The 283517-nt window shown below is 46.6% G+C and overlaps 6 protein-coding genes across 11 annotated transcripts; all 6 read left to right on the forward strand.

Annotated features, from left to right (window-relative positions):
* Positions 1 to 40528: 40528 nt before the first annotated feature.
* Positions 40529 to 42093, forward strand: Id3 (inhibitor of DNA binding 3). Its single transcript, XM_090335579.1, has 3 exons — positions 40529 to 40897; positions 41000 to 41081; positions 41594 to 42093. Exons 1-2 carry the CDS (start codon positions 40598 to 40600, stop codon positions 41057 to 41059), a joined length of 360 nt encoding a protein of 119 aa, XP_090191705.1. The 5' UTR covers positions 40529 to 40597; the 3' UTR covers positions 41060 to 41081; positions 41594 to 42093.
* A 19734-nt stretch (positions 42094 to 61827) lies between these two features.
* On the forward strand, positions 61828 to 85066 carry E2f2 (E2F transcription factor 2). Its single transcript, XM_090335580.1, has 7 exons — positions 61828 to 62079; positions 68352 to 68457; positions 71776 to 71995; positions 72565 to 72714; positions 72988 to 73102; positions 75199 to 75394; positions 82210 to 85066. Exons 1-7 carry the CDS (start codon positions 61828 to 61830, stop codon positions 82476 to 82478), a joined length of 1308 nt encoding a protein of 435 aa, XP_090191706.1. The 3' UTR covers positions 82479 to 85066.
* A 10834-nt stretch (positions 85067 to 95900) lies between these two features.
* On the forward strand, positions 95901 to 141038 carry Asap3 (ArfGAP with SH3 domain, ankyrin repeat and PH domain 3). The gene is made up of 25 exons (XM_090335581.1): positions 95901 to 96105; positions 117688 to 117760; positions 117838 to 117983; positions 120188 to 120262; positions 121757 to 121806; positions 127617 to 127728; positions 127957 to 128042; positions 128414 to 128489; positions 128641 to 128727; positions 128856 to 128962; positions 131023 to 131092; positions 131559 to 131646; positions 133560 to 133608; positions 133697 to 133887; positions 133969 to 134102; positions 134346 to 134440; positions 134626 to 134803; positions 136006 to 136088; positions 136200 to 136315; positions 136846 to 136913; positions 137001 to 137108; positions 137218 to 137413; positions 138071 to 138293; positions 138789 to 138924; positions 139826 to 141038. The coding sequence occupies exons 1-25, from the start codon at positions 95977 to 95979 to the stop codon at positions 139898 to 139900; spliced, it is 2751 nt and encodes a 916-aa protein (XP_090191707.1). The 5' UTR covers positions 95901 to 95976; the 3' UTR covers positions 139901 to 141038.
* Positions 141039 to 144870: 3832 nt separating this feature from the next.
* Tcea3 (transcription elongation factor A3) lies at positions 144871 to 174058 on the forward strand. Of its 2 annotated transcripts, XM_090335585.1 has the most exons (11): positions 144871 to 145063; positions 150524 to 150586; positions 151278 to 151383; positions 151852 to 151990; positions 154395 to 154457; positions 161554 to 161717; positions 161819 to 161874; positions 165847 to 166002; positions 168547 to 168693; positions 170354 to 170425; positions 173012 to 174058. In XM_090335585.1, exons 1-11 carry the CDS (start codon positions 144995 to 144997, stop codon positions 173018 to 173020), a joined length of 1044 nt encoding a protein of 347 aa, XP_090191711.1. In that variant the 5' UTR covers positions 144871 to 144994; the 3' UTR covers positions 173021 to 174058. The 2 variants fall into 2 exon arrangements, with proteins under 2 accessions (XP_090191711.1, XP_090191712.1); XM_090335586.1 differs by lacking the exon at positions 154395 to 154457.
* Positions 174059 to 181359: 7301 nt separating this feature from the next.
* Positions 181360 to 195664, forward strand: Znf436 (zinc finger protein 436). Of its 2 annotated transcripts, none has more exons than XM_090335583.1 (4): positions 181360 to 181563; positions 182768 to 182863; positions 183563 to 183689; positions 192601 to 195664. In XM_090335583.1, the coding sequence occupies exons 2-4, from the start codon at positions 182831 to 182833 to the stop codon at positions 193854 to 193856; spliced, it is 1416 nt and encodes a 471-aa protein (XP_090191709.1). In that variant the 5' UTR covers positions 181360 to 181563; positions 182768 to 182830; the 3' UTR covers positions 193857 to 195664. The 2 variants fall into 2 exon arrangements, with proteins under 2 accessions (XP_090191709.1, XP_090191710.1); XM_090335584.1 differs by lacking the exon at positions 181360 to 181563 and adding an exon at positions 181998 to 182219.
* Positions 195665 to 206491: 10827 nt separating this feature from the next.
* Hnrnpr (heterogeneous nuclear ribonucleoprotein R) lies at positions 206492 to 238264 on the forward strand. 4 transcript variants are annotated; one of them, XM_090335587.1, is made up of 11 exons: positions 206492 to 206597; positions 209823 to 209988; positions 212102 to 212220; positions 213090 to 213197; positions 215637 to 215750; positions 219272 to 219448; positions 224456 to 224591; positions 230847 to 231052; positions 234118 to 234267; positions 236731 to 236852; positions 236994 to 238264. In XM_090335587.1, exons 2-11 carry the CDS (start codon positions 209832 to 209834, stop codon positions 237604 to 237606), a joined length of 1902 nt encoding a protein of 633 aa, XP_090191713.1. In that variant the 5' UTR covers positions 206492 to 206597; positions 209823 to 209831; the 3' UTR covers positions 237607 to 238264. The 4 variants fall into 4 exon arrangements, with proteins under 4 accessions (XP_090191713.1, XP_090191714.1, XP_090191716.1 ...); XM_090335588.1 differs by having other exon boundaries at positions 206493 to 206597; positions 209820 to 209988; XM_090335590.1 differs by lacking the exon at positions 209823 to 209988 and having other exon boundaries at positions 206507 to 206597.
* The last annotated feature ends 45253 nt before the right edge of the window (positions 238265 to 283517 follow it).

A 283517-nucleotide genomic window follows, 5' to 3' on the forward strand; every position in this document is an offset into this window, starting at 1 on the left:
CAAAGTGGTACAGCACCAGCCTTGAGCAAAAGACCCAAGCCCTAAGTCCAAGCTCCACTGATAAGAATAATAATAATTTAAAAAATAGGGGCCAGGAGTTTGGCCTAGTGGTTAAAGTGCTTGCCTAGCATGCACAAAGACCCAGGTTCAATTCCTTGGTATCACATACATAGAAAAAGCCGGAAATGGTGCCGAGGCTCAAGTGGTAGAGCTCTAGCCTTGAGAAAGTCCAAGGACAGTGCTCAGGCCCTGAGCTCAAGCTCCAGCACTGGCAAAAAAAAAAAAAAAAAAGATTCTCCATGGCTCATGCCTGTAATCCTAGCTATTCAGGAGGCTGAGATCTGAGGATTGGGGTTCAAAGCCAGCCTGGGCACTAAAGTCCATGAGAGTCTTATCTCCAGCTAACCACTAGAAAACTGAAAGTGGCACTGTGGCTCAAGGGGTAGAGCAGTAGCCTTGAGCTGAAGAGCTCAGGGACAATGCCCAGGCCCAGAGTCCAAGTCCCATGACCAACAACAACAACAACAACAAAAAAAGCAAAGTGTGGAGGAAAGGGAGAATCGAGGGAAGACATGATTGTTTCAGGGAATTGAAAGTGACCTCAGCCAAGGGAATACCGTAGAGAGTCAGAAAGCCAATCTATTCCAGTAGCTTCATATAAAGTCCCAGAAAAAATTCTGATTGGGTCAGCTTGGACCACATGCTCAGGCCCAAACCAATCATATTATATTATATTAAGGAAAAAATGGGGCATTGTGATTGGTGCCTTTCTCAGTAGGTGGAGCTCTGCAATGGACATCTCACCAGCCCATATGGACAAAAAGTGAAAGGGGCTGGGGGAACTGTTAGGCAGAGGAACGAAAACCAGTCCTTGCCTCAGTGCTCAGCCAGATTTGATGTGTAAGGATTGGGCCAAACTTGGTGTCTGCACCATCACCATCGCTTGGGGAGGAGACTGAGCTGAGTGACAGTCTGAACCCTCAAGGGAAGACAGATGTTCTGCAAGAAGGGAACTGTCAAAGGCCAATTCTGGGAAGTCATTTGATCTCTCTCATAAGATAGGCTTGGTACCTGGGGATCAGTGACTTGGGAGGAATCTTGTCCCCCACCCCATAGCTGCCTTTGGGGAGAGAGGTGAGCTGGGGAATGGTAAGAGCAGAAGGCAATGAGCTTGCCATGAGGCAGTGACAGTGGCTGAACACATCCCCTAAGGAAGGGCGGCCAGGTTCAAATTCTGTTCTGCTACTTCTTAGTTCTGCATTCTCAGGCAAGAGCCTCAGTTCTCTCACCTGTAAAATAAATAACTGGCTTACCTCACTAGGTGGCTGGGAGGGTGAGAAGAGTATGTGGCAATATACAACTTTTCAACTTAGCACTAGTGAGGCATCATTCATTCATTTACTGAACTACTTACTCATTCACTTATTCATTCACTGTCCCTCATTCACTCATTTATGCATTCATTCAGGCATTTGCTGTTTATTCACATAACCTATTCACTTCATAAGTGCAATGAATATGTTGATGAAGGTGCTGCCTCTTGTTTTCCTGTAGCATTTAGCAGTGACAGGCTTCTGTGCCATTGGCACTACCATAAATACTTAGGGGTTTTAGAGTAGCTCCCTGGCCTCTGTTACTGCCAGCAAGGTAGTAGCCTAGAGCTTCCAGGGGGATGAAGCCCTAGGTTTGTCACTAATATGTCCTGGTGCCTGGTTTGTATTTGCAATCATGAGCAGTGGTACCCTGCTCTACTGCTGTGGTACAAGGCCTGGCATGCCTGTGTGAGCCACACATCCGGCCTCTCCTGTGCCCCAGGTCCCATTTGTTAGAGGGAAGAGTGCTCTTGCGTGTGCAGATGTGCTCATGGCAACCTTTGTCTTACTCAATACATTTCCAACTAGGAAATCTGCATAAGTGCTGGGAACTGTGTGTATTTTTGTTTCTTGTTGTCGTTAAGTTGTGGAGCTCGAACTCAGGGCCTAGGTACTGCCTGGATCAAAGCTAGTGCTCCACCACTTTAAGCCACTTCCCATTTTCTAGAGGTTGTTAACTGAAGATAAGAATCTCATGGAAACTTTCCTGCTTGAGCTGGCTTCAAACCTAGATCTTCATATCAATTTCCTGAGTAGCTAAGATTACAGACCTGAGCCACCAGAAGCTGGCTTTGTATATATTATTTAATTACATGTATTATCACAATTCCTCCGTTTACAGGGGAGAGGACAAAGGCTTCTAAGGGGTGAGTGACTTGCCCAGGGTAACAGATCTATGAAGCTAGATATGTTCCTCTCTAGCTGCTGCTTCAACCTCCCTGGTTTATTAGGAGCCCGAGTGGCTAACCCTGCAGGTCTCAGGTCATACCTCAGGCCAGTACAGTACAGTCCCCGTGGCTCCATCACTGGAGGTGGCCCACCCATGGGGCCTATGGCCTGGAAGAAGCCTCAGGTCCATCTGCACTGTGGCTCTGTCACAAGTACACCTCATTCCTCTGGTCCCCTGAGCTTCCTCTTGAGCCCCTATCTATCACCAGAGGCCCTGGCCCAGGTGGAGTGGGGCCAACGGGTAACAATGACAGATTTAGAAAGTAAAGTTGCTTCTCAAACAAATAAGAAAGAAGAGGAAAGAAAGGCCAGGCCTGCCCGCTTCCTGCCCCACTCTCTCTCCATGCACCTGGGGTGCAGCTGCAGGTCTTCTGGGCTTGTTTGTGCATCCTGCCAGCGGCCAGGCCCGGGGAACCTCTTCACTCAGCCCCACCCCTCCCTGGGCTTCTGAGCCAGTGGAGATGGACTCCCTGTGTGACAGTTATATTGTCATCATCTTGTGTATTGTTTGGGACAACAATACCAATAATTAACTACTCCCCATTTCCTGCAGTGAGGAGGGGATTGAAGCTCCGTGGGGAGCTGCCTTCCAGACTGTGCAGCTGCTTCCCAGACTCCAGAAGAGCAAGCCAGTCACTGCTTCTCTCAGGGCCTCAGTTTCCTTGTCTGTAAAATGGAGATGGGTAACAATGACAGGTGGGTGAGACAAGCCTAATACAGACAGGAAGTACAGGCCAGGAGTTTGGCCTACTGGTAGAGTGCTTGCCTAGGGTGCATGAAGTCCCGGGCTTCGATTCCTTGGTACCACATACATAGAAAAAGCTGGAAATGGGGCTAGGATGTCAAGTGGTAGAGTTGTAGCCTTGAAAAAGCCCAAAGACAGCACTCAGGCCCTGAAGTCACACCCCAGGACTGGCAAAAAAAAAAAAAAAGGAAGTACAAAGCCAGGCACTGGGGGCTCACACTACAATCCTAGCTATTCAAGAGGCTGACATCTGAGCATCTTGGATCAAAGCCAGTCCAGGTAGCCAAACCAGTGAGATTCTTACCTTCAATGAACCGGAGGACAAAAAGCCGGAAGTGGAAGTGTGGCTCAAGAGGTAAAGTGCCAGGGCCAGTTCCCAAACATCCCTTCAAGTCCCAGTACTGGCACAGACACACACACACATACATGCATACACAGGTACAGTGCCAGGCTCCAGTGACAATTACGCAGTCAAGGCTGGGCAGGATGGGTCATGCATGCCTGTAATCCCAGCTGTGTGGGAGGCAGAGGTAGGAAGATCAAAGTGTGAGGCTGGTTTGGGCCCAGAGATAAAGATAGAGATAGAGAGAGGTGGAGAGAGAGAGGGAGGGGGACGAAAGAGGGGGGGAGGGGGAGAGAGAGAGGATTCTACCTAAAAATAATTGAAAGCAAAAAGAAATGTGGCTAAGTACAGCACCTGCCTAGCATGAAGCCTTGCATTCAAACCCCAGTATAGAGAAAGGAAAAAAAAAAAGCCAAGTTTCTATGAGATTTTGTCTCAATCACAGCCTTTCCTGTTTCTGCTCCTTTCTAAAGCATTTGTGTGTGGTAACTCATTCCATTACGGCACCCCAGGGAAGTAAAGGCCACTGTCACTAGATTCTACAGATGAGGCCATGAGACACGGGGAAGTGACTTATCCACGGTCACCTCAGTGGGTCAATCACCAAATCAGTGCTGTGAGCTGCAACGATTTGCTCTTTGACCATGCATATAGGTTATTTTCCTTCTGGGTCCTGGTTTTTCATCTGGGCTGAGCCCCTCATAAGAACAGCTGCCTTCAGGTACCGGGCTAGCGCAACTGGGCTGCTAGGTGCTCAGATTGGTGACAGATTGGTAAGGAAGGCGGCCACCCAAGCCAGTGTTCAGGAAGCCAGGGTTGAGGTTGCTGTAATTATCATCAGTTTTTAAATCACAGGCCAGAACCAGCTGAGAGGATGCTGAGAGCTCTGCCCAGCTCTGAGCATCGAAATCCTGTGGTTGCAGCTGGGGACTTATTCCGGGAGGCCACTGGTGGGACCTGGCTCCACCCATTGGGTTTAAAAAAAAAACAAACCCCTGCAGTTGCCACTGTGCAGTGTGCCAGTAACGTGCTCCAATGACTGTCACTCCCCAACCTGTTTCTTGGCCTTGGCCTGACTTTGTGGAATGGTTTAGAATGGAGAGAGACCTTAACAGCACAGTTGCTAAGAGACGGAGACCCTGGCTACAAAGTGAGTTCCAGGTTATCCTGAATTTCATAGCAAGATTCTTGTCTTTAAAAACAAAACAGAAACAACAACAAAAAAGTGCAAGGCACTGGTAGCTCATGCCTAGAAGCTTAGCTATTTAGGAGGCTGAGATCTGAGGATTGTAGTTCAAAGTCAGCCAAATCCATGACTCTTTTTTTTTTTTGCCAGCCTTGTGGCTTGAACTCAGGGCCTGGGCACTGTCCCTGAGCTGCTTTTTACTCAAGGCTAGCAGTCTACCACTTGAGCCGCAGTGCCACATTTGTCTGTTTATATGAACCCTGGGCTTCATACATGCTAGGCAAGCAATGTACCATTAAGCCACATCCCCAGTCCCCTGTGAGACTCTTACCTCCACTAAACTACTTGGGGAAAAAGTCAGAAGTGGTGCTGTGACTCAAGTGGTAGAACGCTAGCCTTCACCAAAAAGAAGCTCAGGCACAGTACCCAGCCCCTGAGTTCAAACCCCAGGACTGGATTTTCCTGCCTGGGCTGGCTTTGAACCCCAGCTCTCAGCGCAGATCTCATGAGTAGCTAGGATTGCAGGCATGAGCCACCGGCATGGCCAGCTTAGCATATTCTTAGATTTTTTTTTTTCTTGAGACAGGATCTCAAGAAATAACACAAGAAACTTCATCTCTCTTATCTCTACATCTCTAGCTCCCAGGCTAACACTCTTCCCTTAGAGTGTACCCATCAACCCTTACCACTGGACACCCACACCCCCAGCTCCTGACACAAGGCTGGGTCCAGAGCACTTTCCCTGCTTCCCTGAGCTCAAGGCTGCCCCCACAGGGCAGATGGGTAGGGCTCATTCACCCTCCTTCCTCATCTGTCCACCAATGGCCCTGCCAGGGGCTGGGCACTGCCAAGCCCAAATGCTTCCCAGACACCAGGCCCTGCTTGTGCACCGGCTTCTTCATCCAGGTGTCTGGAACACTTCCCACAGCATCTGGGGTTCTGCTCCTCCACTGACCCTTTGCTGTTAAGGTGGAGGGCAGTGGACAGGTGTGGGGTCAGCGGAGACAGATGCCAAGCTGGGGAGGGGATGCAGAAATGAGGACTAGGGTAGGGCACCTCAGAAAGTGTTTTCACCTGCCACCTGTTCCGTCCCACCCAGCAATGGAAAATATGTGTCAGAGGAAGCTGCCTGGGGACAGGCAAGGTGTGCGTGGGTGCCCACGGCATGTGGGGGCATGGTGGGAACGAGGGCAGGATATGCTGTCGATGGCGGCAGGCGGGGTGCTTGAGGGGGCTTCAGCTTCTCACCCACCACCTGCCATCGCCTTCATTCTGCCCTCTCAAAACCCAGGGAAGACTTTCACTGGGAGACTTTCCAGAAAGTGGGGGGGTAGGCACACTGTCCCCAGCCCTCCATGGCCACTCCAGTTCATGCAGTGAGCATTAATTAGGTACTTGCTGTGTGCCCAGACACGGCATTCAGATGTCCCCCTTCTTATACTCAGAGATGCCAGCACTGGAGGGGACAGATGGATGGGAGGGATGAGGGAGAGGAGGGGAATGAAAGCTGCATAAGGGTAAACTGAGGATGGCTTCCCAAGGGGAAGTTGGCCCCTTGGTGCCTCTCCACCCCCAGCATCCTGTGAGTTTATGTCATCACAGGCAAGGAAGGCCATTATCTAGAGACACATGTTTCTAGCCCTGGGAATGAGTCCCTGGGAACACTGTCCTGGGTCAGAGCTCCCTTGTGTTTGTTCTAGAAAGATGTTCTCTTTAGAAGTGGTGCCTGTGCTGCTAGCCTGGTACCAGTGGCTCACATCTGTAATCATAGTTATTTAGAAAGCTGAGATCTCAGGACCATAGTTCAAAGCCAGTTCAGGCAGAAAAGTCCCTGAGATTCTAGACATCAATTAACCACTAAAAAGCTCGAAGCGGAGCTATGGCTCAAGTGGTAGAATGCTAGCCTTGAGCAGAAAAATCTCAGGGACAGGGTTGAAGCCCTGAGTTCAAGCCCCAAGAAGACTGGCACAAGGAAAAAGAGGGAGAGGGAAAGGGGAGGAGGGAAGAAGAGAAGAAAGAAGAGAAGAAGGAAAAGGAGAGGAGAAGAGGTGCTATGTGATTTAATTTGGACACAAGCTTCATGGAGTTTATTTTAGACAGTCATGGGGCTTGAACTCAGGGCATGGGCACTGTCCCTGAGCTTCTTTTGCTAAAGGCTAGCACTCAACCACTTAAGCCACAGCACACACCACTTGCAGCTTGTGTATGTGGTACTGAAGAATCAAACCCAGGGCTTCATGCATGCTAGGCGAGCACTCTACCACTAGGCCATGCTCCCAGCCCAGGTTGTACACGTTTGCCTATGGTGGACTAGACTGTGGTCCTCCTCTTTATGTTTCCCATGTAGGTGGAATGACAGCACCATCACCACACCTGGCTTTCTGTTGCAATGGAGTCTCTTGAATTTGTTACCAGGCTGGCCTTAACCCTCAATCCTCTGGTCTCTGCCTCCAACATCTTTTTTTTTGGGGGGGAGGGGAACAAAACTTAATCCATAATAGATATCATTAGAGTTTTTGTATAAATAAACCCTGAACCCTGTTTGAGGTTAAGTTTCAGAAAAAAAAATATGACTTTGGAAAAGATGTGGAGAGGCCATTTCAATGCCTAGGATGAGACCAAGATAGAGAGGGAGAGAGGGCATGGCCGTGATATCTGTCTCCAACACTAACTCTCTGCCCTACTGGATACTAAATAAATGTTTGAGAATCTCTTCACTTTCTGTCTCCAAGGGCTTCTGGGCTTCCTTTAACAAGGGAGAACGGAGAAAAAGTCCCCAGGGAACAAAGTCCAGCTGTCCTCTGCTCTGCTGTCCATAGCAGATCCTGCATGGGCATCAGCCTGGGGACAAGGGGTGACGACCAAGCCAGTCTTGTAGTGGATAGAAAGGAGAGGCCTGGATTCCCTTTTTCACCAGAAGGGGCACAAACCATAGCTCCCTGTTGTCTGCCTGGCTTTGAACCCACAGCTCCCTGTTGTCTGCTTGGTTTCCCATCTACATACGCTCAGACTGTTTCATTCAAAAAACAAATGCCAGGCTCTGTCTTTGCCAATGAACCCTGGACCTTCACATTTCCCCAAAGACTCTCCTTGTCAAACTGGTTTCCTTGTCACCAGCAGGTTAACCTATATCCTTAGCTTAATGCCATAAAACCCTGTATGAGTAGTAGTCTTGGATGAGGTCCAGAGACCTGTGCTCACTGAGTCAGGTTGTATACAGAGGCCCCAATCCAGGCTTGCTTTCCATGATTTCTTTACAAGAGCTCTACCCAGCAGGCTGCAGGAATTCCAGCATTTATCAGAGCAAGAGGTGGGGAAGGGACAGCTCACCTTGAGTTGACCTTTCTAAGAAGCCTGAGCAAGGCTGTGTCTGTCCTCCCCCTCCTCCTGTGCACTGACTGCCCCCCCAACACGTGGGACATTCTCTCCACCAGTCTATTTTCCATCTATCCCCCTGAAAAGGATGCCTCACCCAGGTCACATAACTAGAAGGGCCAAAAACAGAGCATTTGGCTTGTACTGTCTTCTGACCACCAGAGGATGTGAAGTTCCTTTCCAGGGAGAGCAGGAAGAACAGGTGTGAGGAAAGGACCATCATGGAGGCTGGCCTGCTAATTGTACCTTGTCAGTGTCTTACTATGTGACCTTGGGCAAGGCAGTTGCCCTCTCTGATCCAGTTTCCTCTCTGTAAAAAAAAAAAAGTATGAAAGCAGGAGCTGAGTTTCTCAGTCTATCCCAGGTCTGGCCAGATCTTAGGTGGACAAGAGCTTCTGGGGATTGTGATGCGCATGTATTTTCATATGTATACACTTAAACAGCTTCAATTACATTTCATTCATAAAAAGAAGGCAGATTGGCACTGGTGGCTCACGCCTGTAATCCTAATTACCCAGGAGGCTGAGATCTAAAGATCCTTGGTTAAAAGCCAGCCCAGGCAGCAAAGTCTGTGAGACTCTTATCTCCACTTTACTACAGAAAATCCGAAGTGGAGCTGTGGTTCAAAGTGGTAGAGTGCTAGCCTTAAGCAGAAAGCTTAAGGACAGCTCCCAGGCTTTGAGTTCAAGCCCCATGACTGACCAAAGGGAGGAGGGCAAACTGAGATTAGCATCTAATTGGTGCCCACCAGCTTCTTACTCGTCAGAAGCTTCTAGTCACCAGCCTGCCAATTTTCCCCTTTTACAGACAGCTCACTGAAAGCAATGGCAAGTGAATAGTCTAAGGTTGCACAGTGTATATAGCACGTGGGCGAAAGAAGACACAACCTAGAGTGTGTCCGTGGTTTGTACCAGGAACCATGCAGCTCCTCTCTCCACGCAGGGTGGAAGAGATACTTTTCTCCTGACTCCCTTCTCAGCACCCCAGAATAACTGAGCTGGCTAGTCTGGCATCCTCTACAACCACTACAGGAAGCCAAACGGTAGTAGAAAGGCAGCTGGGATGGAAATTCTCTCTGGAAGCTTCAAGCTCACCTGTTCTAAAAGTAGCCTGGTTCATCAGAGATTGCTGGAGGACAACATAAGCCTCAGGTCTGCCCACCACAGCTGGGGAGGAGAGAGAGTACAGTGCATTGCTTACCAACAAAAGGGGAGTTAGTGCCACGCACTGGTGGCTCATGCCTATAGTCCCAGCTACTCAGGAGAATCCCAGTTTGAAGGCATCCTGGTTAGAATACACCTTGGTATGCTAGCTGCAAAATAACCAGCAGCCAGGGTGCTGGTGACTCATGCCAGTGGTCCTGGCTCCTCAGAAAGCTGAGATTAGAGGCCTGGCCAGGGCAGCAAAGTCCATCAGACTTTATTTCTATTAACCACCAAAAAAGCCAGAAGTGGAGGTATGTATGGTTCAAGTGGTAGAGTGCCAGACTTGAATGAAAAAGCCTGGCCCAGAGTTTAAGTCCCAGTACCAGCATACACACAGGCAGAGTTCCTGTGGCTCCGCCCCTCCACACCTGGCCTTGCAGCTGGCCCGGAGTCGGTGTCCCCTACAGGAGCCTGTTTATAACCTTACTTTGGAGTGAAGAGCCCAAGGGGAAAGGCCTTTTCATTTTATGGCGTTTGGCAGCCATCTGTCCACAATCACAGTCCTGCTGGGTTGGGGGTTGGGGAGGGACAGGACATTAGTCCCAGCTGTCAAGTGAGGAAACTGAGGCCAGCAGAGAAATTTGCCTCAGTTGCCCAGGTATTAGCTAGTGGTGAATCAGCCCAGGTAATTCCTGACTCCTAGGCCAAGGCTCCTTAGAGCAGTCCCAGCCCCAAGGGCCCTGAGTCCCTGGGTGTAGGGGGGTGGGGGGGATGGGGAGCCTTTGGGACAAAGCCCAGCTTCTAGTCCTCCTGGCCCTCAGGGTCTAGCACCCCTCCAGAGCAGGAAACTCTTCTGGCCTGCCGCCCCTCCCCCAGGCCCGCCTCTCCCCGGCCCCCTGCGCCTCCCCCTTGCCCTGGCCCTCACCGGAGGGTCCTGGTGAAAGCATCCGCTTTGTCAGGCAGTCTGTGGTGGACCAGCAGCTGGAGATGGATGGGCAGGAAGCAGTAACAATGGATGAAAGACCCTCTGTGCCCAGGTGGGTGGGGGAGGGAGAGGCAGGAAGCAGAGAAGCCCAGTCTTTGGAGGTCCAGCAGCCTCCGCTGGACACTGGACTGAGGCCTGGGACAGCCAGAGCCTGCGGATCCCAGTGGGGGAACCCTCTGCAAACATCAGGCTAGCTCTCCTCTGTGGGGTGCCAGACCCCAGAACTGTGTGACAGGGAGGTCACTTTCATTCATCCTTGTTTGTCTCCAATGCCTAGCAGCTAGGCCAGTTACACATTAGGGGCAGAAATTAATTTAGCACTACTAATAACTAAAGAATTACAGTTTCAAACAAGGTTCAGGTGGCTCTGCCCGATAATCCTAACTACTCAGAAGGCTGAAGGGATCCAGGTTTGAAGCCAGTCTGTGAGACTCTTATCTCCAATTAACCAGCAAAAGGCCAGAAGTGGCTCAAGTTGTAGGGTTCCAGACTTGAGTAGAAAAAGTTAAAGGACAGTACCTAGGCCCTGTGTTCAAGCCCTAGTACTAGTGCCATTAGGAGGCCGGGATCTGAGGATCGAGTTTCAAAGGCAACCCAGGCACAAAAGCCTGTGAGACTCTTATCTCCAATTAATCACTAGCACTGTGGCTCAAGTGGTAGAGCACTAGTCTTGAGCTGAAAAATATAGGGACAGTGCCCAGGCCCAGAGTTCAAGCCTCAGGACTTAAAAAAAGAAAGGGAAGGAAGGAAATAGTCCCAGAGTAGTAGAGAGATAAAGAGATGAGCAGACAAATCCTGGGTAATGTCATTTGCACCATCTACGACGAAACAGTCTACTTCCTGAAAGAGGACAAGAGGGAGTCTTGCTTTTGCTGGGAGATTGTAACGCCTCCAACTCCTGGCCACAGTCATAGCTACTTCCTACCCAGGTCAATAAGAGTGACAGTCATACTTTTGGGCTTTACTCAATACTTCTGTGCAGCTCGGTTGGTCACAGGTCAGGCAGCCAGCCGTAAGTGAGTCTCTCCCTCTTGACTTCTCCAAGGGCAATTTTGGAATAACTGTTCCCTCTGCTGGACCTCAAGCCTGTACCCTCTTGCTTCTCCCTGCCTCCTCCCCCTCATGCCTCCCAGCCATCTCAACCTGCCCAATCTGGTTCTGGATATTTATACATAGGCCATGATTCCACAGAACTTTCCGGAGGACCAGCATAAACTGGACCTCTGTAAACTTCTGCACTTGACATTCAATCACCCTTCAGCCCCTGGCTCCTCTGGGTTCTTCTACTATACACACAGACGGCCAGCCAATACTTGGAACTCCAAGCTGGGAAGAAGGAAGAATTGAGGTTTATTCCAAGTCCAGTATGATGGCATGTGCTGGGGAGACCTATTGTGCCCAACAAAACAATCTTAGGGGGCTCAGGCATGTGAGAGTTTCTACAGGGAATAGCCAGCAGCAGGCAGGCAGATGCATGCTGGGTGATGGCTTTGTCTTCCAATCTCTATTTTCTTTCTTTTTTTTTTTTTTTAGGCCAGAATATTGGAACGTCAAGAGATGTGGACCTTCTGGAGCTGGTTCCTGAGTCCTTCAGTCACATACATTACTTTCCTGTCAGGTTCAAGGTCACAGCACTTGGCAAGCTTTGTATTAGCTCAGGCTCAGAGCTCAGTAAGTCAGGAGTTTTTCTGATAATATATGAGCGTCAGCAGATATGCTGTTCTCAGACCATCTCTTTTGTTGGTATCAGTACTAGGATTTGTATTCAGGGCCTGAGCACTGTCCCTGAGCTTTTTTGTGTGTTGGGGGTTCAGGAGGCTTGAACTCTGTGCCTGGCCTCTGTCCTTGAACTCTTCAGCTCAAGGCTGCCACCCTACCACTGACCCACAGCCCCACTTCCCATTTTCTAGTGATTAATTGGTGATAAGTCTCATGTTCTTTAGTGCTCAGGCTAACTTTGAACCTTGATTCTCAGATCTCAGCCTCCTGAGTAACTAGGATTACAGGCATGAGCCACCTTGCCCCGCTGTCTCTGAGCTTTTATGTTCAAGGCTAGCACTCTGCCATTTAAGCCACAGCTCCATTTCTAGCTTTTTTTTTTTTTGGTCGCTAATTGGAGATAAGAGTCTCAAGGACCTTCCTATCCAGGCTTCACACTGTGATCCTCAGATCCCAGCCTCCCGAGTAGCTAGGAGCCTCAGAAAACCAGCAGCTATATGACCTTCTCTTTAGAACTTATACTGCTGGCCAAAGAAAGGGGAAGTAGCCGAGCCCCAGGGCTCATGCCTGTAATCCTGGCTACTCAGGAAGATGAGATCTGAGGATTAAGGTTCAACACCAGCCCAGGCAAAAAGGACCTGAGACTCTTATCTCCAATTCACCTCTAGAAAACAACAAGTGGGGCTTGGCTCAAGGGTAGGGCAGTAGCCTTGAGCTGCAGAGCTTAGGGATAACACCCAGGCCCAGGGGTAAGGCCCAAGGGGTAGCCTTGAACTGAAGAGGTCAGGGACAGCATCCAGGCCCAGAGTTCAAGCACCATGACCCACAAGAAGAGAGAGAGAGAGGAAGTGACCTTGCAAAGCAGAAAGGGAGGGAAGTAGCTTGGAAAGGACAGAAGTGGCCACCGTGGAAGTGGGGGGCGCCTTCCTCTCTCAAGGCTGTTTTTTGTTTGTTTGTTGTTTTGTGCCAGTCCTGAGGCTTGAACTCAGGGCCTGAGCACTGTCCTTGGGCTCTCTCAAAGCTAGAGCTCTACCACTTGAGCCACAGCACCACTTCTGCCTGGGTCTTCGTGCATGCTAGGCAAGCACTTTACCACTAGGCCAAACTCCCAGCCTCTCAGGGCTGTTTTTGTAGAAGCAAAACTAAAAGAATGTAAATAATGGCTTCTCCATAGTGTGTGTGTGACAGGTCAAAATGACAGGTGCACAAGAACCACGTGAGGTCCCCGTGGGGGAGAGCAGTAGACTGAGCACTGATGTAGGAGTTGGCCAGGCAGAGGCTCAGCTGCCAGCCCCTGTCTACTCATCAGCCATGTGACATGAGCAGTTTCACCAGCCTTGGGGCTCTGGCATCAGAGCCAGGACACACTTGGTCACCTCCACTCACACTGAGTGCAGCTGGACACCCCAGGATCACCTGTACCTTACTTAAAACCCAGCTCTCTGGGGTCTGGCTATACACCTGCTTCAGCCAGGACTCCGAGGAAACTGAGCCAGAAGGACCCTGGGGTTGCTGGGGCCAAATTCTTCATTATACAAATGGGAAGGACACAGTCTATGAATATCATAATGTAATGTGACCGACCCTGTGCTTCCACTCTCTCTCTCTCTCTCTCTCTCTCTCTCTCTCTCTCTCTCTCTCTCTCTCTCTCTCTCTCTCTCTCTCTCCCCCTATGCGGGTGGGTACCAGCAGTCCTAGGGCTTGAACCCCTGGCCTGGGCTCTGTTTCTTAGCTTCTTTTTTTCTTTTTCTTTCTTTTCTTTTTCCAGTCCTGGACTTGAGCTCAGGGCCTGAGCACTGTCCTTGGACTTTCTCAAGGCTAGAGCTCTACCTCTTGAGCCTCAGCACCACTTCCGGTTTTTTCTATGTATGTGGTACTGAGGAATTGAACCCGGTCTTGCGTGCATGCTAGGCAAGCACTCTACCACTAGGCCAAACTTCAGTCCCCCCTTAGCTTGTTTTGCTCAAGGCTAGCACTCCATCATTTGAGCCACAACACCAATTCCAGTTTTCTGGTGGTTAATTGGAGATTAACCATGGATTAACCATGTATTTTCCTGCCCTGGCTGGCTTCCTACCATGATTCTCAGATCTTAGCCTCCTGAGTTGCTAGGATTACAGGTATGAGCCACCAGTATTGGGCAGCGTTCTCTTTATACCTATCAGTCTCCGCAACCAAAGAAAGGTACCTCCTTTTTTCAATTGCAAAATTGAGGTTCAGGGGCCAGGAGTATGGCCTAGTGGTAGAGTGCTTGCCTAGCATGCATGAAGCCCTGGATTCAATTCCTCAGTACCACATACACTGAAAAAGCTGGAAGTGGTGCTGTGTCTCAAGTGGTAGAGCTCTAGCCTTGAGAAAGCCCAAGGATTGTGCTCACGCCCTGAGTTCAAGCCCGAAGAATGGCAAAACAACAATAACAACTGAGATTCAGAGAGGCACATTCCCCCATACTAGGGTTACATAAACTCTGCTTATCTGCCTGTCTGCCTATCTGTCTATAAGCCCAAGTTCTATCTACAAGATCAAGTCTTTCTTTTCTTCTCCATTCCTTCTCTCTCTTTCTCTCTCTCTCTCTCTCCCTTCTTTCCTTTCTTTCTTTCTTGCCAGTCCTTGGTACCACATACACTGAAAAAGCTGGAAGTGGTGGTGTGGCTCAAGTGATAGAGCACCAGCCTTGAGAAAGCTCAAGAATAGTACCCAGGCCCTTAGTTCAAGCCCCATGACTTGCAAATAATAATAATAATAATAATAATAATAATAATAATAATAATAAATAAAATTTAAAAATTTAAGTTAGATTTGGGCTATGTGAGGACACCAATGGGGGCCCATGGCACTAATCCAGCCTCCCCCAGCAAGCCAGCACTTGGAAAAGGAAGAGAGAGGGAGGCTGTGAGAGCTTCAGGTCCCTGGGGCCACCTTGTCCTCTTAGCCCGGCTCTGACTCATCGCCTACACCTGGCAGTGGCCTCAGGCAGCCATGCTGGAAATAGACGGGGAGGGTCAGAGATGACACCTGCACTCTTGACTGCTGTTTTCACTCTCCCCACCAGAAAGCAGAGAAAAAGGCACTGACTGGAACCTAGCTTGGGAGTGCTCCAGGGGTGGAAGCCAGCATACCGGAAGGCCTCCCAGGAACACCAGAGTCACAAGGGTGACTCACTTCCCACAATGCACCTGAGTGTCTGCTATGGGCCTGGCCTGGGCCTAAGTACGTGCTTTGCATGTCTTGCTTTTCACACTGAGTTCTCATGGTTCCCCAGGAAGTTGAGCTGTGATAAAGTCCATTTCACAGAGGAAGACTTACCTAAGACCACCTAGCTCCTTCCTTGAATTAAGCAATGCAGGCCTACTCCAAGTCATCTCCCAATCCCAGCTCCAACGTACATCCCAAGCCCACGTGCCAGCTGTGTCCCCATTGTCCCTATGCATTCACTGTTCCCTGGTTCAAGGCAATGTCTCTCTTTCCTTCTCACCACTCTGGGAAGCAGAAAGCAGAACTCTGTCCTTCACCAGTCCTCCAAGTCCCCCCAGCCTTCAACTGAGATCTGATCCTTTTCTCTCCCTAGATTTATCTAGGGAGGTTTTAACCTGCAGTGGCTCTCCAGTGCCTTCAAGATAAAAGTAGTTTTTGTTTTTGTTTTGCCAGTCCTGGGCTTGGGCTGAGGGCCTGAGCACTGTCCTTGGACTTTCTCAAGGCTAGAACACTATCACTTGAGCCTCAGCACCACTTCTGGCTTTTTTCTATGTATGTGGTACCTAGGAATTGAATCTGGGTCTTCATGCATATTAGGCAAGCACTTTACCACTAGGCCAAAGTCCTGGCCCCAAGATAAAAGTGTTTTGAAGGCACTTTATAACCTGGGTTCAGCTTACTCATCTTACAGCATCACTAAGAAATCTGCTGAACAAGTCATGGGCCGGGAGTTTGGCCTAGTGGTAAGAGTGCTTGCCTAGCATGCACAAAGACCCGGGTTCAATTCCTCAGTTACCACATACACAGAAAGAAAGCCAAAGGACAGTGTTCAAGCCCTGAGTTCAAGCCCCATGACAGGCAAAAAGAAAGAAAGATATAAATCAATCAATCAATCAATCAATCAATCTGTTGAAGAAGTCAGGACACTTCCTCTCATGGGGACACCTCTGTGTGACAGGGATGAAAGAGACTAATAACATGCCTGAAGAAGCCAGCAGGGCATCCTTTTCCAGCTCTGAGCCAGAGGCAAAAGCAGATTCTGGTAGTCTCTCTGTCAGCCAGGCTGGAAAATCCATCCTTCCTGGAGGGCCAGCATGGGAGCTCTTGGCACTGAAACAGTTAATTATGCATTATAACTCATGTGTTTAATCTCAGTTCTTGGGAGGCTGAGGTAGCATTGTACATTTGAGGCCAATCTGGATTACATACTGAGATCTTATCAAAGAAGCAAAACAGAGAGAGGAGAAGAAGGGAGATAGAGAGTGAGACAGACAGAGGAAATTGTGAAAAGCTCCGGGGCAGCAGTAGCAGGAACTCCAGCTGGGGGAAGTGGAGAACAACGAAACCAACTTTCACAATATGGTCATTTCTTTAACCACAGCTAGAAGGCAGCTCACTCTCTAGAGTCACTATACAGAAAGGAAACATGAGGGAGGAAGCCCACCAATCACCTGGGGACAGGATCTAGCCCTGGAACCAGCTGACAGGCCTCACCCCTCCCACCCCCTCTAGTGGCCCAGGTGGGAGGACAAAGGGAACTTGCTTAGGAGAGAAGGGGCTGGTATATTCCAGGGCAGGGAAAGAAGAGAGGTGAAGCCCTTGAACAGAGCCCAATGTCAGGATAGTTCTAGAATGTGAGGCAGATGGAAGTGAGATTGTTGACTGTGAGTAGTGGGTAAAGTCCATGAGAGTGGAAAAGCCAGGCCTGGATCTCTGAGCTTTTCCTCTATTTCCAGAAGCGACCCCTGTGCCCTGCCTGGATCTCCCACAATGCAGAGGGACCGTGAATTGCTGGAGGAAGGCTGAAGGATGAAGAAAGGAGACCTGGTCAGTCCCCCAATCCTCAACCTCCTAACCCCAACCACTCACACCATACCTCCAACTTGGCCTTGTCTCTTGCTGTGTAGGTGGGAATGATTCAGGCTGGGAGCCAGCGCTGGTGGCCCTGTCCTGTAGGCCACAAATAAGCTCTGGGCCTTGCAGTTGTGACATCAGAGGGTCCTTCCTTCCTCCAGAAGTGGCTTGAAAAGGTCATCTATTTTAAACTCTCTCACCCTACCCCACCCTTACCCTTAAAAGAGGGTGAGTTTTTCTAGCCAGTTCAATATTCAAACAGCTGCTTCTCCTGTCACCCAACATGACCAGAAGTCTCAGCACCATCACAACTCCCCAAGCTACAGGATCCCAGCTCAGCCACCTCTTAACCCAAGAAATATCGCGGAGCTGTTGCAACATGGCCAGTACAGACCTGGGGTACCCTGGCTCCAATTCTGCCTTGTTGGAGCTTCATGCTGAGCAAATAATTGCCCAACCACTACTGAGCCTGGCAGTAAAAGAACTTCTAATACTAAGAAAATAAAACAGAAGCCAGATACTAATGGCTCATGCCTGTAATCCTAGCAAGAGAGGCTAGGATGATCTGAGGATCGTGGTTCAAAGCCAGGTAGAGCAGAAAAGTCCATGAGACTTTTATCTCCAATTAACCAGAAAAAAAGGCTGAAGTAGAGGCTTGGGTCAAGTGGTAGTGTCAGTCTTGAGTGAAAAAGCTAAGGGAGAACACAAGGCCACACACTCTCACACACATACAACACACACACACACACACACACACACACACACACACACACACACACACACACGGCTAGATTTCTTTCTTTTTCTGGGGGGGGAGGGATTGTTTTGTGCCTGTCCTGGGGCTTAAACTCAGGGGTGGGGTGATATCCCTGAGTTTTTTTGCTCAAGGGCTAAGCTCTACTATTTTGAGTCAGCTCCATTTCCAGCTTCTTTGGAGGTTAATTGGAGTTCGGAGTCTCATGGACTTTCTGGCCCAGGCTGGCTTTGAACCCCACTTCTCAGAGTGTAGCCTCCTGAGCAGCTGGCTTATCCTTATTTTATGATGGAGCCTAATCCTGGAGACTGCCTCTTCCAAGGCTAGCTAATTCTTAAAGATCGGGAACAATTCACTTGTGAGCAATCTTCCATATGTACTAACTCACTGACTCCAGTCACCCCATTCATCTAACTCTTACACACCAAGCCAATATTTCCCTTGCCCTAAATCACCCAGGCCAGGTTCCTGACAACCAGAGCCCACCTGTGCAGCCCAGAGCCCTCTCACATCCAGTCCTGGACTTGCTGGAACTTGCTATACCTACCCTGCCCATCGCTTTTCACAGAATCCACTGTCTGGGCTCTGGGCCACATGTTCCTCTCCCTCCTCCGGCTTGGAGCTTCCCCACACAGCTCCACCTAGGAACTGGGAGCAGTAACACTTCCCCATCAGCAGGCTTCACTGGGTCATTGCTCTATAAATTAAATCACAAGTGAAAGCACTGAATGCTGGGATTGGGTGGTGGCTCAGAGGCAGAACACTTGCCCAACATGTGCAAGATCCTGGGCTGCATTCCCAGTACCACAAAACAAGACTGAACGATAGAGATTTTGAGGCTTGCTTTCTTTTTTTCTTTTTCTTTCCTATGTCAGTGCCAGGGTTTGAACTCAGGGCCTCATACTCTTGTTTGTTTATTTGTTTGTTTGTTTAATTTAATGTAATTTTTTCATTCAGGGCTGGCATTCTACCACTTCTGGCTTTTTTGTTGGTTCATTGAAGATAAGAGTCTCCTAGATTTTTCTACCCAGGGCTGGCTTTGATACTTAGATTATTTTCTTTTCTTTTCTTTTTTCTGTTGCCAGTCCTGGGGCTTGAACTCAAGACCTGGGCACTGTCCCTGGGCTTTCTCAAGGCTAGCACCCTAGCACTTGAGCAACAGCACCACTTCTGGCATTTTTTCTGTGTCTGTGGTACAGAGGAATCGAACCCAGGGCTTCATGCATACTAGGCAAACAATCTATCACTAGGCTATGTTCCTGGCTCTGAAGCTTAGATCTTAATCCTCAGATGTCAGCTTCCCATATAGTTAGGATTCCAGACATAAGCCACACACGTTTGACTTGATTTTGAGGTTTTCGAGTTTTCATTTCTCTAGACGAACTGCAGCAGTCATCTTTGTATACAGACACAGACATTTCTCTAGGGAGCAGCAATCAGGTAGTAATTACTGAATTATGTATTACTGTCCATGGAGGCAATGCCCCTTGTGCCAAGCTCAGTGTCTGCCATCCTTGCCTTGAGGGTTTCAGTGCTCCTAAGACACAGGGTGAACTGGAGTTATCCACAGGGACCATCAGCCATCAGCTCTGCTTCCTGGATTTGTTTCCATCTGAGCTTTGGTCAAGAGCCATTCCCTCCTCCTCCTCCTCGTCCTCCCCCACCCCCAGTGCTGCCCAGGACAGTAGAAAAGATCAATCAGAAAGTCACTAAGTTACACGACCCACAGGAAGATGGCTGGAGGGGGTTAGACCTGGCTGTGTGACCTGGGACAGATGAAGTCACCGCTCTATGCCTTGCTTTCCTAAACTCTTCAAACAACTACAAGAATATGTAAAGGCTTGGCTCCGGTGGCTCACCCATGTAATCCAACAACTCAGGAGTCTGAGACCGGAGGATCATAGTTCAAAGCCCAGGCAGAAAGTCCATGAGACTCTTTTTTTTTTTTTCTTTTTGCCAGTCCTGGCATTTGAACTCAGGGCTTGGGGACTGTCCTTGAGCTTCATTTGCTCAAGGCTAGCACTCTACTTCCTGAGCCACAGCACTACTTTTGGCTTTTTCTGTGTATGTGGTACTGAGGAATCGAACCCAGGGTTTCATGTAATGTAGGCAAGTGCTCTACCACTGAACCCCATTCCCAGCCCATCCACAAGACTCTAATTTCCAACTATCTACTAGAAAACTGGAAGTGGCACCATGGCTCAAAGTGGTAGAGGCTAGCCTAGACCAAAATAGCTCAGGGATATCACCCAGATCCTGAGTTCAAACCCCATGACTGACAAAAAAAAAAAAAGGACATGTGTAATAAGGTAAGTATCTGGGTAAGAAAGATATATTACACATAGAGATTCTCAAAATAAAAACTGAAGCAAGGCATTCTGGGTGCTTGCATTTACCCCAACCTCCTTCTCTACCTGCAAAGTACCTGGTCTTTTCTTGCTCCTGACCTCCACTTGGCCTGGTATCCACTTGGGTCTGGCCAATGGACTAAGATGTAAGATCAAAGACTAAGATGAGACAGGAAGGGTGTGTTGTCCCGGCTCTTCCTTACTACCTGGCTCATAACTGTACTGTCTCGCTCCCCACAGCCCTCACCTCCCTTCCCTCACTTTGTTCATGTCCTGGCCAGGGCTTGCTGCAGCCTGTCCCTCCTTTGGGTCCTCCATCCCTATACCTGCCAATTTCACTGTATTTTCAGCCCTTTCTGTTTCTTGCCTAGACCTTGGCAGGTGCAGTGTCTGTTTCCCTATTTCTATCAAAGTTCTTTGTCTGTTCTACTCATGTCTGCAAGGGGAAAGATTTCTGTGTCCCCTAGTCCTGGGATATTCAGAGAGCTGTGGAGTAAAAACCCAGTAAAGAGGAGAAGACTCAGAAGGACCTCCCAGAGCAAGGGCCCCAGCAAAGCCATAGTTAGCATTTTCTGAAGCCTAGATGCCCCATCTTGCTCTTGAAGTTAGCAAAGGAAAGTCTGATATGCCCAGTCCAGTTCCCCTAGTCCAGGTGTCCAGGTATCCAGATGTTGAGACAGACTTGCAGGGGAAAAGCCATCCAAGTCCAAGCAGTCCAGAAGGCAGAAACCAAGAGTAAAAGAGGCAGGGAGGGAGGGAGGGAGGGAAAGAGGAAGGAAAGGAAGGAAGCTGAGTAGCCAGAGGCTTGTGATTAGGAGATTCCCTTTCAGGAATAAGTTGTAAAAACAATTAAAATGAACGGGGCATGATGGTGTGGTGGCTCATGCCTGTAAGCCTAACTAGTCAGGAGACTGAGATCTGAGGATCATGGTTCAAAGCCATCCTGAGCACTAAAGACCATGAGACTCATATCTCCAATTAACTACCAGAAAACCAGAAGTGGGGCAGTGGCTCAAGGGATAGGGCAGTAGCCTTGAGCTGAAGAGCTCAGGGACAGTGCTCAGGCCCAGAGTTCAATCCCCATGACTGACAAAAAAAAATTATAGTGACCAGACTCTGAAGATCTTCTATGTGTTCTGTACCAGAACTTGCATCCATTTGTTCCCCAGCACTTATTAAGGGCTGCGACGTGCTGGTAATATAGCAATAAATACACCAGAGGTGGAAGTTGCCTTCTTCTTAGGGCTGAGGTCCCATCTATAGACTCCCAGGAGATTTATAGCCCTAGTATTTTTTTCATATATTTTTATTGTAATTAATAGAAGAGTTACATTATATTCGCCAAGTAGAAGGTGCATTACTTCACATACATTGATACCCTTTCTCATGTCTTGGTCCCCATTTCCCTCAGTATTTTTTTTTTTTTTTTTTTGCCAGTCCTGGCTTGAGCTCAGGGCCTAAGTCCTATCCTTGGACTTTCTCAAGGCTAGAGCTCTACCACTTGAGCCTCAGCACCATTTCCGGCTTTTTTTTTCTATGTATGTGGTAGAGAGGAATCGAACCCCGGTCCTTGTGCATGCTAGGCAAGCACTCTACCACTAGGCCAAACTCCTGGCCCCCAGTATTTTTTTTTTTATATGTAGCCCAGGCTGGTCTTAAACTCCATACCTTCTTGCTTCCACCTCCTGAATGCTGCAATTACAAGCACGCACCATCCCATCAACCTCTAATTACTCCTTGAGTAAGAATGCTGATGTCCAGAAATTTGCCAAGGGAAGCAGCTGGCTGGTTAACACTTGAGTCAGGACTTGAACCCCTATCAGTAAGGCTTTTCAGCCTCACTCAGAACATCACTTTGGGAGAATGCAGGTCAGAGCCAAACCCAGTCCTGAAGGAATGAGGAGGGTTAAGGAGAAAGAGGAAGGCGAGAACAGGGGAGGAGGAGCCCTGGAGCTGGAGTTTCCCATGTGCATGCCAGATGCCTGCAATGACTAGAGGAAAGGATCGGGGACCCTGGAGTGACACGGACAGGGATGGATACTCCGTGACTCAATGCTCCTAGTTATCCTCATTTTGTAATTCCCTTCTTGACGTAAAATTCATGAGTCAGGCTCAGAACTTGTCTAGATTTCATAATCCACATGGATGATTGCAGATGCTTTGGTATCTCTTGCCAAGACATCCTCAATTGCCATGTCTCCTCCACACATACTATGTGCAGATGGACAGCAGGCTAGGCCAATCTGGTAGTGGTTACTCCACAGCTTTGGGACCAACCGAATTCAATTTCTAGCTCTGCTGCTTCCTGTCTGTGTTACCTCAGGGAAATCAGTCCATTCTCAGATCTCCTGAAATTATTCTCTGCAGGGCACTGGTGGCTCATACCTGTAACCCTAGCTTCTTAGGAGACAGATCCAAGGATTTTGGCTCAAAACCAGCTTGGACAGGAAAAAGCCATGAGATTCTTATCTCTGGCTAACCAGCTAACGGCTGGCAGTGGAGCTGTGGCTCAAGTGCTTGAGCACCAGCCTTAAGATAAAAAAAAAAAAAAAACTATGGGACAGTGCCCAGGCCCTGAGTTCAAGCCCCAGTATACTCACTCCCAAGGTACTGGAGTCCCAGGGAGCAGCGAGGGGACCCCGCACTCTCAACTTGCAGATGAGTGTGCTCTTTAAGTCACTGGCCAGCTGTCTCCTGAGGTCATGAGAAAGAAGGCGAGGGCAGACTCAGGGCGCAGGAAATACAACCGGCCAGCTGGGAGGCAGCAGCAGGCGCTGGTACAGTGGTCTCCTGGATGGGCTGGTGACATCACAGCCCCAGGAAACAGCTGCCCAAGAGGTCTTCACTGTCGCTCATTCCTCCTCTGGGAAAATTAGCCGCCAGCTGTTGAGGACCTTGTCCTACTAACTGGCTTCCTGGATCATCCCTTGGTGAACCATCACCTTAGGCAACAGCAGTCACTTCCTCTCTTTGGTGACCTACTATGTGCTGGAATTGTGCTTTCCTTTGCTGCACAGCGCATAATTGTGAGTGTTGTCTTCTAGCATTCAACTGATTCAATCAAAGCATCACATCAACATAAAGAGGGGCTCTGCAGTACCAGCTCCACTTTCCAGATGCCGAGGGCTTCTGAGACTAAAGGCAGATCACATGAGTTCATGCAGCCCTTAGCCACCTGACTCTTTCTCTGGAATTATCATGTGATTTGATTCAATGCAGAACCAGCCAGGTGGAGATTTCTTCCTATCTTTCAAGGTGGGAGTGAAAATTGCATACTCAGTTCCTAACTCTCTCCCTTTCTTCCTTCCTTCCTTTCTCTCTTTCTTTCTTTATTTCTGCTGGTTCTAGAGCTTGAACTCAGGGCCTGGGTGCTATTCTTAACCTTCTTTTGCTTAAGGCCAGCACTCTACTATTTCCCCCATAGGTCCACTTCCTGCTTTTTAGTGGTTAATTGGAGCTGAGTCTCATAGACTCTCTTGCTTGGGCTGGCTTCAAACTGTGACCTCAGATTTTAGCCTCCTGAGTAACTAGGATTACAGGCTTTATTTTATTTCACTTTATTTTTGCAGCTATGGGCTTGAATTCAGGATCTGGGTGCTGTCCCTGAGCTGTTTTACTCAAGGCTAGCACTCTACCACTTTGTGCAATAGTTCCACTTCTGGTTTTCTGGTGGTTAATTGGAGATGAGAGGCTAGCTTCGAACTACAATCCTCAGATATCAGCTTCTAGAGTAGCTAGGATTACAGGTATGGGCTTTATTTTTATTCATTTATTCTTTTGTTTTGTTTTGCCAGTCTTGGGCTTAAATTCAGGGATTGAGGCACTGTCTTGGGCTTTCTCAAGACTAGAGCTCTACCACTTGAGCCACAGACCACTTTGGCTTTCTCTATGTATGTAGTACCAAGGAACTGAACCTGGGTCTTGGTGCATGCTAGGAAAGCACTCTACAACTGCTGGCTGCTGGTTCAGGCTGTCTCAGGACACAGTGAAGGACTTAGCACAATGTCTGGAACTTTTACAATTGTCCCTATTCACAACAAAAGCTCTGTGGAGCAGTCAATTAGTCAAAACCTTGGACAGGCAGGTGCCAGTGCCAGCTCCCTCAAACCCCAGATTTGGAGCTTCTTCCTGGCAGCCTTGAATTTCTCAGCCAGTATTCTCAAGGTTCACACATGTATTAGTCTGCAGTAACAAAGCAGTCCAAACATGGTAACTTAACATTTGACATAGCCTACTTCTCACAGGTCAGAAAGCCACAAGTCTAAGACCAAGGTTCTGTATTTACCTCAAAGGTAAATCCAGATGAAAATACTTTACTGTATCACAGTCATTCACATTCCTCTCAGTTTTTCTGGGAGCATGGCTCCGTCTGGAAGCACTGAAGAACAGGATGTTCCATGCTCTCTCTCCTAGCTCTGGTGGCTGCCCATATGCCCTGGTCTCTATCATAAAGGACTCCATAATTCCAGTGTCACCTGTTTCTTACCTGTGCATCTTTTCTTTGTGTCTGTATCTTCATTCTTACTTTATTTTCTCTTGTGAGGAAAGCAATCCTTGGATTTACGGCCCACCTATAACACGGAAAGACTTTGTTTCAAGAACCCAAATTGCAGCTGGTAGTTGATGGCTTACACCTGTCATTCTAGTTACTCGGGAGGCTGAAATCTGAGCATGGAGATTCAGAACCAGCCCAGGCAGACAGATCTGGAAGACTCTAATTGTCAATTAACTTGAGATGCAGCTCAAGTGATAGCCTTGAGCATAAAGGTTAAGCATTAGGGCTGGGAGTGTGGTCTAGTAGTAGAGTGCTTGCCGAGCATGCACGAAGCCCTGGGTTCGATTCCCCAGTACCACATACACAGAAAAAGCCAGAAGTGGTGCTGTGGCTAAAGTGGTAGGGCACTAGGTTTTAGAAAGCCCAAGGACAGTGCCCACACCCTGAGTTCAAAAAAAAAAAAAAAAAACTAAGTATGAGACTCAAGTCCCAGTATTGTCACAAAGCAAAAATGGAAAAATAACAACAACAAAGTCCTCATATATTTGGGCCAGATGGTGTCTCTTTCTGAAAAATGGAGGACTGCTGAAGGGCAAAGGAAGCATCAGTGAAAGTTAAAGGTTTATCTAAATCTAAAAAGGAAAGGAAAAAAAATAAAAACCTCAAGGGTAAGTACAGATGAAAATGTACTTTACCATGTCACAAACATTTGCATTTCTCTCAATTTTGTCCCAACTTTGGTACCACCTCTTTCATGCAAGAAATTTCCTGCCCGGAATAGCTGCATATATGAATTCTACTATGAGTGATCCTTCTTATCTTAACCATTGGGGAAACGCAAGGGAAAGAGATGGATTTTTTCCTAGCCCCATGTGCGGTACATGGTAAACATTTGACTAAACGAATACACTGAAGAAAAATATATTACATAACATTACATGCATGCATGCGTGTGTGTGTGTGTGTATGTGTGTGTGTGTGTGTGTGTGTGTGTGTGAGATCTCATGAACTTAGGAAATCACAGGCTGGCTGTTGCCTTCAACTTGCGTCAGTCAACCAAAGATGGATGTCGAAGACATGAGAAATGCGAATGATTGTGATACAGGTGACTAAAAGTCTCAGCTCTATCTTCTGTCTGGAGCTCTTTGGGGCCTGAGTGTGTTGGGGAAGCAAAGTCTTCCTTTGAGATAAGAACCAGCAATTTCTTGAAGGTTTATTTTGTTTCTGGAGCCACCAGATCCAGTGGGCGGATTGTATCTTGAAATAGAAGCATCTCAAAAGGCCTGTGAATCATTTCTCGGAGCCAGTCTGAAGTTTCATATCCTTTTCTCAGCATTACCTTGAGCAATGTGTGTGTGTGTGTGTGTGTGTGTGTGTGTGTGTGTGTGTGTGTGTATTGTTTTCAGGCCTGTTTGCTTAGGGTTAGGTTTTGAAACTTTTACTTTCTTTTAATGGCTTTTTTTTTTTAAACTGGAAGAATTTTTCCAATGTTTTATTTGCGAGAAAGTTCAAACCCTGGAATGACTAAAGCTCTGCAAGAATTTGGACGTTGTGAGGGGAATTTCTATCTGGGATGAATCACCCCACTTGCTGAGTTCTTTAGTGGGAAGTCCTTTTAAAAATCTTGTAGGTACCAGGTGCCAGTGATTCATGGCCTGTAATACTAGCTACTGAAGAGGCTGAAATTTGAGGACCACAGTTCGAAGCCAGTCCAGGAAGGAGCATCTCTGAGAGTCTTACATCCAATTAAGCACCAAAAAGCCAGAAATGGAGCTGTGGCTCAAGTGATAGAGCACCATCTTTGAGTAAAGATCTAAGGGGCCATGCCCATGTCCTAAGTTTAAGCCTTAGTACACACACATACACACACACACACACACACACACACACACACACACACACAACCAAGACCGCCCAGAATACACAGATAGTAAGTGGAAAAGTTGCATTAAAATCTTAGCTGGACTTTTACTAATTACAATAAAAAAAAAAAAGAAAAAAAATCTTAGCTGGAGGGGCTAGGAATGTGGCTTAGTGGTAGAGTGCTTGCTTAGCATGCATGAAGCCTTGGGTTCGATTTCTTAGTGCCACATAAGCAGAAAAGGCACTGTGGCTCAAGTGGTAGAGAGCTAGCCTTGAGCAAAAGACAGACAGTGCCCAGGCCATGAGTCAAGCTGGGCACCCATGGCTCACGCCTGTAATTCTGCTCAGGAGGCTGAGATCTGAGTATCCTGGCTCAAAGCAGGCCAGGCAATCAAATCCTTAAGATTCTTATCTCCAATTAACTACCAAAAAACAAAGTGGTGCTGTGGCTCAGAGTGACAGAGCTCTAGCCTTGGGTTAAAAAACTCAGGGTCAAGCTGGGGGAGGTGGCTTATGCTTGTACTCCTAGCTACTGAGGAGGCTAAGATCTGAGGATCAAGGTTCAAAGCTAACCTGGGCACTAAAGAACCTGAAACTCTTATCTCCAATTAAACACTAGAAAACCTGGTAGTAGGGCTGTGGCTCCAGGGGTAGGATGGTTGCATTGAGGTGAAGAGCTCAGGGACAGTGACTAGGCCCAGAGTTCAAACCCCATGACCCCCTCCCCCACCACATACATACATTTAAAAAAAAAACTCAGGGACAGTGCCCAGACCTTGAGTTCAAGCCCCACTTCAGGGAGGCAGGGGAATCCTAGCTGGAAAAATAAGTCTGAGGGCATCTTAAGGATTCAATGGAAGACAGGAGGCTTTCTAGAGGTTTAGGACCTAGACTGTCAGCAGAAAAGACAGGATAGGGCTATATAGTGTCCTGCCTTTGGTGTGTTCAATCTGCTACCTTAAATACAACTCCTGTGTGTGTGTGTGTACATGCATATGCATACAATAGTAATAGGGCTTGAATTCAGGACCTCAAACTCTCACTTGGCTTTTTTTGCTCAAGGCTAGTTCTCTACCATTTAAGCAACACCTCTAGTTCTGATTCTTTGTGGTCAACTGGAAATAAGAAGCTCCCATATTAGCCTCCCCAGGCTAGCTCGAACCTTGATCCTCAGATCTCAGCTTCCTGGGTAGCTAGGATTATAAATGAGCTACAGGCATCCAGCTACAACTTAATATTTTTACTTTATGCATGAGCCTCCTTGCAAGTCTAAGGCCTCCCTTTCTCATTAATAACATCTCAGGGTAGATTTGTTTTTCCAGCTCCCTCCAGCGAAGAGGCCAACTGTGGGTTACGAAGGGAGTGGAGGCTGGCAACATAGCTGGGGTAAGAGGCAGGTCTGGAGCAGCACAGACTGGTACGTAGTAACCCTCAATAATCTCAGGCTATCAGTCATGCCTGTGCCAGCCAGCACTGCCTAAAACAAGCCTCTAGTCTGGACCAAACCCTGCCCTGCCCCTTTTGCATCTGCTGAGGACCTGCACCTGACCTTCAGCTCCAATGGCTTTTCCCTCAGCCTGGACTGGTTTCCACTGCTTTCCACTTTGACCCCCTAATCCCATCCTTGGGCCAGAGGTCAGATTCCTTCACTGGCTCCTGAGAGGGACCAGCTTTCTGAGGGATCAGCCTGTGTAGCCCTGAGGCCTAGCATCTCAGTAAAGCTCCCTGGGCAAGCAAACACCAGGCCTTGAGAAGGAAACATAGCTAGCTGTTGTGAGAAAAGGATGGTGGGAGTGGGTGGCAGGAAACTAAGTAACAGCCACCCAGTGCTCTGCTCTGCCTGGGACCCACCTCACAAGCCTTCATTAAAACATTAAGGTGTCCTGGCTGGGCTCAGGCCTGTAATCTGACCTACCCAGGAAAATGAGACATGGGGTTCAAGGTTCAAAGCCAGCCTGGGCAAGAAAGTCTGTAAGACTCTTAGCTATTATTAACCAACCCAAAGCCAGAGTGGAGCTGTGTCTTAATATAGAATGCTAGTTTTGTTGTTGTTCTTGTTGTTGTTTTCACACACACACACATATACACACACACACAGGAGAGAGGGAGGGAGTGTGTGTGTGTGTGTGTGTGTGTGTGTGTGTGAGAGAGAGAGAGAGAGAGAGAGAGAGAGAGAGAGAGAGAGAGAGAGAGAGAGAGAGAGAGAGAGAAAGAGAGAGAGAGAGAGAAAGGCCAACTCAGGCTACATTTAGCTTGAAGCCACTCAGGTGTGTTCTCTGGGGCCAACTGTGCCCCATCAACCGAGGTGAGATGTTGAGAAAAACTATCTTGTGATGTGTACAGGCTCTGGTGAGCCAGAAACCAAGTGGGCCTCAAAGTTGGAGGCAAGGTTGTCTGTAGTATATGGGTACGGCAGGATAAAGTTGGGAGAGAGAAGGGACCAACCATCTCCCAGTGGGGCCAGCCATCACAGCAAGCAGTACAGGAAATCAGGCTGAGGCCAACTTGAATAGATCAACCAGAGTAAGGTGGTCTCCACAGCTTGTGACTTGAGAACAAATCCAGCACCAGGACCCATGCTTCCCCTCCCTTAACCTACCACAATGGATGCAGAACCTCAAGCTGGAGGATGGCAGAAGGGATGAGAAGGAAGTTTCTCACTTACTCCTTTTCAGGGTTTTTTGTTGTTGTTTTGCTTTTCATTCAGAACCAGATAAAAGTATTACCTATTCAAAACTCCAAGTTGAAAGTCTCTTATTGAGTTAAAAATATTTTAAAAATACACCCCAGGCCAGGCGCCAGAGGCTCATGACGGTCATCCTAGCTACTCAGGAGGAGGCTGAGATCTGAGGATCAAGGTTCAAAGCCAGCCCAGGCACAAAAGGACCTGAGACTCTTTTTTTTCCCCCATATATGTTTTATTGTAATTAATAGAAGGGTTACATGATATTTGCCAGATAGAAGGTACATTAATTCACATACATTGATACCCTTTCACACGTCTTGGTCCCCATTTCCCTCCCCCGAACCTGAGACTCTTATATTCAATTAACTTCTAGACAATGAGGAGTGGGGCTTCCCAAGGGTAGGGTGGCAGCCTTGAGCTAAAGAGCTCAGGGACAGCGCCCAGGCTGAGTTCAAGCCCCATGACCCACAAAAAAAAAAAAAAAAAAGCTGGGCTGGAGACATAGCTCAAGTGGTAGAATTCCAGTTGTGAACAAGCAAGCTGAGTATGAAAACTTGATTTATGCTAGTCCCAGAACTAGCATAAATAAATGTATGTATGTATGTATATATGCATGTATGTATGTGTGTGTATGTATGTATGTTTTCAAACCCAGTGGCTGGCATTTGAGTTAAAAATACAAATGCAGGCATCATGGTAAATACCACTTCTCCATGCAGGTAGTGTATCGGATTTTGTTGCAGAATGATCTAGAAATGGTGAAATGTACATAAATGTGTCCAGTTCTTTGGCCATCCATACTGAAGAGTGCTTTCCTTGTTTTCTTAACTCCCATTGTCACGTTCTGAGTGGCACAAAGCTGAGTCTCTGGAGAGGCAGTCAAATTGATCCACCACATTGTGACATTGAACAAAACAACCTCTCTGAGTCTCAAGTTCCTTATCTTCAAAGCAAGAGGTGTAATAAAGTCCATTCCACAGGGCTGCTATGCAGATGAGTGAGTTTATAACATAAAACACTAGAAACAACCCTAACCCTGGGAATGCCCTCTTATCAGGACTGTGCACTCTGTTAGCCCAGCTTGATTTTGTGTGGGGAAGCTATGAAAACCTGAATAACTAGCCTGGTGCTGGTGGCTTCTACCTGCAATCCTAGCTAATCCTAGCTGAGATCTGAGGACTGAAGTTCAAACACAATTTGGGCAGGAAAGGCCCTGATACTTTCATCTCTAATTAGCCACCAAAAAAGCCAGAAGTGGTACAGCACTATCCTTGAGCCAAAAGAAATAAATAAATAGCATGCACGAAGACCCGGGCTCGACTCCTGGGTACCACATATGTAGCAAAAAGCCAGAAGTAGTGCTGTGGGTCAAGTGGTAGAGCCCTAGCCTTGAGAAAATCCAGGGACACTGCTCAGGCCCTGAGCCCAAGCCCAGGACTGGCAAAAAAAAAAAAAAAAAAAAAAAAAAAAACATAAATAAATACATAAATAAGGGCCGGGAGTTTGGCCTTGTGGTAGCGTGCTTGCCTAGCATGCACGAAGACCCGGGTTCGATTCCTCAGTACCACATACATAGAAAAAAGCCGGAAATGATGCTGAGGCTCAAGTGGTAGAGCTCTAGCCTTGAGAAAGTCCAAGGACAGTGCTCAGGCCCTGAGCTCAAGCCCAGGACTGGCAAAAATAAATAAATACATACATACATAAATAAAATAAAAATAAAAGCTCAGGTACAGTGTCTAGTCAGTTGATGTCACTTGAAAAGTTGTGAATTAAGGCTCCAGAGAGACTGCCTGAGAAGTTCTGAGGAAGCTGTCATGCTGGAAGTCAAGGGCACAGATTTATAGTTTGGGGCAAGGGAATTCACCATTCTGAGATGTCAAGCACTGTAAAAATGAATGTCTCAAGCGAGGCGTGGTGGCTCACACCTGTAATCCTAGCTACTCAGGAGGCTGAGATCTGAGGATCTTGGTTCAAAGCCAGCCCAGGGATAGTGCCCAGGCCCAGAGTTCAAGTCCCACGACCGACAATAAATAAATAAATAATAAAAGAGTTTCAGTGAGCTATAATTTACATGCAATAAATCGTCCCACTTTAACTATACAATTCAATTACTTTCGGAATATTTAGAGTTGCACGACCATCACTACATCAATCTAAGAATATTTTCATCATGCTTCAAAGTTACCAGCTCTGTTCCCATTAGCATTCTCTTTCCTTTCCTGGTCCTGGGTACTCACCAAATCTCTCTGCATTTGCCCTTTATGGAAATTCCCTATAAATAGAAACCATATATTGTGTGGCCCTGTGTGTCTTAAGCCTTTCATTAGCATAATGCTCTGGAGTGTCCTTCACACTCAGAAAAAGTCGGAAGTGGTGATGTGGCTCAAGTGGTAGAGCTCTAGTCTTAAGAAAGCCCAAGGACAGTGCTCAGGCCCTGAGACCAAACCCCAGGACTGGCAGAAAAAACAAACAAACAAACAAAAAAAACGAATGCATTGGGAGTTGAACACCATGACTCATTCCAGTAATCCTAGGTACTCAGGAGGCTGAGATCTGAGGATGGAGGTTCCAAACTGAGCAGGCAACGAAGTCGGTGAGACTCTTATCTCCAATTAACCAGCAAAAGGCCAGAAGTAGAGCTGTGGCTCAAGTGGTAGAGTGCCAGTCTTGAGTGACAAAGCTGAGGTAAGTGTCCAAGACCCAGTATCAGCTTGATGTCGTGATAAGGGGATGGAATACAAAGCTGAGAATCTCCAGGGGATCACATGTAGCAGTTATGGAGGTGGATGGCCAGGGAGAAGGGATTTGCATCCCAAGGGCCAAGTACTGACGCTGAGTCCTGGGTCTCAGGTGTGGCTGAACCTCCTCTTTATGTTGAGAAGTCTATCCTCAACCACCTGGAAGCGCTGTCAACTGGATCCCTCCCGCCCCTAAGCCTATCCTCAAGACTAGAGGAAGGGGCTCCCTCTTCCCATCAGGATCCCGAAGCCACCATCCAGTCATGGGTCCGAAGTATCTTTCAGAGGCTTAAACTGAATCTAAAATAATTCAGAGGCCGGGGAGGCCTCCGAAAGCCCCACTTCATTATCCCTGTGTCTGGCCGGCCAGGCCCTGCGGGTGGGGATGGTCATCCTCGCTCCCCTGGCCTCCACCAGGCTTCCACCCCTACTCACGCGTGCTGTACTGGGGCCAGGGGCCTTGGGCAAACCACCCACCGCCCAGCCTCCTTCTCCTCCCCGAATCCCCCGAAGAAAAGACATCAAGGCGCAGGTGGAAGCCGCACACCGCAGAGCAAGTCGCAGACAAAGTGGCAGACGAGGGAAAACAGAACTTGAGAAAGACAGGGAGGTTAGAACCCCTGTCAGGGGCCGGTGCGCGGGGGTAGTGCCGATCCGCGGGGAGGGGGCGCGCTGGGTTCCCGGGAGGGCGCCGGGTCCCCGGGGAGGGGGCGCGCTGGGTTCCCGGGAGGGCGCCGGGTCCCCGGGGAGAGGTCAGCCCCCAGCCTGGTGGCGTCCCCCGCCTAGTGGCTCCCGGCTCGGCCGCGGCTAACCGCGCGCCCGCATTCCTTCGGGTTTCCCACACACTGGCCATCAAAGCGCCCCCGAGCCCCGGCTTCCCCGCGCCCCTCCCCCGCCAGTGGCTGGAGAAGCTATTTTTCACCCCCTCCTGGTCTTTAATCTGTTGTGGGAAAAGAAAGCGGCTTTTGTTGCGCGGGGGGCTGCGCGGGGGGCGGGGCGGGGGCGCCGGCGATTGTGTGTCCCGCAGCTGCGCGCCCCGGACCGTCGGGGCGGGGGGCGGCGGGCGGCGCCGGGGGGAGGAGGCCGCGCTGCGCAGAGGCGGGGCGGGGGTCGCCCTGGGCCGGGGTGGGACGGGGCGAGGGGTCGCGCGGGGTAGGGGTGTGGACGGCCGGGGCGGGGTGCGGCGGGCGGCGCCGAGGGGGGAGGGGCGGCGCTGGGCGGGCGTGGGGCGGGGCACAGGGGCGCACCGGGCAGGGGTGGGGCTGTCAGAGCTGCAGCCCGGCCGCCGTGGGGGCGGCCAGCGCGGGGGTTGCAGGCGGGCGCGAGGGCGTGGAGGGAGAGGCCGCCGGGCGAGCGAGCCCTTTGTCCTCCGGGGCCCTCGGCTGCACCTGGCCGGGAGCTGGCCGGAAGCGAGCGAGCACCCGGACCCGAGAGCAGCAGCTCAGGGTGACGGGGCGCACGCCTTCCTTGGCGTGGGACCCAGGCGCGCCTCTCACACTCAGAGCCTCACGCACGCACCATGAAGTTTTGTGGAACGTGAATTTCAAACGATTTCCTTGGCCTTCCCATCCCCAATTTCTTGGTAAACAGCCCATTTCTCTCCTGGTTCAAAGCATAAGCTCGGGTGTCTGCCAGCCCTGTTCTACCACCCACCAGCTGTGTGACCTTCGGCAAATTACTTCACCTCTCTGAGTCTCAGTGGATATAAGAGGATTGCGGGAGATGATATGTGTCAGATGCCTGGCTCGTGGCTGGTACTCAGCAAAAAGTTATCGCAAGCCTTCTGACACTTGGGCCCTTGCGGTGATCATAGCTCAGAGACCGCTCTGGCCGCCAGGAGGCTCCCTGGAAGCTGCAGTCCCAGTCTCTGCCTCTTGGCACTCTTGAATTTCTCACTCACTTGAGCTCTGGCGGGAGGCGGAGGGGGGGGGAAGGGGGGTAATGGGGGGGGTGTTGGATGAAAGAGCCATTTCCTCTTGGGCAGTGTCAGCTGGGTCCTCAAGCCTATCCTTCCCCTCCTAGCCTCTCTTCTTCTCTGGCAGCGTTTACATTGCTCCTGGAACCTAGGCATAACAAGACAGTGGCTCTGTAGGGAAAACACAGCCTTCAAGGTCTATTTTTGCTTTCATTTTTCCTTTTCTTCTTTTTTGTTTTCTTTTGGGGGGGGAGGTTTGGTCATGGCGCTTGAACGCTGGGCCTAGGCACTGTCCCTGAGCTCTTCAGCTCAAGGCTACCACCCTACCCCCTGAGCCACAGGGCCACTTGGAGTTTTCTAGTGGTTAATTGGAGATAAGAGTCTCAAGGACTTCAGTGCCAGGACTGGCTTTGAACCTCGATCCTCAGATTTCAGCCTCCTGAGTAGTTAGGATTACAGGTGTGAGCCACCATGCCCAGCTCTTCATCTTTTCTTTAAAAAAATATTTATTTATTTACTTATTTATTTTGCCAGTCTTGGGGCTTGAACGCAGGGCCCGAGCACTGTCCTTGGGCTTTTTCCTCAAGGCTAGCACTCTGCCATTTGAGCCACAGTACCACTTCTGGTTTTTCTATGTATGTGGTACAGAGAATTCGAACCCAGGTCTTCATACATGCTAGGCAAGCACTCTACCACTAGGCCAAAGTCCCAGACCCAAGATTATTATTATAAAGGTAATGTACAGAGGGGTTAAAATTACATAAGTGAGATAAAGAGCACTATTCTTCCTCCATTCCCCCCTCCAAGTTGTATATCTCATTTTTATAGTGCCTAGTGAGTTCCACTGCTACATTTGTTCATCCTTTATCCCTCCAGCCTTCATCTTTTCTTGCCTTAGACTCCATCCTCTTTCAAAGTCCCTTCCTGACCCACCTTTGGTGGGAACCGAATCCAATTATCGTCATCTATTTGCCACAGGGGACATTATGCCTGGGAGTCAGAGTCAGAGAGCTATCCAACAAAGCTGAGTTTGAGTTTTTAAATCTTTGATTGTGGGGCTGGGGAATCAAACCCAGGGCTTTGGATGTGCTAAGCAAGTGCTCTACCTCTGAGTTACATCCTCAGCCTTTCAATAAAAACTTAAATCCCAAGTGTAATTGATGGTTTCCCTAAAGTAACTGCACAATTTATTATACCTATACTAAATGCCCAGGCTCTATCAGCCACTGAAAAGGACAGAGTCCAGGGGGACAAATGAGACTTGACTTCAAAGTGTCATCAAGAAGAAGAGGAGGAGGAGGAGGAGGAGGAGACCAAAAAAAAAAAAAAAAAAAAGCATAGCTACATAGCTGAGAAGGAAGAAAATGAAAAGAAGTGTCCCATTGAAGCACTAGAGAAAAACATAGGGACTGCATTACCTAGCCACTTATAACCCCACCACTCACTGTCTTCCTACCCAGTCAGTGGGTTTGCCTTGTATTTTTTCAATCAGGTGAAATACCACCTTCTCAGGTCCAAGCTGCCTTCCCAGTAGATCCTTTGGAAGGACAGAAGGATAGACACTTTCGAGTCAGACCTGGGTGAACATCTGTGCCAGCCACTTACTAGTCAGTTGTATGATCTCAGGAAAGCACATATGATCTCTCTCTCCCTCTCTCTCTCTCTCTCTCTCTCTCTCTCTCTCTCTCTCTCTCTCTCTCTCTCTCTCTCTCTCTCTTTTAGTGTGTCATGGGGCTTGAACTCGCCTGGGCACTGTCCCTGAGCTCTTCAGCTCAATGCTATCGACCCTGGAGCCAAGCCCCACTTCCCCTTTTTTTCTAGGGGTTAATTGGAGATTAGAATCTCAGGTCCTTCTGTGCCCAGGCTGGCTTTGAACCTTGATTCTCAGATCTCAGCCTCCAGAGTAGCTAGGATTACAGGCGTGAGCCACCTCATCCTGCCACCTCTTTATAAATGTTACTATGTGGTCCAGGCTGACCTAAACTCATGATTCTTCTGCTTCAGACTTTGAGATACTGGGGATGCCAGGATGCCTTGAACATTCACCTTTGTGAGCTTTTCTCCCTTGTCCATGAAATGGGTCAATGTGAAAGCATGGAGCTGGGGGGTAGAGCTCAGTGGTGGAGCCCTGGTCTAGCATGTACACAATCCTCTGTTCCATTCCTGGTACTGCAGAAGCAAAACAAAACCAACACAGTATTCGACGATGAGAATGGTGATGGTGATGGTGATGGTGATCTGAAGTGTTTCTGAGCTGTCAAAGCCCATCATGATGACAAGGATCCCATGTGATTCAAGTGGTAGAGCACTAGCCTTAAGCAACAACAACAAAAACTTGAGGAACAGTGTCTAGATCCTGAGTTCAAACACACATAACTGAACTGGAGGAGAGGCATTAGTCTGGATAAGGATTTCAGCCTAGTTTGTTTGTTTCAATCAAAAGTCTTGAACACAGGACATGAGCAGAATCCTTGAGCTCTTTTTGCTCACTTTGTGCCACAGCTCTACTTCAGGTTTTCTGGTGATTAATTGTAGATAAGAGTCTCAGGCTTTCCTTCATGGGCTGGCTTTGAACTTAGGTGTCGATCTCAGCCTCCTGAGTATCTAGGATTCTAGGAAAGAGTCCTCAGTGTTCCCCCATCCCACTTCAGCCTAATTTGTAATCTTTTTGTAGTTGTTTTTTTGTTCCACCCGAGTTTCAAGCTATACTTTGGAGTACACACTCATTGAAAAGAGAAAGGATAGATATATTTTCTGAGTATGGCTGGGGAGTCTGCATCACACCTATTCAGGTATCTTTCTAGAAAATGGTACCTATCAGAAAACACAGTCCCTGCAGACCACCCCAGAGTTAGCAGAGTGGACAACAGTGGAAGGAGCTCCAGTTCCTTACTACAGGTCAGTCACTGACACCTCATGTCCTCTAGGACAAGTTGCTAAGGTCCTCTTAGCTGCCATGTACAATGAAAGGTAAATGGCTAGATCAATAGAAGCCACACTTGTGCAAAAAGACATCTGCAATTCTCATCATCATTATTTTGACTTCAAAATTAGCAGCTTGCTGTTTTAAAGTTTAAAAGACAAAACAGAGGAACTTAACGGTTCTGTCAATTCATCAAAAAAAAAATCAGAGAGCACAACACTGAATTATTTTTCTTTTCTTTTTTCAGTTTTGGCAGAGGAAGATTGAGTTCCTGGAAGTGCTTACAAAATCATTCCTGACACTGGGAGGAGATAGTTAAAAGAAAAAAAGAGAGAAAATTATACGCATTCGTAGACAAAAGAAGGTGGAAAGAAAAGAATACACAAAAGAAAGAAAAGAGAGAACTAAAAGAAAAAGAAGGATAAAAAGAGAGAGAGAGAGAGAGAGAGAGAGAGAGAGAGAGAGAGAGAGAGAGAGAGAGAGAGAGAGAGAGAGAGAGAGAGAGAGAGAGAGAGACTTTAAAGGGCCCCAATTCAGGGAACGTTATCAAGTTCTCAGCATCTGCAATTCACAAGCGGCTGAGGCCAGGGAGGCGCAAGCCACGCCCCTTTCTCGGGTGTCGGGCGCTGATTGGCCGCGGAGGCAGTCGCCGGCCGGTGACTGCCCGAGGAAAGGTTGCCTGGGACACGCATCCCTGTGTGAACGCATGACGTCCCACCCTGGCGCCAGGCTGTCTGGGGCTGAGTCTTAGATCAACACAGCTGTGGGACCGGGACCCACAGCTGGGCAAAGGAGCGGATTCCTCAACAAAAAATAGGATTGTGAGAAAAGTTCTGAAACAAAAACAGCGCAGACAAAAGCCTTAATGACATCCTTTCATAAAAATAAAAAATGCAAGAGGGGGGAAAAAGCTGGTAAAAGGAGCAGAACTGGGAACAGAAAGTTCAGAGGCATTTGGAAGAAGAGGCTGAGGCCCCCTCCACTGCTAAACAAGTTGCAGAAGGCCTGAGCTAGCAGGTCCAGTCCGTTGGGGGAAGGGGGGAGTCTTTTGGGTTTCAACTCTATTCAGTGTTCCCAGCCCAACCGTAACCTGCTCCTTTCAGAATTAGAATCTTAGATGGGAGAAGACCCTTAAAGGTCACTTACTTCCTCCCTTCCCACCCCTCTGGGAAAATAAGGCCCAGGAAGAAGAATAGGAATTTGTGCAAGGGCAAGTTGTGGGCACAAACAGACTGAATTCTACTTACTAATCCCCTGCATCCTCCTGTCTGTCTTATGTTGCAGCTGGAAGCATGGTGGTCAATAATAAATATGGAGGTGCTTTGCAAACCCATAAAACACTATCCGTGCCTGAAGCATCTGTGGTATTAACTAGAGGGGAAAAGGAGGTATGAGAAATCTGGGTGGGCTGAGCACTCACCACATACCTGGCCCCAGGCTGGGCCCCTAGGTTCTAAGGAGACTTGCGGGGAAGATGAGGAGACTGCGTTGAGGGTCCTTGCAGGGAAAAGGCACTTAGGAATTGTTTCCGTTTATTTTGTTTGTTTGTTTGTTTTGTTTTGTTGGTGCTGAAGTCAGGGCTTGGGTGTTGTCCCTTAGCTTTTTTTTTTTTTTTTTTTTTTTTTTTTTTGCCCAAGGCTGGAGCTTTGTCACTTGAGCCACAGCTCCACTTGTAGCTTTTGATGGTTAATTGGAGATAAGAAGACTTCTGCTGGGGCTGGCTTCTAACAGGGATCTTCATTCAGATCTTAGGCTTCCAGTAGCTAAAATTGCAAATGTTAAACCACTGCCATGTGGCTAAAGAATTGTTTGTTGAATAAATGAGGTAGGTTTGATTAGCTCCATTTGGTAGGCAGGAACACTGAGGCACAGAAAGTACTCACAGTTACTGATAGGAATTAATGGAGAATTGAACATAGAGCAGTCATGATTTTTCTAGAACCTCCTGGCTTGTCTGTTTTGCACAAATCCTGGAGGTCTGTATGACAGTGAAAGAAAGGGTCTTCTGTCTGGTCATTTGGGAGTTCTCATAGTCACTGTTGTCCCTTCCCATGACCAAGTATTTGGCACTTGAACTCCTGCAGCATAGAGGCTGACTTGTCTACTCACAGGTTTGCTTTTCCCTCTTTCTTATACTGAAAATACTGCCCTTGCAAAACGTTAATGTTCCAAGAAGAAAACATTCGAAGCCCTACTGTGGAAAAGAACAAGGCTTCAAGAATGGCTCTTCTATTACTTGTGGTATGAGACTGGCATGTTTTAACTCTCCTCTCTGGGCCCTTTGCCATCCTACACCTGCCTGTCCAAATTCCATAAAACCTTAGATTTCTAGAGTGGAGAAGGATTTAAAATAATCACTTAACATCATCTTATTTTCCTACTAAGCAATGCAAGCCAGGATACCTGGGTTTGCTCAAGATTACATGACCAATGTTTGGCACATCACCACAGATTGTGAGTCCAATGTCCTTTCTCCAAGACTGTCTTGAGATTGTCCTAACTTAGTTTGAATTGTCTTGTTAATCAGTATTGAACTTTTGTTTCCTGTGTTAATCAGGTCTCCCCAAATTGTGAGGGTGTGAGAGCAGAAGCCACTGCTTTAATGTGAAGCAACTCCATAAATATTTACTAACAGATTAAGAAAACAATCATTGGGGAAATCCCACTTGATCATTTCCAAGTTGGAAATCAGTATTTTGGAACTGCAGAATTCTGAAAAGTCCTCAGAGGTGACCAGAAGAGAAGCAAAGGAGAATAGTGTAGTGTAATGCCCTGTTGCAATACAAGATTAAGCTTGCCTCCCTAATGGTTCCTCTCCTGGTTGTCAGTCAGATACAGCTGGTGGTACTGCAGTAGGAAACAAAAAAAAAGCAAATCCAGGTGGCCGCCCTTCCATAGCAGAAAGGGACAGACAATAAAGCAATGGAATGGCCATTGTTTTCTGTACAGAAGTGTGTGGAAAGTGTGTGAGTGTGTTGGAGAGGGTATGTGTAAGTAGAGTTAAAAGAATTTGCTGATCCAATGAAGAGGAGGATCCTAAAGAGAAATTGTTCCTTCTGGTGCCTTATATTTGAAATTCTGTCCAAATTTCTAATCAAGTTCATTTCCAAAGTGCCACTGAGCATGTATTTGGTTTCTTATGGAGTTTATGGGACCAAAAGTCCAAGCTCAGCTTTCTTCATGCAGAAAACATGGAATGAGGCTACTTTCTTCTTTTCTCCTTTTTCCTTGTTGCTCAAATAAAGTAGTGCTCTTTGCTCAAACTCCCTTTCTCTCGTCAAGCAGTCTCAGCGGCTAGCCAAAATCTGTTTTCTTCATTGTAACCTCAGCTTCACCGCAATTAATTTTTTTCCCCCTCTGGTCACAAGATAATTCCTGACGCCAGTGAGTCTGGAGGTCAGACGAACAGCAAATTGGGGAACAAGGCGGCACTAATTCCTTACAAGTTTCTCTTGAAAAATCTTTTGCTTAAAAAAAGGGAGGGGGCAGAGAGAGAGAGAGAGAGAATATGAATGCTGTTTAGCCGTTCAGGGATTTGTAGCCACGCAGGCAGGAGTCTGGGCTCGAACCAGTGCTGGGCTCAGGGGTGGACTGGCAAGGCGGACAGGGGAGCTCAAAGCTCTGGGACGCTGCCAGGAAAAGGCAAATTCTTAAAGTTAATGGTTTTAAGTGACTTTTTTTTTTAATCCTTGCTGCGGGAGAGGCCCGCCTCTCCCTGTATCAGCTCTTCCTCATTCTTCGAATCAGTGACTCCGCGGTCCCGGCGTCAGACCAGCCGGAGGAAGCCTGTTAGCAATTTAAGCGGGCTGTGAACGCCCAGGGATGGGGCGGGGCTTACTTCGGGGGTGCGGTCTCCACGGATGATTTGCATAAATAGGGGCGTGTCGGCCCGGCGGGCTGTATAAAAGGCAGCGCAGGCGGGCGAGCGCGCATTTCACGCTGCTGATCCAGTACGAGTTTCTCGTTTTTTCTACTTCGGGCATCTCCAGCCTCGCTTCCTCCTCGAGATGAAGGCGTTGAGCCCGGTACGCGGCTGCTACGAGGCGGTGTGCTGCTTGTCAGAAAGGAGTCTGGCCATCGCGCGGGGCCGCGGCAAGAGTCCTGCGGCCGAAGAGCCTCTGAGTCTTCTGGATGACATGAATCACTGCTACTCGCGCCTCAGGGAACTGGTGCCCGGAGTCCCGCGAGGCACTCAGCTTAGCCAGGTGGAAATCCTGCAACGCGTCATCGACTACATCCTCGATCTCCAGGTGGTCCTCGCCGAGCCGGCCCCGGGACCCCCAGATGGGCCACATCTCCCCATCCAGGTGCGCGTGGGAGCCGGGGCGGTGAGATGAGGGGCTGAAATGCTGCGATCCCCTATAACTCTCCCAGGACCTTGTGTAATCCCTCTTATTCCCCTTTCTCAGACAGCTGAGCTTACTCCAGAACTTGTAATTTCCAACGACAAGAGGAGCTTCTGCCACTGACCCGCTGTCCTGGCACCAGCAGGTGAGTTGTCTGTCTTGCCTCGCAGAGGGACAGATCCGATAGTTGGCAAATCAAATCCTTCGCTGGGTTCCATCTTCACCAGTTAGGAAAACCGGGGCCAGAGAAAGGGAGGGGGCAAGCGACTCGTTCCCTGGGCGTTGCAAATGCAAGGCAGAATCCATTTTTATGTAGGGTGCATTAAGTGCGCTTGGCCCCGTGTCCCCCAAGTGGTCACTGATCTGTCTGGGCGCGGATCGGACTAAATAAAAGTCTTTTGTCTGGATCTGTAGTCCCCCCCCCCCAACTAGTGTCACTTCCAACGGAGAGGGTAGTGGAAGCTCCGCCTAGGGTCCTTTGGCGCCAACTGGGTGGAGGCTGTGTGGGGCGCGGAGTTATCAGCTGGAGGTACAGACCGAGTTTCCTCCTCGGCGCCGGCCAGTCTGCGGACGGCCCCCGCCCGCCCAGCCCTCCCCGGCGCGCCCCGGCCCACTGGCGGAAACTGATAGCTCTCGCTCTTCTTTCTTCTCCCCCAGAACGCAGGTGCTGGCGCCCGTTCCGTCACCTGGGACCCAGGGACCCTCTCCGGCCGGAAGCCCGAGGGCATGGATGAACCCCAACCTTCTCGCCTGCCCACATTACTTCCCCAAACCCTTGCCTCGAGGCTGGACCTGGCGCCAGGAACGAAGGACTGTGAACTTGGGTGGCCTGAAGAGCCAGAGCTAGCGCTGGTCACCAGCTGGGCAACGTCACCCTGAACCCACCCCAAGTTTAAAGACTGTCCTTGCAGAGAGTTGAGGGGCTTTCGGGGAGAGGGGGAGTGGCTGCGCTCCCGAACCTCTGCCAAGGCGAGGGTAGAGCTGGTCTTCTGGTCTGGAGAAAGGCTCTGCTACCCTGATTATGAACTCTATAATAGAGTATATAGCTTTTGTACCTTTTTTGCAGGAAGGTGACTTTCTGTAATCGTGATGTATATTGAACTTTTTATAAAAGTTAACATTTCGCATAATAAAACGATTTTTTAAACACTTTGTTATATGGTCTCATCAGGCAGTTTTCCTTAACTGGCAGCGGTCTCACATGGTTGACTCCTGGGGAAGAGCAAACTTGCTTATTTCCTTAAAAGGGAGATGAGAAAATTCCTAAGATGCAAGGCGGCGGGGGTAGGGTGGGATGGCAAGTCTTCTGATGGAAGCTACCCTATCGATTGGGGGTTGGGTGCATAGGAGATGGTGTGGTGCTGCTGGGACAAAACCCCCTGCACAAGCTCATCTCCCAAGTTGGGGTCTCTGGAGATGATCGGTGGCTACCTTCCTAAATATTATTGATGCCTTTCTAGCAGGCGATATGTGAGGGGTGTTTGGGGTGGTGGTTGATGAGACCCATTTCAGAGATGCATAAAGCCGAGCATGTACTAGGCGAGGTCTCATTTCCCTTGTACGTTCATCTGGCTTCCTGAACTTGCCAAGTTTGGGAGAGAGAAGTAGATTCTATGCTCAGTCCAGTAGACTGAATCTGAGGAAAAGTCCTCAGTGTTAGGTTATTCCTGCTGATTTGGGCTTGGCACTGCCCTTTCACTGGCCAGGCCTGAGTGAAGGAGGAGGCGGAGGCAAGGCTGCATGTAGCCCCTTCTACCCCCCCACCTGGTAGCTCCCCAGGTGGGCTACACCAGGCCCCTCACTTCACTAGATTCCTGTTTACAATATGATCTCATCTGTGTGTTGGCCTGTGGCATGTGTTACTTTAGTATTTCATAACAAACAGTTCACGGTTCATACCTAAACACTTGTGAGCTTTCTGAGGTAACAGGGGCATGTGAAGGAGGTTCAGCCTCTGTCTTTGCTAACCATCCTCCCAGCTTAGCCAAGGGTTCTCAGCTCTTCTAGGATCCTGGTCTTTTAATCAATACACAACTACAGAGTGAGAGATCTCTGATATTCTGGAAGCCCTCAGCTCCTATGTGAGAGATCTTTACCCCAAAGCAAATGCAAGATTCCCACAGAGGATACCTTGGTGAAAGTCTCTGGCCTGTCATACTGCTGGTTAGAGATTGCCTCTCCTGAGCCTCAGTTTACACATCTGCAAAAGGAAGCTAATCCTGAGGAAGGAGTTCTGAGTAAACTAGGACCACATTACAGCTTTAACTGCAACAGGGCAAGGCAACTGAACTGAAGTCTAGACGCTTTCCCACACACCATACCCCTTTCTGCTGCCTCAGAGTTGCTGCAGAGGTAGAGAAGAAATGACAGCTGCAGCTCATCTGCCATGTGATTTGGCCCAAGCCACTTGACCTCCCAGAGCCTCTCACTGCCTTTGCCCTGCTGACTGCCAGAACAGCAGATAATGGTGGGAAACTTCTTTGGAATACATCACACACCTACGAAGTATTATTAAGTTAATTCCAAGAAAATTGCTTGTCAAGGCTCTCAGGGCTGAACAGTTCAGGTGGCCAGGACAAAAGCTTAGACTAGCAGCATGCCATTCTATTAGTCACTTGAGAGTGAAAGTAGTCTGGCCATAAGTGGGAAAACTCTTAGGGCAGTGTCTTCAGTCTTAGGCCTTTTTGGAGGGCCTAAGGCTTCATTTTATCTTCCTGGTCCCCCATCTCCATTATAACCTAACATATACATACATATATATATATATATATATACATACATATGTATATATGACCTAACGTGCCAGGTCAGATCTGTGCCTTTGTTAAAGTGGAAAATGATAGCACCTCCCTTCCCTGGTTTGTGCTTCTGATAACAGACAATGCTCTAAAACTACAAGATTCACTGTCAGCTGAGTGTCCTGTGCTCACTTGCCTTCCTATCAGCTCTGAAGCATAGATATTCGAAAAAGAAAAGAAACAAGTAAGTCCAGCACAAGGAGCACAAGGACTCAAATCCAAGTTTGTGACACCAGAAGTGGTGGAATGTGCAGGCCAATTAAAAGCTCTGTTAGCTGTGGGTGTGCAGGATACCCTTTAATTATCCCTCTGGGAGGCTTCACCACCCCTCCTAGCCACCACTCTTCCCCAGGCTGCACCCTAAAACTTCTGCCGCGCTCTTTCCCGCAGAGATGCTTCCAGAGCTACCCACTCGCAGGCCTCGTGGGAGAGCCCGGCTGCCAGCTCCGCGTCTCCTTGGCGCCGGTGTGGGGCGGAGCCTCGACCCACGTGGCCTGGAGCCAGACTGGGCGGGGCCTTCCGTCCCGGCCCCGCCCCCGGCCCTGCGCCCGCTCCCCCGCCCTTCCCCTCCCGCGGGCCCTGGGGGCCGCTCGCAGGTGTTCGCTGGCGCCCGGATGTCTGAGCTCTGGCTCCGCTCTGGCTCCGGCTCCCTCCGCAGCCTGCGGGCGGGGCTCGCAGCCCATCCGGAGCCTCGCGGCGCCCCCGCCGCTCTGCCAGCAGCGCGGCCTCCCGTTCCCAGCTTCCCGGCCTGGGGGGGCGCCCCCCACCCGGCAGAGCCGCTGACCCCGCGGCTCTCCCGCGGCCCCCAGCTGCGCTCGGCCCGGCTGCTGCAGCCTGGACGCGCCCCCACCCCGCTTCCTGCCTCGGCCGGGCGGGCCGCCTGGATCGCACCCCGTTCCTTCCTTCCTTCATTCTTTCAGGCCCCTCGCATTCCTCGAGCGCCTGCGACCTGCCCCGTGCCGGGCCCCGGCGACCTTGTGACAGTGGCCTCGGGCCACCGGGCGGCTCCGGGAAGCCTCTGCCCTCCGCCCCTGCCTGCGGTTCCCCTCCGCGTCCCCCCCCCCTCCTCCTCGGTGTCCTGCGGCATTCAGACTTTAATAGATCTCTTTATCTCCCCTGTTAGGGGTCAGTCAGCGGCAAGGTGACGGGGTCGCTGGCAAGCCCAAGAGGGTCAAAGTGTGACCAGAACTGGGGTTCTGAGAGCCTGTAGTCCGGGTTTGAGAATAGTTAGATGCAGAAATTGGGGGTAGGCTGGGGCCTGGCTTAAAATGGACAAGGTGTGGACATCAGCCTTTGGGGGCAACGGGACAATGAGCCTCAGGGGAGTAGGTCACTTGGAAAATAGCATTTTAGCCTTTTAGCGTGTGCCCTGGCTCACTCGTGTAATCCTAGCTACTCTAGAGACTGAGATCTGAGGATCAAGGTTTGAAGCCACCGGGGCAGAAAAAAAAAATCTGTGAGACTCATCCCTAATCATCAAAAAGCCAGAAGTGGAGGTGTGGTTCAAGGCTTGAGTGAACAAGCCAATTAAAAGTGCAGGTTCAAGCCCCAGTAACAGCATGTGTGCAAACAACTGCCCTTCCCCCCCCCCCCCCCAGCAATTGGGGATGGTGTTTGACAAACTCAATGTGGTTCACAGAGCTCACATGCACATCCCTACCTCTCCACCCAAGTTGGGTGCCTCCAGCTGGGTCCATCCTTTCTCCTCATCACCCACCCCACCACTACTTTGAGCCAGCTGTTTGCAGGCAGAAGTCTTTATTGGGCCTGCTTTCAAAGGGAGTCCAGGCTGGCAGCAGGACTCAGAGAGGTACTCATGTCTAACAGGCAAGCTGATGCCCTTCCCCGTGCCTTTCAGGGATGGAAAGGTCCTTAGAAATCACACATGTTGTCCAGAGAGGGCAGGACCCTACCCAGGGACCCAAAGCAAGACAAGATTAAGCTATGCATGGTTATCCATGCCTGTAATTCAGGCACTTGGAAGCTGAGTAGCAGGAGGATCAAGAGTTCAAGCCACTGTTCATGCCTGTGATCCTACCTACTAAAGAGGGTAAGATCTGAGAATCTTGGTACAGGAAAGTCCTTGAGATTCTTATCTCCAATTAACCACTGAAAAAGAAGAAGAAAAAAGAAGCTAGGGGGCTGGGAAGGTGGCTTAGTGGTAGAGTGCTTGCCTAGCATGCACAAAGCCCTGGGTTCGATTCCTCAGTACCATATAAACAGAAAAAGCCAGAAGTGGCTCAGTGGTTCAAGTGGTAGTGCCTTGAGCAAAAGAAACTCAGGGACAGTGCTTAGGCTCTCAGGTCAAGTCCCAGGACAAGCAAAAAAAAAAAAAAAAAAAAAAGTTTAAGACTGGAACCTAAACCTTCTAGTTTCAGGATCTAGCCCTAATCTGAGTAGGGGCTATGTTTCCTTTCCATTTTAGAGAGGAACAGCAAAGGCCCTGGGAGACTGGAGGCCTCACACACAGGTCTCACAGAGGGACCGGAGTCCCAGGAGCCACTAGATAGCACAACCTCCCACCCTGAGGCTGGAAAAGGACAGTCAGAGATGATACCTCCCCAGAGTCTTGTCTCCTGGGATGGCCTGTCTGTTCCTCATCCTCAGCATTCACCAAATGGAACAAGGGTGGCTGGCTACGTGTGAGTTGGAAACTGGGGTGGGAGAGAAGCTGTAAGAACTGCTGGGGAAAAGCTTAGTCGGATTCTTAACAGAAGCATATGGAGCTCATTACCCTAAGTCAAGGTGGTTGCTGGCCAGCTGGCAGTGGGTGGGTTTGGGGCTAAAAGTGTGTGTTGTATAGCAGTGGGGGTACTGGAGGCCCAGCAATATCCCCAGAATAACCCACCCACTCAGTGATCTTTGTTCTCCAAGTTTTGTTTCCAGCCTCTGCTGGATGTTTCTAGCCTCCAAAAAAGGGATTCAGCACATGCCTGGCTACTGAGCCACCATTGTTTTGCAGGGAAGGAAGGAGAACTTGTGGACCATCAGGCCCAATACCTGGCCTCCCTCTCACATTAGGCCCTGAGGCCTGGCAGTCTGAAAGTGGTCCAGATGGGTGATGTGTTGAATCAGCATTTGAGGTTATGGCTTCCCCTTACAACTCATCCAGGTGGGTCTGGGGGGTTTCTCTCTGTGATGGTTGCACATCCTGTCAGTCCCCTTTCCTGCTACATGATTCACCTCCATATCCTACAAGGAGAGCAACAAGACAGTGCCTAGAAGAGGCCCTTTGCCAAGTGGCAGCATTGGGCAGTCTACATATTAGCAGTGTGGAGAGGGGAGCTGCTTCCATTTCACACCCTCTTCTCCCTTCCCCTATGAGGCCCACCGGTGTCACAGGACCTGTCAAAGATTACCTGGAGAAAGTGTCCGAACAAAGGTCTCCACCTTTAGTACTTTTGCTGTCTGCGGCAAAAACCTGTACAAGTTGGAGGATGTAGAGTCCCTGACTTCCTTGGTCAGCACTAGCAAGGAGAAAGAAAAGATAAATCTACTTAAGACTTTGTAAAAGCAATGCATCTTACAGACTTGACCTCTGCCAGTCACAGCAGCTCTCCGGGAACTTTCCCTCTGAGAGCCTGGAATCCCCAGGGATATATTAGTGATTAATTGCACATTAGAGACTCATGAGCAGAGCACCAGTGGTTTACACCTGTAATCCTACTCAGGAAGCTGAGATCTGAGGATCGCAGTGTGAAGCCAGCCTGGGTAGGAAAATCCACGAGACACTTATCTCCTGCTAATCACAGAAAAAGCTGGAAGTGGCACAGTGGCTCAAGTGGTAGAGTGCTAGACTGGAGCAAAAAAGGCGCAGCCAGAGCTGGGAATGTGGCTTAGTGGTAGAATGCTTGCCCAGCATGCATGAAGCCGTATCATATAAACAGGAAAAGCTGGAAGTGGTGCTGTGCTCATGTGTACAGTTCTAACCTTGAGCAAAAGAGGCTCAAGGACAGTGCCCAGGCCCTGAGTTCAAGCCCCAGGATAGGCAGAAGAAAAAAAAAGAGAGAGAGAGAAAGAGCCAAAAACAAACTGGCTGACTTTGAACAACTATCCTCAACCTCCTCACTAGCTAGGATTAGAGGTCTGAGCCAGCAGTGCCTGGTGAACTCCAGCTTTGACTTTCATCAGCTGTACCATCACAGGTAAGTGTTCATCCTCTCTGATCCTCACTTGATTGATGTGATAATGAAATTACATACCGTCTGTAAACTGCCTGGCACTTGGTAAGCCCTGGATGACCCCTAGCAGGAAGTTTGCCAGGCTTGGCGTCAGGTTCCTAAGGAAATTCCTTTTGGTATTTCTAGGCTGACAGTGCCATTGGCAAATCGCAATTACAGCATCCCAGGACTCCTGCCCAGCGTTCATGAGTCTCACAACCCTTTCCCTACACCCAGGACTAGACAGAGAGCTGCAGCTCAGTGCTTCACGTGGAGCTCAGGCACCCGGCTAGATGCCTTCACTTACTGCGCCTGCAGCTCTTCTCTGTCAATGCTGTGGAAACTTGGAACCTGTCCGCGGAGGCTTGGTAAGGATTTGGTGAGGGGCTGGATAGAAGGCCCCTAATAGCTTGGCAGGACACATAAGAGGCATTACTATGCCCATTTCACAGCTAGAGAAACAGCATCCCAAGTGGATAAGTGACCACTTGGCTGACAAGGACAGGAGTTAGTGCAGGGGGAGTGTGGACCAGTGGGCAAGGAAACTAGAGGCCAGAGGGGATGATTCTGTGTGCGAGTGGCAGCTTACTGATGGAACAAACTCCCCTTCAAATCTTGTGCCTGTTTCTTCTTGGTTGGGTAACCAGCTCCTCTCTTGAGTCTCTGTCTTCCATGTCCATAGTCTCTGTCTCCTAAGGCTGTAGTAGGAATTAAATAAGATGACAGGGATAGAGTGTCTGGTATACAGAAGCTGCTCCCAATTGGCAGCCTATGCCATCTTATCAGGAGCAAGTCCTGGGTGTAGGGGAACCTGCTTCTTTGCCGTCACCCTGGAGTGTAAGTCTGTAGACTCCAGATTGAACAAATCAGGGATAATACAGATGTTCTAATATTTGGGTATTGAAATGCCTGTGTCTACACTCTTCTGCTTGCTAGACTTGTAGAGTAGACATATAAACGTGGACACAGGAAAATAAAGTAGGAAAAATAGTCTCTCCCAGATAGTTGTGGGACTAGTTAACCCTTAGTCTAGTACTTGGCACAGGAGAATGCTCCAAAACGAATTGCCATTCATCATCTCACATGACAGGAGAAGTTTATTTTCTCATACATTCTATGGCCATCTGTGTCTTCATGCAAAATCATGAGGTCTCCTTTTTATTTTTATTTTGGGCAAAATTGACACTTTCGGAAGATGTACAGATTTTTATCACATGGCTTTATGAGGCTCGGCAGCAGGCCAGCTTCACACAGCCACACATGTGCGTGCAGGGACACACAGGCCCATAGACACACACACACACACCACACACACACACAGCCTCCTAAATGGACTGGAATGGAAAGAGCACCTGCCCGCTCTCCACCCCACCCCTCATGCTCCATGGAGCGAGGAAGGAGGATGGCAGCCTCCACTAAGCACCAGCTGCTACTGTGCTTTGGTAGAACTGGCCTAGAAGATGATCTTGGCCCCAGCTCTTGACAGTCAGAGGCCCAGCTCTGATTTCATCCCTCATAGCGGGACAGCCTTGGGCACATGGCTCCTGTTGACACTCCACTTTTTCATTTAGGAAATGGGGAATGCCATTTCCACCTTTGGTGTTCTTGGGAAGTCTAGAGACACATAGAAATACCTGGCACAGCGTTGTTTCTCTATTCGTGAGAGCTCATAGAATCTCGCTTTCTCACTCAGTAAGAATCACCTCAGTGCTGGTGCTCAGGAGGCTGAGATACAGAGGACTGTAGCTCAAAGCCCATTTAGGCGGTGGGGAAAGAAAGTCCATACTCCTTTTACAAATAACCAAGAAAAAACCAGAATGAAGGCATGACTTAAGTTGTTTGTTGCCAACCATGAGCAAGCCAGCTGAGGAAATGGGAAGTCTAGTACCAGCAAAAATTAGTAAATCCAGTATGTAGTAAAAAGCAAAGAAAAAATAAAATTAGTAAATCCAGCCAGGAGTTTGGCCTAGTGGTAGAGTGTTTGCCTAGCATGCATAGAGACCCAGGTTCAATTCCTCGGTACCACATACATAGAAAAAAGCCAATGGTAGCATTCTAGCCTTGAGAAAGTCCACAGACAGTGCTCAAGCCTTGAGTTCAAGCCCGGGACTGGCAAAAAAGAAAAAAAAATAGTCAATGCCTCTCTCTCTTTCTCTCTCTCTCTCCCTCTCTCTGTTACACACACACACACACACACACACACACACACACACACACATACACACACACACAGAAGGGTTAAACCTATGTGTTTTACCTAATTAATACACCTTTTTACTTTTTTGGGGGGGTGTTATGGGGCTTGAACTCAGGGCCTGCAGTCCTGAGCTCTTTTGCTCAAGACTAGCACTTTACAACTTTGAGCCACATCTCTGCTTCTGGTTTTCAGGTGGTTAATTGGAGATAACAGTTTTATGGACTTTCTTGCCCAGGCTAGCTTTGAACTGTGATCCTCAGATCTCAGCCTCCTGAGCCACTGATGACTGTTTTTTTTTTTTTGTTTTTTGTTTTTTGTTTTGTGGCTTGAATTCAGTCTGGGCGCTGTCCCTGAGCATTCCAGCTCAAGGCTACCACCCTACCCTTGAGCCAAGCCCCACTTCCTGTTTTCTAGAGATTAATTGGAGAGAAGAGTCTCAGGTCCTTTTGTGCCTGGGCTGGCTTTGAACCTTGATCCTCAGATCTCTGTCTCCTGAGTAGCTAGGATTATAGGCGTGAGCCTCTGTGCCCGGCTTTTTTTTTTTTTTAGGTTAAGCTAAATTGACCATGTGACCTAGAGATCTTCCTTCCAGATATCTACCTTAATATTTGTTAAGCCAATAAAGTGTTTCCCCCTAAGCTCACTTTCTTTTTTTTTTTTTTTCCTTCTTCATATTTTACAATGTCTGAACAAGTCATTTTAGGTCATAGAACCTCTGTTTTCTCTCAAATGGAAAGGAAAGCCAGGCCTTGATGGCTCATGTCTGTAATCATAGCTACTCGGGATATTCAGCACAGGTAGAAAAATCAGAGAGACTAATTAATCAGCCCAAATCTGAAAGTGGAGGTGTTGCTCAAGTGGTAGAGCACCAGACTTGAGCACAAAACCCAAGAGAGAGAGAAAGGGGCTTGAAGAAGGCAGTGACCAGATAAGATTTTAACATGGATGACAGAGATCTGAGTCTTTTCACTGTTGTAGATTTGTTTTTACTGGGCACAGCAGGGTAGATCTTTCTAGAACAATGGCCTGATTCTGGGCCCCTCTAGGGCCCACTAAAGTTCTGCTTCCTTCACAAACCTTCCTTTAATTTCCATAGCCCCCAAAATTGGACCTACACAAATACCACATGCTTCAAAGATTACCCATTATTCCAACTCAGTGTAAGCCCTTGCAGACAGGGCTTCAGCTCAGTGGCTTTTCTATTACTGCATTTTATCCTTTATAAACCTTTTTAAGACCCCAAGTCACAGGTAGGGTAACTAAGGCCCAGGCAACAGAAGGAACAGGGTGGCAAAGCCAGCCCTACATTGTCAGACAGTACATAAGTCCTTTTCAGCTCACGTGCTCTCTGAGCACCTTCTTCCACTAGGCTTTAGGACTGAGCCTCCCCACAGCGACTTTATGAATGTTTTCCCCACTTTGTTAGATGAGGAAACTCGAGACTGAGATAGTTACAATAACTTGCTCATCACAGGGCAGTGAGGGACAGAATCATGAGTGAGTCAAGGCTGGCCCACCCCCAGTGCATGCTTCTTATTTAAGGAGGGAGGCCTCTGCAGTTTTGCTGTTTGAGAGCCTCAGGCTTGCTAGAGCGGTGCCAGGGACTCCCTGTAGTGGCAGTGTGGTACCAATGGGGCAAGGAGGAATGGTTCCCAAGGCTGACCCTCGTGCCCAATTCTGTCAGCCCCAGCAGCTAGGGTCAGAGGGTTCACAAGCAGGACACACAAGGCTCCTATTGCAGTAGTGATCTCCACAGAACCCCCTTTCCCAACCCCGTCCCCCAAAGCCCATTGTCTCCCCAGGAGACAATACAGATAAAGGACCCAGCCTAGTGGGCTGCCTGCATCAATCTGTAACCATGGAAACTGCTCAGGAGACAATTCCAAAGCCCTCCCTGCCTCCCCCCTCCCCATCCTGCAGCTGTGGCAGCAGGAGAGGAATTGCTGATAATTGCCACCCCCCCTACTAATGCCACCAAATGGGACACAGCTGGGTCCCCTCAACGTGTACCCCGCACCCTCCCTATTGTGGAACTGCTGTTGGTAAAGGGGCTTGGATGGGTTTAAGGGTTAAGCACTGTGAGTAGGCTCCTTAAAGTTCCACACTGGTGAGAAATGTCCTTGATCCCAGGGCTGGGCACAGGGGCAAACAAAGGGCTCAGCAGAGTTCTTGGAAGGGCAGCCAGGCAGGCTCTTAGGTTGGGCTTGGGCTCAGCATGCGACTCCCCTCTGGTGGCCAGTTGTTGCAATTGTCACTTGTGGTTTTAGAGGGGGGGGAAAGAAATCTTTTTTTCCACCCACTTGTTTTATTATCATATATTAATTGCTCTATGTAAAGGGTTTCTTCTTTTTTTCCCCAGTCCTGGGACTTGACCTCAGGGCCTGGACCCGGGCACTGTCCCTGAGCTTGTTTTGCTCAAGGCTAGCACTCTACCAACTTGAGCCACAGTGCCATTTCTAGCTTGTTCTGTTTATGTGGAATGGAATCCAGAGCTTTGTGCATGCTAGATAAGTACTCTCCCACAAAGCCACATTCGCATGCCCCATGCCAAGGGTTTCATTGTGATATTTCCATGGATGCATATATTTGGTCATAGTCACCCCTTCTATTACTCTTTATTATCTCCCTCCTCCTCCCACTTGTTTTTTTTTTTTTTTTTTTTACCAGTCCTGGGCTTGACCTCAGGGCCTGAGCACTGTCCTTGGACTTTCTCAAGGCTAGAGCTCTACCACTTGAGCCTCAGCACCACTTCCGGCTTTTTCCTATGTATGTGGTACCAAGGAATCAAACCCAGGTCTTCGTGCATGCGAGGCAAGCACTTTAACCACTAGGCCAAACTCCCAGCCCTCCCACTTGTTTTTAGTCTTGCATTTTTTTCTCAAATGGGCTTATGACCTTTTCATACCTACAACATACTCCAGTCATAGCCCCCCTCTCTTTTCTTGAAAGCTCCCCTCCACAAACCACCCTTCATTAATTTTCTGTATATCCAGCTTCCATATATGAGAGAAAACATGTCTCTCTGAGACTGGTTTATTTCACTTATCCTGATGATTTCCATTTCTATCCATTTTCTTGTAAATTACATCATTTTGTTCTTTGTTATGGCTGAATAATACTCTATAAGATATATACAAACCACATTTCCTTTATCCATTCATGAGTGGATGAGCACCTAGGCTGATTCTGTCATGTGGCTGTTTTGAATAGTGCAGATTGTGAGTGAGTGTGTGACTATTGTATATTGAGTTTGATTCCTTCAGGCATTATGTTCAGGAGTGGGGTACAGGATTGTATGGAAAGTAGGAATATCTATCTTTAATTGTTTGAGGAGCTTCCACACTGATTTCCATAGTGACTGAAAAGAAACACAAACTTCCTGAGTGTCTATCTTTTGTGCTTTGGAGTACACTCAGAGAGCAGGGTGGCTGAGAGTTTGAACCCACCAGCCCTGATTCAAAACCTGACTGTTCCTTACTTTCCAGTCCTTCGGCTGTTTACCTTTAGGTGTGTCATTGAGCTACTCTTGGGCCTCAGTTTCTTTATCTATAAAATGGGGCATCTTCACAGGGCTGTTGGGGATAACTAACATGGATCTAGGGAGTATATGCACTTGCTCTTGCTAAAGGTAGAGTATCCAAAAAAACCAGATAGATACCATCTGGGTTTTTTTTTTTTTTTGTAAGATGTCAGTTTATTTCTCTGAGGAATCTCTTTCCTAATCCCAAAGTAAAACCCTAGAAATTTTTGACTGAGTGGTTGAGCATTTTATACTTCTTTTCAAGAGTAATTTTAGATAGACTCTACTGTTTAACCCAGGGTACGCTTGACTTCTGTGTTCCTCCTACTTCAGCCTCTGGAGTGTTAAGATGTAAGAGATGCGACACTACCTTGGGCTTCTGCACTTTCTTATTTTGTTTTAAAATCAACGTCATTAACAGCTGTAAATTCCCTTCTGCACCACATAATCACCATCTGTGTTTTTTAACACTGGGCTCCTTGCTCCTTCACCTCTCCTTCCCTTCCTTCTCTTCCTATTTCTCCTCCTTTTCCCTGCTACACTCCCTTTTTTTTTGACATAGAATATCACTAGATATGCCAGATTGGCCTCATACTCACTGTAGCCCAGGTTGGCCTCAAACTCCAGCAACTTCTGCCTCAGTTTCCCTAGCAGATATGGGCATATTTGAGTATGCATCATGAGCTAACTTGGTGATGGGAAACAAAACTCATTCAACTCATTCATGTTCCATACATGCCTTATACATATCATCCAATAGGTCTTGGGGAAGGAAGTACATGATAATTCCCACCTCTGTAATGTCGTCTTTGCACTTCCAGGACCACTACTCAATATTTTTTCCCCATGCAGAATCACAGACACTGCGACAGTGAGCAGAGATGTTCCTGGGAAGGAATTGTGTGACATGCCAGGTATAGTGCCTCATACTTGTAATCCTAGCTACTCAGGAAGCTGAGATCTGAGGATCACTGTTCAAAGCCAGCCCAGGCACTAAAGTCCCTGAGACTCTATCTCCAATTAATCACTAGAAAACTGGAAGTGGCACTGTGGCTCAAGGGGCAGGACAGTAGCCTTGAGCTGAAGAGCTCAGGGACAACACCCAGGCCCAGAGCTCTAGACCCATTACCAAAAAAAAAAAAAAAAAGAATGGACACAGGTGTGAGCTTTAAAGACATGCAAGGGGACAGGAAGAAAAATAAACTAATCCACTGATTGCTGGATTGCCTCTATTGAGACTTAGACCCCATAGTCCTTTCATGTGGGGCCACCTCCACAGGACCAAATGCCTATGAAAATGATATCTAGGGTCTGGAAACAACCGGAAGGAATCTGTCTAAACTGCTACCCTGGCTTTTGCATCCTTCACAGCCTGGGGGCCTCTCTGAACCCACAGGTGATGGAAGTTAGTCTGACACAGGGGCTGTGGCAGCTGCCATGGTTCACCTCTAGATGGCAGACTTTACCTTCCAGGGGTGGGAACAAAGTCTATGAGAGGCATGCAGGCATGCATGTTAGTCCTGTCCCTAGGGGGCCCAGTGACTTGAAGACCAGATTGTCCCCATTCCTGTTGGTGTGCAAGGAAAGGGGGTTAGGGAGCATACATACAAAGGGTTTATCATGGACCAGGCTTGCCCCGTAAGCATTAACTCAGCTGACAGTCTCCTTACCAGGTGGTGACCACTACCTCCCTTTTTTCTTTCTTTCTTTCTTTCTTTTTTTTTTTTTTTCTGCCAGTCCTGGGCTTGAGTTCAGGGCCTGAGCACTGTTCTTGGACTTTCTCAAGGCTAGAGCTCTACCACTTGAGCCTCAGCACCACTTCCAGCTTTTTTCCATGTATGTGGTACTGAGGAATGGAACCTGGGTCTTCATGCATGCTAGACAAGCACTCTACCACTAGGCCAAACTTCCAGCCCATTACCTCCCTTTTATACTTGCGGAAACCAAGTCAGACTGGTGAAGTCACTAGACTGGTGTAACACAGACAGGAAGGCACAGGGGGCAGTTGTTTTCTTTGAAACTCACTTTCCTAATCTGTAAAATGTCACTGATCAAGTCCTGGCAAGCACTAGTCCACATCTGTCCCTGTAGGCTTCCTTAGACAAAAAGACATATATATGTGGCACTCTTTTTTGGGGGGGGTATCCGTGGGACTTGAACTCAGAGCCTGGGTGCTGTCCCTGAGGTTTTTCACACAAGCCCAGCACTCTACCACTTTGCAACACAGCACCATGTCCAGTTTTCTCATGGTTAACTGGAGATGAGGCTTCCTGATTGGCTGGGAGCCTGTAATCCTAGCTATTCAGGAGACTGAGATCTCAGGCCAGGCAGGCAATCTGTCAGACGTTAGACTCTTTTTTTTTTTTTTTTGCCAGTCCTGGGCCTGAGCTCAAGGCTTGAGCACTGTCCTTGGACTTTCTCAAGGTAGGCTAGAGCTCTACCACTTGAGCCACAGCACCACTTCTGGCTTTTTTTTTTATGTATGTGGTATGGAGAAATGGAACCTGGGTCTTCGCGCATGCTAGGCAAGCACTCTACCACTAGGCCAAACTCCTGGCTCCTGTCAGACTCTTATTTCCAATTAATCACAAAAAAAGCCAGGAGTGGCACTGTGGTTCGAGGCATAGAGCACTACCCTTGAACAAAGAGGACCTCAGAGACAGTGCCCAAACCCAGAGTTCAAGCCCTAGGAACAGGAAAAAAAAAAAAAAAAGGGTCTCATGGTTATCTGGCTGGCTTTGAATTGTGATCCTCAGATTTTAGACTCCTGAGTAGCTAGGATTACAAGCATGAGCCACCAACCCACAGCCAGATATGTGGTTATCATTTATTTATTTGTTAGCCACGAGGCTTGAGCTTTGGGTCTGAGTGCTGACCCTGAGCTCTTCAGCTCAAAGCTAGTGCTCTACCACTTGAGCCACAGTGCTACTTCTGGTTTTCTGGTAGTTAATTGTAGATAAGAGTCTCATGGGCTTTTGTGCCTGGGTTGGCTTTGAACTATGATCCTCAGCTCTCAGCTTCCTGAGTAGCTAGGATTGTAGGTATGAGCCACTGCATCCAGCTAAGAATCATGATTTCAAGCAAGCATGGACAGAAGAGTCCATGAAACTCTTGTCTCCAATAAACTACACAAAGCCAGAAGTGGCGTTGTGGCTCAAGAGGCAGAGTGTTAGTATTGAGCATAAAAGCTAAGTCAGGGGCCAGGAGTTTGGCCTAGCATGCACGAAGACCCAGGTTCAATTCCTCGGTACCACATACATAGAAAAAAGCTGGAAGTGGTGCTGAGGCTCAAATGGTAGAGCACTAGCTTTGAGAAAGTCCAAGGACAGTGCTCAGGCCCTGAGCTCAAACCCAGGACTGACAAAAAAAAAAAAAAAAGAAAAGAAAAGCTCAGGCATAGAGCCTAGGTTCAGAGTTCAAACCCCCAGGACAGGCACGTGTGCACACGCGCGCGCAACCCCCCCCCCCCCCACACACACAAAGGTAGGGTGGTAGCCTTGAGCTGAAGAGATCAGGGACAATAGACAATGCCCAGGCCCAGAGTTGTTCAAGTCCCACCACCGACAAAAAAAAAAAAAAGGTTATTTTCATTATTAGTAGTTCCCTGAAATAGCCATGTTTTCTTTCCTTCCTTCCTTTTAGGAAGCTGGGTTCAAATGCAGGCTCTTGCATATAGTAACCAAATTCTATACCACTAGGTTATTAGCCAGAAATAAGCTTTTTTTTTTTTTTTTTTTTTAATTTTGCTTGTCCTGGGGCTTGAACTCAGGGCCTGAGCACTGTCCTTGGGCTTTTTCAAGGCTAGAGTTCTACCACTTGAGCCTCAACACCAACCACTTCTGGCTTTTTTTCTATGTATGTGGTACCAAGGAATCAAACCCAGGTCTTCATGCATGCTAGGCAAGCACTCTACCACTAGGCCAAACTCCCAGCCCCCACAGATGAGCTCCTTAGCCCTTTGACCCAGGCTGTAATTGAGGCTTCATGATCAGGTCTGTGAACTCTGATGTGTTAACTTCCCAAGCTACTGTTTCTTCATCTGGAAAAGCTTTCAGTGTCCCTAACCTGTTCAGTTCTGTGTGCCTCTTTCTGCCTCCAGCTCTGGAGCCCTGAAGCCCCTGGTTTACTGGCACAGCATTCCTTCCTCCACAAGCCTTCTTTGTCCAAACTATTTCAATGCCTTTAGCATCAGCGATCTTTGTCCAGCTCAATTTCATCTTTAACTAGCCTTCAGTCCAGTTCCTTTACATATCTGAACCTCCAATTCCTCATCCATTCAAATTGTACTTGTAGTTGAGAGGTTTCAATAGATTAATGCATGTAGTGGTGCAGAGCTAGAGGGCTTATCTAGCACGTGCAAAGTCTTGGGACTCATCCCTTGCACCAAAATAATAAACATCAGGCATATAAACAGCTGAGTGTTTCATGAAACAGCTACTCTGTGCCTGGCCTCCTTCCTGAATCCCCACAAGTGACTCATTTCTGCCATCTTCATTTAAAGGTGAGGAAATTGAGGCTCAGAGAGGTCCAGCACCTGACTGAGATCAGGAGAGGAATGGATGGGATAAGAAACAGGCCCAGGGAGACAGGCTTCAGATCTGGGCCCACACCTCTTATAGGAATTCACAGGTTCCCAGGCAGTGAAACTCCAAAGTCAGCCCCAGCTGCCCGAAACTGAACCACAGAGAGCTGGCTCTCAGCCCCCTTCCGCTGGCTCCCTTCTTTTCTCCCAGCTCCACCCTGCCACCCCCATTTCCCTCCCTGGCCCTGGGGCCCTGCTTCTTCTCCAAACCTGCTCTGCTACAATTCCTTCCAGATTCCCTCATCTGTAAAATGGGGATAATGACAGTGTGTTGTGGGGGTCAACAAGATGCTCACAGTCTGGCTTATGATAGGTTTTTAACAAAGACTAGCAAATACCATCGCTGTCACCATGGTAATAATATCTCCAAATAGGCTGAGAGATAGCTTTATCTGTATTAGATGTCTGGAGAAAGTAAGGTTAAAAAAGGTGTACAAAGCTAGGCACTGGTGGCTCTTGCCTGTAATGATAGCTACTCAGGAAGCTGAGATCTGAGGATCACAGTTCAACACCAACACACACAGGAAAGTCTGGACTCTTTTTTTTTTTGCCAGTCCTGGGCTTGAGCTCAGGACCTGAGCACTGTCCTTGGACTTTCTCAAGGCTAGAACTCTACCACTTGAGCCTCAGCACCACTTCCGGCTTTTTCTATATATGTGGTACCAAGGAATCGAACCCGGGTCTTCATGCATGCTAGGCAAGCACTTTTACTAGGCCAAATTCCCGGCCAGTCTGGACTCTTATATCCAATTAATCATCAAAAAGCCCAAAGTAGAGCTATGGCTCAAAGTGGTAGAGCATTAGCTTTGAGCAAAAAAATCTCAGAAATAGCATCCAGGCCCTGAGTTCAAGCCCTAGGAGTGGCACCAAGAAAAAGAAGGAAGGAAAGAAAGAAAGAAAAAAATAAAGAAAGAAAGAAAGGCAGGCTGAGCACAGTGGCTCATGCCTGTAATCCTCCCTACTCAGGAGGCTGAGATCTGAGGATCGCAGTTCAAAGCCAGCCCAGACACTAATGTCCATGAAACTCTTATTTCCAATTAACCACTAAAAAAACCAGAAGTGGTGCAGTGGCTCCAGGCCTTGAGCTGAAGAGCTCAGGGAAAATGCCCAGGCCCAGAGGTAGGGCAGTAAGTAGCCTTAAGCTGAAAAGCTCAGGGACAGTGCCCAGGCCTCCCCCCCCCCAAAAAAAAGAAGAAGAAAGAAAGAAAGGAAAAAGAAAAAGAAGGAAGGAAGGAAAGGAAGGGAGGAAAGAAAAGTGGATAAGCTAGGTGCCAGTGGCTTACACATGTTATCCTAATTGACTCAGAAGGCTGAGATTTAGAGGATGGAGTTTCAAAGCCAGCTTGGACAGAAAAGTCCTGAGAAACTTCATTCTCAGCTAACCAGCAAAAAGTCAGACTGGAGGCATTGCTCCACTGGTAAAGTCCAGCCACGGTAAAAGTACAAAGTTCCAAGTTCAAGACCGGGATACTGGCAAAAAAAATAAAGATAAAAAGGGCAGAGCACCATATGTTCAAATTCACTAAACTTAGAAATAGCCTTCAAGTAAGCCTGCCTGACTTCTGGATTTCAGATCTCATTAGCTAGTCTGCTGGGCAGATAAAGGATCAATATTTATTACTGATTATGCCTTACCAGACTTTAGACACCGAGGGGCAGACGAGATCTTGGACCTTAGAAGGCAAGGTCAAAGAAGTAAGAGGCATTCTAACCAAGAGAGGAGAAGCAGGCAGGCAGGCAGGCAGGGAAGGTTTCTAGGAGGAGGTGAGTTTAAGCCAGGTCTCAAAGGACCAATGAGATATGCAGACTTGGAGAGAAGGGTCTGTGTCCTGGAGATAAGGTTGACATGTAGTAACAGCTGCCAATTCTGAGGATCCTGATGAACCAGGTTTGGGACAGAAAGGTTTATGCTCATTATCTTTGAGATTTCCCCACCACCTCAAAAGGTAAGTGTTATTAGGGATGAGAAAACGAAGGCTCAGAGAATTAAAAACAAACAAAAAATCAACTTGCCTGGGGTCACACAGCCAGTAAAGGGATAGGGTCTGGGTTTAAGTCCAAATATGTTGGTGAACTCATACTCAGTGATCTGAAGAGGCCTCAAATTCAGGACCAACTGAAGGGCTTTGAATGTCAACCCTCAAACTTCCAATAGAAGAGAAAAAAGAAAAAAAAAAAATCACACAGCATGAGTAGGAATTGACAGACCTGGAAGAGAGCAGTCATTGCTGGCAGTTCTGCTACTGCTCTCTGAGCCTGTCTAAACTGGACAGACCAGGAATGTAAATGGACCTTCTCTCAGCAAGGAAGGTTTTTGTTCAGGGAGGGAGACTCTGGTGTTCAAAGGGTTGTCTCAGAGAAACCTGGAGATGTTTACAGATTGAACGGAGCTGTGGGACTGGCAGAAACTCAGCCCTGTGGACCCCAACCCAGACTGGGCCTGCAAAAGGCTCTGGAGAGTCCAGTGCCTAAGAACCCTTTACTGGAACAAATAGGGATTCCAGAGCTGGACGGTGCTGGATTTGACTGCCAAGCTTTCAAACCAGCAGATCTCTCCCTATGACCTTGGGCAAATTATTCCGCCTGTGAGGCCCCAATTTTACCAGGGAATCGTCTTCCCACCTTCCATAACGTTAGAGTGAATTACACAAAACAACACAGGCAATAATCTGTCCTGGTACTTGGCACCCTGATAAATGTTTTTTTTACCCTGAGTTATGCTAAACAAAGGGACAGGTTCCTGGATTTCATCTTAATGGGGAAGGGGAGGGGGGAGGAGATTTAAATGCACATATAATCCAGCTAAGCTTGTGGCCTGGGAAAGCCCTGAAGGAGCTAGTCTCCCCGCCCCCAGTTGCTCTCCTCCGGTCTCCCTTTCAGGCCCCGTCCTCAGCGTGCTGTGCGCAGCTCTGGGCGTCTGGGCACTGTGTCCCGGCACGGGCTGCGATCCACCGCCAGCGCACGGTCTGTCGGGACAGCAGGTGTGACGGCCCCTTTAAGCCTAGACGCCGGGGTAGCAAGTGCAGCCTCGGAGAGGCGTCTTCTCCGGAGGTGGGGGCGGAGCCTCGCGTGTGGCGTCAGCCAATCACAGCGCGGCATTTTCCGCGGGAGATCCGAATTTCGCGGCACGCAGTTTGGCGCTAAAAAAAAAAAAAAAAAAAGAGAGAGAGAGAGAGAGACAGACAGAGGGAGAGAGCGAGAGAGAGAGACAGACAGAGGGAGACAGACAGAGGGAGAGAGCGAGAGAGACAGACAGAGGGAGAGAGCGAGAGACCGAGGGCGGCCACAGGCCGGAGAGCGAGCTGAGAGCGGGTCAGGCCGCAGGGCCCCCTTCCCGGTCCCAGCGCGCCGCGTCCCCGCACAGGCGACCGGGACCCCTCCCCACGCAGGCGGGGACCCGGCGCCCAGGCCCCCGCGGCGGCGTCCGGCCGTCTCCGAGCGCCGCTCCGCCCGGCTGCGGGCCGGGAGGGGAGGGTCGTGGCCGAGCCCCGCCGGTGTCTATCGGCGGCTTCCCCCCGCCCTCCAGCCGGGCCTCGGCGCCATGCCGCGGGCAGTGTGAGCCGCCGCCGGCTCCGGAGCCCGCGGGGGTCCGCGGGGCGCCAGGCCCGGCCGTGTAGGGGGCGCCGCAGTCAGCATGCTGCGCGGACCCCGACCTCTGGCTCCCGCCGCCGTGCAGCCCGCCGAGGGGATGACCGCCCTGAGCCCCCCGCAGCTGTGGTCGCCCGGCCTCAGCAGCCCCCAGCTCTGCACCGCCACCACCACCTACTACATGTCGCTGTACCCGCAGACGGCGCCTCCGGTCGTGGCGTCCGGCACCTGCCTCGACGCCACCCCTCACCGACCCGAGGGTCCAGTGGTGCGCTGCGCGTCTGCGGGCCGGCTGCCGGTAATGCTGGGGACCCCCTGCCGCTCTGCTTTTCGCCTCGTCCCGGGGGGGCCGGGGGGCCGGCAGGAAGGGCTCCCCCAGGCTCTGGGAAGCCCTTGCTGGGGAGCAGGAGGATGACCTTGCAGTTTCCAGAGCAATTCATTGCCCCGAATATCTGAGTAAAAAAAAAACAACCTGTTTATTTTAAAAGCTAGAGTGCAATAAAAATCACTCTCGGTAGTGGCGTAGAGTGAGCACTGGACAGGGAGTCTAGAGATCTGACCCATTGTCTCTCAGTGATTAACACGGCCACCCTTCATTCGTTCATTGTTTGGTCAGCACTTGCTGTGGGCCTGGCACAAGACTTAGCTTGGGGATATTTTGGGGACTTGAAGACAGGGGAATACATCCTGGGTTTCTCTTGAGTCTTATCTGGCTTGGACAGACTCCAAATTGGCTATGTAGCCATTTCTTCCCAGGTGTCTGTCCCAAGTCTTCCACCAAACCCAATCTTTCCTCCATATGGCCTATAGCAGACTTAACTGCATCTCTTGGGGTTTCCATTCCTGTAAGCTGTTCACTTCAGCCCCAGGCCTGTAGTCAGGGAGGGCCCCAGTATGGTGGCCCATGTGAATAGAAACTACCGGTTGGGGTGGAGTGAGAAAAGCCCTGGAGGACTTGAGATAGACGTTGCGGAGCTTGATTTTCTGTTTCAGACTGCCTTAAACGCACTGTGTATGTTTGGACACGTCAGGATCTCAGTTTCCCCTTTTTGAAAATGCACCCATATCTGTGATAGCTGTGTTTGGGCTAGTTCATCTGTTATTCCCAACTCCAGGTGGTGGGTTTTGGAAGGATGGGGGTTGAGGATGTTGAAAGAGTGCTTAGTTCTGGGGGTGATAAGTAAGTTGGGATCCAGGGTTATTTAACCACCCCTCCCTCCTAGTCTGCTCAGACCTGTGCCAGTCAGTGGGCAGCAATCCTAGTCATTTGGCTGCAGGGGCAGCCCCAGTTCTGGCATCAGCCTTTGTTTGATTTTCCAGAGCTCCCTCCTTCCTTTTTTATGCTGGTACTAGGGCTTGAACTTAGGGCCTGGAGGATGGCCCTTAGCTTTTCCTGTTTTAGGTTGGTGATCTACCACTTGAGCTCCACTTGCAGCTGTTTGGTTGTTAATTAGAGATAACAGACTCCCTGACTTTCCTGCCAGGGCTATCTTCAAACTGTGATCCTCAGATTTGAGCCTTCTGAGTAGCTAGGATTATACGTGTGGGCCATAGCACCTTTTCTATGCATTTCCCAACTTGAGGGCAGGAAGCCAGTGATTGCTATGCCCATTTTATAGTTCAGGCAACTGAAGATAACTTTCATTGTTTTGGTTTTTCGGTGTGTGTGTGTGTGTGTGTGTGTGTGTGTGTGTGTGTGTGTGTGTGTTTTAGGCCTTGAACTCAGGGCCTGGGTGCTGACTGTGAGCTCTTGCTCAATTTTAGCACTCTACTGCTTTTGAGCCACAGCTTTACTATCTGTTTTTGAGTAATTCATTGGAGAGAAGAGTTTCATGGGGACTTTTCTGCCTGGGCTGGCTTTGCACCGCAAGCCTCAAATCTCAGCCGCCTATCATCTGAGGCACTGGCACCAGGCTCAACTTTCATCTTGTGTTCAGTATTTTATTTTTATTACTATTTTATATGTGTGTGCTGGTACTGGAGCATGAACTCAAGGGTCTGGATGCTGTCTCTGACCTCTTTTGCTTAAGGACTGCACTTTGCCACTTGAGCCACAACTTCTTTTTTTGGGTTGTTTACTGACTCATGGACTTTCCAATCTGGGTTGGCTTTGAATCATAATCCTTAGACCTCAGTCTCCTGAGTAGTTAGGATTGCAGGTGTGAAACACCCTCCCCCCCCAGCACCCAGCACGTTCAGTATTTTATAACCTGTACCTTTTGTAGCCTGCAAGTAGATGTAATTGGTAATTCCATATTAACACAGGGTAACAGTAAGATTGAGGATATGATCTGTTCAAGGTCATTTAGGGAGATGGGATGTCGTGACTGGACCTACAAGGCAGCTCTCTGCAGCTTTGACCCTCCCCGGTATTGCCCAGCCCAGGAGGCCAGAGCCCTCCCTCAGGAAAGGGCTGGGTGAAGGGCTTAGTCTCTCCTCTGGCCAGCTGCTTTCAGTCTCGAAGTTTCAGTAACAGCTGTGGCTTTGAAGTGTTTTGAACCCTCCCAGAGGAAGCTGAGTGCATCTGTCTATACTCCCTTCCCGGGGGAGGGGAGGGGGGACTCAGTGATCTTAGCAAGAATGGCTGTCCTTTTCCATGTGCTTCTCATAGGCCAAGCGCTGCCTGGCATCCTTCACACTTGCTATCTTATGTCAAAATGCCTGGTATGAGGCACCTGGCAGATGAAGTGAAGAAACTTCATCAAATTGAGAAGACAAGTGAAGTCATTTGCTTTAGTCACAGCCAAGAAATGAGAGAGTCTTCTTGGACCAGACCCCTTAAAAGCTTGCCAGGTCTAGAACTTTCCCTACCTCCTGTTGGTCTTTAGCTGCTGAGGCTCAGCCTTATGGGCAGGGCTGCCCCCTGCTTACTCAATTTGCCAGGGTGTGACCTGGAGCAGCTCCAAACCCAACCCTGGGTGTGGTCAGGCTGCAAAGTGCAAGGCGAGCAGGATTTAGTGGGGTGCTGTCCTTTAAAGGGAAGGCAACCAAGTAGAGATTAGATCCCCACCTGTTTGTCTAGTGTTTTTGCTACCCCCACATTCTCCCTCAGGGACTGACTCTTTGGAGATTCCTTCCTCCAGCCAGGCATGTAGTCCTGCAGGACAGTGGGGACACTGGATTGTGGGGGGGGGGGGCTTGAACTCAGGACCTTGTACACTTCTTGGCTTTTTTTTTTTCACTTGAAGGTAGTGCTTTAGTTCTTGAGCCATTTTCAGGAATTTACTTGTTAGTTGGAGTTGAGAGTCAAGAGTTTCATGGGCCCAGCCTGTAATCTTAGCTACTCAGGAAGCTGAGATCTGAGGATTCTCGTTTGAAGCCATCCCAGGCAGGAGCATCCGAAACACTTACCTCCAATTAATCATCAGAAAACTGGAAGTGGTGCTGTGGCTCAAAGTGGTAGAGCACTAGTCTTCAGTGAAAGAGCTCAGGGACAGTGCCCAGGCCCATAGTTCAAGCCCCATGACTGACTGCACCCTCCCCTCTCCAGATCTCAGATCTCAGTCTTCTAAGTTTGGCTTTGTTGCCTAGGCTGGCCTTGAACTCTGAGGTAAAGTGAATCACTTTTAGCCTTATGGGTGCCTGGGACTACGGGTATGATTGCGCTCAGGCTGAAAATAAACATTTTTGCAACTCTATCAGGCAGGCTAGAGAGGAAATGCAGAGGGCTGCAGGCTGGGACTATGCATCTGTGGCAGTATTTAGCTGGAAACTGAGGGCCAGGGGAGGGGCCTTACATGAGCTTCACTTACTGTTGTTGGACTTAGGCTTGTGGAGAGACCTGGCTGCATTCTTTGAGTGACCTTAGGCCAAGCCATTTCCCCTTTTCAGGCCAGTTTCCTCAACTTATACCCTTAAGGGGGTGGTACCCAGGAAAGGAGAGTATACTCCCAAGGGGTTAAGGGCTTCAGTCCTAACCAGGTGAAAGGGGCTTCCGAAGAGGGTCCAGGTTAGAGCCCTCTGGGCTTAGTTCACCTTTGCTGGCATCCTTGGTCTGAGCACTGGCCTGGGTAGAACCCTCTGTTGCTTAGTTCTCAACAGAGATGGAGCAGAGATGTTCATTAGCTCAACTTTACAGGTACTGTAAAGGTACAGGTCTGAGTGTCCAGCTCATCTAGCTAAGGAGAATGCTGGACACCAGTGGCTCACATCTGCAGTCCTGATGACTAAGGAGGCGGAGATCTGAGGATCCTGGTTCAAAGCCAGCCTGGATAGGAAAGTCCATTATACTCTTAGCTCTAAGCAGCAAAGATCTGCAAGTGCTGGAGCACCATCTTTGAGTAAAAGAGCTAAGGGACAGTGCCCAGGCCCTGAGTTCATGCTCCAGTACCTGGGAAAGGTGGTGGGAAGGAGGAGGCAGCATAGATTTGAACTAGGCTGGTCTGACTCCAAGGCTTGGTCATAACCTCTTCTGGGGGCTTTGTCCTCTGTCTCCTCCATTTGGCCAGCTCAGCCAAGTCACATGCTGACTTTTCTGGGTAGAGCCTAGCAGGGTGTCACCTTGGTGGGTGACACTTTCTGCTTGGGGACCCTGTTAGTACAGGATAGGGGAGGGAGAAGAAGAGAACATGTGAAGTGAGGAGGGTAGATGAGGTACAAAGCCAGGCCTTGGTCCACATTCTAGTAAATTCTGGGGGATGGAGCCTTGGAGGTGAGACCAGGGTTTAGATGCTGGCTCTCCCTTTGTCTTTTGTGATGATGAACACACCCCCTCTTGGGTGAGTTCTCTTGGCTGCCAAGAGAGATTGCTCTTCCTGGTGTTGCAAGAAGTGGGGGTGTAGGATAGGCCCCGGATGGGTTTCTGGTCAAGGTCCTTTTCTTCTACCTGCCTCTCAAAAGTAGTGAGTTGGGAGCTGGGGGAGGGGACCCCAGCCTGATTGGAGAATATGGGAAGGGAAGGATCCTGGAATGGACAGCTGTGGTCAAGACTGACAGGCCTTGGTGCTCACTTGGCCTCCATTATTTCAGCCTGCACTGCTGGTGAGGACTGGTGAAAGAATGGCTTGGCTCTGAGTATGTGGATGCTTTCTTTAGTGACCGGGTGGGGTCAGACCCTTGGAATCTAGTGTCTCACCTACTTGGAGAGATATAGATAAGGATGTTCTAGAGAGTCTTTAGGAGGTTTTAGGGATGGAGCAGAGCAAAGGTCCTCCACTCAGTCCAGGAAGACTTCCCAGTGGAGGAAGGAGTGGGGGAGGAGTCTTATACCAATAGGGGCTGTTAGCCTCCTCCACCTGTCAGCCAGCTGTGCTCAGCAGCAGTTAAGTCTCAGCCCTGTAGAGCATAACCTCACAGCCAATGTTAAAATAGGCTTTTCACTCAGGGCGGTAGTGGTGGTGTCGGGTCCCTGGACAGTGGAGGAAGGAAACAGTGTGTGTGTCCAGGAAGATGTTGAGATCCGATTTGGGGAAGGGACTGTGCATTTCTGACTCCCTACTATGGGGGCCAAGAACTTTCCAGAATGTGCCTTTTTTCTGGGGGGGGGGGGCTAGTCCTGGGGCTTGAACTCAGGGCCTGAGCACTGTCCTTGGGCTTTCTCAAGGCTAGAGCACTACCACTTGAGCCACAGCACCACTTCCAGCTTTTTTCTATGTATGTGCTACCAAGGAATCGAACCTGGGTCTTCATGCATGCTAGGCAAGCATTCTACCACTAGGCCAAACTCCTGGCCCAGAATGTACTCTTGAGTTCTCACCAGAGCCTGGGTGTCAGGGTTTTCTGGTCCATTTTACAGAGCGGGCTTCTAAATATGGAGCTGTCCCCAGGTCACACAGTGAGCTCACAAAAGTGCTGGAGAGTTCAACTGGCCTGGTGCCCAGTGCTCTAGTTCTTCCCTGCCCCTCCCCAGCCCTAAAGGAGGCCTTTTCTGGGCAGGGCAATTCTGGCCGCATTGGGGCCACTACTTTGGTGGTGGTGGCAGTGGCAGAAGTGGTGGCAGCGGTGGTGACAGGGTGGAGAGGAGCAGATGGGTCTGCGGTTTGATTTCTTCAGCAGGTGTTTCCCAAGCTTGGCGGGAATGAGGAGGGGCCACAGGGCCTTAGCTACTTGTACTGTAGACTTTGAGGAAGGAAGAACGCATTGTCTGCCCCTCAGCAGGCAAGAAAGTTGGCCCTGGCTGGAACACATACCTGAGGGTGGGGATGTTTGTGCTGCTTCTCAACTGTGGGTACCTCCCTGGGGTGTGGCACCAAGCCAGGAAGTCCTGTGGGCCTGGGCGGATGCTGGGCCCCACCCTGATAAGAGCCAGCTGTAGGGCAGTGATGGCTGGGCCAGCAGCTCCTAGGGAGGGGTCAGTCCCCTGCCTGGTGTGGTTTAGGCCACGCCCCCCTCTTCTGGGAGGTGAGCATGAGGAATCCTGAGTCCTTGGCCACCTGCATGTGTAGGGGTCCGAGGCTGGAGCCTCTGGTGGCTGATGTTTCCTTCCCAAATGCTGTGGTGCTTCACCTGGACAAGTGACAAACAGGCACTGGAGGTGACTACAGATGACCTCAGTGCCTTTGCCCCAGGTCAGAAAAAGGCTATTGGAGGACTGATTCTCAGACTCTGCCTCTCCCCTCTGCTCTCTCCAAGGCCAAAAGGAAGCTGGACCTGGAGGGCATCGAGAGGCCTGCAGTCACTGAATTCCGGACTCCCCTGGGGAAGTGCATCCCTGTGGATGGCCTGCCCAGCCCCAAAAGTAAGAGCTTGGCACAGGACATCTGGGGTGGGGCGGGCAGAGGCAGAGGGCAGCAGCCCCTGCCCAAATCATAACAGACATGTACAGTAGACCCTTGGTATCCTCAGAGACTCGGGTCCAAGGAAAAACTACGTATGCTCTGGATGTGATGTGTCACGTGTACTGAGAATGTGGATCCATTTTTCTGTGTCACTATTCAACTTTCAACAAATCTGAAATATTCATTTTATCATTTCAATTATGCATATTCACTTTTTTTTTTGGTCAGGTGTGGGGCTTGAACTCTGGGCCAAGGCACTGTTCCTGAGCTCTTCAGCTCAAGGCTATTGCTTCACCACTTCTGGTTTTCTTGTGATTAATTGAAGATAAGAGTCTCACAGACTTTAGAGTGAGCTACTAGTTCCTGACTCTTCTTTTTTTAATTTTTTTCTTTTCTTTTCTTTTTTTTTTGGTGCTGGTACTGTGTGAGCCTAGCACAATTCACTTTTTGCTTGCTTTGGGGATACCATTTACTTTTCACAAAACCAAGGACAAGGAAACAGCAGACTACCATTTATTTATTTATTTATTTATTTACTTACTTACTTACTTACTTGCGAGTCCTAGGGCTTAAACTCTGGACCTGGCCTTTGTCCCTGTTCTCCTTTTGCTCAAGGCTTAGCACCATTTGAGCTCCAGCACCACATCTGGCTTTTTTCTGTGATTAACTGGCTTTGAACCTCGACCCTCAGATTTCAGCCTCCTGAGTAGCTAGAATTATAGGTGTGAGCCACTAGTGCCCTGTTATAAAATGATGTGAACACACAGCAGGTAACAGGACTGGCGGCGAGCTCCTCCACATCCACTAAACTGATAATACATACTCAGGGACTAGGCACTATCCCTGAGCTTTGTGTTAAAGGCTAGTGTTAGTGTTCTACCACTTGAGCCACAGTGCCACTTCTGTTTTTTGAGTGGTTAATTGGAGATAAGAGTCTCAGGGGGATTTTTCTGCCCTGGGATGGATTGGAACTGTGATTTTCAGATCTCAGCCTCTTGAGTAGCTAGGATTGCAGGCATGAGGCACCCCCACTGGCTTTTAAGTTGTGTGTGTACATGTGCTGGTCCTGGGACTTGAACTTAGGGCCAGGGTATTGCCCTGAGCTTAGTAGTGCCTGGGCTGGCTTTGAACCTCGATCTTCAGATCTCAGCCCCCTGAACAGCTAAGATTACAGGCATGAATCACTACTCCCTGCTCAGCTTTTGATTTTTTTTTTTGCCAGTCCTGGGCTTAAGCTCAGGGCCTGAGCACTGTCCTTGGATTTTTCTCAAGGCTAGAGCTCTACCACTTGAACCTCAGCACCACTTCTGGCTTTTTCTAAGTATATGGTACCAAGGAATCGAACCCAGGTCTTCGTGCATGCTAGGCAAGCACTCTACCACTAGGCCAAACTCCCGGCCAGCTTTTGATTTTTTTTAAATAAATTCTTTTTTTTTTTTTTGCCAGTCCTGGGCTTGGGCTCAGGGCCTGAGCACTGTCCTTGGACTTTCTCAAGGCTAGAGCTCTACCACTTGAGCCTCAGCACCACTTCCAGCTTTTTTCTATATATGTGGTACCAAGGAATTGAACCCGGGTCTTCATGCAAGCTAGGCAAGCACTTTAACCACTAGGCTGAACTCCCGGCCTAAAATAAATTCTTATATGGTGGTATTATGTGTGTGTTTCTTTTATGGGTTTTTTTTTTTTCTGCTTCTAAGGAGCAGGGCACAGAAAGGGAGGGAAGAAAGACGAGCAAATGCAATCATGGTATTCTGCATATCCTATGTAGAAAATGAAATATGCAATTTGTAGGCAGGGATGAGAGGGGCAAACTGGGGGAATGCAAAGCAAGGGTTGACATGGTCCAAAAGAGAAATGGACTCATTACTTGAATTATGAAATGAAAACCCCTCCGTACGACACCTTACTAATAACAATAAAACTGTTACAAGCTGGGTGCCCTTTAGTAATGCCTGCCACGAGCATAGAACTTGGCAGCAAAGTCTGTGAGCCAAACGCTTGTCATTTACTATGTTAAGGGATTCTGCTGTCCCCTTCCTGAAGAATCTTAGTTCCAGAACTAGTTTGACCACTAACTATGTGACTTACAAGTCACTTGGTTGCAAAAGCCCCCTTGGGGTCTTCAGATATGGTCTTGTGACACCAGCCTCCAGGAGAAAGTAACCTCTTTCTTTCTTTCTTTCTTTCTTTCTTTCTTTCTTTCCTTCTTTCTTTCTTTCTTTCTTTCTTTCTTTTTTTTTTTTTGCCAGTCCCGGGCTTGAGCTCAGGGCCTGAGCTCTGTTGTTTGTTTTTTCTCAAGGCTAGAGCTCTACCGCTAGAGCTACAGCACTACTTCTGGCTTTTTCTATGTATGTGGTATTGAGGAATCGAACCCAGGTATTCGTGCATGCTAGGCAAGCACTCTACCACTAGGCCAGACTCCCAGCCCCGAAAGTAACCTTTTTCTTGAATTGCCCCATTTGATGTTATATGACTGCTTGCTCTCAGGGTAATTACTGGACTCCATAGGGAAAGAAAAGCAAATGTATATCTGTAAAAACATTCTCAGGGGCCAGGAGCATGGCCTAGTGGTAGAGTGCTTGCCTAGCATGCATGAAGACCCGGGTTTGATTCCTTGGTACCACAGACATAGAAAAAGTTAGAAGTGGCGCTGTGGCTCAAGTGGTAGAGCTCTAGCCTTGAGAAAGGCCAAGGACAGTGCCCAGGCCCTGAGTTCAAGCCCTAGTTCTGGCAAAAACAAAAAAACTCTCAGCTGGGCACTAGTGGCCTTGCCTGTGATCCTAGCTACTCAGGGGGCTGAGATCTGAGGATCAAGGTTCAGCCTGGGCAGGAAAGTACCCATGAGACTCTATCTCCAACTAACCACTTAAAAAAAAAAAATCCTGAAAGGAGCACTGTAGCTCAAGTGGTTGAGCACTAGCCTTGAGCACAGAGAGGCTTAGGGACACTGCCCAGGCCAAGTTCAAGCCCTACAAGCAACAACAAAAAGTTCTCAAATCTAAGCTTGTTGGATTCTCCATAATGATTCACCTGGTATAACTGACAGGGTAATGGTTAAGAAGGAAGACTGGGGCAGATGGTCTGACTTTTGTCTCTAGTGTCTCTTCCAAACTTGGCTTTACCCAGACCACTTTACCCTTAGGTTATCAGGTTCCCTGATTGGAGTATGGTGGTGAAAAATGGGAGGTGCAGAAAGGTGGTACTTACTGAGTGCACAGGTTCATGGAGTCCCAAGACTAGCCCTCCCTGAGTTGTCAGTGTGTCTCTTTCCTCCTTAGCTCCCAAGTCCCCTGGGGAGAAGACTCGATATGACACGTCACTGGGACTGCTCACCAAGAAGTTCATTTACCTCCTGAGTGAGTCACAGGATGGGGTCCTGGACCTGAACTGGGCTGCAGAGGTGCTGGATGTGCAGAAGCGGCGCATCTACGACATTACCAATGTGCTGGAGGGCATCCAGCTTATCCGCAAGAAAGCCAAGAACAACATACAGTGGGTGTGAGTTCCGGAGAGAGGGCACATGCCGAGGGTGGAGCCAGAGCCAATAAGCCAATGAGTGTTGAAGTTAGAATAACAGCCAATGGGCACAGGTGCTGGGTTAGGCCAAGAGTAACCAAGAGGTCGAGAGGCTGGGGCTGAGATTGAGTTGATGACTGAGCAGATGTATGTGCTGGAGTAAAGGAGTGTGAAGGGAAGGACCTGAGTAGAGATGGAGTTGTAAGGACCTAAGAGGATTCCAGATCCTTCCTCTGGTGTCCCAGATCCCAAGATCCTCTCTGCTTCTCAAAACCCTCTAGGAGCTGAGTAGGAGCTGGAAGGTTTTTCAACCCTTGTCATTGACCCCTAAGAAAACCTAGGCAGGGAAGCTGGTACTGAGGTAACTCCACTACCCTGCTGTATGTAGGGAGTGAGGCACCACCCTTGATTTGCAGATCACCTGATTAAACCTCATTTAGGAGTCTCCCCCTGCTCTGTGGAGGTCGCTCTGCACAGGACCCTGGGTGGTGGGGGAAGGTTAGTCCCTGCATATAGACTGTCACTGACACTGGGGGCTGTTCTGTTCTCAGAGGCAGGGGAATATTGGAAGACCCTACCCGGCCTGCGAAGCTGGGACAGGAGCTGAAGGAGCTGATGAGCACCGAGCAGGCCTTGGATCAGCTCATCCAAAGCTGTTCTCTGAACTTCAAGAACCTGACTGAGGATAATGCCAACAAGAGATATCCTCAATGTGGGGAAAGGCCTGAGTGCAAGGGCCTGGAACGTCGATGCCTATCCTGTGTTGGTCTCCCCTTAGGGGTTGGGTGTACCTGCATTTTCTTCATTGGGTGGCATTTCTTCTTAAGTCTATTAAAGTTACTTTTCTTGGTTGGGGCTATGGGAGAGGTGAGGTGGGGGAAGGACTGAGATTTGAACTCAGGGCTTCATGCCTGGCAGGCTGGAGGTTTGCATTTTGACCAGGCAGATGCTTTTCTTAACTCCCTGGCCTGCACGCTGGCCTATGTGACTTACCAGGACATTCGTGCTGTGGGCACCTTTAAGGAGCAGACGGTGATTGCTGTCAAGGCCCCTCCGCAGACCAGGCTGGAAGTGCCTGACAGGGCCGAGGTGAGAGGGGGGCATCTGATGGAGACTGGGGTTAGGAGATCCTGGGGACTTTGCTGACTTTATCCCTGCCACTGTCTACCCTGAGCTGTTCTGGTGTGTTTTGGGGCCTGTGGCGAGATTGATGATCTCCAAGCAAGGATACAAATGGCAGAGGCTAGGAAGATGGCAACTGAGTACTGGTTAAGGAAATCTCTGTTCCTGAAAAAAATGTTCTGTTCATTTTGCATCCAGCCCCAGCTTCCTGAACACATATTACCTGTGCTCACAAATCCTTTTCTACTGACCATACTCTCCTAGTTTCAAAAAAGTCATATTTGGGGCCTAGAGTTTTGCCTAGTGATAGAGTGCTTGCCTAGCATGCACAAAGACCTGGGTTTGATTCCTTGGTACCACATACCTAGAGAAAGCCCTAATTGGTGTTGTGGCTCAAGTGGTAGAGCTCTAGCCTTGAGAAAGCCCAAGAAGAGTAATCAGGCCCTGAGTTCAAGGCTCAGGACTGGCAAAAAATTTTTTTTTGAATTTTATTTATTTATTATCAACCGTGGGGCTTGAATTCAATCTGGGCGCTGTCTCTGAGTTCTTTTGCTCAAAGGTAGTGCCCTACCATGTTGAGCTACAAAACCACTTCTAGTTTTCTGGTGGTTAATTAGCTATCCTGTCTGGGAACACTTTAAATTGCAATCCTCAAATTTCAGTCTCCTGCGTAGTAGGATACAGGCATGAGCCTTGATACCTGGCCTATGTTTGTTTGTTTTGCCAGTCTTGGGGCTTGAACTCAGGGCCTGGGCACTGTCCATAAACACTTTTTGCTCAAAGTTAGTGCTCTGCCACTTGAGCCACAGCACCACTTCCGGCTTTTTCTGTGTATGTGGTACCGGGGAATCAAACCCAGGGGTTCGTGCATGCTAGGCAAGCACTTTACCACTAGGGTATGCTCCTGGCCCTGGTTTTTGAGACAGGGACTCACTATGTATCCTAGGCTGGCCTCGAACTCTGTCTTCCTGCCTCTGATTCTCAAGTATTGGGATTATACTTGTGCTCTACTATGTCCAATGCAAGACACAAATTCTTTTTTTAATTTTAATTTTGTACTAGTAGTAGGGCTTGAATGTGGCCCTCCTGGTCTTCCTTAGCTTTTTCTGCTCAAGGCTGACACTCTACCACTTGAGTTACCCCTCTGCATCAGGCTTTTCTCTAATTAATTGAAGATAAGATCCTTGGTATTTGTCTAGCTGGTTTCGAGTTGGAATTCTCATTTTAGCCTCCTAAACAGCTAGGATTATAGGCATAGGCCACCAGTGCCTAGCAAATGAAAATTATTTTTTTCCCCTAGTCCTAGGACTTGAACTCAGGGCCAGGGCTCTGTCCCTGAGCCTCTCTGTCTCTCTGTGCTCAGGGCTAGCACTCTACCATTTGAGCCACAGCACTACTTCTAGATTTTTCTTTTTATGTAGTACTGAGGAATGGAACCCAGGGCTTCATGCATGCTAGGCAAGCACTCTACCACTAAGCCACATTCTCAACCCAAGACAGACATTCTTAACATTCTCTATGAAGCCCTCCTTGCCCTCCGTGCCCTGATTCCAATTGGCCATTCCCATCTTCCCTCCCATGCCGCTGCCCTAGGTCTTTGTGTTGCTGCACCAGCCTTTCTGTATTCGCCTCCCCTGCCTCTGTGCTGGCTGTCCCCATACAGGCTTCCCTCTAGGGGACATGGCTTGTGTGATACCAGCTCAACTACTTTGGAGGGGAAAAAGCTTCTGTTTCTTATTGAGCTGGCCAGAGTTCTGGGCCCAGTGTCTTCTGGCTTGATCTAGGCCTGTGCATCCCTGAGCCAGTCGTATCACTGGCTTTCCTGGCTGCTGCAATTACGGGTATGCACCACCTGTATCTGCATGACCCAGGAGTGGAAGAGAGTTTCCTAAAGACAATCAAGTTGTCCCCCTGAAAGAAGGAGTCTAGGTACTAGACACCCTTGCCAGGTGGGCAGGCCTCAGTGCCCAGCTCCAGGTCTGAGCTTGCTCATGTGGATGGTGGGCAGCTGTATGGTCAGCCGTGGGGCCTTGAGCTGACTTCTCTTCTCTATCTACCTCTAGGAGAGCCTGCAGATATATCTCAAGAGCACCCAGGGGCCCATAGAAGTCTACCTGTGCCCAGAAGAGGTACAGGAGCCTGACAGTCCTGCCAAGGAGCCCCTCCCGTGCACCTCCACCCTTAGCCCCAGCTCTGACTCTGCCCAACCCAGCACTACCAGCACTAGCTCTGAGATCACAGAACCAGCAGTATCATCAGGTAGGCCCTCTGTCTAGATGGATGGGAGAAGGGTGAGTAGCTGGCCTTAGGTTCCTCTAAAACACTGACATTTTGTTTGCTTGTTAGTTTTTGGTTTTGGTTTTGGTTTGGTTTTGCCACTGTCCCTGAGCTGCTTTTGCTCAAGGCTAGCACTTTACCACTTGAGCCACAGCACTATTTCTGACCTTTTCTGTTTATGTGGTACTAAGGAATTGAACCCAAGGCTTCATGCCTGCTAGGCAATTACTCTACCAACCACTAAGCTACATTCCCAGCCTTGTTTGTTAGTTTTTGTGTCAGTACTCAGGCTTGTTTGCTTTTTTTTCTTTTTTGCCAGTCCTGGGGCTTGAACTCAGGGCCTGAGCACTGTCCTTGGGCGTTCTCAAGACTAGAGCTCTACCACTTGAGCTACAGAACAATTTCTGGCTTTTTTCATATGTATATGGTACCAAAGAATCGAACCCTGGTCTTTGTGCATGCTAGGTAAGCACTAGGCCAGACTCCCGGCTGTGTTTTTTGTGGGTCATGGGGGCGATGTCCCTGAGGTTTTCAGCTCAAAGCTACCATCCTACCCTTGATCCAGGCCCCACTTCCTGTTTTCTAGAGTTTAATTGGAGATAGGAGTCTCAGGTCCTTTTGTGCCCAAGCTGGCTTTGAACCTTGATCCTCAGATCTCAGCTTCCTGAGTAGCTAGGATTACAGGCGTGAGCCACCATGCCTGGTCTTGTTTTCTTAAGGTACAGTAAGTTTATTTAAAAGTGAAAGGAGGGCCAGGAGTTTGGCCTAGTGGTAGAGTGCTTGCCTAGCATGCACGAAGACCCAGGTTCGATTCCTTGGTACCACATACATAGAAGTGGTGCTGAGGCTCAAGTGGTAGAGCTCTAGCCTTGAGAAAGCCCAAGGACAGGGCTCAGGCCCTGAGCTCAAGCCCAGGACTGGCAAAAAAAAAAAAAAAAAAGTGAAAGGAAAGCCATCTAGATTGATGGTGAAGGACCTCGGAGAGAAGTCCTGGTACTCAAGCTTGAACCCAGGGCCTCAGGTTCATATCTGGCCTTTTCCACTCAAGGTTGATACTCTACCACTCGAGCCACAGCTCTATTTCTAGCTTTTATTTATTTGTTTGTTTGTTTATTATTTTTTTTGCTAGAAGTCTTGGTACTCAAGCTTGAACTCAGGGCCTCAGGGGCCTCAGGTTCATATCTGGCTTTTTCCACTCAAGGTTGACATTGTACCACTTGAGCCACAGTTCCATTTCTGGCTTTTATTTATTTGTTTATATTTTTTTCAGTCCTGGGGCTTGAACTCAAAGCCTGGGCTTTGTTCCTGAGCCTCTTTGTGTTCAAGGCTAAGCTTTTAGTACTTGAGCCACAGCCACACTTCCGGCTTTTTGTGTTTATATGGTACTGAGGAATTGAACTCAGGTTTTCATTAATGTTAGGCAAGCACTAACCCACATTCCCAGCCCTGGCTCGTATTTATTTTGGTGGTTAATTGGAGATAAGAGTCTCATGAACTTTCTTGCCCAACCTGGCTTGAACTGAGATCTTCAGATCTCAATCTCCTGAGCAGTTAGGATTACAGATGTGAGAGCCATTAGTGTCCAATTTGGTGTCGTTGTGTGTATGTGTGTGTGTGTGTGTGTGTGTGTGTGCATATGTGTGCATGTGTGCCACTCTTGGGCCTTGAACTCAGGGCCTGAGTACTGTCCTTGAGCTTTTTTGTTCAAGGCTACTGCTTTACTACTTGAAATTTTTTTAGTGGCTAGTAGGAAATAAGAGTCTTAGGGACTTGGCTGCCAAGATGTTTTTTGTGTGATATGTATATGTATGTATGTATACACATATATATACATATATATGTATATGTGTGTATATATATATATATATATATATATATTTGTCAGTCCTGAGACTTGAACTCAGGGCCTGGATACTGTCCCTGAGCTTCTTTTGCTCAAGGCAAGCACTCTATCACTCAGCCACATTTCTAGCCTTCTTGCCAAGTTGTTGAGCTTTAATCCTCAGATCTTAGCCCCTTTAGGAGCTGGGATTACAGGTATGAGCCACAGATACCTGGCAGTTTTCACCTTTTTTTTTTAAGAGTTAGAGAAAGACTGTTTACAGAGATCACTAGTGTCCCACAAAGTTTAAATTTCTGTCCAGCACTTTTTGGTCACAGGTTTGCTGATCCTGATCTAATTTAGTGCTTTATTGTACACACAAGTGAAGAATTGCTCAGAGAGGGCAAGTTGATGGCAGAGCTGGGCTGAGAGCTCAGCCTCTTCTCTAGAGCTCCCTGTGTGTTTGTTGTCTTCCTCGGGGAACCAGGGCTTCTCTGGATGCCAGCCATCTGTCTCGTTGGACACCTCTGCAGTGCCTATCTCCTTCCCCAGACCTGTGCCCCACCCTATAGTCCCTCCTGTTCTTGCTGTTTTCTCTCTCAGTTGTCATCTTGTGCACAACTCTTCCAAGTTAGAGCCAGCATCACTATAGTGGTCCTCTGAGACCTTGGGTGGAAGTGTGACAAAAACAGAGGAGCAGTTTTACCTTGGTGTGACCCATAGGGGGGCTGCCAGTGGTGGAATAACTGCCTGAAACATGCCAGGCCCTGGGTTCCATCCCCAGCACTACAAAAAAAAATGTGTTTAAACACCCAACCAAGTTGGGCACCAGTGGAACATTCCTGCTATCCTAACTATTCAGAGGCTGAGATCGGAGGATCACAGTTTGAAGCCAACCCAAGAGTCAACCACCAAAAGGCCAAAAGTGGAATTGTGGCTCACGTGGTAGAGTACTGACCTTGAGCGAAAGATCTCAGGGCTGCTAGGCACCACTGGCTCATGCCTGTAATCCTAGGCAGAAAGCTGAGATCTGAGGATTGTCTTTTGAAGCCAGCCCAGGCAGGCAGGTCCATGAGACTCTTTTATCTCCAGTTAATCCCTGAGAAAGGCAGAAGTGGTTCTGTACATTAAGTGGTAGAGCGCTAGCCTTGAGCAAAAGGAGTTTAGGGACAGTACCTGGGCCCAGAGTTCAAGGCTCAGGACTAGAAAAAAAAAAAGAAAAGAAAAGAAAAACCTCAGGAAGATCACTAGGTCTGGAGTTTAAGTCCTAAGACACACACACACACACACACTCACACTCCAAAACCCCCAAAACTGGAGGGGTGGTCTAGTAATAGAATATTAGCAAGTTCAAATCCCTGTACCTTGAAAAAGAGGAGTCACCTCTAACTCCCCTCCATGCCCCTACAGTCTGAGGAAAATTTCCATGTAGTTTAATGGAAGTCTTGGGTTTGAACCTGATCATGTCTTATAGAATTGGTGACTGAAAATGAGTCACTTTAATTACTGTGAGCCTCACATCTCTAAAATGGAGATGCTTAAGGTTCCCTTGTGCTGGATGTGGTGACATAACCTTAACCTCCACCTAGAAAGGAGGCAGGAGGATCACTTGATCGAGGGAGTTCAGAGATAGTCTGGGCAGTACATTGAGAACTGACTGAAGAAAAAAATCCCTTATGAATATTGAATAGGTCACAGGAGATGATTCAGTGAGGGTGTGACTGAGCACTGGTCTGCAGAGCTTTGTGTGGTGTGGGTGACAGAAAGAGCAGCCTGAGGAACCAGGAGTTTGGCCTAGTAGAGTGCTTGCCTAGCATGCACGGAAGACCTGGGTTTGATTCCTTGATACCACATACACAGAAAAAAGCTGGAAGTGGTGCTGAGGCTCATGTGGTAGCGCTCTAGCCTTGAGAAAGCCCAAGGACAGTGCTCAGGCCCTGAGTTCAAGGCCCAGGACTGGCAAAAAAGAAAGGAAGGAAGGAAGAAAGAAAGAAAGAAAGAAAGAAAGAAAGAAAGAAAGAAAGAAAGAAAGAGCAGCCTGGGCTGTAGCTCAGTGTAAAAGTACCTACCTAGCAAGTATGAAGCCCTGGGTTTGATCCATCCACAGTACTGAAAGAGAAGAAAGGGAAGGAAGGAGACCAGGAGCTTGGCCTAGTGGTAGAGTTCTTGCCTAGCATGCACAAAACCCTGGGTTTGATTCCTCGGTACCACATACACAGAAAAAGCCAGAAGTGGTGCTGTGGCTTAAGTGGTAGAGCACTAGCTTTTAGAAAGGCCAAGGACAGTGCCCATTCCCTGACTTCAAGCCCCAGGACTGGCAAACAAAAAAGGGGGAGAGGGGAGAGGAAGGCAACTAGGAGGCAATTCTGTTTCTAATAATTCAGCCTCCCTAGTGCTAGAATTCAGATCTTCACTTCCCTACCAGATGATGTTAGATTTTTTAATTCATTTTTTATTTTGTCAGTGATGAGGTTGAACTCTGGGTCTAGGCACTGTCTCTAAGCTGTTTAGCTCAATGCTAGCACTCTGCTACTCTAGCCCACAGTGCTACTTCCAGTTTTCTGGTGTTTAATTGGTGATAAAGAGTCTCACGGTCTGCCCGGGTTGGCTTTGAATTGTGAGCCTCAGATCTCAGCCTCCTGAGTAGCTAGGATTACAGGTGTGAGCCTCCACCAGCACCCTGCTTTTGATGTTTAAAAATTCAGATTGATGATGTAAAAATCAATGTTAATAAATGCTTTTAAAAACATTTAGATTGAGTTGGGAGTTTGGCCTAGTGGTAGAGTGTTTGCCTAGCATGCAGGAAACCCAGGTTCGATTCCTACGTACCACATATATAGAAAAAGCTAGAAGTGGTGCTATGGCACAAGTGGTAGATAGAGCTTTAGCCTTGAGAAAGCCCAAGGACAGTGTTCAGGCCCTGAGTTTAAGCCCCAATATTGGCCCCCCAAAAATAGATTGAACTATCTTTGGGCTTTAATTTCCTCGTCTGTAGCTACAGTGACAGCATTGCTTCCCTCGGGGCTACTTGAGTGCATGAGAGAGATGTGCCCCATCTCTAGAGCAGAGTCCAGCCCTGGGAGAAGGGCAGCAGCAGACCCCAGCTGGGCTTCTGTTAGACACTTGTTTACGTGCAGGATCATTTCCGCCTCCGCAGCCCTTTGAGGTAGACAGACAGTCATTATGGTCCCTTTTAGGAGTGAGGAACATGCAGTCACTTGCTAGTGGTTACCCAGGCAGGCAGAGGCGATCAGGCAGCCTGCCTACTGGTGCTGCATTTTCAAAGCATAGCTTGGTTGTGGTTTAAAAAAAAGAAAAAGTCAACTGGTGGAATTCTGATCTTTCAGATGTAACCAATAATAGGTAGGTGTCCTGTTCCCATCCCTATGTAGGGAAGGACTTTGCTCCCTCTGTGTGGACGTGGCCACTGTGCCTGAGACTGGGTGGGGATAAGGAGCCTTCGCGGCCCAAAGCAGGAGGGAGCAGAAGGGCTCTCTAGTTGGAACTTGGATTTTATTCTAAGCCAGCGGGAAGTCATTAAGGTTACAGGGAGTGAGAGTTGTGGCCAGGGAGGAGATTCCTGCAGTGACCCAGGAGAAGGGACAGGCTAGGACCTGGATAGCCCAGTGGCAGGAAGAGAATGGACAGCTTGGAGGGAGAGAGCATTGAGTATAGAGATGACCAGTGTTGCTCCTATAGAGGATGCAGGGTTGGATGCAGTTTTCTGGATGATTCTTGGGCCTTTTGGCTTGAGCATTGGAGGAGGGGGTGGCACATTCACTGGTGGAGGAAGACTAGGGGGAAACAGGTTTAGGGGAAACTATTTGATTTCATCTTACCTGCCCCTTCTATTGCTGGTATTGGGGCTTGAACCCAGAGCCTGGGCACTTGTTCCTGAGTTCTTTTGCTCAAGGCTAGTGTTCTACCACTTGAACCATACAGCTCTACTTCTGGTTTTTTTGTGGTTAATTGGAGTTGAGTCTCTTGGATTTTCCGCCTAGGTTGGCTTTGAGCTGTGATCCTCAGATCTCAGTTTCCTGAGTAGTTAGGACTATAGCTGTGAGCCACCAGCACCCAGCCTATGTGGGTATCTGGATAGAAAGGTTGCAGAACAGTTATGTTAGAACCTAGGGCAGAGAGCAAAGACCAGCAGGTTTAGGGGAAGGTTTAAGACATTGGGCAAGCTGAGGGGAGGAGTAGATAGAGCCTCCAGCCTTGAAGGTTAAAGGGGAAGCAGAGGAGGATCTAGCCCTGGAGAGCAAGGGGAAGTAGCGTAAGAGGAAGGCAGGTGTTTTTTATTTGTTTGTTTTTTTGCCAGTCCTTTGCTTGAGCTCAGGCCTGAGCACTATCCTTGGACTTTCTTAAGGCTAGAGCTCTACCACTTGAGCCTCAGCACCACTTCTGGCTTTTTTCTATGTATGTGGTACTAAGAAATCGAACCTGGGTCTTCGTGTATGCTAGGCAAGCACTCTGCCACTAGGCCAAACTCCTAGCCCAAGGCAGGGGTTTTTATTGTTGTTTTGTTTTGTTTTTGCCATTTCTGGGGATTGAACTCAGGGCCTGGACATTGTCCTTGGATACTTTTTGCCCAAGGCTAGCACTCTGCCACTTGAGCCACCGCACCACTTCTGGTTTTACTGAGGAATTGAACCCAGGGATCTGTACATGCTAGGCCAGCACTCTATCACTAAGCCATGCTTCCAGCCCAGAAAGCAGGTTTTATGAAGACCCAAGTGGAGTGAGGTATTTTCGGGAGAAAAGGTGTTGTGCTATGGGAGTGATCTTTCTGGTGAAGGAAGGCAAGTGGTACAGGCAAGGAGGGCAAATGCCATCAGGAGAGAGAGCATACCTTCACCTTAAAGGTCTAGAAGCTGGGTAGATTTTGAGAGGAGCAAGTCTGTATGTGTGTGGGGGGTGTTGTACAGTTATCCAGAGGACTGAGAATTAGGTGTGACCCTTGTCTGTTTTTCTCCAGCTCTAGCACTGACTCCCCAGCAATACCTGACACCTCCAGCGCCATCCCTTGTCCCCTTGGAGGCCACTGACAGCATGCTGGAGCTGCCGCAACCCCTTCTGCAGCAGACCGAGGACCAGTTGCTTTCCCCGACCCTGGCCTGCAGCTCCCCTTTGATTAACTTCTCCCCGCCCTTGGACCAGGAGGACTACCTCTGGGGCCTGGATGGGGGTGAGGGCATCAGTGACCTCTTCGACTCCTACGACCTTGGGGACCTGTTGATCAATTGAGTGGCCTGCCCTCCCTCCCTCCCGCCTCTACCTCCTCACAAACAGACTGACAGGGGACCTTGGACACAAGGTACTGCCCTCAGGGTATGAGGTCTCCTCTCCTTTCCAACCTCCCTGCCCTGGCGGAAGCCAGCTGGGCCATGTGGATATGAGCGAGGTGCATGTCAGGGGTTGGGTCCTGTCTTTCCTCTTCTGACCTCTGACCTCTCACATGAAGGACCACACGTACAGGTGAGCATGTTCAGGGAAAGGCCCTGCCACCTCCTTTTAAGGGGGCAATTAGGGCCCTTGATTTTCCAAGAAGCACTTAATACCTTTGTATTTATTTCAGGTTGAATTTCTTTGTGTCCTCCCTGAGTTTTAGCAGGGAGATTGTTCTAGTGTCTAGCAAGCCTTCTTCTCAGACAGGCCCATCCCTGCCCAACTGTTCAACTCCCACAGCAGTAACAGTAGGGTCTGTGATGGGGCCTGCCCAGTTTGCTAGAATGTTAATTGCACTTGTAGTTCTAGTATGTGCCAGGCCCTTTGTCTTCTCCAGAGCTCAGTCTGGTATCTCTGGCTAAGCATTAGCCTGGGATCCCTGGTCTCCATCCCAGAGAAGGTTCTAGTAGTTACCTTGGGGAAGGCATTGCGTAGGCTCCTGTGGAAACAGGAACATGTAGTTGAGGCGACTCCTATGATGGAATTCCTTACTTTTCCCTCGCCTTAGAATGTAAGAGTCCTCTGGGAACTTGCAGAGAGAACTCCTCATAGAACTGGATGTGCAAGGGCAGCCATCTTGGCTACCTAGGGCACCTTGCCCTGATCACAAGGTTGAAGCGAGAACAGCAAGTGCTTCCCGGAGCTGCTTCTGCTTCTTCCTTGGGAGAACTTTTTTTCTTAATTTCTTTTTTGGCCACGGTTGATTAAGGATTGCCAGCCTACCTCCAGGCTCTTACATAGACCTCTGAGGACAGAGGTGACTGGACCTTGGAGTACAGAGAGAGTTAAGAGGAGTCTTTACTGCAGTTAATGACAGACCCGTGTTTTAGGTTTGGGGGTGTGTGAAGATTCTTTTAGTGTCACCCCTTTTCCCCAGAGAATGACCATTTGCAGTATTCCTATTAGCCTGGCTGGAGCAGGGAACTGGCTCTGCTTGCCCTTTGGAGAGGCATCCAGGCGTAGAGGTCCAAGTGGCCTTTCACCTACCCTCTGGGAGCTAGGCTTCTGCTAGGCTCAGTTGGGCAGCACTTTTTGTTTGTAGCATTAAGTTGATTTAAAATATGAAGTTGGCTTTTTGGGTAGATCCTGTGCTTGGTGACTGGCATTTCAAGTTTGAAATGTGAACTTGTGTTAGGGGCGTGGCCATTTGTGAGCTGATGCCCAACTGAGAACAGTCATGTAGCCCCCTCCTGGGAGCAGCCAGCACCTCACAGACACTCCCACTTAATTTCATATGCTTCATAGGAATGACACACACTCAGGGGTCTCATTTGAAGTCTACCTTGAAACCCAGAATGCCTTTGGTCTTTGGGTGAGGATGGGGCTGTTGGAAAGGATCTGGTTTAGACCAAATAGGGTGCTACTGTTCTGGGGACTCTGTGGGGTTTCTATTTAGCTGTGTACTAATGCAGAGCAGCGATGCTTTGACTCTGGAGATTTCTCTGAACTTCACTGGAGGAAAGGGAGGAGAGGCCTGCAGAACCCATCTGGAATGAGTTTTAATGCTAAGTCTGGCTAGAATTCAAACTCTTTCCCCAAAGACCCAACAGTAGGGCTATACAGGGCCTTCATGAACAGCTGTCTTCTCTAAACCCTCCCTGGCCAAGGCGCCAGACCTCCCAGATTTAGCCTTAGCCTCAGGCCTTTTTCTTGCCAGTGACACAAGACCTCCCAAATATACCATTGCGAGTGGTGTTTCTTCTAGGGGTCATGTGAACTTGAGCACGGTAGAGAATCAGTTTCTTCTTTCTAGGGTTTCTACTGTGAAACTTCGCAGCCCCCAAGTAACATGTCCCCAGGGACATCAAGTAGCATTACATTGTTAACAGAGTTCCAAGATTTCTTAACATCACTGAAGGTACCAGAACGTGCCTCCTCCTTGGTGGCTCCTTCCCCTCCTCTTCCTCCTTCCCAGTGTTTCCATCAGCTAGTGTGGCTACAGGCAAGAGGGAGATGGGAAAGCTTGCAAGCTGGCTTTAAGGTGGTTTGAGTTTGTTTCCCCTCCCCATGTGATCTCCACCTCCCTTTCACATAATGTTCAATGTTGTAGTGAGTTTTGGGTGTTGTGTGGCTTAATGCCTTTGGGATTGGTTGGAAACAGCTTTCTGGTTCTTGTTGTATCCAGAGGCTCCACTGTATTGTGAGAGCCTGTTCTTCTACAAGGCCCCATCATTGGCCATGGTGGCCTAGCCCAGCCAGCCAGCTGGCTCCTGAACAGGCAAGGTGAAGAAGCCTGGTCTTGAGGGTGAGCTGGCCCAGGGGCATCTGGTCTCTGTCCAGGGACCCCCAGATTGGCCACACACCTATGGCCTGGTTTCACTCCAAGTCCTGCTTCACCAGCTAGGCTTCCTTGTGTTATGCTAGTTGGGCATTAAAATAATGGCAGCTCCTGGTTTCTTGGCTCTGTTTTTGTTGCCCTCTTCCCTCCCCATGCACATACTGTGTGGTATGGATAGAACTGAAGACCTCATACATCTCTCTCTCCTCTCATACACACACACACAGCTTACCACTGAGTCATGCTCCAGCCCTGTGGTACATTCTGAATGACATCATTAACTGTGGGTCTGGTCTCTCCCTGAGAAGCCACTTCCTTTACCCACATTGGCTTATTGTCATGCTTGGAAATTAGCAGCACCTAGAGTGGTTGTAGCCTGCCTGCCACTTCTCACAGGATCATGGAACTTGTTCCCTAAGAGGCTTCCATCTTATTCACGAGTAGACTCCTGAGATCAGCAGTGTCAGCATCATTTAGGAACAGAAAAATGATTCTGTGTATATAATGGAGTACTATTCAGCCTTAAGAAGAAATGAAGTATTTTGAGGACCATGAAGTGAAAAGAACTAGTCACAAAAGATCATATTGGGCCGGGAGTTTGGCCTAGTGGTAGAGTGCTTGCCTAGCTTGCATGAAGGCCTGGGTTCAATTCCTCGGTACCACATACATAGAAAAAAGCCGGAAGTGATGCTGAGGTTCAAGTGGTAGAGCTCTAGCCTTGAGAAAGTCCAAGCTCAGGCCCTGAGGTCAAGCTCAGGACTGGCAAAAAAACAACAAACAAAAAAACAAAAATATATTGTATGGTTCCATTGATATGAAATGTCCACAGTAGGACATGGGATGGGGGGAGGGGCAGAAGAGTCCTAGGGCTTGAACTCAGGGCCTGGATACTGTCTCTGAGCTCTTCAGCTGAAGGCTAGCACTTTACCATTTTGAGCCACAGTGCCACTTCTGGTTTTCTGGTGGTTAATTGGAGATGAGTCTTGCAGAATTTCATGCCTTGCTAACTTCGGACTGTAATCGTTAGAGCCACCAACGCCCAGCTAGAATAGGGATTTGTGTGTGTGGGGGGGAGGTTATGGGGCTTGAACTCTGAGCCTGGGCGCTGTCTCTGAGCTCTTCAGCTCAAGGCTACTGCCCTACTCCTTGTGCCACAGAGCCACTTCTGGTTTTCTAGTGGTTAATCAGAGATAAGAGTCTCATGAATTTTGGTGCCTGGGCTGGCTTTGAACTGCGATCCTCAGATCAGCCTCTTGAGTAGCTAGGATTACAGGCATGAGCTACTGCACCTGGCTTAGAATAGGGAATTTATATTAAAAAAATGTAAGGTTGGTTTAACATCTCCAAATCAACTGATGTAATATACCATATCAGAACATGTAATATACCATATCAGATCAAGAGACAAAGGTCACATCACAATTGATGCCTCCCCCAAAGAAAGAGATAACACTCAACACCTTTCATGATATGAAAGACCAGTTTCTTACAGTTTTCCAGATTGCCCTCAAATTGCTGGGCAAAAGCAGTTCTGCCTCATCCTTCAGGAATCATGGGTACATGCCACCAAGGCCAGTTTCCTCATGATGTTAACAAGAAAAAACCTTAGTAAAATAGGAATTGAGGGGCTAGGAGCATGGCCTAGTGGTAGAGTGCTTGTCTAGCATGCATGAACCCCTGGGGTTTGATTCCTTGGTACCACATACACGGAAAAAGTTGGAAGTGGTGCTGTGGCTCAAGTGGTTGAGCACTAGCCTTGAGAATGCCCAATGACAGTACCCAGGCCCTGAGTTCAAGCCCTAGACTGGCAAAAAAAAAAAATAGGAATAGAAAGCAACTTTTCAATCCTAATAGAGCCTAAATGAGAAATTCATAATTAATGTCATGGTTGATGAAATATTCTTCCCATAAGACCAGAAGCATAACAGAGAAGTAAGTCCACTCCATTCCCATTCAACACTGTACCACAAGTTCTATTCCAGATGATTAAGACATGCAAATAGGGGTGGGAGAGATCCAGATAGGAAGAATCAAAACTACATTCAGGTAACACAATCTTGTACCTAGAGAAATCTAAGAAATCAATAAAAGTGAGCAGGGAATGTGGTCTAGTGATAGAGTGCTCACCTAGCATGCACAAAGCTCTGGATTCGATTTCTAGGTACCACACAAGAGAAAAAGTTGAAAGTGGTTCTGTGGCTCAAGTGGTAGAGCACTAGCCTTGAGAAAGCTCAGGTGCCCTAGCCCTGAGTTCAAGCCCCAGGACTGACAAAAAAGAAAAGTAGCAAAACTAATGAATGGGTTGAGTACGATTATAAATACAGGTTTCAAGATAAATATACAATCAGGGGGCCGGGAATTTGGCTTAGTGGTAGAGTGCTTGCCTATAGCATGCATGAAGACCCAGGTTCGATTCCTTGGTACCATATTCACAGAAAAAAAAGCCGAAAGTGGTGCTGAGGCTCAAGTGGTAGAGCTCTAGCCTTGAGAAAGTCCAAGGACAATGCTCAGGGCCTGAACTCTAAGCCCAGGACCAGCAAAAAATAAATAAATAAATATACACACACACACACACACACACACACACACAGTTGTATTTCTATACATTGACACATTGACAATGACCTAAAAATAATAAAAATTCCAGCTGCAATGCACCACAAATATATATATATATACATATACATACACACACATATACATATATGTATGTACACACACACACACACACACATATATATATATATATATATTTTGCTATTTCTGAGCTTCAGCTCAGGGCCTGAGCACTGTCCTTGGACTTTCTCATGGCTAGAGCTCTACCACTTGAGCCTCAGCACCACTTCCAGCTTTTTTTCTATGTATATGGTACCGAGGAATTAAACCCCGGTCTTCATGCATGCTAGGTAAGCACTCTACCACTAGGTTAAATTCCTGGCTCACCACAAATATTTTAAGAACTCTTAGGACTGAAGAGCTCAGGGACAACACCTAAGCCCAGCCTTCAAGCCCCATGGCTGACCAAAACAAAACAAAAACTCCTAGAATTAACTTTAACAGATGTAAAAAACAATTTCCTCCTCCTGACCCCCCATCCCCAATTAAAAAAAAAAAAAGACAAGTAGGTTATGCACTGGTAATCCTAACTACTACTCAGGAGACTGAGATCTGAAGATTTATCCCCAATTAGCCACCAAAAAGCTGGAAATGAAGGTGTGGCTCAAGTAATATAGTGCAATCTAGAGGAAAAAAGCTAAGGGACCGTGCTTAGGCCCTGAGTACAAGCCTCAATACTGGCAATAAAATGAAAGAGAAAGAAGGCAATATCTGCCTACTCAAAGATGATTAAAAAAAAAAAAACTTCCTTGAACAAAGATCAGCTATTTATCAGACATTGATTGGACCTTATAGTGAGATAGGGGTCATAAGTACCACTCCTTCCTTGTTAGAAATGTTGTGAACCTGAGCTGCTAATGTGGCCTAGTGGTAGAATGTTTGCCTAGCATGCACAAAGTCCTGGGTTCCATTCCTTAGTACCACATAAACAAAAGCTGGAAGTGGCCCTGTGGGTCAATTGGTAGAGTGCTAGCCTTAAGCAAAAGAAGCTCAGTGACAGTGCTCAGGCCCTGAGTTCAAGCCCCAGGATTGGCAAAAAAAAAAAAAAAAAAAAAAAAAGTAAAAAAAGTGTGGGCTGGGAGTTTGGCCTAGTGGTTAAAGTGCTTGTCTAGCATGCATGAAGACTCCGGTTCGATTCCTCGATACCACATATATAGAAAAAGCCAGAAGTGGTGCTGAGGCTCAAGTGGTAGAGCTCTAGCCTTGAGAAAGTCCAAGGACAGTGCTCAGGCCCTGAGCTCAAGCCCAGGACTGGCAAAAAAAAAAAGTGTGAACTTGTTTCAAGTTTTCTTTCTTCTAGGGTTGGTCAAGGATTGGCAGGTGTATGCCTGCAGCAGACCTCTAATGATATTCAACTCTGCTATAATGAGAGAAGACCAGGCCAATCTGGAGCCCTAGGCATTCTGACAGCCCAGCAGTAGAACTGGGCTTTTCTGTGTATGCATTTACATAGTTATTAAGCATCTTGAGCCTTCCATTAATCCTGGGAGAGAGAATAGACAAACTGAAAGTTGGAAGATTGAGTCATACAAGATCTTCAGTTAATTTCCATAACATTTTTGAGCATCTACATGGACCTGCCCCTGCAAAGGAGGAAGGGTTAGGGGAAATCCGATGGGGCTTATAGCAAATTATAATTCAAAACAGTTTACAGACCTGCATATTTGTTGAGACAATCACCCTTGAGCCTCTGAGCTAGGCTCAAACTTCAGCGTTCACTAGCAGCACCTAGAAGGCTTGTTGGAACAGATTCCTAGGCTCTATTGCCAAATGATAGTGATGGTGCTGGTGATTTGCAAGGCTAGGGATGGAACTCAGGGGTTCTAGACATTTGTCAGGCTCTAACCATGAGTCATACCATTGATTGGTCTCATCTCTTGAGCTGATTCTGTAGGTCAGGGTTGGGACTTAAAAATACATGTTGAAAGGCTTCTTAAGTAATGGTGAGGATCCCACTTGGAGAGCCGCTGCTGAAGACAACACGTGACCCCTGAGATTCAGACATTACAGTGCAGTGCAGAAGGAAATAATGCCTGCTGTGGACATGTTTACAGCAATGGGTCATGGTAGGTATTCATTCTTCCATCTATTTATTTCTTTGAGCTGGAGCCATTATTTAATTTCCAGGAAAACTTTACCAGCTGTTTTTGTTTTTTACTTACTGCTTGTTGGTCCTGTATTTACCAGAAGGAAACAGACTCAGGAAAGTTAGGAATGTACACCAGGTAACCCAGTAAGTGAGGGAGCCCACCGCTGGGTCCCTGAGACTTTCCTATTCTTAATCTGTCAAACCTCCTGTAGGAGCTGGGTGTGGTGGTTCATGCCTATAATCCTAAACTTGAAAGGCTGAGGCATGAGCATCTGGCAAGATCCTATCTCAAAAAAAAAAAGCTCCTCATGGAGTTTCACAGTAAGTTCCAGTCACTGATGGTTAGGCTTTGCCAGTCCTTGAATGGGCACAGCACATAGTAATCTGTATATCTGGCTTATCTGTGTACTGGAGGCCAACAATGGAGCTTGAATTCAGGGCCTGGGCTCTGTCTCAGAGCTCTTTTGCTCAAGGCTAGTTCTGTACCACTTTGAACCACAGTGCCACTTCCAGTTTTTGAGTGATAAGAGCCTCTTAGGGACTTTTGTGCCTGGGCTGGCTTTGATCCTCATATCTCAGCCTCCTCAGTAAGTAGAATTACAGGCATGTGCCACCAGCACACTAGGCTCTTGGTTAACTTTTGCTGGGCCTCTAGAGAAGCTGGTTATTCTCCCAGTGTGTCCAGTGTCCTCTGGTGGCCACTTTTCCACATACAGAAACTAGAAGCTACCCTTTATAGTAACTTCATTAGGACTGGGTTTTATCATAATTCATTAGTGTGTGTGTGTGTGTGTGTGTGTGTGTGTGTGTGTGTGTGTGTGTGTTGGTTCTGGAGCTTGAACTTAGGGTGTTCCACTCTCTCTTAGCTTTTTCATTGAAGGCTGGCACACCTCTACATTTGGGCTTTTTGTTGGTTAACTAGAGATAAGAGTCTCATGGACTTTACTGTCTGAGCTAGCTTTGACTTGTGATCCTCAAGATTTCAGCCTCCTGAGTAGTTAGGATTTATAAGCATAAGCCACCAGAGCTCATGCTTTTTTTTTTTTCTTTTTGTGGCCAGTCCTAGGGCTTGAACTCTTGAGCACTGTCCTTGGGCTTTCTCAAGGCAAGCACTCTACCACTAGGCCACACTCCTGGCCCCAAATCTGCAAATATCTATTGAGTACCCACAAGAAAGGTAGAATTCTCTAGATAATTTCATTCCTTTTATTGAACACCTTCCAGGTACACGTTTCTTATTTATTCACTGTAGGGAAAGAGTAAGGTCTCCATTCCCTAAAGATATCTTTATCTTATCCCCCAGAACCTGTGCGCATAAAATGTTACCTGACAAAGAAAATTAAGACTACAATTGGGCTGGGTGCCAGTGGCAAGAGCCTATAATCCTCATTATTCAAGAAGCTGAGATTTGAAGATCTTGGTTTGAAGCCAGCTCAAGTAGGAAAGTCCACAAGACTCTTAAGTCCAATTAACTACTAAAAAACCAGAAGTAGAGCTGTGGCTCAAGTGGTAGAGTGCAAAACTTGAGCAACAACAACAAAAAAGTTCAGAGACAGCACCCAAGTTCAAGTCCCAGTATTGGCGCGCACACCTACCCACCCACATATACACACACACACAGAGGACAGAAGTTCAAAATAAATTTGCTAGGCAACTGTACTCATGAGAAGTTTACACTGGATTATCTGGTGTAACCAAGTTAATCACAGTCCTTTATGTGAAAGAGATAAGAATCAGTATCAGAAAGAGAGACTTGAGCTAGGCATGGTGGTATAGGCCTCTAATCCCAGCATTCAGGAGGCAGAGACAGGAAGATCATGAAGAGATCCTGGAACCTGCATCCTGCTAGAGAAACAGAAAATATGCAGGCAGCTTTTAGATGGTAAAAAAAGAAAGAAATGGCTTTTCCCCAAGGGCTTCTAGAATAATCATTGCTCCACCTACACCCTGCTTTTCTCCTGGTGAGAGCCATTTCAGACTTGCAGAACTACAAGAAATCTCCAGAAATCAGCGCACATCTGTAATCCAAGCTACTTAGGAGTCTGAGGTAAGAAGATCTCTTGAGTTGCCTAGAAGTTTGAAGCTAGCCTGGGCAACATAGTCATTTAACATAGCTATTTCCATGTATTCACCAAATATCTCCTTAGAAACTTACAACCTTGGGCCAGGAGTTTGGCTTATGGAAGAGTACTTGCCTAGTATGCATGAAGACCTGGGTTCGATTCCTTGGTACCACATACATAGAAAAATCCAAAAGTGGTGCTGAGGCTCAAGTGGTAGAGCTCTATCCTTGAGAAAGTCCAAGGAAAGCACTCAGGCCTTGAGTTCAAGCCCAAGGACTGGAAAAAAAAAAGGTTCCAATTTTTTACGAGTTCACAGGCCCTTTGGGAATCTGATGACAATTACATAGCTGTATTTGTGTTCTGCAGATGGGGTGCCCCCCCTATCTTCTCTGAAGCCTACTCCTCCTAGTGGACAATGAGAGATACTGCATCCAGCATTGGGCTGTATAGGCACCACCCACCGCTAGGGGGCTTCATGGTGTGGACAACCATTCACAGTCCTGTGGTATCCAGTTCCAGCCAGGAGCTATCCAGCTTGCAAGCTCTCTCTCTGTCTCTGTCTCTCCATATCCCTCTCCTCACATCCCCCCTCACTCTCCCCCTACTCTCTCTCTCTTTAGGGAATTTTAAGGGTTGAGAGGCTAAGGTGAGTGTCTGCTGGTGGATTGAACTGAGGAAATGTGCCCTGGAGTGCAGCTGTGTTGGGTCCTTGGGTACTATTCAGTTCTTGGTGGGATCCTTCAGTAGGAAACATCTTGCAAAATATGAGGCCAGAGGCTCATGAAGTCAGCAGAGATGGGAAGTGGGGCTTTACACACAGACACAGGGAACGAAAGAAGTTAATTCTGAGGTGATTATGCATGATTGGGTTTAAGTGTATCAGAATGGAGCCGGGAGTTTGGCCTAGTGGTAGAGTGCTTGCCTAGCATGCACGAAGACCAGGATTCAATTCCTTGTTACCACATACATAGAAAAAAGCCAGAAATGGTGCTGAGGCTCAAGTGGTGAGCTCTAGCCTTGAGAAAGCCCCAAAACAGAGCTCAGGCCCTGAGTTCAAGCCCCAGGAGTGGCAAGAAAAAAAAAAAAAAGCTGGGCACAGTGGCTCATGCCTATAATACTAACCACTCAGGAGGCTGAGATCTGAGGATCAAGGTTCAAAGTCAGCCTGGGCACAAAAGGACCTGAGACTTTTCTCCAATTAACTTCTAGAAAATAAGAAGTGGGGCTTGGCTCAAGGGTAGGACGGTAGCCTTGAGAGCTGAAGAGCTCAGGGACAGCGCCCAGGTCGAATTCAAGCCCCACAACCCTGGGGTGAAAAAAAAAAAGTACCTGCATGAAGTAAATGTTGGGTTAGGCACTGTTGGCTTATGCTTGTAATCCTAGGTACACAGGAGGCTGAGATATGGAGGATGGTGACTTGAAGTCAGTCAGCTCAGAAAAGTTCAAGAGACCCAAACTTGAAAATAACCAGCAAAAGCAGGGCTAAAAGTGAGGCTCAAGTGGTAGATAATCAGCCAAACAAGTAAGGAGCTCTGAATTCAAACTCCAGTACCAGGGAAAGTCTTTGATAAATGTTTTCATTGTTATATTCCACCTCGGAAGCTCCCAGTCCATCCCATTCCTCTTTATAGGACTTGTGGTGCTAAATTCACCTAGTTTCTATTTAGGCCTTTTTTGTTGTTGTTATTGGCAGTGGTACTGGGTCTTTAGCTCAAGGCTTCTGCTTGCTAGGCAGGTGTTGTACCACTGTGCCCCCCTTTTTACTTTAGATTCTCCTTCCCCTCACCCCCCTCCCCAGTCATGAGGCTGGAACTCAGGGCCTGGGCACTATCCTAGAGCTTTCTCATTCTAGACTTGCATTGTATCACTTTGAGCCACAACAACACCACTTCCAGTTTTTTGGTAGTTAATTGGAGATTAAGAGTCTCACATGCTGCCCAGGCTGGCTTCGAACTGCGATCGTCAGATCTCAGCCTCCTCCTGAGTAGCTAGGATTACAGGCGTGAGCCACCTGTACCCAGCACTTTAGGTAATTTTTTAGGTTATATCTTGAAAGTTTTTACCTGGAGCAAACTTCATAATGCCTTCTATGACCTGTGGTGTGCTACCACACCCAGCTTTATTGGTTGAGATGAGGGGGGAATCCCACTAACTTTTCGCCCTGGCTGGCCTCAAATCAGGACTTTCTTGATCTGTGTCTCCTATGTAGCTGATATTGCAGTTATGAGCCATCCACTCCAGCCTCCCTTGGTGTTTGATCTTTGGGGTTCATGAGGACTATGGGAGGGGGACTAGACCACCCTGGGATGGAGAGGAGTCTTTCTAGGGTCACTAGCTGAAAAGGAAATGGCCAAGCATAGAAATTGGAAGAGCAGGGCCAGGAGTTTGGCCTAGTGGTAGAGTGCTTGCCTAGCATGCATGAAAACCCGGGTTCGATTCCTCAGTACCCCACATACATAGCAAAAAGCCAGAAGTGGTGCTGAGGCTCAAGTGGTAGAGTGCTAGCCTTGAGAAAGTCCAAGGACAGTGCTCAGGCCCTGAGTTCAAGCCCAGGACTGGCAAAAAAAAAAACCCAAAAAACAAAAAAAACAAAAAACTGGAAGAGCAGTGCAGGCGGAGGAGACAGCCTATGCAAGAGCAGACAGATAGGAGTCTTGTGTCCTTAATAAGTGCATGGAGGTTGATTTTTCTCCCAGGAGAATGCAGAGGCAGAGAGTGGTTAGATCAGGAAGAGACTGTGGCAGTGCAAAGGAGCCTAGACTTGATCCTGAGCGTGAGGAACCCTGTTTGCATCCTTTTACTCTTGGGAGTCTATTTTCCCACTCTAGGGGAGAGCCTAGACTTACTTCCAATGATTTTAACATCAGATAAGCCTGGATTCAAAATTTGCACTTGCCATTCATTGGTCTCATGCTGTGGGTGTCAATAAATGTTTCTTGCAGGTACTGGGAATCTAGTTTAGAGGTAGCATACCTGCTCAGCACACACAAGGCCCCCAAGTGCAAACTCCAGCACTACAAAAGGAACTAAGTTTATTGCACCCCTGTTACAGTTACTGAGCTCCCTTTGGAGCACATGCACGTTTCTGCTTCTTCAATTGAAGCTTCACAATCATCAAGGTGCCTGTTAGAAATAATTTCTCACTGAGAGTGGTGATGCATGCCTGTAATCCTTCTCTGGGTCAGCTGAGACCGGAAGATCATGAGTTCCAGGCCAGTTCCGTGTCTCTTAAACAGAGATCCTGTTTTGTTTTGTTTTGTTTTAAGTAATTTTAGTAAATATCGCACAGATGCCTGGGAGGAGCCCAGATTGACTGATGGGCCCCGGGTCTGTGCCGACATGCGGGCTGGGGGAGCCTGGGAGGGCTTGGGACCAGGGGAAGTGAGGTTCAGGACGAGGAGAACAAGGAGCAGGGGCAGGACACGGGGGCGAGGTCGAGGGGGTGGGCACGAATCAGAGAACAGAGAGAGAGGGGCCCGAGTACGAGGTGGGGTTCGGGTGGGTCACCAGCGTGGGACAGCGAGCCCTGGGAGGCTGGAGAGCCGCACCAACGCAGAGGAAGCTCGGACGGGGGCGGAGCCTATCGGGCCGAGCGAAGGCTGGAGGGAGGGGCTGCAGGCTGCCATCGGGGATTTAGGGTGGGAGCAGTGCTGGGAGCCCTCGGAGGCTGGAACAGCCTGGAGGCGGAGCCGAGAGGGGAAATGAGGCGCTGAATTAGGCTAGGGGAGCCTGGCGAGCTCTGACGACCACAGAGCGCTTGAGGGCGGGGCCGAGGGGTACCGGGGCGGGGTCTAGGTGAGCCGGGGGCGGGGCGGAGGGGGAGCCGCGAGGCAAAGGGAAGAGACGCTGGAAACATACGGAACGAGGCCGAACGTGGAGGGCCCAGGGGCACGGATGCAGACAGGCCTGGAGAGCCCGGGGGCGGGGCTGCGGAGGCCTGGGCGGAGCACGCAGGAGAGGGGCGTGGCTTTATGGGTGCAGCCTGGAGGACTGGGGGCGGGGCGGCGGAGGAAGAGGGGGCGTGGCCTGAGGGTGAGGCGTGGATGGCTCGGGGGCGGGGCTACGGAGGAGGGGGCGGGGCGCGGAGGGGTAAGAGGCGTGGCTTGGGCGAGGCGTGTAGGGGCGGAGGCGGGGCGTGCGGAGGCCTGGACTCGGACCTGCGGCGGGCGGTGAGGCCAGTCCAGCGCCGTGCAGCGCAGCGCCCCCCGCGCCCCTCTGCGGCAGCCGCGACGACTTAGTCCCACTCCCGCCATGCCTGAACAACTCTGCGTCGCCGAGTTCCTGGCCGTCACCGCGGAGGACCTCAGCTCCCCGGCCGGGGCCGCCGCCTTCGCTGCCAAGATGCCTCGATACCGGGGGGCGGCGCTGGCGCGGGAGGAGGTGAGGGGGCCAAGGCGGGAGGGAACCCTGGTTTGCGTGGGGCCTGACTTTGACCTCAGGAGTGACCCTGGCCGCGATGACCCTTCGTTGCGCCCTCGAAGCGCGCCCCTACCTAGATCTGTGGAAACCCAGAGCATCTCAGACGTCTGCGTAGTTTTATAGTCGAAGCCTGGGAAGGCCCCGAGGGACTGTTTGTGGGGGGCCCCGAGGTCACCTCGGTGGCAAACTCCACACGTTAGGGCATATCCCCCCAGTACTTCGGGCCATCTGCCCTGTCACATGTGTTTGCTTGTGACTTAACAGCTCTGTTTGTATGTTCACCTGGTGGGGGGTGTCCCACAGTGCGCCCCCCGTGTCACTCCCCTTCTGAAAAGCAGGCCAAGTTCTGAACTTACTTCTCCTGGGTGGCAGGGAGGCCCCCTGTCCCCTTGCCGCTGGTTCTGAGACTTGGCTCGCTTTGCGGAATGAATGTGAAGTGGGAAGGCGCCAGGAGCCGGGTTCACCTTGGCTGGGCTGTTGGCAAGTTTATAGGCTCCTCTCCCCTCCCCTCTCTCTTTGTCTTTCCCGGCAAAGCGTCCCAGGCTTTTCTTTCTTGCCCTTGCAGGCAGCCCCACCCCATTCCCAGGCTCTCTCGTTGCAGTTCTTTCTTTTTCTCTGAACTTGCTGCAGCTTTCCCCAGCTCCCCTACAGAGAATGTTCTGGGGTAGACACTTTGTGGCTTTGGGCCAGCAGAGAATCAGGTAATTGTGTATCTTCCTTCCAGAAAATGCCCTGGATTGGGGTGAGGTTTTTACACTTTAGCAGCCCTACCCTCCTAGCCTTCACCATAAATGAGTTGAATACCTACTGAGTGGCAGATTCAATAGTTGTCATTTGGTGGCTCCTGGCTACTTAGAAGGCTGAGATGTGAAAATCTGGGTTCAAAGCCACCCAAGGCAGAAAATTCTGAGACTCCAACTAACTAGCAAAAAGTCAGAAGTGGTATGGCTCAAGTGGTAGAATGCCAGCCTTCAGCAAAATAAGAGTGCAAGCCCAATACTGACACATACACACATGTTAAATTATCATCCTCAGAGACAGTAACCTAGGAAGTATGTCCTCCTCTCCCCTGCCAGTCTGACCTCCATTGCCGTTTCCCTTTGGATTTTACATAGAGCTAGAGTTCTAGGAAGGCACACATATCAGTGTCCAGAGCCTGTCTCTGTGATTTGCTAACTGGATGAGTTTGGCCACCTGACCTGGTTTGTCTATGGAATGGGGACAATAATGTTTACCTGCCTCACAGAGTTATGGCATCACATGAATCAGTGGGTGCCAAGCATGCATCTGGATAAATGGAATGAGTATCAGGTTAATTGACAGACCTCTTCAGTATTTATTCTTGCAGTCCTGAGGTTTGAACTCAAGGTCTCGGGCTTGCAAGGCGGGTGCTCTGCCACTTGCCTTTTTCAGGTAGACTCTCTCTCATGGTTTTTGTTTGTTTGTTTTTAACTGAGCAGGCATTGGGCTGAGATTCTCAGACGGATGACCTCCAGCTGATGCCACAGCTGTGTACCCTAGGGCCTAGTTGATTGATTTGAGATCGGGGTCTTCATAACTTTTTTCCCAGGTTGGTCTCCAACCATAATTTTCCCATTCTCTGCCTCCCTGGTAACTAGGATTATGGGTGAGAGCCACTACATTCAGCAGAAAAAAATCTTTAGATAGTGACTGGGACTCTTGGGGCTTCATTTCTCTGTGCACAGTAGTACATGTTTTAATGGAAATAAGCAGCCAGTAAGCAGGGGAGTCCTTCCTGGAGCAGAACCAGTAGTTTGGAGGTGAATGTGGGTATTTCCCCAGCCTGCAGATCTTTTACATAACCTTGAATTTCTTTCTATTGTTTTTAGATTTTATTTTATTGTCAGGGTGATGTATAGAGGGGTTACAGTTACATCTATAAGGTAGTGAGTACATTACTTCTTGAGCAGTGTTACCTCTTCCCGTGTTATTCTCCCACTTCCCTCCCCCCCCCCCCCCCCCCCCCCCCCCCCGCTCCTTATAACCTTGAATTTCGTGACTCCGAATGGCTTGGTACTATGAGGCATCCCTACGGCCTTTGCTGCTCAGCATCTTTTCTAGGTTGCTCATTAGGTCGCTGAATCAGAGTAGAGGGGTTGCACTGAAACCTTCTCTGTAGAGAGAAAGGTCTGTTTGTGTCTGTGCCCAGGTCCTGCCTGGCTTTGTGTGTGTAAGCACTTTGTGTTGGGGGTAAAGGCCCTTAGTAGGCTCAAGCCAGGGTTCAGGTTTACCCAGTTCATGTCAGACAAAACTGAGCCTCCTTTGCTTTCAGATCTGTGGTTGGTGCACAGGCAAGAGTTCATTCTTGTTACAAAAAAAGGCTTGGGGTGGGGGTGGGGTGACACAGCTTTCCCTTTCAACATTTTTGTGCCCTAGAAGTAAAGAGTTTGACCTTTGGATTAGATTTTTCTCAGATTTCTTGTTTGTTTCTGCATTTGGGTTTGTATGTTGTTATTATATTTTGTGTATGTGTAGTTTAATGATGCAATTTTTTTCCTTCCCAATTCTTTCTGGGCATGACTAACCCACCCCCAGGCTTGAAGTTCCATGTAGTTGGACCAAAATGCAACTGATTCTTGAATCAGTTCTTCAGTTTCAGGCTGGTTTTTTGAAAGTAACTAGGGAACCTTGTTTTAGTATTTGTAGCCTTTTTACTTTTTACTTTCTTTCTTTTTTTAATTTTTAATTTTTTTTGGCAACACTAGAGTTCAAACTCAGGACTTTTTACTTGCTAAGCAAGTGTTTTTATTGAGTGAACTATATGTCCAGCCTTTTGCTCGGGTTATTTTTCAGATTGGGTCTGTCTTTTTGCCCAGCCTGGATCATGCCATTCTATTTTATATTTCCTGTTGCAGCTGGGATGACAAATACCACCTTATATAGCTTTATTTTTTGGGTCATGGGGCTTGAACTACGGGCCTGGGCACTGTCTCTGAGTTCTTTTTGCTCAAGGCTACTACTTCAAGCCAAACTGGAAGTGGTAACTTCCAGTTTTCTGGTGTTTAACTGAAGATGAGAGTCTCATGGACTTTCTTGCTTGAGCTGGCTGAAACCATGGTTCACAGATCTCAGCCTCCTGAGTAGCTAGGATTACAGCACCACTTCCTGCTTTTTTTGTGTTTATGGTACTAAGGAATTGAACCCATGGTTTTGTTCATGCTAGGCAGGCACTCTACTGCTAGGCCACATTCCTGGCTCCCTCCCAAAGATTTTGTTGGTGTTGTTGGTCACAGGGCTTGAATTCTGGACCTAGGTGCTGCTGTCCCTGAGCTCTTCAGCTTAAGGCTAGTGCTCTATCACTTGAGCCACTTCTGGTTTTCTGGTAGTTAATTGAAGATAAGAGCCGGGCGCATTGACTCACTCCTGTAATCCTAGCTACTCAGGAGACTGAGATCTGAGGATCAAGGTTCAAAGCCAGCCTGGGCACAAAAGGACCTGAGACTCATCTCTAGAAAACGGGAAGTGGGGCTCAGCTCAAGGATAGAGTGGTAGCCTTGAGCTGAAGAGCTCAAGGACTGTGTCCAGGCCAAGTTCAAGCCCCGTGACCCCTCCCCCCCAGAAAAAAAAAAGAGTCATATGGACTTTCATGTCCAGGCTAGCTTTGAATCATGATCCTCAGATCTCAGCCTCCTGAGTAGCTAGGATGGCAGGTGTGAGCTACCCAGCTCCTTGCATATTTTTTAAAATGTTGTGATGGGGTCTTACAAATTTTTTTCTCTAGATTGGCCTGAATTTGGATCTCAGACTTCTGAGTAGCTGAGGTTGACCAGGCATGCTACCATGCCTGGTAATTTGATTGGATGAAGTTTTGACCTTTTTACTGGGCTGGCCTTGGGCCCCAGCCTTTCTGATCTTTACCTCTCATGTAGCTGAGATTACAGGTATAAGCCACTAGTGCCTAATAGCACTGTAAACTTTTTAGAAGCCCTACTGGGAAGGGCCCTGATTAGGTCTCAAGAAGGTAGAATGTCCAGATAAGGGACATATTAAAAGAGAAATCTGGGGCTGGGAGTTTGGCCTGGTGGTAAGAGTGCTTGCCTAGCAGGCACAAAGACATGGGTTCGATTCCTCAGTACCCCACATACATAGAAAAAGCCAGAAGTGGTGCTGTGGCTCAAGTGGTAGAGTGCTAGCCTTGAGAAAGCCCAAGGACAATGCTCAGGCCCTGAGCTCAAGCCACAGGACTGGCAAAAGAGAGAGAGAGAGAGAGAGAGAGAGAGAGAGAGAGAGAGAGAGAGGGAGAGAGAGAGAGAGAGAGAGAGAGAGAAATCTGCCAGGAATTTCTGGTTTAAAATGGGGAAACTAATGTCAAGAGAAGACAACAGACTTTCCAACTGGGGAGTGGTACTTTCTTAGTGCTCCAGGGTCCTGTTATCTTTCAAAGCTCATCTGTCTGTCTTCTCTGTGTGATTTCTCCAATGTTCAATGGAGAAAATGGGCCCCATAATTTTTCTTCACTTACCACCACAGTGGGTTGTTTGAAAAGCCACTGAAGTAAGTGGAGTATTAATTTGGAATCACTGAACAAAATATGGTGGTATTAAGATAATCATCACATCATCTTCCTTCCTCCTGTCCTGGGCCCCTTTACAGCTGTCACCCCATGGTATTCACAATGACATAGATGAAAACTGGCCCAGAGAGCTTAAGGCACTTGTCCCATGTTATCACACAACAGAATCTCTCTGATTCCTGTCTTATGGCCAGTTTTCCATGCCATGTCTGTACTAGGCACCAAGATGTTGCTTTGGAGGGTTGGTTGGTTAGGCTGTGCTGACCACTTTCCAGCAGGAAGTAGGAGTGCAGAGATCTGTCCTGACACCTGGTGTGAAGGAACCATCAGTGTGATAAGCAAGAAACAGAACAGACAAGGGGGAGATCCAGTGAGGATTAGTGCAACTAGGGAGGTCTTCCTGGAGGAAGCAACACTTCCTGAGAAAGACAGATGAACCTCAGATAGTGGAGAACCCAAGCGGATGAATTAGAGGTGCTTGGTCCAGGCCCAGAGGTCCAGGCTGGGGAGGTGTTAGGAGACAGTCAGCTGCCTCACCTTCTCCCTCTCATGCGTCTCTGCACATCTCATGAAGATGGGATTCCATCGTTACACAGGGCCCAGAGTACAGCTTTGGTTCCCCTCCACCCTGCCCCATCACATGACCTCACAGGTCTGGTGTCCAAAGGTAACCCCAGCCAGAATCGTGTCCCACTTCCAAGTTCCTGGCTGAGCTTTCCAGCCCAGCCCAGCTTCTGAATTAGTTCCAGAAGACGGGTCTCCACCCCTACTCTCATCAGCAGAGGCCACAGAGGCATAGACTCAGGCAGGAAAAAGATGGCCACAGAACCCTGCCATGTAAGAGGAGGGGCTTCTCAGAGAAGAGGGCCTGGGCCCCAGACTCCCCCGATATCCCTGCAACTCCTCTCCATTCCAGGGAATGGCATGGACCACACTGCCTTTCCCCCACTCCTGGTAGCTCCTCAGTGTAGAAAGGCCAGGCAGGGCCAGTAACAAGATGGATTGGAATGATGGGAGGAGAGGGGGTGGTTGGCAGGACTTAGAGTACCTTGAACATTAATGCGGTGTTTGGACTTTTGACTGGGCAGTGTGAAACCCTGTCACGTTGCCCAGGGAATGGATGAGGTTGAGGCCTGGCATGGGGGCCCCATTCGATAGAGAGCCCACGGCTCAGTGAGAGAGGCAGCCCCCTTCCAGGGAACTCTTCTGGAATGGTCAGACAGGAAGCCCAGCAACAAAGATGGCAGGAATTGCATGTCAGGCTGAAAGGCAGGGGGGGTCACTAAGGTCTATGAGACCAGGCCCTGGCTCCTCATCTCTTCCCCTGCTAGCCTCATTGTCCAGGCAACTGGAAATGCCCCATGGCTTCCCTCCCCTCCTTCCTTGTGACTCACAGCCCAGACTTCCATTGCAGCTGTTCACTGACCATCCTGATATCCCACTCCAGGCTGGCCTCCAGGTGCCCACCCCACAGCATTGTGTCACACAGACAGAAGCCTCGCATTGCCACATGCTCCGCTGAGTACAGCTGCAGTCTGCCCACTGCACTGCATCTCCCCTAGCCATGCCCCTTCCCCGCCCAGCTCTGCCCTCTGTGCCTTCACTCCCGCTCTCTTCCCCTGTGGTGTCTGCTCTCCCCTTTGCAGCATAAATCATAGCTTCTACATTTCTCTACATAACTATTATTTAGATCTAACTTCTTGAAACACTTTCACTTCTTTGATGTTAGAATATAATCTCATTGTTGTATCTCATGTGTGTGCATTTTTTTTTTTGCTGTGCCAATACTGGGGCTTGAACTCAGGGCCTTGTACCCTGACAGGGCTTTTTTGCTCAAGACTGGCACTCTATCACTCTACTTCTGGCTTTTTTTTGCAGCTTATTGGAGATAAGAGTCTTGAGGATTTGTTTGTTCAGGTTGGTTTCACACCATGAACCTCAGATTTCAATCTCCTCAGTAACTGGAATTAGTCAGGCATGAGTCACCAGCACCCTACTATATTTTTTGGAGTAGGTGAGAATTGAACCTAAAGACTTGTACATGCTAAGCACACAGTGTACCATGAGCTATAGCCCTTGCCCCTCATAAGTGTCATAACACCAAGGTGAGTACTTACTGGTTGAATAACTAATAAGAGGAAAACAAAAAAAGATGCATCTGTAGAGAATGGTGCCAAGATACTCTAATAGAGGAAACAGCTTAAGCAAAGGCCCTGAGGACTGAGAACATACAATGCCGAAAGGAGGCCAAAGGGGCAGAAGTAAAGTGATGAGCAAAGGAAGAGCAGGGCCAGGGAAGTCTGGGGCAGTGGGCAGGGGTTCCTGGGCCCTGCTAGTGAGTTTGATTCTGTTTGTTATGCAGACAAACAACATAATCCAATTTATATTTCAGAAAGATCTGTATCTCAGGAGATTAGACTGGAGACAGTCGCAGTTGTCCAGGAAAGGTGATGGCAGTATGGAGTTGTGACTGGTGGAGGGAGAAAGAAGTGGTAGATGGAAGAAGGATTTTATAAGTAGTAACATCAGTATTTGTTGGTAGAGTACACCTGGGGATAGTCAACAATGGTTGTTTGCCTTTCTTGCTTTCTTGCTTTCTTTCTGCCAATCCTGGGGCTTAACTCAGGGCCTGGTTACTGTCCTCTCTAGCACTTAAGTCATAGCACCACTTTCGGCTTTTTCTCTTTTTTCTTTCTTTCCTTCCTGCCTTTCTTTCTTTCTTTCTTTCTTTCTTTCTTTCTTTCTTTCTTTCTTTCTTTCTTTCTTTCTTTCTTTCTTTCTCTTTTTCTCTTTTTTGCCAGTCCTGGGGCTTGAGCTCAGGGCTTGAGCACTGTCCTTGGGCTTTCTCAAGGCTAGTGCACCACCACTTCCAGTCTTTTTTTCATGTATATGTTGCCAAGGAATCGAACCCAGGTCTACGTGCATGCTAGGAAAGCACTCTACCTCTACGCCAAACTCCCAGCTTCACTTCTGGGTTTTTCTAGGTATATGGTACCAAGGAATCAAACCCAGAGCTTCGTGCATGCTATGTGAGCACTCTATCACTAGGTCACACTCACAGCCCTGGTCATCATATTTCTTTCTCTTTCTGTAGTTTTGATTATGAGACCCAGGACCCCATGCAAGCTAGACACATGTTCTAGCATTGGGCTCTGCTCTGGTTGGGTCCCAAATTGCAGGTAGAAGGATGCCAAGAAAGGGAAATCAGAGAAACCAGCATGCATGGGAAAAGATAAAAAATTTCATTTGTACATCTTGTGAGTCCTCAGACAATCAAGCAGGAATGGCATTTGGGACCTGGCTTGGGTTCTGACATAGAATCCTAGCTAGTCAGGAGACTGAGACCTACTGAGGACTGAGGACCACAATTTGAAGCCAGACTGTGCAGAAAAGTCTGTGAGACTCCCATCTCCAAATTATCCAGCAAAAAGCTAGACTGGAAGCATGGCCCCACTAGTAAAGTTGCCAGCCTTGAGTAAGCAAGCTCTAAGCTCAGCCCCCAGTAGTAGAAGGGAGAAAAGGCAGTTAGACGCATGAGTTTGGCACTCAGTGGAATGGGCTGGAGTACAGCTGTGAGTTCCCTGTGCTCAGATAGGGGGTTTTCGGTAGATGGACACATTGGGGCCCTCCAATGCTGGGAAGCTCCAGCATCCACCTGGACTGCTGTAAATGGAAGAGGGATTCATTGAGTGGGAAATTCCTGACCATCCAGGAACTGGAGAACTGGGACTGAGCAGCAGGCAGGATCGTGGCTGGGATCCTGCTGCAGCTGAGGCAGTTTGTCAGGCAGTTTGCCATATGCTAAGTGCCATTGTCCTGTGGGCTTGCCATGGTCACTCTGGTTGCAATAGCCACCAGCACCAACGTGAGTTTTCCATCACCGTCTCTGCTGTGGCTCAGCGTCAGCTCTAGAGCCTCTTAAGGAGTTGAACTGAGGTACAGACAGGGCTGGGAAGCAAGAATTTGGTCTTTTTTCAGGTGTGGTTGGTAAAGACCTGATTAATGAGTAAATACCTCAGTTCTGGGAAGGAGATTCAGATGCCAGACTAGAAAAGAAGAAAGAAAAGGGGGGTGTGGGGGAGGGTTCTAGACAGCAGGTTTGGCAGGTCTTTGGGGTTTCTGGAATCCGCATTTCACTCAGCACTGGCAGAGGCGCCTGGGTGAAGGGTCTGTGAGTCACACTTGTGTCCATCCCAGTGTGGGAATGGATGGTCACCTCAGGAGAGGGCCAGAGAGGGCCCAGGCCCAAGCTCTGAGGATCCCCCAACTGGAGTGCAGGGGAGCAGAGCCATGCTTGGGGGCCCCAGTGGCTGGTCCCTGCGGTCACCCACTCATTACCATCCTCAGTGCTCACTTCCTTGCCTCAGGATCAGCTGCTTCTGGCCACGGAGGCAATGCAGGTGGGACCTGGAGCGGAAGGAACGTGCAATCCCTGAAGGCAACTGGACGATGTCATTCTTAGATGTCGCAAAAAGGTGCCTTCACTGGGGCTAGTGCGGGGGCCAGTGAGCACAGGGCAGTGAGAGGCTCCACAGACTGAGGCGGCCTGGAAATGTATGGTGCACTGGGAGCAGCTGCTGAAAGCACACCTGATGCCATTGGTTTTAGACTTGGACAAAGCTTTGAGGAAGTCCCTCCAGGCTGGCTCTGCAGAATCTGATTGTCAAGGAGCGAGGCGCTCAGAGATGCCCAGGTGACTGGCAGGCCTGGAACAACATGATAAGCAGTGACAGGAACGCCCAGGGCTGGTGATCCATTCCACTATGTCTGCAGAGCACCTGTTGGATACAGGGGCCTCTCTGAACTCTTAGACATGATTGGGCAAGATCCCCATCCAGTAGTGGAAGAACCCTGCAGGTGAGAGGATGACCAATAGCCTTCAGGGTCATGGCTGAGTTGAGTGGCCAGGGGACAGTGACTAAGGTGTCACACACACATGTGGGTTTGAATTACTATGGGTCTTGTAACCTCAGGCAAATAACGTGATCTTTCTGAATCTGGTTTCCCCACCTGGAAGTAAGAGATGACAACTCCTGTTGGTTTGTGTAAGGGAATTACATTTAAAACATCTATATCTGGCATATAACAGTACTTGTTAATTAAAAAAAAACAACCCTAACTTTTAGCAAATATATGAATAAATCTGCCTGCACACAAGGTAAAGGGGTCAGAAGCTAGGCTGAGTGTGATGACACATGCCTATAATCCCAGCTACTCAGGAGGTAAAGGTAGAAAGTCTTAAGTCTGGCTCAGGCAAAAGGCTCTAGTAGTAGAGCCTCACAAGCATGAGGCCATGAGTTCAAACTCCAGTGCTAGACCAAAAAAGAGGAGTAGGAACTCCATAGAGAAAAAGGAAAGATTGTTATAGCAGAAGTGAGGCAGTTTTTATGAGTGTGTGATAGTTGTCTGCATGGCCCTGGCACTAAGCTGGACCCTTCCCTCAGCTGTGCCCTTTGCTCTTACCCTTCTATGATTTCCTCATCAAACATTTGCAGAGAGCTTGCCCAGCTCTTGGACCTGGCTGAATACTATGCCCCCCCCGCCCCCCCCCCCGCCGTGCTGCTCTGGGAAAGATTTGTTTAAAAAATTGAGGCAGGGGCTGGGAGTTTGGCCTGGTGGTAGAGTGCTTGCCTAGCATGCATGAAGACCTAGGTTTGAATTCCTTGGTCCCACATACATAGAAAAAAGTTGGTACTAAGGCTCAAGTGGTAGAGCTCTAGCCTTGAGAAAGTCCAAGGACAGTGCTCAGGCCCTGAGCTCAAGCCCAGGATTGGCAAAAAAAAAAAAAAAATTGAGGCAAGTCTGAGCATAGTGGATCACCCCTATAATCACAAGATTTTCATTTGAGGCTAACACAGGGCAAAACTCACAAAAGTGTACTTGACCATGCCTCTTATCCTAGTTTTGTCAGTAGCATAAATAGTTCAGACTGCTCTGAGCAAAAATATGAGGCCCCAAGAGTACCTGCCTATCTGCCTTAAAAGAACAGTTGGGGTAGTGCCTCCCCTGCTCCCCCCCAAAAAAGAAATAAAATTAATCATTTTAGCCAATTTAACACATAGTATTTTTGCTGGGTACTAGTGGCTCACACCTATTATCCTAGCTACTCAGGAGACTGAGATTTGAGAATCATGGTTTAAAGCCAACCCAGGCAGGAAAGTCTGTGAGACTTTTATCTCCAATTAAAAAGAAAACCAGATGTGGTGCTGTGGCATAAAGTAGAGTGCTAGCCTTGAGCCAAAAGAGCCCAGGGGCTGGGAGTTTGGCCTAGTGATAGAGTGCTTGTCTGGTGTCTATGAAGACCCGGGTTCGATTCCTTGGTCCCACATACATAGAAAAAAGCCAGAAGTGGCTCTGTGGCTCAAGTGGTAGAGCTCTAGCCTTGAGAAAACTCTCCAAGGACAGTGCTCAAGCCCTGAGCCCCCCCAAAAAAGAGCCCAGGGACAGCACCAGCACCCAGGCCCTGAGTTCAAGACACAGGACCAACAATAAACAAAACAACAAATAAAAGAAACCATACAGTGCTGGGAATGTGACTTAGTAGTAAAGTAGCATGTATGAAGCCCTGAGTTCAAGTCCTCAGTACGCCATAAACAGAAAAAGCTGGAAGTGGTGCTGTGGCTCAGGTGGTAGTATGCTAGCCTTGAGTAAAAGAAGCTCAGGGACAGTACCCAGGCCTTGTGTTCAAGTCCCAGGACTGGCACAATAAAAACAAAAACATACAATTTAGTAATCATTGGTATATTTAGTGTTGTGCAACCATCACTATATAACATACTCACCTCCTAAAAGGGAGAGCACGTACATGTACAGACACACTCACCGCAGCTTTCTGCCTATGTAGATTTGATGATCCAGACAGCTCATATACCTGCACTCCTATCAAGTGTGGCCTTCTGTGTCCAGCTTCCTTCAGGTACCAGTCTTAATGTTTTCAGAGTTCATCTGTGCTATCTGGGATGTTTTCAAAGCAATTAAGGGCTGGGAGTTTGGCCTAGGGATAGAGTGCTTGCCTAGCATGCACAAAGGCCCAGATTCGATTCCTCAATACCCGGCCTAGTGATAGAGTGCTTGTCTGGTATCTATGAAGACCCGGGTTCGATTCCTTGGTCCCACATACATAGAAAAAAGCCAGAAGTGGCTCTGTGGCTCAAGTGGTAGAGCTCTGGCCTTGAGAAAACTTTCCAAGGACAGTGCTCAGGCCCTGAGTTCAAGCCCCAGGACTGGCAAAAAAAAAAAAAAAAAGCCATTAAGATGAGAGTAGCAATCAGGCCAGGTGGTGCTGAGAGCATTTCCATGTTTATCATGTTGTCCCGACATAAGGAATTCTGAGGCATCAGCAGGTGAGCTAAGCTGGTGAGCAGGCTTGTCATGTGACCTGGGGGATGTTCCGGGGACCCTGAACCTAAGAAGCTGTCTTTGATTGTCTGAAATCCGTCAAGGGCACATTCTTCATTTATTGTTGTCAACTTGCAGTGAGTGACAGAGCCAGGGTTTGGGTTTCAGCTGTGTGAGCGATATTATGCTTCATGATCTTTCCTCCCATTCCCAGGGCCTCAGTGGAGTCTGTCCTGTGTGCCCTGGGAGGGAGAGGATGAGCTCTATGAAATAGTTACTGATTATCCCATGTGACAGTGAGTGGGCAGCGGCCCAGAGAAGCTAAGCCACTTGCCTTAGTCTTATAGTAGAGAGTATAAGAGCCTTAGTCTAGACCTCAGGGCAGTGTGACGTGAACGCTGGAGTTCCTAACCCTACTGCTTTCCCTATATACTAATATTCTTTCATTTGTTCTTATCATTATTATTATTATTTTGGTACAGGTTCTGGGGCTTGAACTCAGTGTGTGGTGCTGTCCTTTAGCTTTTCAAGGCTGTTGCTCTACCAGTTGAGCTACAGCTCTATTTCCAGCTTCTTGCTGATTAATTGGAGATAAGAGTTTTATGGACTTTCCTGCTTGGACTGGCTTTGAACTGCAATCCTCAGATCTCAGCTAGGGTTAAGGCATGCACCACTGGCACATGGCTTCATAGTTCATTTAATCACGCTTTCATTCCACATGTGTTTAAGGATTTCCCTCATGCCAGAGCCCAGCGCTGGCACTACAGAACCAGGATACATGAGGAAGTCCCTGCCCTTCTAGAATTTTCAGTCCCATCAAGGTCAGATGTAAGTAGGACAGAGGGCTAGGGACACTGATAAGTCTTGTTGCAGGCATGAAGTGACATAAAGGTGGTGAGGCTCTGGCTGTGTGGTGGGTAGGGAGGACGTGTCAGCTGACGAGAGATGAAGTGTTCTGAGACAGAGGGGGAAGGGCCCTAGGCAGAGGAAGCAGCTGGAGCCTGAGGTCTGGCTGCTGGACACAACTTTAGCACAGGCAGGAAATTGCCAAGACTCCACTGATGGTGAGCAAAGGGTTAAGGAGGGGCAGTAAGCCCAGGAGGACACAGGGGTCTGTCCTGGCCACCAAAAGAGCCCAGAGGGCCAGGGTGGGAGGCACCAGACCCCATGCTGCTCTGTCCAGCTGCAGGTTGGGCTGCTTCCCGGGGCCGGTGGCCAGGGGTCAGGCGGGAATCTTTGGGAATCTTCATCCATCAGCCAGGCAAAGTTGTTGATCTCTTAGCTCATTGCCGCCAAGCAGTCTCTTGAGGAAAACTCCAGCCAGGAAACTTGGAGTTTGCAGAGGCCTCCACATAGTTGAGGTCAGGACTCCCTGTAACCCCTCTCCTCTTTGCCTCTCACCACCCGTGGAGATGCAGCACTGAGGCTGAGCTGGCAAGGCTGGACAGATGCCCAGGCTGGGAGCTGGCCTGGAGGCCTGCTGGAAACACGCAGCAGGCAAGGGTTCCAGCAGTGCAGGAAGGAAAACAGCCTGAGGTAGAGAGATCCTGAAATAATAAATATCAGAGTTGCAGGAGCCTTCCCTGACACCTCCTTGGCCTCTTCATTCCAGAGTAGGAGTCCAGAAAACAAGGCCCTGGGAGGGAGGAGACTGGGAGAAGTCACCTCTCAGGGCTGGAGCGAATGGGGCTGGCCCAGATGGTGGCTCCCAGGCCTGGCAATGTGGCCACATGGTGTGGCAGAGGCAGCAGGGCCATCTCTGAATGGAGAGGCAGAGACCAGCTGGAAGAGCTCTCCTTGTCCCAGTCTGGCTGCTTTGTACTAGGTGTGGGGGCTTTACAGATACGACCCCTGCCTCCAAGTCTTCCATGCCTGCTGCTATTGGCCCACATCAGGGCGGCCTCAGGCCAGAAATCCCAACTCTGAGTCCCAGAGTTCCCCCTAGAGTGGACCGTAGAGCTGTGTCCTTCTGCTGAAATTGTGGAGATAGGGAAACAGAGGCACAGAGGGGAAGGAGTGGGTCATGGCAAAGATGGGGAAAATACAGCTCCCCATCCCTTGGTGTTTCCAGTCTGGGACTCTGGGTCTTACAGCTGTGTGGCAAGTCCATTGGAGGGCCACTCGAGTGCTTGCATCCCCTCAGAGGTGTCACCAGAGGGAAATATGTCACTTATTTTTTTCCTTCCCTGCCAGTCCTCGGGCTTGAACTCCGGGCCTGGGCTCTGATCTTGACTGCCTCTTTGGTCAAGGCTAGTGGTCAATCTATCTACTTGAACTCTACTTCTGGCTTTTTAAATTTTTTTTCACTTTAGTTTAGTGGAGAGGAGAGTCTCACAGACTTTCTTGCCCAGGCTGGCTTCAAACCATAGGCCTCAGATATCAGCCTTCTGAGTAGTTACGATTACAGGCGTGAGCCACTGACGGGGACTCCAAAGTATTGTGTGTACCCCAGGGTGTGCTGGGGTATGGTAGTCAGAAAGGCTTTCTTCAGGACTTTATTTTATTTTTGGGTGGTGCTGCTGTCTCAACTCAGAGCCTCATGGTAGTTTACCTGGCACTCTACCATTTGAGCCAGGCCTTCAGTTCATCTTTTAGTCTCATCCAGGTATTTTGGAGGTAGAGTCCTACAGATTTTTCTGCAGATGGCTTTGATCATGGATCAAATGCCTGGCTTCCTCTAAGACTGAGCAAATTGGGCCAACTTGTCACAGTCTGGACTTCCTCCCTCCTCGCCTTGAAGTACAGACTGATTATCATCAATACCTCACCAGGCAGTTAGGAGGAAGAACAGGCACAAACTGCTCATCCCCAATGAGCCCTCCTAAGTAGGGTGCTGGTCACACAGTTGGTAATAGGCGAATTCTGAGAGTCCTTCCTGGTAGGCAGGGCTGGCTCTGTTCCAAGCTACCCTGTGGTACCCTGTGCCCAGGCTGCACTCCCTGTGCCTACCTGGACATGGGGCTGCAGCTAAGTCCTAGAGTGGAAAGATCTTTTTTTCTTCCCTCCTCCCTCCTTCCTTTCCTGATCTTTTTTTTTTTTAATCAAATCTCTTCCTTCCTCCCTCCCTTCCTCCTTCCTTTCTTCCTTAAGGTTTTAAACTCAGGACCTTGTGCTCCACCACTTGAGTCATGCCCTCAACACTTTTTGCTTTATGTATTTTTCAGGTTCAGTTCTAAACACACTTAGGCCAGCCTCTGCTCTTGATCCTCTGTGTAACTGAAGAATCTGTGCCCTGCATGGGTGTGGGGGGAGGGGTGGGTCTTTGGGCTTGAACTCGGTTCTGGGCGCTGTTCCTGAGCTTTTCTTTTGTGCTCAAGGCTAGCAGCACTCAACCCCTTGAGCCACACCTCCACTTACCACCACGCCCCCCGCCCCCAGTCCCCTTTTTGTAGTCAACTGAAGAGCCTCATGGACTTTCCTGCTGTGTCTTTTTTGGGGGGTAGGGGCAGTTCTGGGGCTTGAGCTCAGGGCCAGCTTTTTCTGAGTTAGTTTATTAGAGATAAGAGTCTCATAGACTTACTGGTACCGTGGCTCACACCTGTAATCCTAGCTACTCAAGAGCCTGAGATCTGAGGATCAAGGTTCAAGGCCAGCCTGGGCACAAAAGGACCTGAGACTCTTATCTCCAATTAACCTCTAGAAAATGAGAAGTGGGGCTTGGATCAAGGGTAAGGTGGTAGCCTTGAGCTGAAGAGCTCAGAGACAGCTCCCAACCCCCCACTCCCCCCCCCAAAAAAAGACTTTCTTGCCTGGGTTGGCTTTGAATTGCCATCTTCAGATCTCAGCCTCCTGATTAGCTAAGATTTCTGCAGCATGAACCACTGGTGCCCGGCTTTCAGAAACATTTTATTTATTTATTTATCTATTTATTTATTTATTTGCTAGTACTGGAGATTAAACTCAGGGCCTGGGCTCTGTCCCTGAGCCTCTCTATGCTCAAGTCTAGCACTCTTCCCATTCAGCCATAGCGCCATTTCCAGCTGTTTCTGTTTATGTGGTACTGAGGAATCAAACCCAGGGCTTCATGTATGCTAGGCAAGCACTCTACCACTAAGCCACATTCCAAGCCCTCTTTTTATTTTAATGTAGTCGCACTTGTGGAATCTCTCTCCTATTTGTTGTACCCCTGGACACTATTCAAGAAAGTCCTGCCTATACCTATAATTCTAATGTTTCTCTCTTGAAGCAGTGTCAGGGTTTCAGGTCTGATGTTGAGGTCTTTGATGCACTTTGAGTTGATATTCGTGCCTGGTGACAGACAGAGATCCACTTCTAGTTTTCTTCATATGATTTCCCAGTCTTTCCAACCCCAGTTATTGAGGCTGTTTTTTCCACTGTATGTCTTTGGCTCCTTTGTCAAATATCCGATGACTCTTAAGTATGCGATTTTATTTCTGGGTCTTCTAATTTGTTCCATTGATCTCTGGGTCTATTTTTGTGCGCATACCAAGCTGTTTTTGTTATTATGGCTCTGCAGTAGAGTTTGAAATGTTATTGTGATACACACCTACATTGCTTTTTTGGCCTAGAATTGCTTTGGCTCTTCTAGGTCTTTTGTTGTTCCATGTGAATTTTTTAATTTTTATTCTCTATCTCGGTAAAGAACAACATTGGGATTTGATGGTCCCCCACCATCGCTCCCCTTCCCTCCCTGTGAGAGGATATGGAGTAGGTGGTAGAGAAGGGATTGGGATTCAGAGTTGTACCTGGGTCTGGGATGAAGGAAGCCACTCTTCCAAGGGACAGGCATCTAAATGTGAAAGAACACTGGCCCCCATTCCCAAGTGTAGGTTAGGACTGTATCATTGTTTATTGCTGGGTGATGTGGACATCGCCCTCCTGTCAGCTTCATCTATAAAATGAGCACAGTGCTGGGTGAGGTGGCTCATGTCCCTAATACTCTGCATAGTTACTTGGGAGGGCGGACAGAGGCCAGCTCAGGCAAAAAGGTTTTGAGACTATATCTTAACCAATAAGCTGGGTGTAGTGTTGGGCACCTGTCATCGGGACACATAAATAGGAGGATTCCAGTCCAGGTCAGCCTGGGTAAAAACACCTGACAATCTGAAAACATTGAAAGGAAATAATTGCATGCTGATGTTTTCTCCAAGCGTTAGGAGTGTGATAAGTGTTGGAGTGTTCCAAGCCTGGAACGGAGCATGCGCTCAGTGCCTGTGATGCCCACATCCAGGGTGGGGAGGATGTCTAATGAGTTCAAGAGAAGTGCAGCAATTCCTAGTCCATATTCTAGTTTTGAAATCGATATCATTTAAATGTCTAAATAATACCCACGATCCAAAGTATTTCGTCTCTGTGAACTCAATCTGCTGACCAGCTTTATGGGCTGGGAGTTGTCATCACTGCCATTCCGTGGAGACCACAGCAGATACCTGAGGAAGTGGAACTGCAGCAAACCATGAGGCGCCTGCTGCATGTCTCCAGTGGTAAGGGCTTCTGAGGAGTAGAATCACAGCAGGGATACCAGATCTTCAGTGTGGATTAGAGTCACCCCAAAGCATCTGAGACCACAGTGCTTTGTCCACCCCAGATTTTCTGATTGAGCGGAAGCTGTGTATCTGACAGGTTCCACATTGATTCTAAGGTTGCTTCAGGGAATGCATTTAGCCACTGGAATGGACTAAAAAAACCTCCTGGACCCAGAGGGCAATTGCGTTTGCCAGTCTCAGGACTGGGACTAAAGGCTGCTCTGGAGTAGGGTAAGAAGGTAGATCTCACTCCTGGTCCCCAGATGCCTTGTGTTGCAGCCAACTGCTGTGTTTGCACCCTCAGAAATACCTCTAGGCATTCTGGGAGTAAAGTACAACATAGGCTCCCTCCCCTCTCTGTATTATTTTATTTTTTAGATCAGTCAAGCTATCTATCCATCTATCCATCCATCCATCTATCTATCCACCTATCCATCTATCCATCTATCTAGCTATTTTACCCTCCATATTATTTTACTTTTTAGTCCTGTCTGTCTGTCTGTCTGTTAGCTGTTCCAGTACTATGGCTTGAACTCAGGCCCTCAAGTTCTCACTTGACTGTTTCCATTCAAGGCTGGCATTCTACTACTTGAGCCACAGCCCCACTTCTGCCTTTTTGCTGGAGATAAGAGTCTCACAGATTTTTCTGTCCAGACTAACTTCAGACCTTGTTCCTCAGATCTCAGCCTCCTGAGTAGCTTGGGTTCCAGGCGTGAACCGCCAGGGCCTGGCAGACCCTTGAGTTCTTTATGTTGGAGAACCCCTGGAAGGGAAGGACCTCACGTCTATGGCTCTATGTCCCCTGTGTGTGACACCACACCTGGTTGAATAGGCAACAGGAAGACATGTGTTGGCAGGAAGGAGTAATATGTGAACTGTGGTCCTTTCTCTCCCCTGACCACCCCTGTTGACACCAGCGTCCTCTCACCATGCCTCCCCTGCTGCCCCTTACTCTCTCCCACCTGTCCAGAGCCCTTAGCCAAGTGTAGGGGATACCTGTGGTTCCCAGGCACTGCTCTGCTTCCCCTGTCCCCGAGGGGCCTCCCACCTTCCACCACCACCCTCATCACGTTGCACCTAGAGTGTCAGATTACTTATGACTCTTTCTCCCCTCAGACAAAGATACCCTGACAGCTGGGGTGTCTTTTTACTCCAGACCCCAGGTGTAGACACATGGCAAGCACCCAGGACTGGTTGAATAAATGCAGAATTAATGGATAGCGGTGAGCCATGGGGACAGGAAGACTTTTCTCAACGTGCCTGACCAGAGCAGGAAGGAACAGTTCATGGGTAATTAGGGTGACTTGATTTCCTGTACTAGTTAGAGTGAGATTTGGTCATAAATAATAGAATACCTAACAGGTATAGCAGTGGTTCAGATAAGATGGACATCTATTTTTTGTCCATAGAAAAGAAGTCCAGAGAAACGGGCACTGGTGGCTCACACCTGTAATCCTAGCTATTCAGGAGGCTGAGATCTGAGGACCTCAGTTCAAAACTAGCCCAGGCACAAAAGCCCATGAGACATTTATGTCCAGTTAACCACTAGAAAACTGGAAGTGGCACTGTGGCTCAAATGGTAGAGTGCTAGCCTTGAGCCAAAGAGCTTGGGGACAGTGCTCAGGCCCAGAGTTCAAGCCCCACCACCAGTGAAAGAAAGGAAGGAAGGAAATCAGTCTAGAGATAAGGAGTCCAAGGCTGATAAGGGGGTGGAGATTCCCCAGTCATAGGTAACAATACTTGCATTTTGTTGTACCACTCGTCATTATAAATGGATTCTACATCGTAGTTCAGACAGTTGTCAAATTACAAATGCATTCTAGCCCAGGAGATATGTTACAGATTACTTCTCCTTTCCTTTGTTTTTCTTTCTTTCTTTCTTTCTTTTTCTTTTTTGCCAGTCCTGGGCTTGAGCTCAGGGCCTGGGCACTGTCCTTGGACTTTCTCAAGGCTAGAGCTCTACCATTTGAGCCTCAACACCACTTCTGGCTTTTTCTATGTATGTGGTACCGAGGAATCAAACCTGGGTCTTTGTGCATGCTAGGCAAGCACTCTACCACTAGGCTAAACTCCCAGCCCCTCTTTTTTTCATTTTCTTAAGAAGAGTATCTGTGTGTGTATCTGTGTATGTGTGTGTGTGTGTGTGTATGTGTGTGTGTGTGTGTGTGTGTCTGTATCTGACTGTCTGTATATGTGTATGTGCTAGTACTAGGATTTGAACTCGTGATCTTGCATTTGGTCAGCTTGCTTATTTGGCTGATACTCTACCACTTGAGCCACACCGCTACTCCATCTTGTTTGCTGGTTATTTTTTGGGATAGAATTTTTCTGGCTGTTTCTTGAACCTCAGTCCTCTGAATTTCAGCCTTCTGAGTAGCTAGGATTACAGATGTGAGCCTGGCTAAGACTTTATTTTTTTTTTTTAGCGTAGTTGTGAGCTTGCAGTAAATCTGAGTAGAAAAATACAGAGTTCCCATGTAAACACAAGCTTCCTTTACTTCACACACCATCTTCCACTTAGGTAAACATATTCTGTAGGTTAGGCACATGGATTAACCCTCTAGGGATTTTTCTACATCTCTTTGGAAACTATTCACATTTAATCTGCACTGTCATTTTGGAGCAAAGCCATAGTGCTATAACTGAATCACTGTCCAGGCTTTTCAGGTTTTAAGGTAAGGATGAAGGGATTTAATGAACACAAGATCTGTGACTCAGTGTGCCTCTTCCAGAGCTGACATTCTCCACTTGACAAGCCTTCTTGAGGCCCATCAAATGAGGGCAAGGTGGAGCCAAGCAAGCTTTTCATCTGGGCTGTGTCCAGTTTGGGACACGTGTCTGGCTCCTCCTTCCAATTTCTGAACAAATATCCTCTGTAGTGACAGAGGTTACAGAGATGTTCACTCTCCTGGCCTTTACTAAACACTCTATTTTGCAAACAAGGTGCTTAGGACTCAGAGGAGTTAACAGACTTATCTAGGTTGAGCCAAATTTGAACTCAGACCTGGTGTCTCCCACTGGGATGGGTAACTACTACTTCTACTTCGTCGTCGTCCTCCTCCTCTTCCTCCTTCTCCTCCTCCTCCTTCTTCTTTTCTTCTTCTTGTGCCAGTCCTGGATCTGGGTGCTGTTCCTGAGCAATTTTGCTCAAGGCTAGCTAGATCCACCGCTCTACTGGCTTTTTGGTGCTTAAGTGGAGATGAGTCTCATGGACTTTCCTGCCTCAGTTCTCGGCCTCCAGAGCCAGAGTAGCTAGCCACTAGCGCGTAGCCTGAACACTATTTTTTTTTTTTTTTTTTCATTTTTAGAGCTTGAACTCAAGGCCTGGAACTTTGAGCCGCAGCTCCACTTTTTTTTTTTTTTTTTCTGGTGGCTAATTGAAAATAAGAGTCTCATGGACTTTCTAGCCCAGCTGCTTTGAACCACGGTCCTTAGTTCTTAGCCCCCTGAGTAGGTAGGATTACAGGTGTATGTCATCAGTACCTGCCTTTGTACACCTTTTTTTGGATCAGTTGTGGAGCTTGAACTCTGGGCCTGGGCGTTGTCCCTGAACTCTTCGGCTCAAGGCTAGCGCTCTATCACTTGAGCCATAGTGCCACTTCCAGTTTTCTGGTGGTTAATTGGAGATAAGAGTCTCATGGACTTCTGGGGCCTAGCTGGCTTTGAATCACAATCCTCAGATCTTAACTAGGATTACAGGCGTGAGCCACCAGTGCCTGGCCTGTATACCTTTTTTTCTTTCTTTCCTTCCTTTTTTTTTTTTTTTTTTGCCAGTCCTATGGCTTGAACTCAGGGCCTAAGCACTGTCTTTGGGCTTTCTCAAGGCTAGCACTCTACCACTAGAGCCACCGTACCACTTCCAGCTTTTTCAGTGTATGTGGTACTGAAGAATTGAACCCAGGTCTTTGTGAATGCTAGGCAAGCACTCCACCACTGGGTCAAACTCCTGGCCCATGTACACCTTTTAATGATGTTTCCATGGTCAGCATTGGGTCGGGGTGGGGGGAAGCCATGGCTTCCCAGTGGCATAGGGGAAGAGGGTGGTCTGCTTGTGTTGGGTAGGAGACATGGGGCAGGGCTGGGAAGAGCTGTGAGGATGTGACGACTGTGTGCTTGGAAGGGGACTGTGGAGTTGTGGCCCCTCCCAGCTCAGTGTGCTGAACCTCTGTCCTCCCTGACTTCCAGATCCTGGAAGGAGACCAAGCCATCCTTCAGCGGATCAAGAAGGCGGTTCGGGTGATCCACAGCTCCGGCCTTGGTGAGTGAGCCTGCTCAGTGCCCTGGAGGCCCGGCCCGGCCTTGAGCATGCTCTGAGCTCCTTTCCCTGCCTGACAGGCCATGTGGAGAATGAAGAACAGTATCAAGAGGCTGTGGAGTCCTTGGGCAACAGCCACCTTTCCCAGAGCAGCCATGAGCTGTCCACAGGCTTCCTGAACTTGGCTGTGTTTACCCGTGAGGTGGCTGCGCTCTTCAAGAACTTGGTGAGGCTCCTCCTTTCCTTTCCTTTCCTCCCCCAGGCTCTGGGTAAACAGAACCTGACAGGAACAGGGTTAGTTTTGTCCCTTCTCCTGGTTTGCCTTTGACCCCTGACCTGAGGCCCCTGTCCAGCCCTAAACCACTTCCTCCCTCTCATGTACAGGGGTGCAGGGACAGGCTCAATGGAAGGAGCTCAGGTGGAAGTGAGAGCCAGGCTCTAGGGTTCCTGCCCTGGCATTACTGCTGCCAGTACTGCCAAGACTGTCACCACTTCTTGTCCCTTTTATCCTCTGCTTTTCCAGTCGCACCTGCTTGTCTTCAGGTTAAGCTTGGTCTCTGCACTATTCCCTCCTGGGATTCTACTGCCCAGTCCCTGCCTTGAGACCAGTTCTTTGTATGGGCATGCACAGTTCTCTGTGGGGTTGGTGACTGCTGGTCCCAGGTGACAGGTGCCCTGCCCCAGGACCTTCAGCTAAGTGTGAAGCCAGGTGGTCTGGTTGCAGTCTGGATCACTGTCTCTCTGTGCCACCTCTCAGGCAAGCCTCCCACCCTTTATACCCCATGGCCTGGTCACTGTTCCTGTCCCACCCATTGTCCTCTCTGGCTCTCAAGGGCCCAATCATCTCTGAGAGCCATTGCCCAATGGCAAGCACCTGACCTTTGGCCTGACCTCTGCCTCGGACACAAGAGCCAGTCTGCCTGAGCCCAGACCTTGCAGCTAACTACAATACTGGACATGTAGAAGGAGCAAGTCCCAGCACTTCCCATGAATGGCTGACAGCTGAATCTCATAAGTTGTTGTCCCCCACATAGAGGTCTTTAATGGTGTTGTGTTGAACTGAGCTCTGTCCCCCCTTGCCTTCAGCCTATGGTGCCTTGAGGGGCTACCCTCTGTGGTGAGAGTCCCCAGGGGGAGACAAGCCCTGAGGCAGGAACCACATGAAGCAGTACCAGAAGCAAGGCACAGACTCGGGGACCACAGGGATGGGAGGTCAGGCCAGAAGTGGGGAGATCATCCCAGGCTGGAGCAGGCAGTGCAGGCTTCCTGGAGGAGGGGAAATTGCTGAGCTGTACGTAGGGAAGAAGGCTGGCTGCAGTAGTACAGAGGCCAGCTGGGCACTGGAGGCTCATGCCTGTAACCCTAACTACTCAGGAGGCTGAGATCTTGAGGATCACAGTTCAGAGCCGGTCCAGGTAGGAAAGTCTGTAAAACTCTTATCTCCAGTTAACCACCAGAAAATGAGAAGTAGTGCTGTGGTTCAAAGTGGTAGAAGCTAGCCTTGAGCAGAAGAGTTCAGGGACAGTGCATAGGCTCTGAGTTCAAGCCCCACAACCAACAAAGAAAAGAAAGATACTGCAGAAGCCTCTTTGGGTTAGCAGGTGACAGACACTCAGCTCAAAGTAGGATTTTTTTTTTAATATAAGGAATGTATTGGGCCTGCAATGGGAAGTGCCAAGAGCGCGGCAGACGTGGGCTCCTTCCCTTTCTCTTAGTTTCTCTGCTTCTATCAGCAGCCCAGGTGAACATCTTATCAGCATTTGCTTTGATCTGGAAAGAAAACTCCCAGGGGAAGATCCCGACTGGTGACTCAGATTGTATGTCCTCTTCTGATCCAATCACTCTAGCCTAGAAACAGATGCTTAAGTCAGACCAGATCCTGGGTTTAGCCCATCTGACCCCAGGAGAAGGGATTGTCTTACTATCAGAAGGGAAGATACTAGTCTGGCATAGTGGCACAGACCTGTAACCCCAGCATTCAGGAGGCGGAGGCAGGACGATCACAAATTTGAAGCCAGATTGGGTTACATATCAAACAAATCCGAGGGCTGGGGCTGGTGGGGCTCAATGGTAGAGCACTTGCCCAGCTTATGTGAGCCCTAGATTTCATCTCTAGTACCACAAACAAAAAGGATGAGACACAGAGCTAGCTGAGCTGGACAGCAGGTATGTACTACAGGTCTATGAGAGGGTGGGGAGGATGAGCTCGGCAGAGGTGACTCAGACTGGACAGCGGTGAGGAGGCTGGAGCAGTCAGGGAAGGGCATTGTCTTCTATGCCCCTCACCCTTGTCCAGCTCTTTCTCTGCTTCTTGTGCCCTGTGGCTGTCCTTTGCCTCAGGTACATTGTACTCTGAGTCCCTCGCCCCCTCCCAACACTGGACAAGTGGTCACTCAAGGTGAGGCTTGTGGGTCTCTCTGCTTGTTCCAGGTTCAGAACCTGCACAACATTGTCTCTTTCCCCCTGGACAGTCTGGTGAAGGCCCAGCTGAGGGATGGGCGGCAGGTGAGTTTCTGTGTGGGGGTGGGGAGAGGGGCTTCTCCTGGTAGAGGCCACAGGGGAGGTTGAGCTGGGCTGAGGACCAGCCAAGTGAGGAGTGGTTCTGGGATACGCAGGGGCCCGGTGCCCCTGTCTTCTGTGTGTCTAGGGCCGATGTGGAGTTCCTCTGTCATATCCACCAGCTGGGGGTTCTTGGGTGCTTCCCCAGCTTGTAAGTGCATGGGAAGAGGAAGAGATGAGCTGTTGTCATTGTTGTTTATACAGCTAGAATGTGGCAGGGACCCTCAGTTCCTGGCTCCCCTGCTAGGACTTGTCTAGCAGCACCAGCTGAGGCAGAGTAGGGCTGGAGGGAGGCGGGAACCTCCCTGGCAATCTGCCCCAGAAAGCCCAGGGGAGGACTGCCCTCCCACTGAGGGTTCCCTCCCCACCCTGGCTGAGCACCATCCTGAGAACCACCCAAACCTGATGGGCAGCTTTTGCTTGGTGGAAACGTAGTTGTTCAGAGGGTGTGAGCAGTCTGCCAGCCCAGACCAGCCAGACTACAGATCGCCTAAGTCTTAGTGACTTGCTGTGTGACCTTGGGAAGATTTCTCAACCCTTCTGTGGAGGTGCCCTTCCTGATAAGAGTCCATGTCATAGCCCAGCACTGGAGGCTTACTCCTGTAATCCTAGCTACTAAGGAGGCTGAGATCTGAAGAGCTCAGTTCAAAGCCAGTCCAGGCAGAAAAGTTCCCTTAAAAGACACTCTCATCTCCAACTCAAAAACCGAAAGTGGAACTATGGCTCAAAGTAGTAGAGTGCTATCCTTGAACAAAAGAGTTCCCCACAACTAACACACACACACACACACACACACACACACAATTGATGTCATGTAAGCAGGAGATAAAATGATGGGATACAGTTAGGGGTCTAGCTTGACCTTTACTATCTTTACTATCTTCAAGGCCCATTTCTAGCTTCTGCCCAATAAGACCCAGGGCAGAGGCTGGAGACCCTCAGGCCTACCTACTACGCTGGGCTGATGCTTGACAGTTCTGGGGAGAAGATGGGGTGGAGAGGGGCTGAGCCTTGGGAAGTGGGGTATGTGGCTGTGTTTAGAGAGGCGAGTTGGCAGTCAGGGGTGGGGCCAGGGCTGGTTGAAAAACAGCTGGAGTGGCAGAGGAATGTAGGTGGCAATGTCCTGTTTCTACAGAGTACAAGCTTCCTGGTTGGCAAATTGCTCTTTTCTGGTGGGGTAGACCAGCCATGGGGCTTGCACTCAGGGTCGGGGAGCTGTCCATTCACTTTTTCAGTCAAGGCTGATGCGCTCCACTGAGTCACAGCTCTACTTCCACCATTTTGGTGGTAAATTGGAGATGAGAGTCTCACAGACTTTCCTGTCTGGTCTGGCTTTGAATAATGATTCTCAGCTCTCAGCCTCCTGAGTACCTAGGATTAGAGGCTAGAACCACTGGTGCCTGGCTCAAATTGCTCTTCTTTTTTAAAAAAAAATTACAGGATTCCAAAAAGCAACTGGAGAAGGCATGGAAAGACTACGAGGCTAAAGTGTAAGTGCCTGGGCTGGGTGGTTTGGCCAGGAGAACAGCGCCTGCTTGGCAGCTGAGGGCCAGATAGCAGGTCTGGCTACACTCCCACCTGTATCCCCCAGAGGCACAGGGCATCTGGCTCCCTGGAGTGCTTACCAAGATGATTTAAATCCAAGCCTGGCCAAGTTCCGTGAGCAGAGTCATGATAGCCACCCAAGGAGAGACAACCACCCTCAGAAGGGATTTTGAGGTGCTACCCTCAGTAGCCCACCAGCTTGGGGGTGCCCATGTGTGCAGGTGGAGGAGAGTTTCCATTTACAGAACCCCTCCATAAACCACCATTGGATTTCATGATCACTCAGCCCTGTGACCATGAACTGGTGACGTAGGAAGCATTGGATGTTCAGAGAGGTTCAGTCATTTGCCAGGGCCACATGGCTAGGTGGCCAGAGAGCAGGCCACAAGCTCCTAGTTATCTTCCACTCACCATCTGTATCTATATAAACTTTTAGTTTATAGATAGGTAAGAAAGGAAAGGAAGGTGTATCCCACTGCAGGAGCACCCCAAAAATGGATCCAGGCCTGGAGAACCTTGCCATCTGTTCATCCTGTACTGTTATCTTCTGATTGATTGAGATTGGGTTCCTTACTGGGGCACCAACTGCCAGAGCACCAGAAGAAATGAATGACTTGGCCTTAGTCTTCCTTTTGCACTCCCCCATGTTCAGTATTCTAAGCACATTGCATGTATGCATGAGGACATTACTGTTTGAACTTTTCCAAGCCTGTTTGTCCAGAAAGGCCTTTGTTCCACCTTGGTTACTGATTAATATCTCTCCCATATCCTACCAGCTTCCCTGACCCAAAATGTTCCAAGAAGAGAGGCTGGGAGTTTGGCCTTGTGGTAGAGTGCTTTCCTAGTATGCATGAAGACCTGGATTTTATTCCTCTGTACCATATACATAGAAAAAGCTGGAAGTGGTACTATGGCTCAAGTGGTAGAGCTCTAGCCTTGAGAAAGTCCAAGGACAGTGATCAGGCCCTGAGCTCAAGCCCAGGACTGGCCAAAAAAAAAAAAAAGTATTCCAAGAAGAGACTTCTTGACCTCTGTTTGGGGGCCTTACTAAGCCCCTATTTCAGTTTTTTAAATTAATTAATTAATTAATTAATCCTTCTTTGTAATGGCTAGGATGTAGCTCATGTGGTAGAGTACCTGCCTAACAAGTGTGAGGCCCTGAGTTCAAACCTGAGTACTTCCCCACCCACCAATTTTTTTTTTTTTTTTTGCCAATCCTGCGGCTTGGACTCAGAACCTGGGTGCCATCCCTGAGTCTAGCACTTGAGCCACAGCACCACTTCTGGCTTTGTCTAAGTAGTTTATTGGAGATGAGTCTTAACGGACTTTTCTGCTTGGGCTGTCTTCAAACCATGATCCTCAGATCTCAGCCTCCTGAGCAGCTAGAATTACAGGCATGCAGCTACACGAATTATTATTCTTTGTAAATGTTTTTTTCTTGGCCAAAGCAGTATATGTATATGTTTGTTGTACGTAATTTAGAAGACGCGGAATAATAAAAGAAAAAATTCACCGGGCATGGTAGTATACATCTATAGCTACTCATAGACTGAAGAAGAAGGATTTTTGTGTGTAGGGGGGTCATGAGGCTTGACCCAGCCAGGGCGCTGTCCCTGATCTCTTCAGCTCAAGGCTACCACCCTATCGTTGAGCCAAACCTCACTTTCCGTTTTTCTAGAGGTTAATTGGAGATAAGACTTTCAGGTCCTTTTGTGCCCAGGCAGTGTGAGAACAGAAGAAGGATTTCTTTTCTTTTCTTTTCTTTTTTTGGTGGGGGACAGTCATGGGGCTTGAACTCTGGGCCTGGGAGCTGTCCTTGAGCCTTTTAGCTCAAGCCTGAGCATTGTCCCTGAGGTCTGCAGCTCAAAGCTGCTGCCCTACCCCTGGAGCCAAGCCCTACTTCCCATTTTCTAGTGATTAATTGGAGGTACGAGTTTCAAGGTCTTAGGTGGGGAGTTTGGTCTAGTGGTAGAGTACTTACCTAGCGTGCATGAAGACCCGGGTTCAACTCCTCGGTACCATATACATAGAAAAAAAAGCCAGAAGTGGTGCTGAAGCTCAAGTGGTAGAGCTCTAGCCTTGAGAAAGTCCAAGGACAGTGCTCAAGCCCTGAACCCAAGCCCAGGACTGGCAAAAAAAAAAAAAGTCTCAAGGTATTTAGTGCTCAGACTGGCTTGATCCTCAGATCTCAGTCTCCTGAGTAGCTAGGAATTACAGGGGTGAGCCACTGCCTGGCCTGTAAAGAGGATTTCTTGAACCTAGAAGTTTGACACCAGCCAGGCAACAGAGTAGACCTTGTCCCTCTCTTCCTCCCTCTCTCCAATAAAAGATGTTTAATCATTCTTAGAGGAAGATTAGGATCATGTGGAATGCATCTATTATGTTTTCACTTGAAAAAAATTTTAATGAGGTATTTAGGAAACAAGGCAAAGTGAGGAGAAACTAGAAAAAGGGAGCACTGGGCACGGTAGCTCACGCCTGTAATCCTAGCTACTCAGGAGGCCAAGATGTGAGGATCAAGGTTCAAAGCCAGCCCAGGCACTAAAGTCTATGAGACTCTTATCTCCAATTAACCACTAGGAAACTGGGAGTGGCGCTGTGACTCAAGAGGTAGAGCCTTGAGCCAAAGAGCTCAGGAACAATGCCCAGGCCCAGAGTCCAAGCCCCACCACCAACAAAAGAAAAAAAAGGGAGGGGGGGGGCAAAATCCTTAATTTCTAAACCTAAGAAGGGATACATATTTCCATTTAAGTATCTACATTCAATACACTGTACTCATAAAACTGAGACCAAAATAATCATACTGTTTTGTCATCTGCTGTTTTCTTTCTTTTTTTAAAAAAATGCATTATGAAGCCAGGCATGGGAGTGCTTGCCTGTGCTCTTAGCATTGGGAAGCTGAGGCCAGAGAATGGAAAGTCCAAGTCCTCTCTCCCGGAGTCTCCAGCTGTGGGTCTGGTGATGGAGGGCATGGGTGCTGAGCAGCACCCCAGGAGGATGAGTTATCCTGCCTGTGATGGGTTATGGCTGTCTGCTTGCTCAGGAGGCATAGGCCCAGGTGGTAGAGAGGCAGTCCTCATCTTTATAATTTGCTATGGGACTTCGTGACCTCTTTCTTTCTGCGTTACCTTGACCAAGCCCTTGGCCTTTAAGTACCTTGTCACCAAATAGAAATTTTAATCTCTACCTGTAGACCTTCCCCAAGTAGGACTGCTTTTATTAGCTTGCTTTATTACTAGCTTGTCAGCCCTGGACTGTGATCATCCTATCTCACCTTCAAAGAAGTAGTAGGTGGTATTATAGGCATGTTCTGTCATGCCCAACTGCTTTTACTAGCTTTCTGTATCCAGTTATCCTGTAAGATTTCATTTAGAGAAAAGATTCTACTTAGTTAGCTACAGTATCGGGGAGGGGGACAGTACTGCTAAGAAAGACATCCTGACTCTGTGAAAAGGCCATGTTTAATTGCAAGGATTCATGGTCAGATGTTTCCCCATCTGGAAAGAAAAGCCAGGAATACCCAGCAGGGTCAGTGTAGAAAGAAGGAAGCATAGACAAATAAGACTCTATCCCCAGACTTCAGCATAGATACATCTGGGTTCATTCCTGACCTTTCTACTTAACAGCTGTGTGACTTGGACAAGAACTTACTGCCACTGCCTCAGGCCCCCTCATAGCAACTGGGGCAATGAGTCTTGTTTGCGGGGTTACCAGCTCTGTGGGTGAAGGGTCTAACCACACCTGATACAAAATTAGTCTTTAAAAACAGCATTTAGGAGTTGGATGAGGCGGCTCACGCCTGTAATCCTAGCTACTCAGGATCGTGGTTCAAAGCCATCCTGGGCACTAAAAGACCGTGAGACTCTTATCTCCAATTAACCACTACAGAAGTGGCACTGTGGCTCAAAGTGTAGGGTGGTAGCCTTGAGTTGAAATGCCTAGGATTAAGCTTTTTTCTAAGCTTTAGGTAGAATGCTCTGCAGGCTCAGAGCGTTTTTCTCAGTTCTGGGGCCTGAACTCAGGATCTGGGCACTGTCCCTGAGCTTCTCTGTGTTCAAAGCTAGCGCTCTACCTCTTGAGTCATAGTGCCACTTCTGGCTTTTTCTGTGTATGTGGTACTGAGGAATGGCACTTAGGGCTTTATGCATGCTAGGCAAGCACTCTACCGCTAAGCCACACTCCCAGCCCTAATTGCTTTTTTTGTTGTTGGTGGTGGTCGGCCTGGGTGCTGTCCCTGAGCATTTCAGCTCAAGGCTTCCACCCTACACTTTGAGCAGTTCTTGAGCAGCTAGGTGTGAGACATATATAATAGCTTCATAAACTGCTTTTGTTAAAAAGCACTGACTCCTTCCTTGAATCATCTAAGAGCCAGAGAAAGACTTGACCTCCCTACCCAGGCTAAGGGGCCATCTCTACCACAGGGCCTTTTGTGACCACCCTTCCCTCCTCCCAAACAAGACCTTTTACTTTCCCTGACACCTCTATGTGGACACAATTATTCTAGCACTGTCTCACTGCCATTATTATTGCGTATTTCTCTTCTTGCCTTTCTATCCATCTATCCAATTAGAGGCCTCAAGCGCTACCTCCCTACTTACAGACTGAGGTCTCAAGAGTACCAAGTCAGAAAACAGATGGGAAGAGCTTAGCTTGGTGCCTGGCACAAAGCAAGTATTAGCTGCTATTATTTCTATTTTTTTTTCTATTTTTTGCCAGTCCTGGGGCTTGAACTCAGGGCCTGGGCTCTGTCCCTGACAGAGCTAGCTCAAGGCTAGCTCTCTACCACTTGAGCCACAGCGCCACTTCTGGCTTGTTCTGTGTATGTGGTACCGAGGAATGGAAGCCAGGGCTTTAAGTATGCTAGGCGAGCACTCTACCACTAAGCCACATTCCCAGCCCAGAGTGAAAGTGCTTTGTGGTCATCTAACCCACATAGTCCTAAGCCCACAACCAGCTAAGCAGCACTGGCTATCCCATGTCCCCACAGCCCATCCACCTCCTGACATAAATACCTCCAGACCTTTCTCTATTGCTCTTGGGCTCTTGGGTGAGAGATCATAAATCTGTTTTTTGGGTTGTTTGTTTTTGTTTTTTTTTGACTTGAATTGTAGGCCTGGGCGTTGTCAGCTCAAGGCTACCACCCTACCCCTGAGCCACAGCCCCACTTCCGGTTTTCTAGTGGTCAATTGAAGATGTGTCTCAGACTTTGGTGCCCAGGCTGCCTTTGAACTGCAATCCTTAGATCTCAGCCTTCTGAGTAGCTAGGATTACAGGTGTGAGCCACCACACCTGGCTAGAGATCATCAATTTTAACATGGCCTGAGCGGGCCCTGTGGGGTAGGGTTCCTCACTGCCCTCACCCCGTCCACCACCCCTGTCTTTTCGTGGATCTCTGCACCCTCCTGCCTCTGGACATTACAAGGTCCAGTCCTCCTGGCCCCTGGCCAGCCATCAACCATTTCCTCCAAGCTAATGACTTTCTCAGGTTTCCTATCCAACATAGATACCACTTTCTACCATAAACCCGCATTCCCACTCCACTCCACTGTCTGTGCTATGGATTAACTCATGTCTCCCCTCCTTCCTCACTACCCTCGGGCCTCCCCAAGTCTGCTTTGTCCTGTCTTATTGCCTGCCCAGCACAGTGGCTGGCACAGGAAGGGCTCCGTCCCCCATCCTCACATGCCCATGGCAGGAATGGTGGTCAAAGAAGGGCTGGCCAGGGTTTTTCAGGCCTCTGTTTCTTATGGCCTAGGGCCAGGCTGGAGAAGGAACGGGATCGGGCCCGGGTGCCGGGAGGAGTCCCTGGGGAGGTGGCCCAGGACACACAGCGAGAGCGACGTGTCTTCCAGTTGCACATGTGTGAGGTACAGGGTGCCCAGGCAAGGGTGGGATGGCAGGTGTTGCTACTTACCTCCGTACACCCCTGGAGGACCCAGGCCTGCCCCCCTCCCCCCACACCTTCATGGCCTGTAGTAGGTTACCGAGGTCAGTCACTGTCAAGATTAGCTTGGGGTGGAGCCCCCGGCCCATGTCCCTAGCATCTCACTTGGGCTCACAGCCCACCCCTCCCCCTTCTCCCCTCCCCCCTTCAGTACCTGCTCAAAGCTGGGGAGAGTCAAATGAAGCAAGGTCCTGACTTTCTTCAGAGCCTCATCAAGTTCTTCCACGCCCAGCACAAGTAGGTATTTCCCCTTCCCCACCCCTAACCCCAACCTGTAAGGTCTCCAGAGGCCTGCAAGTCACCAGCCACCCTCACAGCTCCTCGGTGTCATGGCCACCATGGTTCAGGCACTGCTGACCTTAAACCTAACCGCACTCTGTCCCCCAGCACTCCCGTGATCAGGTGCCGTCATGCCCATTTTACAGATGAGAAAAATGGAGGCCAGTGTACCAGGTCACATAGCTAGTAGGTGGGCTCTGAACCCAGAGAGCCTGGTCTGTGCCTGCCTGCTTTTGATCATCAGGCTCCACACTCGTGGGTGGGTCTCCCATACCTCTGGCTTCATCTGCATTTTATCCATCTTTGAACCTTTGTTTGGCTTCTGGTAGCTTTTTCCAAGATGGCTGGAAGGCAGCTCAGAGCCTCTACCCCTTCATTGAGAAGCTGGCGGCCTCAGTCCATACAGTAAGTTGGGCCTTACTTTGGGGCGTGTGCCCAGGCCACTGTTCTCTGTGAGTGGGGAGGGGCTGGCTCTCACAGCGGTGGAAGGCGCTGCCCTCCTGCACGGGGTCAGGACTCCACCCCTGGCCATGGGGTCCCATCCTGTGTCCCGTAGCTGCGACAGACCCAGGAGGAAGAGCTACACAAACTGACCCAACTCCGGGACTCCCTCCGAAGGACACTGCAGCTGGAGAGCAGAGAGGTCAGGCCCTGGGTCATCCCAGATGGAGGGAATGCCCTCCCGAGGGTCACCACGGAAGGAGGGGAGGAAGGAACCCGGGCAGCACTGGCTCTTCCCTCCTGAGGTCTCCTTTGCTTGTCTGAGGTCAGGAGCATCCGAGCAGGAAGAACTCCGGGGGCTACAGTATCCACCAACACCAAGGCAACAAGCAGTTTGGGACAGAGAAGGTGGGATTCCTGTACAAGAAAAGTGATGGGTAAGTGCCTCAGAGAACTCAGGCAACTGCTCAAAACACACTGTTAAGTCAAGTGCCAGTAGCTTACACCTGTAATCCTAGCTACACAGGAGGCTGAGACCTGAGAATCATAGTTCAAAGCCAACCCAGGCAGGAAACCTGTGAGACTCTTATCTTTAATTAACCACCAGAACACTAGAAGTGATGTTGTGACTCAAAGTGCTAGTCTTGAGCAAGAGAGCTCAGAGACAGTGCCCAGGCCCCGAGTTCACGCCCCACAACTGACCAAAAAACAAAAACAAAACCAACAAAAAACCACAGCCAGGAGCTGATGGAGCTGGGAAAGCGCTTGGCAGATGTATTGCTGTGTGATAATCTGACCTTAAGGCTCCAGGCCCCTCCACTCTGAAGGCAAAATTGTCAAAAGACTATCTTATTAACTTGAAGAACATGAGCTAAGACTTTCTAAGTCCTCACTCTTAACCTTTACAATACACTGAATATGCCTGGAAATAATATATTGACTCTTGCTGCTCCCTGGTATTAAGAAAGACAAATAGAGCCTGTAATCCTAGCTGAGATCTGAGGGTCACAATTCAAAGCCAGCCCAGGAAGGAAAGACTGTGAAACCATTTTCTTTTCCCCCAGTCCTGGGGCTTGGACTCAGGGCCTGAGCTCAGTCCTTGGACTTTCTCAAGGCTAGAGCTCTACCACTTGAGGCACAGCATCACTTCTGGCTTTTTCTATATATGTAGTACTGAGGAATCAAACTCAAGTCTTTGTGCATGCTAGGCAAGCACTCTACCATTAGGCCAAACTCCTGGCCCCTGTGAGACTCTTATCTCCATTAAAACTGCCAAAAAAGGCAAAAGTAGAGCTGTGGCTCAAGTAGGAGATAGCATTGTGTAAAAAGCTTAGGGACAGCTCCAAGGCCCTGAGTTCAAACCCCAGGACTGGCATTAAAAAAAAAATAAAGAAGAAGAGGATGAGAGCCAAATGCTAGCGGCTCACACCTGTAATTCTAGCTACTCAGGAGACTGAGATCTGAGGATCATGGTTCAAAGCCAGCTCAGGCAGAAAAGTTTGTGAGACTCTTAGCTCCAGTTAATCATTAAGGAGCCAGAAGTGAGATTATGGCCCAAGGGGTAGAGTGCCAGCCTTGAGTGAAAAAGCTTAAGGGAGAGTACCTAGGCCTTGGTTCAAGGAACACATGCGCACACACACACACACACACACACACACACACACACACACACACTCACACTCACACACTCACACTCACACTCTCACACGCATGCTTGTGAGAAATACCAAGGCTCTTGTGGACTAGATTCATAGTTATGTATGCTTTGTAATCAGGTTTTTATCAGAGAAAAGCAGTTGAAGAAAAAACAATTTAGCTCTCCTAGGAGAAGTACTAAATAGCTTCCTAGTGCTTATAAGCACTAAATCATGAGTTTGTTGACTTTTCCTTTCAGGATCTTGATATTTATATTACTTAGCCATAATTCTCTTGTGGTTAACAGCCTGCTTCTCCTCTCTGAGTAGGAGCTCCCTCAGGTAGTGAACAGTGTCTCCTCCCTCAGGCTAGGATCTCTCTGGAGAGGACCCAAAGTCATACTGTCCCTTTACAGAAAGGATTTCCAGGGACTGGGAGTTTGGCCTAGTGGTAGAGTGCTCACCTAGCATGCACGAAGACCTGGGTTCAATTCCTCGGTACCACATACATAGAAAAAAGCTGGAAGTGGTGCTGAGGCTCAAGTGGTAGAGCTCTAGCCTTGAGAAAGTCCAAGGACAGGGTTCATGCCCTGAGCTCAAGCCCAGGACTGGCGAAAAAAAAAAGAAAGAAAGAAAAAGAAAGGATTTCCAGAGTGTGGGTTGTTTCTGCAGCTCACTGAAAGATTCTTGAACACAGCACTGTGTGTTCCATTAGAAGGGAACCTCAGAGAATGATGGATATAGGGTCCTGGGAAGGGAAGAGATATAACAATGTAGTTAGAAGCCACAGAGGTGGGTCTAGAACTCTACTCGATATATGGAAACCAAGTGTGAGCCACCATCTTTCTTGTTTTGGGCCTTAGGATTCGAAGAGTCTGGCAGAAAAGGAAGTGCGGAGTCAAGTATGGATGCCTGACCATGTCACATAGCACGGTGAGGCTTCACCTGGAGTTCAAGCAGACAAGTGCCATGTCCTCCCTCCAAGATGGGTCCTAGACCTGACCCAGATGCTGGGGAAGCTTGTGGGAAGGAAGAAGGGATCTGAGGGCCCAACAACCTGGTCAATGCACCACATCCTTGGGGTGATGGGGAGGGAGACATAAACTGGAATGAGATTTAACAGATTGGGAAAGATGCCTCAAGAGTGCAGGGATTGGGGCCTGGAATTTGGCCTAGTGGTAAAGTACTTGCCTAGCATACCAGCAGCCCTGGGTTCCATTCCTCGGTACCACATACACAGAAAAGCTGGAACTGATGCTGTGGCTTATGTGGTAGGAGTGCTAGCCTTGAGAATGTTCAAGGACAGTGCCCAGGCCCTGAGTTCAGGCCCTAGGACTGGCAAAAAAAATTCAAGGACTGGAAGGTAACATACTCATCTTTCACCCCCAACTTCTCACAGATCAACCGGCCCCCAGTGAAGCTAACTCTGTTGACATGCCAAGTGAGGCCAAACCCTGATGAGAAAAAGTGCTTCGACCTGGTGACCCGTGAGTGGCCCTGCTCTGTCCCCACTCTTCCCAGGGCCTCTATAAGATCCCTGTCCACTCCTGTCAGGCTTCAGCTGGGCCTCTGTGTCCAGTTCCACATAGTAGGTCTAGGACTCTGGACTCTTTCTCTGGCTTTGCATTATAATGCACCATTGTCCTTGAGTGACAGTCATAGAAAGCCTATCTAAATGGCTTTGAGTATTCTGCTTTTGAAATTTTTGTTGTTGTTGGGAGGGAGGAGAAAGTCTGAGGCCTGAATTCCAGGCCTTACACTCTTTTTTTTTTTTTTTTTTTTGCCAGTCCTGGGGCTTGAATTCAGGGCCTGGGCATTGTCCTTGAGCTTTCTCAAGGCTATGACTCTACCATGTGAGCCACAACACCACATCCTGCTTTTTCTGTACATGGGGTACCTGGGAATCGGATGTAGGGCTTTGTGCGTGCCAGGCAAGCATCCTACCATGAAGGGCACACTACTGACCCAGCCTTGCACTCTTGCATGACTTTTTTGCTTATGCTTCATGCTCTAACCTTTGAGCCATGCCTCCAAACCACCTTTTTCCTTAATTAATTGGAGATAGGAGTCTCATTGTCTGCTTAAGCTAGCTTTGAATCTGATCCTCAGATCTCAACCTCCTGCATAGCTAGAATTATAGGTGTGATCCACTGGCAATCCTACTTCTTTGGAACTTTTCAACTGAAACTTTTTTTTGTTCTTGAGCCCGTCATAGCACTTGAACTCAGTGCCTGGATACTGTTCCTTAGCTTTTTTGCACAAGACTGGTGTTATACCACTTGAACTACAGCTCTACTTCCAGCTTGTTTGCTGGTGAACTGCTGATAAAAGTCTCACAGTTCCTGCTTCAGCTGATTTTTAATCTCAATCTTCAGATCTCAGTCTCCTGAGTAGTTAGGGTCACAAACTTGAGCCACTGGCATCTGGTTCAACTGAAATTTTTATTTTTTTATTTTTATTTTTTGTGGGTCATGGGGCTTAAACTATGGGCCTGGTCACTGTCCCTGAGCCCTTCAGCTCAAGGCTACCACACTATCCCTGAACCACAGCCCCATTTTCCATTTTCTAGAGATTAATTGGAGATGAGTCTTGCGTTCTTTAGTGACTGGGCTGGCTTTGAACCATGATCCTCAGATCTCAGCATTCTGAGTAGCTAGGTGGTGTAAGCCACCACACCCAGCTGAAATGTTTTTTTAGTGTACATTAATTCTATAAATGCCTTTCATTGTGAGATTTACATGCATGCATATCATATACTCTTATCCAATTTATCTAAAGGCTTGTGGAGCCTTTGTGCCAGGCTTTTGGGGAGGTGGGTGCAGATTAAGAAGGACTCATAATGGTCTTGTCCCCAGGGAGGGGTATGCAGGATGACTCAGGGGTGGGAGATGAGGATGTGTCCAGCTAAGAGAGAGAGATCCATAGATAGACTCCTGTGGAGGCCTACTGTTAGGGGGAAACAGGAATGGCTGCTTGGAAAGCATTTGAGTTAAGCCTTAAAGTATCTGGAGAATGCAATTTTTGGTGCCTTCCACAAAAGGCATGGAAGCAGGTACATCTGGCCAGTGTGACTAGAATGGAGGGTTCATGTAGAAGAAGAAGCTGGGCCTGGGAATATTTCTTCCAAGTTTGAACCTTATTGCAAGCCAGGACCTTGGGGCAGGGTAGCACTGTGATTCGAGCTGTAGGCACAGTGGTTTTGAGGCTGGCACAGGCTGGGTGAAGGAGAGATGTAAGAAGCAGCCACTGCTGCTTCTGGATGCTGTCACCACTCTGGCTTGAGAGGGCCTAGCCTTTAGGAGAGGAAAGCTCTACCTGGACCCAGCTGTTTGGGTAGGGGATCCCTGCGCCAGACACACCTACAGGACCTGAAGACCTGATGCCCTCTTTTCACTGACAGACAACCGGACATACCACTTCCAGGCAGAGGATGAGCACGAGTGTGAGGCGTGAGTGTCCCCGTGGTACTGTGCATGGGCAGGGAGCCTGGGCCACGTCCAGCCTCCAGTCGCCACGGTGGTGCTCTGTCTGTTGCAGGTGGGTATCTGTGCTGCAGAACAGCAAGGATGAGGCTTTGAGTAATGCCTTCCTGGAGGAGCCCAGCGTTGGCCCGGGGTCCTATGGGGGCTCTGGGCTGGATGGGGAGCCCCCGGACCTGACGAAGCTGCTCATTGCGGAGGTGAAGAGCAAGCCTGGGAATGGCCAGTGTTGCGACTGTCAGGCTCCAGGTCTGCAGTGGGCGGGTCCAGGAGGAAGGGGCGTGGGAAAGGGGACCAGCAAGCCCAGGCTCCAGCTGTGCTTCTCCCCAGACCCCACCTGGCTCAGTACCAACCTGGGCGTGCTCACTTGTATCCACTGCTCTGGAGTCCACCGCGAGCTGGGCGTGCGCTTCTCCCGCATACAGTCTCTCTCCTTGGACTTGCTGTGCCCCACCGAGTTGCTGGTGAGGGCGGGGCGAGGTAGAGTGGGGCGGGGCGTTGGTGGCTGGCCTTGACTGATCTGGGCGCGGCTGGGGAAAGGGGGTTCGTGCTGAGCTGGATACCAGGATACCTGGCATGGTCAGAAGCTGGGAGGTTGGGCCCAGATAGGCTGGGCAGCTGAAGGACCTGGCTTGGGGAGGCTGGGTCTTTCCAGGAACATTGTCCTAACACCGTTATATTCACAAATAAACACTCCCCGACCCCAGCTGGCTTTGAACATAGGAAACATGCACTTCAATGAGGTCATGGAGGCCCAGCTGCCTTCCCACGGTGGACCTAAGCCCTCGGCTGAGAGTGACATGTAAGCAAATTTGGTCTCCCTGCCTGGTTGTCACAGAAAACCCTGAAATTAGAAGTCTGGGGAGAAGGGATCCTCGGGGTCTCCAGGACTTGGTTCTGGGGAACAGGATGCCTGTGCCTCCCGGAAAATCAAGGGTCTCTAGGGGAAGCAGCCCTTCTTCTGAGGAGCTGTGGTTGTCTTGGTAGGAGTGCCCGCCGAGACTACATTGTGGCCAAGTATGTGGAACACAGGTTTGCCCGCCGGTCCACCCCTGAGCCCCAGAGACTCTGGACAGCTATCTGCAACAGGGACCTCCTGTCAGTGTTGGATGCCTTTGCCAATAGGCAGGACTTCGGACAGCCAGTGCCAGGGCCTGATGGCCAGGTAAGAATCCTCTGCTGGGACCACTTATAATTCATACTCCCCAGGCCTACTCCAGGGCTGCCGCCACTCCTCTGTCCCCCACTTCTGTGCCATGGGGCCAAGTTTCACCCACCAGAGAGAAAGACAGGAAAGAGAACAACTCTGGCCAAACAGACTGGGCCAGTGCCCTGGCTGTGTCTTTTCCTGTCTGTGATCCAGTGTAGTTACAGAACTTCTCTGAGACCCATTTTCTCACCTGTAGAATGGGTTAATAATACCGTCAGAAATAGGGAAGGGTAGGTCCAGTCAGAGCAGAGAAGGCCACTGCATTGGCTGTCCCAGTGTCTCCATGCGAACAGGGAGAAAGGATGTCAGAGACTTGGAAAGATCAAGTCAACAGGAGTTGCCAATTGATTGGGATTAAAAATTACAGGTCACAGGCTAGAAATAACTCTGTGGTAGAACATGGTATGCTTAGCACGAGTGAGACCCCGGTTTAATCCCTAGTACCAAAAAAGAAACAGCAAGCTGGCTTTGAGCTCTGTGTGGAATCCGATGGGCTGGGGACTGTCTAGTGAGCCTAAGAGGCCTCCCTGGGAGGCAGAGCCAGAACTAGTTTGAGGACACCTTTCCCCAGGGCAGAGGAGGAACCATTAAAGGAAACTTTCAGAACACAAGGCTCTGGGGGCTAGGAGTTCGGCCTAGTGGTAGAATGCTTGGCTAGCACGCACCTGGGTTCAATTCCTCGGTACCACATACATAGAAAAAGTTGGAAGCAGTGCTGTGACTCAAGTGGTAGGGTTCTAGCCTTGAGAAAATCCAAGGACAAACTGACAAAACAAAAACAAAAACAAAAAACACAAGGGTCTGGCCTTTGGATCCAGAGGTGTTGGGTAAGAAAGTTCAAGAAGACAGCACTGAGGCTGGGCATGGTGGCTCACCCCTGTAATCCTAGCTACTCAGGAGGCTGAGATCTAAGGATCGAGGTTCAAAGCCAGCCTGGGCACTAAAGTCCGTGAGACTCTTATCTCCAATTAATCAGTAGAAAACCAGAAGTGGTGCTGTGGCTCAGGGGTAGGGCAGCAGCCTTGAGCTGAAGAGCTCAGGGACAACACCAGAACCAAAGTTCCAGCCCCATGACCGACTGAACAACAACAAAAAAAGACAACATTGAATTGGGGACGGATGGAGAAGGGAAACTCAGGTGCGGATGTTATATTCAGGCGCCTGAACTTGCCCTGCACTTGGCTGTCAGAGTCGCCAACCAGACATCCCTGCCCATCGTGGACTTCATCATCCAGAATGGGTAAGGGTCTGGCTGCCACCTATCCCCTGGGCCTCCTCCCCTCCTCCCTCCCCTCCCCCTCCCTACCTATCTGTTCTTCCTCTATTTCTTGAACCCACCCACTCACTCCAGCGGCCACCCAGATGCCAAGGCCACAGATGGGAACACTGCCCTGCACTGCGCTGCCCTCCATGGCCAGCCCGACTGCCTCAAGCTACTGCTGAAGGGGAGAGTTCCAGTTGGGACAGGTGCGGCCCCATTCTGACTGCCCTATGGTTCAGAGAACACCAGAAGCAAGTATGTTCTTCCCAGGCAGATTTGGGTTCTAATCCAGGTCAGCTCTGGACCTCTGGGAACCGAAGGAATTTTTTGTGATTGATTTGTGATTGATGAAACCTCAGTTTCATCATCGGTAAAACTGGCCTTAGTAAGCTACCACAAGGGTAAATAAAATAACTTCTTTGAAGGTGCCAAGCACACATTAGTGCAGTCTGATAACAGTGATTAGCATAGTGTTGTTTAACAGATGTCAAGTGATCTCATTTGTCACTGAATTCATCTCCCAGACAGCCTGGCCAGGTAGTTCCCAAGTAACATGCTCATTTTATAGATGAGACAGTGGAGCCCCGAAAAGGTACAAAACTTGCCCAAAGTCACACAGACAAGAGGTAAGAGATAGGATTCAAACCCAGACCTTCTGATTCAGAATTCATCTTCGCCCCTAAGCTCCACTGTCTCCTTGACCCTGACTATGACCCCTGAACTTGCTCCCTCACAGTGAATGAAGCAGGAGAGACAGCTCTGGACATAGCCAGGAAGAAACAGCACAAGGAGTGTGAGGAGCTGGTGAGTGAATGGAAGCTGCCTCCTGCCCCTTCTCTCTCCCTACTGGGCCCCTGACCCTGTCAACTGCCAAGTGTTTGTTTTGGGCAGCTGGAGCAGGCACAGGAGGGGACCCTGGCCTTCCCTCTGCACGTGGACTACCCGTGGGGACTTGCCACAGAGCCTGGCTCTGACAGCGAGGAGGATGAGGAGGAAAAGGTGTGCCCAGCCCCCTGCCCCTACAGATGACAGAAGGAAAGAGCCTGGTTGGGCATGTGGTGGGGAGGGGCAGGCTCAGCTGGGAAACCAGGCTCTCCTCCTCCCACAGCGCTGTCCTCTGAGGCCCCCAGCCCACACCTGCAGGGCTACTGGGAAGATGGACATCAGCAACAAGATCTATGAGACCATCAGCAGCCTAGAACCAGCTGCCCCTCAGAGCCAGAACGAGGACAGCCCCCCACCCTTGCCCGTCAAAATCTCTTCCAGGACCATGGTCCCAGGACATGTGGGACATGGAGGTGGAGGTAGAGGTGGCTGTCCAGAAAAGATACTCAAGCAAGATGTTCACTGAGGGGCTTCTGTGCAGAAAGCTAAGATGAGGGGTATACAGGGAGTCCAGACCATCCTCACAGTTTTCCCTCAGGGAAAGTGGGCATTCTCTCCTGAGGGTAAAGGCACAGAGCTGCTAAGTAACATGCCTAAGCTGCCACAACTAACAAGCACCAGCCATGGGATTCGAACCCCATATTCTTCAGTGCTTCACTTATACAAGAGAGCCAGAGTTCATGAAGTACCCAGAGTCCGGGGTCCTATGGCACAGTCTCATGAGGAGACAAATACAGGGATGCAGTTAATGGTCAACAAAGCTGCCTGGGCTATAGACCCACAATCCCTGAAGAACGGGATCAGACTGGCTGCGGCTCTGACTCTACAGGGCACAGAGCTTGGCGGTCCTTAATAATGATTTTGTTGGATGGACAGTACAGGCATGGTCTGGGAGGCCTGGGACAGGAGATGCAGGTCTTGTTGGGAGTGGGGTGGTTGTTTTAGGAGGGCTTCTAGGGGAAGTGGTACCTGAAGGAATGGGCAGGAAGTAGCTAGGATTACAGGTGTGAGCCATCAGGGAGCTGCTCCCAGTCATGTAGGAAATGAAGAAAACAGATTGTATCTTCTGGTTCCAGATCGGTGTGACATCCCCAGCCTGGGTTCAGAGCCCTCTGAGGCCTCTGAGAGTCAGGACAGTCCAGCATCCTCCTCTTCCAGCCTCACAAGCCCTGTGGAACCTGGAGGACCCAACCAAGCTCTGCCTGGCCCAGAGGGCCTCCAGGAATCACCGGGCACCTCCCAGGCTGCCCTGGCCTCTGGGGCCACCCCTGCTGAGGTGCATCTCTCCATCAGGTTCAGGTTTGTGAGGGCCCTGCTGGGCAACCTGCCCTCTCTGCACATTCATTTTGTGAGCTCAGTGAGGTCTTCAGTCTGTCCCAAATTCCAACCCAGGATCCAGCTCCCCAGCCCTCTTTATTTACAAACCCTGTCTGCCTTTGGGGAGAACGGGACTTAGAGCTATTCTAGAGCCCTCTGAGGGTTGGTTGCAGGTCTCTGGGGCCTGTGGTAGACCCAGATTAAGGGGTTTGTGGAACCCACAAAGCTCCATCCTTGCTTTTTTTTTTTTTTTGCCAGTCCTGGGCTTGAGCTCAGGGCCTGAGCACTGTTCTTGGACTTTCTCAAGGCTAGAGCTCTACCACTTGAGCCTCAGCACCACTCCTGGCTTTTGTCTATGTGTGTGGTACAGAGGAATCACACCCAGGCCTTCGTGCATGCTAGGCAAGCACTACCACTAGGCCAAACTCCGGGCCCCCATCCTTGCATTTTACTTGAGTCTTTTCTTCCTACTCTTAGGGGCTCCGGGCACCAGGATGACATCAGCCTTTTCCTGCCTGCCAGCTCAGAAAGCACCCGTTCCTATCGGCGGGGTGGCCGGAGCCTGGAAGACTGTCCCTCTGCCCAGCAACCTCTTCTCAGAAAGAATATTTCGGTAGGAGCTCTAGGACTGTGATTAGAGGGGCAGTGACAGGTGTCTGAGAGGCAGCATTGGTTGAGAACAAGTATAGAGTGAGTGGGGAGGAGACCCCTCCCCAAGATTGGGGGACATGTAGCCACCATTGGGCAGTTCCTGCCTGGTTGCCCCTGCTCCTTCCTGCTTTGAAGCAGTGTGAAGCAGTAAGAGCCAGGCCCTGAGTGATAAGAAAGTGACAAGGCCCAGGCTGTCTGTGCCCCAGAGGAAGATGGGCGAAGCTGTGTCTGCCCAGCCAGCCACTGAGAGAAGGAACCATCTGCTGCCATAGACCTGTACAGGAGACTCCTGTGCAGATCCTAGGCACAGAGGGATGTGTCAGGGCTGGGCAAGCACTGTCATGCCCTGTCTAGCTTCTCCATGCTGAGAGATTACATATGCCATAACACTGTCTCCACTAATGACACATAGCTAGTTATACCTGTGAGTGGATTAGGAGGGAGCTGTGAAGAAGCAGCAGCCTCTATTCCTGGTCCCTGGAATTCCTCAGGAGTACCGTTGGTTGTCTGTATTGGGAAGGGATGGCAGGAGCAAGAACTGAGTTTCTGGGGAGACAGAGGGCTGGGGATATGGCTCCATGGTAGAGCGCTTGCCTAAAATGAGCAAGGTCCTACGTTTTAGTCCTATCATGGCAAATCCAGGGACACAAATTTATGTCCACACCCTCGTTTCCTTGTTGTCCTGGAGACCAAGATCCATGCCTGGGGCAGTCAGGGAACCTTGTGCAAGTGACTTTGCTCCCATAAGCCTCACTTTCCTTATTTGCAAAATGGGAATAATTTAATCCACTCATCACGGCACTGTCATGGAAGTGAGCCCCACACCTGCTTAGAAAATGGAAGCTTCATTCTTCTCCCTCTAGGCTGGCTTCACTGAAGGAGGCAGCTCCAAGACTGGGGTTCTCACGCCAAGTTCCCTACAACTTTTTCAAGATTGACTCTTTGCTGACCCCCTGCATGATCTCTGCTGGACCCCAACATTCAGAGCTGGGGCTTGAGCCCACATGACTAACATGGGAGTTGAGACATCCATCCCCTTGGGTCTCACTCCCTCTGTCCCTTGTGTCTTTGTGGTTTTCCTGGCGTGTACCATGCCCTGCCAAAGACACAGGCCCTTCCATGTTGGGGACAATGGTAGTTCTTTTCCTCTATCTCATTATGCCCAGGGCCAGGCAGCCCTAGGGCTGGATCTTAGCATGTCTGCAGCTAGACCCAGCTGCAGAGCCCCCAGCCCCTCATAGACCTAGACTGTGTTTCTCATACAGCAATAGGGCTGACCGTCCACCAGCTACTTGCTGATCACAGGCTGTACCAGTCCAGGGGCTGTTTTCTGGGCTATTTGTCTGGTGTTCCTTTACTGAATTCCAGCTTTCTGTGTAGCCCTGGACTAGGATCCTGGGACCAAGCTGCTCTCAGAACACTGACTTGAGAATGGGCAGGGCCAGGATCTGAGGGTGGCTCTGAGCTGTGGAATCTGTAATCTGTGGGGCAGGACCTCCAGTCAGCTGGCTTCCTGACTGATCCCTGCACTTGTGTGCAGCCCATTTTTATTCTAGTGGACCAGTGCTTGTGTCCTGGACAGCAAGTGATGCTCTGAAGGCATACAGCCTTCTTGGGCTCTGTACCAGGAAGTAGAACACAGCTCACCCAAGTTGACCTCACTCCTTGATTTAGCAGTATGGGAAGAAACGGTCTGGGTTGATGGATCTTATTTCTTTCTCTTGGTCAGCTGAGGAGCTGGGGGCAATGAGGGACTGACAAAAGAGGGTTATAGGGCTGAGACTTGAAGGTGCTGCTTCAAGGGGCTGGCAGTTCAATCACGGCCCAGCCCCAATCATAGATGATCCTGAGTCATCACCAACTACCACCATCTCGACTTTGTCGCCACTTGGTGCTGAGTTCCACAGAAATGGGCCTGGCAAAGCACGAGAGACTCGAGGGGGCTGGAAGCCAGCACCTCAGTCTGGCAAGAAGCTGGGCTATTTACTCAGGGTGCTGGACTCTGTGGTCCCACACCACAGTCTGAGCCCCAGAGTCTACCTTCATCTCAGACCTGTTCCTTCCCTTAACTCTAATAAAAAGATTTGTGGGATTTCCTTTTATGTGATCTGAACAGTAATAGGAAAGGATGTTTGGGGCTTGGAATTCTTTCCCTGGACATGGCAAGGCACACAGCCCAATGTGGAGAAGTGGCTTCAGGACAGCTTGCTCAGGGGACTGTTGACACACCAGAATTTTCATTGTTCCCAACTGGAGGGTGCTCCTGCTAAGCACTGTGTGTGGCTGGGGGTGGGGTGAGGTTGTGGGGATATGTGCGCAGGTGCCCTGGGCCCCACGCTCTCACTTGGCTTTCTCAATCACTGCTAGTGTTCTACCACTTGAGCCATGCTCCATTTTTTGGCTTTTTATTGGTTAATTGGAGTCTTGAGGATTTGTCTGCCCAGGCTGGCTTCGAAGCTCCTGAGTATCTTAGATTTTAGTTGTGGGCCCCAGCAGCGCAGCACCTGGCTTGATCAGTTTTGTATTACTGTAACAGACTACTAGAGGTACTTTCTAAGTAAAGAAGTTGGGGTGGCTCAGAATTCTGCTGGCTACAGAGTGTCCAAACAGATATGGTGCTGGCTGGCATCCCTGTCTGTCATAACATGGCCCCCAAAAGGAAAGGTGACCAAGCTTATGGGATGGCTTCACTTATAGCAGTACCCTTGCAGTAGAGCTGCCACGGGACCTCCGCGATTGAATTTCTACCCAGCATTGTCACACTGGGAACCAAGCTCACCGCCCACGAACTTTGGTAGACATACTCATTATCCATCAATCCACAGGTCATCCCTTGATAGTGATTGATCCAATCCAGAATGTTAACCGTGCTGAGCCGGAGAAACTCTAGTTTGGAGAGAATTGTTGGACAGGGGTTAGAGATAGATTAAGGGTCCATTACAGCCTCTGCCACAGTCCATGTTGATCATCCCTGAGACAGAGTTTAAGGGGCCAGTAGGTTATCTGTGAGGCAATCCCAGGAAGCCTAGCAAAGGGCTAGAGAAAGGGAACAAGGGGCCCGGAGTGTAGCCTAATGGTAGAGTGCTCCCCTACCATGCACAAAGCCCTAGGTTGAATTCCTCAGTATCACATACTCAACAACAGAAGTGATGCTGTGGCTCAAGTGGCAAAACACTAGCCTTGAGCAAAAAGTGCCAAAGGACAGTGCTCAGGCCCTGAGTTCAAGCCCCAGGACTGGCAAAAAAAAAGGGGGGGGAGGGACAAAAGGCCAAAAAGCAACCAAGATGCTGAGTATATGCCTGTATTCCTAGCACTCAGGAGGATCTGGGGTTTGAGATCAACCTAGACTTTATCTTGAAAAACCAAACCAAATAAAAACAATAGAGTATGTGTTAGTAAGAGGTGACCACTGTGGGTGGACAGAGAACAGTTTTGTTTAAGTTGAACATGACTAAGTTGTCCCATTGAGAATAAAGAAATGAGGTACTTGCCACCAACTCTGGTCTATTTGGGGGCAGAAACTCTGTCTTCCCTAAAGCTCAGAGTGGTGTGGAAGCTGTCAGCTGTGTGTCACGAGTTGCCAGGTGTCCACCAAGGCAGTCAGATAAGCAGATGGAATATGGTGTTGAATACAATCCAGAATTCAAGGGGGTGGGTATTACACTCATTCTGGGCTTCAGTCTTCTACTTGTACAATGAAAAAGTTGGACTTGATTTTATTTGTGAGGCAATCCTGAAATCCTAGCTCTGGTTATGAAGTAGGAACCTGATAGAAGTCTAAGGAAAATTCATCTCTCTCTCCCTCCCCCCACCCCCCACTGCACTGGGGATCTAAACCCAGGGCTTTGGGCATAGGAAGCCAGCTCTGTAGCACTGGAAGCACACCCCCAGCCTTTTGCTTTTAGATGTTCAGATAAGGTCTCACACCTTTGCCTGAGCCACCCTTAGACCACAGTCCTCCCAAGTAGCTGGGACCACCGTTGCGGCTCACCACACCAAGTTTTGTTTTATTCTATTTAGGCACTTTGAATTCTGGATCCTGAAGTTGCTAGCCAAGCACCCCACCATTTGAGCCACACTCCAGCCTGTCAAGATTATTTTTGCTCAGACTAGCCTCTTTACCACATTCTCCTCCAGTCTTTGCCTCCCAAGCAGCCGAGATTTCAGGGGCGTACCACCAGTCGGGGCTTTTGTTTTAAGACAAGCAACCCAAAGTAACTATAGATAGCTGTCCCTTCAAACCTAGGTGGCCAAGATACCCGCCCACAATCCCAGACCAAGAAAGTCCTGACTAAGCAAGTATGTGGAGATGCCCAGCCTCCCTCTGGCTACCTCTGTCCTGTGACCACACCCATTTCCCCCTTCCTCCAATGCCGAGAGGGCAAACGCCTTCCTTCCCTAAGCTTTACACTCAGCTCCTGAAGGGATGCTGGCATTGTTTCTTTCTGGATGCTGGGGGTTAGAACTGCCTGGCACACAGGAGGTGCTCAATAAATATGAGTGCATGAACGGATGCTCTTCTTCCACTTGGATGCTTCCTTTCCTTTCCCACCTCCTCTTGCCCACTCTGCCTATCAGCTGAGCAAACTTCCTCTCTCACATGTGTTTTTAAAGTGCCCTCACTGGTGGTGCACACCTGTAATCCTAGCTATTCAGGAGGCTGAGATCTGAGGATCCTGGTTCAAAGCCAGCCTGGGCAGAAAAGTACAATACTCTTTATTTCAAAAACGAAACCCAAGTGGTGATAGGGCTGTGAGTGGTACAGAGGTAGCCTTGAGCAATAAAACTCAGGGACTGCCCAGGCCCTGAGTTTAAGCTCCATAACTGACAAAATGGGGTCCTCTTCTTTCCCTCTCCCAATTGTGATAAATACAATTCTGGATCATATCTCTATTTAAGGTTTCCCTCTCCACCTTACTGGGATGGGGTTTCTCTCACTAATTGTTTAGATATATATTGAGATACACGTTATGATGGATGAATGAAAACATTTACCATTCTCCCTGACACACACACACCAGCAGCAGCAGCAGCAATGGAAGACCTGGAGGCTGACTGACTCAAACTGTTTTCCAGAAAGTCTGCAGATGTCACTGATTACCCCAGGCCACAACTCTCCACCCTGTAGGCCATTTCCCCCTCCTCGTGGTGGGGGTTCCTCAGCTCCCTCTCCAAACAAAGCCATTTTCTGCCCACTCAAAGGGAAGGGAGTTGGGCCTGCGGGAGACACTTGAAGGAAAGCACACAGCTGGGGGAGGTAGACACAGCTGTTCCCTTCCCTCCACCCAGCATTACCCACCCAAACCTAAGCTAGGGGCCGAGGCTGCCCCCCCACCCCCCGACCCTGAGTGAATACAGATGCCCAGGTGCGTCCGGTGAGTAGCCTTCCACGTTCCTCGTGGCCCTGCACTTAAAAGCTTCCTCGAAGCGTTAACACTTCGCAAGGAAGAGAACCTGAGCAAATGGAGCCCCGTCCTGGTATCCCGCGCGGGGCGGCGAGGCGCACGCGCGCACGTGTGAGTCGACGTGGGCGCCGCAGGGACGGAGCGCACCGAGCCGGATCCTCCCGCTGCGAGCGCGGCGGCGCTGAAACTTCGGAGCCCAGAAGTTTCCGCAGCATCGGGGGCTCCTGGGGCGTCCTCCACCACCTCTTCGTGGCTCCTTTACCTCCGCGCTGGCCTAAGAGCACGATCCCCTCCCGTCGGCCCCGCACTCCTGGGAGGCGGCCCGGTGCTCCTCCGGGGACGCGTCGGGCCGGCGCGGGTAAACTTTGTCCGGCGAGTCCTTGAGGTCTATATTTAGTGAGCGCCGCCCCTCCCCCGCCCCGGGCTGCAGGACCGTGGGGGGAGGGGACGGGACGGGAGGGCGCCCCGCCTCCTCCGGGCGAGTGCGCGCGGGTGTGTGTGTGTGTGTGTGTGTGTGTGTGTGTGTCCGTGGGTACTGCGGTTGGGGCTCGTGCTGGTTGCGCGCTTGCTGCCCTGAGGCCCCGTGGTCGCCTGTGCCCCTCGCCCCGCCGGGCGTCGCAGGCCAACATGGGCCAGGAAGACGAACTTCTGAAGATCGCCAAAAAGCTGGAGAAGATGGTGGCGAGGAAGAACACGGTGAGGCTGCGGGGTCCGGGCTGCAGCCCCCCGCCCTTGCTCCGGAAGGCACCGTGCAGCCTCCCCCCCGAGGCGGGGGGCACGACGCCCCCCCCCCTCGCCGGGGACACTGGCTAGGCACCTGGACGGGCGTGTGCGTGGCCGCGGGCGCCGCGGGCTTGCGCGGCCCCCGGAGGCGCCGAGTGTGAACTCTGCCTTCTGGGGGTTCAAGCTTCGCTTCTGGGCAGCCTGGACGGGGGCCCGATGGGGAGACTTGATCTCGGGGAAGGACTTAAAAGTCCCGAGACTCGTCGCGTGCGCATAACCCGGGGATGGCAGAGGACTAGAAAGGCAAATTGTGGGTGTCCCGAGGAGCAAGAATTTGGGGCTGAGAATCCACGCGGGGCCCTTGCCACCCGCCCAGGAGTGGACCTGCAGGAGCCAAGCGAAGGGGCGCGGGACCCCGCGGCTCCGCTGGGGTGCCAGGAGCAATTCTGTTTTGCAACTTTCTCCTTGGCGGTGGGGTGGGGCCGGGCGGGCGGAGGCGAACAGGTGCGCGGCGGGGAAATGGTGGGAGAGGTCAGGCTGCGGGGGAGGTGCGCCCTGGGGAGTTGAGGGCAGACGGGGCGCCCAGCCTGGGGGTCCCGCGGCTGGCAGGCCCAGATGGAAAGTTAATGTTTGATTCTCCTGTGATCTTTGCCTCAGGCTGGAGGCAGCCTGGTGACCTGGCCAGAGCAAAGCTGGGCTTCGCGTCCTTTGAGCTCTCTCTGAGCAAAAAGAGGACCCCTGTGGGGAGAGTGTCACCTCCGACCACTTCTGCCCTGGCCCAGAGCAGGTGCATCGCTAGATGCTGCTTCAGGACCGGGACCAGCATTGCTGGTGCATTCCACAGCCCTAAGAACTTTGAGAGGCTGAGACACTAAGAAAGTGACCAAGACCTGGGGTGGGGTGGCTGGAACCCTGCAGTGCAGAATCCAGTAAGGAGATGGCTTTTGTTCTTCTTCCAGGAGGAGATTCCCCACCTGGGGGGGAAGGGGTCTCTGCTGGCCTTGGGGAGTAAGGTCCTAGGAGTCGTTTGTAAAGCTCTTAGCAGGACCTGGGCAGGTGCCTGGTAAAACCTGGTGAATGCTACTTGGGGAGGTGTCAGGAAAGCCTTCAGTGTGCTACAGCTTCTTCCCTTGATCTCTCGGCCTCCTCTGCTGTGTTCCAGGCTTTTCTTGCAGTAAAACGGAGCATCAAGTCAGAAGAGGGAAGGGAGGCCCTTTCCTCACTTGCTGAGGGCAAAGCCCAGCCAGATGTCCTCAGTTTAATTCTGTTTTAACCCAGCCCCTCACTGGGTGGAACCAGGAGTGAAATTCTGGGCCTCCAAATGGAAGGAATTGGAAATGGAAAGCTCAGAAGGCTGGGGAAAGACCATGGGGGTTGGGGAAGGAGGAAGGGACCAGCCTTGGCCTCTCCTCACTACTTTTGTCTTTGGCCTCCTTTCCCTCTTCTGTGAAATGGGAAGAAGCAGCAGGGGCTCTTGGGGACGGGACTCTTGGAAGCGCCCACAGCCATCTTCAGGAAAGCTGCAAGTCTGGCCAAAAGGGCCCAGCAGCACAAAGCCACGTCTGCGCTCTGGCTTTGGCAGGCTCTAGGTGGGCACAGAACTCTGGGCTTCTGGCCCAGAAAGGTGGGGCCTGCTGTAGGAGTGAAAGTGGGTGCGCCCAGTGGTAGTTAGACTGTGGAGGACACGCCTCCTGTAACAAGTCAGATCCTCCACGTTGCAGCCCAGGCCAAGGGCTTATTGGTAATTCTAAGTCCCACTGCCTTAGACATCATCAGAGACTGGCAGGGGGCACAGATAAACAGCTTCCAACTGACATCCAAGCATCCACGGTCACAGCCACATGTCCACATAGAGAGCAGACATAGACACACACAGGGACAAACACACAGCTGCCACACAAGCAACTTCTAACCCAATTGCATGTGAGTGTGACATGGCTAGAGGCCTGACAAATATCTGTGGACCACCACTGATCGTCAGAGTTACAGAAAGACACCCACACAGGCACATCCAACACAGCTACACTCAGGCATTCAGAGCAGTCAAACTGATACATTCAGACATCACCCCACAAATAGACACGGATGGGCCTCAGTCTGTATACACATAGCTCCACACGTGGACAAGACGTTACCCAGAGAGACAGCTAGCAACCTTGACATACTACTTTTGGCTTTTTTCTATGTATGTGGTACCCAGGAATCGAACCCGTGTCTTTGTGCATGATAGGCAAGCACTCTACCACTAGGCCAAACTCTGGGCCCTCCACTTCTTATTTTCTAGAGGTTAATTGGAGATAAGGGTCTCAGATCCTTTTGTGCCTGGACTGGCTTTGAACCTTGATCCTCAGATCTCAGCCTTCTAAAAGTAGCTAGGATTACAGGCATGAGCCACCATGCCCTGCGGCCCTGCAAAACACACTTTTTGAACCCAGCCACGACCCAAGGTCATGGTGGTTGTTCTGAGCTATCACCTGGTAGTGAGCTGGAACTGGGTTAACAATGACTGTTGAGGTTTCTGCAATTTTGCAAGTTATTTGTCAAAGCCATTATGACAAGTATGCAATGAGAAATGTCAGTGCCTTCAGGTTGGTGATAGCATGTTGGTAGTTTGAAGGTGGCTACAGGAAAATTTACACCAGAGAAACTGGCAAACAGTATCTGGGCACCAGTACCTGAAGGCCAGGACACTATCACTTAACTTTTTATTTTTTGTCAATTGTGGGGCTTGAACTGCGGGCCTGGGTACCATCTCTGAGCTCTTTCACTCAAGGCTAGTGCTCTTACTACTTTAAGCCACAGTTTTACTTCCCATTTTCTGGTGGTTAATTGGAGATAAGTCACAGACTTTCCTGCCTGGGTTGGCTCAGAACTATAATCTGCAGATCTCAGCCTCCTGAGTAGCTAGGATTACAGTTTGAGCCACGAGAGCCCAGGCTTTGCACTTAAGGCTGACTGACGTTATTATTATCATTTGATCCACACCTCCCACTCCTAGCTTTCTGGTGGCTAATTGGCCATCAGATTCTCATGGATTTTTTTGTTGTTGTTGTTATGGGGTTTGAACTCTGTGCCTAGGCACTGTCCCTGAGCTCGTCAGCTCAAGGCTACTGCCCTACCCCTTGAACCACAGTCCCACTCCCTGTTTTCTAATGATTAATTGGAGATAAGAGTCTCACCTTGTTTAGTGCCTGTTGTTTAGTACCCGGGCTGGCTTTGGGCTGGCTTTGGGCTGGATTTGAACCTTGTTCCTCAGATTTCAGCCTTCTGGATGGCTAGGATTACAGGCGTGAGTGACTGCACCCGGCTTCATGGATTCTTTTTTCTTTGCCAGTCTTGGGGCTTGAACTCAGGGACTGAGCACTGTCCTTGGGCTTTTTCCTCAAGGCTAGCGCTCCACCACTTGAGCCACAACACCACTTCTGGCTTTTCTATGTATGTGGTACTGAGGAATCGAACCTGAATCTAGTGTACAGATAGATGTTCCAGGTTCTAGCCAGCAGGATTTGGAGCCAGGCACTCCCCGGGAAACTGATTCCAGGACAGGAGACAGGGATTGGCTTCTCTAGGATCCCGTTGTTCCAAAGCCTCACAACTAGATTTGCAACCCTGCCCACCTTCTGCTTCCTGCCTCACTGTCATGAATTCATTCACTGGGGGAGCACCAGGCCCTATACAAGGAAGGCCCTATGGCCTCAGAGAGGAAATCATTTCTCTTTACCTGAGAGAGATCAAAGTATTTGTACATACAGACTTCAAAGTGCAGTACTCAGAAGGCTGAGGCAGGAGGATTATGAGTTCAAGGCCTGTCTCAACCAAACAAAATGAATTCTTAAGGCCGGGAGTTTGGCCTAGTGGTTAAAGTGCTTGCCTAGCATGCACAAAGACCCGGGTTCAATTTCTTGGTACCACATATATAGAAAAAGCCAGAAGTGGTGCTGAGGCTCAAGTGGTAGAGCTCTAGCCTTGAGAAAGTCCAAGGACAGTGCTCAGGCCCTGAGCTCAAGCCCTGGGACTGGCAAAAAAATAAAAAAAAAAAATGAATTCTTAAATACCAGATTACCTATAGTGCTAAGAGGAATAATGGATGCCTGGGGTTAGACGTATCTAGAGAGATGGAACCTTCTAAGGATAATAGCTGTGACCTTATCTTGATTACAATGATAGTTTTTCTGGGTTTATACATATATCAACACTCAATTTGTACACTACAATGTATATAGGATTTTATATATCAATCATACCTCAATAAAGCTGTTAGGAAAATCCACAAGCACTGTGTGCTGTTGTGTATATTATAATTCTGGCCACTTGGGAGGTGAAGGCAGGAGAATCATTTGAGCTTAGGAGATGGAACATATGAAATCCCTCATCTTAAAAACAAGGAGCCATGGGACCGGGAGTTTGGCCTAGTGGTAGAGTGCTTGCCTAGCATGCACAAAGACCCGGGTTTGATTCCTCAGTACTACATATATAGAAAAAACCAGAAATGGTGCTGTGGCTCAAGTGGCAGAGTGCTAGCTTTGAGGAAAAAGCCCATGGACAGTGCTCAGGCCCTAAGTTCAAACCTCAGGACTGACTGGCACAAAACAAAAACAAGGAGCCAGGTGGCTCATGCCTGTAATCCTAGCTACTCAGGAAGCTGAGATCTGAGGATCAAGGTTCAAAGCCAGCCTAGCACAAAAGGACCTGGGACTCTTATCTCTAATTAACCTCTAGAAAAACAGAAAGTAGGGCTTGGCTGAGGGTATGGGTGGGAGCATTGAGCTGAAGAGCTCTGGAACAGCGCCCAGGCCCAGTTCAAGCACCATAAGCCACAAAAAAAAAAAAGAAAAAAGAAAGAAAGAGAAAAAGAAAGGAGCCTGGAGTATAGCCTAGTAGTAGAGTGCTTGCCTAGCATGCATGAAGCCCTAGGTTCAATTCCTCGGTAACACATACACAAAAAAAGCCAGAAGTGGTGCTATGGCTCAAGTGGTAGAACGCTAGTCTTGAGGAAAGTCCAAGGACAGAATTCAGGCCCTGAGTCCAAGCCAGGACGAGAAAAAACAAACAAGCATTCAGTCATCACTTTTGCAAGATCATAGTTGGAGAGGAAAAAGCGGAAGGAGGGTGGGAAGGAAAAGGTACCAAAAAAGAAAAAAGGCAGATATTGGGGTGGGGCAGGTAGGGCCATACCCTGCAGAAGACACCAGCAGAAGCAAAAGTTGGAGGTGAGGGAGAGGAGTCTGGACTCTACCCCAGCAGCTGGGTGGGGAGTGTTAAAGACGCCAGCAGGTCTGGAGCAGAGCCTTCCACTTCTCAGTTCTTTTTGCCTATGTCTTTTCCTCTGCCCGCGTGTCTGTCTGGATTGTCCACCCCTCCCAAGCCCAGACAGTAGTCAGAGAGGGGCCTGGCCAAGCCCGGCCCCCGAGCTCACCTGATGGCCTCCCGCAGGAATCCGCTCTGGACCTTCTGAAGAAGCTGAACAGCTGTCAGATGTCCATCCAGCTGCTGCAGGTGTGGGGGCCCTGGAGCAGTGACCGCGGGAGGGAAAGATTCTGGGAGGACTTAGGAGGAATTTCTGAGGAGCCCTGGGAGAGGTATCTGGGGGTGCAGACACGAGTGTGCTACGGGAGCCATGGAGGCATCTCCAGGGAGTAGGGCCTGGGTTGGCAGCTCTTGGGCTGCTGGGAAAACCGCCCAGTTGCCAAAGGCTCAGGCCTGTGGAATCCAAGAGACCTATGACCTAGCAAGAGAACCCTCCCTGCATTACCCATGGAGTAGCCCCCAATATTACAGAAGCTCCTGAAAGGCAGGCACACGTTGTACCCTACCGTGTGTGTGGTTAGTTGTACATTGGTGATACCCCCCAAAGAAAGCAGTGCGGCGGGGGGCATCTAAGCTGAGACTTGTGCTCAAAGGCACTAAGAGCTGGGAATAGAAGGGGTGCTATCGGAAACTCCACCCTCTTGTTTCCTAACCCCAGCCTCCCACCAAAGCCACAGGTCTATCTGCATAGACTGAGCCTCGGGCCCCCAGCTTCATGGGGGTGGCAGCTCAGGGCCTAGTTCTAGCCTGGGCTCATTCCCTCAGCAGAGGGTCAGCCTACTAGCTCCTGCAGGGTCTAAGTCGGGGGATGGTGGTGGTTGAGCTGGGACAGGTCCTATGTGGCTGTTCCCAAACCTGCCTTTCCTTCTGTCCTTCACAGGCCACCAGGATCGGAGTTGCGGTTAACGGGGTTCGTAAGCACTGCTCGGATAAGGAGGTGGTGTCTTTGGCCAGAGTTCTCATCAAGAACTGGAAGCGGCTTCTGGGTGAGGGAGAGAAAGGCTGATGGGAGCGAGGCTGCCCTCGTGGCACAGGGCCCGGCTCCTAGCAGGTCCACCGTGCATGTGTCCAGGGTGATAGTTGACAGCACTTGGCCTCGTGGGCGGGAGTTATTAGGAAGCTCCAATGTGTGAGCACAAGTGTGAATTCTGAAGCTTCTGTACACGGGTGTCTGCATGTGTTCATGTTAGTATACAAAGTATACGTGTGTATATATGCATTCACGTGACTTCTGGGGTGCTTAACTCCCTGTGTGAGAATGTGTTTGCTCATGCGTGCATGCTGTGTGTGTGTGTGTGTGTGTGTGTGAGAGAGAGAGAGAGAGAGAGAGAGAGAGAGAGAGAGAGAGAGAGAGAGAGGGAGGGAGAGGGAGGGAGTGAAAGGGAGTGAAAGGGAGGGAGGGAGAGGGAGGGAGGGAGATGTCAGGGAGGGTCACAGCGCCCTTTCATTCTCAGATGCCCCTGGAGCTCCTAAGGGAGAAAAAGGAGAAGAAAAAGCAAAGAAGAAGGAGAAGGAGCTTGAGTGTTCTGACTGGAAGCCAGAAGCTGGCTTTTCTCCACCAAAGAAGAAACAAAGAAAAGAATCTCAAGGCAGGTATGTTTTCTGGGGAGACAAAAGGGGAGACACCCGTCCAGCCTCTTCTAGCCTCACAGCAGAGTTCCTTCTGCAGGGCCTTGGCTCCACTGGACCGACTGACGAGACCCACGGGTGGTACATAGAACCTGTCAGAAGTCACATGTAGCTGGGAGGCTAGTGGCTTACACGCAGGGTTGAAGCTCAAAGCCAACCTGAAAAGAAAAAAGTCTGTGAATGTTTATTTCCAATTAACCACCAAAAAGCCAGAACTGGACTTGTGGCTCATGTGATAGAACACTAGCCTTGAGCAAAAAAGCTAAATGACCCCCGCCCCGACCTCAGGCACTGCTCCTGCTTAGGAGAGCCACGGTGGACCACACAGTCCTTGAGGGCTCTTCTCCTGGCTACCACAGTGGGAAAGAAACCCCGGACTTAGAAGCTTCAATCCCTAAAGTTTTGACAGTCCTATAGACCTGGGCTTCTGGGTCCAGCAAGGGCAGTCTTCACAGATGAATGCAGTCCCCATTAGAAACTGTGTTGTCTGTTTACCCAGCCCATGCTCCAGGAATGGAGGGCACAGGAGCTTCCTTGTCCATTGAGAAGGAAGAGTGTTTGGTTAAGTTTTGGTCCGGCATTCCCACTCTCACCTGGAGGAAGCTGAAGGGCAGAGCAACAGTCCCGTTCACTACTATATGGTGGAGTGGAACTCAAATCACTGCCAGGCCTCTCTGCCTCCACTGAAAAGAGCCAAACACTGTTGATTCAATGCCACGCCCATTCCTCCTTGCCAGTCCTAGCCAGGGTATTCTCAGCATTGTGTATCTTGGATAGGACTTGAATGCCATGCCTGTCAGATTAGATTGAAGCCTTCATGGATGGAGACTGAGGCAGGGGGATCACTTGAGGCCAGAAACTGGAGGCCAGCTTGGGAAACATAGTAAGACCCTGACTCACAAATTAAGCTGGCTGGCTTATGCCTAAAGTCCTAGCTTCTGAGGAAGCTGAGATCCAGAGGATCATGGTTTGAAACCAGCCTGAACAGAAAAGTCCATTGGACTCCATCTCCCAAAAAATAGCAAAAAAAAAACTAGGCTGGAGGGCTGAATCAAATAGTAGAACACAAACCTGACTGTATAAGCCCTGAGTTTAAAACTACAGTACCATCAAAAGTTTAAAAGAAGCTGGGCACGGTGGCTCACTCCTGTAATCTAGCTACTCGGTAGGCTGAGATCTTAGAATCACAGTTCAAAGCCAGCCCAGGAACTAAAGTTCATGAGACTCTTATCTCCAATTAACCACTAGAAAACTGGAAGTGGCACTGTGACTCAAGGGGTAGGGTGGTAGCCTAGGCCCAGAGTTCAAGCCCCGCAACCAACTAACACACACACACACACACACACACACACGCACACACACACACACACACACAGAGTTTAAAGAGAAGATTTTTTTTTTGTGTGTGTGTGTGTGTGTGGTCATGGGGCTTGAACTTGGCCTAGGAATTGTCCCTGAGCTCTTCAGCTCAAAGTTACCACCCTATCGTTGAGCCAAGCCCAACTTTCCATTTCTAGAGGTTAATTAGAGATGAGTCTCAGGTCCTTTTGTGCCCAGGCTGGCTTTAAACCTTGATCCTCAGATCTCAGCCTCCAGAGTAGCTAGGATTACAGGCATGAGCCACTGCGCCCAAAACAACCATTTCTAATATTTCTGTTTTGTTTTGTCAGATGTGGGACTTAACCTCTGGGTATTGTCCCTGGGCTCTTCGGCTCAAGGCTACCACCCTACCCATTGAACCATAGTGCTTCTTTCACATTTCCCATTTTCTGGTGGCTAATTGAAGATAGTTTCATGGACTTTCCTGCCTGGGTTGGTTTTGAATCATAATCCTCAGATCTCAGCCTTGTGAGTAGCTAGGATTACAGGCATAGCCACTGGTGCCTGGCAGACATCTAATTTTGCCCCTGCTTTCACACCCCCTATTTAGACTCCCAAGCCCGCATGCCTCTACTTTCCTCTTCTTAAGGTGCCCCCTTACCTCCAGGGAGGCTGGAGCCCATCATCTATCTCCACCAGCTCCAGATGGGTATAGATAGTCCCTGAAATCCAATCCAGGCCAACCTGACAGTCAGGAGGAGAGGGGCCTGCTGAGAATTAATTATGATTAATTCATCATTACATACTTGCACACGTAACGTGCCTGCTTCTCTCGTCCTCCTCCCTTGCATGTGGGGTGAGTGAGGGGGCAGCTGACCCCCACCTGCACCTCAGGCTCCCAGGCAGCTGTGGCCCAGCTAGTGCCTCTTGTCTCATCCTTCACCTGGAGTTCAGGCCTTGACCAGGCTGCTTGGTCTGGGGGGAAAGAGGGTGTCAGTTCTGCTGCTGGTGTACAAAATAGCCTCATCTCTAGCTTCTCCTCTTTCAGGAGAGACTCTGTGGAATCCAAGTCTTCAGCCACCTCTTCTCCCAAAAGACCATCTGTGGAAAGGTAAAGGGAACCACGGAGGTCCTAGGAGGAGGCGTGTCTCTGTTTAATGGAGGAAACGGGGGGCGGGGGAAAGGAGGAAACCTTGTACAGATGACACCTCCAAATTCTAGGACTCACAGGTGTGGCTTTCCAACTGGGACAGATGACTGGGTGATAGTCTCCATGTTAAGTTGAACCCACTAAGGACAGTGGTCTAGAAACCCAGTATTTGGGAGGGGCGTCTTTGGATGGGGTCCCACTAGCTAGGCTGTCCACCCAAAGCTAACAACTTGACAAGTCACTTAGCAGATATTTATTGAGTGCCCACTATGCGCTGGTAATTATTTTTGATACTAAGGCCCCCAAATACAATAGAAACAGACATTCATGGTTCACATCTGTAATCCTAGCTACTAAGGAGGCTGAGATCAGAAGAGCTCAGTTCAAAGCAACCCTGCACAGACAAGTCCATGAAACTTCATCTCCAAATAACCAGCAAAAAGCTGGGTTGGGCCAGGCTCAGTGACTCACACCTATAATCCTAGCTACTAGGGAGGCTGAGATCTGAGGATCAAGGTTCAAAGCCAGCCCAGGCACCAAAGTCCACAAGACTATTATTTCTAATTAATCACTAGAAAACTGGAAGTGGCGTTTGCAGCACCAGGGGTACGGCGGTAGCCTTGAGCGGAAGAGCTCAGGGACAACACGCAGGCCCAGAGTTCTAGCCCCATAACCAACAACAACAACAAAAGAAGCTGGATTGGCTGAACCAGGGCCTAGTGGCTCACACTTATAATCCTAACCATTCAGAAAGGGGAGATTTAAGGATCAGGGTTCAAAGCCAGCCCAGAAAAGAAAGTCCATGAGCCTCTTATCCAATTAATCACCAGAAAATTGGAAGTAGAGCTGTGACTCAGGTGGTAGAGCACTAGCCTTGAGCACAAAAGCTCAGGGAGAGGTTGCCCAAACCCAGAGTTCAAGCCCCAGGATTAGAAAAAAAAAAAAGCCAGATTGGAGATGTGGTTCAAGTAGTAGAGTGCCAGCTGAGCAAGTGTGAGGCCCTGATTTCACTTTCCTTTTTTTTTTTTTTTTAAATCAGTCGTTGGGCTTGAACTCTGGGCCTGGGTGTTGTCCCTGAGCTTTTCAGCTCAAGCCTACCGCCTTACCCCTGGTGCCATAGTGCCACTTCCGAGGCCCTGATGTCAAACCTCAATACTGACAAGACAAACAAACAACAAAAAAACCCACAAAGACTTCAGGTTTGGACATGTGGATGTAAAATATGTGTTAAGTCATTCAGGTGGAAAAACTGAATCAACAGCTCCAGGGCTGGGATTCATTCAGGAAGAAAGTCTTGGCTGGACATTGCAGATTGTGAGGCGAGACCATGGATGGAGGATGGAGGAATGAGTGTGAATTGGGTTCCAGGGAGTGGTCAAGAGCGAGGTCAGAAAGAAAACAAATGGCAGGGTTCAGGGGGCATATTGAATTCCTGTGGGTCATGAAGGCGCTGGCTTCTAGGAGAGTATGTGTGAGAAACGCAGTTAACTTAAGCCTGAGGTACCAGGAAGACTGCCTTGAACTGAAGGAGAAGGCGTGACGTTAGATCATTCAAGGCCTCAGGGGAGTAGGCAGAGACGTGGATATGGCTTCAACATATCGCCATTGCTGGGAGTGGAGGTGGCTGAGGGTTCCCTGGAGAGGGCTTCCTGCCTGGGAAGAAAGGCTTTGCAGTCAGCTATGTCTGCAGAAGTGAGGCCTAGGGCGGAAGGGTGGGGGGGGCGTGGCTTGAAGCCCTTTCATTCTCCTTGGAGGTTATTTAGAAATTGTGGAGACATGTTTGGTTGTCACTATGTACTGAGCAGGGCTGAGAGGCAAAGGCTGGCGGGTCATTGCTGGTGTGTATAGGAGATAGATGCTGTCCTGGAAAGTGACAGAAGTCTCAACCATGTGACCTTGTCGTTTTGCTGTCATTGCTGCACCAAGCAGCAGTGGGGTTGTAGATTGACATAAACACTCAGCATTGGCATAAAGACTGTACCTCTGGAGCCGGATGCTAGTAGTTCACCCCTGGAATCCTAGCTAATCAGAAGGCTGAGATCTGAAGATCATGGTTCACAACCAACCTGGGCAGGAAAGTCTGTGAGACTCTTACCCCTAATTAACCACCAGAAAACCAGAAGTGGCACTGTGGCTCAAGGGGTAGAGCGATAACCTTGATCTGAAGAGCTCAAGGACAGTATCCAGGCCCAGAGTTCAATCCCTACAACCAATAACAACAACAACAAAGAAAAAAAAAAGTGGTTCTGGGGCTCAAGTGGTAGAGTGATAGCCTTGAGCAAAAAACCTCAGGGACAGTGCCCAGGCCCTGGAGTTGAGTCCCAGGATTGGCACAGACACACATACACACACACACATATAACACATACACATCCATCTAAGACTCCCTGAAGCCACTTGGCTCTTCCCTTTATTCATTCTGTCCCTGAGGGTCCATCTAGCAGAAATACTTTCTTGTAATGGCTATGCCATTTCCTGATGCGTTCATTCTAGTGATGTCAGCTAACGGGGACTCCACATAAGCTGGTCTTGTAAGTTCACTGTTTGCTGTACTTGCTGCCTTTCAGTTACTCATTCATTCAGCAAATCTGTTGCATATGTCTTTGAGATATCAACATCCTCCAGGGATGGTTAGTGGAGACCATGGTAAACCAGAAGTTGTGCCTTTTGGAAAGAGGTATTGATCAGTCCCAGTTGATTGTTGACTTGGGGAAATGGCAGCTCAGAGCCTATGTCTTCCAAGGGTGTGTGTGTGTGTGTGTGTGTGTGTGTGTGTTTGCACGTGCGTGTGTGCTTGAGACAGTTTTCTATATTACCAACACTGACCTTGAACTTCTGCCCTCAAGCAATTCTCCTTCCTTAGCCTCCCAAGTAGTTGTCATTCTTACCTCTTGAGTAGCTGAAATTACCAGTATGAAATTTTCAGTTTTAAATATCAGCAACATATTTGTATTTCCTAAAACAAAATAGAGACTCAAATATATTGGCAGCCTACCCTTTTGAAACATCCAAGGCCCAGAGGAAGGTGGAACCTCATAGCCTGATATCTCATGGGCCAAACCCTAGCACTTGGTTTCAGAGGGAAGTGGATCTCATTCACAGAGGGAAAGCAAGGAAGAATCCCTTAAAATGACTTGTGCCCTCAAGGGAAATTTCATGGAAGACTGTGTTTGTGCTGTGAAAGGAAACAGAAATAGGAGTTTGTCTGGTGGACAGTCCTAGGAAGGGTGACTGGAGTACAAAGGTGTGGCATTCCCAGGGTGCTCTGGGAACTATGTTTGGCATACTAAAAACCTACACAAAAGGCACTGTGGTGACAGGAAAGGCAATTGCAAATGAGGCTTTGGCAGAAGAGTTAGGGTACCCTCGGTAGTGCAATAACTTAAATTTCCTCAAGGTGGCGCCCTGGAGCAGCAAATGGGGCCTCTGCCCAGATCTGGAACAGAGCTCTCAGAGACGCTTGTGGTGCACATAGAAGCTGTGGATAAATGCAGCCTCTACCCCTACTCCAGCCCATGATTCCTTGGTGATTGGGTATAGTTCTCACTTATCGTGCAATATACAATGAGTATGGCTGCCTGAAATGCCAGACGCAAATTCCAGTCAGCTAGTCAACTCTTGGCCAAGTCCTAGAGATAGGAGACTGGATATGTCTTGCCAAGGAGATGGGGTGCCTGGAGAGGAGAATGCTCCAGCCTCCTCATCTTGCTTGGGTAAGACTCTAGAAAATTCTGTTTTGGAGATGTGTTAAGATGTGTTAGCCAGGTGCTCATATCTGTAGTCCTAGCTACTCAGGAGGCTGAGATCTGAGGATCACAGTTTAAACCCAGCCTGGGCAAGAAACTCTTAGCTCCAATTAACTACTCAAAATCTTGGAAATGATGCTGTGGCTCAAAGTGGTAGAGCGCTAGCCTTGAGCACTGTCCGGGACAGGATGTGGGGGAGAGAAAAAAGAAAAAAAAGATGTGCTGAACAGAATTGGAAAAGAAGACAAAGTTGTGTGTGTGTGTGTGTGTGTGTGTGTGTGTGCGGGGGTGGGGGAGTCATGAGGCTTGAACTCGGCCTGGGCACTGTCCCTGAGCTCTGCAGCTCAAGGCATCCACCCTTCCCTTGAGCCAAGCCCCTTTCCCATTTTCTAAAGGTTTATTGGAGATAAGAGTCTCGGGTCCTTTTGTACCCAGGCTGGTTTTGAACCTTGATCCTCAGATCTCAGCCTCCTGAGTGGCTAGGATTATAGGCATGAGCCCCCACAGGAGACAAACTTTTGATCTGACTACCATTTACCATGAACACTGTAGGTGGTCAGTTTAGCTTTCTGAGACTCACTCTATTGGTCTATGAAATGGGAAAAATTCTGACCCTCACATCTCAAGGTCACTATAAGGCTCTAGTGAGTTAATGAACTACCTCACAGATCTTTATTTTTTTCCACTGAGTTCTCAGTAAATGCATAATATGGAGTAAAATACCTTATGCAATGTATAAATTGCCTAATTTTTTTTGCCAGTCCTGTGGCTTGAACTCATGTCCTGAGCACTGTCCTTGGGCTTTTCCTCAAAGCTGCCCCTCTCTATCTCTTGAGCCACTTCCAGTTTCTCTCTGTACGTGGTACCCAGGAATCAAACCTGTGTCTTTGTGCATGCTAGGTAAGCACTACTAGGCCAAAATCCCGGCTCCTCCTCCTCCTCCTTCTCCTTCTCCTTCTTCTTATTGTAATTCTCTTAGGTTTTTCAGCTTTTTTGCTAGTTAATTGGAAATATGAGTTTCACAGGCTTTCCTACCTGGACTGGCTTCAAACCATGACCTTCAAATATCAGTCTTCTAAGTAGCTAGGATTATAAGTATGAGCCGCTGGTGCCCTGCTGTTGCTTTTAGCTTTTGTTTTTCTAGCTAGGGTCTCCCACTTTTGTCCCAGCTAGCCTCAGACTTCAGTCTCCCCATCTCTCCCTTCTGAGTATCTGGAATTTTAGGTGTGTGTGTCACCATTCTCAGCCCACTTCAAGCCCTCTTTCAAGCCCAGGGAATGGGCTATTAAACTTGCAAAGAGAACTTACCCCCGACCCGTAACTGAGCATCCTCTGTCCCCCTCCCATGTGGAATGTTATCTCTTTATGAATAACTCCCTCAATCTATCATTATCCTTCTGCTCATTGGTTTAATCAACAGAGCTTGGAGTGGTGCCTAGCATCCTGTTGCAGGTGCAGGAATCTAGTGGAGAAAGAGCCACAAAGGCTCCAGGCTGGGAACCTGGAATCTGGAGGTGAAGGCAGACAGTGTTTATGTAAACAAGTTAATTATAGACTTGGCTAACTGCTTTGGAGGAAAGAGATCAGGGTAGGGACAGCCAGCCTTAGCTGAGGTGCACAGAGAGGACCTCTCTAAGCTTGAGACATTTGAGCTGAGCCCTGACTGGCAGGGAAGGCAGCAGTGAGAGGAGGACGGCAAGGAGAACATAAAGAAACAGGGCTATAGGGGGCGCCAGTGAGTCAGTTATGAGATGACATGAGGACATACTGGCCAGGGCTGGCAGGCCACAGGCAAGTAGTTGCATTCTGTGCTGCTCACTACTGTTCACCAAGAAGGATCCAAGCAGCTGTGGAGCTTTCAGAGGTCTTTCTGGCTGCAAGGAATGGATTGTATAGGAGACAAGCAGACCAGGAAAGCCAGCTTTAGCCTAAGGTGGCTTTGCTACCAGCAGGGGCCAGGATGGGGGTGGGAGAGTCACTGTAGCAGCAGCACCTACTGTGTGCCTCCCTGACCCTTCTTGCTGACAGTTCAGTGCTGACTGAGATGGGCAGAGTCCAGATTCAGTTAGCCCAGTGCAGTACATTTCAACCACATTAAACATGAACAATGAGCAAAGAAGCCCACCACGGTAGTTCAGGCCTGTAATCCTACCTACTCAGGAGGTTGAGATCTGAGGATCAAGGTTCAAAGCCACCCTGGGCAGGAAAGTCTGTGAGACTCTTATCTCCAATTAAAAAAAAAAAAAAAAGACAAAAACCCTGGAAAGCAAGGTGAGGTGGCTCACACCTGTAATCCTAGCTACTTAGGAGGCTGAGGTCTGAGGATGAAGGTTCAAATCCAGCCTGGGCAGGAAAGTCTGTGAGACGCTTATCTCCAATTAACCCCTACAAAATGGGAAGTGGCACTGTGGCTCAAAGGGTAGGGTGGTAGCCTTGAGCTGAAGAGCTCAGGGACAGGCCCCAGACCGAGTTCAAGCCCCATAACCCCACCCCACCCCCCAAAAAAAACACCCTGGAAGTAGAGCTGTGGCTCCATGTTGTAGAATGCTAGCCTTGAGCAAAAAAGAAACTCAGGGACTGTGTTCAGGCACCCGTCAAGTCCCAGAACGACAAAAAGCAAACAAAGCAAACCCACAGAACCCAGCACTGGTGGCTTAAGTCTGTAAGTCTAGCTACTCGGGAGGCTGAGATCTGAGGATCACAGTTTATTTATAACCAGCCTGGAAAGCAAAGTCTATGAAATTTTTTATCACCAGCTAACCAGTAGAGAGCCAGAAGTACAGATGTGGCCTGACTGGCAGAGTGCTAGCCTCAGTGAACCAGAAGCATCTGGTAGGAGGCAGGTACGCCCACTTGGCTGCTTTGTCACTCTAATGAATGAGCGAGTGAATGAATGCTTCATGCATTGCTAAGAGAATGTGAAGGGAAGCCAGCATGGTACACGGGACATGGGGAGCAATTGTGGTGTCACTTGATCTAGCCAGAACAAGTAGAGCACAGCGGGCACTGAAGAGACTGGTTACTCAGTGCCCAACTGCCTGGGTTTCCGTTCTGCTCCTCCTGGCTCCCAGATGTGTGACCTTGACTGTCTCTAAGGTACACATCTGAAAGGGAGGTAAGAATAGAATCAGCCTCGTGGAGTGGTCTGTGAGGATTAAATGAGATGAATGATGGAGCCAGTGCCTAAAATAGCTCCTGCCTGACAGGCTTGTTAGGAGAGTTGAAGGAAGGCATCGGTCAAAACATCCAGACGGTGTTCAATAAACGCCTTTTCTTCTTCACCTTATGCCTGTCATGATTGTCATTCGCAGATCCAACAGCAGCACCTCGAAAGCAGAGACCCCCAAAACACCCAGCAGCCCTTTGACTCCCACGTTTGCCCCTTCGGTCTGCCTCCTGGCCCCCTGCTATCTCACAGGGGACTCTGTCCGGGACAAGTGTGTGGAAATGTTGGCTGCAGCCCTGAAGGCAGAAGGTGAGGAGTGGGGGAGGGGAGGTGGCTGTGGCACCAGCCAAGCGGGCATTGCTGGCGAGGTCTCGCCTGACTGATGTCTGTGACTTCCCAATCTCTTTCAGATGATTACAAGGCCTACGGAGCCAACTGTGACAAGTTGGCGTCAGACATTGAAGATCATATCCTGGAGCCATGCCATGGTTGTGGGCGCCTGGGAGGAAGGGTTCTGGGGATAGTCGCTGCTCTGCCGGAGAACCAGAGCTCTTGAGGCCAGCTGTGATTACAGTTCAGTGTGGGGCCGAAGCCCCTCAGTGCGTGCTGATAGCGGCCCCGCCAGAGATACTTCTCCATCCACCTGGTGTCAGGTGAGGCGGCCGAGGCTCAGGGAAGTTCTACAACCAAGAATAGTTTAGAGTCACTGTGCCATCCGTGCCTCGTGACGTCGTCACCTCTGGAGCAAACAGGACCTCGCGCTCAGCCCTTCCCTCTCTTACTTAGACTGATGGTCCAGGTCCCCAGCTTTGACTCCTGGATCCTCACCAGGCAGGTGCTGTGCTGGGCAGCCAAGGCTTCCTTCCTGCCTCTGTTAATGCTCCTGCCAGTTTCTGTGAAGCAGGGCGTGTTGTTCCCTTCATTCAGATGAGGAAGCTGAGGCTCAGGAACTCATTACTGGACCGAAAGCCTTGGGGTGTTTTTGTTGTTGTTAGTTTGTTGGATTGATTGGTCAGGGGGCTTGAACTTATGGCTTGGATGCTGTCCCTGAGCATTTGTGCTCAAGTAGTGCTCCTACCACTTGAAGCCACAGCTGCACTTCTGGTTTAGAAGTGGTTAATTGGAGATAAGAGTCTCACAGACTTTTTGCCTGAGCTAGGTTTGAACCGTTATTCTCAGATCTCAACCTCCTGAGTAGCTACGATTACAAGAATGAGCCACTAGCTCTGGCTAAGGCTTGGTTTTTTATTTCAATACTGAATTCTTTCCATGTATCCCTTCTGCCACTTCCATCAGAGAGGACCTGGTGGAGCCAGGAAAGGTGACTGTCATGCTGATATAAAAGATTTGGGGGGAAAATGCCTCTGTCCACCCGCTGAAAGACAGATGCATGGACTTTTCTCTTACTAGAGACAAAGGTTTGCATATCAAAGAGTAAGAGGTGAGCAGAGAAGTGGGCAGAACCCAGAGAGAGGGAGGACGGGAGGGAGGAAGACAGGGAGAGAGAGAAAAAACGAGAGAAAGAATCTGAGTGATTCTTTCTACTGCAAGGCTTTACTTGGGTAGTTTTGCTGGGTTTGCAAGGGAGATCTGGAAACCAGTCTGCGGACAACAAATTTGCCTGCTTTCATCTCCTTCCTGAGGCCCCCCCCAAGCCTCCCCCATTCCACTTGGTGCCAGTTACCCTCAACTGTCATTCATTAATCAACCAGCAACATGTCCCAACAAGTTTATTGTTGTTGTTTGTTTTGTGCCAGTTCTAGGGCTTGAACTGAAGTCCTGGGTTCTGTCCCTTAGCTTTTTTGCTCAAGGTTGGTGCTCTACTATTTGAGCCACAGCTCACTTCTGGCTTTTTTGGTGATTAATTGGAGATAAGAGTCACACACTTTTCCTGCCTGGACTGGCTTCAAACTTTGATCCTTAGATTTTTAGTAGGTAGGATTACAGGAGTAAGCCACCTGCACCCAGCTTACAAGTTTTGATTCAGCCAACATTAAATAAATTTCCTGCTAATTCAGAAATGCAGGGCCTTAGCTTTCAGGGCTTCATTTTCTCCCAGTCATCACTCCAAATGAGCCCAGTTGGAAGCACAGGATGGTTTGATACCTTATTCCTTTCCTGGCCCCCACAGGATGTCTGGCTTCAAAAGGAAAGGGAATATAAGCTGCCATAGGTTCCTGAGCTCTTTGATTATAGGCAAGGGGGAGGACAAAAAGTGGGAGCTTAAGTGTTGTGTCCCCAAAAAGGTCTGACTTCTTGAAGCAACCTTGAGCTAACTTGCCATGTGTGAGTCCTGGGTGTGCCCTTCAGAGACCCCTGGGGTTTCTCTCCACCTGAAGTCCTTGGAACTGCGGGCATCAAAGGCTGATAAGAGTGTCATCAGCTGGGGTATCAGTGGTTTACACCTATAATCCTAGCTACCCAGGAAGCTGAGATATGAGGATTGAGGTTCAAAGCCAGCCCAGGCAGAAAAAGTCCTTGAGATGCTTTTTTATCCCCCCTTTGGTTGGTTGTAGGGCTTGAACTCTGGGCCTGGGCACTGTCCCTGAGCTTTTCAGCTCAAGGCTACCGACTTATCCCTTGAGCCACAGCGCCCCTTCTGGTCTTCTAGTGGTTAATTGGAGATAGGGGTCTCAGCAGGAGACTCCTGGCTTAGCTAGTCTTTGAGACTCTTATCTCCAGTTAACCACAGAAAGCTGGAAGTAGAGGTGTAGCTTAAGTGGTAGAACACTATCCTTGAGCAAAAAAAAAGCTTGGAAACAAGCACCTAGACCTTAATTCAAGCCCCAGGACTGGCACTAAAATAAATACATAAATGTCACCAGCTTGACTGTCCTCAGCAGATCCACAATCTATAGAAATCCTGAGTGGAAGGGTTTCCCACCCAGATTTTGGCTCCTAGATGCATTGTGGCATATTCTTAACTTTTCACATTTTCATTGTATTGTCTGTACATGAAAGCAATAGGAAAAACAAACAACCAAAAAAAAGAGGGCCTCCCACCACTTCTCGCCAGTCAGCTGTTTCCAGCTTGCCTGTCACCCGCCCTGCAGTGTCTTTCTTGCGTATGTTTTTTCCCAGCAACGGCTTTGTCTTTCTGCCTCTGCTTGGCTCTAGAGACCAAGAAAAAGGCTGTTTTTCCAGAACTCCTGCAGAGGGGGTGGGAGAGGCCCTGTCTGGGATACAGGGTTTGGACAGAAATGCACTGTGGTCAGTGGCCAGAGGCGACTTCCTGCGGGATGAAGAGAGAGGAGACAGGCTGTTAAGTGGGGGTCTGGCTTCCAGCCCTGTCTTGCTGGGAATTTTCTCTGTGACCTTGAACACAGGCCTGCGCCCCCCACCCCCACCCCTTCTAAGCCTCAGCTTACTCATCTCCTCATGGGCGATGGAATAACCGACCAGCCATTCCCACAGTGGTGGCCTGGGATGCTACTGGGTATTACAAAGGAAAGATGGAAGGACATCTGTGATTTCAAATACGCCGGGGTCACCCCAGCTCTGTGATTCCTCTAGGCTGTTACTCCTGATAGCTTTCCACACATGGTTCTTCACCTTTTTCTCTGACAGCCTCCAGGGACCTTTCCAAATGAATGGTTATCTATTGTCATTTGGAAACAAGGAGCATTTGGTGGTCCCATATATTGGTGCTTTGTGTGGCTTGCCTGGGTGATTTCCTACCAGCCTGAGGCTCAGACAACCCATTCCCCATTCCCCACCATCTCCCCATATAGTCCATTTCCTGTGTCTCATCATTGGCTCATCTGCAAATGACCAACTGAATACCCCACTAGGTAGACAGAGACAGCCACACAGAGGTGTGGCTGCCCACTGTAAAGATTCATGACCGGGGCCAGGTTCGGTGGCTCACACCAATAATCCTAGCTACTCAGAAGACTGAGATCTGAGGATCAAGGTTCAAAGCCAGCCTGGGCACAAAAGGACCTAAGATTCATCTCCAATTAACCACTAGAAAACAAGAAGGGGAGTTTGGCTCAAGGGTAGGGCAGTAGCCTTGACTGAAGAGCTCAGGGACAGCGCCCAGGCTGAGTTCAAGCCCCATAACCCACCAAAAAAAAAAAAAAATCCATGACAGGCCAGACCCTGGAGGCTCACACTTGTAATCACAACCATTCAGGAGGCTGAGATCTGAGGATTCCAATTCAAAGCCAACCCCGGGACAGAAAAGTCCCTGTGAGATTCTTTTCTCCGATAAACCACTCAAAAAAGCTGGAAGTAGAGCTATGGCTCAAGCGGTAGATCACTAGCCATGAGCACAAAGAGGCTCTGAGACATCACCTAGGTCCTGAGTTCCAGCTCCAGGACTAGCAATAAATAAATAATCAACAGACAGGAAAGATGGCCCTGGGGGCTCTCAGACTCTCTGCCTCCCTTGCCCACCCCACCCCCACGAATGGCTGGTTGGTCCTTGACCCTGTCACATATCTACCAGGAGCTCAAGAGCACTGACATGAAGTATCGGAACAGAGTACGCAGTCGCATCAGCAATCTCAAGGACCCCAGGAATCCGGGCCTGCGGCGGAATGTGCTCAGCGGGGCCATTTCCGCTGGACTCATTGCCAAGATGACAGCAGAGGTGGGTGGCAGGGGAGAGGGCGGGTGGGGCCCCAGGTATGTATGGCTCCTCCAGCTCTGTCCAGCTGTGAAAGGCAGAGGCTGTGACCCTCTCTATCAGGGAACACAGCTAATATGTTTTAAGTTATGCACAGAGTACTTTAAGTGTGTGTGTACCACTTGTTGTTAGTTTGTTTGTTTTCGCCAGTCCTGGGCTTGAGCTCAGGGCCTGAGCACTATCCTTGGGTTTTCTCGAGGCTAGAGCTCTACCACTTAAGCCTCAGCACCACTTCCAGCTTTTTTTCTATGTATGTGGTACCTAGGAATTGAACCCGGGTCTTCGTGCATGCTAGGCAAGCACTCTACCACTAGGCCAAACTCCCTCCCCCTTCCCCTCCCCCCTCCCCGCTCACATACCACTTTTGTCTTCACACCAACTGACATGTTTATTATTACCACTTTACAGGAGAGTAAACTAACTGGCTAGAAAGTCTCCAAGCCAGGGAGCCTCAGCCCAGTCCCCGAGCGCCTGCCCTTTCTCATTTCATTGTCGGCCTCCCTCCTTCCTGTATGGATTCTTAGCTCTGCCTAAGCTAGGATTGAGTCCAAGGTGAGGGAGCCAGACAGGTTTACACATACAGATATCACCAGAAGCAAATGCTGGGGCAGAGCCTTCCTGGGGCTTACAGGAGGGAAGATTTAGCTTAGCTTGAAGAGGTCATTGGGAAGGAAGAGGAGCCAGGTGCCAGTGGCTCACCTCTGCAATCCTAGCTACTCGGGAGGCTGAGGATTGTGGTTCAAAGCCAGCCCGGACAGAAAAGTCCATGAAATTCTTATCTCTGCAACTGTCCCAAAAAGCCAAAATGGAGATGTGGTTCAAGTGGTAGAATATAAGCCTTGAGCAAAAAAAAAAAAAAAAAAAAACCCATAGAAAGTGCCCAAGCCCTCAGTTCAAGCCCCAGGACAGGCATCCCCCAAAGGAGAGGGCGAGAGAAAGAGAAGGAAGGAAGAAAGAAAGGTATTTACAGAAGAAGAGTGCAGTTTTTTTTTTTGCCAGTCCTGGACTTGAGCTCAGGGCCTGAGCACTGTCCTTGGACTTTCTTAAAGCTAGAGCTCTACCACTTGAGCCACAGCACCACTTCCAGCTTTTTTCTATGTATGTGGTACCGAGGAATCAAACCTGGGTCTTCGTGCATGCTAGGCAAGCACTCTACCACTAGCCAAACTCCCAGCCCCAAAGAGTGCAAAATTTAAAAGCTTAGCAGTGGCCAGGTGCCAGTGGTTCACCCCATAATCCTAGTTACTCTGGATGCTGAGATCTGAGGATCATGGTTCAAAGACAGCCCAGACAGAAAAGTTCCCATGAGACTTTTATCTCTAATAAACTACTCAAAAAAGCCAGAAGTCAAGGACTGGCAATGTGGCTTAGTGGTAGAGTGCTTGCCTAGCATGCAAGAAGACCTAGGTTTGATTAGTACCACATAAACAGAAAAAGCCAAAAGTAGTGCTGTGGCTCAAGTGGTAGAGTGTTAGCCTTGAGCAAAAGAAGCTCACAGACAGTGCCTAGACCCTGAGTTTAAGCCCCAGGACTGGGACTTCAACTCACTGTCTTGCTCTTGCTTGTTTTTTTTTTTTTTACCCCCACTCAAGGCTGTTACTTTTATCATTTGAGTCATACTCTACCTATCACAAAAAGCCACTTCTGGCATTTTGGGCTTCTTTGCTGGGACTAGCTTTGAACTTCAATCCTCAGATCTCAGCCACTGGAGTAGCTAGTATTACAGGCAGGAGCCACATGGCGCCTGGCTGTGGTGTTCTTAGGAAGCGGGAATGTGGGAATGCAGGGTCAGCGATCATCTGCCTGTTACCTGTGTCCTCTAGGACTTAAGGATTCAGGATGGACAGTGGCATTGAATATGTCTGGCTAGTGCCAGATCTTCACTGTACCATGACCCTCAGTTACCCTCCTTCCCCCATACCCACCCTGAACTGGCACAGCATCCAGTCTGAGCATCTTCCTTCTAGGCCATTCTCTGGACAAGGATGTGGGGAAATGACTCAGATTCTCTACTACAGTAGGAGATGGTAGGCTGGTCTTGTGCGACTGCAGTGAACTCAGGATATGCATGGGTGTGGGTTTGGAGGGTGGCCCTGCCAACCTTGGCTATTTGAGCCTTCAAGGTGCCCACAAGGCAGGGGCTGGACAATGATCAAAGCTGGAGCAGGCACTGAGTCAAATCTAGATGGGAAGGGTGAACAGACATATGGGTCAGGTGTGTAGAGGTCACTAAGCTCCCCTGGGAGGGTTCGGTTCATGCCAGGGTCCCAGAGTCTGAAGGAATAACACCAAGCACTAATTCTGGGTGCGTGCTGCTTGCCAGACAGTCCCCTGGCTGTACCAGGTGACTTTGGCCCAGCCAGAGCCTTGTCTAGAGAAGTGGGGACTCGGGATGCAGCCTTTGCCAGCTGGGGCAGCCCAGGACTCCGTGGGCTGACGTTCCCAGCATGTTCCCTCTTCCTCTGTTTCGGCTCTCCAGCCCTGAGGGGCAGACTCGTTTCTCTCTAGGAAATGGCCAGTGATGAGCTGAGGGAATTGAGGAATGCCATGACCCAGGAGGCCATCCGTGAGCACCAGATGGCCAAGACGGGCGGCACCACCACCGACCTCTTCCAGTGCAGCAAGTGCAAGAAGAAGAATTGTACCTATAATCAAGTAAGGGCGCATTGGGCTAGGAGACCCACAGAGACAAAGAGCCAAAGAGGGGCTCAGGAGGAACCCAGGGGCTGGGAGAGAAGTGGGGGAAACGTGTCAGGATGCAGAGGAAAGCCTTGGGATATATTGCCTCGATGCCTTGTGGCTTTTAGAAAATGTTTTGCATTCAGAAGCCACCAGCTCTGTGTTCATGAGGCCAGCATGTTCCAACCTGCCCTGACACGAGACTAAGCCGTGCTGTCATGTTGTGTCCTCCTGCACGCTGCTGGGTACAGAAATGCAAAGGAAATGGAGGCCAAGATGAAGCAGAAGGCTTTCCAGCCTTTTCCAAGGTGGCAAGGCAGATCCATGTCAGGCTAAGCAAACTATGAATCCAAACTTTCCTGCTGACACCGCAGCTTCATGGTTTAGCCCCGAGTCTGGAGGGATAAGATATTTGTCTCGACAGGGGGAGCCACAGAAGGGTGTTGCGCTTCTGTTCTTGGAGCATCAATATTCTTGGGTTCTAAGCAGTGTCTAGTTATTCTAGAACCTTCTTCGTTCTTTTGTGCCTGATCAAGCAAGATTTGTCAAGAGCTCCTGCCCTCGGAGTCTTTTGGCTATAGTAGAAATGTACGGTCAGCCTTGCTGATCGGGAAGTTTCCCTGGGAGGATCCGGGTCAAGAACTCAGCCATATCTGTGTAACTGCTACCCTCTCCCCAGCACATTTTCATGTGGTGTGATGGGTTTCCTGTCTCCCATGTTATGTCCCCTCCAGAGAGAGGGCCACAGTTCCTCCCTGCCGACAAACCCCACTGGTGTTCCTTCTCAGTGCCACTGCTGTCCAGTGACAAGGCTATGCCGCGCTGTGTCCTGGCAGACTGCTGGGCATGTATACCAGCCAGGGGCCCTGCCCACTAAGATCACACGTAGCTAATTGCCAGTATCATTCACAACTCATTCACTCAGAGTTGCCTGTCAACAATGATGCATTTTCTTGTCATGGCCAATCAGAGTTGACCTTAGAAAATCAGGACTTGATAATGAGACCCAGATTTCTGTACCTGAATGATGAACTGGAGGGGGAGAAACTAGAAGCCCAGCAGAAATGATCGCAGGGGGCAGTGAGTTCCTCTTTTCATGGCCTGTGAAGTGAGGAGGCTGAACCAGGTGATTTCCAGAGTGACTTTAGTTCTCCCTAGTTCTGACAGTGAGGCAATGACTGATGATACCATGTATTCAGGAGATGCGTCAGGGAAGGCTCCCTGCAGGAGGTGAGGCTTAGAGCAAAACTAAGAGACCAGTTTTTAAAAAAAAAAAAAAAAATTCCACAAGAAGCCAGGCACTGGTGGTTCATGCCTGTCTTCCTAACCACTCGGGAGGTTGAGATCTGAGGATCATGGTTCAAAGCCAGCCCAGAATCTGTGAGATTCTTATCTCCAATTAACCACTAAAAAAAGAAAAAGAAAAATCCACAAGAGTGCAAGTGCAAAGGCCTTACTAGGTAAGCACACAGTCGGGTGAGCACACATGAGTGAGAACTTGGAGGAGGGGAATGGTTGGCACAGGATGGAAGGATTGGTGACACCCCCCTGGGATTTGGCCGTCTTCCTCATGACTCTGTGGACAAAGTGGCTCCTAAAGCAGGGCGGGGCCTCACGTGTGGTTCTTGTCTCTCAGGTGCAGACCCGCAGTGCTGATGAGCCCATGACCACCTTTGTCCTATGCAATGAATGCGGGAATCGCTGGAAGGTCTGTATGTCTGTCTGTAATTGTCTGTATTATCCATGGATCCAGCCTGCATAGAGAAAGCATGTAGAGCCAAAACAGTGACTGGTGGCTCTTAGTGTTGGAGGGGCACCTCCTGGGGTGGGGGCTGTGGCCCACAGTAGATTACAGGGTGGGCGAGGCTGTCAGTCCAAGGACTGACTGTTTCTTTGGGTCATGGTGCTTGAACTTGGTCTGGGCCCTGTCCCTGAGCTCTTCAGCTCAAGACTTCCGCCCTACCCTTGAGCCAAGCCCCACTTCCTGTTTTCTAGAGGTTAATTGGAGATAAGAGTCTCAGGTCCTTTTGTGCCCAGGCTGACTTTGAACCTTGATCCTCAGATCTCAGCCTCCTGAGTAGCTAGGATTACAGGAGTAAGCCACTACGGCCGGCTTGCAAAGTATTTTTGCAGACAGAATTTCCTTGGAACCAGCCAGGAGCATGGCCTACTGGTAGAGTGCTTGCTTAGTCTGCATGAAGCCCCAGTTTCGATTCCTTGGTATCACATACACAGAAAAAGCCAGAAGTGATGCTGTGGCTTAAGTAGTAGAGCTCTAGCCTGAGAAAGCCCAAGGACAGTGCCCATGCCCTGAGTTCAAGCCCCATGACAAAAATAAAGAATTTCCCCGGAACCTGCAGCAGTCCAGTGTTCGGACAAAGGAACCATGCAGAGGATCCCATGGGCCCGTTCCTTCTCAGAGTACTGGGTGTTTCACGTGTGCATCTGGGGCCATCTGACTGGCTCCTGTGTAGGTGATATCTGGGTTATCAGGCAGGTTTCGGGGCTCCTCAGATGTAAGGTGCTCCACAAGGAGCCCAAGGCTGCCTGGCACTAGCAGTCTGGCCCTCTCTGAGGTCACTGTGTGACCCAGCATGGCCCCTCTTTCTAGGGCCACATGAGGACTGTCGGAGGTGGAGATTAGAGCATATGTGCACATGCTTTGCAAAGAACCAGGACTGTTCCTAATTGATGATAGCATTCTCATTTCAGATGAGGAAACTGAGGGACAGACATAGTGAATTAACAAACTGAAAACTTGTTACCCAAATTGGAGCTCAGAAAAATAATGCTCCAGTTTCTTGGTCAGTTACTTTTCTTTTCTTTTCTTTTTTCTTTTTGCCTGTCCTGGGCTTGGGCTCAGAGCCTGAGCCCTGTCCTTGGATTTTCTCAAGGCTAGAGCTCTATCACTTGAGCCTCAGCACCACATCTGGATTTTTTTTTTTTCTACGTATGTGGTACTGAGGAATCGAACCCCGGCCTTCATGCATGCTAGCCAAGCACTCTACCACTAGGCCAAACTCGGTCAGTTACTTTTCTAACAAATGGACTCCATAGCCCTTCCCAAGGCCTCCTTAGTAGCCGAAAGGGACACCCACCTCAAGGGAGAATGTGAGATGTTATGAATTAAACATTAGTCCTGCCCAGCACAGAGTGCATGCCCAGTGAATGGCATCTCGGATTGCTGCTCCGAGCCAGCCTTTTTTTCTTTACTTTTCTTTCTTTCTTTTTTTTTTTTTTCTTTGCCAGTCCTGGGCTTGAGCTCAGGGCCTGAGCACTGTCCTTGGACTTTCTCAAGGCTAGAACTCTACCACTTGAGCCTCAGCACCACTTCTGACTTTTTTTTCTATGTATGTGGTACTGAGGAATTGAACCCTGGTCTTTGTGCATGCTAGGCAAGCACTCTACCACTAGGCCAAACTAGGTGAAGAGGCAGGGCTGGCCCTGCCTCTTCTTTCAGTCCTATTAGTTGGCTAGCAGGGTGCGTTGAAGTTCTTAGCTATGTGTCTTCTGGTCTGATGCCTGAGTGCTTTGTGTATGTGTGTGTGCCCATGCGCCAGTACTGGGGCCAATACTCAGGCCCTGAGTACTATTATTTTTTTTCTTGTTGGTTATGGGGCTTGAACTCTGGGCCTGGGTGTTGATCCGGAGCTCTCCAGCTCAAAGATACCACGCTACCACTTGAGCCACAATGCCACTTTTGGTTTTCTGATGGTTATTGGAGATAAGAATCTCACAGACTTTCTGGCTTTGAACCTGGATCCTTAGATCTCAGCCTCCTGAGTAGCTAGAATTATAGGTATGAGCCACTGGCACCCAGCTTTTTTTTTTTTTCTTCTAAAGTTAGTGCTGTATCATCTGAATTACAGCTTCACCTCTGGCTTTTCTTTCCTTTCCTTTCCCCCCCTTCCCCCCCCCGCCCCCGCTGGTTAGTTGGAGATAAGTTTCATAGATTTTCCTGCTGGGGATGAGAAATGACTTTGAACTGTCGTCATCTTTATATCATAGCCTCCCCAGTAGCTAGGATTACAGGCGTGAGCCACCTGAGCTTGACTGACCGAGTGCTTTGTGTGATCACAGTGACATTGAGAGCTCAGAGTGCGCCTGTCTGACATTGATTTGACATTCATTTATTACCTAACATCATCACCCTCCAGTTGACCAGCATTGTAGCCCATTTTATAGATATGATTGGCTCAAGGTCAAGCAGCTAGGCTGAGCTAGGACTGTTACTATGTAGCTTCTAGGATGTCAGGGGAAAGCTCTCAAATTGTTGGCTTTTTTGCTTTTGTAGTTCTGCTGACAGAACCACCTCTTGGGATGGCAGCGAACATGGTGAGGAGGAACAAGAAGAAGCAAGTGTCAAGCCATCTGACCTGGAGAAAAAAATAAAAATTAAAACATTGAAAGAGGAGCTGGGAATGTGGCTTAGTGGTCGAGTGCTCGCCTAGCATGCATGAAGCCCTGGGTTTGATTCCTCAGTACCACATACACAGAAAAAGCCAGAAATGGTGCTGTGGCTCAAATGGTAGAGTGCTAGCCTTGAGCAAAAACAAAGCTCAGAGACAGTGCCCAGGCCCTGAGTTCAAGCTCCAAGACTAGCAAAAAAAAAAAAAAGAAAAGAAAGAAAGAAAAAGGAAGCAGAGGAAAAGAAGAAGAAAAGAAGAGGAGGAAGATGACAATGACAACAATGACTGAACTCTGGATATAGTGGTGGGGACCAGTCACTGATTATGATGTGCTCACAACCATGGCAAAGTTAAGAATCAGTGTTGACCCTCCTTTAGGAAGTCAGAGTGTCAGAGCTGAGGGCTTCTACCTGTGACGGTGAGCTAGAAGACGTGTGTTAGTCCCTCCCTCCTTCCTGATCTCTCATTCTGTTCTGGGTTGAAAAATACTAGATCATAGATGGCAGTCTATCTCAATGTGCTTAGCTCAGAAAAAAAAAACAACAACAAAACCTAGGCATTAGCAATTCATGCTTGTAATCCTCTACTCAGGAAGCTGAGGATTGGGGTTTGAAGCTTTCCTTTCCCCAGGAAGAAAAGGCCATGAGACTCTTATCTCCACTAACTATGAGAACACTGGAAGTGGCACTGTGGTTCACAGTGGTAGAGTGCTAGCCTTGAGTGAAAAAGCTGAGACACAGTACCCAGACCCTAAGCTCAAGCCCTATAACCATATTTCTATCTCTATCTCTGTCTATGTGCAAATCTTTTGCAAGCCCAGCACCCAAGAGCTACACTAGCAGAGGAGCTGATACACAGCTTGGCCGGGGTGGGGAACATCCAGTCATTCGGTATAGGATAGGACAGACTCATAATGCTTCTCTCAACTCCCATCTGCCTGTGCTGACAATGTTATGTGGCCCGTGTTAGAACTATGCAGATGGCTCTTGGCTGCAAAGAGCTTCCGCAGCTCTGGTTAAGGCAGGCAGGTAAGGAAGGCTTCCCACAGCTTGTGGAACTACCTCTTCCCAACTCTTTCTTGGTCTTTATTCAAGTACTCTGCCATTCCCTTGTGACTGCTTGGTGAGGGGGTATGGGGGCGGCTTGGAGGACTCAGTTCTAGAGCACAGGCTCAATGTGCGAAGACCCCAGGGGTACCCCTCACTTCCATCTTGAGGGCCCCCAGCCTCAGAACCTGTCCAAGCCTAAGCATCACGTTTCTCACTGTTCCGCCTGTGGCCTGAGCCTAAGAGGATGTCTGCAGAGCACAGGAGTCTTGTGATGCTTCTCCCATGATGACATCAGCTTCTTCTTTATGCTATTAAGATTTTCAGCCAAGCTAGAAGCTTCTGAAAAAACTTCAGGAATAGTGGGCCATCTTGTCTGTGACACTGGAAGAGTACTACTACCACCTCTTAGGACCCTGCAGAAGCCCGGGATTTCCCTCTGCCTTGCTTCACCCTCAGGGTACGCAGCCTGGGTAAGGGTGCCAGGCAGCTCCCCTCCCCTGGCACCACCCTCTCTGGAATTGGTTACACCTCCCTGGCTGAATGCTTCTCATGAGCTTCCTCTTGAAAAGGCTTTTAGAGCTTTTTAGAGTAAGTGGAAGTATGGCTCAACTTGGGGAGCGCCAGCTATGAGCAAAAGCCAAGAAAGAACACGGGACCAGAAAAAAGACTTGGAGAAAAGGCTGGCGAGTCTCACCAAAGGCACAACACCTACAGGGCTCCAAAGGAGAGAAGGATGGAGACCCAGACTCCTGCTCCCTGTTACAGTGCTCAACACTAGCAGAGACCCCAATCTCAGCCCCCACCTTCCAGAAACCCTCAGCCTGGCAGGGAAAGAATCTGGAGGCAGAGAATTCCACTCCAGACGGCTGTGCCACATGCCTCATCTGAGGTACCAACGTCAGGCGCAGAAGTAGAAAGGGGTGCTGCCTAGATCGTTACATCTTACTGAGATTCTTTTATCTTAACAAATGCCCAAGGATGGCAATGCATCTAGGCCACAAGCTACACTCTGATTTGAAGGGCACAGATGTCTAGTTTCTCTGTTATTTATCAGCCAAAGGTTTAGAAACCAAAGACAGAACCAAATAGTAACCACTTGTCATTCTGTGAGTGTCAGGAAAGGGTCCTTAGTGGAGTGTTTGGGAAAAGTGGCATCCTTTTCAGTAGCCAGGGTCTACATCTCCCTTGGGTTCCCAAAGTATTTGGAGCCCAGGGGAATAAACAAGCTAAATCTCCACCCTGGGTAATCTTGCTGTTTACAAAGGAGGTGAGTCAGATTAAGCAGTAAAAGGACAAGTTGGCTCAAGTCCTCACATCTTTATGGTACACATCTACACAGAGAGGTATGAATAGGCCACAGGCTGTATCATCAGCAAGCATCCACACCTTCTGTGTCACTCTGGAGCCACTCAATTCACGACCTTCTCGGAAGGACCAGAATCCATTGGCTTTTCAGATTGAGTCCTCCTTCCTTTCTGTCACTCCCATTTGAAAGCTGCCACTTGTCCCACTGCTCTTGGCAAGGGCCTCAAAGATGAATAAGGTGTAGGCTGCAAATGAGAGCATTAACTTCTGTCACCCAGGAAGACCTCCGGGGAAAGAAAAGCCTAAGGTTCGTGAGGTGATTTGCAAGGAGTGTTTGGGGTAAGCAGAGCTATTCTGGTTGAAGACCTTGAAGACAAAAGTCAGTTCAAGATCCCCTCATTAAATGGATTTATAAACCAGGTGCAGCAGCTTACACCTGTAGTCCTAGCTACTCAGGAGGCTGAGATTTGAGAATCCTGGTTCAAAGTCAGCCCAGATAGGGAGTCTATAAGCTCTTACCTCCAATTTACCACCAAAAATTTGGAATTAGGACTGTGGCTTAAGTGATCAAGCACCAGACTTGAGCAAAATAGCTTAGGGATAGCACCAAGGCTATGAGTTCAAGCCGCACTACCAACACCACAAGATGGCATTTGTAATACATCATGGGGGGAAGAAGAAAAGGAATAAAAGCTAGGGTCTAGTGATCTATGCCTATCATCCTAGTTACTTGGGAAGCTGAAAACAGCAGGATCATGATTGGAGGCCAGCCTGGGCAGAAAAGTTTCAAAGACCTTTCTCAACCCATAGCTAGTGTTACATGCTTATCATCCCAAACTGTTTGGAGGCTGAGATTGGGAGGGTGGTGGTATCAAGCCAGCCTGGGCAGAAAAAACCCATGAAATTCCATCTTCATATAAGAGAAACTGGATGTGGTGGCACACACCTGTGATCCAAGCAACAACTGGATATCTAAGACAAAAGTTGACCAAAGCTGTGGCACGTGCCTGGATGGGAGTAGGACTCTATCCTAAAAATAACCAGTGAAAAACAGGGCTGGAGGCATGGCTCAGCAGTAGCCAGTTGGCAAATGCATAGCTGTGAGTTCAAACCTCAGTACTGCCACTTTTTTTCTTTTAATACTGAGACTACATAGCTGTGAGTTCAAACCTCAGTACTGCCACTTTTTTTCTTTTAATACTGAGACTACCAGACCTCTTTTTTTTTTCTTAATTTATTTTTTTTGGTCTGTCATGGGACTTGATCTCAGTACTGTGTTGAACTTTTTTTTGCTCAAGGAGAGTGTTCTACCAGTTTTTTTTTTTTTTTTTTTTTTTTTTTTTGCCAGTTCTGGGGCTTGAACTCAGGACCTGAGCACTGTCCCTAGACTTTCTCAAGGCTAGAGCTCTACCACTTGAGCAACAGCACCACTTTGAGCTACAGCTCTACTTCCAGTTTCCTGGTAGTTAATTGGAGATAAGTCTTAAGGACTTTCCGGCCTGGACTGGGTTTGAACCAGAATCCTCAAATCTCAGCCTCTTGAGTAGCTAGGATTACAGGCACCCAGCTTAGACCTTGTCTTTAACCCTTCTCTCCCTCGCTTCCTGCCTGCCTTCCTTCCTTGCTTTCTTTAGTTCTGTTTCCTTTTCTCCCTAGTTCTCCCTTCCTTCCTCCCTTCCTCCTCCCCCCCTCTCCTGGGGCTTGAACTCAGGGCCTTGGTGCTGTCCCTGAACTTTGTAACTGTTTGCTCAAGGCTAGCATTCTAGCACTTGAGCTATAGCTCTCCTTTAGTCTTTTAGTGGTGGAAATACATCTCATGGACTTTCCTGCCTAGCAGCCTTCTCCAGTGCTGGCAAATTAACCATTTTATATGTATAATTCAGTACAGTTAAGTTTAGTCACTGTTCACCCAATCTCTTGAAATTTTTCCATCTGGGCTGAGAAAATGGCTTAGTGGTAGAATGCTTGCCTAGCATGCGTGAAGCCCTGTGTTCAGTTCCTCAGTACCACATACACAGAAAGTGGTGGTGGGCTCAAGTGGTAGACTGCTAGTCTTGAACAACCTGCAGCCCGGGGGGTAATGCCCAGACCCTGAGTTCAAGCTCCGGGACTGGCAAAAAAAGAAAGTTTTTCATCCTGTAAAACTGAACTTTCCAGAACATGTGCGACACATTTTATCTTCCCTTCAATACCAATGGTCATCATGTGCCAAGGGCTGGCTGGTGCCATGCTCATTTAATCCTCACAGTAAGCCCTGCAGTCAGAGCCAGGGGTGGCGTCTGATTTTCCAGCTCAAGGTCTAGTACAGAATTAGACTCAATAATGGGGACTCTTAGGCTATCTTTCACTCAGCTAGACAATTCTGAGGTTTATCATACATTTTTTTTTTTTTTTTTTTTTTTTTGCCAGTGCTGGGGCATGAACTTAGGGCCTGGGCACTGTCTTTGGGTTTTCTCAAGGCTAGCGCTCTGCCACTTGAGCAGCACCACTTTCTGTTTTGTTTTTTTTTTCTGTGTATGTGGTACCAAGGAATGGAACCCAAGGCTTCCTGCATGCTACGCAAGCTCCTACCACTAAACCATGTTCCCAGCAACTTACATTTTAAAAGTAAGAGTCTGGTTTTTTGTTTGTTTTTGAAAATGTTCTTTGGAATAAACCAATAGTTCTGCATTAGGTCAGACTTCTAGGTTCTCTGCCTTCCCCTGCAGAGTCCATCTGTTCACTGTAGGCCAGTCCCCAGGCTGGCTACCTTGTGTCTGATCGCTAGAGTTGCTGAGCTATAGTGGAAAGCAGAGACAAACAGGGGCCATGAGACACTGTCTTTGCCCTGTGTCCTCCACCCTGCTGGTTCTCTAGCACCCCCTATCCTTCCACCATTATCAGTCCAACCACAAGCTTTGACCTTTCACGCCTCTGTGCCTTTGCACATGCTGTTCTGGAAGACTGGAATGCCTTCCCTCCCACTTCCCTTCGTCATCTCTTCTCTGAAGCCTCCTCACTGGCCCCCTTCTGTGTATAGATTAGCTCACCTCCTATGTGCACTTGTAGCAAATCCTGTCTCCCCTGAACCCAGCTCCTGGCAGGTCCAGGACAAACCCAGTGAGAAATGGACGATGACAAAGGGGAAGATGTATATTTTTTTTCTTGTTATTTTTTATTCTGTGTACGTGTGTGTGTGTGTGTGTGTGTGTGTGTGTGTGTGTGTGTGTGTGACAGTCCTGGAGCTTGAACTCAGGCCCTGGATGCTATCCCTGAACTACTTTTTTTTTTTTTGACAGTTCTGGGGCTTGAACTCAGGGCCTGAGCACTGTCCTTGGGCTTTCTCAAGGCTAGAGCTCTACCACTTGAGCCACAGCACCATTTCTGACTTTTTTTTTCCTATGTATGTGGTACTGAGGAATTGAACCCAGGTCTTCCTGCATGCTAGGCAAGCACTCTACCACTAGGCCAAACTCCTGGCCACCTGAACTTCTTTTTTGTTCAAAGCTAGCACTGTACCACTTGAGCCACAGCTCTACTTCCTGATTTTGGGGGGGGAAGGGGAGTAGCTTATTGGAGCTAAGAGTCTCATGGACTTTTCTGCCCTGACTGCCTTTGAACGGTGATCTTCAGATCTCAAATCTCCTGAGTACCTAGGATTATAGGTATGTGCCACGGGTGCCCAGCTTGGAAACAAATGGGTTGCTCACAAGATAATTATAAGATTAAAATATAATTTATAATGGTGTATAGGTGCAGAATGATCTAGTTGTAGGGCAAAGGTTTAGGATATACAAGGAAGCTCTGCTCAAATAGGAATAGCTCTGACAGAATATAATACCTCATCTGTGGAATTAAAAACCCTCATCTGGAGATGTCAAAAACCTGAGCTGTTCTCCGGGTCCCTTTCCTCAGTGTCAGACTGTACTGCCTTTGCACACAGTAGGTGCTCATCATCTGCTAAATGAATGAGCAGGTTTTCTGAGACCTTATTGCAAACCCACGTCCTGGAATATTGAAGCTCTGAACAATAGGGCAGGAAGCCACCACCTTCTCAATGACCCTAACCCTGAGTCCAACACACAGCAGCAACAGGAAGCCCCTCAGCCGCTGTCTTTCCTCTCCCCTCTTCCCCACTCCTCCAGGGGCTCCAATTGCAATCAGAATTTCCAACTGCTTGCAGCCTCTAACTCCACCCTCCACAGCGTCGCAGGTGAAGAGAGGAGAAAGCAATTACTCAGGAGGAGGCCAGCAGTGGAACTCCACACCAAAGTCTTTCAACCCCCAAGCAGTCCTAAGGAATGAAAGGAACCTTGAGAAGACAATGAAGGGCTTAAAGCACTGGAGCAACAGGAGAACAAAAAAGGCTTCAGAAAGTTGACAAAGCAATTTGCCAGAGAAAGCTTGAAAATCTATTTTCTTTTTTTTTTTTTTTTGCCAGTCCTGGGCTTGAGCTCAGGGCCTGAGCACTGTCTTTGGACTTTCTCAAGGCTAGAGCTCTACCACTTGAGCCTCAGCACCCCTTCCGGCTTTTATCTATGTATGTGGTACCGAGGAATCGAACCCAGGTCTTCATGCATGATAGGCAAGCACTTTAACCACTAGGCCAAACTCCCGGCCCTTGAAAATCTATTTTCAAGTGGCCTGCTGGGCCCATTCTGGCCCACAACTCAAGTCCAGCTAGAGACTTGCAATCACTTACAGCCGGTCTGTAACAATCCCATCAACCTTGTTTCTAGGAGACTGTGATTCACCCCTGACCCAGAGTGTGATGCCTCAGCTAGCTAGTCTCTGGCAATCTCAAATACCTCTGTTCTACTCGGCTCAACACACCGGTTCACTGGAACCCACCAAACTGGCTGAACTTCCAGTTCTTTCTGCGTTTGTAGCAGAAACAATGTTAAGGACAAAGTCACCTCCAGATCCTCACAGCAACTGAGTCAGTGTCTTTTCCCAGGTTTTCAGGGCCATTGAATATGCCATGGGTCTCTCTGGTCCCTGCGACAATCAGTGGTGAGATTCATTATAAGTAAGAGCTATCATTTGAGTGCTCACTCCTTGTGAAGTGCTTTAAGTCATCTTACATAGTCATTATAACATCCTTAGGTACAACAATCCTCATTTTACAGAAAAAAGAAAGGGGTCTAGAGAGACTATCTGAAGGAAAGTCATGCCTGGATTCCACCCTAGGTTTGCCTGATCTTGATGATCCCATCCTTCCTAAGAGGAATTGTGTTTCTTGGGAATCCCACAGGATTCGAACTAATATAATGCCGAGATCCATTTTAGATGGGCAAGATGGTACTTTTGTGGCATCTACAAAATTCCTAAGCCCACATTGAGTGGGATTGGAAGATGCCGTATTATGACTGGGTAGGGCTGTAGGACTTCTTTCCAGCCACTTGAATAATTTAACCATAAATAGCTAGGCACTGAGAACAGAACACTCACTAATAAAATCATGGCCGGGAGTCACATTAGGAAAAAAAAAAATCAAGTCTTTCAATGGGTGGATGTATCTGCAAAACAAAAGAAAAACCCCTTTCCCAGCCTGGGCAGAGAAGCCTCCTGTACAGCTAGAGACAACAGGCTTCCGGGCATGTAGCCAAGGTTCTGGGGATATTTATAACTTGGAGAGGGTGGGAGTCCCTAATAAGCTGCTATATTCTTCCATCACTTCCCTCTCCAAGGCTACTGCAAGCTTGGAGCTCTCTTCCCCACGCACAATGCCTGCACTGCCTTAGCGCTCGACTTCCATTATCCAATTCCCTCCCCAGCCTGGCTGGGGAAGGCGCAGCCTGCATGTCCTTCTCTTCCTACTCAGTTCAGTTCAGCAGCTGCTGCTGTGTCTTGACCAGCTGCTGGGACCTCGGGCATCTGTCTAGGAGCCCGTAATTTCTCTGAGCTGGCGGACGAGTAAGTCTTTGGGATCAGACTACAATCACTTCTGAGCTTTGCTCGCAAAATCTAGGCTCGAAATCTACCTGCAGATCGGCGATCTCTGAAATCTGCCCGTGATCCCTACCATCTTTCTGAAAAACCGGCGGTCTGCGGCTTTGGGGTCTTGGAAACGGCGATCTCGTGGATCTTTTGCAGGCTGGAAGGTAACGCTGCTCGTCGTTTATTCGGGTTCTCGGCTGGAGACGGGCTCCTAACACCCCGCAGGCCCCACGGCTTCTGGCCCTCCCAGACCCAGGGTTTCTTCCTTTGCCGGAGGCCCCCAGCAATTCTTTCTGCAGACCGGTTTCGGGATGCTGGTTTCTAAGCAGTCTAATCCCTCCTCCGCTCCTGATTTTCCTTAATTTTCGCTTCTCAGCCCTCTCTCTGGGGACGGGATGCCCTCTTTAGAACGAAGCCCTTACAGGGTTAACAGGGACCAAACACGGGCATCCGAAGCCGGGCCGATGGCGCAAGGCCTCCTGGGAGTTGTAGTCTGCGGAGCAAATGCCGTAGGCGCTGCTGGGAGGTGTAGTGTGGTGGGCGGAGCCCAAAGTTCCAGCGCGGCCTCCAAAATCTTCCCGCCCCCTCCCGCCCCAGGAGTGGGCGGCCACCGCTTTCCTCTCTGGCCTGGGCTGTCAAGTGAGGGCGAGTCCCTGAAGAGCTCCTAGCACAGGCCAGAACTTAAAAGTTCGACATCGCGGACGTTAAGAACGGACTCAAGAGACAGTTTTAGGGATGTGAGGAGATGCTGGACAACTTCCTTCGCTTAGTCAAGCTGTGGTCTCTAAGAAGGGGGAGAGATACTCTGCTCTGGCTAGGAGTATGTGCTTCTTCTGCACCCTTTTGTTCTTTTCCCTCCTCAGCTCTTGGCCTCTGACTGGCCTTTGTACGCCAGACTAGAACTCCAACTCCCGGCAGGCCACGGGGCAGGCGCCGGCTTAGTAAGAGGTTCTCAGCCACGCTGTAGAAGGCGGGCTGAGTATACGGCACCTGATTGGTGGACTGTTTTGTAGTTTCCCTCGCTGATTGGCTGAAACATCTGCCGGAAAGGACTCTGGCCTTAGATGGAAGAGCGGCAGCGCTCTGTGGGCTGGGCTGTGGAGCCTCCTCCCTGAGATAGCATCGGTCTGACCCGGGGCCCGGGAGGGGACCCGGTCAGCGTGCTGTCCTAGTCAATTCTGGCACTGCCACTACCCTTTTGTAGCGGTGACACAGAGGGCGGGTCACACGGGGGGAGGTTAAGGAGGAGAGAGTGGCCCGGCCCTGCTCCGGGGCCTTCCTCGCTAGCCTGGCCCCTGGAACTCCAGCCCTGGGGAGTGGGCAGGGCCTGTCTTCCGAGCCTCACGCCCTGCCTCTCCCCTCCTTCAGCTTTGATTGCTGCTGGCTGCTTTTCTTACTCTCTCATCCCGGAGGCCAAGCCTTGTGCCCGAGATGGCAGCCACCCTGCTCATGGCTGGATCCCAGGTAAGCCGAGGGGGGTTGCCCAAACCTCTATATGGAAAATTGGATCGCTTCGGTATTAGGCAGAATACCCAGGGCTTATGAAGTAAGCATATATTGAACACCTGCGGCATGCCTTTAAAAATACTGGGGAGATAAAAGATGAACAAGTCGGGCGGTACCCGCCTGCTCACAATCTGTAGGGAGGAAATCATATCCGGTTAAGGGGCACAGCGAGACTAGTGCTGTATTTGCTGAAGCAACCAAGTGCGGAGATGTGGGAAGCTAGAAGTGGGAGTGATTAATTCCATCTGGGGTAGCTGGGAAGGAATGGAGTGGAGCCGGGAAGTGGGAGAGATCTCCCGAACAACAGTTGGCATTGGAGCTGGCTCATAAAAAAAATAGTACAATTTCTCTAGTCTGAGAAAGATATTCAAAGAAGAGAAGCCTTGTTATATAAAGGTATGAAACAATGTGCTAGAATCCCTCTGGAAAAGCATGGTGGGAAGATAAAATTCTCTCCTTGTGGAGGGATCTGGCCAATGGGCTCAGAGCAGTCTGCTCATGATCACTCTCCCCCCTTATTTATCCTTTATTTCTTCTACAGATCACTTAATGCTTTTACTTGCTCAAAATTTCTAATCATGTCTCTTAATTTCAAGAAGAAAAACTGGCACTAACTTCTTAGATAGGGAGTAGTGAAGAAGCATTGTGTGATTTCAGGCACCTGTGACATTTGAAGACATGGCCATGTATCTAACTCGGGAAGAATGGAGACCTCTGGACCCCACCCAAAGGGATCTTTACCGAGATGTTATGCAGGAAAATTATGGAAATGTTGTCTCATTAGGTAAGTAAGGATTCTACCTTTCTTTATCTCCCCCCTCCCATTTTTGTAACTATCAGAATGACTTGGCCCTTCCAACACATCCTCCTTGTAAGGTTTTTAAAAGCACTTAATTGAAGTGGGGCTATGGCTCAAAGGGCAGGGCAGTAGCCTTGAGCTGAAGAGCTCAGGGACAGCACCCAGGCCTAGAGTTCAAGCCCCATGACAAAAAAAGAAAAAGAAAAAGAAAAAAGAGGCACTTAATTGGATACTGGCTTGAGTTGGAGGCTTAAGCAAATATGAATGTGGGACCATCCAGCTCATATTGTCTAAAAAGAAAAGAATGCTCGAAGCATGGCTCAAGTAATAGAACAGTAGCCACGAAAATAAGTCTAGTGCCCTAGCACTGCCAAAATAAAAAACAGGAAAATTCTACACATTTTAGAAACATTCAGATTTCTTGTGCACTGAGTCATTTGCTATTCTACAGCCTGTTTGTACAGATCCTGACCAAACAGGTCTGACATAATGGCGCTTGCCAGGATATAAATGCCCCTGTAAATGGTGCTTTTTCTCTGGGGCATGAGAAGGTGAGGGTTCTGACCTAGGTTCATGGGAAGAATGGGAGAAGAAGCCACTCTCTTTTGTATGTGGTTTGGCTTCAGAGCCCCAGCATTACATCAGGTTCTTTGTCTCTGTAGGTTCTTGTTGAGAAATGTTTTGAGTTGATCATAGATCACAAATGTATTAACTGTTGTTCCATAAGGTTCCTGAAATAGTGAGATCACAAATTCTGTCAGAGAAGGCAGCTCATTCTTTCCCCGGTGGTCTGCAAATGTGTTCTCTCTTAACTGTCCCTTGGTCTGGATGCAATTAGAAATACATATATGTTTTGGTATTCTTGTTTAGCAGTGTTGGCATCTGAACTCAAGTCCTCACACTTGCTAAGAGCAGGCACTTTACCACTTAATCCACCTCTAGAGTCTGTTTATGCTTGAGCCTGCCTGGACTGTTAGCGCTGTATTTACATTTCTTGTGTAGCCGAATAATATGAATGCACTTTTTTTGTGTGTGCCAGTTCTGGGGCTTGAACTCAGGATGCAGTCTCTGAGCATATTGCTCAAGTCTTGTTAGTGGTCACCTGAGCCACAGCTCCATTTTTGACTCTTTGGAAGTTTATTGGAGATAAAAGTCTTATGGCTTTCCTTCCCTGGGCTTGCTTCAGACCCTCTTTGTCAGCTTCTTGAGTTGCTAGGATTATAAACATGAGCCACTAGTACCTGCCTTGTGCCCAGCTCTTACTGGTAAGACGGGATACTATGACCTTTTTGTTCAGTGTGGCTTAAAACCATTATCCTATTGATCTCTGCCTCCTGCACAACACAAGGATTACAGGGGTGAGCCACTGTACCCAGGAACAATCTATTTATTTTAAGTACTTATTTATTTTTTGCCAGAGCTAGAGCTTGAACTCAGGGCCTAGACACTGTCTTTGAGCTTCTTTTACTCAAGGCTAGCACTCTGCCACTTGAACCACAGCACCATTTCACAGCACCATTTCTGGCTTTTTCTCTGTATGTGGTACCAAGGAATCAAACCCAGGGCTTTGTGCATGCTAGGCAAGCACTCTACCACTAGGCCACACTCCTGGCCCAGATATTTATTTTTTTGATTGCGGGGTTTGAACTTAGGGCCTGGGCACTTTCCCTGAGCAAAAAGAGTTCAGGGACAGCACTTTGAACCATAGTGCTGCTTCCAGTTTTTTGGTGGTTAATTGGAGATAAGAGTCTCTTTGACTTCCTTGCCTAGGCTATCGTTTTTGTTTGTTGTTTTTGTTGTTGCTTTTTGCCAGTCCTGGGGACTGAACTCAGGGCCTGAGCACTGTCTTTGGCTTTCCTCAAGGCTAGAGCTCTACCACTTGAGCCACAGCACCACTTCTGGCTTTTCTCTGTATATGGTACCAAGGAATCGAACCTGGGTCTTTGGGCATGCTAGGCAGGCACTCTACCACTAAGCTAAACTCCTGGCCCCTGCCTGGGCTATCTTCGAATAGTGATCCTCAGATCTCAGCCTCTTCAGTATCTAGGATTACAGGCATGAGCCACTGGCACCTGGCAACAACCTATTATTGAGCAGAGCACTGAGCAGTCTTTTGGCTAACTTTGCCTCTTGTTAGGATTTAACAGAATTTATCAAGTGTGTATCATTCATGTAATAACTCTGTTTATATTGTTGTAGTATTGGAGCCTCAGAGTATGCTATCTTCTACCTGAATAATACCCCAACTCTTTTAGCTTTTTATTTATTTGTTCATTCATTCATTCATTCATTCATTCATTTCTGTGCTGGTACTGGGGCTTGACCTCTGGACCTGGGTACTGTCCCTGAGTTTTTGTGCTCAAAGCTGGTGCCCTCCCACTTTTTCACTTGAGCTACAGCTCCGCTTCTAGCTTTTTGTGATAAGAGGAAATAAGAATCTCATGAACTTATTTTCCTAGGGTGCCTTCAAACCATGATCCTCAGATTTCAGCCTCGTAAGTATCTAGGATTACTGGCGTGAGCACCTGGTTCAGCTTTTTCTTTTTCTTTTTTTTTTTTGCGGGGGGTGTCAGTTGTGGGGCTTGAACTCTGGCCTAGATGCTATTCCTGAGCTCTTCAGCTCAAGGCTGCCCGCTCTGCCCCCTCTTCCCCTTGAGCCATAGCGCTACTTCTGGTTTTCTGGTGGCTAATTGGAAATAAGAGTTTCATGGACCTTAGTTACCTGGGTTGGCTTTGAACCACTATCCTCAGATCTCAGCCTCCTGAGTAGCTAGGATTACAGGCATGAGCCACCATGCCCAGCTACCTGGCTCAATTTTGCAAACTATTTTTTTTTTTGCCAGTTGTGGAGCTTGAACTCATGGCCTGAGCACTGTCCTTGGACTTTCTCAGGGATAGAGCTCTACTGCTTGAGCCACAGCGCCACTCCTGGCTTTTTTCCCTGTATGTGGTACTGAGGAATCTAACCTGGGTGTTTGTGCATGTTAGGCAAGCACAGTACCACTAGGCCAAACTCTCAGCCCTGAAAACTAATTTTTTAATGTCAGAAAAGGGACTTGAACTCAGGTACTCATGTATCTGGCTTGAGCTTTTTCTACTCAAGGTAGCATGCTCTACCACTTGAGCCACATTTTCATTTCCATCCTGGTTCAATTTTGTAGAATTAATTTTTATCTGTCCACTGGTGGCTCAGCATGTAATCCTAGCTATTCAGAAGGCTAAGATCTGAGAATCACAGTTTAAAGTCAACCTAGGCAAGAAAGTCTGTGAGACTCAGCCGCGGTGACTCATGCCTGTAATCCTAGCTATTCAGGAGGCTGAGATCTGAGGATCAAGGTTCAAAGCCAATGGGCATTAAAGACTATGAGACTCTTATCTTCAGTTAATTGCTAGAAAATGGGAAGTGGGGCTATGGCTCCAGGGGTAGGGTGGTAGCCTTGAGTTGAAGAGCTCAGGTACAGTGCCCAGGCCTAGAGTTCAAGCCCCATGACCCACAGAAAAAAGAAAAAGAAAAGAAGAAGAAAAGAAAAAAAGAAAAGGAGAGTCTGGAAGACTAACTACCAAAAAAACCAGAAATAGAGCTATAGTTAGAGTGTCCTAACTTTATGCACAAAAACTTGGAGATAGCACCTAGACCCTGATTTCATGTCTTAAGAACAGCACCAAAATAAATAAATACATATGTAAATAAATACATAAAATAAATTGAGAGAAGGAGTAGGGTCTGGAGGGATGGAGAATGGAAAGGGGTGACAGTGATCAAGATTCATCGTAGAAGCTAGGTGCTGGTGACTTACACCCGTAATCCTAGCCACTTAGGATGCTAAAACTGGAAGGATCATAGTTTGAAGCCAGTCCAGGCAGAAAAGTCTGAGACTCTAGCTAACTAGCAAAATTCTGGGCTAGAGGTGTGAATCAAGTAGTGGAGTATAAGCCATAAGTAAGAGCATGAGGCCCTGAGTCTAAACCCTACTACCAAGATACACACACACATACACACACACGAAGAGGTATTAACTTGGGAATGGAAGTGTGGCTCAATTGGTAGTGTGCTTCCCCCTAGCATGAAGTTTGGAGCTCAGAACACCATTACTGCTGGGCACTAATGGCTCATGCCTATAATCCTTTCTACCCTGGAGGCGGAGATCTGAGGATTGTGGTTTGAAGCCAGCCAAGGGCAGGAAAGTCTGTGAGAGTTATCTCTAATCACAGAAAAAGTGGGAAGTGGTGCTTTGGCTACCCTTGAGCAAAATGGAACTCAGTGACTGGCCCAGGCCCCGTGTCCAGCCCCAGGACTGGAAAAACAAACAAAACACCATTACTGGGCTGGGAGTTTGGCCAAGTGGTAAGAATGCTTGTCTAGCATGCACAGAGACCCAGGTTCGAGTCCTTTGTACCACATACATAGAAAAAAAAACTGGAAGTGGTGCTGTGGCTCAAGTAGTAGAGCACTAAGCTTTGAGAAAGCCCAAGGACAGTGCTCAGGCCCTGAGTTCAAGCCCCATGACTGGCAAAAAACAAAACAAACAAATACCATTTTCACTACCACCAAAAAAAGAAACATTAACTTAGATAGATTTTTGTAGTCTTGCCAAAGAAGCATTTATTAAAAGGGTAGAAGTATGAGCAAACTAATTTCTTCCTCAAATAGACTTGGGAAAGGTTAAAGAATGTTTACAAAGCTTCTTTACCTTAGTAGTCCTTGGAACCTTTAATCTATGAGGTGTTGTGGATTTCTAATGATAGGATATGAACCATTTATCAAACTAATTTGTCTCAGAGCTCTTTTCTCTGAATGTACCTGCTTAACCTCTTTCTGAAGCATACTCTAAGAAACTGAACTGAAAAATATAGTGTCTGATAGAAAGTTTCTTATAGACAATAGTTGTATATTTTAGCTTCCATTTCCAAACTATATACACAAGATGCTTGATACAATGTCTAGAATGGCCTGAGCCCCGAAGCACAGCTCAGTGATAGAATGCCTAAGTGGCATTCATAAGGTCCTGGGTTCCATCCCCAGCACAAGGAAAAAAAGAAAGAAAAAACATCTGGGCCAAACTTTGTTTGCTTTCTCCTACCTTCCCTCATCTATTATTATTAAAAGATGACTAGAGGGGCTTGGAGTTGACCTAGTAGTAGAGTGCCTGCCTAGCATGCACAAAGACCTGGGTTCGATTCCTCGGTACCACATAGATAGAAAAAGCCAGAATTGGTGCTGTGGCTCTAGTGGTAAAGCTCTGGCCTTGAGAAAGCCCAAGGACAGTGCTCAGATCCTGAGCTCAAGCCCCAGGACTAGCCAAAAAAAAAAAAAAAAAGATGACTGGAAACTCTAGCAAGTTAATTTTCGCAGTGACTTAATTTTCACAGTGACTTTTTCTGTCCATGGAGGCATGATATAAGATAACTAAAAATTCATTTTTAATTCTGTGCTAACTTAGTATGTTCTTTTTGTGTGTGTATGTATGTGTGTCAGACCTGGGTCTTGAACTCAGGGCCTAAGTATTGTCCCTGAGCTTCTTTTGTTCAAGACTAGTATTCTACCATTTGAGCTACAGCTTCATGTCTGGCTTTTTTGGTTGTTAATTTGAGATAAGAGTCTCATAGACTTTCCTGTTCATGCTGGCTTCAAACCATGATCCCTGGATCTCAGCCTTCTGAGTAGCTAGGATACAGATATGCGTCACCAGTGTGTAGCTATTTTTATTAATTGTGAGATTATCTTTAAGTTGTTGTACAAGGGTGTCAGTTCAATATGTGACTTGGAGTACAGTGTAACTTGATCAGTGTCTTCCCCTACATCACCCTCCCCATCGATTCTAGCCCCACCCATCCTCTCAAATTACCTATTTTCATTTTCACATTAAGTATATTGAATACTATGGCCATATTCTCCCATCCTTCATTTTTTTTCAGACCGAGAGTTTAAACTCAGGACCTAACATTTGATATTTAAAGGGCTCCTGTTCTATCACTTAAGCTATGTCTCCAGCCCTTCAATTGCTCATTATTCTATTGAACTTTTCTGCGCAGGCTGGCCTCAAAACCAGTTCTCTTGATCTCAGATCTCCTGAGTAGTTAGGATTACAGATGTGAGCCACCATTGCCTGGCTATCCTATACATTCTTAGTAAATATTACGTAATGATATGAAGGCTTAACAAGGCTTTTTTTTTTTTGGGGGGGGGGGTCATGGGACTTGAACTTGGCTTGGCCTGGGCGCTGTTCCCTGAGCTCTTCAAGTCAAGCCTACTGTCCTACCCTTGAGTCAAGCCCCACTTGCCATTTTCTACTGGTTAATTGGAAATAAATCTCAGGTCCTTTTTGTGTCCAGGCTGGCTTTGAAACTTGATTCTCAGTTCTCAGCCTCCTGAGTAGCTAGGATTACAGGTGTGAACCACTGTGCCCAACTGTTTTTTTTTTGCTTTTGTAGCTGTTGTAGGGCTTGAACTCAGGACCTGAGTGCTGTTCCTGAGCTCTTTTGCCGAAGGCTAGCCCTCTACCACTTTTTCTTTTGGAGGAGGGGTCTTGGGGCTTCAACTTGGCCTGGGCACTGTCTCTGAGCTCTTCAGCGCAAGGCTACTGCCCTATGCCTGGGACTGGGTGTTGGGAGCCAGAGTGGAATCAAACTGTACCTTGATTTGCATCAGACAATGGCTTTATTGTCTTTTTTTTTTTTTTTTGCCAGTCCTGGGCTTGAGCTCAGGGCCTGAGCACTGTCCTTGGACTTTCTCAAGGCTAGAGCTCTACCACTTGAGCCTCAGCACCCCTTCCGGCTTTTATCTATGTATGTGGTACCAAGGAATCGAACCCGGGTCTTCATGCATGATAGGCAAGCACTTTAACCACTAGGCCAAACTCCCGGCCCGGCTTTATTGTCTTATTGTTTTCTGGCCTTATTCTGTTTAAATGACCTGAGATTTACCATATGAATGTAACACCTGGAAGTTCCCTGGGTCTCAAGAAGGGAAGAAGCTGGAGTGGAAAATAAACGGGGCAGTCTTTACATGGACTGCAGATATCCCCGACCTGGTGTGTCTGTCTCTCTTCTATTTTTTCCTAGTCCTTGCCCCCTATTTCAGGAACCCCAATCTGCGAACCCTGGTTTGCTGCCGGCTAGCCCCGGCAACTGGGCATTGTCCCTGAGTTCTTTAGCTCCAGGCTACCACCTGTACCCTTCAGCCAAGCCCCACTTTCCATTTTCTAGAGGTTAATTGGAGGTAAGAGTCTCTGGTCAGCCGGGCTGACTTTGAACCTTGATCTTCAGATCTCAGCCTCCTAAGTAGCTGGGATTACATGCGTGAGCTACCACGTCCGGCTTCCTCTACTACTTTGGGCCACAACTCCACTCCAGTTTTCTGGTGGTTAATTGGAATCTCAGACTTTCTTGTCCAGGCTGAGTTTGGACTATAATCTTCAGATCTTCAGATCTCAACCTCCTGAGCAGCTAGGATTATAGGTGTGAGCCACCAGTGCCTGGCTAACAAGTTGAAAAAATATGCATACAACATAAAAATTCTATAATCTTAAGAGATCTAATTTAGAATATCTTTTTTGTTTGTTTCTGGTTGTTTTATTTTTTACTTTTTTTTTTTTTGGCTAGTCCTGAGCTTGAGCTCAGGGCCTGAGCACTGTCCTTGGACTTTCTCAAGGCTAGAGCTCTACCACTTGAGCCTCAGCACCACTCCGGCTTTTTGCTATGTATGTGGTACCGAAGAATTGAACCTGGGTTTTTGTGCATGCTAGGCAAGCACTCTACCACTAGGCCAAACTCCCGGCCCACTTTTTTTTTTTGGGGGGGGGGCTTGACAGTCGTGGGGTTTGAATTTACTGTCTGGGTGCTGTCTTTAAGCTCTTTTCCTTAAGGCTAGCACTCTTACCACTTTGAGCCACAGCTCTACTTCCTGTTTTCTGGTGGTTAATTGGAGATAAAAGTCTCACAGACCTTCTATTTTTCCTTTTTTAAACATTTATTTATTTATTTTTATATTTTGCCAGTCCTGAGGCTTGAACTCAGGGCCTGAGAACTGTCCTTGGGCTTTCCTCAGGGCTAGTGCTCTACCACGTAAGCCACAGCACCTCTTCTGGCTTTTTTCTATGTATGTGGTAGCAAGGAGTCGAACTTGAGTCTTCGTGCATGCTAGGGAAACACTCTACGAGTAGGCCAAACTCCCGGTCCTTTTTTTTTTTTTTGCCAGTCCTGGGGCTTGAACTCAGGGCCTAACCACTGTCCTTGAGCTTTCCTCAAGTCTAGTGCTCTACCACTTGAGCCATAGCACCACTTCCAGCATTTTTTCTATGTACATGGTACTGAGAAATCGAACCCAGGTCTTCATGCATGTTAGGCAAGCACTCTACCACTAGACCAAACTCCTAGCCCAGAGCATGACCTTTTAGCAGACATACCCAAGTTTGAATCTTGACTCAGCCATTTTCCTGCTGTAACCTTGGACATGTCTTTTTTTTTTTTTTTTTTTTTTTTTAACCAGTCCTGGGCTTGGGCTCAGGTCTTGAGCACGGTCCTTGGACTTTCTCAAGGGTAGCATTCTACCACTTGAGCCTCAGCACCACTTCCAGCTTTTTGCTATGTATGTGGGGTACCAAGGAATTGAGCCCGGGTCTTCGTGCATGCTAGGCAAGCACTCTACCACTAGGCCAAACTCCCGGCCCCTGGACATGTCATTTTACTTGCTTAGGTCTTGGTCTCGTCATTCATAATAAAAGTCGTAATATTGCTTGACTCCCAGGTTGACTGTGGTCATGAATGAAATAAATTATGTAGTTCTTGGCTCTATCCTCTGCTCTACAAAGGAAACAAAAGCAAAAATCTTAATGTAGTGCCACTCACAGTCAATAATTTGTGTATTCATTAGTTTCATTTATTTTTCCCCTTGCAGATTTTGAGATCAGGAGTGAGAATGAAGTGAACCAAAAGCAAGAGATTAGTGAAGAGGTAGAATTTGGAACCACATCTGATGAAAGACCTGTTGGGAGTGGGGAGGAAAATCCTGAAGCTGACGAGGCCTTTGACAGTGGCAACAGATCAGACAGACAGTGGGGAGACCTGACAGCGGAAGAGTGGGTAAGCTATCCTCTCCAACAAGTCACTGATCTGCTTGTCCACAAAGAAGTGCATCCAGATATCCAATATCACATATGTTCTCACTGTGGAAAGGCCTTCAGTCAGATCTCAGACCTCAATCGACACCAGAAAACTCACTCGGGAGACAGACCCTATAAATGTTATGAATGTGGGAAAGGCTTCAGCCGTAGCTCTCACCTCATTCAGCATCAGAGAACACACACCGGGGAGAGGCCCTATGACTGCAATGAGTGTGGGAAAAGCTTCGGGAGGAGCTCTCACCTCATTCAGCATCAGACAATCCATACAGGTGAGAAACCTCACAAGTGTAACGAATGTGGGAAAAGTTTCTGCCGGTTGTCTCACCTCATTCAGCACCAAAGGACCCACAGTGGGGAGAAACCCTATGAGTGTGAAGAGTGTGGGAAAAGCTTCAGCCGGAGCTCTCACCTAGCTCAGCATCAGAGGACCCACACGGGTGAGAAGCCCTATGAGTGTAACGAGTGTGGACGAGGGTTCAGTGAGAGATCTGATCTTATCAAACACTACCGAGTACACACGGGTGAGAGGCCCTACAAATGTGATGAGTGTGGGAAGAACTTTAGCCAGAACTCGGACCTTGTCCGGCATCGCAGGGCCCACACTGGGGAAAAGCCATACCACTGTAACGAATGTGGAGAGAACTTCAGTCGTATCTCCCACTTGGTTCAGCACCAGAGGACCCACACAGGAGAGAAGCCATATGAATGCAACGCTTGTGGGAAAAGCTTCAGTCGAAGCTCTCATCTGATCACACACCAGAAAATCCACACCGGGGAGAAACCCTACGAATGTAATGAGTGTTGGCGGAGCTTTGGTGAAAGGTCAGATCTAATTAAGCACCAGAGAACACACACGGGAGAGAAACCATATGAGTGTGTGCAGTGTGGGAAAGGGTTTACCCAAAGTTCCAACCTTATCACACACCAAAGGGTTCACACCGGAGAGAAGCCTTATGAGTGTACTGAGTGTGAGAAGAGTTTCAGCCGGAGCTCAGCACTTATTAAACATAAGAGAATTCATACTGACTAAGTTCTGTCATTGTGACTCAAAACAACAACAACAAAAAAGATTCATTTGAAGATACAATTCTATTTGATATTTGATATCAGTCAATTCCCTTAAGGTGGAATTTCATTTCAACCTACTGACTTTCTTGGTTGTGGGCCACAATTGAAATATCAAAGAAGATAACCCCTTAAAAATTCTGACCCACAGCATGGGGAAAATAGTGGGTTTTATTCACTCAATGTTAACGGATTGTTTCCTCAATAAAATCAGCCACCCTTCAGCCCTCCCACCCCCCCCACCGCCATAGCTAGAAACATGAAAACAGATGCTCCTAAATCTTAGGACTGCAGATGGAGTAAATCCTTAAGTTATTCATCCCATCTTTGGCCCTCAACGCCCCCCCCGCCCCCCGCAAATTCCCCTAAAACCCTCTGCAAGGGGAATGAATATGAGACTGTAGCAGGGTGGTCACATCTGCTCTGGCAAAAGCAAGCAGATTTGGCCGGAGTTGCCACATATATTCACATGCTATAGTAGATGAGCATACATGCCTTCCCTTCACAGTGCTTATTGCTTGATTTGATCATGCATTTCTTTTTCTTTAGCTCAGGATTCTGCACAAGGAAGGCAATAATCATAACTTTTCTCCTTCTCTTTATTTCTCATTGATTTGGGTAAAGTTTGTATCTTTGTGAGAGCTTACAGAAGATATAATATCAAAAGCAAAATGAGACACAGGTTTGAGGACCAAAGGCCTGTTGGTGGTGGTGAATGACTTTAGCAAGAGACGCCCACTATTGATATTGCTGTCAATCAGGTTTGTTGATTTTCTTTGAGAATCACTGAAGGGAATATTGTAGGATAATATTTACAAGGAAAGATAGGACCATATTCCATAGGGAATGAAAGGAGAAAGTGAAATTGACTGCTTCAGTGAAGGGAGCACAGGTCCCTTCCCAAGAAAAGTGGGTCATTTGTTTGTCCCTTTCCCTCTCATCCTTTAATATCAGTTCTCCCTGTACTGTTAACTAGGGTTGGACAGGGCCATGTCCATGTTTATATTAGCTTGCATAAGGGCATGTGTATGTACAGTGAAATGTGGTGGTTTTTTTTAATAACTGAATTTATAAGAATTAGCATGTTCTTGGGTTTGTGGATCATGTGACAGAACTACAGATACAACTCCAATGTGAGAAATGTTCTTTTTTCATTTGTTATGGAAAAAATATTTAAAACACTAGTGCTTGAGTGTGCACTCTCCTGTAAGGTTTGTCTTTGTACAGAACTAAGCACTTGTATGTATTGTGAAAGAATGACAGGAAAAATAGATCAACTGCCCTCTTCTCAGATGGAAATTACTTTCTATGGTGATGAGATACTCTTTGGTCTAGTTAGATGAATGAGTAAGCCTAGGTAGAAATGCATTCTCATCCTCCCAGTTACAGATAGACATGCTTAAGAGTTGACCCACTGTAGCCAAGAGTTCTTCACTCAGCCCAAGTAGAAATTAAATATCCTAAGCTGAGCAACTGTTGTCTCATGCCTCTAATCTTAGCTATTCAGGAGGCTGAGATCTAAGGATCACAGTTCCAAACCAGCCCAGGCAGGAAAGTCTATGAGACTGTTACCTCCAATTAATCTCCAGAAAGAAGGAGTAGAGCTATAACTCAAGTGGTTGAGTGCTAGCCTTGATCGAGAATGCTGAGCAAAAGCATGAGGCCCTGAGTTCAAGCCCCAGTACTGACACACACACACTCACTATATGTATATAGATTTATACATATCTATGTATATATACACATACTACATGTATACATACACATTCTACATGTGTATATATACATGTATTTGTGTGTATATATGTATATATGTATACATGTATACACATATAGTGTGTGTGTATGTATGTATATAAATAAAATCTCCATCCCAAAGACTGATGCTTAGTCATGCCTATGGGTATGGTAAGCAGTTGGTGCTGCTCAGGTGCTAGGATTGGAGTAAGCAATATATTTTATTTTGAAAGTGCCCCAGTGTGTTTCTGCTGTGCTTTATCACGAACATTGTAAGTTTTAAAGCCATAGCTTGTGACCTGGTATTAAAGGAGCAAGAGATTCATTACAGTGAGTTGTGACTCATAGCTGGGTCAGGCTAAAGCTCACAAATGTCACATCCTCAAAAGTAACAAAAGGAAAAACCACTGGGGATGGGGTGTCTTTAAGTGGCCACTCTTATTTAAATACAAACTTGGGGCAGGAAGCATGGTTTTCTTTTTGTTTTTGTTCTATACATAATCTAAGGTATTCTTATTTTAATTGTTGGGTGACTTGTATGTACTAGTAACTAAATTCAAATGTCTTCTGTATCCTTGTTGCTGACCAGTCTAGTGGATTTCTGTGTTCTGTTGATTGTATTACTTTGGGAGTGGCTGTAGAGGATACCCTCCTTGTGACCTGTTTTCCTCCCTTGCTCTTCTTGTTCCATCTCAACCTTCCTAGGAAGGTTACGCGGGTGCTTCTGTTGCTGCTTTTGGCTTCTTAAAGGTCATGGGCCCAAGAAAAGGCTGTGAGTGTCTGGCCATCTCTCCATACCTGAACACTCCAGCTGGAGGAGGAGAAAGGTGAGGGCCACACCTGCTGTCTCCTCTCTTTCTGCCACTTGCTGCTCATTTGCTATGCAGAACTTTGCATAGAAGTCATGCATTAGAAACCTGTTGCTAAAGCTTTTTGCATGCCTTCTGTCCTTGGACCTCTCCCTCCCCTCTTCTGCACATACCTGAACACTCTGTGCCTGTCCCCTGTGGCTGAAGAGAGAATGAATGAACAGTAAGTGTTAGAGCAGTTTTTCCTTAGATTGGTCACTGTTATCCTAGTGTCTTTCTACATCTGTATTATCCTAATTATAGTCTATAATTAAAGTATAATTAAAATAAAAACAGCTGACATTTTTTAGTAATCCAATACTGATTCATAGAGGGCTTTTCACCTAATTCTTAAAATTGGGCATAGGTATGTTTACATTGATATGCAGGGGTTGTACAAGTACTTGGCAAGTGTTACTGTGGGAACTGGGGTGTACTGTGTTTTGAGCCCTTTGGATATTGCCATATCTTTTTTTGAGGGTGCGGGGAGGATGTCATTTGTAGGGCTTGAACTCAGGGCCTGGGGTTCTGTTCCTGAGCTCTTTGCTCACAGCTAGTGCTCTACCACTTTGATCCATAGCTCCATTTCCAGTTTTTGAGGGGTTACTTGGAGATAAAGTTTCACAGTAACCTTTCTGCCAGGGCTGGCTTCAAACTTCAATCCTCAGACCTCTGCCTCCTGAATAGCTAGGATTACAGGCATGAGCCATCTGCGCTAGCTTCATGAGACTCTATCTTCCAATTAACCACTGTAAAGCTGGAAGTAATGCTGAAGCTCAAGTGATAGAATGCTGGACTTGAGCTAAAGCTGAGAGACAGCACCTAGGCCCTGAGTTCAAGCCTTAGGAGTGGCACTAAAAACAAGGGCTAAGATGTGGAGATCATGGATCCTTAGACCCCTAGAGGTTTGAGCCATGTCTTCAGCCCCATGTTTAGCATCTGTGTGTATGTGTGTGTCCCCCCCCCCCCCCGTACTGGTTCTTGAACTCAGGGCCAGAGTGCTGTCCCTCAGCTCCCCCAACCTTAAGACTGAAGCTCTGCCATTTGAACCACACCTCCACTTCCTGCTTTTTGATGATTAATTGGAAATAAAGAGTCTCAGGGTTTCTTGCCTGGGTTGGCTTTGAACCTTAATACTCATATCTTGACCTTCTGTGTAGCTGAATTACAAAGACAGTATCAGGTGAAAAGTGCAAATATGGAGATTCTGCCTGCTGCTTGGGGTGTTTTCAATGGACCAATTCTACTGTAGAGCAGCTCCAAAGCCTCCCCCTAAGGATATTGATAGGCTAATGCTCTGAGATGTTACTGTTAGGTGAAGCAAAACTTCTTTCCTGTGAACTTTTCCTCTGGGATGCTGGGTTGCCTGGCTAGCTTGGGGTTGTGGTTTCTAAGATATTGGGCCCCTAGGGAATGCCCCTGATCTGATAGAGCCCCTGGGGTTTCAGAAGCCACTGTTAAGAAGTCAGGCAGAAGAGTTCCAAAGCTCTAGAGAAATGGCCCCTAGGAGTCTTCATTACTTTTTCACCCCTATTCCCCCCCTCAAAAAAACAAAAAACAAAAACTAAATCCAGTACCTCCCACCCTACCATAGAAGAGTAGCATAGGGACCCTGCTTATCAAAGACTTAACTGTAGAAGAAGGCATGGAGGCAAATGCTAGGATAGGACAGGATGTTAGGAGTTCAAAGCCTGTTTGATGCTACATAGCTAGTCACTGGGAATGGGGGTATTGGAGGAAAGAGAGAAGGGAGTGGGGCGTGTGTCACACCTGTAAGCCTAGCAACGCAGGAGGCTGAGGTCTCAGGATCACTATTTGAAGTAACCTGGGGGCAATAATGCAATAATTTGTGAGACTCATCTTCCATTAACCATCAGAAAATCAGGAGTGGAGCTGTGGCTCAAGCGGTAGAGTGCCAGCCTTGAGTGGAAAAGCTAAGGGACAGTCCCTAGGCCCTGATGAGCTGTAGTCATAGCTTAGGGGTATGTACTTCCTAGCATTTACCAGGCTCTAGGTTCTGTGCCTAGCACTACAAACAAAACCCTCTGTGCTTCCCACTGCTTGCAGCAGAGATGCTTCCTCAGTGTCACATATGAGGTTATTCACAATCTGACCCCTACGTCTGGGTCCCCCCCACTTTGCTAGCACTTGAAGTACTCCAGCTGAATCTCTGTACATCTCCTTTCAATCAGTTCTGACTCACCCATCAGCTTCCCAACCTGGCTCGTTCAAGCAAATCTTTTCTGACTTGATGTTTCCTAGATTTAGTAGGTATTCCTTTTTTTTTTCTTTTGCCAGTCCTGGGGCTTGAACTCAGGGCCTGAACGCACTGTCCTTGGGCTTTTTCCTCAAGGCTAGCACTTTGCCACTTGAGCCACAGAACCGCTTCTGGGTTTTTTCTATGTATGTGGTACTGAGGAATAGAACCTGGGTCTTTGTTCATGTTAGGCAAGCACTCTACCACCAGGCCAAACTCTTGGCCCCTTCCTTTTGTTTTGTTTTTCTTTTTTCTTTTCCTTCTGGATGTATCCCAAACTACTTCATCCTCATTTTGTAATTACCTCTTTTTTTTTTTTGTCTCCTTTATTAAACTTTGTGACCTTGAGGAAATGCCCGTGCCTTGCTCATTATTGAGGTACTTATGTTCATTATTGAGGCAAGGTCTCTTTACATAACCTACAGTGGCCTCAAGCCCAGGATCATCCTACCGCATCCTCACAAGTGCTGAGATTACAGGATGTGCCACCACACCTGATCTGATAGGATTTTTTTTTTTTGCCCGTTCTAGGACTTGAACTCAGGGCCTAGGCATGCCCTTGGACACATTTTGCTCAAGGCTAGCACTCTGCCACTTAAGCCACAGTGCAATTTCTGGCTTTTTATGTTTATGTGGTACCAAGCAATCGAACCCAGGGTTTCCTCCATGCTAGGCAAGCACCCACTCTGATAGAATTTATGTCCTAGATTTGTATTTCTAAATCTTCACATTGGTAGCTTTGCTTTTTTTGTTGTTGTTGTTGGTTGTGGGGCTTGAACTCTGGGTCTGCGTACTGTCCCTGAATTCTTCAGTTCAAGACTAGAGCTCTACCACTTGAGCCACAACGTCACTTCTAGTTAATTGGAGATAAGACTCTGATAGACTTCTGTGCCCAGGATGGCTTTGAACCAAGGTGCTCAGATCTCAGCTTCCTGAGTAGCTAGATTACAGGTGTGAGCCACCAGCTCTCAGCTTCTTTTTTTTTAATCAGTCCTGGGGGGCTTGAACTCAGGGCCTGAGCATTGTCCTTGAGCTTTCTCAAGGATGGGGCTCTACCACTTGAGCCACTGCACTACTTATGGCTTTTTCTGTATATGTGGTACCAAGGAATCAAACCCAGGGCTTTATGCATGCTAAGCAAGCACTACCACTATGCCACACTCCTGGCCCACATTGGTAGCTCTTAAGGCATAGAATTTCAATCTTATGGTTTTAGACAAGGGAGGGACTTCAGTTAGGTATATTTACCTTTATGAGTGTTTGGTTTACTTAGTCAATACTGCCATTAGACCAGATCAATCGAGCTGCCTTCTTGGCCCTATTCTTCTGAAGGCCCTAGTTTGGCCCTGTTCCAGTTCCTCCTTTCCCCTGGGGCCAAAGGCACAAGCCCTTGGGGAGCTCACTTTCTCTAAGATCACAAAACTCAGGTGTCTAGAACCTTCTTCACCCAAACAAACAGCCCACTTTCAAGTTTTGTTTCCTTGTTTATTCTCTTGAGGGCAGATCAACCTACTTGTGCATACCCAGAAGGCTTGAATAGATGGACAGAGCTTGGCCCTGCAGTGAGACTGCCACTCATACAAGCAAAAGCCCTGGGAACAGCGCTGATGAATAGGTAAAGGAGTAGGCAGGCCTTCAGTTGGACTTTTACTTCAGCCTTGGTTCCAAACATTATTTCATGGGTTCTACTCTACATACACCACTCACGATAGAGTAGAACCTATGAAATCTAAGTTTCTGAAGTGAGCACTTAATTTATTACAGAGTATGCTCTTAATAGAGGCAGAATTTAGGGATAAAGACCACAAGTTAATTTAGTTAACAAAAATCCATTGGGGGTGTTGGTGGCTCATGCTGAGATGTGAGGATCTGAAGCCAGCTCCAGTGGGAAAGCCTATGAGATCATCTATGAGACTCATTAACTCCAATTAATAGCCAAAAAATCCAGAAGTGGAGCTGTAATTCAAGTGACAGACAACCAGCCTTGAGGATAAAAATTAAGAGAGGGCCAGGAGTGTAGCTTAGTGGTAGAGTGCTTGCCTAGCACAGGAGCATACCATAAACACAGAAAAAGCCAGATGTGGTACTGTGGCTAAGTGGCAGAGCACTAGCCTTGAGCAAAAAGAGTGTCCAAGCCCTGAGTTCAAGCCCCAGGGCTGAAAAAAATTTAAAAAAATGGAGTGAAAGCTAGGTGTGGTAGCTCACGCCTGTAATCCTAGCTACTCAGGAGGCTGATATCTGAGGATCATGGTTCAAAGCCAACCCAGGCACTAAAGTCTGTGAGAGTCTTATCTCCAACAATCACAAGAAGACTGGAAGTGTTGCTGTGGCTGAAGGGGTAGGGTGATAGCCTTGAGCTGAAGAGCTAAAGGACAAGGCCCAGGCCCAGAATTCAAATCCCATGACAGACAAAAAAACAAACAAAAAAAACAACCCTAAATGATTGTGCCCAGGCTCTGAGTTCAAGCCTCCATATCAGTACAATAAAAATAGATAGAAAGGTAGAGTTACAACAGAGTTCCAATGGTAATTGTGACGTCAGCCATATCTTTCTCTTTTGCAAAAGGGAGAAGAAACTTTTTTACAATTTGAACTTTATTATAGATGAGTTGTATCTTAATACTTGTTATTGTTTTGAAATTTTGTTTTGAGAAGATACCTGCAGCCATTTTGAAGATGTGGACTTGACATAATGTTTGGAGTCTGAGAAACAGACAAAATCTTCTGTCTTTTCTTTTGGTACCAGGGATTGAACCCAGGAAACACATCCTAGCCCAACACTAAATGGTTTTGGCATCATGAAAGAAGCAAACAAGACAAGGATCAATCTTAAGGGTCCTTAAGATTGGGGGGGGGGGAGTGTGGTCTAGTGGTAGAGTGCTTGCTTAGCATGCATAAAGCCCTGGGTTTGATTCCTTGGTACCACATACACAGAAAAAGCCAGAAGTAGTGCTGTGGCTCAAGTTGTAGAACCCTAGCCTGGAGAAATCTTAAGAACAGTGCCCAGGCTCTGAGTTCAAGCTCCAGTACTGTTAAAAAAGAAAAAAAAAGGATCCAATATGGTCTATATGGGTTTGATAATTTAAAACATTCTCTTATTCAGTTGTAAGTAGTAAATATCGTAGTTTCTAGTTGAATTGTCTTGTGCTTCCCAATTATTCCAACAAACAAAAAAGCATATTCACTGACATACCAGCTCAAACCACAGATTTGGATTTTGATAAGAAAGGACTGTAAAAGGGCTTTGCTGCTCAGTTACCTAATTTTAAAGGAGAAGGTATGGACTGTGGCATGACTCAGGTGGGAAAGCACTTGCCTAATGCTGGATCCATCTATGAGCCCATTTTTATATTTGTATTTGTCCTAGCTTGTCAACTAAAATGTAAGCTCTTAGAAGATATGGCTCATGTTTTATTTATTTCATTCTCTCTTAACAATGATTTGTATATAGAAGGCATGCAATGAATACAGAACAATTCATATGAAAATATGGATTTTTTTATGACCATACATTAAAAAAAATCAAGATATGGGCCAGGAGTTTGGCCTGGTGATAGAGTGCTTGCCTAGCATATATGAAGACCCGGGTTTGATTCCTCAGTACCACATACATAGAAAAAACCCAAAAGTGGTGCTGTGGCTCAAGTGGTAGAGTTCTAGCTTTGAGAAAGTCCAAGGAGAGTGTTCAGGCCCTGAGCTGAAGGCCTAAGACTGGCAAAAAAAAATCAAGATATATGGTCTGAGAAGGTGGTATATGACTATAGAAATATTATTCCAAGCCAGGTATCAGGGGCACATGCCTGTATTCCTAGCTACTCAGGAAGCTGAGATCTGAAGATCAAAGTTTGAAGCCAGCTCCAGTAGAAAGAGTCAATAAGGCCAGGGGTAGTGGCTCACCCCTGTAATCCTAGCTACTCAGTGGGCTGAGATCTGAGGATCACGGTTCAAAGCCAGCCGAGGCACCAAAGGCTGTGAGACTCTTATCTCCAATTAACCACTAGAAAACTGGAAGTGACACTATGTCTAGTAGGGTAGTAGCCTTTAGCTGAAGAGCTCAGGGACAATGCCCAGGCTCAAAATTCAAGTCCCGTGACCGACAGAAAAAAAAAAGTCCATGAGACTATATTGCTAATTAACCAGCAAAAAGCAGGAAATGGAGTGTTGGCTCTTGAGGAAAAAGAACTAAGCAAATGTACAAGGCCCTGAGTTCAAGCCCTTGTATTTGTAATATCCCCCCATTTTGGGGGGGGAACCCCCCCCAGCAATAGTCACCAGCACTCAGTGAACTGAGCTAGGACTCAGCTACTCTCCATCTTTAGGCTGATAGAGAGCAGCCCTGACTTTCAGTGGGGATGAGCTTTTAATGGTAGATACCACATACAGGTGGTAGTCACCTTACAATGTCACTTTATGATGCCTGTAGTCAAGAACCTGAAGAATGAGCTAGGTGCAGTTGCTCATGTGTGTAATCCTAGCTACTCAGGAGGCTGAGATAAGAGGATCAAGGTTCAAAGCCAGCCCTGGCACAAAAGGACCTGAGACTCTCATCTCTAATTAACCTCTAGAAAACAGGAGGTGGGGCTGAGGCTCTAGGATGGGGCAATATCCTTGAGCTGAAGAGCTCAGGGACAGCGCCCAGGCCGAGTTCAAGCCCCATGACTCACACACACATACACACACACAAATAATAACCACAAGGATGAAACCACACACAGGTAGTTATAACCACTCACAGGTAGTGGAGCAGGTTAAGCATTATTACATAAAAAACAATTTGGCAGCTAAGTCTGCCAGCTATTACAGTACTAACACAAATAAATAAATCAATGGAAAAAATATACTAGAAAAGTATTAAGTGATAGAATGTTTTATTGCTAGCCTGGCACCAGTGGCTCATGCCTGTAATCCTAGCTACTCAAGAGGCTGATATTTGAGGATTGCGGTTCAAAGCTAGCCTGGGAATGAACCTGTGAGACTCTTTCTCCAATTGACCACCAGAAAATCAGAACTGGTACTGTGGCTCAAGTGGTAGAGTGCTAGCCTTGAACTGAAGAGCTCAGGGACAGTAGGCCAATAGTTCAAGCCTCATCACGGACCCCTCCCCCCGCAAAAAAAGAATGATGAATATTTTGGTGGTCATGGTCATGGGGCTTGAACTTGGGGCCTGGCACTGCTTCTGAGCATTTTTTTTTATTTTTTTTTTTGCCAGTCCTGGGCTTGAGCTCAGGGCCTGAGCACTGTCCTTGGACTTTCTCAAGGCTAGAGCTCTACCACTTGAGCCTCAGCACCACTTCTGGCTTTTTTCTATGTATGTGGTACCGAGGAATCGAACCTGGGTCTTCGTGCATGGTAGGCAAGCACTTTAACCACTAGGCCAAACTCCCGGCCCCTTCTGAGCATTTTTTGCTCAAGGTTAGTACACTACCACAGCTCCACTTCCAGTTTTCTGGTGGTTAATTGGAGCTTGGGGTCTCACAGACTTTCCTACTCAGGCTGATTTTAAACTGTGATCCTCAGATCTTAGCTTCTGAGTAGCTAGGGTTACAGATGTGAGCCACCAGTGCTGTAGAATTGTCATGTTACAGGATTTAGCACAGGGTTCTTATCCTATACTCATTAGATTCAAAAAGGAGTAAAAGTGGAATTCATGGGTCCTTTAACTTGGATGGGGGAAAAAGTAGCATGTTTATTCTTTCTAGTGTCCAGCTGAAACTTAGCATGTTTTCCCATTGTAAATATAGAGCAAAAACCTCAGAATGTTTGACTCCCTTCACTTTGTCTTCAATCTAAACCAAGCTTTTTCATGGCACATTACAGTTACTATGGATTTTTCTTTTTTTTTTTTTGCCAGTCCTGGGGATTGAACTCAGGGCCTGAGCACTGTCCTTGGACTTTCTCAAGGCTAGATTTTACCCCTTGAGCCACCACACCACTTTTGGATTTTTCTATGTATGTGATACCAAGGAATCGAATCTGGGTCTTCATGCATGCTAGGCAAGCACTCTACCACTAGGCTAAACTCCTGGCCCTAGGGGATGTGTGTGTGCATGCCAGTCTTGGGCTTGAACTCAGGGCCTAGGCATTGTCCTTGAGATTTCTCAAGACCTGCCCTCTATCACTTGGCCCATAGTACTACTTCTAGCTTTTTCTGTGTATGTGGTACCAAGGAATCAAACTGAGGGCTTTATGTGTGCTAGGCAAGCATTCTACCACCAGGCCACACTCCTGGCCCTCGTTCTTTTACGTTCAAGACTAATATACTACCACTTGAGCTATAACTCCACTTCATCTTTTTGCTGGTTAATTCCAGATAAAAGTTTCCTGGGAGGACTGGCTTTGAACCTCATCCTCAGATCCCAGCCTCCTGAGTCCCTAAGATTACAGGCTTGAGCAACTGGCACCTGGGAACAGATTTACTTCTTACATTATGGAGGCTGTCAAGTCTAATACTGAGGGATGCACTCTATTGAGCCTCCTTGAGTCATTCCACGGTGTAGGGCAAAGGAGTCAGAGAAAGCCAGAGAGAGCGAGAGATCAAACTCACTGCCTGGAGCCCTTTAGTAACCAACATTAATACATTATGAGGATGGCATGTAGTGATCTGAACTCCTCCCATTAGGCCTCACCTTCTAACACTTCTGCTTTGGAGATGTACGTTTCCATTTGGGGTGGGGTGAGGCACATTCAAATTGTACCTGGAGGTCAACAATAAATAAATTCTGGTCTGTAGCTCCAGAGAAACTGATGATGAGATCACTTGATCACTTGACCTCCTCCATTCCCTAAGAGGTAGGGATTGGGTGGAAAGGATGGACAGGGCTCCCTCAACAGAACTGAGTGAGTGAGTGTGTGTGTGGCAGTGTTCTGTGCGAGGACAATAGGAGTGAAGGATGAGAGTATGGTTAGGAATAGCAAGAATTAGTCTCCGTTGGGAATGAAACCAGTTCTCCATCTAGCATCATCTTTCGCTTCTACAGTGTATCTTTATCAATGTCAATCTGCTCCAAATCCGGGGAAGGTCCCTGCTCTGTCATCTGTGCCACACAGGGCTCGAGTCATGTCCACTTTAGCGATTTCCCCCACAGACCTTGACGTGTGGAAAGGAGCCACAAGGAAAGAGGCAGTTTTACGGTCGTTACAAGGAATGATTTTCTATTAAAAAAAAATTCTCCAGCAAAATGACAGGTCAAATCAACCTTAAATCGCATTCAAATATAGAGGCCAAAAGGATGATCCGGGCAGGGAACGCTCCGCGTGGCGATGGGCGTGTCTCGGGTGACTGCCAGCCGGCCGGCGCGAGAGAGGCTGGGGTTGAAAGCGGCCCCAGCGCCCGGCCCGAGCGCCGTGGCTGAGTCCGGCCGAAGCGGACCCGAGGGGGCGGGGCTCGCGAGGCGGCCACGCGGCTCCAGGCTTACATTTGTGGCTTCGCCGTCCGCGGCAGACGAGGAAGGAGGAGCCTCGGCCACCCAGCGAACTGTGTCCGGCAGCCTCGCCTCTCCTAGGGTCTCCCACCACAGACCCCTTTGTGTGCCTGCCCCCGCCCCGGAGGCGCCCCAGCCAGTAGCGCTGAGTAACCTCATTGGCTCAGCCGATGACTGCACCGATTGGTTCTCTGGGCGACCGGTGTGGGCGGCTTTGCCTCACGACTATTGGTTGTCTGAGCTGCCTGTCAGGATGCCTCGCGAGGTGATTGCTCCGTAGCTCGGAGTCCCTGGAAGCAGTTCCGGGAAACCCCGCGTGCTGCCGGGATCGCGTCTCGGTGCATGAGGGGGGGAGGGGGTGGCGCGCGCGCCATTTCTAGTCGTTTTCAAAGCGCCTCGCGCTGATTCTCACGGGCCAGGCCGCCGGCCCCAGCTCTGCCCTGGTGAGTCTCGCGCCGGTCCATGGGGGGAGGGGCCGGGAGCCCCAATCCGACCCGACTCGGCCCGGCTCACGCTTTGGCGCCTTGTTCCCCCCCAGTTTGGTCTTCGCTCCGAGGCCCGGGGGTGGGGGCGGGGATGGGCCGGGGGCGGCTTCGGCCTCGTCCGGCCGCGCAGCTGTCGGCCTCGCCTCGCCGCCGCTCCCCTTCGCCCTAGCTCGTCCTCTCCACCCCTGCAGCCCCGGTGCCCGGGTCCCGCCTGTCGGGGCCCTCTCCGCGCGGCCTTGCCGGGCCGGCCGTGCTTTTCCCGCCTCCGCCCGCCCCGTTCTTCTGGGCCGAGGGGCCCGCGGCGGCCCCCGACCCCTGTGTGGCCGCCTCCGGGCCGGGGCCGCCCGGCGCGGCCACCCCGTTCGGCTCGGCGGCAGGTGGGGTGGTGTGTTGACCACCGGGGTCGGGCCCGAGGGGGTGGGGTGGGCAGAGGGCGGGGTGCCCACCCCAGGGTTACCTGAGCCGGGAGCAAACTTTTGTGGGAGCCGAAGCCGAGGGGGCTGCCGTGGGTGGGAAGCCAGCCGCCCTCCCTTCCCCCATGCTGCATGCTTCGAGCCTAGATTTGAAGGAAAAAATGACTAAAAGAGGCCGCGACACTTAGGCTTCCAGCGGCGCCCGAGAGAGCATTTCTGAGATTTTTTGTCAATGGCGCTTCAGATTGGAAAAGAAAAGGAAAAAACAAACCGATTCCTTTTTTTCTTCACACGGCACTTTAGAACCGTGTCGGCAGAGTTTAAACAGCGGAAGACCAGGGGTTCTTGAAAGGTTGGATCCTTTCGCCTTACCTGTGTCGAGATTTTTTTGCTGTCCTCAAGAGGCCGAGTCGATGTCTCCTGAATCTGTGGTAGACGACAGGGCTTGACACTCGAACTGGGCCGTGAGATAACCGTTAGTTTGCATTTCTTTGGTTCTTTTAAAGCCCGTCTCTTAAACGTGAAGCTTTGGCGCAGAGATGTTCTGAAAAAGTCAGGGAGGGAGCTAGTCTACTGACTTCTCATGTCTCCCAGCAACTTTTAAAATCTCATTTAAATGTCTACTTTTTGCAAAAAAAAAAAAAAACAAACCAAAAAAAACAACAAAAAAACCCCTCCAAACCTGTTCAAATCAGATGATTCCGTCACCTTAGTATATTTGCTGCATCCAGAAATATGGTTTGGCTGTGTGGCATTGTGTTGAATTGACATGAGTTTTAAATGGTCTCATATGACATTAAAAAGTCTTTTAAAGGACACTTTGTATTCGGCTTGAAGGGAGAATTGTTTGCCCTCTTGATCTGAAGGTTTATTTTGTGGAATCTACTTTTTAAAAAATTCACTAAAGTTTACAGACTTCTGGTAAAACAAGTAACAATTTCAATATCAACTTGTAGAACTTTTGCCATGAATTGATAGTCATAATTATTTCTATCTTGTGCTTAATACACACTTGTCTTTTTGCTTTATTCGTACTTTAAAAAGAACCTTAACAGATGTTCATTGAGTTTTTCCGTTAATTTACTTTTTTTTTTCTTTTGTAACTAGTAGTGTTTGCAGGTGTAGTGCGTTAAGGGTCTTGTGACTGAGAACTTGAGTTCTGGTGGCCTTATAGTATTTGGGAGTGGGAGGACCCAGAAAACAACTGTTGTGTTCACAGAGATTTTCAATGTTTGGATGCATCTTTATAGAACTTAAGTTGGATTGATCAATAAATCTAGTCATCTTACCCGATAATACTTTCTTGATCAGAACTGTGCCAATTGGGAATGTTTTCTGTTTTGCTGTTTCATCAACAACTTGAGGCTTGTCTTAAACATTTATCCACTCAGAGTTTAAACAGTCTGTGTTCATATTGACATCGGAGAATTATCAAGTCTTCAAGTTGAGAAATCAGGCTATTGTTTATCTCATTTGCATAGTAACACTTTTTACATTTTCTATTCTTCCTACTCTGTTACCTCTTTTGGTCTTCGTCCTTCCATTAACTTTAACTAAACACCAGTAGAGTTTCAAATGAAAAGTTTCCTTTAAGCTGGAAAATTGCATGTGGTCATTTGCACAGTGTTTGATAAGCAATCTGGAAGTGTGGATTCTTGGATTGGATTAGTGCTTTTTAGGAGACTTGTAGCTGATTAGGTATCTTTCTTGATTTTCTTAATGAAGATGGATCTTCATTTCTTTATTTCCGTTTGTGCTTCAATGTCTATTCTGCTGCCTGTTAGCTTCATCACATTGTAATTTTAGCACAGATCAATACACCTTTATTCCCCGGTTTTTGAGGTAGTATTAAAGACTGGCCTTGTTTGGTTTTATTATTTATTCTCAGGGGAGTTGGTCCATTTTGAGCATTAACATGCAGGCTGAACATACAAAATAATTTTTGGTAGCTTAATCTGAGAAATCCGAAGTTTACCCTAATTAGTTAGTGTTTGTTGAAATTATTTCAAAGAAGTTAGTTGTCCATTTAAGTTTTTGCATCTTTATTTCACTGATAAGAAAAATTCAACATGTACCTGTGAGTTTTTAAAGAAGCAATCTCAACTGTAGCTCACTGTTTTTGTGTGGGCTTGAAACAATTATTTTGCTTTAAAACTTGGTCATTTTTTCTTTTAAATCTGTGAGTGGGAATAGCAAATTAATCTTAGAGCAAAAATTAATGTGAAAGTTGTGTTTTGTGTTGTTGGTTAAGTGAGGTGGAGAAAACCCAAGCCATAGCAAGTATGTTGAACTAGACTCAGCAGGGATTTCACACTGATGTTGCATTTGAAGCAGTTAGGCAAATTTGAAAGTCCTTAAAAACTGATTAAGTGATCTGTGGGCATTCTGTTTTTAAACCAAACTTTCAAAAACTGTTAAGAATTGAGACATGAGAGGCTTTTTAGGGTTCTGAGGTGATTTGTTGATCTGCTCACCAGGAAACAATAGCTGTTCCCATTGATCAGCATTGTCTACCTTCAGTAAATTCAAGCCTTTATTTAAGTATGTGTACATGAAGTTCTTTAATAATCGATTACTTCCATGTACATTTAGTTTCACAAGATTTTTATTGCAAATTTAGTTCAGATATATCACAGAAGGCATAAATTATAATTTTGGATAGTGGTTATTAGCAGCATGTGTACAAATTAGTTTAGATAAATCATGCATTGTCCTACAAACTAGTTATTTCTGGCTTAATGTAATATAGCTCCTGAATTTTTTCCAGCAGCATAATAAAATGGCTAATCAGGTGAATGGTAATGCGGTACAGTTAAAAGAAGAGGAAGAACCAATGGATACTTCCAGTGTAACTCACACAGAACACTACAAGACACTGATAGAGGCAGGCCTCCCACAGAAGGTGGCAGAAAGACTTGATGAAATATTTCAGACAGGTATAATATGCATTTCTTGTTTCTGACTGGTTATGAAAGTGAGGGCAAACCACTTTGAATTTTATAGATTTTTTTTTTTAAGGTTAAATAATGCTTACTGTTTCTGATCTGTGTAGAGCTGATATTTGTTACTTTCCCTTTACTGAGGGCATATTGGGTTTGACTTTGATATTCCTGTTTCATTATTTTGAAGCCTTCTCAGTTGAATATGCTGTCATAGTTGTTTCAGAATGGTACATCAATTTGTCTTAGATTTACTACCAGTTAAAATGTATGTTTCAGCATACCAAATTTTATATTTTTTTCTTACTCTAAATCAGTCATCATTTTGCTTTTTACTTTTCTACTTATAGCTTCTTAAGAGTGATTGTAAAATCAGTTAGGTCTGACTAGGTGGCATACTAAGAGGAGTAGCTAGTCCGTATTGTCTGAAATGATACTGTGTCAGACTCTGAGAGTTTGTGGCCTGTTTCTAACAGACAGAAATCCATATCTCTCAGTAATTTGGAAAGTGTTTGGTTTGTAACAGTTATTATTAATTTTTAAATCCAAAAGTCCCATGGTTAAGAGGTTAAGTACATTTGAACATCTTACTATGGTTGGTTGTAAGTGGTTTGAAGTTTTACAGAGAAGAGAAATATTTACCCTTAGGGAGTGTTGTTCATAAATAAATGTAGCCTCCTCCTTTGGGGCCGTAGATGGAAACTTTTCTTGAGCTGTGTGTTCTGTGTGACTGTCCAGATTTGGGGAAGAGAGAAGGGTGAAAATTGTCTTACTCAGAAATGTGTCTTAAGCAAATAGCTGCTCTTTTTTTTTTTTGTACTTAAAAATACTGTAAATCTGGGCAGCTAAGGATAATTTTAGGCACTAAAATGACTTAAAAAATGACTCCCATCTGAAAAATCAGTCCTCAGGAACTTTCTGTGACATTCTGCCATAGAGAATTGGCAGTGATCTATCTGCTGGGAGATGCTCTCCTGTAGAGTGTTTTGTTATTGCTAAGAGGCTGATGATTTGGATGTAGGACTTGATTGAACAAATGGATTGATGATGATTGTCCTGAATTGTGGCTTTTAGGTGGTAATACGGAATGTTCAAGTAAGGAAACTCCAATTTACTTATGCATGCTCACTTTGAGCCTCTAAAACAAATGGTAATAATATTTTTTTTTTAACAAAGTAACTTTGCCAGTGGCATTCCATTTTCTTAAAAGTTACTGTATGTTCTTTTTGGCTTTACCAAACTGGAATCAAAGGATTTGGGGGTTTTAATCTGTCAAATATTTTCATTTTTCATTGTATCAGTTCTGAAATAAATTTCTTTTGTGGAGAGATGAATATAACACAAATTTAATAAAATTAAGTTTTAAGTTAGAGATGTTCTGTGTGCAGTTAAATATACTACATATATAAAATTCAGTGCACATATTTCCTGTGTAGTTTAGTTGCGAGTCCATATAGTTCTTGTTGCCATTTGAAAGATGGTAATTATTAACAGTTGTGAATATCACAACTTCTTTTGAGTCTAAGCTTGTTGAAGAACAGAGTGCCTTAAAATATGACTTCAGAATTGATTATCCAAGCTGCACTTGCATTTGTAGAAAAGTTTAAAATTATGCCTTTCCACATTCTGATTGCAGCAAAGTAGGTGCTCAGATAAATGCATTTCATTTTATCTTTGGTGCTAGGGAGGGAGATGCTATTTGGAGATGGAAAGAAATAAAACTGGTTTTCCTGTTTCTCCCCTGCCTCTTAAATAGTAAACTGTAACAATCCATGATTTGAAGGTTTGTCTGTGGGAAATACAGTGCATTCTTAGCATTTAACATAAACAGTTGTGTGAATGCTTATATCTGTAGTCCAGAATTTAACATTTTAAGGCATTGCTTTTGGGGAGTTTTAAGTTTTGTGTTTTTTTTTTCCTTTTTTAAAATTTTTGTTTGTAGATATTTTATGTTTGTACTTGACTTTTCCGTAGTACTTGTGTAACTGCATATATGCATATAGTTAAATGAAAATGTAGTTAGTACATTAACAATCCTTTGTAGGCTTGAATAAGTTTAGCTTGCCCCTTTTATTGCAATAATGCTACCCCTTTTCAATTTAATTTTTAGGATTGGTAGCTTATGTCGATCTTGATGAAAGAGCAATTGATGCTCTCAGGGAATTTAATGAAGAAGGAGCTCTGTCTGTGCTACAACAATTCAAGGAGAGTGACTTATCACATGTTCAGGTAAGGTTATTGCTTCAAAATGTTTTTGAACAGTTAGTGCTCAAAAATTATTTTACTATCAGTCACAGCACTTTTTTTTTTTTTCCAAGTGGAGAAGAGGTCTTTTTTTTTGTTTGTGAAGAGCTCTCTTTATAAAAAAGTTAATTGAAGGGAAAAAGATCTGGCAGTTTCAGAAGCACAGGTTTAATTCAGAAGTGTCCCACCACTCGTATGCAGAAACTTAAAAATCAAGCTGGGCACTGGTGTCTCGTGCCTATATTCCTAGCTACTCGAGAGGATCTCAGGTTTGAAGCCAGCCTAGACAGGAAAGTTTGTGAGACTCTTATTTCCAAGTAAGCACTAGGAAGCCAGAAATGAAACTGTCTCAAGTGGTTAGAGCAACAGCCTTGAGTGAAAAAGCTAAGAGCCCAGGCATAAAAACAAAGAAACAAAACCAAAAATCCCTTAAAATCAGGACCACAGTTTGATGGTAGTTGTTACTAGGGTTTTACCCGTTCAACTTGTTCTGAATTTATGTTATTGTGCTGGCACTGGGCTTGAGCTCTAGACCTTTCACTTTCTTTGGGCTTTTTAGGCTTTTTCCACTTCAACATTTGAGTGATGGAATTGTTACAGCCATCGATGAGCAAAGTTAGTTTAGACTCAGCTAACTATCAGCAAATAGAAGGTTGTGTTTCCTCTGAACATCAGCCTTTGAGGTCTACCCCATAATAATGCTGACTATCTGTCACCTTATAACTTAGCAATATTGTTGAGTGAATGAATAATGTTGTCCAGTTCTGGTGTTCTGAAATGTAAATTTGATTATGTATTTAACTTTTTAAAGATTTTTGGTGATTTCTTTTTATTTAATTATTTGCTGGTTTTAGAACAAAAGTGCATTTTTATGTGGAGTTATGAAGACCTACAGGCAAAGAGAGAAACAGGGCAGCAAGGTACAAGAGTCCACAAAAGGACCTGATGAAGCAAAAATCAAGGTAAAACTTGATTTGGCTAGTTGTAATGTTCTGTGGAAAGCCTTAATTCAGACTTAATGCCCCATCCTGTTCTGCCCATGAGTGACATGATAATTGATGTTCTGATTATAGCTTCTTGGATATATCAGGTAAAGATCTCTTGGTTTACTTTCTTTCCAAGCACTTCAATTCTTTTCTCATGGTAAAGAGATGTTATCTGAACTACTTTTCTTACTTCTGAATTTTCATTTACTTCATTTTCTTTATAAAATGAGGGTGGTAATTTTTCCTACCTCCTGGCTTTGTAAGGTTTAAGTAAATATGTAAAGCAGAATAGTGCCTAGAAGTAACAATAGTATGAGCTGTGGGCTGGGAATGTGGTTTAGTGGTAGAGTGCTTGCCTAACATACATGAAGCCCTAGGTTTGATTGCTCAGTATCACATAAACAGGAGGGGGGGAAGCCAAAAGTGGCTCTGTGGCTCAAGCGGTAGAGTGCTAGCCTTGAGCAAACAGAAGCTTAGGGACAGTGCCCAGGCCCTAAGTTCAAGCCCCAGGCCTGGCAACCCCCATCCCCCCCCAAAAAAAATAAAAACAAGAACTTGAGCTATTATCATTGTTATTACTTAGATAAGCTAAGTAATTTTTTTTAAAAGTAGAGTGTTTTCCTGTATTTACTTATTACTGGTTAAGTGGATGTTAATATCTTGATATTGCTAGACTTTTTTTTTCAGTGCCAAGAAATAAAACCTGAGGTCTCATGTGTTAGGCTAGTGCCTATTACTTAGCTAAATCCTAAGCCTAGAATTTGAAATGTTATATTTTATTTCACCTGTATGTGTTGTTTATGTTTTAAACAGGAAATAAAACTTGTTCCTGCTATATAACTAATTTTTTGGTCAGTTTTGGGGCTTGAACTCAGGGCCTGGGTACTGTTCCTGAACCTTTCTGCTCAAGGCTACTGTTTACCACTTGAGTCACAGCACCACTTCTGGTTTTCTGGTGGTTAATTGAAGATAAGAGTCTGGGGGAGGAGGAGGGTGGGAGCATGGCTGGCCTACTGGTAGAGTGCTTGCCTATCATGCATGAAGATCTGGGTTCGATTCCTTGGTACCTAACATATAGAAAAAAAAATCTGGAAGCGGTGCTGTGGCTCAAGTGGTAGAACTCTAGCCTTGAGAAAACCCAAGGACTATGCTCAGGCCCTGAGTTCTAGCCCCAGGAATGACAAAAAAAGGGGGGGATCTCATGGATTTTTTTTGTGCCTGGGACTGGCTTTGAATTGCAATTCTCAAATCTCAGTTTCCTGAGTAGCTAGGATTACAGGCATGAGCCACCAGAGTCCTGCTTGCTTTTTTCTTTATCTGTAAAATGACATAATCATATTCTTTTCTTTTCTCTCTTTCTTTCTCTCTCTCTCTCTCTCTCTCTCTCTGTCTCTCTCTTTCTTTCTTTCTTTTTCTTTCTTGTTAAGTGGAGACAAAACTCTCACAGACTTTTTGTGCTTAGGTTGGCATTGAACCCTGATCTTTAACTCTCAGCCTACTGAGTAGCTAGGATTACAGGTGTGAACTACCAGTGTCTGGCATAATCATTCAGTTTGTAAGACTTGTAAATTTGTTAACTTATGTGAACATTCTATGGATTAATAGTTAAAAAAATAACTTACTACCAGGTGCTGGTGGCTCATGGCTGTAATTTCAGCTACTCAGAAGGCTGAGATCTGTGGATTACATTTCAAAGTGAGACCAGGTTGGAAAGTCTGTAAGACTCCTATCTCCAGTTACTGAAAAAGACAGAAGTGGAGTTGGTGGCTCAAGTGGTAGAGCAAAGGAAGCTCAGTGATAGCTCCCAGACCCTAAGTTCAAGCCTTAGGACTGGCACACAACCACAAAAAGAATACTGATGGAGTCATATAAAGAGAATAAGTAAGGTGGTCTAATGGAAGTATAGGAGGTGAAAGATGAGGTTCATAAGTATGAATAGTAGCTTAGATCAGATGGTATATTAGTTTTAATCCTTGTCTCCTTTTTTTCTTTTTTCTTTTTTTTTTTTTTTTTTTTTTTGCCAGTCCTGGGCTTGAGTTCAGGGCCTGGGCACTGTCCTTGGACTTTCTCAAGGCTAGCACTCTACCACTTGAGCCTCAGCACCACTTCCAGCTTTTGCTATGTATGTGGGGTACCGAGGAATTGAACCCGGGTCTTCGTGCATGCTAGGCAAGCACTCTACCACTAGGCCAAACTCCTGGCCCCTGTCTCCTTTTTTTCTATAGCAGAAAAGTATAGTATGCTCAGAAACTTGTTTTGCGTGAGTCTGTTTAACCTGTATATGAGAAGAACTGGGGTGGAGTTTGACTTTTAAAATATTTAGCTGTAGAATACATGACCTAAGTTATTGGAAAGACTAACACATGGACTTAATGAATACTAAATATAAACGTGTGTGTAATTAATTACCTGTAGGCCTTGCTTGAGAGGACTGGTTATACTCTGGATGTAACCACAGGACAGAGGAAGTATGGAGGTCCTCCACCAGACAGTGTTTATTCTGGTGTACAACCTGGAATTGGAACAGAGGTAAGTGTTGAACAAAAGCTTTCCAGCATTTTGTTTATTAACTATGTGATGAGGAAAGTGCATGATTCCTTTCACAGTGTAACTATTGTTATTTTGAGGATACCCAAGTGTATTTTACAGACCTCATTGGCAAAGATATACATAAACCCAAGCACTTCATAAAGGAATTTAGAGTTCATGGAATTGGTTGCTAAAACCATTTTACTAGTAGTAACCACTGCTTGGTTCCATACTAGGAAATAAGCAGCAATACTTTTCTTTTTAGTTTTTAATATTAAACTCCTGGCTTTTTTCTATGTATGTGGTACTGAGGAATCGAACCTGGGTCTTTGTACATGCTAGGCAAGCACTCTGCCACTAGGCCAAACTCCCAGCCCCAGTACATGTTTTTTTTTGTGTGTGTTGGTTTGGTTTTTGAGAAATCCTCTTCTGGTATGCAGCCCCTAGGGTGACCTTGAACTGTATTCCCTGTTTCCTCCTCTGTGGTGATCAAAAATGTACCAGCAGGTGGGGAGTTTGGCTTAGTGGTAGAATTGCACAAAGACCCAGGTTTGATTCCTCGGTGCTACTTACATAGGAAAAAAAAAGGCCAGAAGTGGTGCTGAGGCTCAAGTGGTAAAGCTCTAGCCTTGAGAAATTCCAAGGACAGTGCTCAGGCCCTGAGCTCAAGCCCAGGACTGGCCAAAATAAAACAAAAAACAAACAAAAAAAGGACCACCATTCCTTGCTTATTTATTTTAATAGTACTAGAATTGGAACTCAGGTCTTTGTGCTTATTAGGCAGTTACTCTACTAGAGCAATATTCCCCACCAGTTTTGGTTTTTACTGTGAGTAATTTTGTGCTATGCTTGTTTCCCCTCGGCCTTCTCCCGCAACAAAATGCTCTCAGTACTTAATGAGGCACATTATTGATTAGGTGGCTTTCACAAGAGAACAGTGTGGAATCAAGGAAAAGAAATGGTGTTTACTTGAATAGAAAAACAATTCCTGTTCTTTAAGATAACCTGTTTTAATCCTTTATTTTTTTCTTTATTACACTAGGCAGTGAGTTGCTACCAGTTGAGTCGTGCCCCCAGCCCTTTTTTGTTTTAGATTGTTGCTTGTTTTTTTGTCAGTTGTGGGGTTTGAAGTTAGGGCTTTGTTCCTGATTTCTTCTGCTCAAGTTTAGCACTCTACTTCTTGGAACCACAGTGCTACTTCAATGTTCTGGGGTTAATTGGAAATAAGAGTCTCAAGGACGGGGCAAAAAAAAAAAAAGTCTCAAGGACTTTACTGCCTGGGCTGGCTTCAAACTGTGGTCCTCAGATTTCAGCCTCCTGTGAGGTTAGGATTACAGGCATGGACAACCAGTGTCCTTCTTGCTGTAGATTTTTTGCTAAGAGTCAGCCCTTGGATCAATCCTCCTGTACCTGGAATTAAAGGTGTGTACTACCACAGCCTGTTTGTTGAGATAGGATCTCGATAACTTTATTTACTTTGACTAACCTTGTACCTCTGTCCTCTTGATCTCTTACCTCCTGGGTAGTTGGAATTAGAGCATCCAACCAGCAAAGATATTTTCTGTTTTGGTGTCTCTCTTGGACATAGTTACTGGCACTGTAACCATAGAAATATAACAAGTGCATAGTTTTTCTTTTCTTTTTCTTTTTTTTGCCAGTCCTGGGCTTGAGCTCAGGGCCTGAGCACTGTCTGTCCTTGGACTCTTTTTAAGGCTAGAACTCTACCACTTGAGCCTCAGCACCACGTCCAGCTTTTTTCTATGTATGTGGTACTGAGGAATCGCATGCTAGGCAAACACTCTACCACTAGGCCAAACTCCTGCCCCCCCCTCTTTTTTTTGTGTGTTGATTGTGGGACTTGAATTCTGGGCCTGGGCTTTGTTCCTGAGCTCTTCACTCAAGACTAGCACCCTACCTGTTGGCTTGGGCATCGTCCCTGAGCTCTTCATCTCAAGGATACTACTCTACCCCTTGAGCTACAGCATCACTTCTGGTTTTCTGGTGATTAATTGGAGGTAAGAGTCTCTCCAACTTTTTAATGCCTGGGCTGGTTTGAACCTTGATCCTCAGATCTCAGCCTCCTGAGTAGCTAGGATTATAGGGTTGAGCCACCTCGCCTGGCTTAAGTGCATAGTTTTCCATGAAAAACTTATTATGGTCTTCCTCCTAGTTCAAAGCCAACCCAAGCACTAAGATCTGTAAGACTGTATCTCCAATTAACCACTAGAAAACCAGAAATGGTGCTGAGTGTCAAGGGTTAAGGCAGTAAGTAGCCTTGAGCTGAAGAGCTCAGGGACAGCGCCCAGGCCCAGAGTTCAAGCCCCACGACTGACACAAAGTAAAAAATAAAAATAAACAAAAGTAATACTCATAGGCTGGGAGTGTATCCTAGTGGTAGAGTACTTGCCTAGCATACACAAAGCTCTAGGTTCAATTCCTTGGTATCACATACTCTATAAAAACTGGAATGGTTCGTTGTCCCTGAGCTCTTCATCTCAACACTACTGCCCTATCCCTTGAGCCAGAGCTCCACTTCTGGTTTTCTGGTGGTTAATTGGAGAGTCTCATGGACTTTAGTGCCTAGGCTGGCCTTAAACCACTGTCCTCAGATTTCGGCCTCCTGAGTAGCTAGGATAACAGGCGTGAGCCACCTCACCTGGCTTATTATTTTTTTTGATAGCCCAAAGGTTAGAGTAAGAATTAGAGTTGGCTTCTCAAGTCTACTGCAGGCTTCCAATTGTCCTAGTCATTTCTTAACCATCTTATACTCTTACTCCCTTAAAAAATGGCAAAAGGAAGGGCCAGGAATTTGGCCTAGTGATAAGAGTGCTTACCTAGCATGCACAAAGACCTGGGTTTGATTCTTCAGTACTACATATATAGAAAAAGCCAGAAGGGGTGCTGTGGCTCAAGTGGTAGATCTCTAGCCTTGAGAAAGTCCAAGGACAGTGCTTAGGCCCTGAGTTCAAGTCCCAGAACTGTCAAAAAAAAAAAAAAGTAACATAGTGAATTTTATTGCTGGGTACAGTGGGTCACGCCTGTAATCCTAGGTACTCAGGAGGCTGAGATCTGAGGATCACAGTTCAAAGCCAACCTGGGCACTAAAGACCTAAGACTCTTATCTCCAATTAACTACTAGAAAACTGGAAGTGGTGCTGTGGCTTCAGGGTTGGGGTGGTAGCCTTGAGTTGAAGAGCTCGGGGACAGCTCCTAGGCCCAGAGTTCAAGCCCCACTAAAGGCAGGCTTTAGAGCTCTATAATTTTTTTTTTTTTTTTTTTTTTTTTTTTTTGCCAGTCCTGGGCTTGAGCTCAGGGCCTGAGCACTGTCTTTGGACTTTCTCAAGGCTAGAGCTCTACCACTTGAGCCTTAGCACCAGTTCTGGCTTTTTTCTCTATATGTGGTAACAAGGAATTGAACCCGGGTCTTCGTGCATGCTAGGCAAGCATGCTACCACTAGGCCAAACTCCTGGCCCTAACTGAACTCTTTATGTTAGATTCTAATAAGGCAATTTTATTTCAGGTCTTTGTAGGTAAAATACCAAGAGATTTATATGAGGATGAATTGGTGCCCCTATTTGAGAAGGCTGGCCCTATCTGGGATTTACGTCTCATGATGGATCCACTGTCTGGGCAAAACAGAGGATATGCATTTATCACCTTCTGTGGCAAGGAAGCTGCCCAGGAAGCTGTTAAACTGGTATGTGAGCAACAAATATCCACTCTCCAGGAAATTACTGTTTGAGAGAATATATTTCAGTTTTAAAGTATTTGCACGAGGGCCTGGAGTTTGGCCTAGTGGTTAAAGTGCTTGCCTAGCATGCATGAAGACCCGGGTTCGATTCCTCAGTACCACATACATAGACAAAAAGCTGGAAGTGGTGCTGAGGCTCAAGTGGTAGAGCTCTAGCCTTGAGAAAGTCCAAGGACAGTACTCAGGCCCTGAGCCCAAGCCCAAGACTGGCAAAAAAAGTATTTGCACGGGCCAGGAGTTTGGCCTAGTGGTTAAAGTGCTTGCCTAGCATGCATGAAGACCCGGGTTCGATTCCTCGGTACTACATACATAGAAAAAAGCCAGAAGTGGTGCTGAGGCTCAAGTGGTAGAGTGCTAGCCTTGAGAAAGTCCAAGGACAGTGCTCAAGCCCTGAGCTCAAGCCCAGGACTGGCAAAAAAAAAAAAAAAAAAAATCAAGATGAAACATGCATGGGGCCAAGAGTTTGGCCTAGTGGTAGAGTGTTTGCCTAGCATGCACGAAGACCTGGGTTCAATTCCTTGGTACCACATACTTAGAAAAAGCCGGAAGTGGTGCTGAGACTCAAGTGGTAGAGCTCTAGCCTTGAGAAAGTCCAAGGACAGTGCTCAGGCCCTGAGCTTAAGCCCAGGACTGGCAAAAAAAAAAAGTATTTGCACTTAGCATTGTTGTTTTGAGATATTTTTGTATTGACCAAATCTGTATGTAATCTGCTTTTTTTCCTCTGACTATGAAAGTTAAAAGAAAAAAAAAAAACCAGAACCACAAGAAATAATTCTTCATAATTCTAAGAACTTATCTAATAGATTGATTGGTATCAAAAGATTAATTAATGACGGGATGTGGCTCAGTGGTAGAATGCTTGCCTAGTGTGCATGAAGCCCTGGGTTCAGTTCCACAGTAGTACATAAATAGAAAAAGCTGGAAATGACTCAAGTGATAGAGTACTAGCCTTGAGCTAAAGAAGCTAGGGACAGTGCCCAGGCCCTGAGTTCAAGCCCCAGGACAGGCCAAAAAAATTAACTAAATAAAAAATAAATAAAGTACTTGATGTGGGAAGTTTTTTTTTTCCTTTTGATTTCATTTAGACAAATGCAGTATCATTTCTTCACTTATTTAGGACTGTCATTAAAGTATAATGAAGGTGATATGGGCTCTAGAGAATCTAACTTGTTGACAGCTGTCTGCACTCAGTTCAGTACATGATTATGAATTTGTTTTATTTTTATTTATTGCCAGAATGGGTGCTTAAACTCAGGGCCTGAGCACTGTCCTTGGGCTTTCTCAAGGCTAGAACTCTACCACCTGAGCCACAGCACTACTTCTGGCTTTTTCTCCGTATGTGGTGCCAAGGAATTGAACCCAGGTCTTCGTGCACGCTAGGAAAACACTTACCATTGGGCCAAACTCCTAGCTTATTTTTTGTCACAACATAACTGTATGGTGTGCTTTTATTTTCAAATTTTATTTATTTTTTAAATTTCAAAGCTGTTGAGTTCCTTCTGTTTTCTTCTTTCTTACTCTTTAGTGACCCAGCCTTCTAGCAGTTCACAGCTTTTTTTCCCCATGGGTCATGGAGCTTGACCTCTGGGCCTGGGCGCTGTCTCTGAGCCCTTCAACTCAAAATTACTGCCCTACCCCTGGGCATGGGTGTTGTCCCTGAGCTCTTCAGCTCCTGGCTACTGCTCTACCACTAGAAACACAACCCCACTTCCTGTTTTCTAGAGGTTAATTGGAGATAAGTCTTCAGGTCCTTTTGTGCCCTGAGTAGCTAGGATTACAGGTATGAGCCACCATGCCTGGCTTCCCTCCCCCCACTTTTTTTAAGAACCAGTTTCTAAGCTGGGTCCAGTGGCTTACGCTTGTTGTCTTAGCTGCTCAGGAGGCTGAGATCTGAGGATTGCTGTTTGAAGACAGTCTGGCCACTAAAGATGAAGAGACTCTTACCTCCACTTAACCTTTAGAAAACCCAGAAGTGTCCCTGTGACTCTAGGGATAAGGTGGTAGCCTTGAGTTGAAGAGCTCAGGGACTGCACTCAGGCCCAGAGTCCTGGCCCCAAGACAGACAAAAATGAAAAAGGAACCAGTTTCTATGGCTGGGAATTTGGCCTAGTGGTAGAGTGTTTGCCTAACATACATGAAGACCTGGGTTTGATTCCTTAGTACTATATACATAGAAAAAGCCTGAAGTGCTACTGTGGCTCAAGTGGTACAGGCTCTTGAGTTTAAGCCCTAGAACTGGCAATAAATAAATAAATAAATAAGCCAGTTTCTGGTTATCAGAGCAGCAGTATAACAGTTTTGCCAATCCATCTTTACTTTTACTGTATTGAAGATAACATTTCTGTGTTTTAAAATAACTATTCATTGTTTTCTGGTGTATTCTTGGCGGACAAGAATGCCAGAGTTCAGTCCCTACCGAAACAGGTAACTTTTCATTATAAGGCTTTTAATTTCATTAATGTCTCTGAATTAATTAGTTCCTTTCCTTTCTTTCTTTTTGGTCAATCCTGGGGCTTGAACTCAAGGTCTGTGCCCTGAGTGCTATCCCTGAACTTTTCTGCTCAAGTCCAGTGCTCTACCACTTTGAGACACAAACAGCTCTACTTCCCATTTTGGGGTCATTAGAAATGAGAATCTCATAGACTTTTCTGCCTGGGCTGGAACTGCAGTATTCAGATTTCAGCCTCCTGAGATTAAAGGTGTAAGCTACTAATGCCCAGCTCAACTAGTTTCTTTGTAACTCAGAGTTTTGTTTTTGTTAATGAGTTTCCTCTTCAAACTTATTTCATTAGAAATTTTCAAATTTCAGCTGGGTGCAGTGGCTCATAACTGTAATCGTAGCTACTCAGAAGGCTGAGATCTGAGGATCACGGTTCCGTGCCAGCCCAGGCACTAAAGTCATAGAGACTCTTATCTCCAGTTGACCACTAGAAAATCGGAAGTGGCTCTGTGGCTCCAGGGGGTAAGGTGGTAGCCTTGAACTGAAAAGCTCATGGATGGTGCCCAGCCCAGAGTCCAAGCCCCATGCCAACAAAAAAATAGGAAAAAAAAAATTCAAATTTAAATTTTTGATAGTATATAATTTGATTTCTTAATAATCCTTTAGAAAACCAGTGGGTCAAATGGGGAGCGTGGTCTAGTGATAGTATGCTAGCCTAGCATGCACAAAGCCCTGTGATTCAAACCACATATACAGGAAAAGCCAGAAGTGGCACTGTGGCTTAAGTGGCAGAATGCTAGCCTTGAGCAAAAAGTGTCCAGGGACAGTGCCTAGGCCCTGAGTTCAAGCCCAAGGACTGGCCAAAAAAAAAAAAAAAATCTGTTGGTTAGTAATCTTCAATTGGAATTATCAAGGAAACCTATTACTAGTGATTTAAAAACTTTTTTTTTTTTTTTTTGGTCAGTCATGGAGCTTGAACTCTGTGCCTGGGCACTGTCTCTAAGCTCTTTAGCTCAAGGCTACTGCTCCAGGTTACGACCCTACCCCTGGAGCCACAGTGCCATTTCCCATATTCTAGTGATTATTAGGAGATAAGAGTCTTACGGTATTTAGTGCCTGGGCTGGCTTTGAACCATGATCCTCAGACCTCAGCCTCCTGCCTCCTGAGTAGCTAGGATTACAGGCATGAGCCACCAGCCCAAAAGGTTATCCCCCTATCCCCCAGTCCTGTGTCTTAAAACTCAGGACCTGAGCACTGTCCTTGAGCTTTCTCAAGGATAGAGCTCTATAATTTGAGCCACAGCACCATTTTTGGCTTTTTCTATGTATGTATTTGCTAGGCAAGCACTGTACCAGTAGGCCAAAGCCAAACTCCTACCCCCTGAAAGTTTCCTTTCATTTCGTTTCTTGTTTTGGTGGGTTATGGAGCTTGAACTTGGTCTAGGCGCTATCTTAGAGCTCTTCAGCTCAAGGGTACCACCCTATCTGTGGGCTTGGGTGTTGTCCTTGAGCTCTTCAGCTCCAGACCCTACTCTTGAGCTAAACCTCACTTCCCATTTTCTAGAGATTAATTGGAGATAAGAGTCCCAGTCCTTTTCTGCACAGGCTGGCTTTGAACCTTGATCCTCAGATCTTAGCTTCTTAAGTAGCTAGGATTACAGGTGTGAGCCACCACACCGGCTCCCTGCCCCCCCCCCCAAATATTGTATAATTAAACATAGTTGTCTTTTTTTTGGGATACTGGTCCTGGAACTTGAATTCAGGACCTAGATAGTGTCCCTGAGATTCCTTTTTTCCATGCCTGCGCTCTACTACTTGAACCACAGTGCTACTTCCAGCTTTTTGTGAGTAGTTTATTGGAGATGAGTTTCTCAGATTTTCCTGCTCAGGCTGGCTTTGAACATAATCCTTAGATCTCAGCCTCCTGAATAGCTAGGATTGCATTGTGAGCCACTGATGTCCAGCTGTGTGCATTCTTTATTTTTTATATATTGTTCAACCTAAGGACCCTGAATAGTCTTGGCTATGTTTCTTTGAATGAATTCCTTGATAGATTAAATTGAAATATGAAATAAGATATTGTAAAGTGAATTACTTTGAATTATTTTTATATGGAGTAGTAAAGATTAACAACAACAAAAAAGAACTAAAAGTAGGGACTGGGATTTGGCCTAGTGGTAGATTGCTTGCCTAGCATGCACGAAGCCTTGGGTCCCATTCCTCTACCACATACACAGAAAAGGCCAAAAGTGGTGCTGTGGCTCAAGTTACCATTTGAGCTCCAGCCTTGAGAAAGCCAAGGGCAGTGCTCAGGCTCTGAGTTCAAGCCTTGGCACTACCCCCCCTCCAAAAAAGGAGGGGGGACTGTAACAATTGAGGTATATTCATATCATGGCAAGTATTATTAAATTCTGGAAGTTGTTGGCCTTAAACGATGGACTTTTTTTAGCTTAAGGTCAGTTGTCCTCAGTTTGGGGGGACTTGGGGGTCTCTGGTTCTTTTTTTCCTTACAGTGTGACAGCTATGAAATTCGCCCTGGTAAACACCTTGGAGTATGTATTTCTGTGGCAAACAACAGACTTTTCGTTGGATCCATTCCAAAGAATAAGACTAAAGAAAACATCCTGGAAGAATTCAGTAAAGTCACAGGTAAAACAAAAATGTATTTAGAAGATAGTGTTGGGAAATCTGCTATTTATAAATAATTTGTGAATGCTTAAAAAAGCGATGTTAAACTAAAAAGTCTAAATTGCTAAATTGTTCCCGTTCTTTTTCATTCTTTTTTTTTTTTTTTTGTCCAGTCCTGGGGATTGAACTCAGGGCCTGGGCACTATCCTTGAATGTTCTCAAGGCTAGCACTCTACCACTTGAACCACAGCACCACTTAGGACTTTTCTGTATATGTGATATGGAGGAATTGAACCCCAGGGCTTTGTGCATGCTAGGCAGGCACTCTCTTTCTCCTCTTCTTCTTCCTCTGCTTACTTCTTTTTCTTCTTCTTCTGTCAGTTATGGGGCTTGAACTCTGTTCCTGGGCACTGTTCTCAAACATTTCAGCTCAAGGCTCCTACTCTACCACTGTGCCACAGTACCACTTCTGATTTTCTGGTGGTTAATTGGAGGTAGAATCTTATAGTCTTTTTGTGCCTGGACTGACTTGGAACTGTGACCCTCAAATCTCAGCCTTCTGAGAATTACAGGCTTGAGTCACTGGCGCCTAGCAAATGATTTGTTGTTGTTGGCCATCATGGAGCTTGAACTCTGGGTCTTTGCCCTGTCCCTGAGCTCTTCATCTTAAGACTAGTGCTCTACTACTTGATTCAGTGTCACTTGTAGCTTTTTCTGTGTATGTGGTACTGAGGAATCGAACCCAGGGCTTCATACATGTTAGGAAAGCATTCTGCCACTAAGCCACATTCCCAGCCCTTCCTTTCTTCTTTATTGTAGTTTGGATATAACCACCTCCCTTCTTGATTTTGTGGAATTTTTCTTTTACTACTTGGTTTTTATTGAAAATTGGCTTTTGTGGGTGTCTTTGATCAGCAGTTCTTGGTAGGGCCCTCCCATCAAATCCACTGTTCTTTATATCAAGGAGATGATAGTTCTATAGTTCTTCCTTCCTGTTGACTTGTCTAGATTTTTTTTTTTTTGGCCAGTTCTGGGGCTTGAACTCAGGGCCTGGGCACTGTCCCTTGGACACTTTTTGCTCAAGGAGAGTGTTCTGCCACTTGAGCTACAACTCTGCTTCCAGCTTTTTCTGCCTATGTGGTACTGAGGAATCGAACCCAGAGCTTCATGCATTCTTGGTGAGCACTACCACTAGGCTAAGCTCCTGGCCCTAGATTTTTTTGTGTGTGTGGGGGCGGGGGGGGGTCGGTCATGGGACTTGAACTCAGGGCCTGAGCACTATCCTTGGGCTTTCTCAAGGCTAGTGCTCTACCATTTGAGTCACAGCGCCACTTGAGCTTTTTCTGTATATGTGGTACTAAGAAATAGAACCCAGAGCATGATTTATTTTGTTTCCCATTGCTTTTTTCTTCTTTTTTCTATGTGCTTGCCCTGGAGGTTGAACTTAAAGCCTGAGTCTGTGAACTTTTGGTCAAAGCTAACTCTCTGTCACTTGAGCCACCCTCTACTTCTGGGTTTTTGGTGATTAATTGGAAATAAGCCTCTCATGGGCTTTCCTGCCTTTGATAATTTCGAACTGTGATCCTCACATCTCAACTAGGATTATAAATGAGAGTTTCTGGCACCCAACTTCAATTTTCAAATACTGATTGATACTGGCTAATTTTTTTTTTTTTTTGATCATGGGGCTTGAACTCTGGGCCTGGGCACTGTCCCTGAGCTCTTCAGCTCAAGGGTACCTCCCTATCCTTGGAGCCACAGCCCGCTTCTTCTTGCTTCTGCTTCCTTCTGCTTCTGTTTTTTTCTAGAGATTAATTGGAGGCAAAGAGTCTCATGGTCTTTATTGCCCTGGCTGGCATTGAACCATGATCTTCAGATCTCAGCCTCCTGAGTAGTTAGGATTACAGGGATGAGCCACACGCCTGGCCTGGCTGATAGTGGCTAATCTTGAGTGACTTGGTGACAGTTTTAGGCACTGCTTCTCCTTGTTTAAAAAAAAAAATATATATATATATATATATATATTTCTTTACAGTTTTGTCATTTAGACATCCTCACCCCCCCCACCTCCCCAAACCTTTTTTTTTTTTTTTTTTTGCCAGTCCTGGGGCTTGAACTCAGGGCCTGAGCACAGTCCTTGGGCTTTTTCCTCAAGGCTAGCGCTCTACTTTGTGCTTTGTTACGTATGTGGCACTGGGGAATCAGACTAGGCTTTTCGTGCATGCTAGGCAAGCACTCTACCACTAGGCCAAACTTCTGGTCCCTATCCTCTCCCTTTGAAACTGTATCTGTTGTTCTTGTCTAAGCCTGTCTTTACTCTGCAGATATCTTCAGGTTCACATTGTTGCTTTGCTACCCTCAATTGATTTATTGTTAGTACCGTGACCAGCTCCTTGGATGACCAGTGTAATGTCCTAAACTCTGATTCTGTGATAGCTCATCTTCATTTCTTTGCGTAAGCTAGATCTAGTCAGCAGAAATTGTACCTACTCTCAAATCTTGGCTTCTGATATTCCACTTTGTAGCCACTATGACCTATTTTAGTGTTGGTCAGTTGCCCATTCCAGCAGTTCGACTCATCACTTTTTATTGTTTAGCAGCTCTTTTCTGACTTCATGTACATGTATTTATTAAAGTATCTATTTAACATGGTATCATGTCATGAATTGTTATGAATGGTAAATAAGATAGCCTTTTTCTGCCTTAATAGAGCCTAAATTCCTTTTGGGAGAGGAATTCAGACTATTTTTTTTTTAATTCACATATTTTGGTAAAATACTCTGTAAGGGGCAATAAAAAGTATCATTCCTGTTTCCATGATTGTAAAGTCTATTCTGAGAGGTGACATTTCAAGAAGTGAAGACTGAGGCAGATAGAGAGAGCAAAGTGTATTCCAAGGGATGAATGCATATCAAGTCTCCAAGGCAAGAAAGAACTTGATATTGATATATTAAAGAAACTGAGAACAGCCCAGTGTTAGAAGGTAACATTTGTAAAACATTTGGAGTTTATTGGAAACAAAGCAAAAACAATCAACATTTTGTTAAGCAATGAGTAATATTTGTTTTGTGTTTTATATGTTACTCCAACTTCTGTGTGAAGAGAGGATTGGAGTTAGAGGGTAAGGAACAGTAGTTGTGAATTAAGTGAGGTTGTAAGATACTAGACTGAATAATGAGTTAGGATAATAGTGGAAATGGAAAGAACTAAATGTTTTTGAAATTGGGTAGGTGAACTGTAGTAAACAAGCTGGGTGCTAGTGGCTGACACCTGTAATTTTACCTATTCAGAAGGTTGAGATCTGAGGATTGCAGTTTGAAACCAGCCTATGCAGGAGAGTTGTGAAACTCTATCTCCAATTAACTACCATAAAATCAGAAGTGGTGGGCTGGGAGTTTGGATTAGTGGTAGAGTGCTTGCCTAGCATGCACGAAGACCTGGGTTTGATTCCTCAGTACCACATACATAGAAAAAAGTCGGAAGTGGTACTGAGGCTCAAGTGGTGGAGCTCTAGACTTGAGAAAACCCAGTGCTCAGGCCCTGAGCCCAAGCCCAGGACTGGTATACACACACAAAAAAAATCAGAAGTGATGCTCTGGCTCAAAGTAATAGAGCCACTAGCATTGAGTGCATAAGCTCTGGAACAACAAGCACCCAGGCACAGTTACAGAGTTCAAGCCCCACAACGGATACAAAAGAAAATGCAAATAAGAATGTGTCCTTAATTTCTGCCCTGAGAACCTGGTGGATGGCCTTATTTATTATATAGAAAAGCCTAGGAAAGCCCATGGTTCACGCCTGTAATCCTAGTTACTCAGGAGACTGAGATCTGAGGATTGAGTTTCAAAGCCAGCCCAGGCACAAAAGGACCTGAGGTTCGTATTTCCAATTAACCTCTAGAAAACGGGAAGTGGGGCTGAGGCTCAAGGGTAGGGCAGTAGCCTTGAGCTGAAGAGCTCAGGGACAACACCGAGGCCCAGGTGTAGAGCTTGAACTGAAGAACACAGGGACAGCACCCAGGCCCAGTTCAAGCCCCATGACCCACAAAAATGAAAAGAAAGACCTAGCTAGAAAAGACAGATTTTTGGGCACAGCTTGTGCTCCTTTGGATATGTGAAATTTCTGCTGCATCATGGGAGGTTAGAAGTCTGGGCTAGGAATAAAAGGTATGCTTTTTTTTTTTTTTTTGGTGGGTTATAGGGCTTGAACTTGACCTAGGCGCTGTCCCTGAGCTCTTCAGCTCAAGGCTACTGCCCTACTCCTGGACCTGGGCCTGCGTGTTGTTCCTGAGTTATCCCCCTACCTTTGAGCCAAGCCCCACTTCTCTTTTCTAGAGGTTAATTGGAGATAAGAGTCTTGGGTCCTTTTATGCCCGGCTGATTTTGAACCTTGATCCTCAGATCTCAGCCTCCTGAGTAGCGAGGATTACAGGTGTGAGTCACCGTGTCAGCATTAAAATGTATGCATTTTTAAGTATATAGATGATATTAAAAATACGACTAAGCCAGGTGCTGGTGGCTCACACCTGTAATCCTAGCTATTGAGGATGCTTAGATCTGAGGATCCACTGTTCAAAGCCAGCCAGAGTAAGAAAGTCCATGAGACTCTTATCTCTAAATAATTACAGTAAAAAAAAAAAAAATCTAGGAGTGGCACCATGGCTCAAAGTGGTAGTGGGCTAGCCTGGAACAAAAGGAGTTTCCAAGGACAGCTCCCAGGCCAGAGGGCCTGCCAGAACCTGCCAAAAAGGGATTCACTGGTGGCTGGTGGCTCACACCTATAATCTTAGTCATTCAAGAGACTGAGATCTGAGGATTGAAGTTCAAAGCTAGCCCAGACAGGAAGGTCCAACAAACTGCTCAGAAAAAAGCTGGCAGTAGCACTGTGGCTCAAGTGGTAGAGTGTTGGATTTGAGCAAAAGAAGCTCAAGGACAGCGCCTAGGCCCTGAGTGCAAGCTCTAGCATTGGCCCAAAAACAAAAAGCAAAGAAGCAAAAAAACCAACCTTGTAATTCTAGCTATTAAAGAGGATTGTGATTCAAAGTCAGCTTGAGCAGAAAAGTTCGTGAGACTCTTAGCTCAAATTGCCTAGCATGAAGTCTAAAGTGGCCAGGTGCTGTGGCTCATGCCTGTAATCCTAGTTCCTTAGGGAGCTGAAATCTGAGAATCATAGTTTGAAGCCAAGATAGTCTGTGAGACTCTTCATCTTTAATTAATCACCAAAAATAAGCTACAAGTGGAGCTGTGATAGAGTGCAATGCTTGAGCAAAAAAGCTCAGGGATAGGGCTCAGGCCCGAGGTCAAGCAGCAGAAGTGCCCCCCCCCAAAAAAAAGGGACTAGTTGGTATGACGTAGAAAGAATATTCATAGAAAAAGAAGAACAGAGGAAAGAATAATGGTGGCTCACACCTATAATCCTAGCTATTCAAGGTTAGAAGCCTGCCTGAACAGAAAAGTCCATGAGATTTTTAATTTCGAGTAAATTACTCAGAAAAAGCCAAAAGTGACACTTGAACCAAATGGTAGATTGCTGGCCTTGGACAAAAGAATCTTAAGTGCTAGCACACAGGCTTGAGTTCTAGGATTGGCATGGGGAAAACAAAAGAGCAAGAGGACTGTCATCAGAAGAACATCAATAGTGATGACTGGGCTGGGAATTTGGCCTAGTGGTAGAGTGCTTGCCTAGCATGCACAAAGGCCTAGGTTCGATTCCTTGGTACCACATACATAGAAAAAAGCTGGAAGTGGTGCTGAGGCTCAAGTGGTAGAGCTCTAACCTTGAGAAAGCACAGGAACAGAGCTCAGGTCATGAGCTCAAGCCCAGGACGGGCAGGGGAAAAAAAAATAGTGATGACCTTTTGTCCTTGGTGAAAACAGCTTCTACCCCTCTCAATCAAGGATACTGGTAATTGAGCCCAGGGCTTCACGTGTGGTCTTTCATTATTGTCATGGTCCTAGTACAAAATATCAACTTTTACCTTAGGTTTAAGGAAGGTTGTTTGGCCATCATTGAATGTCAGTTCTCTTGGATTTTTGTAAATAATTTGGCTTGTAAGGTTTTTGACGGTGCTTTGGTAAATTTTGAGATCATGTACTAGCAAACTCCGTAAACGCATTGTAAAATGTAAAGTATCTTAATTGTCTACTAGGTAATTAGTGCTTCATTTTGAAGATTCTTCTGTTTTATGATCATTGGCAAATGGATTTAAAGCTACCTAATCACATTAGATGTGTGGTGGATGCTTTTGGCTTATATATCTGGCTGTTGGTTTAACAGAGGGTTTGGTGGACGTTATTCTCTATCATCAACCCGATGACAAAAAGAAGAATCGGGGATTCTGCTTCCTTGAATATGAAGATCACAAGTCAGCAGCACAAGCCAGACGCCGTCTGATGAGTGGAAAAGTAAAAGTATGGGGAAATGTAGTTACAGTTGAATGGGCTGACCCTGTGGAAGAACCAGATCCTGAAGTCATGGCTAAGGTAAATGCAGTTGCTTGGGTAGGGGTAGGTTACCTATCATTACAATTTTGTACTCAGAACAAATTTCAAGCCAGATTGCTGTTAGCTCATACCTATGGGACTTGACCTGAGGATTGTGGTTCAAAGTCAGCCTGGGCAGAAAGTCATGATTCTCTTATCTCCTGTTAACCACCTAAAAATTGGAAATGGAGCTGTGGCTTAAAGTGGTAGTGTACAAACCTTGAGTAAAAAAAGCTTGGACAGTGCCCAGGCCCTGAGTTCAAGTCCCATGACTGACAAAAAGAAAACAATAAAATTCAAACTTAGTGATGATAAATACAAATTGAAGTGCTTGAGTATAATTCCTTAGACAAGGAACTGACTTAACATGGAAAGAAACAACCTATCTAGGTGTGCAGGAATTTCTACCACCCATTTTTTCCTGAGAATTAAATGTAGTAAAGGAACGGAGCTTAAATTCCTTTACTTAAGTATTTTATGAACATAGAGTGTTTGTCTATTAGGTTCCAGTAAGGGATACAGAGGTTTTAAAGAAACAAATAAGATCTTGAATAAAGGGAGGAGTAATGCTTTGGTGTTTTTAAAATTATAATCTTCATTGACTGTTCTCTTTCCCTATCTCCTTTTCCCCTTCTTTTCTTCTTCCCCCCTCCCAGAATGGTGCTATGTAGCCCATGTTAGCTTCAGACTTGGCAGTCCTCTTGGCCTAGCCTCCTGAGTGCTAGGATTTCAGTGTTACAATCCATTGAAAATTCTTTGCCAAGTTGGGTTAGTTTTATAGTCATCTAAAACCTAAGAACTTGTTGCCCAGGCTTCATTGTTAACAACTGCTTGAACCATAACTCCAACTGCATCCCACCCCCCCAACCAGGGGACTTGAACACTGTTCCTGAGCTCTCCACTCCAGCTCAAGACTATTGCTCTATTCCTGGAGCCATAGCACCACTTTCGGTTTTCTGGTGATGAATTGGAGATAAGAGTCTCAGGACTTTTTAGTGCCTGGCATGACTTTGAGCCAAGTGATCCTCAGATCTCAGCCTCCTGAGTAAGCTAGGATTACAGGCATGAGCTATCACACCTTCAATTGTACCTTAATTGAAGAGATTCTATGCTATTAAACCTTCTGTTTATTTGCCTGTTATTTGATGGTGCTAGGGTTTGTGCTTGCCAGATAGGTGCTTTATCATTTGAATTATGCCTCCCCCAACTTTTTTTGCTTTAGTTAATTTTTAAATAGGGTCTCCAGTTGAGACCACAATCTTCTGTTTACATAGTCTGAGAGACCACCAACCGCATCAGCATTTTTTTGTCCTGGCTAGCTTCAAACTGATCTTATCATCCCATTTAGCTAGAATTACAAGTTTGAGCTGGTATCTCCAGCTTAAATTTTTTTAAAGTATTAGGGGGGTGAACCACTGTAATCACCTGCCATTTTAGTATTTCCTATGATTAGAGAACTGTATTTTTTTGTATGTACCATGTATTCATCAATTTCATCTACTTTTCATTTATTGAACTTTTTCTTATTTATGGTTTATGATGCAAAAAGTATGTTTATGTTTTCATATTTGTGATTTGACTTTACCTTCCATTTAGAAGCTGATTTAAGTAGTTGAAGGTATCACTCATTCTTTTTTTTTTTTTTTTTGCCAGTCCTGGGCTTGAGCTCAGGGCCTGAGCCCTGTCCTTGGACTTTCTCAAGGCTAGAGCTCTACCACTTGAGCCTCAGCACCACTTCCAGCTTTTTTCTATGCATGTGGTACCAAGGAATCGAATCCCAGTCTTCGTGCGTGGTAGAGTGCTTACCTCTAAACTCCCGGCCCTCATTCTTTCTTTCTTTTTTCTTTTCTTTTTTTTTTTTTTTTTTTTTTTTAGAATTTAAGTTATAAGGCCATCTTACTCCAACTTATATAGGAACAATCCTGTTTTAATACTTTCACAATTTCCTCACTTACTCAAAACTTTTATCTGTTTTGTTTGATCAAGTTTATCTTGGTATATATTGTGAAGTGTGAACTAGCTTTCATCTTTTTTTCTAATTTAAGTTACAAGTCAGTGATTTTAAGTATTTCAATTATCTGTATTCAGTAGGATTAGTCTCTAGATTGTCTCTCCCCTGGTAGTTTTTAAATTATTTTTTTTACCAATTCCTGGGGCTTGAACTTAGGGCCTGAGTACTGTCCTTGGGCTTTCTCAAGGCTAGAGCTCTACCACTTGAGCCACAACACCACTTTTGGTGCCCGCTCCCTTGCTCCTTTCACTTCTCTCCCTCCTCTCTTTCTTCTTTCCCTCTCTCCCTCTCTCCCTCTCTCCCTCTCTCCCTCTCTCCCTCTCTCCCTCTCTCCCTCTCTCCCTTGTCCTGGGTCTTGAACTCAGTCAGTACCACTCTGGCTTTTTCTATGTAGGTGGTATCAAGGAATCAAACCCCGGTCTTCATGTATGCAAGGCAAGCATTAGGCCAAATTCTCAGCCACTTTTAAAATTATTTTTCCAGCTGGGTGTGTTGGCTCACACCTGTAATCCTAGCTACTCAGGAGGCTGAGATCTGAGGATCACAGTTCAAAGCCAACCTGGGCACTAAAGAATAAGAGACTCTTATCTCCAATTAACCTTAGAAAACAAGAAGTGGGGCTATAGCCTTGAGCTGAAGAGCTCAGGGACAGTGCCCAGGCCCAGAGTTCAAGTCCCATGACTGATCCCTCCCCCCACATATATCTATATATTTTTTTCCATATGTATTCTAGAAAGCTATCTAGAAAGGGGAAAATAAACACTTCGTTTTAGGAGGGGACCTAGGGACCATGTTAAAATTGTTGGTTCCTTGAACATTGTTTACAATGTGTTAAGTATTTTAATGATAAGTAGAGAATTTAGGAACCAACAATTTATATAAACTGTTAACCTGAAACTAAATAAATTGGTAACAAATATTGAAATTGGATTCTTGTACTTTTTGTGACAGCACTTACAGCATTTAATGCTTTATAGAAGAAAAGGCTATATGCCATGAAGACAGGAAGACATTTTTAAGACTTCAGCTAACATTGTGTATTTGTTGCTATTAGGTGAAAGTTTTATTTGTGAGAAACTTGGCTACGACAGTGACAGAAGAAATATTGGAAAAGTCATTTTCTGAATTTGGAAAACTTGAAAGAGTAAAGAAGTTAAAAGATTATGCATTTGTCCATTTTGAAGACAGAGGAGCTGCTGTAAAGGTAGAAATTACGAGATTTTCTTGATATTTTAATTTTGTTGTTGATACTTTGTAAACACACAAGTGACTTTGAAAAGAAAATGGAGTTTTTGCTTTTTTTGTAATTTAAGGCCTCACTCATACTAGATAGCATTCTGCCCCTGAAACTTAACTGACATCCTGGGTATTGCTATGAAACTTTCTCTTAACCATGTCTATAAGGTGGTAGTCTAACAGCTAAGAGTCCAAAGAGATCATTACTGAGTTTGTGAGCTCAGTTAAAGTTTTCACTGTTTCCGTAAACCTGATAATGTATTACAGCATGATGTCTTGGAAGTATTACATGGTAACATTGGCTCCTGTAAATAAATACTAAGCAGATATAAATGTTTTATTCCCACTATGCATACCTAAGTTCTGTGGACCTATGAGAGAAAGTGAGAAGTATGCCATATGGTATAGCATTTAATTCACAAGATGTGTACTATGGAAATTGTTCCTCACAATTTTATACCTTTGGTCATTACATTTCTAGTCATTTTAGAGTTAGAATAATACTGACTGTTTTGCTGGTTTCAATAACTATTAGAGATATTTCTTGTTTAGTCATAGTTGATATTCCTTGGTGACAGTAATGAAAAAATGGCAAAAAGTATTTTATAGTCTCTAGAGTATAAAACTGCTTATTATACTGTTCATAATAGATCAGCACCATCTTTAAAGGGTAAACTTTCCAGTGTCTTTTTATTTCTGCCTTCTTCCCTGGGGGAGAGGGTGACCAAAACAAAATGCTTACATCTGCTTTATGTCACTTAGAAAGGTGGGTTCAAAACATTAGTGACTCAAGTTCAGTTGTCTTTCTACATGTTCTATTGGTAGTGTATTGCCATTTCTAATTTGAGCATTTTTTCCTCCTGCCAGGCTACTTACTGCTTTAAAACGAGTCTAGTGTAGGGTTTTTCATTTGTTTTTGTGGTGCTGGGGATCAAATCCAGAACCTCCAGCCTAGTAGGTAAGCACTTTTATCACTAAGCTACAACCTCAGTCCCAGTGTAGAACTGATTTACTTCCTGGTGGGATCTAAGGAGGAAATACAATATAACTTGGTATATAATCCAATTTTCTTTTGTTTGACTTCTGAAATTTCCAATGGTATAGAACACATAATAAATACATATAATGCTTTCTATATTTCTTTTTTATTCTGTTGGTATTGAATAATAATAATTCAGTAAAAAAAAGATTTATAATAACTGGTAGTATAATTCACCAAAGAAACAAAACAAAATTTCTAGTCCAGAAATTTGAGTGTTATTTTTCAGGATGGTCTGGGCATATTATTGATATTCCATTCTTTTGCTTGCAACACAAAATCCTTGTGTTTTTGTTTTGTATGTGTGTGCTGATCCTAGGGCTTGAGCATAGCCTGGACATTGTCTCTGAGCTTGTTTGGCTCAAGGCACAGCATCATATCTGGTTTTCTGTTGATAACTGGAAATTAGAATCTCACAGACTTTCCTGCCCAGGCTGCTTCAAGCTACAATCCTCAGATCTTAGCCTCTGAGTAGCTAGGATTGAATGTGTATGCCACTAGTGCCTGACTAGGCAGGTATTTTGCTTTTTAAAATGAAATAGGAAAAAAATTGCAATAGGAAGATATCAGAGTGTGTGTGTGTGTGTGTGTGTGTCCTGTCTGTGTGTGTGTGTCCTGTCTGTGTGTGTGTCTGTCTGTCTGTCTGTCATGGGGCTTGGACTCTGGGCCTGGGTGCTGTCCCTGAGCTCTTCAACTCAAGGCTACCACCATACTCCTTGAACCATAGTTGCCACTTCTTGTTTTCTAAGGGTCAATTGGAGATCAGAGTCTCACATTCTTTATTCCCTGGGCTGGCTTTGATCCGTGATCCTCAGATCTCAGCCTCTGCAGGCTCTGTAGGTTACAGGCGTGAGCCCAGAGGACTGCAGACAAGAGCCACCGCACTGGGCAGAGAAGATACCAACTTTGTTCTCAGTGTAATTTATATGTAAATGTCCAAGGTAGAAGCCAGGGTCCAAGTGAGCCAGGTGGCTCACTCCTGTAAGCCTAGCTACTCAGGAGGCTGAAATCTCAGGATCAAAGTTCAAAGCCAGCCTGGACACAAAAGGACCTGAGACTCTTTATCTCCAATTAGCCACTAGAAAACAGGAAGTGGGACTTGGCTTAAGGGTAGGGTGGTATCCTTGAGGGGACGAGTTCAGGGACAGCTTCCAGGCCAAGTTCAAGCCCCGTGATCCACAAAAAAGAAAATAATAATAATAAAAAAATAAAAATTCCAAGGTAGAAAGGAGTACTTTAAAAATTTTTTTATTTGAAGACCTGCTTTTTAAGAAAAAAAATTCTGGCTAGATTAATTTTATAGATCATTTACTTATTAAACATATTAAATAATGACATTGTTGTGTTCCTAAGTACTTTTTTATAAAATCAATTTTTTCTAATTTTGTATAGGCTATGGATGAGATGAATGGAAAAGAAATTGAAGGGGAAGAAATTGAGATAGTGTTAGCTAAGCCACCAGACAAGAAAAGGAAAGAGCGCCAAGCTGCTCGACAGGCTTCCAGAAATACTGCGTGAGTCTAGCTTGGTTGATTTATCTTTGAATGGGGAACACTTGATAGTAGAGATGACGTTAATAAGCCAAAATCAGGATGAGTCTAAGAGTCTTAGAATAAACTGATTTGCTTTTTTTCCTCCCTTTCCTCGTCTGTTAGGTATGAAGATTATTATTATCATCCTCCGCCTCGAATGCCTCCTCCAATGAGAGGTCGAGGTCGTGGTGGAGGGAGAGGTGGATATGGCTACCCTCCAGATTACTATGGCTATGAAGATTACTATGATGATTACTATGGTTATGATTATCACGACTATCGTGGAGGCTATGAAGATCCCTACTACGGCTATGATGATGGCTATGCAGTAAGAGGAAGAGGAGGAGGAAGGGGAGGGCGAGGTGCTCCGCCACCACCAAGGGGGCGGGGAGCACCACCTCCAAGAGGTAGAGCTGGCTATTCGCAGAGGGGGGCACCTTTGGGACCACCAAGAGGTTCTAGGGGTGGCAGAGGGGGTCCTGCACAACAGCAGAGAGGTCGTGGTTCCCGTGGAGCCCGGGGAAATCGTGGGGGCAATGTAGGAGGCAAGAGAAAGGCAGATGGGTACAACCAGCCTGATTCCAAGCGTCGACAGACCAACAACCAACAGAACTGGGGGTCCCAGCCCATCGCTCAGCAGCCGCTTCAGCAAGGTGGTGACTATTCTGGTAACTATGGTTACAATAATGACAACCAGGAATTTTATCAGGATACTTATGGGCAACAGTGGAAATAGACAAGTGAGGGCTTGAAAATGATACTGGCAAGATACGATTGGCTCTAGATCTACATTCTTCATAAAACAAAATTGGCCTAACTGTTTCATCTTTAAGTAGCAATTTGCTGCCATTTGTATTGAGCTGAAGAAATCACTATTGTGTACATATTCAAGTCTTTTTATTTTTCTTCTTTTCAAAGATGCTCTTGGACATTATTGGGCTTGCAGAGTTCCCTTATTCTGGGGGTTACAATGCTCTTATCGTTTCAGGCTTCATTTTAGCTTCAGCAAAAGCTGTTAAATCATGATTTTGCAGAAACCTTTGGTTTGGACAGTTTCCTTTTTTGGATTTGGTATAGATTACATAGGAGTATGAAGTATGCTGTAAATAAAAATACAAGCTAGTGCTTTGTCTTAGTAGTTTTAAGAAATTAAAGCAAACAAATTTTAAGTTTTCTTGTATTGAAAATAACCTATGATTGTATGTTTTGCATTCCTAGAAGTAGGTTAACTGTGTTTTTAAATTGTTATAACTTCACACCTTTTTGAAATCTGCCCTTCAAAATTTGTTTGGCTTAAACGTCAAAGCCGTGACAATTTGTTCTTTGATGTGATTGTATTTCCAATTTCTTGTTCATGTAAGATTTCAATAAAACTCAAAAATCTATTCAAAACATTACCTATTTCAAATTCAATTGTGTCCTAAAACATTATTTCATTCGTAATATTTGCAAGGAATATTGTTTTCAAAGTATAACTGCCTATGTGAGTGATCAAATTCATGCAAAATTTCTTGTCTTTTCCAAGATGTATCGTGGATATCAGATTGAGGATTAGCCTAAATTCAAGTATTTATTCCAAATAGCATTTCATTGATTGGTGTTCTCTTACAATCTCTTCTAATTTTTGAAATTTTATCCTTTATTTTTATAAAAAATTTTCAGAGGTTTTTGAATATTTTTGCAGGCATTGGATAATTTGCATTAAAACAAATAAAATGGGACTGGGGAAGCAGACTGCAATTTAATTTGACCCACATTCTTTCTATCAAGGATAACTTGTGGCTGAAGACCTTATTGCTGTAAGTGAAAGTACACAGAGGAGCCTTAGTATTATGACATCCTTTGCACTTGTAGACTAAACTCCAGTTTTAGTGTAATCATCACTGCTCACTGCCATTTCAGTTACTAGTGCTATGTAAATTTGCTTTGGGAAACAGTCAATGCCTTGTGAGGGAGGCTTTTAAAGATCTGGTAGTGATCCTGCTAACCTTTTGTTATTACTTCTTTTATTTACAATTTCTAGTGGCTATTTTTGTTGGCCATGTAGTGTACCCTCTATTTCCTTGTTTCCTCTAGAAATTCTGATGTAGCGGGTGAGTGAGGTAAACAAAAAAATATAAATTTTACAGTGCTAAGCTTGCACTCTACCCCCCAAACCCACTACTTATATAAGCCAGTAGAAAATATTTAAAATGTTTTTTTCCTGTTTGGTGTCTTTTGTGATAGCAGTATTAAATTTCAAAATCATGTCACTTAATTCTTTGTGAGCTTGTTTAGATCACGTTTTAGGCTTAATGGCTTCCACTTTGAATTAAAGAATTAACGTTTGCTGATGATAGCCAATTTATCTCATTTCTTTTTCAAAGTTCACTCGTGATGATACAGTATAATAATTTAACAGGTCTTATTAATAGCCCTTTTATATAACTGATAAAGGAATTTTGTGGTCTATTACACCTGCAAGTTAGTTAGCATGGGTGTTTGGTAAGGTTTAGATTCACTTATTACACCCATGTATGCGAATTAAGATGCCAAATATTTACATGCTAAAAAATGTTAAAAATACAAATGAAGTTATAAGTCTAGATTAGAACTGAATAAATTATTGATTTTTCTCGAGAAGAACAAAATCTACAAATAAAATGAGCTGTTCATATTTTTTATGCCGCAAGCAAGAAAATCATGACAAAAATTAGAACAGAAATGATTCTGAAGATGTAGTTTATTGGTTCTTTTGTGCCTACCATAAAATAAAACCCCTAGCAACCTCCTCAAAAAAATACAACAAAATTTGTATTCCATATAAAACCCTTTCATTGTAAATTATATTTTAGATTTAAAAATGGCCATCTCTCCTCTGTCCTGCTCACTAATTAAAAGTATATCTGCAGAGGTTCCTTCTAATATTTGCTGTGTGATTTTATGATTTATTTATTGAAAAAGTTTAACCCTAGATAAATTTCACTTCAGAGCTTGTCTTTTTTGATATCTTATAAATTATCACCTGTAGCAACATTCAAAGAAAATAAATTTGGAGTTCAACTTTTCACAGAAGTCCACAGATCTGAAAAGTGTCAATTGAGGGAAATCTAGATATTCATTTAGGGATTTTGTTACTGTTGCTGGTGTCTTTCTGTGTGTGTGTGTGTGTGTGTGTGTGTGTGTGTGTGTGTGTGTGTGTGTGTTTAAGATAGGCTTAAAATTGAGCTCTGATGAATTTGGCTTTCTGTTCTATCTTTCCATCTTTTTTCCCCAAAGCCTGATTGTTAATTATAAACCTGTCACACTACGGTGTGTGTTAGGAAATAATACCTATACTGAGGTAGACCTCTTTGTAGGTATCCTCCTAAAATTGACAAATATATCTCTTTCACATAATGGAATGCTAATTTTTTATTTGATCACTCATTTATAGCAGTTGTTTAGAAGTATTTTATGGTGTTTTAATTATTTAAAAGCAAAATGTCTTAATAAGTTGCCAGATTTCTAAAAAATCCAAGCTTACTTGATCAAATTACAAGGAAAAGAATGAGTTAAAATTCCGTAGGGTTTTTTTTTTTTTTTTTCAAAGAAAAGAGTAGAATAATTGTTTTTCATTTTTCCTACTTACTGGGGTTATTCTGCAAAAGAAAGCCCAATGCTTTCTGTTAGTAGTAGAAAATTTTTCTTGAATGAGACTTTAAATTTTGATTTAGGAAAAAAGATCAGCATGCATCAAAATAAGTTAATGTATTTTTAACTACAAAAGAGAGGGGATGTAAAATTCCACTACTAGCATAAAGCCTTACAATATTTTTGGGATTCATTACATCATTTACCTCCTGCCCATTTGAATATAAACATACCTGTGTTTTATTAATTGTGTATTTGTAAAACCAAACCTTTCCAGTAAATACTTACTATAAGGCTATTACTTCTTTGTTGTGAAAACTTAAAAATTTGCTTAATCATTTTGATTTTCCATGGAAAAATTCTATATAAAAGCTATCTAGTATTCCTAACAACTGTAATAGGTGGGCAATGAATGGCTCATGCCTGTAATACTAGCTACTCAGGAGGCTGAGATCTGAGGATGGCGGTTCAAAGCCAGCCTGGGCATTAGAAAGTCCCACTAAAAAGTCCGTGAGAGTTATGTCCAGTTAGTCACCAGAAAACTGGAAGTAGTGCTGTGATGCTCAAGGGGCATGGCGATAGCCCTGAGCTGAAGAGCTCAAGGACAACACCCAGGCTCAGAGTTCAAGTCCCAGAACTAGGGCGGGGGGAAATCATCTATAGCTAATGTTGATGTTGTATTGACTTTTATATGCTCTATTTTATGTGGTCTCACAAATGGACAACTGAGAAAAAGCCTTATAGGAAGAGTACACTGGATTTACAAGTGTGTTTGTTTCTCTAAGATTGGGAGCTTCTGTTAACTTAGGGACGGAATTGTTCTGAACCAATGAATTGGATTGTTGACTGGAAAATCCATATAGCAAATCCATTAATCAGACATTAGAAGTTTTTTGACCAGATCTTACTTTTGAAATGCAAATACAAGCTTTAAAAATATTATTTATTGAATTGATCAGAAATTTTATATGAACATTCAAAGTTAAATCCTAGAGTTTTTTCTTTTAAAGTATATATATATATGTATATGTATATATATATACTTTAAATATGTGTTATTTAGAGGTTACCAGAAGCTCTGGTTTTGTTTTGTTTTGGTTTTTAATCATTTTCAGATGTTATCCAGAAATCTGCAAGTGTTCTTTTCCTGTTTTAACTCCTTCCTTTTATCACCTGACTATCAGGGAAGCGAGGTTGAGGCTGCCCTGACCTGACATGTCATGATGTCGACTTGCTAGGTGGGGTTCGCTGGGGACGATAACCAGTGGAATTGTTGGTAAGAACTTTTTTTTCTTATTTATTTTTATCAGTAATGGGGTAATGTGTATGGGAGTGTACCCATATCCTATAAGTGGGCAATTATATTGGCCTTGTAAGAGTAAGATTTTAGTATTAAATCTGTTCTTAATAGCAAATTATGAAAAGAGCTTCACTCATTTTCAAATTGGTAGCAGATGTCAGGAAAGGTCAGCAAATATTAGCTAATGAAGTACTGAAAATATAATTGAAGTTATCAAGATAAGACTCCTTAAAAACATTTGTTGGAGAAATAAAGTTGCTTTGTTTTACTGTGATTTCAGTTCCTTTGATTCATATTTATTGTTTTTTGTTATATAGCTTGGTATATAATGGATTTTAAGAAATATTTATTGCTCGCTAATTTTAGGGAAATATTGATTTGAGAGTTTTGCACAAGATGATAATTTATTTTTTAAAATCCTGTAAACAGGACTTGGAGTTTGGCCTAGTGGTAGAGAGCTTGCCTAGCATGCACAAAGACCGGGGTTTGATTCCTTGGTACCACATACATAGAAAAAAGCCAGAAGTGGTGCTGAGACTCAAGTGGTAGAGCTCTAGCCTTGAGAAAGTCCAAAGACAGTGCTCAGTCCCTGAGCTCAAGCCCCAGGACTGGCAAAAAAAAAAATTCTCTAAACATAAAATTAAACTTAAAAATTTTCAGTCTGACAAGACTGTGGTATCAGTTTAGTTACATAGCTATGAGAACTTTGGGTTAATGAGCAATTACCTAGTAGTTGAATGTTAAGACCTTGAACATGAACAGAAAACCACAAACATGGGGCAAGGCTGTAGCTTAGTTGTGGGCCTTATGATTAGCATGCTAGATCCCCTGGTTCAGTCCTCAGCCAAAAAAGAAACATAGACAAGACTGGTAAGACTTGTAACTGATAAGACTTGTAGAAAATGGTAGCATTAAGAATCAAAGTTTAGAAGCTTGCTAAAGATTTAAATTCTTTCATCTTTCTGCTGGCGTAGTGTTACATATCTGTAATCCTGTATTCAGGAGGTGGAAGCAGAAGGATCTTGAGTTCAAGGCCAGCCTGACTTACTTATTTAATGAGACCCTGTCTCAAAAATCCAAGGCTTGCGCCAAGCATGGTGACTCATGCCTGTAATCATAGATACTTGGAAGGTTGAGATCTGAGGATTGTGGTTCAAAGCCAGCCCTGAAGACAGTGAGACTTATCTCCAATTGACCACTAGAAAATCGGAAGTGGTGCTGTGGCTCAAAGGATAGAGTGATAGCCTTGAGCTGAAGAGCTCAGGAAGTTCAAGCTCCACCACCAAAAAAAAAAAGAAAGAAAGAAAGAAAAGAATATCCAGGGCCTCAGATACAGCTCAGTGGTAGTGTTTGTCAAAGTCCTAGGTTTGATTCTTAGCACTACTAGCACCAAATGCGCACGCAAACACACACACACACACACCACCACCACCACCACCAACAATAACGACAACAAATCAAAAGAGGCACTGGTGGCTCATACCAGTAATCCTAGTCACTCAAGACTGATATCTGAGGATCAAGGTTCAAAGCCAGCCCGAAGGGGAAAATATGAAAATTTTATCTCCAATTAACTACCAGAAAATTGCAAGTGGTTCGGTGGCTCAAAGTGGTAGCCTTGGGTAAAAAGTCTCTGCGACAGTGCCCCTATCCTTGGTCTAAGCCCCACCACTGACAAAAATTCACAATTTAAATCTCATTCTACAGGAGATTTTATGATGGTTAAATGTAAGTTGTTGAAAATAAAAGTTAGTGACTAGGCACATACCACATAAAATAACAGTAGTAGTTAGTTGCTGGGCATCAGTGTCTCACACCTATGATCCTAGCAGCTTAGGAGGCTGTGGGGTGAGGATCATGATTTGAAGATGGCCCAGTTAGGAAAGTCCATGAGACTCTCCAACTAACTACCAAAAAGCTGGAAGTGGAGTTGTGGCTCAATTACAAGAGCTGTAGCCTTGAGCACAAAAACTCAGGACAATATCATACCCTGAGTTCAAGCTGTAATATTTGGGCATGTGCGCGCGCATGTGCACGCGCACACACACACTGTAATAGGATATGATACCAATTAAAAGTAATGAAACCATCTGTTCTTAATGCCTTGAATAACCTCAGTATTATAGAGCTTGACCTTTATTGGTTGGAGGTATCAGTATAGAATGAATCTTTAGATGTTACACATGTGCTGGTCAGTATTACAAATATAAATGCTTGTTTTTAAGTTTGCTGTAGACCACTTGTATATCACTAATGGAATTATACTGGAAAAATTACAGCTATTGAAATGTGATATTAAGTTATTTGTTTCTCTTCTGATGTAGTTTATGCATGTGTCAGTGATAGAAAAAAAATGAGTGTATAGAACTTTAAAGATTGCACTAAAGTATGCTCTTTGGGAACTTTTGTGGTAAGTGAAAGAATATTCAGATACTTCTGATGAGTTTGTGTAAGTGGAATGTAGAGCAAATTTGTTCACATTACATATTTGCAATAAAAGACATTTCAAAATACATTCCAAAAATGGAGGAGGCACTGCAAGAAAACTTAAATTTGCCAGATATGAATAAGGGCTCCTACTTTATGTAGCAACTTGTCAGGATCCCGTGAACATGTTTATTTTGATTTCTTACAAGGTTGAACAGAAGGGATTTCTCTAGCCTGTTCAATAAGAGGTAGACTTGTACTTCAGTGAGTCTTACTGTGATGTTTAGTAATGTATCGGAAGGCTGTTTTTATAATTGGATTGAAAGCTCCTGCAAACATTAAATTGCTGAAATGCATACATACAGTAATATGAAAAATATCCAAATTGGAATCATTTGCAAGACTTTTTCCATTGAATTACCACTTTATGAAAAACCATGCTCTTGGTACAGTGTTCATGTACCTTAAATGTATTTGAATATTTGTACAATGTTAATATTTTTAATAAAATTTAACATGTTCAAAATGTTGTGTTGGTGATTTTGGACGGGGTGTAATGGATTCAGTTATAAAACAGATTCAGTAGTTAAGTCATTCAAATAGAGTTCCTTTACTCAGATTCAGTGCTAATTCTTATTTAAAGGGAGATAGTGAAGGAGTGGCATAGTAGAAATACAAGGAATGGATTCCTGAGGGTTTGTTACTTTGTCAGAAAGTACTGTTGTTGGGTTTGGATCTGGGTCTAAAGATAGCAGGGAGGAATGTTGGCTTTTGCGTTATAGCTTGCCAGTGAAGTTTTTCCTGATCAAATTGTTGCATAACCCCCTGCAGAACCCAAGGAGATGACAAGTAGAAACACTTGCCCTGTGCTTTCAGGAGGCTTTTTATTGTTTTGGGTCTTAACATGGTACCACAAGAGAAGTGGTTGAAGGGTATTGAGGAAAGCTGTTGGAGGGATTGGGTGCATGAATGGGATGTATCAGCAGTGCACTAGAAAGTGCCATGTGAAGGGCTCTCCTAAACACAGCTTGTTTTCACATTTATCCCATTCTCTTGCAGGTTGCCTTAATACAGTGCTTTTTCTCTATGACTAATTTTCCTTGAGATAAATTTCACCACTCAAAAAGGTGGAAGTTCTGCAGCACAGAATGAAAATTGGCTTGGAGTGATGTGCTCATTCCTCTGCATGCTGTGCCTTGATATTCAACAAGACTTAAGAGGAGGCAATAGAACCTAATGGTCTCTATGAGCAAATTGAGTTGTAAGGAAAAGTAGTAATATATTCTGCTTTGTTCTTTTGAGTGAAGACTGAAAGCAAAAATATGTCAACTTGGATACCTTTAGGTGTTGTTAACCAGAAGAGAGATGGAGGGCAGGTGCACTGATTTGTAGTTTTTTTCCAAAAATAAAGGAAGGTTTCTTTGACAAAAAATTCTAGCTTAACTGCTATTGGTACCTAAACACTATTAGTTCCTTCCTTCCTTCCTTCCTTCCTTCCTTCCTTCCTTCCTTCCTTCCTCCCTCCCTCCCTCCCTCCCTCCCTCCCTCCCTCCCTTCCTTCCTTCCTTCCTTCCTTTCCAATGGCTTGTATTGACTGCACTCCCCCCTCCCCCCACCCAAGTCGTGGAGCTTGAACACTGGCCTGGGTGCTGTCCCTGAGCTCATTAGCTCAGGGCTACCACCCTACTCCTTGAGCAACAGCATCACCTTTCGGTTTTCCGGTGGTTTATTTGAGATAAGAGTCTCACTGACTTTAGTGCCTGGGCTAACTTGGAACCGAGATCCTCGGATCTCAGCCTCCTGAATAGCTAGGATTATAGGCCTGAGCCACTGCGCCCAGCAAAAACTTTTAGGTTTTGTTTTCTTTCTGTTTTTTTGTTGTTGTTTTGTTTTTGTTGTCTTTTCCTAAGTCTTGAACTCAGGGCATGGAAACTATCCCTAAGCCTCTTTGTGATCAAGGCTTTGTGATTCTACCACTTGAGCCACAGCCCCACTTCTGTCTTTTTCTAAGTAGTTTATTAGATATAAAAGTCTTACGGACTTTTCTGCCCAGGCTGGCTTTGAACTGTTATCCTCAGATCTCTGCCTCCTGAGTAGTTAGTTCATTTTTATCACTATTATTCACCTAAAGTTAGAAGTTAGCATTTTTTGAGAGGGCATTTTAAGAAGGTAATTGAAAATTTTGTTTTATATTGATCAAATGTTCTAAAAACATTGTGTCTTCATTTGAACTTTCTGGCCACAGTGCTGTTTATTTGGCTTTTATTCAAATGGCTGAATTGGTTTGGTCAGAATTACATATCTTTTTGTTTAATGGTACCAGTTTAGCAATGGCTTGTATTGAAACTTGTTTTATCTTTATCTTCTTCGTTTTCTTATTCTTTTTGTTGTCCAGGAGAGGAGCCTGTCCTCAGAGCTTAGGCACTGTCACAGAGTTTTTGTGTTCAAAGCTAGCATTATCACTTGAGCTGTAGTTCTACTTCTGACATTAGTTATTAATACTTATTATTATATTGGAGATAAGTCTCATAGACTTTCCTGCCTTGGCTGGATTAAACCCATGTATGAGCCCCCAGCCAAATACTTTCCCTTTTTTTTTTTTTTTTTTTTTTTTTTTGTGGGTCATGGGGCTTGAACTCTGGACCTGGGTACGCTGTCTCTGAGCTCTTCAGCTCAAGGCTACTGCCTCCAACCTCGTGAGCTACAGCCCCACTTCCCATTTTCTAGTGATTATTTGGAGCTGAGTCCCATGTTCTTTAGTGCTGGGACTGGCTTTAAACCATGATCCTCAGATCTTAGCCTCCTAAGTGGTTAGGATTACATGTGTGAGCCACCTCGCTGGGCTCTATACTTCCACTTAAGAAATAAAACCTTAAGTAGAAAAGAAAAATAAATAAAACCTTAAATTGGTGCCTATAATCCCAGAAACAGAAATCAGGAGGATGGTAATTCAAGGCTAGCGCAGGCAAGAAGTTAGTAAGACCATACCTTAACTGTACTTGAATGTGGTGGTTTACAGATGCCCCTGTCCTGGGCAAAGATTATGAGGACCTCTGCACAAAATAGACAAAGGAAAAATTGCTGAGGGCATCTCAAGTGATAGAAAACCTGCCTGGTAGTAAGCTTGAGGTCTTCATTTCAGCCCCTACTACCACCAAAAAAATCTGCTGTGTGTTGTGGTGCATACACATGATCCCTAAGGACCAGAGGCAGGAGGCTCTCAAGCTCCTAGGCAGGTGTGGGATACATTTCAAGACCTCGGACTAGCCTAGGCACTGATGGCTCAGGCCTGAGATCTGAGGGTTGATGTTCAAAGCCAGCCTGGGGAAAAAACTCTTGTGGCTCTTACCCAATAAACTACTCAGAAAAAGCTTGAAGTGACTCTCTGGTGTAAGTGGTAGAGTGGTAGCCTTGAGCAAGACACCTCTACTCCCTCTCCCCCCCTGAAAAAAAAAGGGGGGCAGAGCTCAGGCCCCAAGTTCAGGCTTCAGGACCAAAACTACCTAGCGGTAGAGTGCTTGCCTAGCATGCATGCATGAAGCCCTTGGTACCACGTACTCAGAAGAAGCCAGAAGTGGTGCTGTGGCTCAAGTGGTAGAGCACTAGCCATGAGAAAGCCCAAAGACAGTGCCCGGGCCATGAGTTCAAGCCCCAGGACTGGCAGGAAAGAAGAACCCAAAGCTTCAGGACAAGCACACACATAAATATACAAATAAATTCTGGGCTAGGCCTATAGCTCAGTTGGTAAGATGTCTGCCAAGGATGTATAAGGTCTGCATTCTAGTACCAGTAGAAATTTTTTTAAAGCTGGGCCCTGGTAGCTCACACCTCTAATCATAGCTACTCAGGAGATGAGATCTGAGGATAATGGTTCAAAGCCAGCCCAGTCAGGAAAGTTCAGGAGATTGTTATATCCAATTAACTATGAAAAAAGCCAGAAATGGAGCTGTGGCTCAAGTGGTACATCACCCAGGCCCTGAGATTAAGCCCCAACACCATGTATTACAAAAAATTTTAAGAATTACTGAATTAGCATTTCAACATAATGTATAGAGTTTGTGTGGGGAAATTTTTGATCTACATACAATAAGAAGCTAACAATTTGATGGTAGAGGATCATGCCTGTAATCTAGCTACTCAAGAATTTTGGAGGAGGATCTTGATCTAGTCTAGTTCTAAAATACTGTCTGAAAAGGCAATAAAACCAAAGGTTTTAGCTCAAGTGGTAGTGTTTGGGTAATAAGCTTGAGCTTCTGAGTTTAATACTCATTATCACCAGAAAATAAATGTAGCCAGCAATCAATGCTATTATTGAAACTTTACATCAAAAAGAGTAGATACACTTGTTAATTGTGATGTGTCTTCTGTTTACTTTGCCGAAGGTGAAAGAAAAGATAAATGAAGACTATTTGTTGTGCATTGCAAAATGTCTTGAGATGCTTTGTGCTTATAGTCCCAGGTATTCAGGAGGCTAAGGTAGGATTACAAATTTAAGACTAGTGTAGGCAAAATTTCAGGAATTTGAAGGAATTTCTAAAGGTTATTTTAATTTAGATTTGTTTAGAATGAATACATCATTTAGCAATGCTGTGGAAGCTTAAAGTAAGTGCCAAGTCCCTGGGAATATTTTAATTTGTATTAACTTACATTTCCATAGTAGTGGAGTTTAAACTCAGGGTCTTACACTTGTCAGATAAGTTAGTTTTTTCTTAGTTTTCAATAGGATTTTATGTTTATGCCCAGGTTATACTGGACTATGATCCTACTTTTTACATTTAATGCATGCTGGGATGACAAGTACAAGCTACCATGCCCAGCTTTATATACACATATGTTATATGTATGGATATGTCAGTGATGATACTTAACATCAGAGCTTGGACACTGTCCTTGAGCTTTTTTACTCAAGGCCAGCACTCTACCACTTTCAGCCACAGCTCTATTTCCTGTTTTCTGGTAGTAAATTGAAGGTTAGGGTCTCACAGACTTCCTTCCCTGGCTTTGAACCATGTTCCTCAGAGCTTCGCCTCCTGAGTAGCTAGGATTACAATTGTGAGCCTCCAACTGCCGGCTAGTCCAGCTTTTTCTTGCTTGATATAAGTCTAGGGAACTTTTTGCTTGGGCTGAGCCCTACCCTCTATCCTCCAAATATTTCCTCTCCCAAATAGTTGGGATTATAGGCATGAGCCACTTGCCTACTTCCTTCCTCTTAGACAAGGTCTTAGTATAGTCCAAGTTGCACTCCTGATCCTCCAGCCTTTGGAAAATCCTTGGAGATTTTCTTAAAAAATGCAGAATGTGATCCCTCCGATTTGAGGTGAAATAGTCCATTTCAGCAAATTCCTAGGAAAAGCCAATTTTCATGATTCCATTTTGGAGAAGGGCTGGGAGTAAAGTTCAGTGATAGAGTACTTGTCTGGTGTTCAGAAGGCCCTGGTTTGATCCCCCCTCCCCCCAAAAAAAGAAAAACACAGGAAACATTAGGTAAGAAGATGGAATGAGTTCAGAAAATAGGTTTTAATAGTTTCAGGCAATAGGTAGCAAATAACAAGAAGGAAAACTAACAAGTTCAGGCTTCATATTAGGGAGAGAATAGATAGAAAACAAGTTACAACAGGAGTTATAGAAGGTAAAAAATATATATACTTAAGGCTTATAAAGGGAAGACTAATAGGTTAATAAAAATAATACTAACATGGTTTATTATGTTCGGGTCATTAATATGACCAAGTTCAAATAAACTAAGGAGAAAGTCATTAGAGGTGAATTCAAAACAACTTTGAGGGATTAAGAAAAACAGATGGGAAATATTCAAGAAGGATATCCAGGGTTTTTTTTTTCTTTCTACTTAAAATTTTATCTCAAAATAGTTTAAGACCCACAAGAAGTTGCAAAACTAGTAGAGTTTACCTAGCCTCTCCAGGTCCTCCATGACAACACCTTATATAACTGGTCCCTTATGAAGCCAGGAAGTGCAGAGGGTGCAGCCTCAGCTAAAAATCAGACCTGTTTGGGGATATCCAGTTATTAACTCAAAGTTTGAAAAATAAAAATATACAGGATATATAGAGAAGTACTCTATTTTCCTTTTTTTACGGCAAGCTCTTTCTGTGGTAGGTTGGTAATACCTACAAGCGATGATGGGAGTTGTCTGTCCCAGCCCTTGTGCTCCAGAGGCATTTTACACGTAACCCACAACACCACAAGGTAGGTGTGTAGTCCCTGATTCACACATACAGAGCTCAGACATTAAGGTAAGTAATAGAAAGGAGCAGAGGCACAGTTCAAACCCTGCTCTATCTATCTGACTGAAGTGTACATTTTGTGTGTGTGAGTGTGTGTGTGTGTGCTTGCGCGCGTGCACGCATCTATACCAGGACTTAAAGTCAGATCTACAAGCTTTCACTTAGCTTACTTGCTGTCTGCAGACAAAAGTTTCCTACTTGAGCCACAACCTAACTCAGCATTTAGCATTTTACTAGTTAACTGGAGATGGAGTCTTGAGGATTTGTCTGCTAGGCTGGCTTGGAACATGATTCTCTGGATATCAGACTCCTGAGTAGTGAGGACTACAGATGTGAACCACGGGTGCCTGGCTTGAGGTGTACATTCTTAACTAGTTTGGAAGGAGATATGGTATGAAGCAAATGGTAAATGTATATTTATTTAAAAGTTCTTTGAATTTAATGTCATCCTAGTTTGAATTTAAAGTAGATGGGAAATGGCTGTGGTAGAACACTTGCTTAATACCATATTTAAGACCCTTGGTTCCATCTCCAGCACCAGAAATAAAGAAGACAAAAAAGTGTTTGTGTGTGTGTGTGTGTGTGTGTGTGTGCAAGTGCAAGATTAAGGATTATTGAGGTCTTTTTCCCCCCCTTGCATTTTATGTTGAGAGTTGACATTTGTTTTGTTTTTCTTCTGTCATTTAGAAAAACGTAGGCCAAATGTTGCTAGAATTTAGTCTCTACACTGGGGAATGATGTTTGTTGTTGTTTATTGTTCTCAGCCTCCTGAGTAACTATAATTACAAGTGTGAGCCACCGGCACTCAGCCCCCAAATATTTATCAAACTTACATTGGATTTTAAAAGGATACCCCTTTCCAAATGACCTCAGAAATTAAAATTTTTTCACCTTACTTTTTTTGGTTAGTCATAGGGCTTGAACTCTGGGCCTGGGCATTGTCCCTGAGCTCTTCAGCCCTACCCCTTTGAACCACAGCGCCACTCCAGTTTTCTAATGGTTAATTTGAGGTAATAATCTTGGGGTCTATCATGTCCAGGCTGGCTTTGAACCGCCGTCCTGGGATCTCAGCCTCCTGAGTAGCTAGGATTACAGGTGTGAGCCGCTGAGCCCTACCCCTTTACATTTATTTGGGATTGTGTATCTTGTTAGAAAACACAGCTTGTGACACAATAACTTTCCAACCTTTACAGCTTTTCCTTCACTTGTTTTACACTCATAAGCATTTTCTTTCTAAAGTAGTTCTAGTTGCTGTATGTATGATAGTGCATGCCTGTAATTCCTTCTACTACTCAGACTTGTTTAGGAATATCATGAGTTTTGAGGCCAGCCTTGGCAGCTTAGGAAAGCCCTGTCAGAAGGGCTGGGGATGTGGCTCTGTGGTACAGTGCTTGCCTAACATGCACAATATTTTGGGTTCTCTGGTAACAAAACAAAAAACTACCATTTGGAACTTAAAGTTAGGATAGGAAAATTGAAGTCAATGCATTGAAATGTCTATAATTTCTAAGACAAGCCTAATGGAAAAGTTAATAAATGTGTCTGGTGTGCCATTGTCTTAAGCTTTTTGTGTTAATGTATTTAAACTCCATACAATCCTTAGAAAATATCAATATATTACTAAGACAGATATTTTCATCCAAGACTTCCTAGCTAGGAAGACTCCAGATTTGGTATGGAACCAGGTAGGGGTAGAATGAGAGCTAACACTACCAAAAACTCCACTGCCTTCTGCCTTTAACTTCGTACAGTCTTACAAGGTAAATGCCATCAAGCTCCTCTAAAATATTGAAACCCTTTAGCATTACCAACTAGGTAGTTTAACAGATTCTCAAACTTGGAACTGGTTTTTATAGAAGGAAAAGTTTAAGAAATATTTTGTGTTAGCTGAGTGCGGTGGCTCACGCCTGTAATCCTAGTTATTCAGAGGTTTAAGATCTGAGGATTGTAGTTCAAAGCCAGCCCAGGCACTAAAGTTAGTGAGACTTGTGTCTCCAATTAACCACCAGAAAACCAGAAGTGGTGCTGTGGCTCAAAGGGTAGGATGGTGGTTGAGATAAAGAGCTCAGGGATAATGCAGAGGCCCAGGGTTCAAGTCCCAGAACTGACAAAAAAATACTTTGGGCTGTGATATTTAGAATTAGTTTCTGGATACCTTCCTTTTATGAGTAAGAGTAGTTATTGTGGCTTTCATTAATTGAACAGTGATTGGCTGTGTGTGTCTTGTGTCTGTGTGACTGTGTCTGTACTGGAGCTTAAAATTAGGGTCGTTTTTTGCCAGTCAGTCATGGGACTTGAACTCAGGGCCTGAGCACTGTCCTTGAGCTTTCTCAATGAAGTGTTCTGCCATTGAGCCACAGGACCACTTTTGGCTTTTTCTCTGTGTGTGTTACTGAGGCAGCAGACCCAGAACTTTGTGCATGCTAGCAAGCACTCCACCACTAGGCCACATTCCTGGCCCCATAGGTCTGGTTCTGTGTGTGTGTGTGCGTGTGTGTGTGTGTGTGTGTGTCTGTCTGTCTGTCTGTCTGTCTGCCTGTCTTAGTATTCTAACTCTGGTTCTATGTGTGTGTGTGTGTGTGTGTGTGTTGGTTTGTCAGTTTGTCTGTTGGTCGTAGTACTCTTAACTCAGGACCTGAGCTGAGCACTTTCCCTGAGCGTGTGTGTGTGTGTGTGTGTGTGTGTGTGTGTGTGTGTGTGTGTGTGTGTGTTTGTGTGTTTGTCTGTTGGTCGAAGTACTCTAACTCAGGACCTGAGCTGGGCACTTTCCCTGAGCGTGTGTGTGTGTGTGTGTGTGTGTGTGTGTGTGTGTGTGTGTGTGTGTTTGTCTGTTGATCATAGTACTCTAACTCAGGACCTGAGCTGGGCACTTTCCCTGAGCTTTTTTTTACTCCAGGCTAGTGTTCTCCATCTTGAGCCACGGCTCCACTTGTAGCTTTTTTTTTTTTTTTTTTTTTTTATGCTTAACTGGAGATAAGAGCCTCTCTCACAGACTTTCCTTCCCAGGTTGGCTTTAAAACACAATTCTCAGATCTTGGCCTCCTGAATAGCTAAGATTACAGGTGTGAGCTACTGTGTCCTGCTGGTCCACATTTTTTTTTTTAAATCTTTGTTTTCTGAAATACCTTTTTCTTGGGTCTTTTGTTCTATGTTAGAAACTTCATCCACTTTCAGGCTCATAGGATTATGTTGATCAATTATCATAATCTTTCCATTTTCATGACACCTGATAATGTTGAAGAACAGTTACTAACATTTGTTTTAATAAGCATTGGGTGAGTACATGGTCTTAGCACTGTAGCGTGGAGATAGGAGCGACATCTGGCAAAGGAGATAAAGCAGTAGAGACTTCTGTGAAAAACTGCTTTGTGGGTAGCTCTAAGGATTGAACAGGACTCATGCAAGCACTGTGAAACTTGGCTTCATACCAAGGAGCACCTCTTGATTTTACAGATTGCAATCTTAATCATTTTATTTAATCATGCCATGCTGGTTCATTTTGATGACTTCCCTTAACCCCCTCCCACTTTCTCTCCCTTTCCCTCCCTCTCTTTTGCCAGTCCTGGGACCTGAACTCAGGGCCTGGACATTGTTCCTGAGCTGCTTATGCTCAGGGGTAGCACTCTACCACAGCACCACCTTCAGCTTTTTCTGTTTACATGGTACTGAGGAATGGAATCCAGGGCTTCATGCATGCCAGGCAAACTCTACTACTAAGGCCCTTCCCAGCTCCCTAAATTTCGTGTCAGTCCAATATCCCAGTGTTTTTAACCTTTAAAAAAAAAAAAGTACATGTTGCTTGTCTGGCAAGTGCAACATCCTGGGTTCAATCCCCAGTACTCAAAAAAAAAAAAGATTAAAAAAATTAGTACATAACTTGGAACGAGTATGAATAATACTAGAAATAAATATCAGATCAATCATAAGTAGTATTCTAATTCTTGATTAGAATTCCAACTAGTTGATTTTTTTTTTCCAGTCGTGGGGCTTGAAATCAGGGCCTGAGCACTGTCCTTGGACTTTTTTCTCAAGGCTAGAGCTCTACCACTTGAGGCAAAGAGCCACTTCCAGCTTTTTTCTATGTATGTGGTACTGAGGAATTGAACCCGGGCCTTCATGCATGCTAGGCAAGCACTCTACCACTAGGCCAAACTCTCGGTCCCCAACTAGTTGATTTTAAAAAAGCTTACATGAACAGCTGAGTGCTAATAGCTGACATTATAGTCTTAACTGCCTAGGAGACCGAAATTTGAGGATCACAGCTTGAAGCCAGCCCAGACAGAAAAGTCTGAGACAATTTTAACCACCAGAAAACCAGAAATGATCCTATGGTTCCAGGTAGTAGAATGTTAGCCTTGATCAAAAAAATCCTAAGGAGCTGGGTGCAGTGCTTCACGCCTAAAATCCTAGCTACTAAGGAGGCTGAGATCTGAAGATCATAGTTCAAAGCCATCCTGGGCAATAAAGACCAAGAGACTCTTATCTCCAGTTAATCACTAGAAAAATGAGAAGTGGGGCTGTGGTTCCAGGTGTAGGGTGGTAGCCTTATGCAGAAGAGCTCAGGGATAGTGCTCAGGCCCACAGCTCCAGCCCCAAGACCCACACACACATACACACAAAAAAGGAAATAAAACCCTCAAATAAAAATAAAATGAGTCAAAAGAGAGCTAAAAAAAAAATCCCAAGGAATACACACACACCCTAAGGGCAAAAAAAAAAAAAGTACTTTAAGCTAGGCCCAGTCCTGGCACAAAGCCAAAAACAACTTGCATTAGATGCTAAGAATTCAACAGTAATTTAAGTGAGCCAGGTGTGGTAGGTGGCCCATGCCTGTAATCCTAACAACGGGAGGCTGAGATCTGAGGATCTAGGTTCAAAGACAACCCAGGCACAAAAGGACCTGAGACTTATTCCCCAATTAACGTCTAGAAAAGGGAAATGGGGCTTGGCTCCAGGGTAGGGTGTTACCCTTGATCTGAAGAGCTCAGGGGCAGTGCCCAGGCCTAGTTCAAGCCCCATGACACACACACAGACACACAAAAAAAAATTGAGTTAGATTCTGACTTTTTTCTTCTCTTTTATTATTGAAGAACTTAGGGCCTTACCTTTCCTAGGTTGGTACTATGCCATTGATACACTCTCTCTTTTTTTTGGGGGGGGGGTGTTGGTTGTGGAGCTTGAACTCTGGGCTTGGCTGTTCTTCTTGAGCTCTTCAGCTCAAGACTATCAGCCTACCCCTTGAGCCACAATACCACTTCCAGTTTTCTAGTGGTTAATTGAACTCAGGACCCGAACACTGTCCTTGGGCCTTTCCTCAATGCTAGTGTTCTGTCACTTGAACCACAGTACCACTTCCGGCTTTTTCTGTATATGTGGTACTGAGGAATCACACCCAGGTCTTCGTGCATGCTAGGCAAACACTACCACTAGGCCAAACTCCCAGCCCCTGCAGCTGGCTTTTCATGGGGCTTGAGCTAGGCCTGGGCACTGTCCCTGAGCTCTTCAGCTCAAGCCTAACACCCTACCCTTGAGCCAAGTCCCACTTCCCGGTTTTTCTGGAGATTAGATGGAGTCTCAGGACCTTTTGTGCCTAGGCTGGCTTTCAACCTTGATCCTCAAGATTTCAGCCTCCTGAGTAGCTAGGATTACAGGTGTGAGCCACTGCACCTGGCTACTTTCCAGTTATTGCACTGCTAATTTTTGAGATCGTCTCCCTTCTTGTTCAGGACACACATATGGGCTTTTAATACACTTATTTTAGTTTCCCTCTAATCACTAGGGTAGTATTTGGGCACCATCATGTCCAGCTGTCATTTGAGAAGGAGTCTTGTAAATATTTCTGTGGCCTTGAGATAGATCCTCCCCGTCTCAATTTCCCAGGTAATTAGGATTACAGGTGAAATATCCGGGTACCTAGCAGAATCTGACTAATATATTCTGACCAAAAAATACTTTTCTTATTTACCCACTACTGAGATGCTTTTTTTTTTTTAATTTTTTTTCCAGTTCTGGGCTTAAGCTCAGGGCCTGAGCACTGTCCTTGGACTTTCTCAAGGCTAGAGCTCTACCACTTGAACCTCAGCACCACTTCCTGCTTTTTTTCTATTTATATAGTACTGAGGAATCGAACCCAGGTCTTTGTGCATGTTAGGCAAGCACTCTACCACTAGGCCAAATTCCCGGCCCAAGGTAATGTTTTATTAAAGAGATTAAGTCTACATGTATCCCAACATACAATACTTGACATTGCTATGAACCCAAAAGCCACTTCTGGATTATTTCAACTTTATGTTATTCCTTATCTCTATCATATACAATTGTGATGACTATCATAAACACAAACAGAAACATTTTCCATTGTGTCATGTTGTCAAAGTACTTTAAGTTTCAGATCTCCCTATAATTCCCAGATTTTCCTTTTACTTCTTGCCCATTCAGGCTACAATTTGTGAGTGCCTTCTTGTTAGATTTAGGAAGGTTATTGTTGCTGTTAATGTCCAGCTCCACCATAACTCATCATTCTCTTAACACATACCTCAGGAGATTCCATTGTTCTGAGACAGAATTGAGATATACTGCCCCTGATGAGATAGGAATATGCGACTGACTTTTTTTGTGTGTGTCATGGGGCTTGAACCTCTGGGCCTGGGCGCTGTCCCTGAGCTCTTCAACTCAAGGCTACCACCCTACCCCTGGACCCACAGCATCACTTCCTGTTTTCTAATGGTTAATTGGAGATAAACGTCTCATGGACTTTCGTGCCTGGGCTGGCTTTGAACCTCAACCCTCAGATCTCAGCCTTCTGAGTAGCTAGGATTCCAGACATGAGCCACTGTGCCCAGCTTGGGTTTATGGTTTTTAAATATGATTTGTTATTTGCTATTGCTTCTGACTTCAGTATTATAGAATATTTTTAATAGGTGTTATGATTCATAAGTGTAGCCTTTGTGTGAAAACGTTATTCTTTGTGATTTTTTAAAAATATTGAGACAGTATAGGCCGGGAGTTTGGCCTAGTGCTAGAGTGCTTGCCTAGCATGCACGAAGACCCTGGTTCGATTCCTCGGCACCACATACATAGCAAAAAGCTGGAAGTGGTGCTGAGGCTCAAGTGGTAGAGCTCTAGCCTTGAGAAAGTCCAAGGACAGGGCTCAGGCCCTGAGCTCCAGCCCAGGACTGGCAAAAAAAAAAAAATATTGAGACAGTAGCACTAGGTAGATTGCCCAGGCTGGCCATGTATTCTATAATCCAGCATCATCTTTTGATTCCCGTTTTTTGTTTTTTTCCCAATATTGAAGCATGTGCCACAAAAGTTTAGGTTTTCAGAGAAAAGTAAGACGTTTGAAGTGTATAGCTTGATGAATTGGCTTGTCCTTTGATCAAATCTAAACATTGATGCAGGTATCAGAAGAGCAGCTGCTGTCATACTTGAGGCTTTGGGTTTGATAGCAGCAGGGAAAAATATAGAGCACACCTCCACCCATTTCTCTCTTTTGCTGGTACTGGGGTTTGGACCCAGAACTTCATGTTTTCTAGGCTTTCTTGGCTGGCAATCTCCCACTTGAGTCACCTCTCCAGCCCTGATTTTTACTTCTCATTTTGGAGATAGAAATGTTGCGAACTTTTTCTTTTTCTTTTTTTGGGGGGGCGGGGGGCTCATGGGGCTTGAACTGGGCCTGAGTGCTGTCCATGAGCTCTTCAACTCAAGGCTACTGCCTACCCCAGGGCCTGGGCACTGTCTCTGAGCTCTTCACTTTAAGGCTACCATCCTACCCTTGAGCCAAGCCCACTTCCCATTTTCTAGATGTTAATTGGAGATAAAGAGTCTCGGGTCCTTTTGTGCCCAAGCTGGCTTTGAACCTTGATCTCAGATCTCGGTCTCTTGAGTAGCTAGGATTACACACATGAGCCACCTCGGCTGGCTGTTGTGAACTTTTCTGTCCATGCTGGTTTGGAACTGATTTCCCTTCCTCCCTGATATTCCTCCTCTCCCTGCCCCCATTTTTTTTTTCCTTCCTTCCTTCCTTCCTTCCTTCCTTCCTTCCTTCCTTCCTTTCTTTTTTTTCGGCTTGAACTTAGGGTCTAAGCACTGTCCCTGAACATCTTTTGCTCAAGGCTAGTACTCTACCACTTGAGCCACAGTGCCACTTCTGGTACTTATAGGCTAGCTTCCAACAGCAATCCTCAAATCTCAGCCTCCTGAAATGCTAGGAGGTGTGTGCCACCAGCTTCTGGCTACTATTTCTTATTAGCATATGTTAGTACAGACTGTTTTGCGTTTGTTTTATTATAGTGCTGGGAGTCAAATCCAAGCCTCATCATGTTGGCAAGAGCTGCCCCTCTGCCCCTCCCTCTTCCTCTCCCTGTCTCTCTTCCTCCCTCCAGTTGATTTGGGGAGAGCTATCAGCATTCCCTCTGCCTCTGTATAATAAATTTTAGATATCTCACATGTTTTTCTGGGTATCCTACATGTTTACCTGTTAGAGAAGATGTACAATTTGGTAAGTAATTTAGTATGATTTTGTATGTCTTAAAGGTTTTCCATTCAATTATGTTTGAGTTTTACTCTGGCCTTTATTTTGTTTAAAGCCATGGTGATTTTGTGTGTAGTTTTAACTGAAAATGCTTATGCCCATGTTCATTTTGTTCTCTTTTCCCACTAGCCTATATTGGAGTGCTCCATCTTGATGGAGCACTTAGGTGAAAAGTATATGGAACGTTTTCTAACATTAGGGTTATGAGAAGTTTCCTGTTGTTTAACTGCATACTTTCCATGTTCAATCTAGCAGTTACTTCCAAGAATATTGAAATGTGTAATGTAAGCCAAAACGATTAAGAATATTTTAGTTTTCTTCTTTGTACAAATATAGCAGCAATTTTCATAATTCATTAGGCTGAAAGGTTCTCTTCTGTTAGGATTTTCTTAAGATTTAAAAGCATTTCCTCTTCATGTGAATTTTGTGTATATGTATGTATGTGTGCATACACATGTGTGCACTTGAACTCAGGGTCTAGGTGCTATCTTTTTTGCTCAGGGCTGGCTTTCTGCTACTTGAGACATACCTCTACTTCTGACTCTTTGGTGGTTAATTGGAGATTAGAGTATATTATGCTTTTGTGCCCAGGCTGGCTTCTAACCATGATCCTTACATCTCACCTTCCTGAGTAACTAGGATTGTGTATGTGTGCCACCAAGTCCTGGCTCTGTGTGAACTTGTATTCTGAACATTTATGTTGCTAATTGTAAGGTGACTAAAAATTTTCATGGAAAACGTATTTCGAATTGATTAGTACCACACAGGAATGCTTTCTTCTGTCTCTAAAACCCTCATTTAGTTTTTGTTTTTGGTTGGTCATGGGTTTGAATTTGGGGTCTTGGTACTGTCCCTGAACTCTGTTTTGTTCAAGGATGCACTACCACTTTGAGCCACAGTGCCACCTCCAGTTTTCTGGTGGTTAATTGGAGATAAGAGTCTCATGGAGAATTTCCTGTACAGGAGCTTTGAACCATGATCCTCAGATCTCAGGCCTTCTGAATAGGTAGGATTATGGATGTGAGCTCCTGGCCTCTCATTAGATTTAAGCATGTGTCAGCTCACATGTTGGAGACAGACATGTAGCCAGGAAGCTGGTCCTTGTAAGTTCTCTTCAATGACTGTAAGATGTGGAAGACTGAGAGACCTTGGGAGTAACTTACTTCTTTACCTTTTTTATTAAGTTGTTTTTAACCAATGTTTAAAAAATAATTAACATATGCCACACACTTTTAACTTTCTTTTTTTTTTTTTTCCTGTTCTTGGGGTTTGAACTCAGGGTCATCACACCATCCCTGAGCCTCTTAGGGTTAAGGCTAGCACTCTACCACCACTTGAGCCACAGTGGCACTTCCAGCTTTTCTGAGTAGTTTATAAGAGATAAAGAGTCTCAGCTAGGGCGTGGTGGCTCATGCCTGTAATCCTAGCTACTCAGGAAGCTGAGATCTGAGGATCAAGAATCAAGGTTCAAAGCCAGCCCAGGCATAAAAGGACCTGAGACTCTATCTCTAATTAATCTCTAGAAAATGGGAAGTGGGCTTGGCACAAGGGTAGGGTGGTAGCCTTTAGCTGAAGAGCTCAGGGACAGTGCCCAGTCCCAGGGGGTAAGGTGGTAGCCTTGAACTGAAAAGCTCAGGGACAGCACCCAGGCTGAGTTCAAGCCCCATGGCCCACAGAGAGAGAGACAGAGAGAGAGAGACAGAGAGAGAGAGAGAGAGAGAGAGAGAGAGAGAGAGAGAGAGAGAGAGAGAGAGAGAAAGAGAGAGAGAGAGAAAGAGAGAGAGAAAGAGAGAAAAAGAGAGAGGCAGAGAGGCAGAGAGAGATATTAAGAGTCTTGGGCTGGCTTTGAATTGAGATCCTCAGATCTCAGCCTTCTCAGTAGCTAGGATCATAGTTTTTTTTTTTTTTTCCAGTCCTGGGCCTTGAATTCAGGGCCTGGGTACTATCCTTGGGCTTTCTCAAATCTAGAGCTCTATCGCTTGAGCCATTGCACTACTTCTGGCTTTTTCTCTGAACCTAGGTCTTTGTGCATGCTAGGCAAGCACTCTACCACTAGGCCACACTCCTGGCCCCCCTTGGACACTTTGCTCAAGGCTAGCACTCTGCCACTTGAGCCACAGCACTACTTTGGGCTTTTTCTGTGTATGTGGTTCCAGGGAATTGAACCCAAGGCTTAGTGTATGCTAGGCGAGCACGCTACCACTAGGCATGCTCGCAGTCCCCTGGCTACAGTTTTAACTTTCAAGGTTCATTTTAGCCACACACAAAAAAAAACCAAAGAACACTAACACATGAATCACTCTGTCAACACATTTTTGAAACCAAGCTATCTTTAGTGTTTTTTATTTGGAATGAGCTGAAGTTTGTTTATATTGCATTAATTTTGAGTAGACTGCCTAGTTAATAATTGAACAGTACTGGGTTATCCTGTAGTCTGTGAGAACACAAGCTTTTTATGTGTGTTTTCTCCCTACATTTTGTCTCCATAATCAAATCTTCAAGACCACAGCTCTGATGGCCAGTAGGAGAGACTGAGAAAATATGTAAAAAATACTCCACTGTGCACATCCTACAGTGTAACCTCAGCTCACAAGATAACACTAGGGATTTCTCATAGATAGGGAATGGAGCTATTGGGTGAAGAGTTTACTTAAAGCTACAAGCAGGATGTGATGATCTGCCCTCTCATCATCGTACCACTTGGGAGGCAAAGGCAAGAAGGGTTGGAGTTCCAGGCCAGTCTGGGCTACAGTGAGATTTTTTTTACTTAAAACACCAACAGAAGTGAATAGAAAAGATCAGAGGGTTGTGAACACAATCAGAAGTTAAGATGGTAGGCACCATTCACATAGGAAAGACACAATTTTTGTTTATTTTGTTCATCCTGGGGCTTGAACCCAGGGCCTGGGCTCCATTATTGAGCCTCTTTGTTCAAGGCTAGTACTCTATATCACTTGAGCCACAGCACCACTTCCAGCTTTTTTGTGTATGTGGTACTGAGGAATTGAACCCAGGGCTTCATACATGCTAGACATGCATTCTACCACTAAGACACATTCCCAGCCCCCCAAAACACAATTTTTAATTTATCACTGAAGAGCAGTAGACTCTTATCTCCAGTTAGCCCCTAGAAAAAGGACGTGGAGCTGTGGCATAAGGCAGTAGCCTTGAGCTGAAGAGTTCAGAGTTAACACGCAGGCCCAGAGTTCAAGCCTCATGACCCATCAAAAAAAAAAAATTGATGAGGTTGGGTGTGGCTCAGTAGTAGAGCATTTGTAAGAAACACAGAGATTCAATCTCAAGCACTGCAATAAATATTTCAACTAATTTTTGATTTAAAATCTTTTAGTTGGACAAAAATGTGTATAATAAGATTTTAGGAAATTGCTTGTTTCTTTATTTTTTATGTCCTGGGGCTTGAACTTATTAGGACCTGGACGCTGCCCCTGGGCTCTTTTGTTCAAGGCTAGCATTGTACCACTTTAAGCCACAGCACCACTTCCAGTTTTCTGGTGGTTAATTGGAGATACAAGTCTCATAGACTTTCCTGCCCAGGCTGGCTTTGAACTAGAATCCTCAGATTTTATCCTCCTGAGTAGCTAGGATTATAAGCATAAGCCACCAGCACTCAGCAGGGAAGGAATTTTTCTTTTTCTTTTTTTTCCAGTTCAGGGCTTTGGTACTGTCCTTGAGGGGTTTTTTTGGTGGGGGAGGGGGGTTGAGGTTAGTACTCTACCACTTGAGCCATAACACTACATAAGGCTTTTTCTGTGTATGTAGTACTGAGGAATCAAACTCAGGGCTTCGTGCATGCTAGGCAAGCACTCTACCACTATACCATATTACCTGATCCTATCTGCTTCTTAATGCCAAAAGAAATAGTCTAAGTAATAATACAAGAATAGCCAGGGACATGGGGCCGGGGTTTGGCCTAGTGGTTAAAGTGCTTGCCTAGCGTGCATGAAGACCCGGGTTTGATTCCTCGGTACCACATACATAGAAAAAAGCCGGAAGTGGTTCTGAGGCTCAAGTGGTAGAGCTCTAGCCTTGAGAAAGTCCAAGGACAGTGCTCAGGCCCTGAGCTCAAGCCCAGGACTGGCAAAAAAAAAAAAAAAAAAAAAAAAAAAAAAAGAATAGCCAGGGACACAGGAAAATGCTGCACCTATTTATTTTCCTTTTGGTACTATTGGGGATTTTCTACTTGCTTGGCAACTAGTGTTTTGCCAACTTGAACCATGCCTCCAGCCTTTTTTATCTTTATTTCTCTTAGGCTTTCTGCCCTGGATGGCTTTAGACTATGATTCTGCCTACCCTTCCTCACTTGACGGGGAATATAACATACTTCGCTTATTAAGATGAGGAGAGGTCTCACTAATGTTTTTCCCTTGCTGGCCTCAAACTCAAACTACAACCCTCCTCATCCTCTGCTACCCCCTAGCTGTCATGCACAGCCATACCCAGTGGTATCCATTTATTTTTTTCCATATATTTTTTATTGTGATTAATAGAAGGGTTACATTATATTCACCAGATAGAAGGTGCATTACTTCACATACATTGATACCCTTTCTCATGTCTTGGTCCCCCTTGGCTCAAGGGGAGGGTGGTAGCCTTGAGCGGAAGAGCTCAGGGGCAGTGCCCAGACCTAGTTCAAGCCCCATGACCCACACACACAAAAAAAAAAGAATTTCTTGGGTTTATCTGCCAAGTTGTCTTTGAACTACATCCCTCAGATCTAAATGTTCTAAGATGTCCTAAGTAACTAGTATTTTAGGTATGCACATGATCCTCTCTCTCTCTCCTTCCTTCCTTCCTTCCTTCCTTCCTTCCTTTCCTTCCTTCCTTTCTTTCTTCTTTCTTTCTTTCTTTCTTTCTTTCTTTCTTTCTTTCTTTCTTTCTTTCTTTCTTTCTGTGCCTGAACTCAGGGTCTGGGCACTGATCTTGATAAGGCAAGCACTCTGCCACTAGAACCACACCACTTCTGGATTTCTGTGTGTATGGTACCAAGGAATTGAACCCAGGGCTTTGTGCATGCTAGGCGAGCACTCTTACCACTAGGCCAAACTCCCAGCCCTGTACCACTTTTAACCCCTTAAACTTTTTAAACATTCATTCAAAAGTTGTATAGATTGAAAAATAAGGGCTTGATTAATGTAGTCATGTGAATAATGGTATTAGAGACACATATATTAGGGATTATGAAGGGAGAGAACAACATAGTTAATTTGCCAGTGGTTAGAAAATAATGGTTAATGTATGCTAATAATTTTTTTTTTTTTGCCAGTCCTGGGCTTGAGCTCAGGGCCTAAGCACTGTCCTTGGGATTTCTCAAGGCTAGAGCTCTACCACTTGAGCCTCAGCACCACTTCCTGCTTTTTTCTATGTATATGGTACTGAGGAATCAAACCCAAGTCTTTGTGCATGCTAGGCAAGCACTCTACCACTAGGCTAAACTCCTGGCCCCATTTTTTTTTTTTTTATTCCAGTCCTGGGACTTGAACTCAGCCTGAGCACTGTCCTTGGACTTTCTCAAGGCTTGCTCTCTACCACATGAGCCAGATCACCACTCTGCCTTTTTTCTTCTTCTTCTTTTTGTGGGTCATGGGGCTTGAACTTGGCCTTGGCGCTGGCCTTGTGCTCATCAGCTCAAGGCTACTGCCCTACCCTTAACCAAGCCCCATTTCCCATTTTCTAGAGGTTAATTTGAGATAAGTGTCTCAGGTCCTTTTGTGCCCGGGCTGGCTTTGAATCTTGATCCTCAGATCTCAGCCTCCTGAGTAGTGAAGATGATAGGCGTGAGCCACCTCACCCATCTACTTCCAGCCTTTTCTTTGTGTGGTACTGAGGAATCAAACCCAGGGCTTCCTGCGTGCTGGGCAAGCACTCTACCACTAGGTCATGCTCCTAGCCCAATAATTTTTTTTTTTTTTAGTGTTAGTAAGTCTTATGGCTCTTGCTACCTATAATAACAACACTCTTAACTCTTGGGTGTCTGAGGCAAGAAAACCTCACTGTTTGAGGCCAGCCCATGATACATAGGAGAAACCTTATCTCTTAAATGAGGCTGGAGAGGAAACTCAGTGGCAGAGCACCTACTTAACGTATGAGAGTCGTTAGGTCAGTCCCTGAACAGTGGTCTCCCCACAAAAATGTAATGATGACATTTTCCTTTTAAGTTCAGACTAGCCTTTGATTGTGATGATTGCGCAGCTGCTCCACTACCCAAAGGGAAGGTGGAATCCTTTCACTACGTCCCTGGCAATAAGCGGGGACTATGATGTCAAATTCACTCTTGGGGTACAAGCAAGAAGAAAGGGAGGAGGTTGGCAAACATATCCTTCAGGTAATACTTTTTTTTTCCCTTTTGGTCCGTCATGAGGCTTGAACTCTGTATCTGGGCGCTGTCCCCAAGTGCTGTCCCTGAGCTCTTCAGCTCAAGGCTAGTGCTCTACCACTTTAAGCCACAGTGCTACTTGCAGTTTTTGGTGGTTAGTGGGAGATAAGGAGTCTCACAGACTTTCCTGCTCAGGCTAACTTTGAAATGCAATCCTCAGATCTTAGCCTTACAGGCGTGAGCCACCATGTCCACCTTAAAAATAATATTATTATTACTATTAATGTGTTGTACAGAGGAGCTGCCATTTCATAGATAATGAGCACATTTTTTTTGAACAATGTTAATCCCTTCCTTCACTTTACCTCAGTTTCCCCTCCCATCCCTGCCTGCAATTCATACAGATAGGTTGGAGGCACGAATGTGCAGATGTTTTATATCTAGGGAGTAGAAATGACTAGGTGTGTGTGTGTGTGTGTGTGATTTCAGGGACTTGGACTTAAGTCCTTACGCTGTCACTCAGCTTTCTTGCTCATGGCTGGTACTCTACTACTTGAGTCATTCCTCTAGTCAGGGATTTTGCTGGTTAATTAGGGATAGAATGTCATAAAGCTTTTTCTTCGGGCTCTAGCTTCAACCCATGCTCCTCTAGTTCTCAGTTTACTTCATAGTGATGCTATCATTGCCTTGCCAAAAATGGTAGGAGAAGGCTTTGTGGAGATCAATGGAAAGGGTTATATAGAGAAAACATTTGAAATTATTCTGAAGATTTTTTTTTCTGGCTTCTTAAGTCCTCGTAGTAGTGATTGTATTTGATTAGTTGCTTTAAAAAAAAAAAACATTGCAGCTGTTCCAGTTGTTAACAGGGTACCAAGCTGTCGTTAACAGTTTGTTGGGTATGTTTTATAAAGGAAAGGAAATGCCAAAACTTGTTGGCATTGTTGTTGAACTTGTTCCAGGGCAACCTAGAAGAGATTTGTTTCTCAGACACTTGAACCAGGCAAATACGAACAGGTAGAACTTTCCTCAGCCCATGAAGTGCTCCATCAATAGAAATAGTCTAATAAATAGCAACTAAAATTATCTTAGCAGACATTGAATAACAGTGGTGTGACGTGCATTTCAGAAGCGGAGTCTGCAGTTTTACATTTCGTCTTTTGTTTTATCATGTCACAGCATCTTAGAATCAGAAGAGCTTATATTTGGGGAATCAGTAGCCATTTTGCCTCAACATTCACTAACATGAGCCAGCTGCCATGCTCAGTTCTGCTTTAGACTTTGATCCTGAATTGAGAGTGGAATAGTAGAGGTAAGTGGTGGAACAAACTAGGGTCTAGTCACAATATGTTTGAGCATGTTTTTCTCTAGGAAGATATCTCAGGCAAGGAGTGTTGAATATTGTGTGAAAACAGTAGCATCACTTCTGTTTGAAATGAATAGTTTCAAGAACCATGTAAGTACTTGACAAGGTGTCGGCTGCATTTGTTTTTGCCAAATGAGGAACAGAGCTATTACCCTGAGGTTAAGTGCACAACTTGTGTTTTTCTTAATTGCACCATTGGAGAACATGATAATGAATGACTCAGTGTAATTTGAGGTGAGAATTTATATATATTTTTGTGTGTAGGATAGCTGATGTCCCTGGAATTTACTTCGAATGAACACAAGAAATACCTTTCAAATCTTAGTAGCCTAGTAGTAGAGTGCTCGCCTAGCATGCATGAAGCCCTGGGTTCAATTCCTCAGTACCACATATACAGAAAAAGCTGGAAGTGACATTGTGGCTCAAGAGGCAGAGTACTAGTCTTGAGCAAAAAAGTGTCTAAGGACGGTGCCCAGGTCCTGAGGTCAAGCCTCAGGACTGGCAAAAAACAAAACAAAACAACAACAAAAATACTTAGTACTAGGAGCTGGGAATGTGGCTTAGTAGTAGAGTGCTTGCCTAGCATGTGTAAAGCCCCAGGTTTGATTCCTTAGTCCTATATAAGCAGAAAAAAGCCAGAAGTAGTTCTGTGGCTCAAGTGTTAAGAGTGCTATCCTTGAGCAAAGGAAGCTCAGGGACAGTGCCCAAGCCCTGAGTTCAAGCCCCAGGACTGGAAAAAAATATATTAAAAAGAAAAACTTAGTGCTAAAACCTTTATTTGGTTATTTCTTTGTTGTTTTTGTGTACCGGTGCTGGGGCTTGAACTCAGGAGCAGGGCAGTCTCCTGTAGCTTTTTTGCTCAAGACTGGTACTCTGTCACTTGAGCCACAGCTCCACTTTTGGCTTTAGAAATTGTTCTATTGTTCTTTTTTTTTTTTTTTTTTTTTTTGCCAGTCCTGGGCTTGAGCTCAGGGCCTGATCACTGTCCTTGGACTTTCTCAAGGCTAGAGCTCTACCACTTGAGCCTCAGCACCACTTCCGGCTTTTTTGTATGTATGTGGTACTGAGGAATTGAACCCGGGTCTTTGTGCATGCTAGACAAGCACTTTAACCACTAGGCCAAACTCCCGGCCCTGTTCTATTGTTCTTATAAGAGTGATGTACAGAGGACTCACTGTTACATAATCAGGTAAAGAGTACATGTCTTTTTGCACAATGTCACCCTTTTCCTCACTCTCCTTCCCTTCCTGACCCACAACCGCTGTTGTTCATTTTCAACATAGTATCTGCTGCGTTTGTTCACCCTTTGTCCCTCCATTTCTAAGCCCCCCTCACCCTCCTAAAGCAGATAAATGAACAAACAAAAAGAAAACAACAGCAGCAACCAAAAAATTCTTATTTCCATTTCCTGGAGTTCAGTAAACGTTATTTTATATGATGAGATGCACACAAGCATTTGCCTTTGTGTTCCTCTACTAAGGATGTTTTCCTTTGGTTTCACTGTGTGTGAATGCCTAGCATCTTATATAATTTATCATGTCCCAGATCTAGCTTCCACATAGGAGAGAAAACATTCGCCATTTGGCTCTCTGAGCTTGGTTTGTCTCACTTAACATGATTTCTTCTAAGTCCATCCATTTTCCTGATATGATACATTATTATTCTTTCTAATGGTGCTGTAAAATTCCATTGTGTATAGGTACCACATTTTTTTGACCCACTCATCTACTGTAGGGCATCTGAGCTGTTTTCCGTAACTTAGCTATTATGACTAGTATTATAATGAACATAGATGTGCACTCATCATCATAATACCCTGGCTTGTGATGTGCTGGGTAGATGCCCAGGAGTAGTATGGGTTGAATTGTGGGGAAGGTCTATGTTTACTTTTGGGGGGGACCTCCAGACTGCTGTCCACAGTGGTCACTTACGTCTTTTTGTTCTTTAGTTGAAGATAAGGGTAAGAGTCAATTAGATTTGTCTGCCTGGGCTAGTATTGAACTGTGAACCTCACATCTCAGAGTAGCTAAGATGACAGATTTGAGCCCCTGGTGTCTGGCTTAGAACCCTTCTTTTCTCAGATCCAATGGTCAACTTCTTTAAACCAGGCTTCAAGAGAAACAAAAATAACCAGTTCTCCAGAGCTTGAGGGTGATTCCCTTGAAATCAGGTACAGATACAGGGGTTACAATGTCTCAGATGACTCTCCTGCTGTCCCCCCCCCCCCCAGTTGATTATATAGGAACATTTGAAATGTCAGTGAATCGTCGTCCTCATCATCATCATCAGTGTGTGGATCCTGGGGCTTGAACTTAGGCCTTGGTGCTATTCTCCTTGTGCTACTTACTTATTTTCCTCAATGCTAGTGATCTACCTACTGCTTGAACCACAGCTCCTTTCCTAGCTTTTTAGTGGTTAAATAGAGATAGTTTCCCATGAAACTTTTCTGCCTGAACCAGCTTTGTATCGCAATTCTCAGATCATGACCTCCAAAATAGCTAAAATTACAGGTATCAACCATCAGCACCTGATCTCTCCTCTCTTCTCTTCTCTTTCTTTCTTCTTTCTTCCTTCCTTCCTTCCTTCCTTCCTTCCTTCCTTCCTTCCTTCCTCTCGGGCTTGAACTCAGGGTCTGGGTATTGTCCTTGAGCCTCTTTTGCTCAATGCTCACACTCTACCACTTGAGCCATAGCACTACTTCCTAACTTTTTTGAGTAGTTTATTGAAGATAAGAGTCTCACAGGGAGTTTTATGCCCTGGCTGTCTTTGAACTGTAATCTTCAGATCTCACCCTCCCAAGTAGCTAGGATCACAAGTATGGGCCACTAGTACCCTTTCCTTCCTTCCTTCCTTCCTTCCTTCCTTCCTTCCTTCCTTCCTTCCCTCCCTCCCTCCCTCCCTCCGTCCATCTTTCTTCCTTCCTTCCTTTCTTCCTTCCTTTCTTTCTTTCTTTCTTTCTTTCTTTCTTTCTTTCTTTCTTTCTTTCCTTTCTTTCTTTCCTTTCTTTCTTTCTTTCTTTCTTTCTTTCTTTCTTTCTTTCTTTCTTTCTTTCTTTCTTTCTTTTCTTTCTTTCTTTCTTTTCTTTCTTTCTTGTGGATCATGGGGCTTGAATTCAGCCTGGGCGCTGTCCCTGAGTTCTTCAGCTCAAGGCTACCACCCTACCCTTGAGCCAAGTCCTACTTCCCATTTTCTAAAGGTTAATTGGAGATGAGAGTCTCAGGCCCTTTTGTGCTCGGGCTGACTTTGAACCTTGATCCTCAGATCTCAGCCTCCTGAGATCTAGCTAGGATTACAGGTGTGAGGCATTGCAACCAGTCTCTCTCTCTCCCTCCCTCTCTCTCTCTCTCTCTCTCTCTCTCTCTCTCTCTCTCTTTTTCTCTCTCTCTCGTACTTAATAGAAGGGTTACAGTTATATTCACCAGATAGAAGGTGCATTACTTCACATACATTGATACCCCTTCTCATGTTTTTGTCCCCATTTCCCTCCCCCACCCCCTCCCTTCATCTTGTTTTCCCCCTTTAAACAATTGTCCTTCCTTCCTTCCTCCCTTCCCTTCCCTTCCCTTCCCTTCCCTTCCTTCCTTCCTTCCTTCCTTCCTTCCTTCCTTCCTTCCTTCCTTCCTTCCTTCCTTTCTTTTCCTTTGGCTGTAGGGCTTGAACTCTGGGCCTGGGTGTTATCCCTGAACTCTTTAGCTCAAGGCCCTACTCTGTGAGCCATAGTTCCACTGCGCCACTTCCTACTTTTTTTTTTTTTTTTTTTTTTGCCAGTCCTGGGCTTGAGCTCAGGGCCTGAGCCCTGTCCTTGGACTTTTTCTCAAGGCTAACGCTCTACTACTTGAGCCTCAGCACCACTTCTGGCTTTTTTCTATGTATGTGGTGCCGAGGAATTGAATCCGGGTCGCGAGGAATTGAACCCGGGTCTTCGTGCATGCTAGGCAAGCACTCTACCACTAGGCCAAACTCCCGGCCCCAAAAAGTGGCTTTTTTTTTTCTTTGCCAGTCCAGGGGCTTGAACTCATGGCCTGAACACCATCTTTGGGCTTTTTCCTCAAGGCTAGCACTCTGCCACTGAGCCACAGCACCATTTCTGGCTTTTTCTACGTGTGTGGCACTGAGGAATTGAATCCGGGTCTTCATGCATGCTAGGCAAGCACTCTACCACTAGGCCAAACTCCCAGCCTCCTACTTTTTCTTTTTTTAAATTTATTTTGTTGTGTGTGTGTGTGTGTGTGTGTGTGTGTGTGTGTGTGTGTGTGTGTAATGTCATCCAGTGGGCGTGTCTATTTATGCTAAGCGTGTGTCTAACTGACATCCCGTGTGGAAGTTCTTGATCGGCTGATGGAGCATGGACCTTGACAAGTATATCATTTGGAATCCATACCCATTCACCAAGGGTGTATGGCCTGATCTTGTGGACAGAATGTGCAAGCTTTGTTTGTGTACTGATGGCTCTCTACCATTCTCCCAGTCTGTCACCTCAGAATCTCCATCATCTAGAGATCTTGGTGTCCATCCCCAGACCAGGGACCTCGCTTTGCCACATCTGGGTGGCAGAGGGAGTTGAGTTGTCAGTGAGTCAGGGTAGCCAGCCTATTTATAATTTATGGAAAAACAAAATTTATTTGTTTTCTCAATGCTTGATATATAAAAAGTTTTGGTTTTTAAGTTATAAATTGACATTTCCTGGTTAGTTTCAATAACTTCTTCAATATGTTTTTTTTTTCTTGCTAAGTTTATTGTAATGTTTATTTCCTATAAATAAGATTCAGCTGAGTGAGCTGGGTGTGGTGGTACATTCCTTCAATCCCAGCAGTCGGAAGTCTCAAGTAGAAAGACTAAGGAGATAAGTAATCTGAGCTGAATAAATAATATAAACCTTTTAAATTTAAAGCTTGTGCCAGTGATAATCAAATAAAGTTCATTTTTTTTCTGATTTAAGTAATATGTAAATGTATTTAAAATTCTTTAAACCAAACACTGAGAACAATTTACTAGTATTGATTCCCTTCCTTAGGGTTAACTTTTCTTCTATGTGCTCTTACTGCAAGATCAAGGACAGTCTTGTACTAAATTGCTAATTTAATGTTTGGGCTTCTTAAGAATCATTCAATGTTTACTAAAGGAAGCTGGGTGCTGGTGGCTTACACCTGTAATCCTAGCTGCTCAGGAGGCTAAAATATGAGGGTCCCAGTCCCAGTTGAGAGCCTGCCAAGGGAAGACGAATTCAAGAGACTCTGATCTCCAACCAGAGTAGGAGTATGGCTGAAGTGGCAAAATGCTAGCCTTTAGAAAAAGAGCTAAGCAAGAATGCAAGGTGTTGAATTCAAGTCCTGGAACCAGCACCAAATTCTTTTTAATTAGTGAAGGAACACAGAAGGCAGGTGTGGTAGCTTGTAGTCTTAGCTCCTTTGGAAGGTTGCATGAGCCTGAGTGCAAGCCTAATCCTAGAAAACTTCATCCTGTTGCTGTGAGCTTGCCTAAGAGCTGGTTTTCATTAAGGAAAATAACAGGCAATTCAAATCCGTGTGCTTTTTTCTTTTCTTTTTTTTTTTTTTGCCAGTACTGGGCTTGAGCTCAAGGTCTGAGCTCCTGAGCACTGTCCTTGGGTTTTCTCAGGGATAGAGCTGAGAAAACACATGAGCCACAACACTTCTGGCTTTTTTTTTCTATGTATGTGGTACCGAGGAATCAAACCTAGGTCTTCGTATATGCTAGGCCAAACTCCCAGTCCATCCATGTACTTTTAAGTTATGACACATCCCAGTTAAAGTTATGAGACCTCAAACTGCACCCCAGTCACTTTATTTTATGTGTTTGCCTGTTTACTATGTCTGACCTTCAAGATTTCCTGACTGATGATGAAATGGAAGCCAGCCAATGCAGAAATGTGGGGAAATGACATCTGAAGAATGCAAGGGGAAATAGGAATTCTTTTCTAGCCTTCTCAAACCTGCTTTGTTGGGTCTAATCCACTACAGTCAGAGGAAAAGAACTGAGTTCGTGGAATTTGCCAGCTAAGCCTTACAGCCATCCTTAGTGGAAACATACTGAATATATACTGAATATATGGAAATATACTGAAAAGGTAAGTGTACTATCTGCCCTGAAGAAAGAGATACAAAGGTAGGCAGCTCCTTTAATACAAGCTTCAAAATCTTTCCCCTCTTCAGGGTACTTCTTGTAGCTAAGTTGGAACCTGTATAGAAATAATGTTTTTTTTAAGTTGTAGCTCAGGATGTGATGGTATATCCCTGTAATCCCAGCACTTGGGAGAAAATCCAAATTTGGAATGTTTCTTACCAAACTATAGTTGCCTTAGGTAATGATCAGAGTAAAACTGTAGATTCCATGATTTCTGCTTTTAAAGCCACTGAATTTGTTTTGTAGATAGGACAAAAGTTACTAGGAATCAATTGGTCACATGTATTGCATAGATCTCTGGGGTAGGCATTGTGCCAGGCCCTGGAATTACAAAGGTGAACTAGTTACTTATGTGCAGTGGAGGAAGGATTTTAGTTTAGGGAGTCATTATCTGGTAGCATGAGGCAAATTCCATTTTCTCATCCACAATCCACTTTAATAACCAGGAGTGTATGCGTAAAATTTACTGAAGACTCTGTATGTGCCAGGTATCCTTCTAAGCTCTAATCCTCACATCTGTAAAGTAAGTACTATTACTAAAGCCTAATTTCCAAGTAGGGCAAAGAAGTTAACTAATGGCCTACATTTGTAGAACACTTACCCAGAGACCAGCATTTGACTGGCTGATTGCAGAACCTGCATTTTTTTGGTCTTAGGGCTTGAACTCAAGGCCTGGGTGCTGCTCGTGAGTTCTTCTGCTCAAGGGCTAGAGTTCTACCACTTTGAGCCACAGCGCCATTTCCAGTTTTCTGGTGATTAATTGGAGATAAAAGTCTCAAGGACTTTACTGCCTGGGTTGGCTTTGAACCAAGATCCTCATATATCTCAGCTTCCTGAGTAGCTAGGATTGCAGGCATAAACTACCAGCACCCCACAAGAGCCTACATTCTTAGTTTGAGTGTGATGTTTATATGGCATACCTTGCCATGAGTACTAGGACAGTTTGTATTTTGACCCTACCCTTTCACTCAGACACAGAAGCCTGATGTGGAGAAGGGGAGGAGAGCTAGCTCAAGCTCCTCTGCTTTTTGGAATATGGACCTTTTCTTAGAGCTGCTAAATCAGGAGAAATCTGACTCGTGCTGAGCTATTCCCCAGAATTCTACAAGGAGAACAGATTAGTCTTTGCACAGAAGTGAAGGAAACCACTGAGAACTCCAGGTAAGTAATGCCCCCCCACATACATAATGTACTCATGGCATTGTGCCTCTGGTCTCTGTTGTGTTATGCTTCTGTAAATCTGATTTGTCATTAATAAACGGTTTCCTGAATCAAGTAGGCATTTTGTTTCATTTCCCATTGGATTCCAACGCGTTCACCTTAAGTATGTTACTGCAATCTCCTTCAAAACTGAAGGTGTGATTAAAGTGAGTGCACTTCTTCTATATGCCTAATACTGTTAAGGGTTAAAAAAATACCTTTTTAACACCAGGTATAGTAGTGCACGCTATAATTCCAATTCTTGGAGGATAGGAAGAGGCCAGTTTGGGCCACACAGTGCAACCTGTGCAAAAAGCCCTAAGGGCAAAGGATGACTCAGCTGTAAGAGTGCTTGCCTGGTGTGAGCCAGACCCTGAATCTGCTCCTCAGCAATAGGGGAAAATCCGCTCTAGTGTGAGGTTTCCCTCAAATGAGTACTGCCATCAGAAATACATGGAAGTGGGCTCTGGACTTGGCTCAGGGACAATGCGCCTTGAATGGGGGAGGCCCTGGGTTTCTTCATCAGCACCAAACGCACAAATTAGAATTAAATACATGAAGGCATCAAATGGAAGGCAATTTAATCTTTAGTCCTTTTAGATAACAAAGTGTAGTAGTTGTCAGAACCTATTTTCAAAAATAAAATAACACTAAGAGCATGACTTGGGAGAATACATGTTTAGTATGCATGAGGTTTGGAGCTCGTCCTCAGCACAAGAAAACAAAGAAAGAAAAACTCAACCACTACGAAAAGCAATACATTAAAAAAAAAACAAAACCCCAAACCCCTAGAATACTTAAACTACACAGGCAGGTAGGAAGTTTAAAAAAAAAAGGTCTAGTGATCAGTTTTCCTAGCTCCAAATATTCTAACAGATCACAGGTTCCTCATAAGCATTTCCTGAACAACTTTAAATGGTGAGAAAAAGAAAAAAAAAATACATTTTTTCCCAAAGAAAAATGTATTGCACTCAAATTAGACCATTCCCTAACCTGACCAGCAGGTGGCCCTAGTTTCACATGTAATAAATTTTTATGGTGTTCTATACTGTGTACAATATGATTGTGAAATTCATGATACTTTTATTCAATGATTATGATTAAAATCATTATTTCAGGGGCTGGGAGTTTGGTCTAGTAGTAGAGTGCTTGCCTAGCATGCACGAAGACCGGGGTTTGATTCCTGGGTACCACATACATAGAACTGGTGTTGTGGCTCAAGTGGTAGAGCTCTAGCCTTGAGAAAGCCCAAGGATCATGCTCATACCCTGAGCTCAAGCCCAGGATTGGCACCAAGAAATAATAATAATTTATTGTTATTATTATTATTATTATTTCAAACCAGACGCTGGTGGCTGCTGACTGATGAAATCTGAGGATCAAGGTTTAAAGCCAGCCCAGGCTGCAAAGTCCTTGTGACTTAAGTCCAATTAACCACCAGAAAACTAGAAGTGGTGCTGTGATTCAAAATGATAGAAGGCTAGACTTGAGCAAAAACAGCTCAGGGACAGTGCCCAGGCCTCATAACCCACCCAATACACAAAAGTCCTTTAGGTTCCTTTTAATGCCAAGATAGATTTCAATAATTTCAATGCAATTTAGTAAAAAAGATTTGCTAATCAGCTAGGAAGGACAGAGGTAAGAAAGGTAACTGCAGAGAACTTCTGTCTCATCTTTTCGCTTTCTTCCACCTTTTTCTCACTTATTCTTCCCTGTTTTCTCACAGGATATGCCTCCAAGTTTATTGTACCTTGAGACAAATTTAGATGTTTAAATGTATTTACAATGATACTCCTATATTAACAACTTAGGTTGTGCAGTTAATACTATGCTTTGCTTCATGTAGTACCAAACTATTTTTCCTCTTATCAGCCAAGTCATTGTATTCTCAGGATTCATTTCAAAGTCAGGTTTTGTTTTTTGTGAGATTTTTTTTTTGGTCGGCCATGGGGCTTGAATTCTGGACATGGGTACTGTTCCTGAGTTCTCTAGCTCAAGGCTACCACCCTACTCTGGAGCCAAGCCTCATCTCCCATTTTCTAGAGGTTAATTGGAGATCAGAGTCCCAGGTCCTTTTGCGCCCCAGCTGGCTTTGAACCTTGATCCTCAGATCTCAGCCTCCTGAGTAGCTAGGATTACAGGTGTGAGCCACTGTGCCCCAGCTAGGTTTTTGGTTTTTGGTTTTTGGGGTTTTTTTTTGGTGGGTCTTGGGGCTTGAACTCGGCTTGGGCACTGTCCCTAAGCACATCAGCTCAAGGCTACTACCCTATTGGAGATAAGAATCTCAGGTCATTTTGTGCTCTGGCTGACTTTGAACCTTGATCCTCAGATCTAAATCTCCTGACTAGCTAGGATTACAGGCGTGAGCCAACGGGTCCACCTCAAAGTCAGTTTTGTGTTATAAGAAAGTATTTCAGGGGCTGGGAGTTTGCCTAGTGGTTAAAGTGCTTGCCTAGCATGCACGAAGACCCACGTTTGATTCCTTAGTACCACATATATAGAAAAAAGCCGGAAGTGGTGCTGAGGCTCAAGTGGTGGAGCTCTAGCCTTGAGAAAGTCCAAGGACAGTGCTCAGGCCCTGAGCTCAAGCCCAGGATTGGCACCAATAAATAATTTATTATTTTATTATTATTATTTCAAACCAGACTGGCAAAAAAAAAAAGTATTTCATAGTGGTGCTGTGACACAAGTGGTAGAATACTAGCCTTGAGCTGAAGAACTCAGGGACAGCTACCAGACCCAGAGTTCAAGCCCCATAACTAAAAAAAAAGTATTTCATCTCTTGCCTGGGTTGTTGGTACAGAACTCTTAAAACTCTTGGAATTTCCTGAATGGTGTCTTTTGTTGTTCTTAAGAATTTTTCCCTTCCCTCTTTTGTGTGTATATCTGTCATGGGTCATGGGGCTTGGACTCAGGCTTTTCTGCCTGGGATACCTTTGAACCACAAACCTCAGACCTTAACCTCCTGAGTAGCTAGGATTACAGGAATGAGCCACTGGCAGCTGGCTTATAGTTATGTGGTTTTGTTTTTTTTTTCTGTTGCTGGTCGTGGGACTTGAACTTTGGGCCTGGGCTCTGTCCCTGAGCTCTACAGCTCAAGGCTACTGACCTACCCCTGGGCCTGGGCATTGTCCTTGAGAGCTTTAACTCAAGGCTGAGATCTTCAGAGCTCCTGAGTAACTAGTAACTAGTAACTCAGCTCCTGAGTACACACGTAGCCACCGCACCCATCTTCCCTTCCTTTTTTAAAAATCACACCTGAAGCCAGGCACTGGTGACCCAATCTTATAACCGTAGCTACGCAGGAAGCTGAGATCTTTTCAAAGCCAGCACAAAAGTTCATGAGACTCTTATCTCCAGTTGACTGAAAACTAGAAGTAGCACTGTGGCTCAAGTGGTAGAGTGCTAGCCTTGAAGAGTTCAGGGACAGCACCTAGGCCCAGAGTTTAAGCCACACAACCACCACCAACAACAAAGATCATACCTGAGCTTATGCTATTGAGGTGACTAACTGGTGGACAACTAGGTAGACTCAGCATCTGGACCTAATATTTTGGAGAGCTGGGACTTTAAAAAAATTTTTAAATTATTATTATGCAGGTGATATACAGAGAAGTTACTGTTACATAGGAGTACATTTCTTGGGCCTGGCGTGGTGGCTCACACCTGTAATCCTAGATACTCAAGAGGCTGAGATCTAAGGATTGTGGTTCAAAGACTCTTATCTCCAATTAACCACCAGAAAGCCAGAAGTGGTACTGTGGCTCAAGTGTTAGGGTGGTACCTTTGAGCTGAAGAGCTCAGGGACAGGACCCAGGCCCAGAGTTCAAGCCCCATGACTGACCAAAAAAAAAAAAAAAAAAAAAGTACATTTTAAGAGTACGTTTCAATGTCATACCTTCCCTTGCTTTCTCCTAGGAGGGCTGAACTTTTGTTCCTAACCACCAATCTCTAAGATGGAACTGAGCTGGAAAGCAAGCTCTATCAAAGCAATAGAACTCAGGGACCTCAGAGTTCAGGGACAACACCCAGGCCCAGAGTTCAAGTCCTACGACCAACAACACAAAACAAAAACAGAAACAACAGAACTATAAGCCAGTTGTCAGTGGCTCACGCCTAGATTATCAGGTGGCTAATCCTAGCTACTCAGGAGATTGAGGTCTCAGGTTTGTGATTCAAAGGTAGCCCAGCCAGAAAAGTCTATGATATTCTTGTATTCTTTCTTTCTTTTTTTTTTGCCAGTCCTGGGCTTGAGCTCAGGGCCTGAGCACCGTCCTTGGACTTTCTCAAGGCTAGAGCTCTACCACTTGAGCCTCAGCACCACTTCCGGCTTTTTTCTATATATGTGGTACTGAGGAATCAAACGTGGGTCTTCGTGCATGCTAGGCAAGCACTTTAACCACTAGGCCAAACTCCTGGCCCGGTATTCTTGTATTCTTGTCTCCTGTTAACTCCCCCAAAGCTCAAAGTAGAGCTGTGGCTCAAGTGATAGAACACTTTCTAGCTTTGAGCAAATAAAGCTCAGGTGCAGCAGAAATATATCTTGGTATCAGACCTCCATTTAAGAGAACCAGAACCCCTCCCCTGAAAAAAAAGACATTTGCTGTGTGTCTGGGTTGGGAGGGGTCGATGAGTGGAGCGGGTCTCCAGCACTCACCACTCACCTGGCCCTCTGCATTGTTCCCCTCTAGCTGTTCTGAGTTGGATCTTCTATACTCAGTAAGACATAATGGTACTTTCCTCAATTATCTAGTTTGGCAAGTTACAGAAGGCAAGGAGGACACTTGGGAAACTCTCATTTATAGGCAGCCTGTGAAGGACAAGAGTCTGTGAGGACACTTGCAACTGGCGTCTGAACTGGGGACAGTGTTTAGGGCCTGAGTCCTGAACATAGGTTTCACATGGATTCAAGGAAGGAAGCAACAGAGTTCATTTGAATCGTTGACCACCCCCACTGGTGTCCTGAGAGTTTGGAGAATTGGTTACAGTGTAGAAAAACAATTCTCACATTTGGAGTTCCGAACACTGAGCAGAGGAGTGATTTCCTTCTACAATAGGTTACAGATATCAATTAATGCAGGACCCTTGAGTAATTCAGCCCATGCTCAGCAATGTGTTTATCTACCAACATAAATCTTTGATGTTTACAGCATCTCTTTTGTGAAGGCATCATCCATAAGGGAAGTTTAGTTGATGGTTCTTCCATTTGATGGAGCTTGGTTCAGCCAAGCATCTCAATGCCTGTGCAGTATGAAGATGTCGCTGGCAGCTCACTGTCCTGGGGTTTACCCAGTATGATCAAAGATTGGTTAGTCACCGGGGTCCAAGGCAGGCTTCCTGTCTTGGGCAGGAAGAAGTCCTTACAGGTGGTAAGATTCCACCTTCACCCTCCTGACATGGCTCTCACCTCCCACCTAGAGTTTTCTTAGAGAAACGCTTGTTCCTTCCCACATAGATTAGGGAACAATGTCAGTTTCCCAAGCAGAGTGCGTTGCTATGGGAACCTAAAGTTATTTGGAGTTGCAAAATGATGGCGAGTAATCAGTGATACAACCTGAAACATTCCATAATTGTCCCTTGAGAAGAATAGGGTACAATATTTTATTCTTAGATGGGAATCAGGGGTGGGGGAGGGGAAAGCAGCTGCTCCTCGAGGTCCCTCCTCAGTCTGCTATGGATCCCTTCACAGTCATCCTCTTTCAGAGCTACTTTTCCCTTTAGGAAGATGGAGTGTCAGCGGTCTAAGGCCGAGCCTCAAGCTGTTGTTTTCTCTGAGGGAATGGATGCCTGCATATTTGATGGAAAGCCTGTGAGAGAAGGAACCATGGTAAGAGGGAGGTCTACACAACTCAGAAAAAGCAGCACATTCTCAGAGAACACTAATCCACACACAGCTCTCAGCCACTGGTGTAACCACGTCACTTTTTTTTATTTTTTTAATTATGGGCATGAGCCAATACCTGGCTGTTGCAAAGACTTTTGAAAGAAGTCAGGTACCAATAGCTCATGCCTATAATCCTAGTTACTCAGAAGGCAGAGATCTAAGGATTGAGTTCAAAGCCGGCCAGGGTAAAAATATCCATGAGACTTCAATTAGCTTAAAAAATGTAAGTATGGGGCCGGGAGTTTGGCCTAGTGGTAGAGTGCTTGCCTAGCATGCACGAAGACCCAGGTTCAACTCCTCGGTACCACATATAGAAAAAAGCCAGAAGTGGTGCTGAGACTCAAGTGGTAGAGCTCTAGCCTTGAGAAAGTCCAAGGACAGTGCTCAGGCCCTGAGCTCCAGCCCAGGACTGGCAAAAAAAAAAGTAAGTATGGCTCAAATAGAGTTTCAACCTTGAGGTAAAAAATTAAGTGATAGAGGCCAGGAGTTTGGCCTAGTGGTAGAGTGCTTGCCTAGCATGCATGAAGACCAGGGTTCGATTCCTCAGTACCACATACATAGAAAAAAAGCCAGAAGTGGTGCTGAGGCTCAGTGGTAGAGCTCTAGCCTTGAGAAAGTCCAAGGACAGTGCTCAAGCTCTGAGCTCAAGCCCAGGACTGGCAAAAAAAAAAAAAAAAAAGAAAGACAGCACCAGGGTCTGGGCTCAACCCGAGTATCAAAGAGAAGAAAGAAAGAAAATGAAAAAAAAAAAAAAAGAGAAAGAAAGAAATAAAAATGAGGAAAGTACAGCTTAGCTCCTGGTGTTGCTATAGTGGGCGGGAGGAAAGATGGCAAATGTGAGTGCTTGGGAGACTCTCAGCCATCTGTCTCTAGTTTCAGTCCTGAGGACATAGCCTTCTCTGAGAATTTCATGAAAGCTAGGAGCTATTTCTTTTTAGGTACAAATTCAGGGAGCTAAAATCTTTATCAAGAGGCTGGGGTTGTGGCTTAGCCCCCAGACATAGACGCTCATCTTCGTGTGTGTGAGGCCCCGGGTCTCCATCCACACCACATAAAGGAAAAACACATCGTACAAGATCTACTCAATTCACTTCATTTTTTTTTTTTTGTAGTATCGAAGTTAAAGATTGTGTTTTTCACACTGTTAGAACAAACAGGAGGGTTTCATAATGACGTCATCTACAGACAGGAAATTTTTTTTTCCATTCCTGGGGCATGAACTCAGGGCCTGGGCACTGACTGTGGATACTTTTTTTCTCAAGGTTAGCATTCTGCCACTTGAGCCACAGTGCCACTTACAGCTTTTTCTGTGTATGTGGTTCCAGGGAATGGAACCCAGGGCTTCATGCACGCTAAGTGAGCATGCTACCACCAGGTCATGCTCCTGGCCCAGGAATATATTTTACTCTGTCTCTAACAATTACCTAGGAACATTGCAGAGCCTTGGAAAAGAAGTTATTAGGTATTCAAATTGCTGGCATTGTTTGTTTTTGTGCCAGTACTAGGTCTTGAACTCGGGGCCTGGGTGCTATTAACTTTTTTTTTTTTTGCCAGTCTCAGGGCTTGAACTCAGGGTCTAGGTGCTGTTCCCCAGCCATTTTGTGCTCAAGACTAGCACTGTACCACCTGACCCACAGCATCCCTTCCAGCTTTTTCTGAGTAGTTTATTGGAGATAAGAGTCTCAAGCACTTCCCTGCCTGTGCTGGCAAACCCTGATCCTCAGATCTCAGCCTCCTGAATAGCTAGGATTGCAGGTGTGAGTTACCAGTGCCCAGTTCTATTGGTTTTACACTCAAGATCGGTGCTCTACTACTTGAGCCAAGCTCCACATTGAGCTTCCTGCTCGTTAACTAGAGTCTCAGATTTTCCTACCTGGGAAGGCTACAAACAGATCTCAGCCTCCTGAATAGCTAGGATTACAGGCATGAGCCACCAGCACTGCCAGCACGATTTTAAAGCACACATTTAGAAACAGGCTTCTGATTGCTTAGACAACTTTCAGACCTTGCCAGTGGGTCAAGTTAGGACTTCCAGATCTCTTTAAACCAAAAGCAGGTGGCTTCTGGAGATTGCTAAGGGTTCCAAGGGAACCAGAATTAATTGCACAGGGCTCAACAAGCTGATGAGGGATGATTATGGTTTGAAACACTAATATTTTTAGTAATCTTTTCCCTGGAGACATAGGAGAGCCTTATTCTCTCTGTTCTTAAGCTCTGTAGAACCCGTGACAATGATTTAGGAGGCTCTGATTGTATAAGCTGAAATGGAACATTTAAAAATAATGTCGTGAGCTGGTCACTGGTGGCTAATACCTATAATCCTAGCTACTTAAGAGGCTGAGATCTGAGGATTACAGTTCAGAGCCAGCTGGAGCAGGAACGTCTATGAGACTCTTACCTTCAATTAAACACCAAAAAAGCCAGAAATGATGTTCAAAGTGGTAGAGTGCTACCCTTGAGCAAAGAGTCACAAAGATAGCACCCAGGTCCTGAGTTCAAGCCCCATGAGCAACAAAAATAACAAAAAAAGCCTTGGAGTGTTGGGGATATAGCTCAAGTAGTAGAGTACCTCCCTAGCAAGTGCAAGGCTCTGAATTGAAACCCTGATTTTATATCTTTAATTTTAGAGTTGAATATTATAGCTCTAGGGTAGAATACTTACATGCAACAGACTCTGGATTTGACCCCTACACTGCAAATAAAAGTAAATTAAAAAACATTTTTGGAGCTTATTCTCATTAGCCCATCTTTCTCCTCACCCAGAAATTCTCTATATCTCTACTTTGTGTGGCAGTAGAGTATTTATATGGATTGGCATGTTACCAATGAATTTTTTACTAGTCTGTAATTGGAAGAGTTGGATTTTGCAGTCAAGGTCAAGCCTTATATTTGAGAATGATGCTCATGGAATCAGATATGACCAGTCCTTCTAAGGAGTAGGTCAGACACTCACAGAGCTAATGCTGCCAAAGCCCCTCCAGGAACTGACCTGGTATCCAGGTTATAGAGCCCTTAGTCTTGTAGGTAGAAGGAAGGTCATTTATGGGCAGGCCAAGGATGCAAAAAGAGAGGAATTCACCCAAATTCCTTGTTAAGATTTCCAGCACATTTTAAATGCCTATATGGTAAATTATATTCTTGCTGTTATAATCAGGCTAGCCCTAAAGAGCAGCCTTAGTTTTGTTTGAGTGGCTTTGTTTGAGACTATATTATTAGCAGCTTCCTCCTTGATAGGCAGGTGTTGTACCACTGAGCTACACCCCAGTCCTTTTCTCATTGGTTATTTATTTACTTCTATATGTATTTATTTGCAGTATTTTTTTTTTTGGTCGTTCATGGGACTTGAACTCTGGGACTGGGCACTGTCCCTGAGCTCTTCAGCTCAAGGCTCTGGCCCTACCCCTTGATCCACAACCCATCTTCCCCTTTTCTAGTGATTAATTGGAGATAAGAGTCTCACAGTCTTTAGTGCCTGGGCTGGCTTTAGCTAAGATTATAGGCGTGAGCCATGGCACCTGGGTAATATTGGGGTTTAAATCAGGATCTTGCACTTTCAAGGCAGGTGCTCTAATACTGAGCTACATCTCTCCTGCACTAATTTTTTTTTT

Source organism: Megascapheus bottae, chromosome 6 (assembly GCF_031878675.1).
Source record: "Megascapheus bottae isolate mThoBot1 chromosome 6, mThoBot2.hap1, whole genome shotgun sequence".
NCBI classification, from domain to species: Eukaryota; Metazoa; Chordata; class Mammalia; order Rodentia; family Geomyidae; genus Megascapheus; species Megascapheus bottae.

Excerpts from the sequence above, each read along its gene's own strand:
- Id3 (XM_090335579.1), top strand. The coding sequence starts at position 40,598 with ATGAAGGCGTTGAGCCCGGTACGCGGCTGCTACGAGGCGGTGTGCTGC. Across the intron at positions 40,898-40,999 it reads GGCCACATCTCCCCATCCAG|ACAGCTGAGCTTACTCCAGA; the intron begins GTGCGCGTGGGA and ends CCCCTTTCTCAG.
- E2f2 (XM_090335580.1), top strand. The coding sequence starts at position 61,828 with ATGCTGCGCGGACCCCGACCTCTGGCTCCCGCCGCCGTGCAGCCCGCC. Across the intron at positions 71,996-72,564 it reads AAGAACAACATACAGTGGGT|AGGCAGGGGAATATTGGAAG; the intron begins GTGAGTTCCGGA and ends TTCTGTTCTCAG. Across the intron at positions 73,103-75,198 it reads AAGTGCCTGACAGGGCCGAG|GAGAGCCTGCAGATATATCT; the intron begins GTGAGAGGGGGG and ends ATCTACCTCTAG.
- Asap3 (XM_090335581.1), top strand. The coding sequence starts at position 95,977 with ATGCCTGAACAACTCTGCGTCGCCGAGTTCCTGGCCGTCACCGCGGAG. Across the intron at positions 133,609-133,696 it reads GATGAGCACGAGTGTGAGGC|GTGGGTATCTGTGCTGCAGA; the intron begins GTGAGTGTCCCC and ends TGTCTGTTGCAG. Across the intron at positions 137,109-137,217 it reads AGGAGGATGAGGAGGAAAAG|CGCTGTCCTCTGAGGCCCCC; the intron begins GTGTGCCCAGCC and ends CTCCTCCCACAG.
- Tcea3 (XM_090335585.1), top strand. The coding sequence starts at position 144,995 with ATGGGCCAGGAAGACGAACTTCTGAAGATCGCCAAAAAGCTGGAGAAG. Across the intron at positions 151,991-154,394 it reads AGAAAAGAATCTCAAGGCAG|GAGAGACTCTGTGGAATCCA; the intron begins GTATGTTTTCTG and ends CTCCTCTTTCAG. Across the intron at positions 161,718-161,818 it reads TGCAGCCCTGAAGGCAGAAG|ATGATTACAAGGCCTACGGA; the intron begins GTGAGGAGTGGG and ends AATCTCTTTCAG.
- Znf436 (XM_090335583.1), top strand. The coding sequence starts at position 182,831 with ATGGCAGCCACCCTGCTCATGGCTGGATCCCAG. Across the intron at positions 182,864-183,562 it reads TGCTCATGGCTGGATCCCAG|GCACCTGTGACATTTGAAGA; the intron begins GTAAGCCGAGGG and ends GTGTGATTTCAG. Across the intron at positions 183,690-192,600 it reads TGGAAATGTTGTCTCATTAG|ATTTTGAGATCAGGAGTGAG; the intron begins GTAAGTAAGGAT and ends TTCCCCTTGCAG.
- Hnrnpr (XM_090335587.1), top strand. The coding sequence starts at position 209,832 with ATGGCTAATCAGGTGAATGGTAATGCGGTACAGTTAAAAGAAGAGGAA. Across the intron at positions 209,989-212,101 it reads TGATGAAATATTTCAGACAG|GATTGGTAGCTTATGTCGAT; the intron begins GTATAATATGCA and ends TTTAATTTTTAG. Across the intron at positions 234,268-236,730 it reads ACAGAGGAGCTGCTGTAAAG|GCTATGGATGAGATGAATGG; the intron begins GTAGAAATTACG and ends AATTTTGTATAG.